The 219,578-nt window shown below is 39.6% G+C and overlaps 4 protein-coding genes across 8 annotated transcripts; 3 read left to right on the forward strand and 1 right to left on the reverse strand.

Annotated features, from left to right (window-relative positions):
- Window positions 1–1,344: 1,344 nt before the first annotated feature.
- On the forward strand, window positions 1,345–18,366 carry LOC117300226. Its single transcript, XM_033783954.1, has 9 exons — window positions 1,345–1,703; window positions 2,903–3,274; window positions 3,865–4,013; window positions 4,730–4,922; window positions 5,960–6,389; window positions 12,213–12,586; window positions 12,911–13,059; window positions 14,493–14,667; window positions 15,526–18,366. Exons 2-9 carry the CDS (start codon window positions 2,914–2,916, stop codon window positions 15,984–15,986), a joined length of 2,292 nt encoding a protein of 763 aa, XP_033639845.1. The 5' UTR covers window positions 1,345–1,703; window positions 2,903–2,913; the 3' UTR covers window positions 15,987–18,366.
- A 165-nt stretch (window positions 18,367–18,531) lies between these two features.
- On the forward strand, window positions 18,532–144,538 carry LOC117300357 (A-kinase anchor protein 9-like). 4 transcript variants are annotated; one of them, XM_033784122.1, is made up of 48 exons: window positions 18,532–18,650; window positions 20,395–20,628; window positions 36,593–36,631; window positions 43,282–43,479; window positions 48,603–48,665; window positions 59,737–59,904; window positions 60,914–65,011; window positions 74,635–74,907; window positions 75,474–75,705; window positions 86,441–86,520; window positions 87,626–87,833; window positions 88,788–91,382; window positions 91,973–92,052; window positions 96,668–96,807; window positions 99,247–99,476; window positions 100,071–100,238; window positions 102,283–102,513; window positions 103,050–103,262; window positions 104,675–104,683; window positions 107,336–107,589; window positions 108,327–108,449; window positions 108,930–109,223; window positions 109,598–109,756; window positions 110,282–110,455; window positions 110,826–111,047; window positions 111,786–111,947; window positions 112,593–112,760; window positions 113,253–113,618; window positions 113,845–114,154; window positions 115,575–115,747; window positions 120,144–120,356; window positions 121,169–121,339; window positions 122,662–122,857; window positions 123,540–123,762; window positions 125,452–125,472; window positions 127,521–127,671; window positions 129,635–129,856; window positions 130,724–131,008; window positions 131,272–131,481; window positions 133,164–133,343; window positions 134,325–134,473; window positions 135,237–135,345; window positions 138,315–138,497; window positions 139,446–139,661; window positions 140,081–140,319; window positions 140,687–140,965; window positions 141,536–141,741; window positions 142,807–144,538. In XM_033784122.1, the coding sequence occupies exons 1-48, from the start codon at window positions 18,603–18,605 to the stop codon at window positions 142,830–142,832; spliced, it is 14,991 nt and encodes a 4,996-aa protein (XP_033640013.1). In that variant the 5' UTR covers window positions 18,532–18,602; the 3' UTR covers window positions 142,833–144,538. The 4 variants fall into 4 exon arrangements, with proteins under 4 accessions (XP_033640013.1, XP_033640015.1, XP_033640014.1 ...); XM_033784124.1 differs by lacking the exon at window positions 125,452–125,472; XM_033784123.1 differs by lacking the exon at window positions 104,675–104,683.
- Window positions 144,539–152,527: 7,989 nt separating this feature from the next.
- Window positions 152,528–204,300, reverse strand: LOC117299948 (lanosterol synthase-like). 2 transcript variants are annotated; one of them, XM_033783564.1, is made up of 19 exons: window positions 204,167–204,300; window positions 201,892–202,083; window positions 200,006–200,144; window positions 199,247–199,355; window positions 196,306–196,427; window positions 195,059–195,155; window positions 193,324–193,459; window positions 192,473–192,581; window positions 191,940–192,058; window positions 190,279–190,376; window positions 186,539–186,566; window positions 184,916–185,095; window positions 159,991–160,140; window positions 159,440–159,536; window positions 158,157–158,328; window positions 156,513–156,593; window positions 154,681–154,851; window positions 153,560–153,638; window positions 152,528–152,702 (listed from the first exon to the last, which is right to left on the reverse strand). In XM_033783564.1, the coding sequence occupies exons 2-19, from the start codon at window positions 202,063–202,065 to the stop codon at window positions 152,586–152,588; spliced, it is 2,178 nt and encodes a 725-aa protein (XP_033639455.1). In that variant the 5' UTR covers window positions 202,066–202,083; window positions 204,167–204,300; the 3' UTR covers window positions 152,528–152,585. The 2 variants fall into 2 exon arrangements, 1 of the variants encoding a protein (XP_033639455.1); XR_004520128.1 differs by having other exon boundaries at window positions 152,677–152,702; window positions 153,560–153,630.
- Window positions 204,301–204,718: 418 nt separating this feature from the next.
- On the forward strand, window positions 204,719–213,996 carry LOC117299992 (lanosterol 14-alpha demethylase-like). Its single transcript, XM_033783632.1, has 12 exons — window positions 204,719–204,974; window positions 205,430–205,534; window positions 205,972–206,148; window positions 208,273–208,402; window positions 209,237–209,293; window positions 209,405–209,568; window positions 209,960–210,033; window positions 210,852–210,981; window positions 211,816–211,884; window positions 212,258–212,353; window positions 212,800–212,912; window positions 213,674–213,996. Exons 1-12 carry the CDS (start codon window positions 204,822–204,824, stop codon window positions 213,906–213,908), a joined length of 1,503 nt encoding a protein of 500 aa, XP_033639523.1. The 5' UTR covers window positions 204,719–204,821; the 3' UTR covers window positions 213,909–213,996.
- Window positions 213,997–219,578: the final 5,582 nt, after the last annotated feature.

Below are 219,578 nucleotides of genomic sequence, written 5' to 3' on the forward strand. Positions count from 1 at the left end.
TCAAGCAAATATCGCAAAAGTTTGTTTTTACATCTGCAGTTTCACATTGCTATATACATTTTCAGGTTTCCACAAAGGTAAGCAATAATGTGTGTATGCCCTTGCCATTGTCTTGTAGCATGTAACGCCGGTGTCGCGGCCTCAGCCGTCCAGCGTACTCAGAGCTCCGGGTGACGTCACCGGGCATTTCGGCACGCAGTAATCACCGTCTCAGATCTCTGGCGTGCCAAGCTCTCCGGGATGACGTAGCATGCTGTCGTTGCGGGCCTGAGTCTCCGGTGCTCTGCTATACGATACCTCCCCCTCCTACCGCCGCGAATAAATCTTCGAGACCTGTTTTGTTATCGTACGAGTGCTTTTTCGACGGGCAACCCAAAACCCTCTTCTGTTCTGAAGAGGGCTTTCAGAAGAACCTTCTTTGTAATTCCCACTCCTCAAATACTTTATTATGTGATTACTATTTTCGCAATACTGTCGTAGACGCTCCACTCGTTCACCACGCGATTTACTTGTGGACGCCGCCATGACAGCTACGAGTAGGGCAAAACAGGCGGTCGACTCGGCACTTTGTCTGCGTGTGCGCAGGCATGGCATGACGTAATACTACCGTATTTGTTGATTCGGAGCTCTGAGTACGCCGGAGCTCTGAGTCCGTCACACCGGCGTGTCTGCTGACCTCACATCATTGAGCTATACAAAGTAGCTCCATGCTCACCCACACAAGTATGTATACACCATGCAACCGTGGACCTCATTGTTCCTCTTTTGTTTTAACCAAAAAATTTATGGGTTTTTTTTGTTTGGGGGGGGGGGGGTTGTACACGTTTTCCAACTTCGGACCTTTCCCGAACCGTGAACTCTATAATGGTCCTCTATGTCCCAAGTTTGAATGTTTTATACAAAAACTCACCATGCGCACACATAATAACGTTTGCATTATGTCGATATCTGGCTCTTAAGGCCAAGTAAAAATATACCAGTTGATCGTCCGGGTTTTTCCTAAAAGAGGAGGGGGGCCTTTTTGTTATTTCTTTCAAAGGTGGCCGCCAAACATTTTAATTCGAACTTGCCACCAACTCTTCGATTTAAAGTCAAAAGATTACACTCCGAAAATTTTCTGTTTAAAGACAAATTGTAAGATTAAAATGGATGTGGCCTCAAAAAAGGGAGGGGACGATAAACTGTTTTTTTATTTTATTTGGCCTAAGTATGTCTGAATGAACTTTAGCGGCCGTAGATATATGGGAGGGTTTTCACTCGGCGGTAGCTTGAGATACAACAATAGTGTTTTTGTAATCGACACAAACACATTGGTAGTAAGTGATCATGCTGTACCGCTGCAGCTGGGTTGTCTGTAGACTCGATTCTTGTCCCGTTCTCGGTAAAGGGCCCATAAAGCGTATTGCGCCAACTAGCAAACAAGCCGTATGGTACGGGATTGGGACTTGAGTCAAGTCTAGGTTGTCTGATGGTTCATGGTCCTTGATGGTCCTAACATGCTAGCTTGAACGTCTGACTTCATTCTTCGAGGCTCGATCCTTGCGGATAAAGACAGGGGCCCAGTCTAATGCTGACCCTGCAACGTAGGTAGGCTACTATATATACATGTACTGTGTGTTGATCACGACGTAGTGCAAGTCTCAGAGTAGCCGGAACACACGGAAGACGGACACCCACCCGGCCCTTGGCTTTAGGCTGCAGAGGTAAGGAATGTCGGTACAGCTGTAAACATGTGGATTGTATAGTGGACATTTTTTCAAGTTGTTAGGCAGAAAGTTCAACTTGACAACATTTCTTTTCTATTATATCGGCAACATTCGAGTGTGGATCTCACGTTGCATTGCAATAATGTAAGCTCAGTGAAAGTTTGGGTGGTAGGCCTGCCCATTTTTGCCAAGCAATGTTTTTCTGTGCTGAGCACGTATTGACATGCTTTACATGATGAAATCGGGCCATGGGTGCTCCCTGACCTTCCTTGATCACTGGAAGTTCTACCTCCATAATATTGTAACCGTGGAGGTCTATAATTCTATCTCCATGATTGTACAGAATGAATGAGTAACCACTTCCACTTTCGAAAGAACATGGCTGCACAACTATGAACTATGAGTATGACGATTGTGTTGTGGCAAATTCCACCAAAAATACTATAACGGGAAATAGTTCATAGCAGTAAAAGGGAAGGTACACGTTTGGTAATTACTCAAAACAAATATTATCTTAAAAACTGACTTGGTGAAGAGGATTTGGGAGCTGTTGATAGTATAAAGCATGATGAGAAACGGCTCCCTCTGAAGTAGCATAGATTTTGAGAAAGAGGTAATTTACCACTAAAATAATAAAATACTTCTAGCCAGAAGTCTTTTATTCCTATCTGAAAGCACACAAATTTGTCCAACAAGGGTGTTTTTTCTCATCATTTTCTCGTAACTTTGAAGACCAATTTAGCTCAAATTTTCACAGGCTTGTTATTTTATGCTTATATTGGGATACACTATAAAGTGAGAAGACTGGTCTTTGACACTTACCAAACGTGTACCTTCCCTTTAAGTTTTCAGAAGAGTTTAGAAAACGTTTGTGCACTTCTGGTGTAGACCGTAGTTGTATACTGACCTTGTAACCTCTAGCTACCGGGCAACCTCGGTAGTGTAGTTGGTAAGAGACTGCTCTAGAATTGCAAGGGTCGTGGTTTCGAATCCCACCCGAGTAACATGCCTGCAATATTTGTTCACAGGACTCTGGGAAAGTACTGAGTATACAATGCAAACACACATCGGTGTATGGGTAAACAACCAAAATTAGTGACCGTGTACCATTAGTCGATATGAATTTGTAATGACCTTAATGAGCTAGCCGACGTAGTCATAGTTTGGACATACAGACAGTGTATCTTGTTTCACAGGTTTAAATAGTATGGAGGAAGCTGCAGTTGCCAACAATGAGACCCCCAAACCATTTCTTAGCATTGATGACGTCAGAACACTTCTCATGCGACTCTTCGGTGTCAAGGCTTCAACTATCAAGGAATTCGACAGCTACGACGATAGGACCTATCACGTGACTACAGACCACGGTCAGGGGATCGGAGACAACACAGAGTTCATCCTCAATGTCTTGAATTCAGGATTTACGGCAGAGGACGCTGTTGAAGCCCAGACGGCCATTTTGGATTTCTTGCAGTCCGACTTTCCCGAGTTGCGGAGTCAGGCACCAGTGCCAAATCTAAAGGGAAAGCTTGTCAGCTACGAGAAGATTTGCAATGAATTTCGAAATGGTAATAAAATTAAATTGATAATATCGAAGTTCCCGCGATTATCCATTTTTGATACTCATAAAAATAAATACATTTGGCTTTCTTGTTTTGCTCAGTTTAATAACACTAATGTATGGACGCTCATTGGTAAAAACAATCTCGCAATTATTCTCGCACACAAAATGAAAAGAGGATTTAAATTTGAGATAATTGAAGCATCAGCCTTGATATAGGTCTAGTAACAATTACTACGACACAACGTCATTGACCACCATTGATGACAAGCACGACGCGCTGCGCGTAACTCTCAGCCAATGACAGCCCTTCACATACGTGCACGTTTCATCAACGATGGTCGCCATATGCAAGGGGTCTATTAATGTGATGTGATGTTGAGAAGTAGGCCTTTGTCTTTTATCGGCCCATTTTACCTGACGTCATTACACAGTACATCTTGTTTGAACCACTTGGAGTCAAATATCCACGTGTTGGGGAATGGAGGCGAAACGCGGGTGTAATTGGTGCACCCCGCGGTCCACTTTAGCTTACAGTGCGAAATGCTTGATATTTAAAAAATAATGTCAATATACTCTTGTACTTTTTGATCGCAGGGAGTGAAGTGAGAGGCGAAACTGCCGTGAGTGCCTTACGGCTCTTTATCTACCTACCCGGATCTACTCTTCTGTCTTCGGCTCCATTGCCTCTGTCATTCTTCAAGAAAATCGGTACACATCTCGGAGACCTTCAAATTGCTCTTCAGGTATTGTCTGTTTTAAAGTAACGTAACTGTGTTTAGCTCCCTGCACATCCGACGTCACACTTCGAGGCTCGTGAATGACGCTAGTTCTAGCCTAGCTAAATCCTGGGAGATCAGTGATTTGGTTAGGAGGGGCAGGAAAGGGGAGGATAAAACTCTTTTTTTTCCGATGCTAATTTAACATGTATTCAAGGCAGTGGACACTATTGGTAATTACTCAAAATAATTATTAGCATAAAACCTTACTTGGTAACGAGTGATGGGGAGAGGTTGATAGTATAAAACATTGTGAGAAACGGCTCCCTCTGAAGTGACGTAGATTTCGAGAAAGAAGTAGAATTTTCCGCGAATTTGATTTCAAGACCTCAGATTTAGAATTTGAGGTTTCGAAATTAAGCATCTGAAAGCACACAACTTCGTGTGACAATTATTTTTTCTTTCAGTATTATCTCGCAACTTCGACGACCAATTGAGCTAAAGTTTTCACAGATTTTTTATTTTATGCATATGTTGAGAAACACCAAGTGAGAGGACTGGTCTTTGACAATTACCAATAGTTTCCAGTGTCTTTAAGTCAAAGGTGGTTATGGACGTGGTCTAAAGGCAGATCTCTGGTGTAATTCACGAGTCTCAAAGTGTGACGCCAGAAGTTCAGGCTAAAGGTCGACCCCAGTTAAAAATTATTAGTCTTAATCTCACTCCCGTTGACCTCCATGCAGAAGTACCCGAGAGAAATTGATGTCAAACCGTTGGAGCAAAGGGCAGCCACGGCGATATGGTGCCTGGCAAACATCCTCGATCTCAGGGCTTACTTACACGTGGTGAAAGATGCTAGGGCGTTGACGATTGTGAACGAGGTGATCACAGAATTTGAAGAGAAAGTTTTACCAGTCGTCGGAGAATTTAGAAAAGGTAAATGGATTGGCATTCTTTGACGAAAATGTACAAGATAATACACAATTTTCAGGTAAAATTATAAGAAAGATATACAATAAATGTCAATTGTGAAAGTTTCAGCTAAATAGGGTGTCTACTTGCTTAACAGAAAACGCAAAAATACTGTCACGGTATAGTCTATGATCACAAGAACTTCACACTCATCAACGTTAAGCGAGGCGGCAGTTGGTAACACTCTGAGAAAAAATATAATGTAGATTCATTCTCATAAATTCAAATGTTTTTAGATGAAAATCAATACCATAATTACATTAAATTTTAGGATTTTCCAATCTATGACCCTGCTTTTACAGTAACTGTTGAAAAATTGAAAGCTGAAAGTTGAACACGCGAGGACAGACTACCCAAAACACTAACCGTCTTCTCTTGACATTTTCATACTTAATGATCAAAAGGTCATTAAATGAAAACATGTCTATAAATTTCACGACAGAAAATTCATCAAAAATGAATGTTTTACTTTGAAAACGAAATGTTTCCTTTTTCCTAACAAATACTTTGAAGAACACTCTTGACAAACAAACCTCATTATACTGGGGCTCTCAGTTTTACGAAATCCATTCTAAAGCAGACGAATTGTGTACATTATATTATCCCGCCAATATGAATAACTTATTGAATTGTTAGGGGTTATCCACCAACACGCGAGGAAAGACTACCCAAAACATTAACCGTCTTCTCAGAACAGGTTATTGTTGATATTTTCGTACGTTATGATCAAAAGGTCATTAAATGAAAACATGTCTATAAATTTAAAGAGAGAAAATTAATCAAGCATAAATGTTGTACTTTGAAAACGAAATGTTTCCTTTTGCCTAACAAATACTCTTGACAAATAAACCTAATTTTTTATCAGTGGCTGCAAAATATGCACAAACAGATTTACGAAATCCTTACAATTTGCACCATTGGGACCTTATGGTTATGAGCAGAAGAATTGTGTACATACATATACCGTCTTATTGAATAAGAATAACTTATTGAATTGTTAGGGGTTATCCACCAAGACTTCAGTGACTGCAATGTACTCGCAGTTCAGACGAACGCCAACAAGAATAAGGACTACGAGATTAGTGGTGTCATCGACTTCGATGACATGATGTTCTCCTGCCTCGTGTTCGATGTTGCAACTGCCATGATGTATCTGATGTTCTGCAGTGACCAACCCCTGGAAGCCACTGCCAACCTCCTTGCCGGCTTCGAGTCGAGAGCTCCACTCCCGGAGAAGGAGCGAGGCGTTCTGCGTGTTCTTATTGCAGGGAGGTTCATCCAGTCCCTCGTGCTAGGGCTGTATTTTGGTGGCTTGAACCCGGACAATTCGTATATACCACAGAAGCAAGAAAGAGGTTGGAATCTCTTGGAACTGTTTTGGAACCATCCTCAAGATGAGTTAATGAAATTATGGAATGGAGGAACGGATTGATTTATAATAGACTTGGTTCCAAGTCCGTGAGCGTGTTTGATTTTATACCTGACATAGCCAATATTGCCTGAAATAACGCCCTTTTGTGGATTTATCACGAGTTAGGGCGTGTGGTGCACAATCTGCGGGGGCGTTTTGCTCGGCTGATACAGAGAATAATAACCGCAATCTCGGACTTGAAACCAAGTCTAATTATTAGTAAACATTGGGGAGGGGTGCTTATAAGGGAGTTCAAAATTCCATTTACAACCACATGGCTACTTTGATCCTAACGACACAGGCCATAATCGTAAACAATGCCATGGAGTTACTGGGCGAGTTTGTGACCGTGTTTGGTAACAAACAAAATGTGTAATATCAAAACATTATAGAAAAGAAGGTTCTTTGTGTTTTGCATGGCAAATATACAAAACTGTGAGCTCGCAGAATTAAACAGTTACTTTGGAATGAACCTATGCATTGACGTCATCACGACGCCATCATGGAGGGATGACGAATCAGTGGAAAACACACAGATTTGTATGCGCGGCGTAGAGCGGGAGCCAATGAGCCAAATTATTTTGCCTTCTCGCAGAGAGCGCCGGTGTCGCATGCAATTATGTCCTCTATGCAATACTATCCGGATGACATTATTGCATATGCAATAATGTCCGCCGGACGGTTTTGCATATGCATTCGTGTCCGCCCGGACGCTACTGTATAATGCAATTGTGTCCGCTCGGACACATTTGCATATGCAGTTTTGTCCGCCCCGTGCAAAACCGTCCTTGCAGTAAATTAAACACCGTTGGGGTCGACGTAACACGTTCGCCATGTTTTTACAAGCTAAGCCCATAAGTTGGGTATTCGCTGCAATCATAAAATACGTGAATATTCATGCTGCATAATTTATACGTAGGTTCAGTGCATGCACGCCCGCTTACGCGCGCACATACATGACATGTACAGTCCATAGATATGGAATTCTATATCTATGGTACAGTGTTCATGTACATGTCCGCCGGACGGTTTTTGCATAGCCCAAGAGACACGATTGCATATGCAAAAGTGTCCGGACACAATTGCATCTGAAACCGGCCCTACTCGCATCTTCATATGCAATTTCTTTTGTAGAACTTACCGCAATTAATGTTTGGGTGCGTTTTGGCGTGGATAATGGAAAGTTCAGCCGAATTATTTATTTATTGCGGCCGCCAAGCGAACCCTTGGTACGCGCGTTAGTGAAATGAGGTGGATGCTGGGCCAGCGGTCATTATCAAGTTTGATCGCTTGCTAGACCGTCATGCATCCCATTCAACAGTTAGCGCTTGCGCAAATGGTATTTGCGAAAAGGTATTGACCTCACACTTCAAAACAGGAGTTGCGCTCCAGTTTGGGATATAAGTTTTGTTTTCTATGTACGTAGCCAGCCTCAGTCGTGTTGACCTGTTTTTATCATTCCATTTAAGTGACTTGATTGTGCTATTTGTATGAGTGCTGTTGAGCAGAGGATTAAAATAATTTCAAGGGCAGGAAAATATTTCAGACTTCATTGTGTTGGTTTTTGCTGTAGTATTTTAGTAATTGCTCGTCCCATTTACATTGGATTATATAGACCGTGAAATCATTCTATCCTATGAAATCAATGGGCCTTGAAGACCAGTGCCTGTCTTCATCCTTGCGGATATAAAGACAGGGGACCAGACTATGTCGGGCCGAGCAAACCATGACAAGATGAGCCTATGTTGGCCATTGAGAATGGCGCTGACCCATCATAACACGGGTCTCTCTATAGCCCAAACAAGCAACATTTTTTGTAAGTGGATATCTGTATGTAATTTACCCATCATTATTGCGCCATGGTGGTGCTGGGCGGTTACGTGCCTGGCCATATTGGGTTTATATGAGTTCTCAGCCCATGTTAATCGCTATGAAAAATAACTGAAAATGCTCGAAAATGTTAAAAGCGAGACCGGATCGTACCTAGTCCAGTCAGGATACAGCGATTTCCCCCGATAATCCAAAACTCCCATTACGAAAAAAATTAACTATTAGACGGCATGGTTTTCCTGCATGGGTGATTGGCTGACGATGACATCATCGACTAATATGGCAGCATGCTGTTTTTCGTTGGTATGGTGCCCCGACTACAACGGCAGCGTTAGTCAATAACAAAAGAGCCCGTCTATACCATGGGATAAATTAACTGATCCTCATTCACTCATAGTTTAGACATGCGCTTTTACCATACCAACGAAAAGCAGCTTGCTGCCATATTCGTCGATGATTTCATCGTCAGCCAATTACCCGTGCAGGAAAACCATGCTGTCTAACAGTTGATTTTGTCGTAATGGGAACTTTGGATTCACGGTGGAAATGGCTGTATCCTGACTGGACTAGGTACGATCCGGTCTCGTTTTTAAAATTTCCAGGTAGAATATGAAATAATCTATCCATACATACTAATTGGGGACTGTTGCCGACATTCATAACGGGAATATTTGCCGTGTTTTTGTGACCAGTGTTTTCTCTGTTTTTGAAGCCATTTTTTACGTACAAATTTCTCTTTTTAAAATTTGAGTTGCACCGATTTGCTTTTATACATAACGACAGATATGCTCTTCGTTTCAATTTACTGGTACATTATTTTGGTTGAGACTTTTCAGAAAAGGCTGAAAATTACCGAATTCCAGAAGCCCTTTTGACTAAAAAAAATATTCACACAGAGGTCACGTACGAAAAACGATGCATACTCTGCAGACAAATCACAAAGGACATTAGTGACCTGCGGGTAGACTGAATAAACTACCTCCATGGTCCTACTAAACAGTGCTGGGTAACCGTCGAGGACGGCCGTACGTGACTCTGAAGCCGCTATTTTGTGTTCAATCAACCGCCTCGTTGAATAGAACATTCCATCTTTCAACTCATGAACATATTCGCACCATTGCACTCATAAACAGTCATTATGTGTGTACTAACTAGTTTGTATCGTCAATACACATTTAGTGTTTTTTATTGTACAGCTGAGACCACATGTAGTTTTTGCTAGCACTGAGTTGCACATGTTTTACTAGTTCTCCATTTTTCGCGTTCGTTCTACTCAGCAATTGCCAGCGTATGTACAGCAGTTTTGTTCGTCAGTAACTGTTGTATGAGTCAATTCGTCTTCGTTTCTCCGTCAAACTGTTTAGTCATTGTGAACTTTGTGAACATTATTTTTGTATTCTGTGGATTGGAATTGGTGTTCATCGTACCGTGCTACGGTCGGCGTTTTAACCTGTAGTGTAGCACTCCAGTCTTCAGGACCTCGACTTTTCTCCGTCCCGGTGTGCAGATATTAAGTGGTGAGTTTTATTATACATCCTTCTAAAGTAGTTTTGACTGATTACTACATACTCATTGGTCAAACTGCATCTCAAACCACAGCCCCACTATTTCACCACTAAAAAGAAAACGGCAGAGACTTTTTTTTTAAGAGAGGACACTCTGAAAACATTGCAACGAATCTGCAGGACAGAGGTAACTTTTGCTTTCCCACGTTCTTTCTTACTCCATGGAGATATAGGATTACTCTTAGAAGTTAGCCTTGCATGTAGTAATGTGACAAGATCAAACCAACCATGACGGAACACACCTTTTTGTTGTGGTCATAAAGTGGCATTATGTACCCACTGCACGCTCATTGCACTGGACGATCTCGTGAATTCTATTTAACGGTATTTAAGGGGGAGGGGAAAGTAACCATCGATGTAGAAATATATCTCAATCAATCAATCAATCAATCAATCAATCAATCAATCAGTCTATTTCCATAGTATCAAAATCACAATCAAAATCAAATCAAAGGCAATGTTAATTGGAAATAAAATAAAAAAGTTGTTTGATAAGATTAATTCATCTTTTAATATATTTTATTTTTACTTTTATTTTGTCCATATTACTCTGTATTATACACTATTTGCAACATTGAATAAATGTTTATACCTATGTATCTATCTAACTGATGGCTCCCCGATTTCGACTCATCGAAATCGGGGAGCCATCAGTTCGCGCGAGAGCAGTGATCTCGATCGCGAGAGCACTATCTCAGCGCGTGGGGCCGATTTAACGACTTGTCCACAAGTCTAGATAGAGGCAAAAACTAATGATATTAAAACTTTAGCACTTTGTTTTGTAGTCATAATAAAAACCTTCTACTTCCAAGTAAAGTACAAACTTCGTAGTATGAATACAACGCACTGTGAGGTTGGTGCGCCCGCTGTCCAAGTTTGAGCGCGGGCAAACAAAATAAAAACTCATGTGTAAATCTGATGTACTGTTGTGCAGTTTAAGAAAAGTAGAGAATCTGCCAGCTAGATCTTTTCTTCCTTAATGCCGCCTTGAATGCATTGAGTGTTGTGACTAAATGAATAGTAAGCAGGGACATTCATGAAACTGTGGAGGGACCCATAAAGAACCAAAGCTTGTACTGTTATGGTTCCCTTATGAAATGTAAACTTAGCAGTTGTGTAACAGGCCTGGAACTTCATTGTTGTGAGGGCCATTTTCGTTTTGCAAAGTTCACTTTCATTAGAAAATTTTCAATTCTATGGAAATATTTTGAACGGGCACTATAAGGCCAGAGGCAACAGAGGCCATGCTATCCGTGATCTATGTGTAATTCCAGGCTTTCAATTGGTGTATTGCATGCTGATCTTGCCTTTTGGGTGGTTTTACTGCTTTTCTTTTGCCGAAATGCCTCATCATAAACATAATAGCAATGGAAATTTATATAGCGCCCATCCATGTAACATGCTCCTGGGCGCTGAACAATTAAAAGAAAATCTATTAAAATCCATACAGTTACAATACCCTAAACAAAAACACAGCAGATGCTTAAGAACTGATGGGTTGGTTTCTGTCTTACGTTTTAACACAAAGGCTGACTCTCTTTAAACAACAAAAGTAAACAACTGTAACTAAACAATTCATTGAATTGTACCACTCTGCCTGTCTTGATTCATGGTATACATGTTCGATGATTGAATACCCCAAGACCAATTTTTTTATTTTTTTTTTATTAATGGGCTTAAACTATTAGTACGAAATAGGGCTACTAACTGTCGTAGTGCTTTTCAATGGGGATTTTGATTACTAAATCGATTTAAAAAAGGGAATCCTCATACAAAAATCAAAGAAATTTGTGAGGATGGCAATTCTAACCTACAAGGGGGGGATATTGACCCCAGGATTAAGGTAGTGTGTGTCTGGGAAGACGCTCACTTCACTCGCTTGGTACGGTCTCGACTGCCTCACCCAACAAATACTTCGGATGGGTTCTGTCGACGTATCCACATGTGTCCTGGATCGGCCCCTGAGTGAACTAAAAAATATCATTATCGTGGCTTTATTGTTATGTTATTCAATCAATAACCTGAGCACATGATGCAAAATTATATTTTAAAAAAATGGTCGAGTAGGGATTGATGGTTTCGGAGGGTTAGTGTTTCGAACATGGGCATGCATGCACGTGGTCAAGACATTCATCATGCAATGTTATGTCTCGAGTACAGCCCGGTTCATACTTCCTGCGAATGCGATATTTCACAACGGAATAAATTGCATCAGTTGAATTCAATGTGTTCAACTCTTGTAGAACATTTGGAGCGAACGTGGCTGTTACGTCAAATTTCGTGTGGCATTCGCATTCCCAGGAACCGGGCTTCAACAACAAATCGAATTTATTGCGAAAGTAATTATTCTTCTCGCGTGGTTATAATCCAAATAATGATCTTCAACACTAACACGTTTTTGTTTGTTAGGTCTTGTTGTCAGTGTCAGAATTTGTTTGGTTGAAGAAGCATGACAGACAACGAGTCAGTCAACAAGGTTAAACTTTGCCGCTCCTGTAAACCGTTACTCAGCATTGATGACGTCAAGGTTCTACTCCAAAGACTCTTTGGTCTTCGAGCCTCCGAGATCCAGGAATTTCCAAGTTACTACGACAGGATTTACTACGTCAAGACGGATCCCGACCAGGGGATAGGCGAGCAAAATGAGTTCAGCTTTAAAGTTTTGAATTCGGAATTTACCGCAGAGGGCGCTGTTGAGACTCAGACGGACATCTTGGATTTTTTGCACAACGTGTTTCCCGAGTTGAAATGCCAGGCTCCACTTCTGAACAAAAACAATAGTCTTCTCAGCTATGAACCGATAAAAACTAAACTAGAAAGTGGTAATGTTTTGTTGTTATTTGTTTTAGTTAATGTTTGACCCCACTCCCAAAATTACATTGGTGCCAGTGTTGAGGAGATTCTATGTGTGTCCCCCCCCCCCCTAGAAATTCTCCACCATACGGCGAATTGCGTAGGCTTACAATGTAGGCCTACATGTTCTTCGGATGGTGCACTTGTTTAAATCATTTTGCCCTTCAGCCCATGTTAATTTCCCAAGATATGGGACACGGAATCTCAGGGGGACGAATTTCCCTACGACTCAGTTGCAATTGATTTGGAAGTTTTTGCAATGTTTAGATAATATTGTATTTTCTGATCTGCAGTAGAGGAAGTTTGTAGGCCGACCACCGTGACTGCTGTGCGTCTGTTTAGTTTCTTACCCGGAAAGCCCCTGCTGAAACTGGCTCCACTACCGCCACCATTCTTCCAGAAAGTCGGTAAACATCTTGGAAATCTACAACATGCGCTACAAGTACGCTTTATATTGCTTATTATTTGGTTTGAATGCGCACATAACTGAGATTAATGGACTTACCTCTGGTAAGTCTGCTGCCACATATACTATTGGGTGCACCCTGGTGGTAGTAGACCGAACTATACACAGTCCACTCTCTTTGCAACGAGATCGAGGAACGTAGTTTTTGTTAAAGGCAGTTGACACTATTGGTAATTGTCAAAGACCAGTCTTCTCGCTCTTGGTGTATCTAATCATATGCATAAAATAACAAAAATTTGAGCTCAATTGGTCATCGAAGCTGGGAGATACTAATGAAAGAAAAAACACCATTGTCACACAAAGTTGTGTGCTTTCAGATGCTTGATTTCGAGACCTCAAATTCTAAATCTGAGGTCTCGAAATCAAATTTGTGGAAAATACTTCTTTCTCGAAAACTACGTCACTTCGGAGGGAGCCGTTTCTCACAGTGTTTTGTACTATCAACCTCTCCCCATTACTCGTTACCAAGTGAGGTTTTATGCTAATAATTTGTTTGCGTAATTACCAATAGTGTCCACTGCCTTTAATAATATTATTAGAGGTATAAAACCTCTTTGTGCAGCGTGCTCTTTACGACGATGGTTGACTGTGTATTCAGAAGTGCGCCAAGTTTTATTGCGATTTTTTTTTGTAAGAATACCTCAAGAAAATGTTGTGACTGACAGTTGTGCGTCAGTATACCGGTGTCAGATGCAATTGTGTCCGCCATGCAAAACTGTCCTCTCCGGACACTTTTGCATATGCAATCGTGTCCGGGGCTATGCAAAAACCGTCCGGCGGACAAGTACATGACTGTATAATGTATGTGCGCGCGTATAAGCGAGCGTGCATGAACTGAACATACGTAGCCTACATGCAGCATGAATACTACAGCGAATACCCAACGGCCGAACCTTTCCAACGTCATTCATGACATGCACTAATAGCTTGTAAAAAAAGGCGAATGTGTTCCGTCGTCCAAGGGCGTTTATTTACTGCAAAGACGGTTTTGCACGGGGCGGACACAACTGCATATGCAAATGTGTCCGGGCGGACACAATTGCATTATGCAACATGAAGCGTCCGGGCGGACACGATTGCCTAATGCAATACCGTCCGGCGGACATTATACCTATGCAGTAAAGTCCTCTGGATAGTATTGCATAGAGGACCTAATTGCATGCGACACCGGTCCGTGTAGGGTTCTTTTAATTTTACAACACAGTGCAATGTTGTATTTGGGGTTGCATATAGTCTAAACTTCTGTTATCTGGGGCAGGGGGGCCCTGATATATTTGTTGTTGCTTCTTTCGGACACAGGCCCAAAGAAACTATTGGAAAGTAAATATGATAATAGTGCATAGTCAGTGGAAAAACAGTGCATGTTTTTTTAAAGAATGTTATTTTGTCTTTTCTGTCAAAACCCCCAGAAGTATCCATACCATGTACGGGAGGATAGTGATAACATTTGGTGTCTGGACAAAGTTCCCCATCTTAAGCATTACTTATGGGTGATTAATGATGCCAAGAAGCTGAGAATTGTTGAAGACGTTATTTCAGAGTACGAGAGGAAAGTCATTCCAGTGCGAGGCGAATTTCGAAGAGGTAATCTTTTGTTTTTTTCGTTGAGAACTGAAGTGTTATTCTCTCCCGATACTGACTACAATGTACCATTAAATCGTTGCGGTATACCACTGCTAAAAAACACAAATGATTCGAAGTGTCTCTAGCCACCGAAGTTTGCTCTTGCTCGGTCGTGGAAAAAGACATCTGCTCTTGTAGCAATGTAAAGGCCGTGGGTTCTAGTCCCATCCGAGTGATTTGCCTGTGGGATTTTTCACAAAATTCGGGAAAGAACTGAGTAGGGAGTGCGCGCTTTTAATACACATTCTGTGTAAAAAAAAAACGAATTATATTATTGATCCCCAATGGGCTTCAATTACAACGGACTACATTTTAGGTTTATTTCGGGGCTACAACTTGTAGGGCTGCATAATAGGGCTATAGGCTACTTGGGGCCGCACAGACGTTCAAGACAAACGTTTGAATAAAGTTCCGTAAAACATGTGGGCGCGGGTGCCCTTTCGGCATGCGCGTTGACTTGAGCAAAAAAAAATCTCAGTCGGGCGAAGTTCTTTTGGAATGCGCTTACGCAAAAGCTTTCGATGATTCCGAAGATTTAAACATTTTGATTTCGAAGGGATAAAATGCTGGGGCGTGCATCCGTCCGTCATCCTCCTTTGAGATAACAAAGGGACCAATTTCACGGAGTTTCCCAAAGTGTAAAAAGTTATATGCGCCACAAAATTAGGGGGGCCGAATGCTTAAATACAAATTTACATGTACGAAATGCCACTGCTTGCATAGTTTTACTTAGCAGAAAAAGGTTTAGATTATATTTCTTAGAAATTGGACCAATTAGGTTGTTGATACTAAAATGCGTTATTATCGACTTTGTTGCAGGTGTAGTGCACCAGGATTGCAACCACAGCAATATACTAGCGGTGCCTTCGCTTGAAGCGACCGTCAAAAAGAGTCAAACACCCAGGGATTACAATGTCAGCGGCATCATCGATTTCGACTTCACTGCCACCTCGTTCCTCGTGTACGAGATTGCAATCCCAATGATGTATCTGATGTTCTGTAGCGACCAACCCCTGGAAGCCACTGCCAACCTCCTTGCCGGCTTCGAGTCGAGAGCTCCGCTCCCGGAGAAGGAGCGAGGGGTACTGCGTGTTCTTATAGCCGGGAGGTTCATCCAGTCGTTGGTACTCGGGCTGTACTTCGCAAGCCTCAATCCAGACAACTCCTACATAAGCGAGTCGCAGGTCGAGGGATGGAACCTTCTGGAACTATTTTTGAACCAGTCAGAAGACGACCAGTTAAAACTTTGGGGAAAATTCCGAAGGAACGTTTTTGTATGAACAATAACTTTCATTATATAAACTGTGTTGGTGGCAGGAAGGTCCCTATTGTAGTGTACATGTTTTTTTCTTGTAAATTGACATGTAAGTTGACATTTAGGTCACAATGTGATGGTGTTAATAGCATTAACCATTATCCAGGCTTAATTTCCTAATGATAGAAAATGGCCGAGTCGTTCTGACAGATGGAGCAATGATTGTGCACAGCGCCCCCTATTGTTTTTGTGCATCGCCAAAAAAGCAACAATGAGAGTACTGCCCCATGGACACGAAAAAGCGTGCTAACCGTCCGGGGAAAATTAATGACGGAACAATACAAATCCATTGTGAACACGCAAGATGGCCGCATAATAACTTTTGCTAACCTGTGAAATATGTTTCTTGAGCAATTTGTTCTGCTCCGTAGGCACGAAATGTTAAGTAGCTGTATGCAATTGGGCACGGTATTCAAGATCATAGGCGTTGGGACGGATTGAACAATGAGACTTCCAAAATACAAAGGGCGAATAATGTGATTGGCGTTGCGCATTGTGCGAATTTTTTTTAAAACTCTTCCGTCGCTCTTTTGACTCCAACCGCCCCGGATTTTTGAAAATACGTGTTGGGGGAAATTGTTTTTACCAAAAAGAAAATTATAATGATGAATCATCCAAAGTGTTAAAAACAATTATCAATCTTGTCGTACTTTGTTTCTGTTTACCAGTAGGAACCATTATCACTACCGATATGGACACCTAATTTTGGGCATAATGTTCATACATTGCTTTCTGTAAAAGAGAATGCTGGTAAAAAAAGACTTAGGGATAATGTTTCTTTCGTAAAAGTAGTCAGCCACAAATGCAGGGTATACTTACGAATTGTCAAGGATCAGTGCCCCCTCCCGATGTTACCCCAACATGCAAAATTTTGGCTCTAGTAAATTGGTCATCGACGTTGCAAACAAAATAATGTAAGAAAACGCCCTCGTTGCATTTATAATTATTGTAAGCTTTCAGATGCCTGAGTATAAGCTGGAGAATTTTCTCAGATTCACATTAATTTGTTGTGTGTGTGGGGAAAACCCCCACATTTTTCTCTTAAATTACTTCAATGTGCCGTTTCTTACAATGTTTTATACATCAACTCCCTCGTGATCTTTACGGTAATTAATTGTTGGAGGAATACCAAGATATACCCTCCCAACGCATTACAGACTATACTGTAAAGGCCCTCTTCATACTGTTTTGTGTAGGTTGACGCCATTGAGCCCAAGAGGCATCAGTGGCTAGTGCATAAAGCGCCAGCCTCTCACCACTATGGCCCGATTCGATTCCCGGCTTTACTTAGGCCATGATAATTGTGAGTCAAGTTGTGTGTTGGATCTGTCCTCGATCCTACCACGAAGATTTTCTCCGGGATCGCGGTGTTTCTTCCCCGGCCTCCGCAGATATATTGCTCTTGCTCCAAGGTCCTGCACAGCAACAATGGTTCTATGTGGCTCAATGGACGGTACCCGTTATACCCGCATTCCATTCGTCCGAGGAAAATCTGTCTATCCGGAGATCCTGTACCCATTATGGGAAATAAACATGAACTTGAGAAGGGGATTCAAAAGAGGGCGCTATCAGAAGAAGTTTGAACACACCGAATAGGAGCGGGGCAGAACCTCCGGGGACAGCCTCACACCGGTTTTAGGCCATTATATTGCAAGTTGGATCTGTATGCCACGAGGATTTTTTTCTCCGGATTCCCGGTTTTTCTTCTTCTCCTGAGGATCAAAACCTTTTCGATCCCCGGCTGTATACTCGTGATGCAATGGGTCAATATAACTGGCTGCCAAAGGCATGTGTATATATGCTTCAGACATGCAGCTTCTCAGCTAGCTGCAAGCTCAGAAGATGATTTAGCCTTTACATCACAGTGCCTGATTAGTTGGACTGTGAGGGAGACCTCTACTTGGAGGCTGCAGGTTCAAATCCCGATCTAGTTATTCTTTCTTTCGTCAATTATTGAAAGCACAATGTGGGGAGCACGGAGGAAGAGTCCTATATAGGGCTATGTTGTGATGAAAAGTTACAGTCTCTCGCACCCCCCCTTCCGAGCTCCGCCCCCCTAAATCACCACACCGGATCATGAAACAGATCAATGAAAACATAAGAATTGTGATCTAGTCAACATTCTCCTTAACTACAATGTAGATTGGGAAGAAATTGGTGGTAACTATGTCTTTGACGTGTTTACCAAAACTTTAGTTAAAAAACTCTGGCAGCAGACGACATCCTTCTGTTTTCAGACATCACTTTTGAACAGCGCCCTCTTTCTGACGTACGTTTATATGTAGAATTGAACGCGTATTTGGTGTTATACCGATTCCCTTTGTAAAATAATGGTTTTGATTAAAGCTGATCAAAAACAGTAGAGTTGAAGTTAACTTAGAATTTCCCTTTTTCTTGGTCAGTTGCTTGTTTTCTTTATTTCATTTTTGTGCCCCTTGTCGCGTTTGATAATATTAACACGAACTGCACGGTAATGGACCAAAAAGTCCCATAGGAAGTCCGCCATTTGTAACTTCCACGTCCTCCCGCTTGATCGTTAACACAAATAAATGGCACAGTTTATGATCCTAAATCTTTGAAAATGGATGATGATGAACGAAAAAAGAAATTGCAGGCTGGTAGGGAAAGGGTAAGGATGCTAATGTGTATAATAAATGTTTTGTCCAGTTTTTTAATGTCGAGTTTTAAATGTGTTTTGAGATTGTCAACAACTCGAAAGTTGAACGTTGAAGTGAAACTGAACTTGGCTTCCATATGTACGTCATGTACAACGAGCGAGCCTATAGTATAAAATGTACAATACATGTACGCGGTTTACGGTACTTCATCTTTACAAATGCAATGCACTCCGTCCGCTGACTGAACAGACAGTCACAGTTAATGAACTACCATTTTCTGACTCATACTAGTTTGGATCGCAAAAGTCAAAGGTGACATTAATTTAAATGGCCAGAATAGCAAAAGTCCACCAACAATTTCATTCAATCGAATTTCAGATAATTTTAAATGGGACAAGTTAGCGTAGATGTATCCAGCAGGATATTTTGCTGAATGAACCAATGGAGATGAGATGAGCATGAGATGGGACAAATCAAAGATTCAAAGAAAGTTATTCTTTACTTATCATGTTTCTACGACTCGCGCACGCAGCGCCTATACCTTTGTGTGGGTTCAACAGCGCCCTCTCTTGATATTTTGCTACAACTCACGACAACTCACGACAACAATTTTTAATTGCACTTTAACAGAACATTTGAACATAAGTCAACTGTTAAATGTATGCACAAGAGTCATATGCACCCAAATCACTTTCAAATTGTTGAAAAAATTGTATTTTTAATTGTAAAAAAAAAAGGTGCTTTTTAACCCGAATTAAGTAACGAACGGAAATATCTGCCATGTTGTCTTTCGATGTACTTGGGTTCCATTACACCGCGGGGGTGATACAAATGCAAGATGATTATTTACCATGTGCCTCTCATGGAGTTTGAAAAATATTATATTTATACCTCCCCTTTTTTTAACTTCGAATTCGAGAGTGGCGGCTAAGTTACTAACAAGAAAGAAAAAAACAGCAGCTAAAACCAAAAAGAAAAAAATACAACTCAGCCTTCAGAAATTACCCTTGCCCCCTGCAGTGTAATAGAATCGTCCAGGCACGTCGGAAGACAACATGGTGAATATTTCCGTTCGTTACTAAATTCGGGGTAAAAAACACTTTTTTACAGTTAAAAATACAAATTTTTCAATAGTTTGAAAATAATTTAGCTATGCATATGACTCTTGTGCACATATTTAACGGTTGACTTGTGTTCAAATGTCGTGTTAAAGTGCATTTAAAAATTGTTGTCGTGAGTTGTCGTGACATATGGAAGTCCAACAGACTGCTCCAGATGAAAAACCAAAACATCTTTGAGATGATTTACAACGGAAATACTTCCTTCCGAATACTATTTTTTGGAATCAACTTCTGTTCAAGTACATTTGATGTGGTTTGCGCGAGGGTAATAAAGTTCCGAACGTCATTATGCAGCAAACTCATTAAACCGTCATTTAAAATCTGTCAATATGACATTCGAAACTTACATTTTATTTTATGACCTAAAAAAATATCTAGCACCAAGGCAATGAACAGGGGGCATGGATCGCATTTGTTGCCTCCGTGTTAGGTATCTGCCTGAGTCAGACAGTAGGATCAGTGACTTCATGAGATACAATTATCATGTTGTCATCATCCTGCACTTGTCTCCTAAATTGACGAGACATAGTTAAACCAATAATATCATGGTTTTCTTCCCCCTAATTTAGGCAACCATCCCTTACAATTTTCTTTAACATGACAATTCAAATAATTAACCCTTTATCTTACACAGTTGGCTAAATTCCAAAAGAAGAAAGTCAGTCCAGAAAAACGACGAAAGAAGAAACCCAAGCCAGCGGAGGCCGGTGTGCCATCCCTAGACGGAGCTACGAGGGGGACAGGTAATGGAGGCGTACTACCAACTGCTCACCTTAGCGATGACTCACTCGATGCGGGCGACTCGAGCGTAACGTCCAGTGATGTGTTCGGTACCCACTCTGATCTGGTGTCACCCATCTCCTTTGAGGTAATGGTTACAGTTTAAATGGCTCTTAAAATGATAACCTTCAGCAGGCCCGTGTGCTGAAAGAGCACGGGCACCAAGGCATTTTCTCCTTGGTAAAGGGCACCTTATGATGAAGAAAATGTAAATTTCTACTTGAGCATTTCAAGGGCACCAAGTCACTGACCAGGGGGCATGGAGGCTATCGCCTATGTTGCCTCCGTGATGTATGAGGCCTGCTTCAGGCGTCATTGAGTTATATAATGATAATAATATTGTACTAATATAATAATAATAATAGACCGTTTTTATATAGAGCTTTTCATGCCCGAGGGGGTGTCTCAAAGCGCTTCAGACAATATTACCCCTGGTCACTGGGCCTTAAATCATTCCTTAAACCATCTCAGCTCCCTGGGGAGTATGCAGCCTGTGCGCAATATATGCGCTACTCGGCTAAGTCAATCACAAGAACCATCTCTGCCCTCACAGGTACCCATTTACCCCTGGGTGGAGAGAAGCAATTATAGTTAAGTGTCTTGCTCAGGGACACAAGTGTCATGACCAGGATTATAACAATAATATTTGTAACAATAATACTGGACATATTATGTGGAAGGGTTCCCTCATGCACAAGCTAATGCACACACCCACATTGTCGCTGAATGAAAAAGACCAAACGCAATACCAACTTGGGTTTTTGTTTGTTTGTGGTGGACTTGAAATCGAGTTCACAAAAGTTCTCAAAACCATTGAGAAAGCCTGATATAGCACAGTAAGGCTTTTGAAACCTAAGCTAAACACCAAGTAAAAAATGATGCGAGGACCTTGTTTCAATTGAGAGGGTTAAGTGGTTTTCATATTTTCAATGGACCCCTTCATTGCGAAATCTGAAGGTCTATGGGAAACTTTTAAAGAGGCATCAGGGCCAAGACCAGGGCAACAGACGCAATGGCCTTTGTGCCCGCCATGCAATTCCAGGCCTGTTGCTGAGCAAGCTTAACTTATAAGCAACTCCGGTGGTGAATCATTTAAGTCCACAGAACACAGCATTGCATCATTATCTGTTTCTGCTTAGCGCAATTTTTCCCATGCTTAGTCGCTAGTCACATTAGATTGGCATTGAGCCCACCTCCGGATTGAAAACCGTTTTACATGTGCTGCGTGTTGGGTTAGCATTAGACAAACATCTGTCTTTCCCTGCCTCACCAAACCGTATTATCGTAGTTAATTCCTCCCAACTTCATCACTCAAGCAGCTTCCCTTCTTCCATGTCATATTTGCATGCGCACCCCTGGCCTTTTTTTAAACACTGTCCCCTCGCAAAATCTTGACTACTTTCCTGGCAAGAGTCCCGACTTTGAAGTCTAGACACACAGGAACACAGTTTGATAGACCAGCGTGTACAGCTTATTATAACATGGCATACCCCATTACTTCTCTAGTGTTCTTCAGGTCTTCCCACGGCTCTAAGAAGACCTTGGTGTGTCCAAGAATCTGATGTTAATTTCAGGAAGCGTGCTTTTGAGTTTTGTTCACCTTAGCAGTTCAGATTCACTGAGGGGGAAACTTGGGGGAAACTGACAGTTTCGATTGGACTATGATGGACTGGGTACAGATGATGTTTTTTTTATGGAGCTTGACATACATGTACCTGAGTCATATTTCATGGCTCTGCTTACTGCAGAATTCTGTGGTTACCAAGCCCTGTAAAGCACATTAACTCAATTGCATGTAAGCGCAGAATTCCACAGTAAGCAGAGCCATGAAATTATGAATTTGGCCTTGCTCTTTTCTGGGTGCCTACAGAATGAGACAGGTTGAACAGTAATACCTGCTCTGCATAGTTTTGCTTGAAATTTATTGTAAGAAGCTGCTGTGAACAAGTATGTGTGTTGCAAATGTACTGCAGGCGTAATTTAATATAGCTGCTTTCAAAGCAGACAAACACATTCAACAATTTTCTGCTTAGTAAATATGAGTAGGATACCAGTCACAGATGGTACATGTGACAAGTTCGGCTGGTAATCATTTTCTGTTATGTACAAATTTTACTTCTGGAATTTTATCTTTAAATGTGATTTGACTCGTCCATAAGAAAATCACAAGTATACAGCAGGAGTGAGGATTTGACATATGTAGTAATGGGTCTCAATCCTTGTAGAACTGCTTAAATGCACAAAATCCAGCTAAGCACAACAGAAGTATGCTTACCAAAGTAAAAATATCAACAGAAGTATGCTTTTACCAAGAAGTAAGAATACCAGCCAAAGTACCAATATACCTCCACTGGTATCCTGTTCATTTTTGCTTCGCAGAAAGTTGTTTTAAGCAAACTTTACTGTTTTACCAGCTCTTTACATCAATACAATTTAGTTTGTAGCTCTACGTTAATAATCTCAACTACGTAAGTTATTTGCGCCAAATTACAAAAACACAGAAGGCAACAATGTGATGTTTTGATCCACATTTGCTGTAAAGCGCACTCACGTCTGCTCAAGTGTCACGTACAAACTGCACGGGCCACACCTTGACGTTACACATCACAAGTTCTAAGCACAACCCCCCATCTCCCTCCCACTCCCCCCTCTACCCCCCACCCCCCCCCCCCCCCCCATCGTCTAGACAGAACATTCGGACGGTTGAATACCCTACCTGTGTCAATCTGTGCCCGCAACCCGCTACCTGTCAATGGGGTTATATTTATATCATTAAAGAGGCCCCTTAATGAGATCTCTCACGGCCCTAATCATCCGTTTCCGTTTCTCTTGTGGTTTTTTTACCGATCATACCTGCTCAGGGCACTTGGCTTTCTTGTGCACAATCAAGGAAGAGACTTGAACCGGAACGTATCCGACTATTAAACAGTGGTCAGGTTATTTTGTTGTTAAACTTACACAAACATTCCCATCAAACTCTTCAATGCATTGTAACTAAACAATGAATTCTCCCCGAAATCCCCCATCACCCTTCCCAAGAAAACACCAACACCTCCAACTTAAATACCAGCAAAACGACAGGATCAATTTTTCCCCCAACAGAAAAATTAACAAAAACAATTTGGCATGTATAAAATAGAACTCACAACCCCACACCAATAAAATAACAAAATCAAATCAATATTACTGCATGAATAAACAATCAGTAATTATCCCAAAAATGAATCATTGTAAACAAAAGCAAAAAGAAAACAAATGAGCCAGAAGCAAAGAGATGAATAGACCTGCACTACATGTACATGTATGTAAAGCAGATTTCAGACTGTGCCTTGTTAAACATCAAAATAAAAATTAATTTGTACTGTATGTTAGAAACAAAAAAGCCCAAGGAAAACTTCTAAAGACACATAAGGAGCAGGAATTGGCAGTGGGAACTGAGTTTGTAAACTTCCCGCCCTGCGAATCAACCCAAAATATTCAACTCTAGTTCCTCTGATTCTGCTTTTAAAGGTCAATCATTTAAATTAGCAGCGATTGTTTGGAGGCACTATTTAATTGTTCCATTTCAAAAAGAGGGTCCCCTGGGTTCCAAACCCAGGATTCCCCTTTCTCCTCACCCCTGGGATGGTCTTTCATGATGGCTGTCAGAAATGTCTGCATGCAGAGAGCTAAAAAAACTGCCCTGGCGAAGTCACATGGCTCGGTAGACAAGGCAACAAGTGCCAAGTCACTGAACTTGATGTCAAATTAAACAGTCACTCGCCCATGTGCACACTTCACACTATGGTTGGAGGAAGGCCTATTGGAGCAAACGGTGCCAGCATCCACACACACTATAAAAACCACACTGTATTGAACGCATTGCAGTCACCACATCTCATGTGACTATTTATGTGATGAGGAAGCCTACATGTATGTATGTGCTGTGGTCAGAGAACTCTGTTTTTATTTCTTTCAACGAAATCTGGAAAGCTGTTCTGCAAAGTAGTTTTCTGGGACTTCCTTGAATAATGTACACCGATGGAACTGTACTGACATTATCATTGTCATCTCTGGCGTCCAGACTGCCTCATTATTCCTGCAACAATCAACGCTAAGTTTTCTCATTGTTGCCGTTCCATCCGGATTGGCACACCAGACGAACTTAAAGCTCTACTGATTTTGTTTTTGGAAACGTCAGGTGTCTTTTAAAGCTGTCTATTGCAGCCTTTGATGTCATCAACTTAAATAGCACTCACCATGGATTACCATTGGACTGTGTGAGAGACCTTTGTTTCTGTTGATTTGTAAAAAAACTCGATTGGTGGTTTATCGGATGATGCGGAAATGTCGAATCGCGACGAGGAGTAGCGGAGAACATGGAATTAGGAAATGGGAGTATGCCATGGCTGCATGAATGGAAATGGAATGGGTATATTTACAGACATGTATGTATATTAGTATTTTATTTATTTGATTAGTAAATAGATTCACCTGTAATTAAGCTTATCAGATACCATGCCCGTATTTGTGGTAGGGGGTTCCCAAAAATTGTCCCATACTTTAACATGCTTTAACAAACTCTTTTCCTCTTGTTCTGCAGAAGTTATCCCCCATAAAATTCTTGAATACCTGAGATTCCCAGAGCACAATAAAGACCAGGCATGATATTCTTCTTACTTGTGTCTTTTTTCCGATTGTTTCGCCTTTGAAAAAATCTGATTTTTTTTTATTGAAATAGCCTGGAATTCTATTTGGGCATACTTCATGTGTTTAGGTCAGTCCTTGTACTTTATAAAACTTCTATATCATGCACAATAGGAGGGGGTACACCATGACAAATATGGAGACCTTAATGTTTAGACTAGCCCAGGCTAGGAATTTCATCTTCAATAACGAGGCCAAGGCCAAGGCCGTTTGGCTAACTGTTCAGGGAGAACTTTAAAAACCCAATGAAAAAAAAATAGAAAAAAGAAAAAGAAAAAAAGTAAATTTTTTCAAATTGGTGCCAAATTTTATCTGGGGTCTGCCGACTTTCATCAAAAAGTACAAGAAAAGTGCAGCCCCTCTTTTTCTGCATTTCCACCCATTTGTAAAAAAAAAAAATTCATGTTGCATTTCCTGTGCGGTTTCATATCTTTCTAATGTGGCCATGTGGCTGGTTTGGGACGCTAGACGGTTATCTCTGGATTTCACATGTGGTTTTCTCTTTTGTGTTGATTAAGGAGACGTCGATAATCAGGAAATCCTCTCACTATGAATCAACAAGTTCAATCATTCAGTAGCTTTACTCCCGGACTCCATCATTGCATGCTTGGCCCCAATCCTATCATTTAAAGGAATTGTACCAACATCGGTTTATTTGTGGGTAGGGGACATGCTTTTTGCCTTACTAGCCAGCCTCCGAAATGCCCTCTGAAATGAAGTCATATTCAAGAAAACTGAAGTCATATATTCCAGCCTCCGGCTCGGTCCGTTAACAGCGGCCAGCCACCAACCTTGTCATTACTATGCAGTGAAGACCAGGTCTTTGCACGGTGATTCCCCAACTCAGAACTCAAATCTGGGGAAAAAATTCCCTAGGCTCGACATTTTTACTGGACCAGTATGTATTTTACAAGACAATTCAAAATTAATTGGACAAGCACTCAGAGAAGATCTATCTTATTCCTGTTTATAATGTGTACTTCGATACTCTGGAAGGAGAATTTAACTGATGTATGGCTTCTGACTGGCACCCCTGAACAAAGATATTGACAAAATAGGGTGATCGCCGGCATGTTAATCCAAAAGTCGTTGGCTCAAATAATAATAATAATAATAATTAAATATGGAAAGGTTTGCGGTAACACCGTAATGACTATCTCTAATGAGTTGGGATAGTTCTGAAAAGAACCGTTGGTTTTAACTCAACGTTTCGATCAGTATGCTCTGACCGTCTTCTGGAGAAAGCTGGATTAATTAGATTTATTAAGCGCCTCATGCTAAACCAAACCTGAGGCGCTTAAAACATGCTTAAAGAGTAAAACAAGACAATATTATGTATGTTTTTTTAAAGACATGCACAGGGTATAATCCTTATTATAATAGCTGTATGGTACATGCACACACATTAAGTAAGAGCGGTAAGAGTTTTTAAAAAAGATTAAAATTACAATACCCGCTCTAGTAAGCCGCAAATCATTAAAAATTTACCCAGTCAGTTTTCCTTGTTTTTAGAATAAAAATACATAACAAAAACAACGCGATGATGTAAATAGTGTCCCTTTAAACTCTGAGCGTAATGTCCTGAAATAAAAACCATATCCACTTAAATTGGATGAGCTTTGATGTTTACTCACGCCATCTTGGTGATCAGCCAATGTTTGGTCAACATTAGGGATTGTTTTGGAAGTAATGATGAGCCCCCAAGTATATAGTTTGAAAACTGACGCGAACAAATTGTATGAACTTCATTATCAGTAAGCCTTTTTAGGTTTTCAATGTACAGTTTTCTTATAATATGACTTCATTTCAGAGGTAAATATTTCAAAGAAAAAATGGTATGACCTTCATTATCAGTAAGTTTGCCTGAGACTAAAATGAAACAATTATTTTTTTCTCATATCAATTCAATATAATACCTTTAAAGGCAGTGTATACTTTTAGTACTTGTCAAAGACCAGTATCCTCACTTGATGCACCCCAAGATGCCTAAGATAACAAACCTGTGGAAAAATGGGCTAAATAGGTAATCAAAGTTGCAAGAAACTAATTAAAGAAAAAAAAACATCACCCATGTTGCATAGAATTGTGTGCTTTCAGATGCCTGAGAAAGGCTTTAAAATGTCTGAAGCCTTTATCTGACTCAATACTACGTTGTTTCTAACAAATCTTTTATGATATAAACTTTTATGTTGTCAACAGTGCAGTGCTACTTTGCTTTACTGTATACCCTCCCTACTGCAGAAGTTCAACAGTGGTCCAGTTGCTAATTCAATCCCTGATTTATTTGAATTTTTGAAAAAGAAACCGAATCCAAAATGTTTTGTGAAAAATTACCTCTTTCTCTAAAACTACACTACTTCTAAGGCTGTCTATTCTAGCAATCTTTTATATTTAACAATTCTCCAGTGCTTTTTAGAAAGCAAGTTTTGCTAATGGTCTCATGGGTACTTCAAGCCCTGATTTGTTTGAATGTTTGAAAAAGAAACCAAACCATCCCCGAAATTGTCTTCTGCCAGGATAAAATCTTTCTGGAATTGCATACAGAAACAAGCATTTCTTGTGTTTTGCAGCTATGCATAATGCATTCATGTACAACAGGTGATTAGGAAGTCTTGCTTCACAATCAATTAGCGCGGTATTAATCATGATTAACAACATGTGAGATAAGATCAATGGATCAATACAAGCAGGTGTATTGGTGGGCTGACAAATCTCCAAAAAGTGTTCACCGGTACCAGTGGGATTTCGTTCTTGTAGTTACTGTACCAGTCGTAGCTACATTTATGTAGGTGGGGCAGAGCCTAACTTTAGTGAGTGAGTGGAACTAATTGGGTCACAGTTGGGACTTGCCCAACTATAGCTGGGATTGCCCAACTATAGCTGGACTTGCCCAACTAAAGCTGGGATTCCCTGTTATCAGTCATTGGGCCTCTAAAGTGCTTTGTGATCCTCTTTAAAAAAAAGAGTTACTGTTGACTTAGAGAATGGAGCTCGTACTTGATATTTGGGACTACATATCACAGAAAAACTCAAGAAAAGTTGTTGAATCTATAGACCAATCCAATAAAACAAAATTAGTAGCGCCCTCTATTGAAAAAATTACAAACTGCGGTGTCTTTGTGCATAATCTAGGCACTGAAGACACCGCAGCAAATGGCGCGCGGTGCTCAACACTTGCGCGCCCGGTGTGCGCCCGGATTGATGTATTGAATCCATGTTGTGCATAAACTGTCATTTATATAGCAAGTGTGGAATTGCATGGAAATGGCCTTGTCCTCTTGAAGAAATAATGAAATTGGGATGGGGCAACTCAAACAACCCTTGTTAGTCTAGGCCTGTCTAAATTGTCTTTGCCAACTTATAAAAGTCTATTAAAGCCTACACCATGTGATATCTAGGTCATATCTTGTACTCAATAAAATGTTCCTACTTTTTCCCCAAGGACTAATATCATGCCTGTTAACTTAACATTAAAAACAAGATTGCAGGCAAATATTTGGCAAGGTGTCAAAAGAGGTTCCCACTAATATGTCTTTAATTAAGCTACATGTAATGACTTCGTTAGCGCACTTCCACTAATTATTGTTTATTTTACACAGAGAGATTTTGACGAGATATATTAATTGCGTGAACAGCGCCAGATTTATTCAGTTAGAAATCATCAGTTATCATCAATCATTTGTTTTCCAACCGAACCATCCAGTCAAAATAAAAACGAGCTGATCAGATCAAAAGTTTCAATATTTTTGTCTGGCTCACTCAAATTTAAACACCTGTAGATTTGTGCTACCAAAAAAGATCGTCTTGAAATTTGATCTAGTCCACATTTTACGTTCGCAGTATAAACTATCTTTGTTGTAGACGAGACAGATTTAATTGGTCTGGGACCCCATCTCATCTTCGTAATCTCAGATGCGTCTAGGAGGTATTTGTATCCGCTGGTGCTAAGGGATCACGGTTAAATGTCACATGTCAAGAGACCAAAGTCCGAGGTACCGGATGGCGCAAGCAACAACGCGGAGTTGTCTTTGCTCGAGTTCTCAATATTTGAGTTTGCAGCGTAACTTGGTAGTGTGTGTGTGGTTCAAATTATTAGTAGTCTAGGTTGTCCCCGTAAATACAATGCACATGTAACACTGTCTGGATAATTGCAGTTGACACCATACATGTATGTCAGCGAAATTTCGCTGTGTTAGGCAACAATGCATTTGAAGAAAGAAGATCGTGCATTATCTAGAATTTCAGATCAAACATCCAACCAGTAAAAACACATACCTGGGCTTAAATCCTATCACTCGGGCGTGATGGGTGTTTTTTTTTAATGGCAGGGGCACCAAGGCACTTTCTCTTTGATAAAGGGTACCTCTATGAGAGATTGTGAACTTGTATTGGGACATTTCAAGGGTCACCAAGGCAATGACCAAGTGCATTGGAGGCAATTTTCCTGTGTGAGTTATCAGGTCTGATCACCGTATTCGAACAAATCTTATCGTTATTGTATAAAACAGGAAACAAAACTTGCTAGATTACAATTTGAAAAATCTGCTTCTAATTGCTAACTCTGGACGTTCTATTTTGGGAGGACAATAAGCAACATCGTTGCCCAAAAAATACATGCCACGTAGTGACCCCATTAGTTTTACTCACTCACCAGTTGACAGCTCTCGCTTAGTGCGGTTTTTAAAAATCTACCAGTCGGAGAGGCCCCACGCCATTGTGCAACCCTGTCAGCTTGTCATGACAGTTGAATCTATCGGAAATGCCCTGGGAGTTGGCTGGAATTGTCCGTAACTCACAACCTTGTCATCAACTACCTGTATCAAGGTGTACCCGGTAACACTATGTAGTTTATAAATGGGCACTCCCTGAAGAATGATCTCACCTCAGGTGTGGGGTTTCTCAGGATTTGTCCTGATTTCAGCATTTTCTCAAAAAAACTTTTTAGACTATCATAAATCCAAACAGGTATACATGTTAGGTACATAATGCACAAGAAAAAGGCAGTGCTAGTGACCGAATTTAGGACCAGGGACCCAATTTCATACAGCTGCTCAAGTAGATATTAATGCTTTACAAATAACAATTTGCTGAGCAAAAAGTCGAGGGAAATCGGTCACTAAAAAAGCATATGAAATGTTTTTTTGGCTGGTAACCTATTTCTTGTCAGTACACATATTTTTGGGGGCTTTCAAAGTAGCTCTAAGAATTTCAGTCCGGTTGTTTTGTGTTAGTATACCCACATTGTACCAAACTTCACGTGGGTTTTCATCTGGGTGTGGCCCTCTTTTGTTACACGATACACTGAAATTAGTTCCATGTGAGGTGCTCTTTGTGGATTGTTACGTTGTGTGCTCGTCAGCCAGTTCTGCTTAAAGCCTGTGACTCTTAACGGCAACCTTTCAGCATTGGCCCTTGTCGCAACAATGTTCGTACCTACTGTATTCTTTGAACAAACAGAGATGAGAAGTTTCAAACTTTCATCTGAATTCAGACTGTTTTAAGCCTGCATAGTAAATAAACAAAATGCCATTTGTTTCTTCTAATAAAATAAGTATGTTTCTTTGATCTACTTCTCAAGCCACTAAAGGATACTGTTCCCAACAGCTCCTTTGCATCTATCAACAGGAGTTATCAAAAGGTGAACATGCCATCATTTCAATGGTTCTTCCCAGGTTTTTATAAGACTGTGGGGCAATTTTGGACCCTCATATATGGGTGTTTGGCCGAAGCACACTAAACTGAAACAAGGTCTTTTGATTAGAATGTTTCCACTTGGTGTTTATTTTGGTTTTAAAAACCCTACTGTGCAATCTGGAGCATTCAACGTACATGTTATGGTTTTCTCTTCCCTAAACATTCCCTCTCATCCCTAAACAACATGCAACATGTACAGTACCTACTCATGCACATTGAGATGCCAAGGTGCGAACTACAGTTTAAGGAGCAAGCTTCACTCATGTTGTCATTTGGGTGTGGCCGGCAAATTTACACGTGTCGGGAACAGGTTATTTTACTGGGTTTCCATCACTACTCGCTCAGGTCAGGATATGTTGGCCAATAAACGTGCTTTTTTTCCCCAGGTTTGCTGAAAAGCCACAAAAGATAAGTCATGCTCTCTCACACAGGTAGCCCAGGGTCCACTCTTAATCTTATAATGCCAGTAAGCTTACAAGTCACAATTTTAATATGCTTAGCATTGATAACATCGTTACACAGGCTACCAGCCAATTTGCCATGTGATGTGCAGAGTTTTTTGGGGCTGGTTACCTGTATTTGTACTTAGGTTGGTTAAAAGCAATATATTCTGCTGTATGCAGTTCGGCTTGGAGTTCAACTCCAGAAAGTACGGGGGTTAAGTTCACAAGATTCAGAGCCCAAATTTGCAAAGCTCATCAGCTCAAAAATTTGCTAAGCCCAGGACAAATCTTGCTTAGCAGGAACAGGTAACCAGCTATGATGCCCTATAGTTTGTCTTAAAGGCAGTGGGCACTATTGGTAATTACTCAAAATAATTATCAGCATAAAACCTTAATTGGTGACGAGTAATGGAGAGAGGTTGATGGTATAAAACATTGTGAGAAACGGCTCCCTCTGAAGTGACATAGTTTTCGAGAAAGAAGTAATTTTCCACGAATTTGATTTTGAGACCTCAAGTTTAGAACTTGAGGTCTCGAAATCAAGTATCTGAACGCACACAACTTCGTGTGACAAGGTTTTTTTAAATTTCATTATTATCTCGCAACTTTGACGACCGATTGAGCTCAAATTTTCACAGGTTTGTTATTTTATGCATATGTTGAGATACACCAAGTGTGAAGACTAGTATTTGACAATTACCAATAGTGTCCACTGTCTTTAATGCCACTGGTTCCCCTTTTATTTCTCGCTTAGCACAGAAACTTACAGAGAACTATTTTCTGCTTACAGCTCCATAAAATAAGGCCCCACTCTTCAACACCAGAATATATTTGTTATTTTCTCTTTAAAACACAGCCAACTTAAATGACTATTTCAGTCAAAGTCAGTTCTCAAGCTCTGACCTTTACTCAACTCCCCCACTCCCCTTCATCACTTCGGATCATCTTATCTTTAGCTACTAAGATGAGAGTTTTTCTTCTACAAGTACTCCCAGTAGACGATGATGGAGCGTGCGTATTGACTAGATAAGAACCGTTCTTCCCCCTCCCCCCTCTCCTTCGTTTCTCCAGCTGGGAGAAGTTGTTCGCCGATATGTTTTTTCCCGTTCCTACCCCCAAATTAAGCCAATTCAGCGTGTAATTGATACATGTGAAGTGGTAATTAACTCATCAAGGGAGGTGTGGATTTGAGTGAGTCAACATGTGCAATACAAAAACACTCAAATGTACCTTTAAAAAAAAATGCCTGCTGTACCGATTTTGTTTTGACCTTGTGAGCTTGGATTGGGTTTTTTTGGGTCCCGAAAGGGTGAGGCCGCATTCCTTGTGAAAAGGGTTGTCATCATTCGTGTAATAATGTGTATTTAGCGGCTATAAAGACAGAGACGTAGGAAACAGAGGTAATGTCTTTTACGGCCCTCTAGGGTCAAAATTTGTCATGCCAGTGACAATTTTCATATTCTGAAATGAAATAAGTTTAACAGTTTGCTTTGGAAACAGCTGATGCGTGATGGTGCATTTTTCCCCGCATTTTTGCTGTTGAATGTTCTTTTGAATGTTATCACTTGGCAATGTGCCCAAGAGATTTTGTCGAAAGAAATGTGTAGTCAATGCCCTCATGACGAAAAAATGAGTGGAACACCAGAGTCCAATCTCAAAAACAGAAAATGTAGCTATAAGCAACAACAAAATTATTTACCAGAACATGGTTCATCATCATCATGTCAAATCTGCTATCTTTCTTATGTTTTTGCTTAAAGTAGAAAATGTCAAAGCAAAATTTTCTACTTTTAACAGCTCTTTGAAATATGGCACACGGTTGAAAAACACATGCCTACCAATATTGATGCCTATAATGAAAACTGACATAACGTTTGATTTAAAATGTCCACCGCAAAAATTATTGTGAGCAAGAGTCTCGGCAAGTCTGACCCAAGCTATGAAAGTACACACAGCCCTGTAATGTTGCTCATCTAGTGAAGCAGCCAGTTGATGTAAAGTTTAATGGATTCTAGTGACAAGACTTAATAGGTCATTTGTTTTTTCCCTGAAGGTGTTAAATTGAGGCTCATATTTTGAACGTACAATCCTATTGAGGTAAATACTTCCTTATAAGCTACAGTGTCATCTTTATCATGTTTAGGGCATGCCACACATAAAGCAATTTACAGGCAACCAGTTCCAGGCAATCTCTAAGAAGGAAAGCCATTTTTGTTTTTTAATGTTCTCATATTATTCTTGGATTTGTAAGACATTGTGTGAAAGTCACTAATAGTGCTTCCAAAGTTATTTTGTAGCATGCCCTGCAGTTGGTTGCCTCCAAGTTGCCTGTAAAGATTGCCTCGTGTGACAAGACCCTTAGGATCGTCTTTAGAGACCATGGTCACAAGTTTTTGGTCTTGGCCTGGTCTTTGCCACCCTGGTCTTGGCTGCTATGATGCCAATTTAATAAAGCTGTTTTAGCAGAAAACATTGCTTTGCAATTACTTTTGCTAAGCACAAAACGAGTGGGGCGCCAGTGGCAACATTGGAAACCTTATGGAATGTTGACTGGTAACTTGTTTCAGCTAAGCGAGATTTTTCTCTACCTACTACATGTATAGCATGTTTTTGACAATCGGCCTGGTCTTGGTCATCAGTACTTCATGCAACATCAGAGTCCAGCTTTCTCCAGAAGACGATCAGAGCATACTGATCGAAACATCGAGTTGAAACAGACGGTTCTTTTCAGAACCACCCCAACTCATTTAGAGATTATCATTACATGGTCTTACCGCAAACCTTACTATACTGTATTTCCACCATGCAAAGTTTCAAGTCCTACAACACATGTACTCATCTTTGCTCAGTATTCATCATTGCTGATGTATACTGGGAACATAACAATAGTTGGAGTGAGTCGGTAAAATGGCAATCAAGTAATATAAGCAAAGGAAAATCAGCCGTTTACAAAAAAACAACAGGAAAGTGCTGATTTTCTTGCATCTTAAAGAGTAATTTTTCACCAGTTAACACAAATTATGTGGAATCATTGAATGTGTGTTGCATTTACTGTGTTTATAGTCGGCTACGATGTTCAACCACGCTAGGTAGCCAACGTTTGCACTAAACCCCTCATCAACTTCAATTTACTGCTTCCAGAGCTCTAGAGCCGTTGATTGGAATCTCATGGGCGGGTTGCTGATTTTGCCGAGTCAGTCGGTGTTTGTTTGTCTTTTTTTGGCTGAGTGTTTAAGCCAGGATATAAAAATAGAGAGTCTGAACTTGCATGTCTTGGTGCTTAGAATTTTCACTGGACCAGAAACGGGCCTGTGATTACTCGAAGGCAACAGATGCCATGGCCCATGTGCCCCCAGTGTCAAACTTCATAGAGCTGCGTAAGCAGAAAATGCAAAAATTGCTTAGTAAAATTAAGCAGGATATACCAGCCTAACATTGTACATGATAGATGGCATTTGGTTGGTAACCTTATTCTGTGAAACGTTTTTTTAAACATTTTTTAAACACATTTTCTGAACCTTTATGAGTAAGTTTGGAATTGAAAAGGTAAAAGTACACGTTAAACTTTAGATAGGGCAGGGTTTGCCCTGGACTATTTGAAGTGACTAGCCAGCCAGTGGGACCAGTTAGCTTAGTTTAACTTTTCTCACAGCTTTTTCACTAGTCCATGTTTCACATTAAGTAAGGGGTGTTTTTCAACCGCGTATCAACTGGTTTTTGGCCAGCAGACTGTTCAAGGAGAACGCTGTTCTGTGTTTGGAAAACACATTAGACTGCAGGGCCCAATTTCATAGCGCTGCTTAACGGTAAGCAAATTTGCGTGCTTACTGTAGCAGAAAAATTTGCTTAAGCCTTAGCGTATTTCACAGGTTAGCAGAAAAATTGGGCGGCCATATTGCGTGTTTACCGCGGATTTGCATTGTGACGTAATTTATTTTCGTGCGGTAAGCATCGAAAGGTTAGCATGCCTTTTCGTGTACTTACGGTTAGCAGCGCTATGAAATAGAAATTGCAAAGTAAGCACAAAATTGGCCACTAAGCATCGCTATAAAACTGAGCCCAGGACATGTTTGGTTGTTAGCTTACTTGCCAAGTGCTAAACATGACTTGAGTTCGGCCAGTGGTTCAGTGGGTACCTGTATTTTAATGGTGTATGTTTGTATTTTACTGTATTAACATGTATATTGACATAATTTAGCCATTGGCTACAAGTTAAATTTTAACTAGATATAGTGTTTGTAGATACAAACACTAGGTGTTCGGCTATTGTTGGGTCAGTGTTTCAATCAATGAAGAAAGTGTTGTTAATAGCTCGTCAAATTGCAAAGAAATCAAAACCAACCAGTTTTCTCGATGTGTAATAATTTTATGGTAAAGCATCAACAAGTGTACATTTCACCCCAAAAGCCTTTAAATAATGCCTTTTCAAAGCATTTTACAGGCACTTCCGGTTTAGACAGGTCAACAGGTCAAGAGAAGGTCACCAACATTTCCATTTTTATGAAGTATGTAAAGCTCTTTCATATGATGTAAAGATTGTCAAAATAGCTTATGTGGTTGAGGAAATATGAACTTATGAAATACTGACGACTGTACAGGAGACTACTAATCGAATGGGGAAATGTATTTTTCAATCGCCTTGAATGCAGACTATACAAGCAAGCTACGCAGGGCGCTCTAGAGATGAGCACTGGAGCATGACACTATACACGTGTTTTACGTGTAAAATCTTTGTGCACGAACAATGGGGGATTGGCGTAATTCTTTAAATTTGATTTGTTTTATTTTCAACTTCTGATTTGAACCGGAAGACAAGGTCAAAGTGGGGTCATGTCTGTGAAGCATTTACTCAGTTTTTAATGACCTGTCCGATGATGTATTGATTGTTAAAATCCCTTTTGTAGATTAAAAGTTATGATTTTTTGAAATAATAAACTTTGAATTGGTGTTTCTCGACAACTGATGATGTCATCGTGACGTAACAACTTGTGTATCATCTACTGATCATTGTCTACCTGCATGCCAAGTTTCAACTTATTGCATGCTTCGCAACTATGTTTTTTCTTGCGGACAAACTTCGCGGAGAAGAATATTAAAAATGAAAAAAAACCACCAAAAAACGAACAATAACAAAGAGTTGTTCGGGCTATTGCCCGAACACCTAATAAACCATCAATAATAACAAAAAATTAACAAAATGTTTTAATTTTGTGTTTTTCTTTGCTACAGAGTGACCAGAGATCCATAGGAACAGATGACTTATGTGAGGTGAGAATCATACATGTATTTTTAAAAGTTAACAAAATGAAACTCTTACCATGACCCAAAAGTGAATGATTTTCCTTGTCTTGTTATAATAGAAGAGAAAAATGCTATGCAAAATGTACCAGTTGCTTCTAAAAAAACAAACTTCATTTGCTACCCATTATTAGCATTTAATGTGTAAATGTTCAGTCCAAACAATTTGCTATGCAAATTGCTTGAAGGAATCATTCCCTTTTCCAATGTGGAGGCTGATGAAAACTTTAATCAAACAACAGGATCTTACAAGACATGATGCTGGAACTTGAAGGATTTGAGTGTTAAAGGTTTAATGGTAAAAGGGTATACTTTAGATAACCAAAAGCATCTTGCAACATTATTTTATCTGAAGTCCCCCATTTGGTTAGAAATCAATAAAAGTATTTTTAAATTTCTTAAGACCACCAAAAGGCAATTTTTGGATGCAAATGTCCACGATGTCTGTTTGTGAATGATGCGGGCCAGAGATGCGGTAGGTACTTGCTGTCACCACGTTCAAACATAAATGATGTTCTTAACAAGGTAGACATTGATTGCATGTTTCTTGATAATGTTGCCGCTAGATCAGCATTACGTTGACAAAAAACAACTGATGACCCTACCTTCAAAGCAGGCAGTGCCCCCAATGTGATTAGCACCAAACTTACATTGACCTTACTAAAAATCTCATACCAAAACTGCATCACGTCTTATCGGTAGTCGTGGTACCAGGCCTATTTTGACTCAACACGCCGCACTTTAAAAACTGCAGAGATAATTGCCTTGCGGCCAGTGAATCATAATCACACTTGTAACAAGTTGTAAGTGAGACTAAAGCTTTAGTTGTTTTTTGACATACTTAAGGCACAAACCATGTTAACCGGTATTAAGCTCAAGTCCCCCCCCCCCACCCCCCCTGTAAGACGCAACCTAAGCATGGTCGCACCTGTTCCCGTTATTTGGTTTGATAACAGGTGGATGCAAGCCGTCTCCTTAACTGTCAACCTCAATTTCATGGACAGTCATGACCAGGACCCCAACTTCAACAAAGCTGTTAAGCAGAAAATAATGAGTGGGCGCCAGCTGCAACAATGTAAACTTTAAGGAATTTTGGCTGGTTACCAGTTTCTGTTAAGCATGATTTTTTGGTGCTTAGCAAGTTTTTATGCTTGGAGGCTTTGTGAAATTGGGCCCTGGATCTAAGGTTTGATCTGAGGTTGATGGTGTAGTCTGTCCATGAGAATTGTTGACAAAATTGCCAAGAAAAAGCCACAAAATTGAAGAAAGACTAAAAAAAGAAAGAGGCAAATTAAAGACTTCCCAACAAACAACAGGTTGAAGATTTGTTTAATCAGGCATCAGGTCCATCATGCTGCATGCTTATCATCCAGGAGAAAAAACCCACCTCAATCAAGACAAGAAATCATAAATTATAGTTCAAAGATAACGTAAGACGTAAGACCAACACATTGGAAGCAATACCTTCTGGGACTTCCAGGGCAATATGCATACAGGTGTCACAAGCCCTAAAAACTAGAACAAAAAAATTAGAATGCAGGTCCTAAAATTAACCCACTGCACCAACAGCAATTGCCTTGGTGCCCTGTTCTTTTGATGTGATGCAGTTTTATGCACACGCGCGCATTAAAATCTGTGCAGTCAATATTGTGCTGTGATGTGATGGCCAGCTCGTGGGCCTCCGCCTGCAGTAACTGGGTTAGAGTTAATTCATTCCTATTGCACACCTACAGGCCAGGGCACAATTGCATTAAGCTGTTAACCAGAAAATTTTGCTTAGCAAATTTCTTTGGGACACCTGTTGCGTTCAATGTAAACTGGTTTTTTTTGCTGGTAACTAGTTTGTGCGAAGTAATATTTGTCTGTGCTTAGCAAGTTTTTGTGCTTACAGGCTTAATGAAACTAGGCCCTGCCATGATCGTGACGACAGCCCCCCTTTGAAGTTCAATGGGTGCTCTAATGCACTCTGGATCGGCAATGATTTGTACTGCTTTGTCATGCTTGCTCCTTCACTAAGTATTTGAAAGTGAAACTGTGGTTAAAAATAGATATTTTTGAGGAACATACATTGAGACTTCATCAATCAACACTGATGATGGTGATCACGTAAACTGGTTCATGAGAAAAAGCACATTGTGAAGTCAACATTAAAGTCTCGAGCATTTGGTTAGCCAAGTTAGTTAAGCACGTACTCCGTGCCTTGTGAATTATTTTGAACATGTAGCTCACCAAGGCTGTTCAAGTACATGTAGCTCACTGGACTAAGAAACTTTGCATTTTACTTGCACCCAGGAAGTTTCAGTAGCCAACATTTCAAACAGATTGTAATTAACACATTGTCATAAATGTTTTTTTCTGATATAATGGTAGTGATCACAATCAGTTTTAAACTGAGGATTCCAGAATTTCCACATGTACACCAAATTTCATCCCTTCCTACTGTGAGTACTAGCATGAAAACTGAAGGTTTCTGCTGGATGTTAGCATGCCTTACTCAGAGCTTTCTAAATCTGTCTGATTCTGCAGAAGGTTCCCTAATAAACCAAACTTTTCATGCTCTAATGAGCAAATTGAAAATCTCCGTAATAAACTTTTCCTTATTATCTTGCGATCTCCCTGATTGCAAGATGCGAACAGTGGCAGCTTTGCTTACTGAAGCTGCTAGCGGGATGTGGGTTAAACAAAATTCAATTCAGTACAGAATTTTTTTTCAGAATTTTCTGCACACACCCTTAACTTTACAAGTGGTTTATGTACCAACCTTTTCTGTACATCAACTTGAAAAGCTAACCTTGCCTCCCCTCGCTCCCCATCCTTCGCTTTTCGGACAAAAATAACCACTGACAGCTACCCTTGAGCGTAGGCCCCGACGACGGTTTAGACCACACCCCAACCATACATGGCGTCGCTTACAATATAATCTTCCTTGTCTCGGTTGCCCCCCTTAGCGTCAGGGTGCATTGTTTAGTCTTTTTGTGTGTGTGCCGAAATTTGACTCCAAGAACTAACCAATCCCTGTGGAGTTGTTAAGGGCTCTCCCATCACTCTTGGCTCGTTGCACTGCATTTTTTCTTCTTTCATGTTCTTTTTTTTGTGTGGGGTGGAAATCCCATGGGTTACTGGGTGATTTTTATCCCCGTTGATGTCTGCTGTTTGCCAATTAGCTTGGCTCGGGGTGTACATGTGGTCACGTATATACACCCCCAAAGTCTGCCAGGGCTTTACTGTTTGAGAGGAATCCTGCAGACAAGTGGGCTCATTCAGGCTTAAAAATCATGGAGGCCACAGAGGCAATGGCCGCTGTTGCCCTGGTCTTGGCCTTGCAGCGTTCTCGGTGGTCTACTGGCCAAATGCCAGATAAAATACATAAGGACCAGTCAAAATTCACTGCAATTCGTCCGTTTGGCTTGTTCAGTGTCGGAAAGCATCCCTATTTCATTTGAAACATTGACTAGTGCAAAAGCTGACGAGCTAGTGAATCGACAAGCTTACTGGTCCCACTGGCCCGTCGCTAAAAAAGTTGAGGACAAACCCTGGTTTGGTGCCGCTTTCAAAAGCTTTTGAATGGCCTTGCCCTCTCCAAGATAAAATTCCAGGCCTTCTCATACATGGAGATCAGACAAGAAATATCTTGACTTGATCGAAATCATGGTTACTGTATTTTCAGTTCCTGTAAAAACTTGCTTTCAAAAAAGTTACACAGCATTAAATAATTCTGAAGAAATATAGTTGAGTGCTGGATATTTCTTGTTGAGTTTATTCTTTAAGTGTAAACATCTCTAGGACTGATACCTTGACAGTTTGACAATGTGCAGTTTGACAGATGAACTGTATATAAAATAATATGGACAAACCCCAGGAAGCAAGTCATTGTCTATTTTGTTATAATATCATGGACAGTATCAAAATCAAGTAAGATAAAAGGAAGTTTGAACTAAGTAGTTAGCAAGTACTGTACATGCAACAAAAATCTATGTGGTTCAAAGTAGGGTCATAAAATGATTTTTTTATTTACATAATGCTGATTTGTAGGCAAAATTATTGAGAAAACCCCAAAAATAAGTCAGGGTATTTTCATTAAGAGCCTTGAATTGAATCCACAATAAGCCAAGATGACAGCAGTTATCAAACGGACACCGCAGAAATTTGAATTTAAATAAACTTTTAAAAGCTTTCAGACTAAAATTAAACAATGTTTTTTTTTTTATCCTTACCAATCTGTATAAGGCACTCATTTCTTAGTTACAAAATTATATTTCTAATTTGCATAAAGTTTTCATTTCAAAGTTAAGCTTTACCGCTGTTCATTCATGTTCTAACTTCAGTTTCCGTTGACATTTTGAAACGAAATGGCACGACAGGTGAATTTATTCAAGTACATTGTGTGTGATCATGGACAGCACCAAAACTATCCTTCCGAGACGTTTTCTCGTTCTCCATCTTCAAAAAATTGGAGCGTGGCTTCTTTTTTACCCACTCCACCTGTGCGAGGCTGTAAGATGACATTGTAAAAACTGGAACTCCCAGTGGGCTGTGTTCACACATCCAAAAATAATTTACAAACCCTGGAACACCTATAAAGAGGCAGGGTACACGTAGGCTCATGGTGAGGCTTACCACATGGCCACCCCTGTCAAACTAACCAAATTATGTATTAAAAAAAGGTTTTAAAGTAAGAGGCATTTTAGGCTAGTGTGCTTCGTTTTTTGAAATGGCAAGGGCACAAGACATTTTCTCCGTGGTAAAGGGCACCCTACACATGTATGAGGAAAATGTAAAGTTGTACTTGAGCATTTTAAGGGCAGCAATGCAATGACCGGGGGGCACGGAAGCAATCGCCTTCGTTGCCTCCGTGAAGTATCAGGCCTGGCATTTATTTAATGAACGGTATACTAAATATCACATTTGTGTAATAATAATTTTTTGCTGCTAACTTTTAGAGTGGTTTAAGTGATTTTAGTCTCGTGCCTGTAAACTCATGACTTGACCAGTCCAGCTGGCTTGTGTTTTTCAATTGAATAATTATACCTCACCGTGTAATATCCTAACAGAGAAAAAATGCTGTCAAAACTTTTGGAGTTAGCAGCAAAGTGACATGTAGTGCTCAGCGAAATTAGCCAAATTTTTCGTTCAGCTAGCAGTGAAGTTATTTGCGAAGTTGTTACTCGTGTGAAAATACCCAATGACCAGCTGGTAGGCAGGGGAATATGTGGATATATTTACATCACAAAATCACGTACAGACTGTATGTGTCATAGGAAGTGTTTTAACATCATAAAGTGTATACTGAATTATTGGGGCCAATTTATAGAGCCGCTAAAGCAGAAAAAGAAGCTAAGCACAACAAAATTTTGCTTACCAGAACAAGGTTACAATCCATTTGTTATATGTAGCATCTGTAAACGTTATCCTGCTTGATTATGCTTAGCAGAAAAACTTGTAAGTAATATTTTCTGCTGGAGTAGCAGTATGGAATTTGGTACGTGTAAAAACTGTACACGCACTGGCCTTGTTCACTCTTGTAGGGGCCCAGCAATGAGGAAAATGTAAGTTTGTGTTGGAACTTTGCAAAGGGTACCGCAGCAAAAGCACAGGGCACCACACCGTAATTGCTGTGGGTTATTTTGCTTACATGGAATAGACCGATTCATTAAGTTCCGCCCCATTGCGTATTGACCAAACACAATGAAATGAAGGTCCGTCAAATAAGGTCCGACATGCGTGCGCGTAACTTGGCGATGCGGCAGAGTTGTGCAGAAAGGCATTGGAGAGCCCCACGTGTTCTTGCTCACACGTGCGTTGTGGGAGGATGTTTCTGGCACCAGTAAAATTGCTTGCATGTTTCAAATGCTGAGGGTCTTTTGTCAATTTTGAATCTGGTCTTGTGAAATAAATTTTGGTCTAGTAGTAAGAATATTGAGCTACAAACCCATTGCTGTCTTTAGGGATTTTCCTCCAGAATTTTGAGCCCTGGCCTTGTATGATTTGAGTGAAAAGAGGACAATTAAGATGTCTTAGTGCTTGTTCAAGTCATGTTGAATCTGGTCTTGTAAAATAAATTTTGCTCCAGTAATTGTTTAGCTAACACAAGCCCTGCAGTTTTAGTGATTTTTTGAGCCCTGGCCTTGTATGAGTTGAATGAAATGAGGAAAGCTAAGATGGTACGGTGAGGTGACATACTTTAATCCAGCGGGACAGACCCACTGACGTTATCTTACATCATTGACTAATACCCTACCCTGGTCTGATTGCCTCAAACAGCTGCCACTACAAAGCGTGGAACCGTAGAACTTAATGCAGCAACATTTTTTTAGGTTCCTGTAATAAGGGGGGTGATGACATATTGATGACTCATATAAAACCCAAATATAATATATGAAAGTGCAAAGTGATTCCTTACATAATTGTACAGTGGACCACAGGACAGAAGCTAGTATTTTTACCCCCTGGGCCAGTAAACTCAGGACTGGACAAGTCCAGCTGGCTTGTGCTTTTCAATTGAATAATTATACCTCACCGTTGGTAGCTTTAACAAAACAAAGTCATAAAATAAAATTAGCTGTTTGCAAACTAATTGAATTCCTAGGTCTAAGTTTTCCATTTTCTTTCTGTGTGTGTAGGATTCCGATGGTGGACAGCTTGATGCTGAGGTTGTCCGTATCGAGCTGAGAGAGGCTCGAGGGAAAATCCACCAACTAGAAGAAAGTCTGTTCGGCAAGCAGGCTGCCCTCGAGGAGGTCAACAGGGAGAACGAGGAGCTACGAGCTAAAACTCTGACAACCACAAACGGACCGAGCAACGGGACGGTTACAAACGAGGTAAAGATAAATCCAAGAAATCAGAAGTGGGAGTACAGTGAAGTAGATGTTTCAAGTCTAAATTTAGTAGTGAGTTTTTCCCTTCCACAAGCCCAAAGCGTTTTGAGTCCAAAATTAAGGTTGTATGATTGGTTCTATACAAACTCTTCGCAACCACATATGGACTGAGCAACGGGACGGTTACAACTGAGGTAAAAATAAATCCAAGAAATCGGGAGTCAGAGTACTGAGTTTGTCCCTCGGAACCATCCCATTTCTATCAGAAACATGTTTAGTCCAGTGAGAATAATTGAAGTAGAAGTTTTAAGTCTAAATATTTATCAGAAACGCTTTGGTTCCAGTAAGGTTGGTATGCTACTGTTTGGTTCCATACAAAACTTTGGCTACCACAAACAAACTGAGCAACAGAACCGTTACAAACGAGGTAAAAATTACCCAAGAAATCAGGAGCGTTACAGTACATTAAAGTAAAGGCCGAGTCACACTGCAGCGATAACGAAAACAAAAACGATCCCGACGCAAAGAGAATGCATTCTATTGGTTGAATTGCTCCACGCAGAGTACGCACACGCTCATTCAACCAATAGAACGCGTTCTCTTTGCGTCGTTATCGTTATCGTTATCGCTGCAGTGTGACTCGGCCTTAAGAACTCGCTCTGTGTAGTTAACAACGAGAAGTCCCCTTGAACCACGAATGCGAAAACATTAGTGTCGGCCTATTTTCTACTTCCACCCAGGTAGTAGTCAATAAGCAGAATTTAGTAGTCTCTGAAATTTTGAAATCTATTTCGCCGGAGTAGAATAAACAGTGAGACAAGTTCTCAAAGAACAACATCTGTTAGCTTTTTACAAAGACAAAGGCTGGGGTTGAAACGTTAGGCCACTAACTATTTTTCATGCAGAACAAAATCTACTCAGCAGAATAAATATGCACACAGTATTCAAAGCGAATATACTACGAACTACCACCATGCTATTCCTCAAAATCCACATATTTTATTGTTTTTAAGGTACAAAGAGAGAAAAAAGGGGGAAATTTAACACAAAATTGCAAAAAAAGGAAAATCGTCACAACAAAATCTCTGCTCTTAGACCTTGGGGATGAACAATTAATAGAAGTCTCCAAAACTGTCTAGAACTTTGCTTTTTTTTCCCCCTTCCACAAAGATCTACATGCACAAGCACTCGGATAGTTAATTTCAATTTCCCCTCTTTGTTTTTTGTCTTAAGTCCAAGGACGTGTAGTCAGTCGAGTACAGATTTAATCAGTTCACAATAGTTACTGCATTAGTTAGCTTTTCCTGCGTGACCAAGCATTCTTTGTAAAAGCAGACGCTCTCCTCTAGGCGAAACCTTGGGAGGGAATTTACCGCTATCCCCCAATCAACTTGTAACCAATTTCACCCAATCCCATCTGAAGGTGTGAATTACATTAGGGTTTACACTCACCAATCTTGACATACCCCGTCCCCTTATTCACACCTCGGGGCCACTCCAGTCAATTTAATCGTTTCTCTACAATATCCTACCGAATACCCCCCCCCCCTCACCGACCCTCTGCGCCACGAAGTTAACCCCTCTCCCAAGCGGCCGTACTTGTCACATATGAGCACATCAGATTAACGCTGGTCCGGAAACCACCAACATTGCTTTAATTATCTAATTTACACCTCATCTCTGAGAGGTGTGACAAGTAACTAAAAATCCAATCTTGGCGACTCTCGAGGAGTGTCCACAATTTTGTAAGAATCATTTACGGCTATGTTTATCCACGCGATCCCTCAGGGGGATGGGTTATGGGGGGGAGGGAGGTAGAAGAGACGACTTTAGTCAAGACGCTAATGATCTTATGGGAGTTGGAAGTGTCTCAAGGAGGTCTACAAATGTACCTCTAGACACGATTTGATTGTCGTGGCTGCTGCTTGGTTATTGACTGTAATTGATAATATGTAATACCTTTTTTCCAGTAATGTAGCTTACTCATCAAACATGTCAGGGGGGTCCGTCACCCTCCCTCTTGATATCATCCGTTTGTTCTGGGAGACGGAAAAAAAATGCAAAATTTCGTTCCTCGCACTCAAAGGAGAGTAACCGATCCAGGGTTCTCCCCTAGCCCCTAACACGTGCTAACGTATCGCAATTTATGTGCTGATACACATAATTTCTGGCCGTCATCAAAACAAAAATTCATACAAAAACTAATAGTTTCACAAAAAAACACCACAAGAAGACCATATAAATTGCTCCAGATTGCACAGTAGGGTTTTTAAAACCATGATAAACACCAAGTAGAAAATATTCTGAACACCTTGATTAAATTCAGCTTGCTTTGGCCAAACATTATCAAATTTTGGTCCAGATAGTGCCACAGTTTTGAACAAAAAAAAACCGGGGAAGAACCTTGTTAATGATTCCATGTTTTTATTTGACGCATTACCTTGTGGTGTTTCAATTTATGAACTTCACTCTCGAAGGGGCTCAGCAATTTTCCTATGGTATGGGGCACTTCTAATGGGAAAATGTAAGTATGTGTTGGAACATGGCAGAGTGCACCACAGCAAAAGCACAGGTCACCACGGTAATTGCTGTTGGTGCCGTCGGGTACTTCGAGGCCTGATTTATCTTTGGATTTCGTTTACATCAAAGTTTCTACTTTACTAAAGTGTTCCTTGACTCAGAGATGGTAGATTTACACAGCAGGTCAAGTTCTCATAAGAGATCAGTAGTCTCCGGAACTTTGCTCTCTTTGGGATAACTCTTATTGTATCACGCCATTGTCTTACTCAGAACATACACATGCTCCCAGCAGAGGCGATCAAACTCGTGGGACCTATATTTTTTTGTTTTCATGCCTCGCCGCAGGTAAAACTAATCAACGATTATCCGTCAGTTTTGAATCAATCGGAAATAACGCAGACATTTTCAGAAACATGTATCAGAGAGAGAGAGAGGGGGAAGGGGAGGAGGGAAAGAATGACTTGGAGAAATATTTTCAAGAGAGATAAAGAATCAAACCAGATGTCTACGTTGACCCTAGCAGGATTCGGGATTCAAATCCGGATCCTCGAAAGTTGAGAGAAAATATGTCAGCCGCTGCAACCCGCTCTCTAAATTCGGACTTTTAATCACGCTAAATCCTCTCGCTGGAAACCTGGATTACTTCAGATGGAGCGATTTCATGTGATACACTCCACATGGTATCACCCCACTGCTCAACATGGTACCCACTACCTCTAAACTAAGCAGCGTTGATGTAATCAATTTATGCCGAGGAAGTTTTACAACCGGTTTCGTTGTACTAAATATTGTTATTTTAGCAAACCCCCTAACCTTAAAAGTTTCCCCCCTTCAATGGGGTTGAGGTCAGAGATAAGCAAAACCCCCATGGGGGGTAAAACACAAAAAATACATCAACTGCGGATTAATTTTGAGGCGATATACCGGTGGAAATCAGCTGACCGTGTTTAGTTGTTGTGGTTGCAGTGCTCGGTGTACGGTTGATGTCTCGTGGAGGGGGGGGGGGGGGACTGGGGGAAGGAAACCACTGGCACTGCCTGGTGGTGTGAACGATGATTGATCAGTTTTTTGAGGCGGTGAGCGCTGAAATACTGCCAAGTTGTGATGTGAACACATGTATTGTATATGTGGATAAACTCCAGACCCCTTAACGCCTGTGACTTGTTAGCCGCCATGTTTGACATCACCAACGATAAAAACCAATGTTATGGTTCAGACACTGTTTTTGTTTTACATTCAAATAAGTCTCACCAAGCCGAGGCATTAGGCCTGGTACTGTCTTCATTGCCTTGGTGCCCTTGAAATGCTCATGAGTAAAAAAGGAAAAATGTCCTCATAGCGTGCCCTAATGAGAAAATGCCTTGGTGCCCTTGCTCTTTCAAAAATGAAGCATCAAGCATAGTCTGGTGCCTTTCTATGAAATGAGAATTGGAACTATCATTGCCAATATGTCAAACATAAAGGCATCTATAAGACTGTTTCAAATTTTCTGACAGTCATTTTATGCCAGTGGGAGACGTTTGGACGGTCCTTTTTTCATAGTTCTCGCCAGTAGTGCGCGTGCTCAGAGCTACACCGCAGCAGTGAGCATAAGCATGCATGATCAGAGCCACAAAAAAGTACCGTTTTGTCTGCTGCCCCCGCCAGCGTTTTTAAAGTCTCTCATAATAGCTTTTATGGGTGGTGTTAATCCTTTAATTCCTGATTTAGATGCAACACTCAGAGTAGCATATTGGAGGTTGATGAGAAGAGTGGGGAATGGGAAGGAGGTTGACTCTCGAAACACTTTCACAAAATTTTGACAGCGGGACTCATAGTTGACCTTATCCAGGTCATAGGTCATTTAGGGCCATAAGACCAGTCACCATGCCCCGCCTTGCCACCTGACCCCATTTCTTCCCCAGTCTTCACCTTGTGACTTCCTGATTTTTTCTTATCTTGCCAGTCATTTGTAGCGAAGTGGGTGGCTACAAATTATCCCTAAACGAGATACTAACATACACAATATGAAGTGTGCCAGTCATTGTGTACACACAATAAGCCTTTCGCGAGTTAGATTTGAATTAAGTTGTGTACAATGACTTGCTCGTCACAAGTAACCGCTTACATTTGACTTCCTCAGACTATAGAGACAGTTGATATGTCAAATGGTTCGTGGCAAGGCTTTGCATAGAAACCTCAAGATGAGCAAACCCTGGTACCGTTGTGCCATACTACCGGGTATACTCATTCAGAACTGTGTATGGGTTTTCACCATCTCTTACGTAATGCAAAAGCTTGCCCAGAATCATGTACATATATGTAACATAAATGTAGCTACTATCTCAATAGTCTGAGGAAAATTTAAGTGGTAACTTGTGATGAAGCACATCATTGTATCAGACAATAATCAAATCTAACACGCAAATGGCTTATTGCAACCTCGTTCCCAATGGTGTATGATCTCACTGTACATTTTATTTTCAGAATGCTTGCCTGATCGTAACTCCAGGAAGGGTGACTTTAAAATATCCATTCTGTCCTAGACTTTCTTATCGGGGCCAATTTTCATAAAAAAATATTTGTAGTGTTCATGCAATTTTTTGTTTGTAATTATCTTCTCCCAGGGTGCAGGATCTGTAGACAAAGAAGCAGAGTACCGGGCAGCGTTTGAGCAGTATAACCTCAAGGTAAGAACAACAAGTGTGAATTGGAACCGGTTGTTTGTTAATTATAATAGTAATAATAATAGTGGCTTCTTATATAGCGCGCATATTTCGTCTCTTTTTGATAAGTGCACTGCTTTTTTTATGTGCGTTAAACAACACGCAGGATCAACCAACGGATTTACGTCCCTTCCGAAAGACGAAGCGATGGTGAAGTGTCTTGCTTCGGGACACAAGTGTCACGACTGGGACTTAAACCAACACTCTGCTGATCGGAACCACCAGAGTTTGAATTCGGTGGTCTTTACCGCTCGGCCACGAAACTTGTTGATGTTACATTAGATACCTATCACCAAAAGAACATGTATGCAATACAGGGGTTAGTCCTTAGCTTTGTCAGTGACTTGTCGGTGGTACCTGTGCCCAATTCCATAAAACTGTTTAGCAGAGAATTCTGCTTAGCAAGTTCCTTTGCTAGGCAAGAAAATAGTGCGGTACCAGTCACAGCAATGGTAAATGTACAGTATTTTGTCTGCAGCCGATATAACTAAACACTAGGATTAATCCTATCTCAAGTTAGGACAAGTAACTTGTCTTAAGTTAGGATGGGTTCAATGCATCCTAACGTCTATGGATACAAACTTAACTTGTCGTAAGTCCTAAATTAGGAAGAGTTTGGTGAAATCGACGGCTGGTAACCTATTTTTGTTTTGCAAGTGTTTTCTGGGCTTTGCAATTTTTTTGGCGGTCCTCCTTAATCAGTAATCTGTTGTGCAGTCAGGGAGCAAGACCAAGATGACAGAGGTCTCTCTTCGTGGATATGTGCGCACTACAAGTCTTATTATTACTATATTATTATTATCAATGCATCAATTTTTTGCGCACATGTATATGATAGCCATTCAAAGACACAGATTGGAGTTTCCCTTCTAGGGGTCAGAGATGTACGCAGAGTTAGCAGGCAAAACGTCGCGCTGCCCATGGTAGCAAGGCTGGCATCAATGTGCCCATGGTCCGCCCTAAGACACTTTGAAAATGGCGGAGAGTGCAGAGATTCATGACACACCGTCAGGAAACTGTCTTAACTTGGAACCAACTCCTTAGAGATGTCTTCACCCCTTCATCTGAACATAGCCCCAAGGTACATCAACTCAACCCCATAGTAGATCCTTCCTGAACAGGTTTCTCACTTATTTTGGGACCAAACTCAATATTTGCTTAACGGAATCAGAGGAATGTTCAAATGTGATAGGTTTCTGGGGTAATAATATACTTCCTTTTTTATCGGGAGGAAGGGAAAACGCTTTAATTGATTGGAGTCCCTAGAATGGAGGTTGTCAGAAGATGTTAGGGTGAGGTTTCAAATATGGTTGTCGTAAGTGTGGATTTGGGGGAATCTTCAGGGTTTTGTTTGTCCTGTGTGGGAAGTGTTTATGACTTAATTGATGGCTTATCCCATCTGTCTGGTGGTAATAAGGGTCGTTGCCCAACTTGGATGAGTCGATCGAGCAGAGAAACCTTCCGCTAGGCATTAAGGTTTGCCACTTTTTATGTCTTTGGTGTGATTGTTAATTAAGGAGAAAGGAGAATCTTCAATTTGGTTTTTCCTGATTGAGAAGTGTTTTTGACTCGATTGATGTTGTTTCCTTTTTCCTTGATGTTTCTCTGATGGGGTAGGAGGGTCATTGCCCAACACCTACCTCTGAGTCAGATGATTATTATGTGAAGATGAGCAGAGTGTACTCCCAGAGAGGACAGTGACTAGAGTGTACTGTATTGTTTAAAACCTTCGGACTCAACCTTTTTGGGGGATCAGAAATTGCAAATTTTTGCAGTGTTCTTTCTTAACAGTGGTCAGCTGGCCAAATGAAAGTAAGAACACCCGAGAACCAGTCAATTTCAACTTTACTTTTTAGCAAACTTTCCTATTTAAGCCCTGTTCATACCTCCTGCGAATTTGAAGAGAACATTCACGCCACATGGCTGTTTTGGTTCCGCTGGCTAGTCACTAAAAAAAAAAATTCAACTCGGTTTTTGTTTGAATTCCGACTTTCTTATGTCTGCCTGTTGAAAACAAATTGTGCCCTTTAACAGGTCCTGATGTTCGATTACGTGCGAGACTTGCACAGTCGAAACCAAAATCTGGAAATGTCATCATTACAACTTCCTTTTCCTTCTCATATTTGGAGCCTATTTTCAGACTTTTTTTGACAGCAGTGACTCTAACCCCCCTGAGGCTTTCCACCCCAGTTGTTATCAGAAATTACAAATACATGTATTTATGACAAAATATTTATTCTTTCACAAAAATCATCAAGAGCAAACCGTATGGAATGTTCCTGGTTGCACAGTAGGGGTTATAAACCATAACGATATAAACACCACGATGAAAACAATCCAAATACCTTGTTTTAATATGGAAGGCAAGGTGGCACATGCTCGGGCATGTGCTTTGAATGCATCTCGACTCACCCGCTCAGGATGCTCTCATGTTCGCTGTACATGTAGTTGGATCGGGACACCTGAGAGGCCGTCGTGGCCATCACAAAACTAACTTACTCGACATTCTACGGAAAGACCTCAATGCTCGTCAGCTGTCCCTCAAAACCCACAGTGACATCCTACGGCTTCGTGACGTGGCAAGTGATCATTTGTCCTGGAGAACTCTGTATTGGTAGAGACTGATGGGATATTTATTCAGCATTCACTTCACTTCCTATTACTTTTTTTATGTACAGTTTATATATAAATACCTTGTTTTAATTCAGTGGCTGCAGCCGAACATAACAAAATTGGGGTCCTAAATGGTCCACAGTTTTGTAAAATCCTGGGGAGTACCCTGAATTTGAGTTGCAGTGGTTTGTTGAGGCAACTTAAAGAGTACATCTAGGCCAAGGTGTGCCTGAGTTGTTGTAGCCTGGTTTTTTCCTCACCAAGGATTATCCAAATGCCAAAACACTTCATCTGTGACGATCCTATACTTAAAGAGGCTGTTCTGTCTGTCTTATGCCATCACTCTCAAACAGGTCTCATCCCAAATGTCATATTTTTCCTTTTTTGGGTTGCCTCCTGAAGTTTCAACTTGCAAAACCCACAGGAACTGTTTGAGCCCAAAATGACAGCATTTGAGACATTTCTGCTGCAGATCAATTCAATTAGACAAGAGGTTGGACAGGTGTTTGCGCAACAACACCTGCACATGATGATCCATAAATCAATCTGGAGATCTACTGAATCACCTGACAACCCTAGAAATGTATCAACTATTGCCAGCCACAGGCCTGGTGTTTCAACTTTGCTAGGGCAAAGCTGTTTTCATTTTGCAAAGGGGACTTTCTTTGAAAATATTCAATTTTATGGGAAATTTCTGAACATGCAACAAGGATATGAGCCTCTGTGCAGTTCCAGGCATGCAGCCAGTCAGGGTGTGTTGTAGGTCCTGCCATCGATTTCACAAAACTCTTCCTAACTTAAGACTAATCTTAGGACTTAGGACGAGTCCCATCCCTGCACTGTAGCATGCAGACCTTAAGATTAATCCTAAGTTAAGACGAGTTACTCGTCCTAACTCGAGATAAGACAAGTCCTAAGTCTTTGTGAAATCGACCCCTGGTGCTCTAGGAGTCCTAACATCAAACTGTTCGAATAGTTGGTTTTCAAATATGGAGAATCAAAAGGTACCTTGTCAAGAATACTCTTCATCAAGTTGTCGGCCCTTAGTCCTCTCTTGTATTGACTATTTTATTTGGTTACGTTAAAGGCAGTGGACACTATTGGTAATTACTCAAAATAATTATTAGCATAAACCCTCACTTGGTGTGGAGTAATGGGGAGAGGTTCATAGTATACAAATATTGACTGCTTCGAGTGCTATGGTTAAAACTATGACTCCCGAGATGATCCCCGGAGCGTTCTATTTTCCAGAGGCGCGGAGCGTTCTATATTCCCGAGGCGATGCCGATGGAAAATAGAACGCTCCCGGGGATCACCGAGGGAGTCATAGTTTTAACCATTGCACGAGTAAAAGCAGTCAATATTTGTTTTATAACACCCCAAACATTTCTAAATACTGTACTATTAAGATACAGACCTTAATGCTACAATCCACGAACGACGCCAATACAGACTGCAATTTTTTTTTTACTGTGCTGCATGTAGTGCCATGTAATCCGAAATGGTTACAGACTATTAATTTATTATCCTCGTACACGCAATGGACGTCAGGGTACTGCACGCCGTCTGCTATTCTTCGGACTAGCGCACGGCAAACCGATGCACTATCACACGGCCGCCGTATAGTAAAACTAAGACATATCATGTGACGCGCTCTAAACCAATGAAAAGGCAGAATATTGGTAAGGGGTGTTATTATATAAAACATTGTGAGAAACTGCTCCCTCTGAAGTGGCGTAGTTTTCGAGAAGGAAGTAATTTTCCATGAATTTGATTTTAATACCTCAGATTTAGAATTTAAGGTCTCGAAATCAAGCATCTGAAAGCACACAACATCGTGTGACCAGGGTAATTTTACTTTCATTATTATCTCGCAACTTTGACGACCAATTGAGCTCAAGTTTTCACAGGTTTGATATTTTATGCATATGTTGAGAAGACTGGTCTTTGACAATTACCAAAAGTGTCCACTGTCTTTAAATAAATTGGGAAGAGTTCAAATCTACAAAATAGTGCAGCTCATTTGGCACGTTCCACACCCTTGAGAGAACATATTACTCAATCACTCAGGGAACTTCATTGGTTACTGTTATGTGAACGGATTAATTTGAAACTTGCTCTTTTTGTTTGTAAATGCAGGAACAAAACTACTTTTCTAGATATCTTTCCAATTTGCTGTCGGTCCACAATTGACATTACACTCACTTGAACGTCCCCCATGCAAACAAAGTTCTGGGTCATGTGGAGATTTGCCATTCTTGTCTATCCCTTCTGAAGTTGGGTAGATCAGTTGGAAGCACCCAATGTTTCTGGCAAATTCATGTTTAGCTGCAACTTATGTTTAGCTGAGTTTTTGTCTTTCCACATTTCAGGATTTTTTTTAGTTTATCTTTATTTCGCAAAGCTCTTAAGACTTACCTCTAGATCCATGTAAATTTTTACAAGTATGCGCTGTGATCTTAAAGCAATAGCACCTTATCAATTTCAATTGTATGTTGTGTATTCAGCAAACATATGGATTCCCCGCTTATCACCACTTCACAAATCACAACTCCAAAGTGTGATAAATGAAAATCCAAAACTTATGGAGCCGCTCTTATGCATAAAAACAAATAGCCACGCACAAAACAATTCTGCTATGTAAGGACCCAATTGCAGTTGAATGATTCCTAGAAACACTAGACTTATGCATCTTGACCAGAAAACAAAGCCAATTAGAGCGAGCCAAAGCATGACTCATTCCAAATAATGAGTCACCCCACGAGTCACACATCTGGACATTCCGAGTTCCAATTGATCTAATTTCCAGCTCTTGTCAGGAACCCCTAAAAAGGGTACCCCAGGGTCACCAGAAAGGTCTCAGAATCCTGCGTCTGTCTCCTGAGCTTGAGAAACCGGGAGCCAAGTCCAAGCCCTTACTCCACTCCTCCGTGGAATAGATCAGGCCGTCCATCCTCCCGGAGTGCCAAGTCCTGTTCTTGTGTCTGTCTGGGTCGATCCATCATCCCCCCTTCCTCTTTCCTATATCCACATGAACCTCCACCCCCCTGCTTCAATTGGTGACCCCTAGTGCCGCTGTTTATTAAGTTAGCTTCCTATGACTCAGCGTGACTGGACTTGGGTTGCTGCCTCTCAAATCTGCTAAGTTGGAAACCCATATATCTACTCAGCGTGACTGGACTCAGGTTGCTGCCTCTCAACTCTGCTGAGTTGGAAACCCATATCTACTCAGCGTGACTGGACTCGGCTTGCTGCCTCTCAAATCTGCTAAGTTGGAAACCCGTATCTACTCAGCATGACTGGACTCAGGTTGCTGCCTCTCAAATCTGCTAAGTTGGAAACCCGTATCTACTCAGCATGACTGGACTCAGGTTGCTGCCTCTCAAATCTGCTAAGTTGGAAACCCATATATCTACTCAGCGTGACTGGACTCGGCTTGCTGCCTCTCAACTCTGCTAAGTTGGAAACCCATATATCTACTCAGCGTGACTGGACTCGGGTTGCTGCCTCTCAAATCTGCTAAGTTGGAAACCCATATATCTACTCAGCGTGACTGGACTCGGGTTGCTGCCTCTCAACTCTGCTAAGTTGGAAACCCATATCTACTCAGCGTGACTGGACTCGGGTTGCTGCCTCTCAACTCTGCTAAGTTGGAAACCCATATATCTACTCAGCGTGACTGGACTCACGTTGCTGCCTCTCAAATCTCCTAGTTTGGAAACCCATATATCTACTCAGCGTGACTGGACTCGGGTTGCTTCCTCTCAAATCTGCTAAGTTGGAAACCCATATATCTACTCAGCGTGACTGGACTCGGGTTGCTTCCTCTCAAATCTGCTAAGTTGGAAACCCATATCTACTCAGCGTGACTGGACTTGGGTTGCTTTCTCTCAAATCTGCTAAGTTGGAAACCCATATCTACTCAGCGTGACTGGACTCGGGTTGCTGCCTCTCAAATCTGCTAAGTTGGAAACCCATATCTACTCAGCGTGACTGGACTCGGGTTGCTACCTCTCAAATCTGCTAAGTTGGAAACCCATATATCTACTCAGCGTGACTGGACTCGGGTTGCTTCCTCTCAAATCTGCTAAGTTGGAAACCCATATCTACTCAGCGTGACTGGACTCGGGTTGCTTCCTCTCAAATCTGCTAAGTTGGAAACCCATATATCTACTCAGCGTGACTGGACTCGGGTTGCTTCCTCTCAAATCTGCTAAGTTGGAAACCCATATCTACTCAGCGTGACTGGACTTGGGTTGCTTTCTCTCAAATCTGCTAAGTTGGAAACCCATATCTACTCAGCGTGACTGGACTCGGGTTGCTGCCTCTCAAATCTGCTAAGTTGGAAACCCATATCTACTCAGCGTGACTGGACTCGGGTTGCTACCTCTCAAATCTGCTAAGTTGGAAACCCATATATCTACTCAGCGTGACTGGACTCGGGTTGCTTCCTCTCAAATCTGCTAAGTTGGAAACCCATATCTACTCAGCGTGACTGGACTCGGGTTGCTTCCTCTCAAATCTGCTAAGTTGGAAGCCCATATCTACTCAGCGTGACTGGACTCGGGTTGCTGCCCCTCAAATCTGCTAAGTTGGAAGCCCATATCTACTCAGCGTGACTGGACTCGGGTTGCTGCCTCTCAAATCTCCTAGTTTGGAAACTCATATATCTACTCAGCGTGACTGGACTCGGGTTGCTTCCTCTCAAATCTGCTAAGTTGGAAGCCCATATCTACTCAGCGTGACTGGACTCGGGTTGCTGCCTCTGAAATCTGCTAAGTTGGAAACCCATATCTACTCAGCGTGACTGGACTCGGGTTGCTTCCTCTCAAATCTCCTAGTTTGGAAACCCATATATCTACTCAGCCTGACTGGACTCGCGTTGCTGCCTCTCAAATCTCCTAGTTTGGAAACCCATATCTACTCAGCGTGACTGGACTCGGCTTGCTGCCTCTCAACTCTGCTAAGTTGGAAACCCATATCAACTTAGGAAGAATCTGTGAATTGTGGGATTATAACACCGGTTCCTAGTCGATAGCTAAAGGCATTTCCTATGTTGTAAAAAGCTGGTGTCTTGTACAGGCAGCTTAGCAGGACGCTGTAGTTAGCAGAGTTAAGACTGGTAACCAGCAGAAGCATCAAATCAGCTGTTGCCTTTTGACTTCAAGTCTAGCGTAGAATTGTAGCCATCAGTGTAAAGTATTCATAGCATTGGTTAGGGATAACTTTTTGTATTGATGGGTACCAGCTTCACCTGGTGTTGTGGCCGAGTGGATAAGAACACAGAACTCAAGCTCTGTTGATTCTGTTCAGAGTGTGAGTTCGAATCCCGGTCGTGACACTTGTGTCCCTGAGCAAGACACTTAGTTATTATTGCTTCTCTCCACCTAGGGGTAAATGGGTACCTGTGAGGGCAGAGATGGTTCTTGTGATTGACTTATCCGAGTAGCGCATATTAATGTTGCACAGGCTGCATACTCCCCACCGGGAAGCTGAGATGGTTATTATTATTATTATTGTTATTAACTTACACGCATGATATTCATCCTATTTTAATCTGGTTCCTGTTTTTTTTTGTTTTACCCCCAGAAGAATCTGAAAAAATTGTTATTAAAAAGCCTTAAAAGTCTATTAACTTTTTCATGCACCAACAGACTAGTTTAAATCCATTCAGAAAAATAGTTGCAAAATGAAAACTAAGGATCAGTTTGAACCCCTTCAAAAATAAAATGTTCAAGTGGTGAATCTAGTAAATTTATTTCAGTTCTGTCGAGTAACAAAGTACACTCATTTATAAGTCTTTCCTTAGTGCTGGGTCAAATAAAACAGTTGGCGTGTTAAAGCTTGTTGAAAGTTCTTTTTCATTTAGATTCAGGGCTCAATTTCAAAGGAACATTACAGAATTGGTTTTGCTAATGGAACAGTTGCTGGCATTGTAAGCACTTTATGTAATCCACCATATATATACAGTACATAAACTGACAAACCTGTAAAAGTTTAAGATCGATTGGCTGTCTGGGTAACGAGAAAATAGTGAAAAACAGATTACACATTTTGCATATTGGGAAATTATTTTAATTTATTTCTCATCCAAATATGACATTTCAGACAGAAATATTTCAAGGGATGTTTTCTACTATCATCATCGTTAGACCATGTAAGTTTTATGTAAATCTGTGATCTTACACAAATTTTGTCCTTACAAATTCTGTAATGTTCCTTAGCCTTTTGTGAAACTGGCCCCTGGTCTTGTAAAATAAATTCTGGCCCAGTAAACAATTTCAGCTACAAGCACTGCTGTCTTGTCGAATTTTGCCCCAAATTCAATCCCTGATAAAGCATGTATGTACAGTGTACATTTTATGCCTCAGCTCATGTTGTACCCAAACATGTTTTTGCTTCACCCTTGCTTTTCTTGGCCCCTTGAAATTCCCTGCACAAGTTGTAACAGAAATGTCCTCGAAGGAGGAAATATAAAATATTTGATGCGATCCTAATCGGGTGAAGAAAAGAATTAACTTGAAATCAATGACTAGACAACAGGAAACCCCGCTTATTGCCGTGACACAATTCATCTGTCAGAAATTGTGTTTCCTCAAAGTTTTTGGCAAATTTAGCTTGGGTTGGCTCAGCTGAGATGTAGCAAAGAAAGGCTCCTTTGTGATGACTTTAATCTATAGACAATAACAGGATAAGACGTTATGCCACAGTCTAGTCCGCTGTTTTGTTGTAAACATCCATCTCTCTTGTGATGCAGGGTATTCCCCATGCTCAAGGTAGCATATTGGGCCGATACACATGAATTGCGTGTCGATACACATACATTTCGGCCGGGGAAAAAAAAAAGAAAAAAAAGAAAAAAAGGTTTATATTTGTTGAAAATTACTGATTTCACATAAATCTTCTAAATAAAACCATTGATGTTTCTCCGGAATGCACATTAGGACTTGTAAAACCAAGATAAACACAGAGTAGAAATCATTCTGAAGAACTTTTATCAAATCAGCATCCTTTGACCAAACCTCAAAAATTTGGGTCCAGAGTGCCCCACAATTTTGAACAATTCTGGTGAGAACCCTGAGAAAAGTAACATAATTCTGTGCTCTTTGAAGTTTGGAAATATGTAACACTCCTACCCCCCTCGCCTAGTGAGAAAAAAACAATTTCTCTGAAGTAACGGGTCTACTAAAATCAGCTTGAAGTTCACATTCCATACTTGTAAATTGTGAAGTGACTGATAAGTTTTGCATGATCAAAAGGGAAGTGAAGGTACAACAAGGATTAAAACAATCAAACACTTCTAAAAACTTAATGCAAACTTTTTAAATCAACATTTTGCCGTCTTTCCATAAAAAAATACAGTTTACTTTGAAACACGACTCTGAGCTATTTCAGGATTGGATGAAATGAATTACTTTATAAAGAAGTTTCTTGAATGATAAGTAATGAAAAAAGTAACAACTATTTTTAGGAAAATATGTTGATAAAGAAAGGGGGAAAAAAAGGGAAAGGTCACACGCTCTTGTACTTGGAGGTGTGTTAGCAGTGCTTGCCAGCTGGGCGCTGAGGCAACTTCTCAATGAGGTCACATTGATGGTCAAAGAAGGATTTGTTGAGACTTTTGTGCATGCTATGAGGCAGGTGTCAGCTGTGGAGTTGTTATAGCTCCCTCATGGAGTGAATTTACAAAATTATACACAATCGATTTATAAATAAAAATAATAAGACATTTGCAAAAAGCCTCTATGTGCATAAAGAGAACAATAAAATAAACAATGAGTGAAAGATACAAGATACAAATAAGCAAATTACAAAAAAGCAGCTTTAAACAAATGAGTTTTCAACAGGGACTTAAAACATTGTAAAGAACTAGCCTGGCGAATATGCACAGGAAGACTATTCCAAAGAAATGTAAGGTGTCTAAGTGAATAAATACAGCCGGCAGAGCCAGCATAGAGGGTTCTGCACTTGCAAAGCAGGCCTGGAAGTAACCAACGGCATGCAGCCGTGGTGCCCTATGTGTATCCCTCATAAATCTCTTATTACCAGGTACATGTAAAGTCTCACAGCCTAAAGCATTCATTAGAAAGAGGACAAAATTATCAATACAAAAAAATGCAGAAATTTAACATACATGTTCATGTCAGTGCAAAACACTTTGTAGCAAGACTTTGCACAAGCATTTTATCTGCCACGTAAATTCTTCATGCAAAAGCTTTGTATCTCAACGCAATATGCTTTGTGTATATACTGAGCTACCTTGTGCGCAACCTACATGTAAGTGACAATTTAGGAAAGTGTTTTGTACTGACAAAAGATTATGCAAGTTCAGAAAAGTTCTAATTTTTAGTTTGTTAAATTTATTTGAGCGCGTATCCCAAATCTTACCATCTCATTTGTTTCTCCCTCTCACCCTAAACAGATTCAAGAGTTTCAGCAGGCCTTGCAGCAACGTGACGACGTCATCCGCCACCTGTCCACTAGCTTACAGGGCGCCCTCACTAGTCGGGACGATATCCAGCAAGAGGCAGCGGCACAGACGGAGCAACTTGCGCTTCAGATTCAGACCCTACAATCACAGCTTCAGCAGGTGTGTAGAGTCAATTCAGAGGAAACGCATCTTTGGAGAAAATTATGTTTTATATCTTTCCCTCAAACCTTTGTTAAACAAGTAAGATGGCCCAAGTGAATTATTTAAGAAGCAGTCATGACATTGTTCCTCAGTAGTGTCAGTTCAGAGGAAATCCATCTTTGGAGAATTTTTAAAATAATATTTCCCTCTACCTATTTTGAACTTAAGATTGCCCAAGTTAATTATTAAAGGAGCAGGCATAATGTACTTCCTACATGTACCTAAAGTCTGTTTTCTGATTTTACGCGCACTGAAAAAAAAAAACCTTCAAAACTGCTATTTTAATTATCTATGAAATCCTATAGTAATTGTAATCAAGGTCATGTATGTCTGAATTCTGATTTTTTTTGCCGTCAGAAAATCAGCAAAAACGTTATAAAATAGCCTGAAAAGACTATGCCATAAACATGCAGTTCAACCCTTGTATTCAATAAAATAGTCCTACATGTATTCTTCTTTGAGGGTCATGCCTGTAGTAAATAAAATGTTCCTAATTTTGTCTAAAGACCAAGTATCGTGCCTGAAGAAAGCATGATTTTCTTGAAGATTTGTTAACAATTATTTGAAAAGTCAATTGTTTCACCAAAAACAAGTATTCCGCGTTTACCCAAGTCTTCTTCGGATGAGTTTGTTAGGGTCATGTAGATGTTTGGTGATATTATTATAAAAAATATTGATGATTTTTTTAAATTTTAATTATCAATCCTTAAAAACAGTTTTGAATGAAACTCAAACATTTATACGAACAAATCTGATTAGATTAGATTCTAACTGCCACCCCGAACAAAGATATTGAGACGGCCAACATACAGGTAGATCTTGATAGTACTGTTTGTAAAAAGCCGGCACATTAATCCGGAGGTCGTTGGTTAAAATCCTGCTCTAGTCAATTTTTCTTTGTTCAACCCCAAATCAGATTAGATTTGTTACTCGATTGTTGTTTATATTTCATTGTATTTATTTTCAGGCTGGGGATTCACTTAAGGAACAAAACGGTGGTCACAGCAGTTTGGCTGAGGAGCTCTCCCACGCCCAGGATCAGGTGATGGCTCTTAGACAGACTGTCGACGACAAAGAATCAGCTATGCAAACCCTTGCCCAACGCTATGCCCAGAAGTCTAAGGAGCTTGTGGAGTCCATCGAAGAAAAGGAAGAGCTCCGACGACACTCGGCGGAGGAGATCATGTCCTTGTCGCAACAGCTGAAGGAACAGGGCGGGGATTTGAGTCCAGAATCTCGTGAGAGGTCCCTCGCCACGCTCCAAGCAGAGCTGGATGAGAGTTACGGCAACCAGATCGTCATGATCAAAGAGCAGCTGCAGGAACGCCATCAGCAGGACAAAGACCTTCTGGTCCAGAAATGCAGCGAGTTAGAGAGACACATGGACTCCACAACCGAGAACAACAAACGTTGTGAAGAACTGGAGCAACAGATCTCAAATCTCAAAGATGAACTTGCCACAAGAGATTCCGAGAACCGGAGAAACCTTGAAGAAATTTCCAACGTAAAACAGAAGCTTGCTGATACTGTCGAGGCGTATGAAAAGCACACAGATAAATTGTACACAACTCAGATGGCTCTTGAGGAGGAGCAGGGTAAGGCAGACGCCCTTAGAGCCCAACTTGAAGAGTCAACTCAAGATCTCTTGGGCTTCCAAGACTCTCAGAAGGATGAGGTCAACACATTGAAGAGATCACTACAGCAGCATATTGCAGAAGCCGACAGGCTGGCTACCGTTAATATAGACTATGAGGACCAGATTGCGAAGTTGAAGGCAGACCATGAAGAGGTTGTTGCAGAGCTCAACACTAAACTAGAGACATCCCTCGATGAGAAGGTTGGTTCTGAGGATGCTCACAAGAAGGAGCTGGAATCCTTGAAAGCAGAGTTGGAGACACTCAAAGGGAACACAGATGCACCTGTTGATGTTGACGAGCTGAGAAGAACCATCGAAGAGGAACTGAAGGAGGACTACGACGAGAAGATGGACGATATGAAATATTCTCATGAGATAGACTTGAAGAGGCTTCAATCAGAGCTGAGGGTGGAGTATCAGGATGATCTGAAGGAAATTCAGAACCAGTTGGAAGAACAGTATGTTCAGAAGGTGGAGAGCATCCGGTCAGAAAAAGATAGAGAGTTTGTCGCTGAGCTGCAGCATGCTCGTCAGGAGCTCCAGGAGAAACTCGAGGTTGAGGTCGCAGAGAAAATAGAGGCTGAGCGGAAGAGACTAAAGCAGCTGGAGCTACATCAAACAAGTCTGGATGACACTATTGACCAGGTGGATCTGATCAATAGACTTCAGAATGAAAACCAAGACCTTTCGGAGGCAAGGGATGCTCTTCTACAACAAATTGATGCAAGCCATCATGTTCAGGAGGAACTCCAAGAAGAGCTGCTAAATGTCATCAACGAGAAAGATCGCTTAAATGCTGAAAATGATAGACTTCTCCTTGACCTAGATGCCCTCGAAACAGGACAGGCGGCAGAGAACCAAGGCCTGGGGTCACTCCAAGAACGTCTTGAGGAGTTGCCACTTGATTCTCACGGCCGGGTTGAGAGGTCCGAGGATGAGAAATCACAAATTGAAGACGAGCTCGACCGGCTACGAGTAGAGTTGGAGTCCAGCAAGAAGGACAAGGCTGCCTACAACGAACAGATGGAAAGACTCAATCAGGACCATCAGGCAAAGGTGGAGCAGCTTGGCGAAGAGACGTCGAAAGTTGTCAACATGCTGGAGGCAACGAAGGGTGAGCTGGAGAGTCACAAGTCATCTGCTGTCAGAGGGGAGGGTGATAACTGGGTCGGGGAAAGATCGAACCTCCTGCGGGAGAAAGAACACCTACAACATTTACTGGAGAAAACCCAGAAGGAATTTGAGGCTCAGATAGCAGCTCTGGAAGAAGAGAAAAATAAGCATGCAGAAAATGAGAGGTCATTAGGAGAAGAAAAAGAAGCTCTCGTCACTAAAGTCATTGAGCTAGAACAGGGTCGTAATGAGATCAAAGAAGAACTTGCGCAGGCCTTGTCTCAATTGAATGAAAACGAAAATGTCAATCATGATTTGGACACGGCTATGGCCAATTTGAAAATGAACCACTCAAACGAGTCACGCATGGCACAAGAGCAGCACAATGAGGATATGGAACAAATCAAACAGCTGCAAGAAATAGTGAGCGAGATGAAAAACATCAACTCAAAACTCAAGCTTGACTCATCTATACATGAAGAAGCCAAGCAGCAAATTGAAGCCTTATCCGATGAGTTGTCAATGCTCAAGTCCGAGAACAATGAGCTGAAATCTGACATGGCTGTACAGATCTCAAAGAATGCTGAATTCGGTCATGACCTTGCAGTGTTGGGCAGTGTGAAAGAAAATCATGAGCGGATGACACGTGACTTGACTGCCGTTCAATCTGAAAATGAAATATTAAAAAAAGACATGGAACAGCAGCGGAGCAACTTTGAGCGGCAGGTGGCTGTGCTGAAGAACATTCATCACGATGAGGTAAATTCTGCCACAGGCAATAATGGCAGGAAATCACCGGAAATGACAGCTGCCGAGAAACAAAATGCCATCCTGCGTGATTCCCTAGAACAAACGGCTGAAGACAGGGCAACTGTCGCGTCTGAACTGGTACAATTGAGACACGAGCATGATCTCCTCCGGACCAGCATTGACATGAAAGAGGCGGAGATTACAGCCCTAAAAGAGCAACTACAAATTGCTGATGACGAGCGTAAACATGCCGTGGGTGAGTGGCGCGAGTCAGAGCAAGAGTTAGGGGACGTCAGAGCACAGGTGGAGCATGAGCGCAAACAACGTTGGCAGGTGGAAGAGAGGTTACCCCAGCTACAGGCGAGACTTGAGTCCCTCCAACATCTAGAGACTGAGTTGACCCTCGAGAACGAGCACCTTAAAGAAGAACTCAGCGCACTTAACCGAGAGAGAGATACAGAATTGGCAAAAATCGAATTGAGTGAGAAGAATCTTGAAAAAGAAGTAGAGAAATTGAAGAAAGAATTGAATGAAACAACTGAAATCTTCACCAAGGAGAATGCACTGCTCAAGGATGCGTTGCAGCATGAGAAAGATGCTGCTGCCCAGTTGCTAAAAGAAAAGGAAGACATTTCCCATGAAGAAGTTTCATCCCTGAGGGATGAAGTGAATGAATTGAGACAGAAAATCCTACGCAAGGAACAGACCGAGCACGAGATCTTGACAGAGAAAACTCGCCAGATCGGTGTACTTCAGGAGAGCAACGCCAGACTAGAAAACGAAAGGGAAAACCTGAAAATTAAATTAACTGACCTTGAGAAGCAAATTAAGACAACTGAATCCGTCTCTGAGGAAGTACAGGACGTCTTCGGCCAGCAGCTGACGGAATTACAAACGCAGCAGAAATCCTTGAAGAATGATCTAGAACAGCAGAAAAGTGAACGACTCAACCTCTCAGATATCCTCAATGATTCAGCTTCAAGAGAGGAGAACTTAAAGCGTGAGAAAGAATTGCTCCTTAACAAGCTCTCCGAGAAAGAAGAAATCCAGGAACGTCTTATGCAAGAGAGGCTTGAGCTGCAGCGAAGAATACAGGAGCAGCAGAAACTTGAAGCCCTGCTTGATGAGAAGGATCACTTAGAGCAGGAGCTGTCTCGCCAGAAACGATCTCTAGAGTGTGACCTCCGTGACATCGAGCAGCAACTGCAGCAGCGAGAGCAGCAACTCCTGACAGAGAAGTCGGATCTCGAGGCGGAGCTCCGTCACAAGGATGTTGAAGTCCGTCGCTGGGAGGTTGGCTACCGCGAGCAGCAGCTAGAATACCGCCACCGCGAGACTTTTTTGAAGAAGCGTTACGACGAGGGCATGACGACTTACAAGGATGGGGCAGAGAAGGATAAGCTGGCGCGGCTCCAGCGACTCCGGATGGAGAAGGATCGCCTTCATGCCGATGCCGTGGCAAAGCTGCGACGTGACCTGAGGGCAGAGTTTGACGATCTCAGTTCCCGTTCTAAGGAGCAACATCTTTCGGATGTTTCACTGCTGAAGACGAGACACCAATCTCAGGTGCATTGGTATTCTTATTAATTTCTTTCGTACAATTTCTTTGTATTGTATAATCTGATGTTTTTCAAACAATTCATCAGAGATAATATTGAAATTTGAAACTCAAGAAAGCAGTTAAAACAAAGTACCACAAAAAAACCAATAAACAATTTCAGTAAGGATTTTCTTCTCTATCTTCTTTTTTTGTTTAACTAAATTTGGGGAAAAAAGGACAAGGGGCTAAAACATTGAACCTTGGTAACAAATATTTTACCAAAAGTATTCTTCAAGCAGAAAATAACAGATTTTATTCTTTTATTTCAGATCTTATTTTTTGAAAAATTCTGAGAAATATAGTTTATTTATGAAAAGAGCAGCTGTGAGCCTCACCACAAAGAAAGCATTGCCGTAAAAAAACCTTAAAAACATTCCAATAAGTTATTTTTTATTATAAACTGACCAGATGAAATAGTTGTTTGAATGAAATTGGCAAATCTAGTTTGCTGCAATTCTTTTGTCTGTGTTAACCATTAATCTAAGGAGCCTAAGTTAAAATATTGGGGGGTTCAGAGCCATAATTTCATAAACAGAAATTAAAATTGGGTTACCTTTTCCAAGAAAATCAAATTTGAAAGAAAAAAAAAAACACCTCCGCTACGATCAGAGTATACGGATTGACTTTGTTGAGTTGTTAACCGCGGTTTCAATTCAGAACCAACACTACTCGAAAGAGATTTTCACATGGTGTTACCGCAAGCCTCATCAAAATTTTACAAATCAGTAATAAACTGAACCAGTCTTTCTTGTTAATGTATTCTCATTCCATTCTTTCAAAAAATATTTATTACTCACCACATTTCGTCCGCACAAATTTCTTTCAACTATAACTATATCATATTTCATAACTTTCTTTTTATTTCATGTCAATCTAACATTCTAAACAATTCTTACCTGAAAAACATTCCAACGTACATTTTCTTCTTTTTAAAAAAAATTCAAATTCCGCAAGCAAAATAAATCACCTAAAAGAACTTACTGCACAACCAAATCCCCTCACAGCTAAAAAAGAAATATCAATTTATAGAAGCTAAGAGAGCGCAGCATAGAGTGCATCTGAATTCTTTTCTCCCTTAATGGTGGTAATACATCAAAGCTGAAATGATAAAGAGCTTTTCCAACCGGAGGTAGGCACCGGAATGAGAGGAGGATATTTCCCCTCCTTTTGTTTCCATCTGAGCTCTGTGATGTCACTGCGAGGGTTCTCTTTTACTCTCTGTAGAATATCTCTCATTGTTCAGATTGATTGCCAAGTTCTTTCACATGCTAATCTTTCTTGTTTATGTCTCATTCCCTCAGTCCTTATCCCATTATTGATTTGGGAGTTAGAGATGATGGCATCATCAGCTCTTTGTTCCCTGTTAAATGGAAAATAATGGTTAACAAATTTATTACATTTTTTTAATGAGCAAAACAAAAAGCAGAGATAATGGCACCAGTGGTTGTTTAACAATTTGTTTAATGAAAAAAAAAAAAAAAAATACATGTATATTTGATATGTGGTAATGCCATGTGTATACATTGTATCTACTTGCTGGGTAGAAAAGAACATTGTCTACTCAGCAAGTAGATTGTACACATGGTGTTACTGCAAACCAAATATTATACACATAATGAATGTTTAGGAGTGCAATGGTGCGAATATGTTCATGAGTTGAAAGATGGAATGGAACATTCCAGCTTTCAACGAATGAACATATTCGCACCATTGCACGAATGAAAAACATTCATTATTTGTTTTATATAACATCCAAGTAGAACTTTGTCATTTTGATTGAAAGAAACAACTTTCAAAACAAACAATTTCAACTGTAGAAGCCAAATGCTAGTAATTTTACTATGCCTTCTTGCAGTAACACCTGCTGCGTTACCAAAGACACGCGCACGCAGTGATGTTTTTACTCAGCTTTTTCGTTCCATCCGAAAAGTACCATTGCACGCTGGCAGCGTGCCAGCGTGCAATGGTACTTTTCGGATGGAACGAAAAAGCACGGCGAGTGACTCAGCGTGCAATGGTACTTTTATTTGCTATCACGTGACGGACAATCCGCCAATCAAATGGCAAGGATCTGCTTGGGTGTTATATAAACATTAATACCTCACCATGCAATGCCTCAAATCCCATATCAATACAAAATAGAGATGATGCCACTAGTGGTCCATTTTCTTTAAAACAAAAAGCTGTTAGGTTAAAAATGTTGCTTGACAAATTGATGTGATTTACTAAGCAAAAAAAAACAGACTATGATGCCACCAAACACTAACTTTCCTGAAAAACCATGAAATGGAACATATTGTTATCAAATTCATTTACATGTCATAAACACAAAATAGCAGCAATAATGCCACCAATTCCATACGCTCATTTTCCTGAAAAGTCGTTAAATGGAAAATATTGCTTAAAACATTAACTTGATAAGCAAAAACTAGCTGGGACCCGACTACAAGCAATGTGCATTTTAATAAAATTAAACATTTTAGCCACTAACCTGTTTCTGCTTAGCAAGTATTTTCTGCACTTGGCAGTTTTTTCATCAGCAGCACTTTTTTTCCCTTAAATTCAGTTGGAAATGTTGCTTTTTATTTGGTTTGTAAGCAAAACTAGCTGGGAACCCGTTACAAGCAACATGCTTTTCAATGTATTTTCCACCGATGATCTGATTCGGCACTTAGCAGATTATTGTGCTTAAAACACTGCCCTGTGATTTTTCAGAAAAGTTTTCCTGATTTTTAATTTTTTTGTCACAAATCTCCATGTACCTTAAAACGTAATTTTTGAAAGACATGAACCCAACATCAGATGAAGAGATGTTATCCTCGCTTCACGCCAAACCTTTTGACGCTCATTCATTTTTGGCGTTTGTTTGATTTTGGTGTGGAGTGTTTGTGAATTATTTTTTTAAGGAATGTTGATGTAGCATCCTGGAAGTTAGTTAAGAGGGCCTCAATTACCAAACAACACCCAATTATTACCAGATGAAAAAAAATAGAAAAGAAAGATACTGAAATATTACATAAAAAGCACAAATCTGCATCTGTAAAATTCTTCCTTTTTTGTTTTATTTTTCCAGTTATTTTTTTGTGTAAATTTTTGGTTTCAAAATTTAAGAATTATCTGCCTAAACTGTTACTGTGAGGCCAGTGTCCCTTTGTTATGTATTCTTGCCCTGTTACCCGATCAGGATTTAGGGGGATCAAGCTGAAAGTTGGTGTGGCACCAGTCTACTCTAGATTCAAGCCTCATTTTGATTCATGTACATAGGATAGCGTATATAATCAACACAGCTACATGTACATCATGAATTATGAAATACATGATTATGTTTTAATGTGCAATATCACAACATAATGTATATTCCCTCACACAATACTGTACATTATAGAAATAGTACCAAAAAATCACACACACACATCACAAAATTAAACTTTTTTTAACAATTTTAAATAGCTGCAAATTCCTGGCACAGTTCAATATTCAAACCCCTTACTGCAATAAAAGTATACCGTGTGTTTAAATGATAGATTAACTATACCAGCCTGCATTATGATATCTCTTTATTTACCTCAGTGAGGGGACTGTTGTTGGCTTGTGACATGATATGCAAGGGGTTTATAATGATGGATCCTAAAGCAGTTGGCCCTGTGTGTTGTGTAACACACGTAAAAGAACCCAGTGCATTTATCGAAAAGCACCTTGTAAGCCATTACATGACGCTATGTAAAATGATTAGGTCTCATAATTCAATTGTAGTCCCATTGAAGCGCATTGAGCATCACTGAGTGATGAATATGAGCACTATAAAAGAAGCCACTTGTATTATTTCTCATGGTGGACATAAACAGTACACAGTGAACCCTCCTACTGTCTGACCACTCAATTTCAACCTCAGTGGTTTTGGATGGATGTAAATGAGTACACAGTTCAACCCCCCACTGTCCTACTTTTCAATACCAACCTCTATGGCTTGAATGCATGTAAGTGGGTACACAGTGAACCCTCCTACTGTCTGACCATTCAATTTCAACCTCTGTGGTTTTGGATGCATGTAAGCAGGTACACAGTCAACCCTCCTACTGTCTGACCATTCAATTTCAACCTCTATGGTTTTGGATTGATGTAAACGGGTACACAGTCAACCCTCCTACTGTCTGACAATTCAATTTCAACCTCTATGGTTTTGGATTGATGTAAACGGGTACACAGTCAACCCTCCTACTGTCTGACCATTCAATATCAACCTCTGTGATTTTGGATGGATGTAAACGGGTACACAGTCAACCCTCCTACTGTCTGACCATTCAATTTCAACCTCTATGGTTTTGGATTGATGTAAACGGGTACACAGTCAACCCTCCTACTGTCTGACTATTCGATACAAACCTCTGTGGTTTTGGATGCATATAAGCAGGTTCACAGTCAACCCTCCTACTGTCTGACCATTCAATATCAACCTCTGTGATTTTGGATGGATGTAAACGAGAACACAGTTAACCCCCCACTGTCCTACTTTTCAATACCAACCTCTATGGTTTTGGATGCATGTAAGCGGGTACACAGTTCAACCCTTCTACTGTCTGACCATTCAATATCAACCCCTATGGTTTTTAATGCTGCATACAAATACATAAGTTATGCCAGCCTGCAATTGTGATACCACGTGGTGAATGCATTTTCCCTGGAACTCTGACATTGTTCAAACAAAAAGACCCCCTATTCTGGTAAGATTATTTCTGAATATTGAATTTATAATAACTCCAGAGGTTATCAAAAGGTGGAAATGCAATAATTTCAACTTGCATCCTAAACAAATTTGATCTTAGTTTGACCTTTTGGTCAGTGAAGACTGTCAATCCTTTGTTTAGGTCTCATTTTTTTAAAGCAAAAACTTGCCAATATCTTCAGACGAATTAGTGAAACTATTTTTTATTTCTAAGGGACAGAAATTTGTTGGGAATTTATTGATATATATACATGTATTTTTCTTTTCATTAAAGCATTTATTTTAGTGGGGAGTAGATGTTGGTGCTGAAGACACAAAAGTATTATTTAGAAAAGAAAAAAAGAAAAAAAAATCTTAGAGATGGTTATATCAGAGCTGGAAAAGAGAAAAGAAATTGCTTTTATATATTTTGCCTTTAATGTAAATTGCAATTATGTGTACAGATGGTAAAGTTATGGTTAATATCATGCATCGTTTAAATTATGCCAAAGTGCCAACTTAGTTCTGTGTCTTCCGTTCATCGGGGGGAAAGATAAACTAGTGTCAGCATGAACGCAGTATTATTTATGGTCATCTAACAGCTTTTTTGACTTTTAAATGACCCTTTGTGTAAGTTTTAACCGTGACCTTTGACCCAGAGGTCAATCTGGGCAAGAGTGCGTTTGGTGTGAGTACAAAATTGTAACTATTGTTGTGATGAACTGGATGCAGTAAGATATACATGTATTTCATTTATAGCACGCTCAGCCTTTTACTCTAGCCAAATTTCCACAAAAGTTGCTAAGCAGAAAGATTATTTTGCTAAGCAACAGTAAACCGGGCAGCAGTTAGCAGAGGTGCGGTACCCTGGTATTTTGGCTGGTATCCGATTTCCACTAAGCGTGGTTTGTCTGTACTTAACAGGTTTTTAATAAATTAGGACCCAGTGTGGAGAAATTTCTGAAAGTGTTTACGTGAGAGATATTTAGATAAGCTTACAAAGCATGGAGTAGATGGTACATCTGGATGTATGTATATTTCAAAGCGCATTTGTATATATGAAGAATTATAATATGGAAAGACTTGCGACTTGGTCTTGGTCAGAGCTATAAAACCTTTTTGTTGATTTGCGAGGTGATAAAAATACAAACTGATATTTTCTTGTCTTAGAAAGAATTTTGAGCTCAAAAAGGAGATTTCTATTTTCTTATGACGGTTAACTCAGAACGGTGAATAATCATTGCTAAAAAATTGCCTCAAGAACTGATGAAAGTACTGGAATAACACAATGGTTTTTATAGCCTATTACAGTTGAAATGGTAGCGGAGCTGCCAACTCGCGGAGTTCAAGGAAATTTCCCTGAAAATAAACCGATCTTTCTATGTTCTTATGAACAGATTTGAAAATTCACGTGCTACATTCATGTAGTATGGACATTTTTTTTGCTGTTATGTTAAATGTAAAAATGTAATTATGATATCTCCCTGATTGCACGATGCGAATGTTGGTAAAAAGAGGGGGAGGGTGTGATGGGGGGGGGGGGGAAGGGGGCACACAATCATCATTGCCTTGTAAAAGATTTAACTATTAATGTTTATATATATGAATTATGGTGTATATTTATATATAGATTTTTATGTTTAATTTGTCAGTTTGAAAAACAATAATATGAGTTAGAGAAATTAGAAACATTTTTTTTGAAATAATTTTGGATGAGCCTGCCGTGAAGTTGAGTAATGAATGAGTGACATTTATATTGAAGTGAGAATAATCGAAATCTTTTTAGTTCATTTTTTTCCCTTTCCTAAAAATGTATTGATTTTGAAATCTAGTTTCTGAATACCTCATGATTTAGTCAAATCTTTTGCCGAGTGTATGTGGTAAACATACTGTTTATTTTATTTCCCAGTGAATCACTGAATTTTTTTTTAGTTTGAAGATAATTTGATTTGGTGATTTATCTTTGTTTAAAAAATCAGTTCTGTAAATTGTTTAAATTATTGTAAAGGTCTGGGTCAAACACACGCAAAATCCTTTTGGAGAAACGTCAACATTTCTAACATTGTTATATTTTTCCTTTTCATTAACTTTCCATCAGTTTTCCCCAAATTGCATTGTTTTCCCGATTCCATTCCCAATTACATCCTCACCTAACACATTTGAAAAGTTCTCCTACTCCAAAAAACCTTCCATACTAACAAAAAGACCTGAGAATGAAAATGCAGCTTTTCCCCCAAACTTTCAAATCATAAAAAAAAATGCTGTTTGATTGCAAATTTATGATACCTTTGCAATTTTTTTATGGGGTGTATTTTGGCTTTGATGACACAAGCTGCTGAGTTCCATTCGTGTTTCTTTCACAAAACTCTCACTTTATCTGGTTTGGGGATTTCAAAGACAGACATTCATTTTTAATAAGATTTTTTTCCTTTCTATTTGTTCTGTGATATGAGACACTGTTTCTTAACTGTTGCAACAAAAAAAAAAAAAAAAAAAAAAAAAGTGATGTTGAAAGTCAACAATTTTATTTGGCTTATTCTCGTGAGTTGTATTATTTGTTTTGAACCAGTCCCTTTTCTCTCTTCTCAAGTGTGATAATCTCTGAAAACTTTCCAGTCCTTTTTTAATTTCCAGTTGAAAACTTCCAAATTGATTTGCCTGTCTTTGACCCAAACCTAATCCAACATGATGTATACATGTTTTGCCTTCCACAGATATTTGTGTTATTTATAAACTGCTGCAAACTCACTGCTTCCAAGTTCCAAGACATGCAAGAAGGGGGTAAAAAACATTACAATAAACCGATTCATTAGGCTTTGCCACGGCGCATTTGTGAGCAAGAAAATGTGAGCCTCTCCAATGCCATTCTGCACAACTCTGCCACACGCGCAAGCATACGCGGACGCATGTCAGACTTTATTTGTCGGACTTTTGGTGCGTAATCAGGGTTTGATTGGTCAATACGCAATGGGGCGGAGCTTAATGGATCGGTCTATTTATAATCAAAACCCATGACCTTGTTAATGCTACAACATGAGGGGACTGGTGAGGTTGCAGTGAGTGAGCCAAGTTTTATAAAAAGTACACATCATTGGGCGGCAAAACTATAATAAAACATCCATTGATGAAAAGATTACATCTGAGATGTACTTATTCTTGGGATGACAATAATAAAGAGAGAAACACACTAAGAAAAGGAAACAAAACTCTTCAGCTTGTGTTATTTTTTTTAACAGACCCCGAGAAGTATGGTGTCAGTAAGTAGAGCTTGTATTAAAGGAACACGTTGCCTTGGATCGGACGAGTTGGTATATGAAATACATTTGTAACCGTTTCTTATAATATCCATATGGTTAGAAAGATGTCGCAAACTATCACGGTCGGCCATTTATGGGAGTCAAAATTTTGACTCCCATAACTGTTCGCCGTGTTAGTGGACGAGGTCAAAAGAAAACCACGCAATTTCGAGGCATATTTGTATAGATCATTGTATTCTACTTTTACAACATCTTTCTACCCATATGCATTTTATAACAAACGGTGACAGAACGCTTTTCAAAGACCAACTCGACCAATCCAAGGCAATGTGTTCCTTTAATGTTTTCATGTGTTTTACAGTGTAGTGCAAATTTGAGGCAATGCAGAGATTATACTCTTGCTTTGTAAATTACTCCCAAAGTGGTCAATACTGAATAGTATGCAAAACCATAAGTGTGTTCATAGTGAACATTTTCGGTGGCAAGGCAAAACATAAGCTGTGTCTTCATACCTATTTCCCCCCACTAGTAGGAACGCAGCTTGGAGAAAGCTTATCTCACTCGTCAATGTCTGCGGTGTGTGCCCTCTATGTTAGCCATGGACTTCATTGTGAAGTGGCTTGCCGGTGTGGCAACAAATTTGTTCTGACACCCCTATGTTTAAAAAGTCCTGTTTGCTTCATTTTTGAAAGAGCAAGGGCACCAAGGCATTTTCTTCTTGCCAAAGGGCACCCTATGAGGAAATTGTAAATTTCTACTGGAGCATTTCAAGGCCACAATGGCTAGGGGGCTTGGAGGCACATGCCTTTGTTGCCTCTTTGAAGTATCAGGCCTACAACTAAAATGGCAGATGCATGAATTGCCTCAAAGCAGATTTGCAGAGATAGCTGCACCCTCGCCATTGTGCAGGCATCTTGTATTTTTCTCATTCAGATCAATGGAACCAAAATGAGGCTCGGATGAAAAATGGTCTGGTTCTCTTATGAAATAAAAAAATTAAAATCTGTGTTGGTAATGTCATACTAACTGGGGTGCATTTTGGCGCTTGTAACCAATAACTGTTTGGATCATTGTCCTCTGATTAATCAATGGGCAATTCAATCGAAATGCATCCCTGAACAAAAAGACTAGCCTAAATTGTAAATTTAGGTCAAGTAGAAAACATTCCAAAGACCTTGTTTCAATTCAGCATGCTTCAGCCAAACATAAACAAATTTGGGTCCAGAATAATTCCAGTGGATTAGATGATTTGTCTAGTTGAAATGTGTCCTTAAAGATTGAATATGGCTTTCAGAGACGGAATTTCAGGCTTGATGTTGGGAATTTGTACAACAAAATTCAAATCTCTTCTCAAAACTTTTCTTATGTCATAAGTTTTCAAGGACTCATTTTGTTGTGTCTGTTTTCTTTCCTTTTGTTTTGGTTTTACCTCACCTTGAACATCTAGCTGGGTGGATATGTGCGCATGAGAAGTCTTTATTTTATTATTTTCAATAACTGTCATTCTGGTGACGTGCTAGTGACATTTTCCTCTAGAGCTTATCATCATCATCATCTTCTTATCTTACTCTAAATTGCTTCTGAATTAATTAGCTTTATGTCCTTCCTCTTCCCTGTTCCTCACCATCAGATGGAGGAGCTACGGAAGTACTTTGAAGAAAAACTCCAGGGCCTCCAAGATGAACTGGAGAACGAGCGCAAACATCAACTCGGCACCGTCAAGGACGTCCACGAGCGGGAGCGCCAGCGAGAGCTGAGCGAGATGAAAGATCGTCACGAGTGGGAGATGGAGGCCCTGAGAGGCGAGTTGGACTCCAAGCATTATCAGATCTTCAATGAGATGAGAGAGCAGCTGGAGAAAGCCTACAAGGAGGAGGTGGGGCAAGTCAGGAGGGAGGCAAAGGTAGGATGTCTAGGCCACAGTGTACTTAACTTAATCATTATAATTGTACATTTGTCCCAACCACCTGTGAATGAGGAGAAGCAGACCATACTATTTGGAACACTACCTTGTCCTGCCCTCTACTACCCAACCCTTGCAGTTCAAAGGCTTACCTTGTTCAATAAAAGCGCATATAAATGGCTGTGTCATATACATCACCATCACACTTCAGTGAAACAAAAAGAAGAATAAGACTACATGTACATTTCTGGTAGTGAAACCAAGGATGCCTCATAAGTGAACTTAAACACTAGTTTGCAAGCCTGATGAGGAAACCTTTGATCTTGCTATGTGAACCAGGATCACCAGGGTTGACCTCTACCCTTCAATGATAAGTGTACATGTACATGTACTGGGGTCGATTTCAGAAAGAGTTGGGACTATTCTTTATTTAGGACTAGTCTTAGGAGATATTTAAAACGTATGGCTAGCCCTAAGTTAGGACAAGTAACTCGTCCTAACTCGAGATAAGACTATGATAAGTTTTAGATTTTTTTAAACACAATTTCAATTTATTTCTTCCGCAGAACGAGCGAGAAATTGAGTTGGCAAGCCTCCGTCTCTCCATGGAGCAAATCCACACCAGCCAGCTGGAGGTAGAAAGGGCGCGGCTGGAACATGAGCGAGCTGAAGCCCTGACTGAGCTGAGACACACCCTCATGATGTCACATCGGGAGGATATGGAAGGGGTGGAGTCAAGGTGGGCAGAGCGACTAACGGCCATGGAAAAACGATTGGAGGAGAGCAGCCAGCGGAAGGGTAAGTTGAAGATTTCAAATAATGTTGTACTAAATGTAGCTCTTGCATACTGCTTGCCAACCAAAATGACCGGTGGTATATGCAAAAATGGCTTAAAGACACTGGACACTATTGGTTATTGTCAAAGACCAGTATTCTCACTTGCTGTTGCTCAATTTACAAAATGTATTCATAAAATAACAAACCTGTGAAAGGTTGTGCTCAATTGGTCATCGAAGTTGCGAGATAAAAATGAAATTAAAAACACCCTTGTCACACGAAGTTGTGTGCTTTCAGATGCTTGATTTTGAGACCTCAAATTCTAAATCTGAGGTCTCGAAATCAAATTTGTGGAAAATGACTTCTTTCTCACTTCAGAGGGACCCCTTTCTCACAATGTTTTATACTACCTACCTCTCCCAATTACTTGTTACCAAGTAAAGTTTTATGCTAATAATTATTTTGATTAACTACCAATAGTGTCCACTGCCTTTAAACAATTTTTACAAATTAAAGGGTTTGCAACACTTTGGAAAGATACAAAATACAAATGTTAACCGATTTTTCACATGAAACTTAAATGGTATAAAGATGGTCATGGTTGGAAAACTTCCCCTGCAATAAATGTTGCTTTAACATGCAGAAAATTACAAATGTTTGAGAAATGAGTCAAACAAATAGCTTTGATCTTATGAGTCGGAAAAGCAGGTGTTTTAAAACCGGGAAAACATTTGAGGTTTCTTTTCCAATATCTTTCTAAGACTCCTAAGAGTGATTGAGTTTAAAGTTTCTACAGGTTCTTAATTCTTGTACTACACAACATAATGTGTGGATACTGATCTTTGACAGTTTGTTGGGGTGCATGTTTTTACAAGAATTTTCAATGCCTACAGAATTGTTTAATATGAATGGTTTATTTCTTTTAAAATGCCATCGCAGCATACCGCTGTATTGCGACATAGTTTACAATCATTAAAAATATTACAATAATTATTAAAAAGCTTTACAAAAGAAACTTATACATAATGAACATTTGATAAAAAAAATCACAAAAACAAGGGCCTGCCAGAAATGTACAAACAGTTTGACTACATTTATATACATTTAAGACCAGGAAATTTAGCAATATATTTAAATGGTTTTAGGAGTTCAGGAGCTTGGTGAGGTAGGGCAAGGGGCTATTTTGGAATCTTTTGGTTTTACAGTTAAACTGACCAAACTTGGCTCGTTGGCGCAGTTGCATTGATGAGTTGTTTACAGACGCAGGGAACCACCTCGAAAATCTCACAGAAGCACTTGCCTTCTCTGCAAATTGATGGCAGAGTTTGATTCTTCAAGACTGGAGGGAGTCCAGTTGAAGATTCTAAATTTTTTTAATAATTTGGGGTTGAACGTAGAGAACATATGTAGTACAGTGGGATTTGAACCTGTGACCTCCAGATTAATGTGCCAGTGCTCCACCATCTGGGCCATCCATGTGCCATCTAGCCCTAACATGAATTATGAATAGCGTAATGTTGTCAATTTTGTCAATATCTTGGGGGGGGGGGTGCCAGTCAGAAACCATTCAACCTGTAACTATGTATAGCCAGGGATCACACCCAAGTTAATGATACATGTACATTTTGGGAAGCGTAAGCAGAGGGATCACCTTAAGGCGATGCAATATTTTGTTGAAATATAAAGCAAATAAACCACAACGGAAATTAACTGGGAAAATTGTGAAATAACTTAGGGTTGAACAGAGCAATATTTACTAATAATATTTTGGTAGTATCTACACAAATATATAAAGAGAATAAACAATTAAAAAAAATCAAGTGATGAACTAATTAAAATATGCAGCTGTCAGTTTCTGAAGATTGCCTTCACTTCTAGACACTGTGTTGGCGATCCAGGCACCGTGCCCAGAACAGGTTGTTTCACCTGTCTCTGAATTATTATAATGTCTTCAGAAATTTTGGAGGAAAACTGGTAACCAATCATCTCCCTTTCAAGGCTATGGGTTCATTCATGAAATTGGTAAGGGGTATACCTGGTCTAGGGTGTCTGGTTTACTTTGGAGTAGGGGTGTTCACTGAAGTAGGTGGTTTGAGGGGCAGTTTTAAATCATGTGATTTAGTACCAAGATGTTTATCACGTCTAAAGAAATGGAGTTTGGACAGCACTTTTATCGTTGACTAATTTATGCAGTTTGAAATGGAACGGTCCAAAAAAAAAAGTAATTAAATCACCCTATTTATTTTAACCCCCTCCTCTATGTGAATGGTGCAACCCCAAAATCATATCAACAAACCACTCATGCTAGAACCATGTTTGGTTTATTACCATAACAATGAAGAAGCAGGGGTCAAAATTTACATAACAGAAGACGCCTCCTGTGTAGGGGAAATTTGTACTGGGTGAATGGCGGGACAAAAAACGCTTTGACACACACTGGGATGTACAAAGGTCAGACCCCACTCATGATAATGTAATAATATGCCTGTGTTGTGTACTCCTATCTATGGCGTGTTTGCATGGTTGTAGTGGAAAAAGACAGGGGACGCTATACATGTGTATACAACAAGCCTACTAGTGATTATTATCTCCGTCTCCTGGTAAATGGTTTACAGCCTAAAAATAATAATGATAATAATACAACCCTGGGAGCTAATACTGTTCTAGCAACATGTAGCGTCTCGTCTCCACGTCCGGTTCTGCTTATTAGCGTTTGGAGATTTTTAATATCGTTTCGCGCGTTGATGTCAGAGGATTGTAGTAGGAGTCAGGATGTGGTAAGTATTATGGTTGCGGGTGGCTTTAGTCTAATTCTAGAGCAAGGACGGGAAATGCTGTGATTGAAAAATATTTGTTTGTAAAGATTTTAAGGATTATCAGTGTTTTATCAGCGGAACTAGGATTTTGATTAAAAATGTTAACACTGCTGGCTAGACGATTGACTTGTTGTATGCACATAAACAAAAACCATTCGCCATATTTTAACCATGGTGATAATCTTTCATTATGAGTGCAAATATGAAAATAAAGAATACTTTACTCTTTGATTTGTTCTAACAAATCTTGATAGTATTTTTAAGACACGGTTTTAATTTCAATTGTTTATACATTTACAGTATGTTAATATAATTTATTGGTCTTATTTATGTTCATGCCTTGAGAACATCAATTTACGATGGTGTCAATTATTTTACTTAATAAATAAACAACAGGTTTTTACTTTCTGTTTAAAGCCATAGGACACTTTCGGTAAACAGTATTGTCCAATGGCCCACACTTCGTGTATATCACAACTTCTATATAAAATAACAAACCTGTTAAAATTTAGGCTCAATCAATCATCGGAGTCGGGAGAAAATAACGGGAAAACCCACCCTTGTGTTCGCACGTTTCACCGTGTCACGACATGTGTTTACTATAAATCCGTAATTCTCGCTGTCGAGAATTGATATTGTTTTAATGTTTTCTCAAAAAGTAAAGCATTTCATGGAATAATATTTTAAGACAAGTCTTTTACCACGACCTTCTGTAAACCCGGTAAGTTATTTGCAAATCTGTGAACTTTTGTTTTTTTTCTGTTCCGAAAGTGTATATTTCCCTGCTGTCAAATTTGTCTAGAATTTCCAGATAATTCCTATGTATTTTTTATTATCTCTCTGAAGTAGCAACCACAACCGGTTTAATGGTCAAATGAAGTAGCATTTAACACTGAAAATAAAAATTAACACATTTAATTTTTTTTTTATTCACATATGAAAATGAAGAAATATGATGATTTTAAACAAGTAGGTTGTACAGTTTTAGTTGCCCACAGGGCAAGTTGAGAAATGGTTAGGAAGAAACAATATAGTTAACTTGCCGGTACAATCTCTTTTGTGTGAGTGTTGGCTCAGAAAAGAGCCGGTGTGGTCTCAACATTTTGACTCTGCTCGTCTTCAGGAAAAATGGTGTATACTAGCCCATAGCAGTTTGCAGCACGCCAAAACATACTTTATGAATAATTTGCTCAGGGAACACAGAATTAGCTGTTGCAAACTGCTTACCAAAAGGACCTTCTTCATTATTGCAAAATATAGTTAATGGCCTGATGTTTGGACACTAGCAGAGTCTACCAGCCCCTTTTCCTAGCTCACTCTCCTGGCCCCCTTTGTCACTCCCTTCATTGCTCATCCCATTGTTTTCTCTGTATGCTTTCATCTCTGACATGTCGTTCCACTTGACCGCTTTTGTTCTATTCAACAAACCATACAAATATGTTCATACAAATACAATAGTAAAATGGAAACTTCCTTTTATGGCAGACTCAAATATGTCCATTCTGCACAAAGATATGTTTCCCAGCATTTCAATGCCATTAAAAGATGCCATTCATTAAGATGTTAATTGGAACATGTGGTGTACCACTCCACTCTCATTCAGTCGACATACATTTTGTTGTCATTTTGTCGCCAGCTTGTCACAGTGTACAATACTTGATGTATGGTGGACTGCGGCGCGTTACTCTGTTCTCATGACAACTTCACAGCTTTTGGCGCTAATTAAGAAATTATTGTTGCTGATGTGTAACGTCGTATTATCTCATAAACAATCTAGTTGTATGGAAACTTGGTCAACATAAATGTGCAATAAATATTTTGAATAACATAGTCATCACACTTTTTTTAATTGAATTCTGATGGGGAGAGGGAAGTTGTCAAATTATAATCCATTAGCATTAACTCTTTCATACGCCCACCGGTTTCTAGTGGCCGGTTTAAATCCCTTTCAACTATTAGTTATGTAAAACGAAAAATAAAGATCTCATGGTCACACAGTTTTCAGAATCGGAAATTGGACTTTTGAGTATGCTATTGTGACCTGGGTTGTTTTTTTTTTGTTTTTTTTGGGGGGGGGGGGTCGCCATTTTCCCCCAAAACACACCTGAGTAATCGATAAATGTGTCAATATGATATGGTGTATGGAAGGGTTAAAAAACAAGGGTTCAACTGAATTGGTAAGTTAACAATTTTTTGTTTTACCATAGAGCAGGGGTGCGCTCCACTCGCGCAAACGTTGCCAACAGTTGCGCACGTTCGCCAACAATTTCAAGTTGTTCGCCGCCACCGTTGGCGAACGTTGGCAACATTAGGCGAACATACTTCTGAGGTGTTGGCGAGTGGTTTTTAAAATGGCGGACAAGCATACGGTATTATTTCTTTGTCACAAACATTATTACATTATCGCATCCACAGTAACTTAACAGGGACGCTAAAAGTACTATGGGAACAGCTCCCTGCTGTAAACCAAGTGCTGCCACGCTGTTAAAAACTATGCAAACAACGCGGAATATAGGTCCAAGTGGGAACGCACAATAGAATTACACCAAAGCCAGTCACGTTTGAAACTTTCCACGTGGCAGCGGTAGAAAAAGTCCAATGGGAACTCGGCTTAAGACTTGGTTCATCCCGGCCGAATCAACCAGCAAACCCTGTTCAATCTCTTAATCTGAGTTCACAAACATTTGAACATTGAGTTACTGCCATATGGTGTAGAATTCCCTTCTAATATCAGTTCAGCTTCATAGCCTATACAATGTATACACACAAGGTTTAGGGTTAAGGGCAAGCTCAAATATCTGATATATCTGATATCTGATATTAATTTGCTACGATTTTAATAAAACGTACATGTACATTGGAACATCTGATAACATACTGTTTGTACGTGATTTTGTTATAAGAAGAGAAGAACTTTTTAAGATAATCTTCCTAGAATTTCCTTTAAAAAATTTCTTTTTCTAACAACAAAACGCCATAGATACACTGTGATGTTACAATGCATAATTATGTTGTAAGCTTTGTATGTTTAGTTTATTGCCTTTCCAATCTGTTTTATGTGTACATGTATGCAATTGAAAAAAAGTGTATACGTACAATCTGTGTCTGATATCCTGCTCTTGTAATGCTCCGCAGAAATTTCTTCAGTCAGTTTTCTGCTCAAGCAGCTCTGTGAATTTAAGCCGGCATTGGCTTAATTTCAAAGAGCTGCTTTGAGCAAAAACAGGAGCTAAACACAACGAAATTATGCTGAGTAGAATGAATAAGGTTATGAGTTAAAATACAATTTCACATTATGTACATTATTTGCGACTTGCAATCCGAATCTCTCCTTCACTGGATATTTTTAAGAATACTCTTAATTAAAGGAACATTACGTAATTGGTTTTGCTAACAAAACAGTTGCTGACAGTGTGAGCACTTTATGAAATCCACCATATACATAAACTGACAAACCTATAGAAGTTTGAGATCGATTGGCCGTCTTGGTCACGAGAGAATAGTGAAAAACCGATTACAAATTTTGCATTGCATCGATGCCAAAATAAAAAATGAATAAAACGCTCACTGAGCGATAAACTCCAAGCGCGAAGTTAGATTATTTATTTCACATCAAATGACATGACATTTTAGACAGAAATATTTCAAGGGATGTTTTCAACTATCATCATCATTAGACCGTGTAAGTTTTATGTAAATCTGTGATCTTCACGATTTTTGTTTCTTACCAATTCTGTAACGCTCCTTTAAAGCTCAGGTATTTGTACAGACACCAACACGTTATTTTGTTTTGGTTGTATTTGGTTCACTGTTAAGCACTGCAGAAGTGTCTTTGACATGTACGTAAGAGTGCTGTACAAATTAATTTATAATATTCAGTTAACAATTTCCCTCATATAGCATACATGTAGCATAGCAAAGTTTAACACATGTACATCAATTGCAGCTCAAAACATCATTATTTGCTGCTCAATATGAGCTTTCAGTTTGTACAAAACAGGATCAGTCTAAACATTTTGCTGAAATCTAATGAAATCTGTCCCCGTTTTTAATGTACAGGCCTTTAAGTTCATGCTTGAAGGTGCTCAGCATGTTCCCTCTTGTAACAGGCACTTATAGGATTTGGGAACTTTTTCAAAATGTCCATAGATTTACATTAAACTTGCAGGGTTTGAAAAAGCTTCCCTTGAAATATTACTTACTGAGGTGCTGTAGTTTGTGAGAAATGAGTAAAACAATGTAATGAAAATACGTTTGTAAAAGATTTAAATAGTTTTCGTCTCATGAGACAACATTTATTTTCATGACTTTGTTTTACTAATTTCCCCAAAACTACAGCACCTCATCAGATAATATTTTCAGGGAAGCTTTCTACTATCATTATCTATCATTATCTCTTAAACATGTTAAATGAGGAAAATTGAAACTTTGCAAAGGGTACCACAGCAAAAGCACAGTGCAGTCCCAGCAATTGCTGTGAATGCTGTGGATTATTTCGAGGCCTGTACTGTGTATTTGGCTACTAATATTAAAACCCGTTTGTTCCGCCTGTATTTTTGTTGGACCCCACGACTTTAAATCTTCAATCACAGTCGTGCGCCACTGTTTATTGGAATAGTACGGTTCATCATGTATGGTCGCCTTGTTGACAGGTTCCTTTCTTTTACAGTGCATTCTTTCCTTGGATGAGTCAAACACGACCCATTATCAGTAGGTTCATTGCCTCTTGTCCGTTGTGATGGGTCGTGGAGAAAGATGCGTGCCAAAGGACACTTCTTCTGCCTGAGGCTTTTGAGTATCGTTCACGGATCTCAACCATATTGGACTTTTTTTGTAGACATGTTGTTTAATGGTGATGATAATGAGGCTGTTGTCCAAAATGGTCTCCTGTACTGTATCTCGACCATCTAGAATTTGTTTGTACACACATTAATGGTTTTCGTAATGAGCCTGTCATCTCTGCCTTCTTGGAATTATTTTGTTTACACAAGTTAATGGTTTCCATAATGAGGCTGTTATATCAGCCATCTTGGATTTTCTTATAAACTATTATTTGTGATCGGAATGAGGCTGCAGTAAAATAATTTTAAAAAATGTCATACTGTAGAACTCGGCCATGTATCGATGGTATTCATAATGAGGCTGTTATCTCAGCCATCTTGGATTTTTCTTTACACATATTATTGGTCATCAGAATGAGGCTGCAATCCAAACAATACAAACAACATGTTAACAAGTTATCTCAGAGATCTCAGCCATCTTGGATATTTTGTACACATGTTTATGATGGTCAGAGTGAGGCTGTTGTACAAAAAAGACTGTAGTCTGGAAAAAGAAAAGTGTAATGTGCTTGGATAAAATGTTCAAGCACTTGCAGCAGGGCACCCACATTTTTATATAAACTAAATCAAATTTTTAGGAAATTTGAATTAAAATTTCAATAATGGTCTTTCATAAGAAAGTGAATCAGTGAATAAGTCACAGAGAAGCGAGAAAAGAGGGGGAAAAAAAAAAATCATATTGTGATTCTTGTTGCATTTTAAACAAAAATTTCTTCCAAAATTATATGACTACATGTTCATGTATGTTACAAGTACACAGCTTACATGCAGTTTTGTAAACACTTGTAAGTTTGATCTTCAACAAGCGCTGGCACTGTTTAAACAATGGATTTGAATGACTACATTGTAGCAGTGTACACACTACTACAACAGGAAATCTCCCTCCGCTTAGCAATCATCAAGCGGTATTGGAAGGAAAAGGAAAAACATGCTTTATGTTACTATGGTTATGAGGTAATTTTGAGTGCTTTGATGGCTTAGCGTGGGGGGGGGGGTTATGTGATGTGTGACAGATTCTACATATGAGAGAAGTGATTATATCTACATGTAGCGGGTTAGAATTTGACGGGACAAGCAGTGTTGGAATTTGACTTGGTACTGAAGTGGGTGTTGAAAGACTAAATCTACTAAATGAATATTTTAGATATGGGCGGAATTGGTGTATGGTTACTGCTCTTTAAATTTCCTGAATAATATTTTTCCCTATTTAAACACTGATTTCTGAGGTTTTTTCCCTGTGGAAAAAAATGAGATAAACTGTGAATACATAGCCTGAAAAGATGTATAATTCTTACACCACATGAACATGTCCAATGTAGGCCAGCTGTACTAAAATAAAAATTCCTACTTTTTTTCAAAGGCCAAATATCATGCCAACAAATTTGTCTTGTCCTGCTGTTGATTAAAGACACTGGACACTATTGGTAATTGTCAAAGAATAGTCTTCTCACTTGGTGTATCTCAACATATGCAATAAATAACAAACCTGTGAAAATTTGAGCTCAATCGGTCATCAAACTTGCGAGATAATAATGAAAGGAAAAAACACCCTTGTCACACGAAGTTGTGTGCTTTCAGATGGTTGATATCGAGACCTCAAGTTCTAAATCTGAGGTCTCAAAATCAAATTCGTGGAAAATTAATTCTTTCTCGAAAACTATGGCATTTTAGAGGGAGCCGTTTCTCACAATGTTTTATACTATCAACCTCTCCCCAGTAGTCGTTACTAATTAAGGTTTTATGCTCATAATTATTTTGAGTATTCACCAATAGTGTCCACTGCTTTTAACTGCCTTTGTATTTTGTTTGGTATGTTGTGATTTTTCATACAGATTATTAAAACAAGAAATTGGTAATATTATTTTAGCTGTCTACATGTACATGGTATGTAAGAGGGGAAATTTTATTATGTTAGTTGTCTTTGTATTTATTTAGCTATTTATTTTATTTGTCAATTTCCTAACGGGGGAATTTTCACCAGATTTTGACTGATAGTCCTTAGGCAAAGACACTAGTGGGATTAGGGTTATTAACTGTCACATTAGTAAGATCTACAGAAAATATGCGCATAAATTGGTTAGAATTGACTGTTTGCACATTATGGTGAGTCAAAAGCTGCAGGCAGTCTGCGTATGATACCCTCTCCACTTAGAGTAATTTATTGATTTTGCTGTAGGAGTCATCCAAGCTATATGATACATAAATAAATAACACTATACAAACATACATTTACACAACTGACGTGCGTGTGTTTCTTGGTGTATTATACAGTGTACTGCAACACATAATACAGGCATGATATTCTTCATATTTTAGTCTGATTACCGATTTTTGTTCGCCCTTTGAAAAAAAACGACAAATTGTGATCAACTTGCCTGGAAAGTCTTCTACAGCCTGTTTCATGTGTACGTGTACATGCAGGCCTGATAGTTCACGTGGGCAACGAAGGCAATTGCCAGGTATGCCCCCCTGGTCTTTGCCTTGGTGCTATTGAAATGCTCCAGTAAAAAATTCACAATTTTCTGAAAGGGATGACTTTACCAAGAAAAAAATGCCTTGGTGCCCTTGCCCTTTCAAAAACGGAGCACATACATGTAGGCCTGTACATGCAGGTAAGCCCTTGTACTCAACTTGTTTTCAAGGACCAAGTATCAATTCTGATAATATAAATGTATGTACCTGTACTATATGTTCATGTATGCCATAACAAGCTCTGAAATCAGTGTGAAGGCCACGGGAGGTGGAGGCCGGTGCTGCCCTTAGCCCAATTTCATAGAGCTGCTCAGCAATTTCCTTGTGATTTTCAGGGTAAGCAAACAACAGCTGAATACCAGTAACAAGCAATATGCAATAAATGGAAATTTGGTTGGTAATCCTGTTTTTATCAAGGAAGAAATTTCATGCTAAGCACATTTTCGTGCTTAGCAGCTCTATGAAATTGGGCCCTGGTCCTAATTTGGGAGCAAGGTCACTCACTAAGAGTGGATGACACTTCATAAGAAATGTTGATCAAGTTGATCATTTGAACGGTTACATGGTTTTGATAAAAACTTTAAGATTCACTTTGGTGTTTTTTTTTCTTTTTCTTGATATTTACAGATGAGGAGAGCACAAACTCCAAGGAACTCATTGTTCAGCTGAAGCGTCGTCTCAGCCTAGAGCATCAAGAGGTCATTGAGGTCAGTCTATTATGTCAAAATCTTTGTCTTGGAGAAACAAAATTGCTCACAAGAACACATTGTTTCTGAAACAAGACTGTCTTGATTAAACATTTAAAATAAGCCACTTGCAAGATCATACCAGACATTGTTTACAATGTAGCTTCACGAAGCTTCATAATGTAAATTTTGAAAAATGTCTTATACTCTGACTGGTCACAAGTGAACACTCAAAATGGATTTTCCAGTCTCAAGACTGTAGTTGCTACATTTAATGTCACTGTGTGGATATGCCCCATGCTTTAAAAAAAACCTTACTTTGGTTTTTACTTGCTTCTATACATGTAGTTGTCTTGAGTAGAACTTTTCAAAACAAATTGATAACTAATATCATCTTATTAGTTTTTGAGGCATTGCATGGTTAGGTATTAATGTGCAATTGGTTTGCGGTAACACCACGTGTGTATTACATGTATCTTCTTGGTCGTGTAGATTTTTGTTCTTAGGGAACTAGGTCTTGCTTTTTTATTCTACTGCAGTTGAGTAGATTTCGGAATTCGGGAGACTACTTGGTTCTAAAAAAGAACTGTCCTGGGCCCAATTTCATGGCTCTGCTTACCGTAAGCACAGAATCGGCGATTACGGAACCAGGGAATTCTGTGCTTACGGCAAGCGTATTTTATGGGTTAGCAGCGAATTTTGGCTTCTGCGTACTCCACATAACAAGGCATTCTACGCTTACAATGCTAGCGGAGAAATTCGGCGCTTGCACGTCAAGCGGGGAATCGTGAGCGCACAATTCGGCGGTAAGCAGAGCTATGAAATTGGGCCCTGCTTATTAACTACTACCCGGGAGGAAGGTACTGCTGTTTTGGACACAATGCAGTTACTTTTGAAAGAGGTAGTGGCTCTATAATGCCAAATACCTATGTTTTTGTCAATCTGTGACAGGTGAAAACTGTATAGTTTTATTTTCTCTGTTAAATTGTTTAATTCCTTTTGATTTTCTGCATGCGGTTTCCACTGTTGGAAGAATGGAATAAAACACATTACAACTACATCATAATGCTGTTTGCAGTCTTGATTTTTGAGCCAGTTACAGATGGATCTTTTTTGTTAACCTCAGAGCCTTGCAGATGAGTGGGACCAGAAGGTCTTGGAGCAACTGAGGACCCTCCGAACCGAGATGGAGGAGAAGTACAAGACTGAGCTGGAGGCAGAACGGGAGCTCCTTGGCCGAGGCCCGGAGGGGAAGGAAGAGCTTGAGAGAGAGCATCGAGCAGACGTTGACCTCCTGCTGAAGGAGAGGGAGACTCTGGTCAAACAGGCTGAAGGTAAAGGTTAAAGGTCGCTATTTGGAAAGGTCATGGGGGTCAAGAGCTTAGTAACAGGTTGATGGTTGAAATTTGAGGGTTTTTCTTCTTCAAACAGGCTGAAGGTAAAGGTTAAAGGTTAAAGGCATGTCGAGGCCGAGTGGTTAAGAGCCACAGACTCGAGCTCTGGTGTTTCTGATCAGCAGAGGGTGGGTTTAAGTTCTGGTCATGACACTTGTGTCGTTGAGCAAGATACTTTACTATAATAGGAGACTTTCCAACGCTAGGCGGCAGCAGACATACCGGGTAAATTTCCATTGTTTACGTAGTTCTGAACATGCGCATAATTCTGAGAACAATGGATTTACCCGGTAAGTCTGCTGCCCTCTATCGTCCCAGAAAGTCTCCCATTGCTTTGTCCTTCAGATGGGACATTGAGCAGTAGATCTCGTATTCTAGGATTGGTAGTGTGCATACAAGAACCCAGAACACCTGTGGAAGAGTAGAGGTTAACCCTCAGGTGTTTCTGGTTCACAGCAAGCGCCCTTGTTTACAGGTTTCCTCAGCCTTGCGAGCTACAGTGATTAGCATCCTGGGTTTCAATACCAGAATAAAGATCACTATTTGGAAAGGTCTGGGGAGAGGGGGGGGGGTCAAGAGTTTAGTTTCCGGGTCAATGGTTGGGTTTTTGAGGGCAATGTATTTTAGGAGAGACAATTAATTCATCTTTATAACAATGTGTGGTAAACTTCTTATGATGAAAATTATTTTGTACATTTTTATCATGCTGGCATTGTTTTTCTATATGGAGTGGCACTCTAACAAAAAGTGAGAAACAAAAAACGCACTAATAAGCTGATTCATTTGATACATTTGAAAGTAAACAAGTTGGGGTTTCCCCATATCCCATCACTTGCTTATAAGGGAAATGCTTTTTTCTTCATACTAAATAGTGTGTGTTCATTTATTTTCCAGAAATGAGACAAAATCTGGATAGGGTCCACCAGCAGGAGCTTGGTAGCATCCAGGCCAAGGTTCAAGCGGAGTACGCCCAACTTGCCAAGATGAGAGAAGACCTAGAGCAGGAGAAAGGCCAACGAGAATCCAACACCTCCCTTAAGAGCGAACTCTTCCTCTTAAAAGCTTCCCACGCTGAGCTGAAGAAGCAACACGAGAAGCTTCTGGCAAGGAAAGAAGGTGCAGACGATGAGGACTTGACTTTGAATGAGAGAGTAAGAAGGGACCAGGCTCTTGGGGAAGAGGCTGTCCAGACCTATAATCGAGAGATTGGAAAGCTCCAAGATGAGCTGACAAGTGTCAGGGCAAAACTCCAGGATGAACACGCTGAGGAACTGGATAGGCTACGAAAGTACTTTGAGAATAGGGTGGTGGAGAATGAGAACAGGTGGGCTCAGGAGATGGGAGAACTTAAGACGCAACACGAGGCAGAGAGAGAACATGCTCTGAGGGGAGCTTCAGAGGACGAAGAGGGAGGTAGGCCGATACAAAGGAGCTATGCCCAGACCATGATGATGATGACACATCTGTCAGATGTTGAGAGCTCTCCGCCCCAGTCTCCGGAGCGATTCGCGGAGATCGAGGCGGAGGTCAAACAGCAGCTGCGGAGCGAGCTGAGGGGCATCATGGAAGAGGATTACCAGACCAGAATGGAGAATCTCAAGGAGGAACTTGCTCATGAGCACAACATGGAATTGGAGCGCAGGAATCTTCAGTTTGAGCTGAAGCTGGACGCAGATCTGGAAGCAGCCAAAATCACCTTGAATTCAAGACATAGCATGGAGATGGAAACGTTCAAACAAAATCAATTAGAGGAGTTGGAAGCCCTACGCCAACAGCTTTCAGAAGAGAACACTAAGGCAATCACGAAGCTCAGGCTCGAGTGTGCTGTTGAAACAGCACGCCAAGTCGAAGAGGAAACACAAAGAATCAAAGAGGAGCTCAAGTTCACCTATGGAGAGGAACTTTCCCAGATGAAGGATGACTTGGAGCATAAACATGCTCTCGAAATGGATAATGTTCAAGGTGAGCTGGAGTTGCAGAAAGAAATTGAAGGCAAACGTGTGAGAGCTCTCTCAAAGGATGAATTTGATTCGCAGTTTAGAGCTATGCAAGCAGATCTTGAGCAGCAAGCCCAGGATAAGATCACAGATGAGGTTGCCCGCATCCTCGCAGAGCTCACCATGGAGAAGGCCCAAGAGATGGAGGTCATGGAGATGGTTCTCACGCAGCATAAAGAGAAGATCCAGGAATTGGAAACCAAGAAACAAGATCTTCAGGACAAACTAGATAACCATTCTAAGGACGAGGAGAATGTCGGGGAGAAATATAACAATGAGTTTGCAAACCTAAAACAACAGCTCAGCGATACAGAGTTGACTCTCCAAACTCTCAGAGAAGGAATAAAAAACGGCACAGCCCCAGAGGTGGAAGAGCTCAAGGAGAATCTTGTTCGACAATATGACAATCAGTTGGAGATGATAAAGGCCACCATGACAGAGGAGATAGAATCCCTGACCAGAAACACCCAACTCCAATCTGCCAAAGAATTAGAGGAGATGCAGTTAAACTTTATGCAGGAGCACCAGGCGATGTTGGACAAGTTTGTGGAGAGCCAAGATGGTGATATTTTGGATCTCAAACAGCATCATGATAGAGATCTTGAGGACCAGCATGAACGCTTGCAAAACGAATATGAACAGGAGTTAAACGATGCTCAGGAAGCCCTCCAGGAGGAGCAAGCCAAGGAAATGGAAGAGCTCCGGAAGGTGCTGGAGGAGGAACATGAGAAAGAGTTGAATGATTTAAAAGCGCTGCACTTTGATGAAATAGAATTGCTGAAGGTTGAACTTGTCAGGACCTTAAATGAGGAGAAGGTGAAGATGCAAGAGCAGATGGAGAAAGAAAGAGCTCAAATTTTGAGTGCTGAGGAGCTCTTAGAGTCTCTAAAAGCAAAGTATGAGGAGGAGAAAGCGAGAGAGAAGGAAGACCTTGTGACTGATCACATGACCAGGTTCAGACAGGTCACAGATGAGCTAGAGGTAGAGCATCGCCAGGAGCTTGAGTCCATGAAAGACATGCTGCGCAACTCCATCGAGAAAGACTTCCGGGAGAGAACACAGAGCCTAGAAGAAGAGATCCGAGGACAGCAAGCAGAGCTCAGGACAGCGCAGGAGAAGAACGTGACAGAACTGATAGAGCTGAAGCAGAACCATGAAGAGCAACTGGCAAAGATCCGAGCAAACCACGAGGATCAACTGGAAGCCATTGCCACAGACTCTGAGCGAGAGATTGAGTCGGCCAAGTCGGAGCTTGAAGAAGCTCATCGGGATGAGATCCTCCGTCTGCAGAGTCAACTCGGAGATGGGAAGCAGGACGCCCTAATTGCTCTGAAAGAAAGTCATGAGAGGGAGATTGAAAGACTGAAATCTGAGCAAGACCAGCGTGTCACAGAGGCCGTCGAGGAGCTGATGAGGAAACATCAGGAGGAGATTGAGAAGGCCTTGGAGGAACTCCAGGAACAGTTGATGAAACAGGCTGAGCAGGAAAAAGGTGAGTGTGTTAACAACATCGTTCAAACCCCAGTAACCAAGTGGAGGTTGGAAGGCAAAAAAGCCTGGTCCCCATTTCTATGTTATAAGAAAATCCATCTTCATGATAAATATTACATACATGGAACATGTTCAAAATTGTGGCAGTATAAAAATGTCGCTGACATAATTTGCTATGGTTTTGATTTTGTCATATAAATGATAGGCATTAAAAAATGTATTGATAGAATTTCAAGCTTTTTTTCAAAGCACTGGAAACTATATTTTTGGTTATTACTCAAAATAATTGTTAGCATAAAAACTTACGTGGTAACTTGGTATTTTCATAAAATAATAGTAATGGTTTTGACCAATGCTCTGATGCTCAAAATAAAAAGCAAATCTGTTTTTGCCAACATTTGTTGTGCACCTCAAAAGTCAGTCTTTTTCTATGAAAGCCTGGGTTGAAAATGTAAACTACCCCCTCTGTTGTTGAAATATGTCCATCTTGTTTCCAAGTACTATTATTTCGCTCTTTGAGCCTACATGTACACTGTAATCACCATGCAATCCAGCTGTTCCATGACTCATGTTCCACCCCTTGTGTTTCAGGTGAGCTGGATCAGATGATGAAAGAGAAAGAAGAACAACAGAGGGAGGAAGTGGAGAAACTTGAAGAGAAATCCAATCAGGTGAGCCCTAGTTAACGGTTTCATTTCATTAATTGTCTGAAAGTGAAATATTTTAAGTCAAGCAAAGGAAAGGTGTGAACTTTTATTTTTTTAAGTTGGGGAGGTAGTGCTTTCTGTTCTACCAGCCAGGCTTCTGATAGTTGATACCCAAGCCTACATCTGTTAAGGGGGTAACCCTGTTTCAGCCCTTGGAGTAGGTGGCAATGGTCCCTGGAAAAATGCTTAATCGCTTGAAAAACGAAATCCGCAAAAAGAATTTGTAAACCTTTCTCAAAGGTTTTAAGATGTGTAATTTGTCTGTATGGTTTTTAGTGTTGTTAAATTGTTAAAGGAACATGTTGCCTTGAATCGGACGAGTTGGTTTTTGAAAAGCGTTTGGAACCGTTTGTTATGAAATGCATATGGTTAGAAAGATGTTTTAAAAGTAAAATATAATGATCCACACAAGTATGACTCGAAATTGCACAGTTTTCCTTTTATGTCGCAAACTAAGATGGTCAGCCATTTTATGGAGTCAAAATTTCGACTCCACAAAATGGCCGTGCAATTTCGAGGCATGGTTTTTTGATCATTATATTCTACTTTTAAATTATCTATCTAACCATTTGTATTTCATAACAAATGATTCTAAACGCTTTTCAAAGACCAACTCGATCGATTCGAGGCAACGTGTTCCTTTAAGCCCACATGTTTCATGGACATGTTAATAAGTACATGTACTATTATTATTTAATATATGAAAATTTGCTTCGGGTTAAAGAATTTTAATTTTTGGTTTTTACCCATATGCACCGATGTTTGTTAGCACTGTATACTCAGTACTTACCCGAGCTCTGTAAAAAAAATCAAAGGCTTATTTTATTACTCGGGTGGGATTCGAACTCTTGACCTTTGCAACTCTAGAGCATTGTCTAACCAGCTAGACCAACAAGATTGCCCGGTAGCTAGAGGCAGTTCAAATCCTTTTTTTTTTCAGCAGCGGGTACTACAAACGATTTAACAGATGAACATTTTGATAATATTATTATTTCATTCTTTAAAACTTATGTTGTACCTCAACCTTGATGTTTTCCTCAATCGAAGGAAACTTTAATACGACATGATTGATTCCAATTAGCAGAAACACCTGTTGCATTCACCTGTGCTGTTGTCATGAAATAAGCACCAATGGGTTTGGTGGTCAGATCCGTTATCAAACAATTATCGTCTGAATTTAATAATAATAAAATATTACAATAATAATAAACAGGACTATTGTAAAGCGTCTTTAAAGGCACTGGACGTTATTGGTAATTACTCAAAATAATTGATAGAATAAAAAAAATAGTTGGTAACGAGCAATGGAGGACTGTTGATAATGGAGGGCTGGCGACCGAGCGAGTGAGTGAATGAAAGTATCAAACATAGTGAAAAGCGGCTGCCTCTGAAGTTACAAAGTTTTTGAGAAAGAGGTAAATCCTCACCCCAGGCCTGATACTTCACGGAGGCAACGGAGGCGATTGCCTCCGTTGCCCCTTGCCATTGCCTTGGTGCCCTTGAAATGCTCCAGTAGAAATTTACAATTTCCTCATAGGGTGCCCTTTGCTTAAGAGAAACAGCCTTGGTGCCCTTGCCTTTTCAAAAACGAAGCATACAGGCCTGTCACCCAAATATTAATGGACTTCAGGACTGAGGCCTTTTATAAGGCATTGAAAGCGCACAAGTTTATACAACAAGGGTGTTCTTTTCTTTCATTATTCTCTTGCAACTTTGACGACCAATCTAGTCCAATTTTCACAGGTTTGTTATTTTATGCATATGTTGAGATACTGGTCTTTGACAATACCAATCGTGTCCAGTGCCTTTAATGATAAGTGTACTGGAGTGCTCTATGCTAGTGCTCTACCGTGACACCTCATATGATTTTGAGGACCTTTAAACTGTCTCATTGACTTTAACAGATATGTCTCTGGTAGATAAGGCACTAAGGTAAACTTTGTAATTCTTGAGCTTTTAGATTGAAACAAATCAGTTTGATTCATTTGTCAAATACCAAATAATCTTTGAATATATCTTTAATGCTTGGTGCATCCAGCAGTGACTAAAAGGTGGTCAAATTGTAGGGTGTTTAACATGGTATCCGATTGACTTTGACTTGAGTGATATTTCTCTAGCGGGAATGGCACTGGGTGAACTTTGTAATTCTTGAGCTTTTAGATTGAAACAAATAAATTTGATTCATTTGTCAAATACCAATCTTGGAATGTATCTTTAATGCTTGGTGCATCCAGCACAGACGGATTCTATCTCTTACTAATGTGAAAACTCAAGTGGAACCAACCAGAGGTCTTCTCTATAATTATTATTTTTCTCCCGTTCCGAAATGTCATATGTTACACATGTTTTCTTAGATTCCTGGAAAGCTGGACATTATTCAATCAAAAATATGAACTCCTTGAAAAATACTAAATTAATTTTTGTTTTCAAAGCAGGCAGTCGGTTTCCTGCAATGACCCTCCCCCCTCAAAATATATAAAAATGAAATAAATAAATAAATAATTGGGTCGAATAATCCCAAGAGAGTTGGAACAATCCAGGAATGTTTAAAAGTGTGCCTGACAACCAGGGACCAGGGATAATCGTTTGTTATAGCGTTATGAACACCTTGAAGGCATGGACACTATTGGTACATGTACATGTAATTACTTAAAATAATTGTTAGCAATTGTTAACAGTATAAAACATTTTGAGAAACGGCTCCCTCTGAAGTAACATATTTTTTGAGGAAAAGGTAATTTCTCACTCAAGTATTAAAAGACGCAGCCTTTTTTTTCTAGGCATCTGAAAGAACACAAGTTTGTGCAACAAGGGTGTTTTTTCTTTCATTACTCTCTTGCAACTTCAATGACCAATTGAATCAAAATTATTCACAAATTTTTTAATTTATGCATATAATGAGAGACACAGAGTGAGAATACTGGTCTTTGACATCATTACCCAAGGTGTCCAATGCCTTTTATTATTAGTTGTAGGGTGTGATTGTTGAACCTTACACCAAGCATCCTAGCTCTATGAATCAAGCATGTGAATTCTCAAGATTTTGTCCTGATTTCGGTGCTTTCTTAAAAAACTCCTTGAGGCTTTAAATTGCTATTGAAAAAAGTAAAGCATTCACCTAAGGGAGAAAGAAATGTGTCATAAGGCCTGCTTTGACCATTTTCGAAACCACAGCTTGGGGCTTGGGCTTTGGCTTTGGCTTAGGCTGTGTGTGTTACTTTGAAAAAATGTGTGCTTTTCTTATGGGGCTTCAAACAGCCTGACAGAGTCTAAGCCGGAGTCAAAAGCCGGAACCAAATCCCAAGGGCATGGTTTCAATTTGCAGTGCAAGGTGACTGTGCAAGCCACGCTTGAAAGTTGAAAGTAATAGTGGGAGTAAAATAGTATGTGTCCGTCCATGTGTTAACTCCAGACGCAGTTAGTGTTTTGACTTTATCTGTTCCAAATTTGATCGGTTTTGTTGTCATTTAAAGGGAAGGTACACGTTTGGTAATTGTCAAAGACCAGTCTATTCACTTGGTGTATCCCAACAATAAGCATAAAGTAACTAGCCTGTGAAAAATTGAGGTAAATTGGTCTTCAAAGTTACGAGAAAATGATGAGAGAAAAAAATACCCTTGTTGGACGAATTTGTGTGCTTTCAGATAGGAATTTATTTTAGTGAGAAATTACCTTTCTCAAAATCTATGCTACTTCAGAGGGAGCCGTTTCTCACAATGTTTTATACTATCAACAGCTCCCCAAAGCTCGTTACCAAGTCAGTTTTTACGTTAATATTTGTTTTGAGTAATTACCAAATTTGTACCTTCCCTTTAATAGCTATCACCAGCATTGAGTTTACAATGTGTTGGATAATGATAAGTGAATTTCTGTGTGTTAAATGCCAGACCCAGTTGAGGCAAACATTTCCTCACTCTCCCTTTCAAATTCTCACTTCCTGCAGGAGCGTCCCCCCGAGACATACCATTATATTGGTAGGGGTGTGTCGATGAACACCAATAATAAGCCAGCCGTTAAAAATCAAATTTGTCATGTTTTTTTAAAGACATGTTTTTACTGATGTGGATTATGCGATGCTTCAGTGCATAATTGATAACTGGAGCGGTTGATTCAAGTACCATCCATGGCAATTTAAGGATTTCACGTTAAACTGGGATCTCCTCCCCACCCTCGATGAATGGTATATCCCACATCCTGCATGGTTGATTCTTTATTACATGTTTTCATATATGGTACATCCTTAGATTAATTTTCTATTAATTTTCTATGCATTTATGCAGTTGCTTTCTCGCTGAAAGAGATGCTTTAATTTCAATTCATATCTCTAGAGCAGATGTTGCTTGTTATCTTCAACATTGTTTTTCCAGTATTCTGCGGAGACGTATAATTTAACTTGTTATGTTCCAACCCCTCTGTTGTCATAGTACGCTACATGACTCATAGTCTTCGGCTCGAAACCTTAAGGCAATCATTCTTAGCTTTTTCTCCAAGATGGCAGCCCCCATACCAGCTACCCATTGAGTATTTAGTTCATTTTGTATTCAACATGGCCGCCACTTGTCTGCTCTTGTATCCATAGTTACAGCAGGAGAACATGGCGTTGGTGCAGCAGATCTCCACGTATGACACAGTGATAAGTCGACGAGAACGCGAGAACGAAGAAGGCGGTAATTTAGTCAGCATGATGAGGGCAGACATGGATCGCTTAAACACGGACAGGTAAGATATTTATCTACTCTGTCAATATTTCTCTTTCTACTGGGAGCAGTATGTTCCATTTTCCCACCTTCATTTTTCTCCTGTAAGTCCCACCTCGAGTGGCCATCGTCCTGTGATTGGTGACCTTATGCAAATTAACGAATAATTGAATAAGTTAATATTATTTCATTTGGGTTACCCCATGTGTATTAAAGCACTGTTTACGCAGTACTTTCCCGAGTTATGCAAATAAATGAATAAATACATTGTACATTCACGTATTTCGCTCCCACACAGCTTTTATTTAATAGTGTGTATTGACATTTGTAGGAACGACATGTTGTCGTTCTTAAATTTTGTTTTGAGTCGTTAACGTTTGTTCCTAGTTATAATGGTAACAACTGTGTTAAATGCTTAGAACTACATTCTACTCAGACTCGTTGATTACTCTTTCCACCAAATAATTCTTACATTACTTAAAGATTTTCTAGAGGAAGTATACCAGAAACATTTGACCAATTACATCAAAATTGTGATGGGTTTTTTTCATCGGATAGAAAAACAAGTAGCTCAGGCTTAACAGATTAGCTAGGGCTGTTTCCTGGAAATTAAATTTCCTGAAAATGAAGTAGATGTACAATGTACATCAAATGCGATGTTTTGTCGAGCATACGTAAAAGACTTGTCACATGTGAAAGACCTCTATAAAGAAATCATTTTACCTTCTGGAGCTACATGTACACACATTTTAGAAATAACAACCGTGTATTAAGCAAACTTGGGCTGAGGGTTTTTCATTTTGTTTTTTTAAATGTTTGCTTTTGCCTAATTGAATTACTTGTCTAGTCGAAATCCAATTTAGTTTAATTTGAATTTGTGGTGGAGAGGCAAACATACTTTCACTTGTTTATTCCTTTGAATATGCAAAGTCGAGTTCAAGCCAATATTTTATTTTAGTCTATGTCCAACAGCACGAGCGCAAATGCATGACAATTTTTTTCTTTCATTACTCTCTTGCAACTTTGATGACCGACATGACCGATTGACTCCAAACTTTCACAGGTTTGTTATGTTATAAATGCATATGTTGGGATACACCAAGTGAGAATACTGGTTTTTGACAATTACCAAACGTGTCCGTGCCTTTAAAATCTGTTGACTTTCTGTAACTGTATCAAAATTTACTTCAAGGACCAAGTATCATGCCCCCGATGGCCAAAATACAAGGTTGGTATCATCCAAATATAACTTGTATTATTTATTTATCAGGCATGATGTTCTTTAAGTCTGTTTTCCGATTTTGTTTTGCCCTTGGGAAAAATCATGTTTTGTTTTTAATAAGGCCTGAAAAGTCTATTAAAGCTGACACCATGTGTACATTTAGGACAGCCTTAATGTACTTGATAAAATGTTCCTACCGGCTTTCAAGGACCAAAATGTCAAACATATCTGGTTTATAGATTAGAACTTTAGGTAGCAGGTTGAATAGATGTGAGTGTAACACAATCAGCAAAATATATAAGTCAAATAACTGAAAGAGGAAGTTACATAAATATTTATTTTAGTATCATTTGATCTGCAAGAGAAACAAGTTTTGAAGTTTCTAGAAAATATATAAACCATTAAAGTATTTTTGATCAAGACCAAATAATTTGTATCATTTTTTTTTAGGCCATATGATAAACTGTAAGGAACCAGTTTCGACATGAAAAGCTACGTATGCATGAGGGCAAAAAAATAAAAAATTGAAGGAAACTAGACATGCTAGACTGCAGGGCCCAACTTTATAGCTCTGCTTAGGCAGAAAATATTGCTGAACAATTTACAAAAAAGAGCTGGATACCAGTCACACATGGCACATGTAACATGGTGTTTTGGCTGGTAATGTTATTCTAGTAAGCAAAAGTTTGTTGTGCTTAGCTACTTGTTGTGCTAAAGCAGCTCTATGGAATTGCGCCTTGGTCTTGTTCAGTTGTTGGGTTAAGGGTGAAGTAATAAAACTACTAGACTCTGGCCTGTGGTCTAGTGGGTATTTGGAGTCCTGAAAATTATCAGAGACAAATCTCACAGGTTGTTCCTTTTGATGTTCTATTCAATGAAAGTAACGGTTGTCAATTATAACATTTCCTTCCTCTTGTATAAATCAAAATTAATCTCTAAACACTCAGCGTAGATTAAACAAGCCTTTCTCAACTTACAGGAACATTACAGAATTGGTTTTTGTTAGTAAACAGTTGCTGGCAGTGTAAGCACTTTTTGTAATACATAAACTGACAAACCTGTAGAAATTTGAGGTCGATCGGCCATCTGGGTCACGAGAGAATGTTTCAAGGGATGTTTTCTACTATCATCATCATTAGACCATGTAAGTTTTGTGTAAACCTGTGATCTTCACGATTTTTGTTTTTACCAATTCTGTAACATTCCTTTAAAAAATCAATTATCCCCTTGTGTTTCCAGGGAAACACTACAAGAGGCAAATCAGCACCTGCTTCATGTCCTGACCAATGCAGTCCGTGCTACCATGGCAACGGAGGAAGCCATCAACAGGCAGATGGCCAAGCTGGCTGCCACGGATACGAGGCCGGCCGGTGAGGGACGATCTGACAGTAGGGACACAGAGGGACGGACAGAGGCTGAAGGAGAGGCTGCAGAGGGGGTTGATGGTCAGCCGCAAGGTGCTAGTGGGGGTAAGTCTTAGAAAGGGGGATACAGTCACTCAGAAGTCCATTTCACATACTCTATTCCCTTGGGTTGCCCCTTGGGAATAATGGCTAGCCTTTTCACACTGTGATCTGCCCTCTGTCTGCCCGGCAAATGGGCTTACATGTAGCCCAGGGAAAAGCCACCTCTGCTCTGGAGTAAAGGAAAGCGGTTAAACCCCTGGGTGACCTTTGAACTGGAACCCTGTGGAATAGGGACGCAGTGTGAAAGTGCTCCTGGTAACCGTTGGGTAAAAAAAGTCCCGGAGCCTCCCTGGGGCTATATTCGACTAGAATAAGAGATACAGGGTGAAAAGGGCTTATGAAGAGTATTTGACGGCCATCTTGGATGATGTGATGTGACGTAACATCTACGACTTAAATCAAAGTGAAGCTTATGTAAAATGGAACAAGAAATGAAGTACAGGGAATTATTTCAATGCAGCAGTTTTGCAAGCGAAATATTGAACTGAACCTGTTTTGTGCACACTGGATGCTAACAATTTTGAGTAGCCACTGGTAGTTATGTGGGAACCAGACCAATATGGCTACTACATTTCTGTGTCCATTATCAATCCACAGTGTCTCTGGCAGTGGCTGATCCACCGCGTGATGATTCCGGTGACGCTCTTCATGATACGAGCGTCGTGTCGTTCTTAAGTGACGAAGGGTTGGAGCTCTCCCAGCAGCTGATGGAGAGTATGTTCACGGGGCAAGATCTTGACACGGAAGGAGTGGAACTTGTCACAGGTTAGTTAGGTCCAAATTGAACCTTGTTCCCTGTGTGCATTTTGTAGTGACCAATGCTGGTTCTCACTATACCAAAAAGGTGCCTGGCTATTTTTCCCTCCAATTTAGTTTTGGTACTTTGATAAAACATTATTGCAGGCATGATATTCTTCCTTCTTGAGTCTAATTTCAAATGTTGTGTCCCTAAAAATTAGCAAAATTGTTAATAAATAACCTGATAAGTATTTATAAGCCTTTGCTATTTGTGCATGTACATGTACATGTAAGTCAGCCCTTGTAATAAAAAAAAAACTTCCTAAACTATCAAAAGTCTACTTTCATTGTACGAAAGAGGGACTGATTTGTTTTGCCTTCCCAGTCTCAGTGAATGGAAGAAGCTTTATAAGATTGTTACTCCATGATGGAAGTTTATCGAAAGTGGAGATTGAATCTTTTCTGTTTAACCCTCTGAAAGGCTTACTTACAAACTTCTTAATAGAGTGCACCTGATTTTTTGTTTTCAAACGTTGGGAATTGTTGAGGACCTTTCATAATTGAGGGTTGTAAAAGTTTTCAGGCTTTCTATTCTGTCTGGCTTCATAAGTGGGCAACTTCCTTGTAGCTTGTTCCCTTTCTCCGAGTTTGGAATAGTTTGGGACAAAAATGAAAGTAATAGAGACGTCTCACATGGAGGCAAACATCTCTCGGTTTCCCCAGGAAATTAAGGTAATGTGGATCCAATGGCAGATCTGTCCTCCACAAAGCTCCCCGGAGAACTTTGTAGAAAGTTGAGCTGAAATGTTGAATTTGAGATGCACCTGTTGTCTGACAGGTTCATTTACGCCATCCTGGGCTGTAGCCTACTCCTGAGCTCTAAATTTTGCTTAGCATGGAGAGTTCTTGCTAAGTAGGAACTGGCTGCCTGCCAAAATATTATATGGAGTACACTGCGAGGCCTAGAGTTTTGTTGAACAGGTTTTGCTGGTAATGCATGGTTTCACAACATTTAGGGGGCGTCTCAAAAGTCGGGCGTGTTCTATGTGCAAAAGAATGTTTCCTTGGGCACCTGCCCATGATCCATTGAGCTGCCAGACTGTTTTGATTGACATTGACCATTTCATTGGTTCAAAGTATGGGAGCAATCCTACATTCATATTTTAATGGGAGACTTTTTGAAAGCTCTGCCACTAGAGGGCAGCAGACCTACCAGGTAAGGGTGCACAACTCCTATAGCAAACAATAGTAAATGCTAAAAATTCAAAAATACTCAAAAAATATTTAGAAGTCTCTCAGCCTCTTGCAAATTAAATCAGATACATTGTCATACAACTTAACTTCAGATTTCTTCTCAATTTTTGGTAGGTCAGCATTTTGGAATTTTTGCTAATTACCCTAGAAGAAACACTCCCAAAAACTCATGCACACCGCTTGTTATCATTGGGGAACTCGTGTCCAGTACGTCCTGTTTCAGAACAGTTTGGTTTATGCTGGCAATGTGTTATGAAAAACAAAATACAGTTTGGCTAAATCTAAAATACAAAATCAAAAACACGCAAAACACAAGGTATTTGCTGTCAGTGACCGTCACTCATGCTTTTCCTATTCCTTAGTTGTTGACATTACCTGGTGAAGAGCGCCCTCTCTTGGTGATTGGCAGATAGTCTAAAGTTTCCCATTGTTCCAGGGGTCCAGTTGAACGGTCAATGTGCTGGAACACTTATTCACTACAATATGATCATTCAGACAATTCCAACATACTTTTGAGGCGCTCCCTTAAGTTGTGTTGATGAATTAGTTTGTAATCCTTTTTTCTTTCGCGGAAATCCAATTATCCATTAGTTGTAAAGACTTGATGGTTTGTAATTGATTCAAGTTGGTTGAAGTGCACTTCAGTTATCATAAAGTCTATTGGACTATGTGCCCTTTGTTTACATCTGAACCACCCTCTATTGAAGTCGTTCTAGGGGCAAATGCACAGTTCTTGTTATGCAATAATTTGGTTAAGGAATGATGTCAAAGGTCACATAATAAAATGTTACAAACCATCATCTTTGTTTATTCCTAGGAGCAACCACCCGCCTCCAGAACTCAGTAGATCGTCTGTTAGAGATGGTTTCAGCCACTGCTGAACAGATCCAGCGAGCTCGCAGCTCCCAGGCCGAGCTGTTGAACGCCACAGAGTCAAGCGTTGAGGAAGCCAGTCATCTACGGGCCGACCGAGACAGCTTGATGGTCCAGCTGAAGGGGACGACAGAGGCAAGAGAGAGTCTGGCTGTGGAGATACACAGGACGGAAGGTAAATTTTGGCAGTTATGAAAAAAAAATTGTTGAGTTATCAACCACCAGTTCCTTTTCAGACCCGACACTATTCAAAAAAGATTTACTGCAAACCTCACCTGATTAATAAATAAAATTTATATTATTAACTTTTTGTGTTTGTGAAGTTTCACAAAAATTTACCAAGAGAAAACCAGATAGAATGCTCCAGATTGCACGGTAGAGCTTTCAAAACTAAGACAAACACCAAGTAGAAAACATTCCAAAGAACTTGTTGATTTTCATTGTGCTTTGGGCAAGCATCCAAAAAGTTGTGTCCAGAATGCCCCACAGTTTTGAAGAAAAAAACAGGGGAGAACCCTGATACTGTCTTGCAAATGCCTGCACTCGTGCCCAGCAAAAGCTGTGTATCTCAGGTACTGAGTTCATCAGATTTTAGCAAAACTGTAGAAAGCTATGGAGTGTTAACTTCTGACTATAAACGGTGAATTTTAAAAATATTTTTGCACTGACCCCAATTTGTCTCCCCCCCCCCCTCCCCCGCTAAACCTTAAGGTTTGCTTGAGGGACTCGCCTCCGAGAAGCAAGAACTGGAGGAACTAAACAGCAAACTGGAAGCCGACAAACACAACATGGCCGCAGAGTTGGAGATGTTGAAAGAGAGGGTGAGTTCTCTCGATCAAGCTCAGTCGTCGCTGCAACAGGAGAGGGAACGAGTGGAGGAGCAGAAGGCGGCGTTCGCTCAGCGGCTGGGAGAGGAAGATTTAGGTAAGTTTAGGAGAGGTGATTTAATTCTAATTCATGTTTAAACCACATGGGAAACTGACTGGGTGAATTTTAAATGATGTGGGTATGAACAAAGACATGATGTAATTTCAAAGGTTTTTTTCATCCAATGTATCTATGGAATGCAGCCCATAGATATTTTTCTCTCTTCAATCCCTGTCAATTGTGGCCTATTTCTTGGGTTTCATCAGCAACTCTTACAAAGAAATCATGGATTGCTTTTGTTTCATGGTCCCCCCTGGTTGTCATGCAGGTGTTGGGTTCTTAATGCATTGTATTTCTGTTTCACACATGTTTTCTCCTACCACCCCCCTCCACTGTTCCTTGAATACATTTTCTTTGGTATGAAATGTCTCCGCCCTGGACCTGATTTCACAAAGCACTTGAATGCACTGGACACTATTGGTAATTACTCAAAATAATTGTTAGCATAAAAACTTACTTTGAAATGAGCAATGGACAGCTGTTGATAGTATTTAAACATTGTGGGAAACGGCTCCCTCTGAAGTAATGTAGTTTTTGAGGAAGAGGTAACTTCTCACGAAATTATTTGAATTGAATTTGAGACCTCGGCTGAGGTCTCAAATTCAAGGCATCTAAAAGCACACAAATGCGACAAGGGTGTTTTTTCCTTCCATATTCTCTTGCAACTTTAATGACCAAAAGAGTCCAAATTCTTACACGTTTGTTATTTAATGCATATGCACCAAAGGTGTCCAGTGCCTTTAAAAGTTTGTCTGATTCTCAGGGCCCTATCACATGAGTACTGGGGTTTGTTTCACAAAGCACTCGGACTCATCTTAAGATGAGTTGTCAGTATTACCATAGTGACTTGCTTTGTTACATTACATTTTGCTTAGCAGTCAAGATTGATTTGGGGTTGAGCAACGAAAAATAAACTAGGGTGGGATTTGAACCAACGACCTCCGGATTAACATGCCTGCGCTCTTCAAACTGATCTATCTAGCCTTACAATGGCTGTCCCCCTATTTCGTTGATATCTTTATTGGGGGTGCCAGCCAGAAGCCAATGCAACTATTAGCTGCCATATACATGTAGTCAAGATCACACTCAAATTTACGGTACAACCTGGGAAGCAGGTGCCAGGGGATCACCTTAAGGGGATGCAACTTTTTATTTTCAGGATATCAAATCAGTTAAGATTCATTCACACTTTAAGTTCAATCTAAACACTTTCTGAAATCGACCCCTGGACATTTTGTGAAACTTAAGCCCCTCTCCCCTTTTGTTTACTCCCGCCCCCTTTGTTATCGTGTGCTTGTTTTTGTTTTGCATGTTCCCCCTTCTCCCCCACTCCCCTGTGCCCATGGTGTCTGACTCTATCTGTCAACCCGTCTATGACTGCACGTGTCCATTTTGCCTGTGGGTAACAGACACACAAGGTGAGTGCAATCTTGGGAGATGTTTCGTAGATTGGGGACTTCATTCTCATGCTCTGTGATTCATCGTTTTGTGGGTCAATAACACTTTATCATGTGTGCAAGGAAACTAACACTTCATAAAAGGGTGTAGGTTTAAAATTATTTGTAGGCTATCATCTAACACATTCCTTGATCCATTTTTTTCCCAGTTTTGAATGAACTGGACCTTGTTTCCTAAAAAATAATTCCTGAAAAGGGAAACAAGTATTGCTTTCTTAGAAAATTTACTTTAGTCATTAGTCGTAACATGGGCCAAATTGCATATAACTGCTCGAAGTACAACAAGTAGCTAAGCACAACTAAATTATTACTACTAGCATAAGGTTACCAGCCAAAGTACCACATCACATGCACCATCTAAGCAGAATTTGTTAACTGATATCTACTGCTGAAGCAGCTCTTTGAAATAGGGCCCTGGACACAATAGACCGATCCACTAAGCTCCGCCCCACTGCGTATTGACCAATCACAACGCAACGAAGGTCCGACAAATAATGTCCGACATGCGTGCGCGTATCTTGGCGCGCACGGCAGAGTTGTGCAGAAAGGCATTGGAGAGCCCAACGTGTTCTTGCTCACACGTGCGTCGGTCTATTACATGTACATATAGCTGTGAGGCAAGAAAACATTGATTAACATACATGTAGCCAAAGTCACTGAGTGACTTCTGACAGCTTCAGTTGCGGCTTATGCTAGACTACTGCAAACTCCTACACTTCCAAACTGCTCTGTAGCTGCTAGCCACTACTATAGCCAAAGACACTGAGTGACTTCTGACAGCTTCAGTTGCGGCTTATGCTAGACTACTGCAAACTCCTACACTTCCAAACTGCTCTGTAGCCGCTAGCCACAACTATAGCCAGAGTCACTGAGTGACTTCTGACAGCTTCAGTTGCGGCTTATGCTAGACTACTGCAAACTCCTACACTTCTAAACTGCTCTGTAGCTGCTAGCCACTACTATAGCCAAATCCACTAAGTGACTTCTGACTGCTTCAGTTGTGGCTTTAGCTAGATTACTGCAAACTCCTACACTTCCTGATTGCTCTGTAGCCGCTAGCAACAACTATAGCCAAAGTCACTGATTGACTTCTTACAGCTTCAGTTGCGGCTTATGCTAGATGACTACAAACTCCTGTACTTCCAAGTTGCTCTGTAGCCGATAGCCACAGCTATAGCCAAATATGTGCAATGATGTTGTAGCTGATAAAATTCCTATGCATTGGCAAATTCCTATGAATTGACAGGCACATCTAGCTGTAGCCATTAGCCAAGCAAAGCTCAACACAGACAAGCCACTGTGAAATTGTTTCAAACAATATGACCTCGATATGTCAACATGCCAGGTTGGGTTGAGCACACTAAATGTTTGTAAAACACCAAGAGAGAATTTCAGCTGCACATCTGTGGATAAGTCATCCCCCTTGTGACTTCATCAAACAATATACACATGTATGAACTATATTCTCCTTTGTTTTTATTAATATTAATGATTCATCGTCAGTGAGAATTCGTCCAATTCCATTTCTAGAGAATTTCCCCAAGGTGTTTTTTTTCCATTCTGCAAGGAAATGTGTCATGCTTTTCTTTATAGTCAGACCAAGCGTTTGAGAAGTCTTGCTTCTGATTGTTTTTGATAAGGGGTCAAGAAGTTCCAACATCAGGTCTGATACTTGGGAGGCAACAAAGGCAATTGCCTCGATGCCCCCTGGTCATTGCCTTGGTGGCCTTGAAAATTGACAATTTCCTAATTGGGTGCCCTTTACCAAGGAGAAAATGCCTTAAGTGTTCTTGTCCTTTCAAAAGTGAAGCACACATGACTGTAGCAGCGTGGTAATATATTTTTTTTTGAGACGGGAGAGTTGTGACTGATTGTAAAGATCTGCTGGGGCCACATATGTACCTACAGTGCACTAGGTCCATCCTTTAGTTTGTGACTAAAAAAATGGAACAAACTGCTTATTACCGAAATATATTTCTAAGCGGAAACGGGTCACCCGCCAAAATGCCATGCGTTAATACTGATATGACTGGTACAGGACTGTTCGCTTCATATTTGAAAGGGCAAGGGCACCAAGGGCACCAAGAGAAATTGTAAATTTCTACTGAAGTATTTCAAGGGCACCAAGGCAATGACCAGGGGCATGGAGGCAATCGCCTTTGTTGCCTCCATGAAGTACATGTATCAGGCTCGCTGGTAACTCAAGAAATTTCATGATAAGCAAGTTTTTGTGCTTACAGGCTGTATGAAATTGGGCCCAGATGAGATTCCATGTAGCACAGATACAAAAAATTGTTTGGCTGGTACCCCTTCTTTTAACTTCTTTTAGTTGTACTAAGCACTTTAAAACAAAACATTATAGGGAAGGGATACCAACTAAACGCATTGTTTTCTATTTAGGCCAACTTAGGACATAGATAGAACAGTTAGTCAGCAAAAACATTTTAATTGTTGTTTTATTGCCATTGTGGCTTCGCAGTAATGGTTTATTTCCCCGACATGACGACTTGAATTGTTCTGTCTAAATTTTTCCCTAGTTGTACAAAGCACTTTTGTAAAAGCTTCTTGTATCAACACTTGACTTCGTTTTCCCCTTCACCGTCACTTTCTCAGGTATCCTCCAGGAGAACCTCCGTCTCCGTGAGGAGGCCGAGGCCATCCTCGTAGAGCGCCAAGATGCTGAGAGGCAAACAGCCAAGGATAAGATGGACCTTAAGGACCAGCTTCAGCAACTAGAGACGGCTATTGAGGAGCAGATCGCTAGAGGCGATGCACTCGCCGAGAAAGGCAAGGAGGAGACGGAGGAATTGAAACGGCAACTGGAGGTCTTGGAGAAACAGCTGAAGAAAAATAAGCAGTTCTTAGAGGTGATTTTTGTTAAGAGTGATTATTTAAACTTCAGGGATGCAACTTTGTAGCTGATCAGCTGATTTGTTGCCCTTTTTTTTTCAAAAGAAAACTGAAAAACACTTAACGGAAGTCGAGTGTGATCGGTACTTTCCTCTCTTTTTTTGCAATTAGAAAGTTGCATGTCTGATATTTAGATCGTTCCTCAATTCAACACCCAATTCCCAAGCTGTTGCCGTGTTATTATGGTGGTTTGCCTAATCCCATGTCAAGTTTTCTAATGTAGTCCTCAGTTGGAACAGAATCAAACAAAACACACAGTTAGACTTTAAAGGGTTGTGTTGTGGTCATACTCTGTTTAGTCAGGGTGCGTTTTTTCCTTTTAAAACAATTGGACACTTTTGGTACTAACAGCATGGTCCAAGGCCCACAATGTGTATCACAACTGATATATAAAATAACAAACCTGTGAAAATTTAGATGGTTGATTTCGAGACCTCAAGTTCTAAATCTGAGGTCTTGAAATCAAATTCGTGGAAAATTACTTCTGTTTCGAAAACTATGGCACTTCTGAGGGAGCCGTTTCTCGCAATGTTTTACACCATCAACCTCTCCCCATTACTCGTCACCAAGAAAGGTTTTATGCTAATAATTTTTTTGAGTAATTACCAATAGTGTCCACTGCCTTTAACATCCCTGATGCAATCTTTGCGTATGTTTTAAAAAGTCCATTATCTTTTGTCTACTTACTCCTCAGCAACAAACCATAGAGCGGGAGCAGGAGCGAGAGGAATTCCAGAGGGAGATTGTGCGATTGGAGGAAGACCAGAGGTCAAGGGACAGGACTCCATCAAATGTAGATGAGCTGTTTAGAAAAGAGGTGATTCAGATCTTGAAAATGTTCAGGAATTCGTCCGCACAAAAATATGGCTTAAAACTGTAATTTAGGGAGGGGTGTGAGGGTGTTCTGTGTTGTTTTCTAAGTGTTGCGAGCATGTGAAGTACCACCAGATTACAATGTGTTAAAGATAATTGATGTAATGGCTGATGTTTTGGTTGTTTTCACTTGAAATGCCATTGCACTGTTTCAAAGAGCTGCCAGATATTTGTGCAGGGCATCAAGATTGCAATTTTATTTTTTTACAGAGCACTTTATTTCTGTGCAATTTCTTATTTCTTATGCACACTGATCAAACGTTGAGTTGTCAACCACTGGTTCTTTTCAGAACCAACACAACTCAAAAGAGATTTACACATGATGCAACCGCAAACCTCTCCTGATGATATCCCTACCATGCGAAGTTTTAAATCCTACTTACAAACATTTCATCAAGTTATATTATTTGGAATTTTCTCACAGGCACAAGAACTCCGTGAAGAACTGCGGGAGAAGTCCGAAGAGATCACCCAGGCTCAGACGAGAATCCAGCAGCTGGAGCGAGACGTCCACTTTGCTGAAGACACGACCCAAGAATTGACCAGTCAGCTGAAAGAAGCAGAGCGGCAGCTGGATGAGGTCGTCCAATCAAAGCAGCAGCTTGAGGCGCAGACGGAAGAACTGGAGCGTGATCTAGGTGAACAGCGCCACCTAGAGGTGGATATCATGCACGAAAAAGAGACGCTACAGAAACAGCTATATGATCAGCTCATACAGGTATTTGTTGTCCTTTTTCTGAAGTATTCGTTGTTGTCAAGTTGATAGTTAACTCTTGTGGTTAATAGATCGTCTTTGTGGACATTTGTGTCTGATTGTAATTTAATGAATATTTATGTATATTCTCAGCCCTGTGACCTGCACTCCCGGTCAAATTTTTTGAAATCTGCTTAACCAAGAAAATATTGGTTTAGAGTTAAACAAGACACGGTATTGGCTGGTAACCATTTTTTAGGGTGCTTACATTTAATGTTTTATGCTTAAGCAGTGCAGTAAAAATGGAACAGTAATAAGAAACTGACAATCTACGTTAGTGTATTCTACTTTTTAATTCTCGCTAAACATAAACGTCTTCTCAACTATTCTCCGTTTAGATCTCTGCCTTGCAGTCTAAGCTTGATGCGCTCAAGCACGGTGTGGAGACGGCAGACGGCACAGGAAGCTCCGACTCCGGAGAGGTCGTGACCTCCGAGGTCTCCCTCCTCAAACAATTGGAGGACGACAAGGAAGCTCTGGAGAGAAAAGACAAAGAGGTATTGTCATTTAAAAAAATACATTATTTTGAGTTTTTCATTTGAATACAAATTCTGTAGATGTTTAAAGTCAATGATGATGCTGGTTGGAATCCAGCTGAGCCCTTGTCTCCTTGAACCATACACTTTCTTTATTTACCCTCATGATGAAATGGGTACGTCTCATATACATAGGGGTGGGGGAGTAAAACAATTTAAAAAAAAAACACACCCCACAACCAACAAAAACAAAAAAACAAAGAGTGGTGATTTATTTTATTTTATCTGGCTCAAATTGCAAGAACCACCTCTCCAACCAAGGCACACTGGATTTGCTAAGCAAAAATTTGTAGGGTACCGGTCATGGGCAATGTTCATGACACTTAAGTTGTAACACATTTCTGCTAAGTCGAACTTATCCATGCTTAGCTGGCTTATAAAAGCAAGGTAAGAAAGTTATTGATTCTTGGATGAGAAAAGCAAATATAAGAGTGTAATTGAAATATGAAATTTTTGATATTTTTTATCTTGGCCTCCTCGTCGCAGATTGAGAATCTGGTGGAGCAATTGGAGCAGTTCCGTGAGGAGATCATCAACAAGGATGAGGAGATCTGTCAGATGAATATGCAGATTGAAGTCGCTAATAGAGAGCAGGATTCAGGACGGGAAGACTTACAGGGACAGCTGGATCAGGCTCTGGAAGAGGTCCACCAGCTAGAGGTAAGGTGGGAGAGAAGATGAAGGGGCATTGTGCTGGGTCTTGGTGCAGTGGTTGAGTTGGAGGGGAAGGGGAAACATGGATTCCTGAAAATGACCAGGGCCCAATTTCATAAAGCCGGGAAGCACAAAAACTGATGATGGTCTGAGGGATGATGATATTAAAGGCCGAATTACAGTGACCCCACTGTGGGACACGGTGACAATAACCGGTGAAGCGAATAATTGATAAACTGCTGACCTCAGACCAAAGTTTTTATGCTAACAATCATTTTGAGTAATTACCAATAGTGTCCAGTGCCTTTTAGAGAAAAAAACAAAACAAATCAAGAGTACAAATCAAAGCAGATTTCCATATCTAAATTGCCTCCAGGACAAGGTGACGTCATCTGGTCACGACATTACCGCCTCCATGCCACGCTTTGCCCAGGAGCTTCTCGATGAGAAGAACCAAGAGATCGATCACCTCAACGAGCAGCTGACCCAGGTCATGCAGGACCTGGAGGAGGCCAAGCAAGAACAGGAAGAGGAACAGCGCCCTCAAGAGGCTGCTGTGGGCCAGGCTGAGGATGACAAGCTGAAACAGGAGGAGTTGGTGAGTAGGAAATGAGCTTGCTTAGCAGACGTTTCTGCTTGTTGAGATTTTAATAAGCCAGTAGGCTTAAAGGAGACTAAATAAGAGAGTAAGCTTATTACAAGTCTTCCAAAGTTAATACACAGCTTTTGTTTTGCTTGGTTAATTGGACCAGATTAGTTTACTTAAACCATCGGCTCCTCTCAGCTTCTTCCAATAATACTAACTGCTTTTATTTAATCTGTTAGTTAAACCAGGTTAGTTTACCTGGTTAGAAGGTGCCCAGTTTAACTACCCATTGGACTTGGTTAATGCACCAGATTAGTTTGAGTAAACCATTGGCTCTTATCACCATGCCACCTCTTCCAAAGTTAGTCATTATACTACACAGCTTTTATTTACTTGGTTAGCTTGATCAGGTTAGTTGAAGTAAACCATCGGCTCTTATCAAAGCAGCTACCTCTTCAAAGTTAATAATAGTAATACACAACTTTTATGTACTTGGTTAGCTTGATCAGGTTAGTTGAAGTAAACCTCCGGCTCTTATCAAAGCAGCTACCTCTTCAAAATTAATAATAGTAATACACAGCTTTTTTTGGCCACACTGGACTTGAACTGGTTGCGTTAAATATTTGCTTTGTTAGTTTACCCACCAAAAAGTCAAATTCTAGCATGGCTTTCGATGTACTTACATGTAAAGAAGATTGTATTTGATTCTTTTCTCCTAACAATTTCTGCTTCCACATCTTTGTCTTCCAGGAGAACCTGCAGACAGAGTTCAAGACTAAACTACAAACCAAAGATGAAGAGATTCAGAGTCTCAAACAGTCACTAGGGAAGGAGCAGAAGAGAGACGTCCCAACGAGTCCATCTGCTGAGGAGAAACTTAAGACCCTGCAGAAGAGCAACATTCAACTCAAGGTTCGTATAATAATATTGGAAATAGTAAACTAGTTCTTATATGACCCAGGCCACCAAGCAATAGATGGATTGCAATAGGCGTCATAAGCCGCCATATTTTATGAATTGTGCACGCGTGAAGAGCTACCATTGGCTGAGAGTCATTCGCAGCGCGTACACGCATGCACTCTTCCCTTGTTAATACATTAAAGATGGCGGTCGTGTATTGCAACCCATCTATTTTTTTCAGGAATTTTCACATACGTCAAGTCTCACTGGATGCAACACAATGAATTGTAACATCTAAGATGTTCTATGTCTAGGATAAGGGGGAACCCAAGCCCAGAAGTAATTTTTGCAGGCCCAGTGATCCAGTGTAAAATTGGAGCCCTGGTTACTCTTCTGTGAAGGAAGGTTGCACGGCCTATCCAGTTCAGTTTGACATAATCGTCTAGTCAAGAACAACATTTATGAAGCTGTATTCTTGAGATTTGAAAATAAATAACGGTCTTTTGATTTGCAAAAAAATAGTTGATGGCCTGATTTTGACTATATTAGGCCTTAACTATTTTTTGGCATGTATTTGTTGCCTTTATACTATAGTTCCTTTTGGCTGGTTAGTTGTTTGCAACAGCTAAGTCTATTTTCTCATTTGATTTTGCCTAGACCCAGTATGACCAAGACATTTCCTCCCTGAAGCAAATGCTGCTGGTTAGAGAGAGGGAGGTCGCTCATCTTGAAGGGCTGCTGGTCCGCCTGCAGGAGGAAAACCCCAGTGGGAGTAACATCAAGACCTATAAGAGCCAAATCAAGGCACTTAAACAAGAGATCCAGGTATGGGCGGTAGGCATAATGCTTAGTGTTATGTGGAGACTTGCACCCTTGTGAAAGGTGAAAGCTTCACCTGTGATTTCATTTGAAACACTATTTTATGTTTATTCCTTCGTTGTTCAACTTGAGGACCCATATGCAACCATTGACCATAATACACTGTATTACATCAAACTTTTGTTTGATTGGTTTGGCTGGCAAAAGTGGTATTTTCCCTTGCCTTCAACCTCTGGAACCCAGGTTTGAATCAGGTTTGAGTTTCAGTCCCAACCTGATTGTTTGGAATATTTCTCTTGAGTTTTCCTCCCACATCTAAAACTGAAACTTCCTTCCTTGTCTTCTCTCCATATGGTTATTGGCTAGTATAGAGATCGCTTTGCTGAGACTCCTGAAATGAAATGTAACTGCAACCAAAGTTTGAATAGAGTGATTAAAAGGTGACATGCCAAATACAAGGCAAAAACATCTGACGTATTCTGGTAAATCTTCCTTTAGGATAAAGACGTTGGGATGACCAAGCTGCGTCTACAGCTTGAAGACCTCGAAGAGAGACTCTTCCAGCAGCAGCAGCAGCAGCAGCAACAGCAGGATCTAGTCGAAGAGCCCCCTCATCTGCAGCAGCCCATCCAAGACGAGACCAACTGGCAGCGACTGCAGCGGGAGCATGAGCTCCGGATTGCCGAGCTGCAGCAGAAACACACCAAGGTGCTAGCGACACTTCAGACACGCCACCAGGAGGAGCTGGGACATCTGAGGGAGTCGCAGGCGTCGGACGTGGAGAGGCTGCGAGAACTAGAGATGGATTATGACAGGAGGATGGCGAGCCTGCAGGGGTTGTCGCCAGGGAAGACGTTGGAACAGGTACGTCGTCAAAATATTATTACAGATAATAATGCATTCACTTTAATAATATTAATTTTAATACCAAAACTTATAAAAACTACTTTGTCAATATCTTTGTTCGGGGTGCCAGTCAGAAGCCATTCAACCTTAAAGTGCAGTGTGCTTATGGAACTTTTTTGCGTTTTCTAACAAAATGTTTGGTTACAAGGCATTATTAACAAGCTTTTGTCTTCACAATCAACAGAAGCTGCGAGAGATAAGGGCGGAACTCACTCGTCAGCACCAAGAACACGTCCGTGACATTCAGCGCACCATGGAACGCGAGACCAAGGTCCTGATGGAACAACTTCGCAATGAGTATGCCAACCACACGCGCGCGAGAGAAGAGCGCCACCGCCACGAAATGGAGGAGGCTGTGTTGAGGGTGAATCGCGATCTGATGTCCGCTCACGCCGAGGAGGTTGGGAAGATCCAAGAGGAGCACAGCCGACAGCTGGAGAGGGTTCTAGCTGCGACGCCAGCCAGTGCTAGCCCCATGGGTAGCTTCATTGCAGGTGAGGGTTGCCACCTTCATTGATCTTTGGTGTGGTCAGGTCCTCTGTGTGTCTACTTGTGATAATAGCTCTTGGTTTTTATTTCATATAACAGGGATGTGATTTCTTTGTTTTTAGTTGTATATTTGTTTTATTTAAACAAATTTATAAAGAGAAAATAGAATTAGCTGTTGCGAACAACTTACCAACCAAATGGACCGAGAGTATAAATACAAATAATAGTTAATGGCGTGACGTTTCGACCCTACCGGAGTCTTTCTCGAAGGCTAAATGACAACACAACAAACATGAACAGGTAACTAAGTGAAACATAAGCAGTGAAGTGGAAATACATGAATGGGGTTAGAAAGCATACAGAAAAAGCAAGGGGTAAACAATGAATAGGGGGACAAAAGGGGGGGGGTGAAGGGAAGGGACTGGCTTGACCACAAGCAAGAAGATAGAAACACAAAGGACAACATCAAGGGTGGGGAGGTGGGGTAAAAAAGCCATTAATTAGTGAATGAGGCTCAGGCTCAAAGGCTATGGGGAAAAAGGAGACGGCAAAACAAAAGGTATATTAGTCATTTCCTACTTGAAAGTTCAGACCATGGGGTTGAATGGTCTGAAGGCGTCTAATCCAGAGTTTCTCCCTACTCAAACGCACAGTCTCTCTGTGGTTGCCTAGTGCCTCTATGCCCTGTAAGATCATGTCAGAAATGGAGTGATTAGGAAGATTGAAGTGATGACCTACAGGTGTATCTAGCTTTTGGGTCTTGACTGTAGATCTGTGGCCGTAGAAACGCCTCTTGAGTGTAGTTCTTGTTTCACCTATATATTGAACACCACAGACTCTGCAAGATATGAGATAAATGAGATTAGTGGTGGTGCAGGTGACATGACCCCTTGTCTTATGGGTGGTACCGCCGGTGTTACTGGTGAAGGAGTCCGATTCCCTGATGTGTTGTCTACAGACGATGCATTTGGAGATGTTGGAACACCTAAAAGTTCCCTAAAATTAAGATTTTATTTAACATAATTAACATTTATAAAAACATGAAAAAACACACCATATAAAACGATTGCAGAGTAGGGCTCTCAAAATCAAATAAAATGTATCACGCTTTGCGCTCACAGTTCTTTTTTTATTTTTTGTATTAGCCTATTACATCACTGATATAAAGGGACCAACCCAAAAAAGCTTATCAACCTCATTTCTGTAATCATTGGGTTGAATGGAAGCATACATTTAAAAATAAAATTAAAGTTTATTATGAAAAATTGTCAATTTGATATAGCATGAATTGTGTCTTTTTTTTAAAGACTGATTGTTATTTGTCTGTTCTTATTGTGACAATATTTTCTTCTCTTTTTTTTTAAAGACTGATTGTTGTTTGTCTGTTCTTATTGTGACAATATTTCCTTCTCTCTGTGTTTTTAGACACAGCCAACAGATTGTCGAGGGAGCTCCAAGCTACAGAGAGACTGGACTCCAGACTGGTCAGTCAGCTGAAGACAAGGCAGGCTGGTGTCGGGAAAGAACGGGGGCCGACAGAGGGCGCTGTGCATAATGGCGGGCTCATGAACGGCGGAGACATCCCAGATAGGTTACAGGTAAGAGTGACAATTTTTTCCCCCCAAAAAATGAAATTCTGGCGAACCCTATTTAACCCAAACTTCTTAGTCATGATCCTTGTTTCCTTGAGTAAGGACATTTGTGATGGCTTTTCATCACCCATGACTAAATGGGCACCCGTTGGGGTAGAGATTATTACTGTGATTGATTAACATTGTCTGTCGGGGCTGCATACTCCAAAGGAGCTGACTGATAGTTTCAGAACTAACTGTTCTTTAATGAACAGGTCTTAGAAGCAAGTACAGTTGGGGCGACCACATTTTTTCTGTTGTGCCCCCCCCCTCCCCCCCCCCCAGGATCTGAAACAGCCTTTCTTACATCAAGCAATCACCTTCTATACAGACTTTCAAGACCTCACTCAAATCTCTTCTGCTTACAAGAGCTACTGTATGAAGGTGACAAGAGCTAGTTGAAACATTGAGACCAATTAAGAACTCACTAAAGCTAAAGTAGTAGTCCCAGCCGAGTTTCTAGAAGCAGGACTTCCCTCTTCAGAACTGAGAAGTCTCCCCAATTCTGAAAATCTACTCCACGTAGAATATATAGCAAGACAAGTTCTCAAAAGAACACAATCTACCTGGCAAGTAGATACACACATGGTGTTTAAACCGCAGACCAAATATATATTGATACCTCACTGAAAAGCAAGACAAGTTCTCAAAAGAACACAATCTACCTGGAAAGTAGATACACACATGGTGTTTAAACCACAAACCAAATATATATTGATACCTCACTGAAAAGCAAGACAAGTTCTCAAAAGAACACAATCTAACTGGCAAGTAGATACACACATGGTGTTTAAACCACAAACCAAATATATATTGATACCTCACTGAAAAGCAAGACAAGTTCTCAAAAGAACACAATCTACCTGGCAAATAGATACACACATGGTGTTTAAACCACAAACCAAATATATATTGATACCTCACTGAAAAGCAAGACAAGTTCTCAAAAGAACACAATCTACCTGGAAAGTAGATACACACATGGTGTTTAAACCACAAACCAAATATATATTGATACCTCACTGAAAAGCAAGACAAGTTCTCAAAAGAACACAATCTACCTGGCAAATAGATACACACATGGTGTTTAAACCACAAACCAAATATATATTGATACCTCACTGAAAAGCAAGACAAGTTCTCAAAAGAACACAATCTACCTGGAAAGTAGATACACACATGGTGTTTAAACCACAAACCAAATATATATTGATACCTCACTGAAAAGCAAGACAAGTTCTCAAAAGAACACAATCTACCTGGCAAGTAGATACACACATGGTGTTTAAACCACAAACCAAATATATATTGATACCTCACTGAAAAGCAAGACAAGTTCTCAAAAGAACACAATCTACCTGGCAAGTAGATACACACATGGTGTTTAAACCACAAACCAAATATATATTGATACCTCACTGAAAAGCAAGACAAGTTCTCAAAAGAACACAATCTACCTGGCAAATAGATGCACACATGGTGTTTAAACCACAAACCAAATATATATTGATACCTCACTGAAAAGCAAGACAAGTTCTCAAAAGAACACAATCTACCTGGCAAGTAGATACACACATGGTGTTTAAACCACAAACCAAATATATATTGATACCTCACTGAAAAGCAAGACAAGTTCTCAAAAGAACACAATCTACCTGGCAAGTAGATACACACATGGTGTTTAAACCACAAACCAAATATTTATTGATACCTCACTGAAAAGCAAGACAAGTTCTCAAAAGAACACAATCTACCTGGCAAGTAGATGCACACATGGTGTTTAAACCACAAACCAAATATATATTGATACCTCACTGAAAAGCAAGACAAGTTCTCAAAAGAACACAATCTACCTGGCAAGTAGATACACACATGGTGTTTAAACCACAAACCAAATATATATTGATACCTCACTGAAAAGCAAGACAAGTTCTCAAAAGAACACAATCTACCTGGCAAGTAGATACACACATGGTGTTTAAACCACAAACCAAATATATATTGATACCTCACTGAAAAGCAAGACAAGTTCTCAAAAGAACACAATCTACCTGGCAAATAGATACACACATGGTGTTTAAACCACAAACCAAATATATATTGATACCTCACTGAAAAGCAAGACAAGTTCTCAAAAGAACACAATCTACCTGGCAAGTAGATACACACATGGTGTTTAAACCACAAACCAAATATATATTGATACCTCACTGAAAAGCAAGACAAGTTCTCAAAAGAACACAATCTACCTGGCAAGTAGATACACACATGGTGTTTAAACCACAAACCAAATATATATTGATACCTCACTGAAAAGCAAGACAAGTTCTCAAAAGAACACAATCTACCTGGCAAGTAGATACACACATGGTGTTTAAACCACAAACCAAATATATATTGATACCTCACTGAAAAGCAAGACAAGTTCTCAAAAGAACACAATCTACCTGGCAAGTAGATACACACATGGTGTTTAAACCACAAACCAAATATATATTGATACCTCACTGAAAAGCAAGACAAGTTCTCAAAAGAACACAATCTACCTGGCAAGTAGATACACACATGGTGTTTAAACCACAAACCAAATATATATTGATACCTCACTGAAAAGCAAGACAAGTTCTCAAAAGAACACAATCTACCTGGCAAGTAGATACACACATGGTGTTTAAACCACAAACCAAATATATATTGATACCTCACTGAAAAGCAAGACAAGTTCTCAAAAGAACACAATCTACCTGGCAAGTAGATACACACATGGTGTTTAAACCACAAACCAAATATATATTGATACCTCACTGAAAAGCAAGACAAGTTCTCAAAAGAACACAATCTACCTGGCAAGTAGATACACACATGGTGTTTAAACCGCAGACCAAATATATATTGATACCTCACTGAAAAGCAAGACAAGTTCTCAAAAGAACACAATCTACCTGGCAAGTAGATACACACATGGTGTTTAAACCACAAACCAAATATATATTGATACCTCACTGAAAAGCAAGACAAGTTCTCAAAAGAACACAATCTACCTGGCAAGTAGATACACACATGGTGTTTAAACCACAAACCAAATATATATTGATACCTCACTGAAAAGCAAGACAAGTTCTCAAAAGAACACAATCTACCTGGCAAGTAGATACACACATGGTGTTTAAACCGCAGACCAAATATATATTGATACCTCACTGAAAAGCAAGACAAGTTCTCAAAAGAACACAATCTACCTGGCAAGTAGATACACACATGGTGTTTAAACCACAAACCAAATATATATTGATACCTCACTGAAAAGCAAGACAAGTTCTCAAAAGAACACAATCTACCTGGCAAGTAGATACACACATGGTGTTTAAACCGCAGACCAAATATATATTGATACCTCACTGAAAAGCAAGACAAGTTCTCAAAAGAACACAATCTACCTGGCAAGTAGATACACACATGGTGTTTAAACCACAAACCAAATATATATTGATACCTCACTGAAAAGCAAGACAAGTTCTCAAAAGAACACAATCTACCTGGCAAGTAGATACACACATGGTGTTTAAACCACAAACCAAATATATATTGATACCTCACTGAAAAGCAAGACAAGTTCTCAAAAGAACACAATCTAACTGGCAAGTAGATACACACATGGTGTTTAAACCACAAACCAAATATTTATTGATACCTCACTGAAAAGCAAGACAAGTTCTCAAAAGAACACAATCTACCTGGAAAGTAGATACACACATGGTGTTTAAACCACAAACCAAATATATATTGATACCTCACTGAAAAGCAAGACAAGTTCTCAAAAGAACACAATCTACCTGGCAAGTAGATACACACATGGTGTTTAAACCACAAACCAAATATATATTGATACCTCACTGAAAAGCAAGACAAGTTCTCAAAAGAACACAATCTACCTGGCAAGTAGATACACACATGGTGTTTAAACCACAAACCAAATATATATTGATACCTCACTGAAAAGCAAGACAAGTTCTCAAAAGAACACAATCTACCTGGCAAATAGATACACACATGGCGTTACCTAAAAAAGAAATACAATGTTTATATTGATATCTCAACATGCAATGCCTCAAATCCTGTATTCATAGAATTGTTACGATTTATGTAATTGATATAATAGATAAAGGTCTCCTGATAATTTTGATTTTTATTACTGATAAATTACTGACCATTATTTTTTGACAGATGTTAAAAAAAATATTTAAAAAATCAGGAAAGTACTGAGTATAAAGTGGCAACACACATCAGTGTATATGGGTAAAACCAAAATGAATATTCATTATTTTGTTATTCAAATTCCCACCAATATTTCCTTTACTTCCAGGCGGTGCTAAACAGACTTCATAACGAAGGTCTCCAGGTACTCACCCTCTCTGATCTGAGATATCTCCGCCAGCAGACCTCACCTCGGCCGGACGTACAAGACAGGACGGACGTCCGGACCCTACAGGATGCCTGGGAGGCTGAGAAGCACGCATTGCTGGACGCCATTCAGGCGTTGAAAGATTTAATCTCAGAGGCTAACAAGGGACAGTGGGTGAGTCAAAATCTGCAAATTTTTGGAGGACTGTATAAACCTCAAGATAATTACATATCTCAGTGTCAGTGCAATGGGAGACTTTGGAACACTAGGTGGCAGCAGACATACCAGGTAAAATACCTACGTTCTGTAGTTCTGAGCGATCGCACATTACCAACAAGAACAATGGAATGTCCTGGTGAGTTTGCTGCCACCTAGCGACCCAAAAGTCCCCAATTGCACTGCAACTTTGTAGTTCCAATTTGAGGGTGAACAAAAAAAAAGTGCCAAGAGCGGGATTTGAACATGCAATCTCTGGATTAAAGGCACTGGACACTATTGGTAATTACTCAAAATAATTGTTAGGATATAAACTTACTTGGTAACGAGCAATGGAGAGCTGTTGATAGTATAAAACATTTTGAGAAACAGCTCCCTCTGAAGTAATGCAGTTTTTGAGAAAGAAGTAATTTCTCACTAAAATATTTGAATTGATTTTGAGGCCTCAGCTGAGGTCTTGAAATCAAGCATCTAAAAGCACACAACTTGTGCGACAAGGTTGTTTTTTCTTCTATTATTCTCTTGCAACTTCGACGACCAATTGAGTTCAAATTTTCACAGTTTATTTTTTGTATGCATATGCTGAGATACACCAAGTGAGAAGACTGGTCTTTGACAATTACCAAATGTGTTTAGTGCCTTTAAGCAGCTCTTTGAAATTGAAGGTTTTTAATCTTTTAAGGATTTGTATTGTTTCTATTGTGATGCGCATCTGATCGTATTAAAAAAATTAGCGCAAAATCATTTTGAATATTTTTTGACATAAACAGAAGGAGAAGTCTGATGAATCAGACTGGCGAGGCAAACTCCTTAGTGCCATCCAGTCCGTGTTTGACCGAGAGCGTGACGCGCTCCTCGCTGAGCTACGCACCCACGTCATGTCCAGCGGCGATCGGGACTTGTCTCAAGTTCAGCAGCTTGAGAAGAGGATACGAGAGCAGGTAAGGTCACACGTATTGACCTTGAGGTCAAGGGTCATAGGTCATTTGGAATTTTAGGCTGGCTGTACGGTAGATGAGCAATAATGAAATGTTTCTACATGTATGTGCAATTATGTCTTACAGTGCCAGCATATGATGGAATCAGAAATTTCATACCTTTGGGGTTTCAGGGGTTTTATCGTCTAGACCAAGACAATAGTATTGTATTTGTGGAACATCAAGTATATCTGGGGATTCAACCTCTTGACCAAAGGTTGATATACCCACTGCCCATTTGTGGTAATGTAGAGAGCCCTTGAATTCACCAAATTGTAACAACCAGGAGGTTCAGGGGGCTTCATCCTCTAGACCAAGGAGGGACCCAGACCCACTACCCTAGTCTTTTATTTGCATTGGTGTAAAGAATCTCTGAAATGTAACAGTAACACCCAGGAGGTTCAGGGGACTTTATCCTCTAGACCAAGGAGGGACCCAGACCCACTACCCTAGTCCCTTATTCATGGTGATGTAGATAGTCGGTAAATCCTCTGGAATGTAACCACCCCAGAAGGTTCAGGGGGCTTCATTCTCTAGACCAAGGGGAGACCCAAACCCACTACCCTAGTCCCTTATTCATGGTGATGTAGATAGTCGGTAAATCCTCTGGAATGTAACACCCCAGAAGGTTCAGGGGGCTTCATTCTCTAGACCAAGGGGAGACCCAGACCCACTACCCTAGTCCCTTATTCATGGTGATGTAGATAGTCGGTAAATCCTCTGGAATGTAACACCCCAGAAGGTTCAGGGGGCTTCATTCTCTAGACCAAGGGGAGACCCAGACCCACTACCCTAGTCCCTTATTCATGGTGATGTAGAGAGTCGGTAAATCCTCTGGAATGTAACACCCCAGAAGGTCCAGGGGGCTTCATTCTCTAGACCAAGGGGAGACCCAAACCCACTACCCTAGTCCCTTATTCATGGTGACGTAGATAGTCGGTAAATCCTCTGGAATGTAACACCCCAGAAGGTTCAGGGGGCTTCATTCTCTAGACCAAGGGGAGACCCAGACCCACTACCCTAGTCCCTTATTCATGGTGACGTAGATAGTCGGTAAATCCTCTGAAATGTAACACCCCAGAAGGTTCAGGGGGCTTCATTCTCTAGACCAAGGGGAGACCCAGACCCACTACCCTAGTCCCTTATTCATGGTGACGTAGATAGTCGGTAAATCCTCTGGAATGTAACACCCCAGAAGGTTCAGGGGGCTTCATCCTCTAGACCAAAGGGAAGTCCTCAAAGTTTACTACTCATTTTTTAATTTGGGTATCAATCTTCTCTTCCAGGAGCTTCATCACAACTCATCCATGGAGCAGGTCTACACCGCGGACCGTGCATCCCTCCTGGCCGAGGTTGAACATGTGAGGGCGCACTCTGACATGACTGCCCTGGAGCTTCAGGAGCAACGGCAGAAGCTGACGTCGCAGCTGAATAGCGTCGAGGAACATGGCACCAACCGGGAACGGCAACTCAAGAGACAACGTGAGCATACAACCTGCTTTTATTCTGTTCTATATTGTGTAACTCCCTTCCCCTTACCCGAGCCAAAAACATACAATAAATCGACAAGAAAACAGCACACACAAAAAAAGTAATATATAATAATAATAATAATAATTACATTTATATAGCGCTTTATACTAAAAATAAGTTTCTAAGCGCTTCACAAAAAACCAAATATAAATGATAAGTAAGCAAACGTGAAAATTAAAGCTAGAAATATACAATAATAATACAAAAGGTACACCAAATATACAATATAACAGGCTATTTAGAAGAAACCAATATCATTAGACTAAGAGAAAGATTTTTTTTTTTATTGATATTCAAACGGTTTTCTCAATTTCTAATTTTTTTTGGCATATTGGTATCTTGCCTTGCCTTCCACCTCTGGAATGCTGGTTCAAATTCCAAAGGGGGGGCACTATGTGGATTGGGTTTTTAGTCCGTACTTGACTGTGTAGGTTTTCCTAGTACTAATTCGTCGGGGTTTTCCTTCCACATCTTGAACTGAAACTTTGATAAATAAAAAGGAAATAAAGAAAGTACTATTGTTTCTCAACAAGGTAACACCTTTCCCTTCTAGCTTGTAAGAATGCAATTTTGTAATCCCGGGGGGGTCTTAAACATTGGTAAACTTAAAAAGCTTCTCATTGTGTTTCAGTTGAGATGATGGAGCACAAATACCGCCAGGAGCGAGTCTTGGTTGAGGACCTTCAGACCTCGCTGGCCATTGAGAAGGAGAAGGTGTCCCAGCTTGCCGACGCCCTGAACAGGGAGAAGAATCTCGTCATGGAGTTACAGAACGACATCTCAGAGCTTCAGATCAGGCTGGATCGCTTGACGAGTAGCAAGGAGAGACTGGAGGCCAAGCTTGCCGAAGTCACGTAAGGAAACGTTTCTTTCCTCATGTTTTTTGTTTCGCACCTCGGTGACAGCAAAAAGAAGAAAAAAAGGATTCTTGCCACTGCAGTCTTTTAAAATAAGTTAACTTTAAAAATAAACAAATCATTTCAAGAATATAATCGTATAATAAACCACAAGGGAAACTAATATGGTAATTTTTGTTTAAGGATTTGGGGTTGAACAAAGACAAATTTACTGGAGCCGGACTTGAACCAACGACCCCGGGACTAAAGGGCCGGCGCTCGACCAACTGAACTATCAAGTATATAATCAGTTAGCTATGAAGTTCAACAAAATTGTATAACGAGATGCAGTACTTTTTAAAAATTTTGAACTCTTTTCTCTACAAAATAATTGCTTTTTATTTCCATGTTATGTAAAGCAGATTTGTCTTCAATATTCTGATAAAGTCCCTGCCAAAAACTAGTTGTATCTTTAACCAAAGCTTTGCCAGCCGTTTTCCTGAATGTGGTCTTTCCTTTGCTAGATGATTTTGTGTAGACATCCAGAAGAGATGTATGCGTTGGAAACATTGTGGACTGTGAAACTCTTTTTAAAGCAGATTGGGTTGGGGAAGGGGGCGTTGATGGGAAGGGTGGCATGAATAGGGTGGGGGGGGGGGGGTGAGGTGATTAGGATGCTTCTAACACTCAAGATGATGAGCTGTTGAGGAAGAGCTTAGAGCATCAAAGACAGCTGAGAGATTTTAGATACCAGTTTTAGATACCGAGATCATAGATTTATTTCGCAAATACCCATTGTGCAAGCGCTAGCTGTTTAATGTGGTGCATGCTGGTCTAGCTAGTGATCAAACTTGATCGCTAGCTAGAGTAGCATGCACCACATTCCACGCCTAGCGTGCGAGAACCAAATATTTGTGATAAGGTCTATGCTGCCGCCATACTTAGGGTGCGTTTTGGCGGCTGTAACCAATAATTGTTTCTGACGTCATAACCAAAACGGTATCGAGCTCACAACTCGGTTATCGTTCATTCTGAACAGCAGAACCAACGACCAACAACCGAAACAGTTTTTGGTTACCGCCGTGCCAAAATGCATCCCTGGTCTGGCTTCCCTAGTAGAAATCTCATACTGAATTCTGATTCTTATTCTACTGGAAAGGAACCAGAATATTTTCCCTTCAAGCCTCAGTTTGAGTTAGGTCGTATCCAAAATGGCGGCTACAACTGGATCATCTTCAAGCATTGAAGTATAAAATGTCCTTAGCAACATAGGTAGCCATAGCTGTAGCCACTGAATTGGAAATGGCCTTATAATAGTTCCAGTAATCTCCACTATATGTATCATTTAATGTGCATGACAGGTTTCTGCATGGGTTGTGGCTTGTGTCTAGTTCATTCATTGACAGTCCACGGAAATTCACAACATCAAATCCATACATGCCCTATTAAAACAGAGTAAAAATATGTATAGTCTTTCGGAAGACCCAAAGTAATTGATTTCAAAAATCGTTCCATCATCAAACTTCATGTCAATATTTTATCTTGTCATATTAAAAAAGTTCTTAGAGAATAATTTGGGTAATGTTTACAAATATCTAACAGTTGTAACTGACAATCCATTGCCATGCAACCAGTATTAATCCGCAATTCCCTTATTTCTTCCCGATCCTTGATTTGACCTTTGCCCTTTGACCTCACCACCAACAGTGGCATCGCCGAAGGAGTTTTGTAAGTGTGCGCTAATAAAACGCATTAAATCTTGCATCATACTTGTACCATATCCGAAAAAAGCATGGACGTAGCACTAATCCACTTTTCTAACAAACATTGCTAGAAAATTGCATACATGTTCTCAAACATTTTTTTGTAGGAATGTTTTTTATAGATAACTGACAAAAACAAAATCCACTCAACATTTATCCCAAAACTAACACAAAAGTCATTATTTGTTAGGGGCATGTTGCTTTGCATGTTAACTTGTTAATGTAAGTGAAATGCTTGTGGTTTGCCAAACTGCATGTTTTGGGAGACGTTCTAATTTTTGTTAAATGTATGGTAGGAGCTATGTGTATGTCTCCCAACAGTTTAGTGTAATAAAGTGGGTTAAATTGCTTAAAGGCAGTGGACACAATTGGTAAACACTCAAAATAATTATTAGCATAAAACCTTACTTGATTACGAGTAATGGGGAGAGGTTGATAGTATAAAACAGTGTGAGAAACGGCTCCCTCTGAAGTGTTGTCGTTTTTGAGAAAGAAGTAATTTTCCATGAATTTGATTTTAAGACCTCAGATTAGATCTTGAGGTCTCAAAATCAAGCATCTGAAAGCACACAACTTTGTGTGACAAGGATGTTTTTTTTTCCTTTCATAGTTATCTCGCAACTTCAATGACCAATTGAGTTCAAATTTTCACAGGTTTGTTATTTGATGCGTATGTTGAGATACACCAAGTGAGAAGACTGGTCTTTGACAATTACCAATAGTGTCCAGTGTCTTTAATGAGAAAATATTAATTTGCAAGCAGGGTTCTCACCAGGTTTTTTTCTCAAAAGTGGGGGGCATTCTGGGCCAAACTATTGGAGTTTTGGCTGAAGCCCGCTGATTTTAAACAAGATCTTTGGAAAGTTTTCTACTTCGTGTTTCTCTTGGTTTGAACAGCCCTATTGTGAACTCTAGGGTGGATTTCACAAAGAGTTTTCTTAAAAGACTAGTCTTATCTCGAGTTAGGACTAGCCATGATTTTGTATATCTCCTAGGACTAGTCATAAGTTAGGACTAGTCCTAACTCTTTGTGAAATCGACCCCTGGAGCATTCTTTATGGTTTTAACTTGATCATGAAAGCTGCTAAGCAAACTAGCTAAGCAGGGAAAGTGTTTCGCTTACCAGCAGAAATAGCACACCGGCTGAAATGCAGTGTATCTTTCAATCAATTTGCTCATGCGTGGTTCCCTGCTATACTTTTCTTTGGCACATTAATTCTGCTTAGCAGCTTTTGTGAAATTGGCGGCTGGCTAGGGTGAGGCGCAGTTTACCATACATGTATTGATAAATTATTACGTCACCCTCACGCACATTTGCTGTGCAACGTTTGGATCCGTTCAACTTGCCTTACTGAGTGTTACGAAAATCACTTATTTCAATATCCGAAGCCTTTTTATGACAGAAACTGATAACTCTGACAAGACAGTCAGTAATTTACAAAACTTACATAAAAATGATGTGGTTTAAAAGTTGATTTATTTTTTTCATAAACCCTTGTTAAAATCATTTTTTGTATAGGCTTGTAACCATTGAAGTCAATCTAACTGTAGTGGGTATTGGTTGAAGTACAGGATTGGTGGCCGGTACTAAACATACAAAATCTTTATGCAAGATCCTTTTTTAGAATTGTCGTAATTCTTGCCTAAAGTTGGGATTGTTTGTTAATGTGATTTGGTGTATGCAAGCCTCTCATGGATGCTGTTTACACGAATGTCATCTCTGGCATGTTGATTGTTTCTTTTCTTTCCAGGTTGTCCTATCATTATTTTGTTTTCATTTACGTTGTTTATGTTTTCTTTAATTTTCAACCTCAGAATTTTTTGCATTTTTACACTTTTTTTTCATGGTTTTATTTCATTTTGATGTGTACAAATGTAGTAGTATACATGTTCATTTTTTTCCTTTTGAAGTTTTAAAAAGATTCCCATTCTTGGTTTTTTTTTTGCCCAAAACATTCCTGTCTGTTATTTTGTTCAAGAATCACAATGAATATTTGGCTGTTCTTTCCCCAGAGCGCAACTCGAGTCTGAGAAATCACACACGAGGAGTCTGCAGGAGACTCTGGAATCGGAACAGCAGAGTGTACAGAAACTGCATGAGACTTTGGATACAGAGACACAACGGACTGCCCAGGTCAGACTAAGAGAACAAACAAGTGTAAAGGTACGTGAACCCCACACCCCTCAGACATAAAGAAAAACACACAAAATTGTTAGTGGCCTGACGTTTCGACCCTAGCAGAGTCTATAGTTCTCAAAGAAAAACACAAAATAGTTAGTTGCGTGACGTTTCGACCCTAGCAGAGTCTATAGTTCTCAAAGAAAAAAAAACACAAAATAGTTATTGGTCTGCCAGTTCGACCCTAGCAGAGTCTATAGTTCTCAAAGAAAAAAAAAACACAAAATAGTTATTGGTCTGCCAGTTCGACCCTAGCAGAGTCTATCTTTCTCAAAGAAAAAAAAAAAAAAATAGTTAGTGGCCTGCCAGTTCGACCCTAGCAGAGTCTATCTTTCTCAAAGAAAAACACACAAAATTGTTAGTGGCCTGACGTTTCGACCCTAGCAGAGTCTATAGTTCTCAAAGAAAAACACAAAATTGTTGGAGGCCTGATGTTTCGACTCTAGTAGAGTCTATCTTTCTCAAAGGAAAAAACAAAACAAAATAGTTAGTGGTCTGCCAGTTGGACCCTAGCAGAGTCTATCTTTCTCCAAGGAAAAAACACTGAATTGTTAGTGGCCTGACAGTTCGACCCTAGCAGAGTCTATCTTTTTCAAAGAAAAACACACAAAATTGTTAGTGGCCTGACGTTTCGACCCTAGCAGAGTCTATCTTTCTCAAAGAAAAACACACAACATTGTTAGTGGCCTGACGTTTCGACCCTAGCAGAGTCTATAGTTCTCAAAGAAAAACACAGAATTGTTAGTGGCCTGACAGTTCGACCCTAGCAGAGTCTATCTTTCTCGAAGAAAAAAACACAAAATTGTTAGTGGTCTGCCAGTTCGACCCTAGCAGAGTCTATCTTTCTCCAAGGAAAAAAAACGAAATTGTTAGTGGCCTGCCAGTTTGACCCTAGCAGAGTCTATCTTTCTCCAAGGAAAAAACACAGAATTGTTAGTGGCCTGACAGTTCGACCCTAGCAGAGTCTATCTTTCTCCAAGAAAAAAAACACAAAATAGTTAGTGGCCTGACAATTAGACCCTAGCAGAGTCTATCTTTCTCAAAGGCTCTGCTATGGTTGAAATGTCAGGCCACTAACATTTTTCTCATTTTTACCCTACATGTAGGTCCTTTTGGTTGGTAAGATTTTGTAGGGCTGCTTAAACAAACCGAATTGGCTTATCAAATTTTTAAGATAAAAATTAAGCAGGGAACTGGTAAAGAACATTTACATGTACAATGTCATTTTGGCGAGGAACTTTTGCAAAAAGGGGATGTGCTGAGCTAATATTTGTATTTAACAGCCATGATATTAATTTTGGTTTTTACCCATACACCGATGTGTGTTGGCACTGTATACTCAGTACTTTCCCCAGTCCTGTGAAAAATATCACAGGCATGTTACTCGGGTGGGATACGAACCCACGACCCTTGCAATTCTAGTGCAGTGTCTTACCAACTAGACTACCGAGGTTGTCCGGTAGCTAGAGGCAGTTCGAATCCTATGTTTTGGCAGCGGATACCGCAACGATATTATAGATGTTAAATTTGCATCGGGGATAAAGAATATTAATTTTGGTTTTTACCCATACACCGATGTGTGTTAGCACTGTATACTCAGTACTTTCCCGAGTCCTGTGAAAAATATCACAGGCATGTTACTCGGCATGTTACTTTAGCCATGATATTCTTCCTACTTTTAGTCTTTTTCTGATTTTGTTGCCCTTGGAAAAAGACTGAAAAGTTATGAAAAATAAGGGCTGAAAAGTCTATCTGAGCCTTCACCATGTGTAGATGGATATCAATCCCTCTACTTGATAAAATGTTCCTACTTATTCCAAAGACAGAACATGATGGTTGACTTTAACATGCTTTATGAAGTCTGCCGTAGATTTATGAACATGTGCTGCAAGGTTGTACAGTTTCATTGCCTTTTGGATAACACCTCCTTGCATCCTCTTTCTTCCAGGATCTGAGACACGCCTTAGAAGATGAGAGGAATAAGATGGTGGAGACCTACAAGGATCTGGAGAAGGAGAAGATCCGAGCTGAGGCCCTTAAAAGGGAGCTAGATGCGGAGAAAGCTAAGTCCTCGAGTGTGGTCAACACGGAGAGATCCAAGACCTCCGACCTCAAGACTGCCCTGGATATTGAAAAGACGAGGTGCCAAGAACTGCACTCTGCGTTGCATGTAAGGAGGAAGTTTGTTTGTTTGTTAGTTTGTATTTTTATTCAAACAAAAAAATAATTTCAATTAATAATACACGACGATAGACTTAACAAAATAGACTAGACCAAATTATACACATGTTGAGTCCAAAATTGAATAAATTGGTATGAATGGGGGTGTTACCGGGTAGAAGGACAAGGCCTTCTGTAGTGGAGCATCTAAGACTGCATCAAATTACAAATAAGTAGATAAAGAGGAAAACAATTAATTGGATATTACTCTCTTTTTGATCCTCTTTATTCTGTTGAACCCTAATGGTAGCAAAATCCTGCGCAGGAAGTCTGAATTTGTAGAATAAAGCACTTTTTTGTTGTATGCAAGTTGGCAAAAACAAAACTAACAGCCAATCTTCTTGGTTACTGTCCACAAGAAGAAAGTTGCTTCAATGTAAATAACTCAGAGGAGCTGAAGGTAGGAATTGATAATAAAGCTGATGGAATTGCTCTTTGATCTACATCTCGGCAGATCAAGAGTGTTTGGATGAGAAGAAGCAGAAAGTCTGGTTTCACGCTCAAACATCCTGATAGGAGGAACCAGGTCGGACACACTGGTGGCTCATTCCATTAGGGTGTTGAGCCATCAATAAATTGGGCATATTGGAGGTCTCCATTCGAAGATGCTTTTTGTTAACACTCCTACTATCCATAACATTTGTGGACAATTTCGTCCATTTTGAATCCATAAGTCCCAGGCAAAACACTGGGGTGGATTAAGAAGGGTTTGGAATGGCTCAGGTCAAATATTTAGACCAGTTTCTCCTGTTTTAACTCACAAAAGAGCCCAAACAGTTATAAATACTAACAATTATTAATTAATGTTTCAATTCAGAGAGAGCAAGCTCTAAACACCCAGCTTCATGAGTCACTCGACCAGGAACGCAGCGCCTACGCTGAAAACTCCCACTACGAGAAATCCAACATCGGGGAGCTTCAGGCCCTGCTAGACTCTGAGAAATCCCGGAATCTGGACCTACGGAGCAAGGTGAACCAGCTGGAGAACACCATCGCTGGGTTTGAGTCGGTCTCAGACGGTCAGAGGAGGCGGAGCTTGGAGGCGTTGGAGGAGGAGCGAGCAGTCTGTCGGCAGCTTAGGGCGACAATCGATAGCTTACAGGTGATTGACTAATTTTTGATTTTATATTCATAAATACCTCAGGCAGTTTTGCTGTTTCTATTGCTGGAAAGGTGGGGGTGTTTAAACGGTTGATAATGTCCAGCTGGAGCTGTTTATAACCGGCTGGCTTCTGCGTGTCGGACGCTCAAGTTCATGTGCGCCAATTTTATTATGCGGAACATCTATGAACATTTATATTGTAACTCTCACTAATGTTTTGCACACTCTTTAAGCAACTCCTCATTACTTTGTTCTCCGTGCAGGTCCAACAGGATGATGTGAATCGCAAACTCTCCTCGGAGCAGGAGAGAGTGACGCTGGTCCAGCAGGAATCTGAACGTCTGAAGGCCAGCCTCCTTAGCCAGAAGGAGGAGGGGCGGGAGAGAGACATCATCAGGGAGAAAGAACGACAGATTGAGAGGCAGCGACATCGAGAGAGGGAGAGAGAACGGGAACTGGAGAGACAGAGACAGGTGAGGAAGGGGAGTGGGTTCTTCTGGAAGGCAGACAGGGAGGGGTGGGAGGGTCATGGCTAGAGACCCCTAAGTCTGTAGCTGGTCGACACCATCTTTGTACTGTCTTTTTTTTTTCTTCAGCGCCTTGTATCCTTGGCAGTTTGGCACTCTACAAATACAAGTATTATTATTATTATTATTATTATTATTAGATGAAAGAGGGCTAGAAAAGTAGATATGATAGAAGAGAGGTCTTTGAGACACAAGAAGCATACTGGGTTCATATTAATTTTGGTTTTTACCCATACACCGATGTGTGTTAGCACTGTATACTCAGTACTTTCCCGAGTCCTGTGAAAAAATATCACAGGCATGTTACTCGGGTGGGATTCGAACCCACGACCCTTGCAATTCTAGAGCAGTGTCTTACCAACTAGACTACCGAGGTTGCCCGGCAGCTAGAGGCAGTTCGAATCCTATGTTTTGGCAGCGGGTACCGCAACGATATAATAGATGTTAAATTTGCATCGGGGATAAAGAATATTAATTTTGGTTTTTACCCATACACCGATGTGTGTTAGCACTGTATACTCAGTACTTTCCCGACTCCTGTGAAAAAAAAAATATCACAGGCATGTTACTCGGGTGGGATTCGAACCCCACCCGAGTAACATGCCTGTGATATTTTTTCACAGGACTCGGGAAAGTACTGAGTATACAGTGCTAACACACATCGGTGTATGGGTAAAAACCAAAATTAATATTCTTTATCCCCGATGCAAATTTAACATCTATTACATACTGGGTTCCTTGACATGCGTGGCCTTGGGTTAAGGGCTTTGTTTGTGGTGGCTTTGTCATCAGGATGTTGGTTTGAATCTCGGTCATTGCATTTGTGTCCTTGAGCAAGACGTTTAATGTTAAGTGCTGCTGTTCACCCAGGGGTAAATGGGTACCTGTGAGTGCAGAGATAGTTTTTATTTAAAAAAAAAAAATTCTTTATGCAAGTCGCCAGACACACAAGGCCTGAAGGTCACTACAAGGTGTGGGCTACAATTATTTTTTTCCAGAGGCCATTGCCACCCTACTCCTAGGGCTGAAACAGGGTTACCCCTTTTACAGTCCATACAGACGTAGGCTTGGGTAGCATCAGTCCGAAGCCTGGCCGGTAGAGCAGAAAGCGCTACCTCCCCAATTTTCCAATTTTGTTGATTGATTTATCTTAGTGTGCTACGTATCTGGCAGCACAGGCTGTATACTCACAAGGTAGCTGAGATGGTTTATAGTGTGAAATAAATGGCCCTGGTTTAATAATGTATGAGTGCCATGAGTGTCAGTAAATGACTGATTTAAGCGCTATGAAAAAGGGTGCAAGATGGGTTACTGGAGCTCTGCATGAGTGCCATTGCAGCAAACAAAAGTGTTGTTATCGTTGATCATTGTCTCCAATGAACTCATTGTTTCATCAAAAGAGTTGCTTGCTGTAATGGTGTCCAGTGCAAGTTTCACGTTTTCCCATCTTGTTCCCCATCTTGCCCCTTCAGCGCTTTATAATCTTTGGTATTGAACAGGCGTTAAACTTAAAGTTATCCTCAAGCTTTTTAGGTTTTCTTTAGGTTTTTTTCTTCTGGGGTTCAACCTCTAGTTACCATGATTTACCGCTTGTTTAATTGTGCAATTCTTCCTTACTGCGTCTATAGAGTGATTTCAAGTTAGAGCGTGAGTTGGACAGACAGAAGATCCAGTCCTTGGAGGGAGAGTTGGACGAGACGAGACAGAGTCATGAAAAGACGTCCAACGAACTGGAGAAACTACGAGATGCTCAGCGACACTTCACTCCGAGGGTCACTGAGGAGGAACTACAACAAGCCTACGATGAGGTACGGATGATTCTTATTCCTGATTAACATCAATACAATACAGTCATTCAGTAATAGTAATAATAATATCAAAGTCTTATATAGCGCACCTATCTACCACACAAGGTACTCAAGGCGCTGAGTATATACAAACTTTCAGAAAGATAGGTCATTGCAGTGATGAATTCTGAGACCCAATTAGTTAGCACCTTATAAGGTTTACAAGGTGCTACGGCAAATACAGCAGCCACAGCCAGGAACACCGGGGCGAACCCTTTCTCTTTTCGATAAGTGCCCTGGGTTCTTTTACATGCATTACACAACACATGGGACCATCGGCTTTACGTCCCATCTGAAGTACGAAGCAATGGTCAAGTGTCCACAAGTGTCACAGTGGGGATTCGAACCCACACTCTGCTGATCAGAAATACCAGAATTTGAATTCGGTGCTCTTAACCGCTCGGCCACAACACTTCAACAATGCAAAAGCATTTATATAGTGCTCTTAAAATAACTGTATCACAGCGCTTTAAAGCAAGCAGAACAATAGCAAAAAGAAAGGAAACAAAAATAGGATTTAAATATTAATGAGTCTTAAGTCCTGTTCATAGTTTCTTCAGATGTGAATGCGAAACAAATGTGGATGTCACATAGCTGTTTTCGCAGCAGATGTTTTGCAGCTCAACTGTGGCGAATTATTCGTTGCGGGTTTGTGACGTCAAAATTTGTATCGCATTCGCATAACAGGAAGTATAAGCCGGGCTTTAAGAGATTTTCTGGAGGCTGCCAGTGATGGAGCATGGCAATCTTTATGAGGTAACTTGTTCCACATGGTTGGCTAAGCAGCATAGAACCTTTGTTCATCAGATAATGTGCGAGTTTGTGGGATGAAGAATCACGTTCCACTCCTTGCTGGATTATAATGGCATGATGCATTCTTAAAGGCCAAGTTTTCAATTGATTTCTGGTTTGACATTGTTGATCTCATTTTGGTTCTTGTAGGAGCTATCCAGAGCCAGTCCACGTCACAGTCCACATTCCACAGTCTACGCTTCTCGCCTGCAACTCTACAAGGCTCAGCTGGAAGCAGTCCGACAGCGCCTTCAGCTACTTGCAGTCAGACAACAAGAGGAGGTCGCTAGACTACACAGGTCAGTTTGATAAGGCCAAATGGAACCCTTATGCAGGGTGCGTCCGATTAGCTTCCCGTGTTACCTGGCTTTACACTCGTGGTAGACACAAAAGGAGACGAATTGAACGCTGCTGTGATTTGATACGCATGCAGCCGGAAACAAGTATCACGTGATAGCTAATAGAACGCTTTCGTGTAAGTTTTACTGACACGTGTAAGCTAATCGAACACACCGAATGTGGGCACACTTTTGGCGTGCATGGCACTGTGCAGCACTGTTTTGGTAGAATATATCTCAAGAAAGTCCTCTTCAAGAAAAACGGTTTGAAGTTGAAATATGTGCCTTCTTATTTTTTATTTGTTTTATGTTGAATTTTTTGCTTAAATTGTGTATGACAGAGAGATACACTACTTAACTACATTTTAAGCTAACATACATGTGTACATACAGCGTTTTTGTGAATTAAAGCTGCTATCGTAGTCATTTTGAGACTGACATACAGAGTGTACATGTAAGTCCAAAACAAATCAATGCTTGGTGTTGAGAGTTTCAAGTTCAAGAACAGCGCCTTCATGTTAGAGGGAACTGTCTTTATCTCAGAATCTTGAAAAACTGAGCTACAATGTTTCACCACAGTTTAATGTTGGCTTTACATTATGGCTTAAATTTCAAATCACAAAAATTTCATCTGAAGATGACTCATCAATATCATTGTACATGTATTTTCGTTTTTGTCTTTTGACATCACATTGTGAAATTTATTTATATATTTTATTCACAGAGTTGGTCTTGAGAAGGATCAGCAGGAGTTGACGTCTCTGCAACGAGGTCTCACGGAAACACTCTCTGAATTGAAGCAGCTTCACTCATCCCTGGCTTTGCACTCTGAGGTGAGAACCCTGTTTTTACTCAGTCAATAAATATAGACACCAAGGGGATAAAATGTTTGGCTTTACCCATACAGGGTTTCACAACGGAGCTGTTTAAAGCATCAAACCCAAGTTCTGGTTGGTTAGTCATCGGAGTGTGGGTTCAAATCCTGGGCCCAATTTCATAGAGCTGCTTAAGCACAAAATTTTGCTTAAGCAAAAAAATCCTTGCTCAGTAAAATCAGATTGCCGGCCATGACTTCACTCAATTGTTATGCTAAGCAAACAACGGCTAAATACCAGTCACAAGCAATGTATATGGCATGAAACTTTGTCCAGTAACATGTGCAAAATAAGCAAGTTATTTTCGTGCTTAAGCAAATTTTTTGCTTAAGCAGCTCTATGAAATTGGCCCCTGGTCATGATCATTGTGTTCTTGAGCAAGATATTTTACAGCAATTGCTTCTCTTCACCTAGGAGTATAAATGGGTACCTGCGAGGGTAGAGGTCAATATTGTGTTTGAAAACATCTTCAGAGCACCACAGCTACCCATGGAGCTGAGAAAGATTAGGCACCTCATCAAAACTATCCCCGGACAACACAGGGATATTCTAACCCGGGGACGTTTTTCCTCCCGGTCCAATTAGTATAGGTTTCAAATTCATAACGGGATTATTCCGGGATACTTCACTGACAGCTGAGCTGTATGTTTACATTCTTTAAGATTAGCCGCAAGCACTCAGATCATTATCTACTGGAAGCCTTGTTTGTGGTCACCACTGAGTGAGGTCACCTGCTTGTGGTTTTCTCAACCAGATAAAGCCATTTAGCATTTTAGTAAATCCTGGTTGACATCATGAAAACAATTCTCTCAAAACATTGTATAAGAACTATATGCATGATGAAAACCTTTAATAATTTGCAGAGTTGGTTTGTTTTGTACTTTTTTGATACTGATTTGTTACGTGTAAACATTAACTAACTTGGATTTTACTTTGAGTTTTATTTGCAGCGTTTTTGTTTATTTATAATCCTACACACATCGGACACCGTTCACATTTATAACCATTTAATAAAACAAATTCCCACATAAGTACAAGTCTCACATATTTTTATCTCACAGTACTTCAAACATCATTACATAATTATTTCTTTTGTGGCACTGTACCTTTTTATATCTATTTTACTTGTGGTTTTCTTTCACGTTTATTTTGAAAAGTCAGCCGCCCCTAAAAACGAACGCAACCTCCCCACACCCGCCACCCTTCAATGATTTAGACGCCCTATCAATCATTTAACAGTATTCAATGAAAGCAACTTCAAACATATTTTAAATACTATTAATAAATGCTTCTCTATTATAAACATATAAATCGAAAAGTTATGCTTCCAATTAGCATGCAACTATTTCAGACCGGTCTGCAATACTAGTATTTTTCGAAAGCAATTCTGGTGTATTCCATGCAGGGACTGACAGGGACAAGAAAAACGACGCTAAATTAATAACAAATCACCGGCGACGACTAACGCTTTCTTCAGCGGTTTCAAATACTTGTTTACACCGCTCTGGCAGTAGGGCAAAATCGACCAATGAAAACAATTCTTACGCGCTATGTGGAAATTCAACAGCCTATGGAAACACTTGTGTCTGAGACTGTGGCGTCTCCCACACAGACACACACGCAATAGGCATATGCACACAATTACTGGTTTGGACGAACTGCATGGTGACACATACATGTAATGGACTCCCCGTTTATTTTGAGCATGGACGGTGACTTGGGATTTTATAACTAAACTCATATAATATGTTTTCTACTTGCAAAGTAAGAACAAACAGTTGTTTATTTATGTTCATAAATCATTTAAACTGTTGCTTTTTGGCATCTATATGAGCTGGAGAAATGCAAGAACTTTGACCTATTGTTTTAATCGTGTGAAGACATATCGCTACACAGTACACTATTGAGTCCTGCTATATATGCTGCACAACTTTTGCGACGATCGTAGTACGTAACCCTCCCTCTCAAACTAAATATCATAGGTTCAAAAACAATCAACGTGTAGTTCATATGTTGTTCCATGGAGGTAGGTTGTTCCTTACAAAGCAGTCTTCTTCCATGAAGGGTAAAAAAAAATCACGTGAGTAAAAATATTGTGCCGGGATGATGCCTATAATCAAACAACTTTATTCATGATGGGGTTTTTCCACAAAAAGGGATCAATTGTAATACAAGTTATTTAAACACCATCCTACCATTCCAAAAACTAGCAGCACAGATTGATGTTTGGAACATTGTTTTGGCAAAGGTTATTTAATACAAATCACAGTTGATAGTTTTCAAGCCCTGTGCTGCTGAAAAGCCCTGGAGGGTGTGAGATCTTATCAGCGCCAAACCACAGAAAGCTCAGCGGGGGAGTATAAACAAAGACCGGGACAGAGTGGCCCACCACCGGGAGACAGCCGACCGGGAGAGAAACTAAATAACAATTCATCCCGCACTAGAAAACCACGACCGGGACAGACATCCCTGAATATTCCCGGGGATAGTTTGGACAAGGTGCCTCACAGAAATGTTATGGGCCTGATGACCTGCCGTCGATTTCACAAAATGCTAAGATTAATCTTATCTCGAGTTAGGAAGAGTAACTCGGCCTAACTTAGGATTAATCTTAAGGTCTGCATGCTACAGTGCAGGGCTGGGACTCGTCCTATGTCTTAAGATTAATCCTAAGTTAGGTAGAGTTTTGTGAAATCGACGGCAGGGCACTATTAAAAAGTTATTACATTGTACACTGATGTGTATAAGAGTAAAATAAAATGTTATTTGTGAACCCAGTTGGAAATTTACCATCTATTAAATTGTTGCAGTACCTCTGCTAAATTATAGGACTCAAACTGCTTTTAGTTTGCCCAAAGTGCTCTCGAATGAATTAAAGGTCTAGAACGTAGACTTGAAAATTTATTTATTCTCCCTTTTTTTTCTAGACTATGCCAGTGACTCAGAGTCCATCAGCATCCCGACTCAACGATCGCCTCTTGGTTCAGAACGCTGAGTTGAGTAACTTTGCCTCAAGGCTGAGTGAAGAGAAGACTGAGATGAGATCTGCGCTGGCCAACCTGGAGGAAGAAGTCTGGAGGTTCAGACAACGAGAGGCTCAGTTAGATGAGGTGAGAAACCAGGAACATAAGAAGCCAAAAAAGGCATCCTTGGTGATGTCAATAATGGGCATTTTCTTCAACCTCGTCTTGGGCTCTGGCTTGGGCTTTGGCTTGGGCTCTGGCTTGGGCTCTGGCTTGGGCTCTGGCTTGGGCTCTGGCTTGGGCTCTGGCTTGGGCTCTGGCTTGGGCTCTGGCTTGGGCTCTGGCTTGGGCTCTGGCTTGGGCTCTGGCTTGGGCTCTGGCTTGGGCTCTGGCTTGGGCTCTGGCTTGGGCTCTGGCTTGGGCTCTGGCTTGGGCTCTGGCTTGGGCTCTGGCTTGGGCTCTGGCTTGGGCTCTGGCTTGGGCTCTGTCGTCCATTTAGAAGCAGTGTACATTTTGTACGGTGTTTTCAACATCAGACAGAGCTTGAGACGGAGCCTAAACCAAGGTTTGTAAAGATGCTCTCTTACTCAGTCTCAAGTAGTAATAATAATAACAGGTATTTATAGAGCGCTTTTGCACAGGTTACCACAACGCTTTGCAAGAAACAGTACAATAAGTGAATAAATAAAGGCACTAACAATGGGAAGACAATTGGTCTTTAGCAATCAACTGTTGGGCAGGAAAGTTTTGAGATGTTTCTTGAAAGCTTTAAGTGACTCAGCTGAACAAACTTGATGAGGGAGATGGTTACATCGGTGCGGGGCATGTGCGTAGAATGCACCTTTTGGAACCTCCAAGAGTGTATTGTCTGAACCAGAGCAAAGCCAGGTCGTTTGGGTTGGTAAACCTTGATGAGACTGGTGAGATAGCTACGAAGGTATTGTAAAAACATTTGTAAACGATGGTGAGGATCTTGAAAACAATTCACTGATGGACTGGAAGCCAGTGGAGTTGATGGAGGAGTGGTGTGACAGGGTCAACATAAGTTTTTGTGGAATCACCACATCATTATCATCATTCTTACTTTTTTTTAAGGCAACTCGACGTTCCTTAGACAACACGGACATCGCGCTAGCTGAGGAGCGAGCCATGTGGAGCCGAGAGAGGCATGCCACTCAATCAGCACTGCAGAAGTCCGAGTCCCAGATTGCCCACCTAAAAGCCCAGCTACAGCATGAGGCAGCCAAGAGAGACGAAGGGAGCCCTCACCTTGGGGGAAGTGGAGAGTTTTCCGAACACCAACATTTGAAGGTACACTTCATGGTATTTATTCTTGATTTATACCATGGTTACTTAATTACTCAAAACATATATTAACATAAAACTTAATTGGTAACGAGCAACGGAGAGCTAAAACAGGATAAAACTTTGTAAGAAAAAACTCCCTCTGAAGTAACATGGTTTTGGAAAAAGTGGTAACTTCTCATTAAAATATTTCAGTGTGAGTTCTCGCGTATTTGAAAGCACACAAATTTGTGCAACAAGGGTGTTTTTACTTTCATTATTTTCTTGCAACTTCAATGACCGAGCACCAAGTGAGAATACTGGTCTTTGACATAACTACAGGTGTCCAGTGCCTTTAAGCATTAACTTGTGACTGAACAAGTCTTTGTGCAAGATAAGAAATCTTTCAAATGGTTTATTAATTTTTTCTTCAATTATCATTCCAGTTGCAGAAGATGTACGGCAAGTACCTTCGAGCGGAGAGTTTCCGTAAAGCATTGGTCTACCAGAAGCGCTACCTCCTACTCCTCTTGGGCGGTTTCCAGGATTGTGAGCAGGCCACGTTGCAGCTGATCGCTAGGATGGGGGCATATCCAGCCCCGGAAGACCTAGAGCGAAGGTCGAGGCACAGCAAAGCATTCACCAGGTTCAGGAGCGCTGCTAGAGCTGTCATAGCTGTGTCTAGGTTAGTTGCATGACAGATCTAGTTTCATGCATGATTTAGACCTTTCTATCTAACATCACAGCCTGAGTTTTTGCCAACCGAGATTGAAAAACTAAGAAAAGCCATAAATGCAAAACAAAAACGGATAGCCACAGTTTGTAGAAATGTTACACAAATCAATTCAACAAATCCAAATATCATACTGCTTCTGTGCAAAAACAAAATGCGTTTTTCTGGGTTAACCACAACGATCAATACACACAACAAAAGAAGTAAGATAATCTAACATCTAATCGTGATTCCAAAATGTAAATTATCCAGAAATCTTTAATATTTTTTCAAAAATTGATTCATTTTTGTATTTTAAATTAAACTTTCTGCTTGACAGACTCAAGTTTTTGGTGAGAAAATGGCGACGCGCCACACGGGTTGGTACCCCTGTCGCGACCGGTACCCTCCAGCCAGACCTCACATCACCCTCCCCAAGAGGGCTCCCTTCTACTTCTATTCCCTCCGTCAGGGTCACGACCCCAGTCCGAAGGGGTGCTTATCTCGTCAACGGTGCTTCACCGCCTGTTCGTGATGTCACCAGGACTACGACGTCGCGGACAATCTTCCAAAGCAGTCACCATCGGGCAAGGTCTTCCAGTCCTGTGTTATTTCATGGGTAAGCTTTGAACTCTTGTCTTATGAATAAGTTATATGTTATGAATAATTAATAAACTCTAAAACTTCCATTAAGCTCTTGTTCTTATGTACATCTTATATATCACAAATCTTCCAATAAGCTCTTGTGCTTATGAACATTTTATATATCACAAATCTTCCATTAAGCTCTTGTTCTTATGTACATCTTATATATCACAAATCTTCCAATAATCTCTTATCTAAGGAATAATTCATATCCGAAATCTTTCATTGAGCTCTTGTTCATATCCCAAATTTTCCAAAGGTCTTTTGTAAAAGTTGTTAAATTTCCATCGGGATAAATAATTTTATTTGGTTTTACCCTTTACCGATGTGCATAAGCACTGTATGCTCAGTACTTTCCCGAGTTCTGTGAACAAAGCATATGACTTGGGTGCCATTTGAACCCACGACCTTTGCCCGGTAGATAGAGGCAGTTTAAGCTTGTTTGCCAGAGTTGGAAGCAAGACCATCCAGTCTTCATTTGAGCATGAGACCTCGGTAAAAAATATTTGTAAGAACTGCAGATTTCCTGTTGATCACACTACAGTGCGTCGTCAACATCACCACGTCCTGACGGCAGACCCTCGGGGTATCACTCCGCCTCTCATCTTGACAGAACCCTGAGCAGATCCCTGGACAGACCCCTAGACAGACCCCTAGACACAACCCTGAACGGAGACCCAGAGGCGTCGTTAACAAACTACATCCAGAAGCTTGAGAGTCTTCAGCAGCGACTTGGAGCCCACATCACAGGTAAAAAGAAATTTGTTCCCCCACCCCAGTTTAATTTTTTAAACTACATGTAGCAAGAAGATAAAAACATGGTATTACCGCAAACTACATATACATTGATACCATGTGTACCTCACCATGCAATGGCTCAAATCATATACTCAAGTATTATGGTAACACCCTCCGAGTTGTGGTAGCATTTTTCCAGTGAGTTGACCAACTGCTTGGAGTCATTCAACTGTACAGGGCCAAATTTCATAGAGCTGCTAAGCACAAAAATTTGCTTAGAATGAAATTTCTTCCTTGATAAAAACAGGATTACCAACCGATTTTTCTCGTGATTTTCAGGATAAGCAAACAACAGCTGAATACCAATAACAAGCAATATGCAACAAATGGAAATTTAATTGGTAATCCTGTTTTAACCGAGGAAGAAATTTCATGCTACATGTAAGCAAATTTTTGTGCTTAGCAGCTCTATGAAATTGGGCCCAGGTTGTTTGTGGTGGCAAACTGCACAGAACTACATGTAATCATAATAATCACTCTGTTGTGTCACGCAGTGACTCATGGTACTTCAACATTATTACCACTAGTCACTGGGCCTTAAAACATTCCTTAAACCATCTCAGCTCCCTAGGGAGTATACAAGAACCATCTCTGCCCTCACAGGTACCCATTTACGTGTACCCCTGGGTGGAGAGAAGCTTGTGGTTAAGTGTCTTGGTCAAGGACGCAACTATCACGACCAGGATTCAAACCACACTCTGCTGAGCAGAAACACCAGAGCTTGAGTTTAGTGTTCATATTGACGGCCACAACATCCAACTAGTTCTAGTATAGCGCATTTTACAATAATGTAACAATGCACTTTGCATATAGTGACCTGGTCATTGGGCCAATAACTTTCCTGTAGTCTTTCTCAGCTCCCTGGCGAGTATACAGCCTGAGCTGCAATGTCAAACACATGTTTTTCAAACGCAGTATCAACCTCTACCCTCGCAGGTACCCATTTACAACCTTGGGTGAGCAGTGCATTCATCATATTGATACATGTAAATTTAAACATTTTCCCAACAATTTTAGGAGATGCAAGATACTCCAAAAGGTAGTGTCTGAAGAAGTCGACCCATCTCGCTACCCACATGTACGCTGCTCCCTCAACACCAGCCTCCTAATGAACCTCTGTGATGGTCCCTGGTCAACTCCTACATACAACTCTCAGTTGTACATCCATCAGAAAGCTATTGGCCTTAATAAGATGTGCTGTGAGTAGAAGTAGTAGACCAATCTGCTACAAACAACTCTCACTTGACGCTGGTAGCAAGCTGATCAGAAAGAGTATAGCCTTAGTACGATTTTTTGTGAGTATTCTTTGTAGCTGGTTCTAAACATCCACAAAGATTAATCGTATAACTGTTCCAAATTACAACTGCTTTTATCTGTAAAGAAAAAATGGCGGGGCCCAATATCATAAAAGGGTGTAAGCACAAAAACTTGCTAAGCACGGAAGCATCTTGCTTAGCAGAAATAGGTAACCATCCAAACTACTGTGCTTTACATTGATGTTACTGGTACCCCACTCGTTTTGTTTTGCCTAGCATTTTGCCAAGAAGTGCCGAGTTTAGAAATAGAGTGTCTAAGTACACTAGAGAAAAGATATTATAGGACGTCCAAATAGCATATATCCAAAATAGTTGGAGGACTGGGAAAAGGACAATTTCTGGCCATTCCTTTGCTACATGCTGCAATTTGAGCATCTCATTTCTTGATGTCCGTGTTTTGCATGGACCTCCAAAACCAGGAAATAACCCTGAAAATTATCATCTTCTTTTTTTCTGTAGTTGTTTTAAAACTTTAATACACCGTTTTATTTGTACACCTGTAGGTTTTTGTTCTGGTTTTTAATACAGTTGAGAACTATTTTTTAAACGGATTTTGTGTGCTTGGTCATAGAGCTCGGAATATTACCTCAAACCTACTTTGAATGAACTGGTTCAACCTTTTAAGCAATAAAAAAAGTAGCAGTTTTATTTAGTGATTTTTTGTGTGAACCATATCCATATTACTTTGGCGAACATTTGTGGAAGTCGTCAAACTTAAACAAAGAAGTTTTGGCCGTAGAACCCCAAGCCAGAAGAATAAGCTGAGTGCACTTACACGCTTCTTCGTCAAGTTTTTACATTAACAACTTATCCTAGTTAAGAATGCTGTGCTTACATTAGTAGAGTATTAGAGGGTTGAATGTAAGAAAATCATTTCCAGATCTTTTTTGTATATGTCAGCAAAGATTGTGCCAAACGAAATAACTTTATAAGCGTTTCCTAGATGTTGTTGAAAATTTAAAATATTAGGAGGGAGAGGGGTAGGCCCTCTGGATTGTCCTGCTGTAGTCAATATCAAACCATGGAATCAAAGTTTGTTTACCAAGTGGGAACCAACAGTCTGCTATAATATTTTTAGTGAATGCATTTGAAAATGTTATCCCTTTACAAGACCGTGTATTTTCTTGGTACCATACACTTTGTCGCTACACTCTAAGCTCAACTGTCCGCCAATGGCTTGCCTTTGGGGGATCTCTTTGAGGACACTGTCGCTACACTCTAAGCTCAACTGTCCGCCAATGGCTTGCCTTTGGGGGATCTCTTTGAGGGCACTGTCGCTACACTCTAAGCCCAACCGTCAGCCAATGGCTTGCCTTTGGGGGATCTCTTTGAGGGCACTGTTTGAGCTTGTCTATTATAAGTAGGGTTTGAAACTTTGCATGGTGGAAATAAAATATGGAAAGGTTTGCGGTAACACCATGTAATGACTATCACGAAATGAGTTGGGGTGGTTCTGAAAACGACCGTTGGTTTCAACTCGACATTTCGATCAGTATGCTCCGATCATCTTCTGGAGAAAGCATTGTCTACTATAGAAATAAAAAAGGGAGAATGTTATGCTGTGCATTCTATTGTCAAAAACACTTTATTACCAAGTGTATAGGAAACCATATTAACCAATGGAAAAAGCTGCAATTTGCCACCCACCAAAAATTGTAGAGCGCATGAACTTCTGAGATTTTTCTGTGATTTCTGAAGTTCTCAGCAATCCAAGGGTTGTGAAATCACAAGCGTTCGTGAAATCAAAATGCAAATTGTTGAACTACATCTATGGGGCGTTTTTTCCCAGCTGCCCCTCAAATGTTAATCATAATTATTAACTTTTTGTATCAAACAAGGTTTCAGCAAAATGTCCCAGAACGATGTGGTCTTAGATTCTTAAAAAAAAAAAGAATTCAAGACAAAAACTCAATAAGCAATAGTGATACTATTTTGGAAGTTGGTTTATTTTTAAAAGCTGCATTTGAACTACAGTTTTGTTGGATTTCCCAGTTTGTAGTAACAGTTCATTATTTTGTTAGTTCGATTTCCTTTTCACTTTTTTTTTTAAGATATGTAAATATAATTTGAAACATTTCTGAAAATGGCTGTATATACTGAGCTTGCTTGTAAATTGAATATAAAAATGAATCAGAAATTTATGGGAATTGTTACCAAAAGTTAGAAATGACGAATGCAGTATTCAAAAAGTTGAGGAAGTTTTGGTGCTCAGAAAAAAAAAATCTTGTCAGGCAGTTTTCTTTTTTTCTTTTCCTTAAAAAAAAGTGTACTTAAATTGACATACATGTAATATGCAAAACACAAAAGCACACATTCCAAAGTAAATTAGTAACAGATAATATTTTTTAAACTAAGGACATACAATCTGCCGAGATAACTTTGTACGATTTGTAATACATTTTAAACGTTCAAGTTGAATTACAAATTTGCCGTCTTAATTGTAATATAAACAAACATGCTGTTGTTATTCTATGCATGGCTTGCCATACTGATTTAAAAATATGAATTACTTAAATGATGTTAACATTTCTCAGTTCTGAGAGTTGTGTTGTTAAAACCAGAAGCAGAGTGGCACATAGAGGGCTTTTTTCGAAAGTCTTGGCTTCAGTTTTCCCTTTGGCTGTGACTTTGACGTCATAGGTTAGGGCTTAAGAAGCCTTGTTTAGAAGCGACAACATTTTCAAATCGCTGCTCGACTGAAGTCAAAACCATGGTTCCAAAATGGCTACAGTGTGCGTTTCATCGACTCAGTGGTTTAAGGTCAGTGGTTAAATGCAACACTTGTTGTAGTCCAAAGTGAAAAATGGACACAAGTTTGAATAGTTAAATCAAAATTCGAAAGTAAATGTTTTTCTTAGAAACCAAATATTTCTTGTTGAAGACCACTCCAGATCAATAAACTCCATTTAAAAGTAGCTCCTAAATATGCAAATGCAGTTTTTTTAAATCAATACAAACTGCACAAACGTCCTGAGCCAACGATTTTCATCATGTTACCGCCATCTTTGTCTTGTTCCCTGTGTGGGATAGCAATAATGAACACTGATTCCCAATGTGCCAACTAGGATCCAGACTCTCTTTTCCGTCAAGCCTCAGTTTTGGTACATAGAATTTGAATGGGTGAAGAAAAGAAAAAACCAAGATGGCGGCATTATGATAAGGGTCTATGGCCATTTTGGACACCACATAAAGAAAGTGCATGATTTGTAAATCACTGACCAAGCCCAAGCTCCAAGCCGTGGTTTCGAAAATCGCCTATGATCACTTCTGGTATTTTGTCATTAAAACTTATTTCACAATCAAGGCTTTAGTTTTACGAAGCTGTTGTTTGGGGAGGCATATTTTCCTGAAATGTATCACAGAAATAAATTAAAGATTAAATGTTTACATAATTTCATAATTTGCTTGTAAGAATGATTGTACAAAGCTAATATTTATATTAATGCAAACAATGAACGCCATGCAAGTTAGCAGGTAATAATGTGCCAGTGCTATCAATAGAACCATGTATTTCAATAACCCTTCTACTCTTTGTACCATTCTCAAGCGAGTTTATCAACCCTCCAAAACCAAACAACGGCAAGGAGTGTGTAGGTTAGCGCAACTTTGCACAGAACTAATATGGGTGTAATGTGTGGATGTACTTACCACATGATAGTGCAGGCTGGCTTAGCTTATCATTGAAAGACAATGGACACTATTGGTAATTGTCAAAGACCAGTCTTCTCACTTGGTGTAGCTCAACATACGCATAAAATACAATGTAACATACCTGTGAAAATTTGAGCTCAATTGGTCGTTGAAGTTGCGAGATAATAATGAGAGAAAAATACACCCTTGTCACACGAAGTTGTGTGCTTTCAGATGCTTGATTTCAAGACCTCAAATTCTAAATCTGAAGTCTCAAAATCAATTTCATGGAAAATTACTTCTTTCTTGAAAACTACGTTACTTCAGAGGGAGCCATTTCTCACAGTGTATTATACTACTAACCTCTCTCCATTACTTGTTACTAAGTAAATTTGTATGCAAATAATTGTTTTGAGTAATTACCAATAGTGTCCGATGCCTTTACAACCACAGTGGATGATGTTGATTGGTGAAGCAGTAGGAGGGTTAGGTAATGGAAACATGCCTTCATTACAGGGTTGTGAAATTTTCTGTTTATGGCTACATGTACATATTTATAACATAGTTTTGAAATCAAAATGGCTTTTCAGTTACCGTTGTCCGTTTTCATTGTGAGTACATTCCTTAACCCTCCGCTCAAAATCTTTCTTAAACTCAGTTGAAACTCTCAGAGAGTTCATCAAATTTGAAGACAATTTATATTTTTAGGGAGTGGTTAATTTTTATTTGACAGTACAACATGTGAATTAGTTTGACCTATTTTGAATGTGCATAGATTCTTAATAAATGAATGTTTTTATAATGACATGCACTTGTTCAGTGGACAATTTGTTTGCCTTTTGGAAGCACTTTTTAAAACCTTTACCGTACTAAAAGTATGGTTCCCTGACACTCCCTTCACAAATTAAATTACTCTGAGCAGCACCAGTCTACAAAAAGCCTCAGCCTCAAACATATTGGGCTGTATTGGCGTTGTTTATTGCACTTAATTTGTCATCATGATTTTTTCTTTTTATTACTAATAAAGCAAAGAGATAGAACCAACAAAATAACACGGGGTAAGCCTTGCCTTTTTTGTGTAAATACCCTTGTAGTTTTTCTAATTTGTACACCAAAAATACAAGGCTTACCCATTGTAATTTTTTGCCCCTTGTGATTTTTCCTCATTTTTACCTCAAAAATGCACGGCTTACCCCTTGTTATTTTTCTCATTTTTACACCAAAACAGCAAGGCTTACTTACCCCTTGAAATTTTTCTCACTTTTAAAACAAAAAATGCAAGGCTTACCCCCTTGTAAAAATGAGAAATGAGTAAGTCCAGCTGTTGATTTCACAAAACTCTTCCGAACTTAAGATTAATCTTAAGAGATAAGATTATAGACGGCAGCATTTTCAGCCATTTTTGGGCCTAAAATTGAAAAAAATAAAAAATTTCTTGAAAAAATTTGATAAGTTCACAAGGCCTTGTGAACATTTTCATTTTCTGTGAAAATTCCAAGGCTATAGCCTTGTGAGTATTTTCATGTAAAATTTGATAAGTTCACATTTTCATGTAAAATTTGATAAATTCACATTTTCATGTAAAATTTGATGAGTTCACTAGGCTATAGCCTTATGAACAATTTCACAAGGCTATGTGAACATTTTCATGTAAAATTTGATATGTTCACAAGGCCTTATGAACAATTTCATGAAAAATTTGATAAGTTCGCCTTGTAAACATTTTTGATTTTGAAAAATTTGATTGTTAACATTTTCAAGTTCACATTTTCGTGAAAAATTTGATAAGTTCACAAGGCTATAGCCTTGTGAATATAGCCTTGTGAACAGTTTCATGTAAAATTTGATAAGGTCACATTTTCGTGAAGAATTTAATAAGTTCACAAGGCTATGCCTTATGAACAATTTCATGAAAAATTTGATAAGTTCACAAGGCTATAGCCTTATTATAATTTCATGAAAAATTTGATAAGTTCACAAGGCTATATGAACTATATAGCCTTGTGAACATTTTCATGAACAATTTCATGAAAAATTTGATAAGTTCACAAGGCTATAGCCTTGTGAACATTTTCATGTAACATTTGATATGTTCACAAGGCTTATGAACAATTTCATGAAAAATTTGATAAGTTCACAAGGCCTTGTAAACATTTTCATGTAACATTTGATATGTTAACATTTTCATGTAAAATTTGATAAGTTCACAAGGCCTTGTGAACATTTTCATTTTCTGTGAAAATTCCAAGGCTATAGCCTTGTGATTATTTTCATGTAAAATTTGATAAGTTCACATTTTCATGTAAAATTTGATGAGTTCACTAGGCTATAGCCTTATGAACAATTTCACAAGGCTATGTGAACATTTTCATGTAAAATTTGATATGTTCACAAGGCCTTGTGAACAATTTCATGAAAAATTTGATAAGTTCACAAGGTTATAGCCTTGTAAACATTTTTGATTTTGAAAAATTTGATTGTTAACATTTTCAAGTTCACATTTTCGTGAAAAATTTGATAAGTTCAAAAGGCTATATATAGCCTTGTGAACATTTTCATGTAACATTTGATATGTTCACAAGGCTATAGCCTTGTGAATATAGCCTTGTGAACAGTTTCATGTAAAATTTGATAAGGTCACATTTTCGTGAAAAATTTAATAAGTTCACAAGGCTATGCCTTATAAACAATTTCATGAAAAATTTGATAAGTTCACAAGGCTTGTGAATATTTTCATGTAACATTTGATATGTTCACAAGGCTTGTAAATATTTTCATGTAACATTTGATATGTTCACAAGGCTATAGCCTTGTGAACAATTTCATAAAAAATTTGATAAGTTCACAAGGCTATATGAACTATAGCCTTGTGAACATTTTCATGAACAATTTCATGAAAAATTTGATAAGTTCACAAGGCTATAGCCTTGTGAACATTTTCATGTAACATTTGATATGTTCACAAGGCTTATGAACAATTTCATGAAAAATTTGATAAGTTCACAAGGCCTTGTAAACATTTTCATGTAACATTTGATATGTTAACATTTTCATGTAAAATTTGATAAGTTCACAAGGCCTTGTGAACATTTTCATTTTCTGTGAAAATTCCAAGGCTATAGCCTTGTGATTATTTTCATGTAAAATTTGATAAGTTCACATTTTCATGTAAAATTTGATGAATTCACATTTTCATGTAAAATTTGATGAGTTCACTAGGCTATAGCCTTATGAACAATTTCACAAGGCTATGTGAACATTTTCATGTAAAATTTGATATGTTCACAAGGCCTTATGAACAATTTCACAAAGGTTATAGCCTTGTAAACATTTTTGATTTTGAAAAATTTGATTGTTAACATTTTCAAGTTCACATTTTCGTGAAAAATTTGATAAGTTCACAAGGCTATATATAGCCTTGTGAACATTTTCATGTAACATTTGATATGTTCACAAGGCTTGTGAATATTTTCATGTAACATTTGATATGTTAACATTTTCATGTAAAATTTGATAAGGTCACATTTTCGTGAAAAATTTAATAAGTTCACAAGGCTTGTGAATATTTTCATGTAACATTTGATATGTTAACATTTTCATGTAAAATTTGATAAGTTCACAAGTTCATGAAAAATTTGATAAGTTCACAAGGCCTTCTGAAGGTTTTCATGTAAAATTTGTTAAGTTCACAAGGCCTTGTGAACATTTTCATGTAAAATTTTATAAATTCACAAGACCTTCATTATAGCCTTGTGAACATTTTAATGAAAAATTTGTTTAGTTCACATTTTCATGTAAAGTTCACAAGTGAACATTTTCGTGAAAAATTGAAAAAGTTCACAAGTCTATAGCCTTGCAATTTTGGTGTAAAAATTTCAAAAAAATTAGAAGAAAAAAAGGGGTAAGCCATGCATTTTGGGAGTAAAAATGAAAAAAATCCCAAGGGGTGATAATAAGCCTTGTATTTTTGGTGTAAAAATTGAGAAAAATTACAAGGGATAAGCATTGCATTTTTGGTGTAAAAATTAAACAAATTACAAGGGGTGAGCGTGAGCCTTGCATTTTTGTTGTGTAAATGAGAAAATTTACAAGGGGGTAAGCCTTGCCCTTTTGGTGTTAAAAATGAAAAAAACTACAAGGGGTAAGTCTTGCATTTTTGGTGTAAACATGAGACAAATTACAAGGGGTAAAACATTGCATTTGTGGTGTAAAAATGAAAGAAAATTGCAAGGGGTATTGAGCCTTGCATATTTGGTGTAAAAATGTGGAAAATATTCGGTGTAAAAATGTGGAAAAAATTTGGTGTTAAAATGTAAAAATTACAATTACCAGGGGTAAGCTTTGCTTTTTGGGTGTATAAATTAGAAAAATAACAAGGGGTAAGCTTTTCATTTTTGGTGTAAAAGTGAGAAAAACTACTTGCATTTCATGGGTAAAAATATAGAAAAAATGTCTTGCCTTTTCGGGGGAAATGGAAAACGTTGTAGGGGGTAAGCAGTGTATTCCTTCAAATTGTTTTTTTTTTAACAACAGGATGAGAAAATTTGCAGACAATTTCAATAAAAGATGCACCTTTTATTACTTAATTATTCAAGATTTAAAAATTGTATTACATAATTTTCAACTAATATCTTGAATGCTATTTATACCCAGATCAATTTTTTTTAAATAAATACAAATTACCATCCTGCCTTAAAACATTTCTTGGAACAGGAGAAAATGGAATCACAAGGGGGTAAATCTTGCATTATTTTTCAGAATTTATGAACAAAATTAAACCTAATTTAGCACAATTGTTTTACCTCTGGAAGTATAACTGATACATTTTTGAATACTTCCGCAATATTTAGTATAAAGAACAAGTTACCTTTGTTTTCACTTCATTCAGTCCATGGCACTTCCTGGCAGGCACGGTACCGTAATCTGGCCACATGGGAAATGTTTAAACTTGCTGTCAGAATGTCCATGTTGGGCACGATCGGTCAATCGCGCAAAACCATTCCTGCACAATTGGCCAATCGCGCAAAACCATTCCTGCACAATCAGCCAATCGCGCAAAACCATTCCTGCACAATCGGCTGATCGCGCCGAGCCATTCCCGCACGATCGGGTGATCACGCATGTTTAATGCCGAATGTTGCGCGATCGACCGTTTGTTGCACGATCGACCGATTGTTGCGCGATCGACTGATTGTTGCGCGATCGACCGATTGCTGCGCAACTAATAGATCTTTCAATACTGCAGCGCGATCAGTCGAAAGCGCAGCGCGATCAGTCGAAAGCGCAGCGCAATCAGTTGATCGCACAGATTGACCGATAGCACCCAACATCCACATAAATACAAGAGTAACAGATGAGCCCCCTTTCTTGATATCAAAAGTTGAAAAAATCAAACAGTAAAATCTCCATGAAATTCAAAATGTTGTTTTCTTCTGTGTACAAATCGTGCCTGTCCGGGTGCTATACACCTCTCTTACTATTTATGCATGACGTCATAATTCTTACCCAAAATGAAGCTATGGGAGCATGTTCGCCACCACTTGCAGTGGCTGCGCCCATAGCCTCGTTTTGGGTTAGCATTGTGACGTACCTCATGTATAAATATTAAGAAAGGCGTATGGCTCTTTTGTAAACAAGTAATGTCAAAGGTCACATGGTCATTATGAAGGTCCAGGGGTCAATTTCATAGAGAGTTACATGTTGGTAGGAGATATTAAAAACTTAAGGCTAGTCCTGCCAAACTCGAGATAAGACAGGTCCTAACCCTTTGTGAAATCGACCCCTGACCTGAATGATTTCTTAACAGCCATAGCTTTGGCTAAGGGTACATGATTGTACATCCCTATACCTCTATGCATCGTCACCGTAGATCCTTGCATATCGACCCAGAGCCCATATTGGGAACAGGTTGCGGTAGCTGGTGTAGCTGATTGCACATGACTTGTTGAACACGCCTTTTATACTCTCCTGCAAAACATCCAAAAAGTCCTTTATAAAATTCCATGCTAAATCAAAAATATACATTTCTCATATTCAGTGCAAAGGTCATATATGTACATGTGCGTTCTATGTTTTGCACTCAAAATTGTCCTCAATCGTAGTACGACCCAAACTAAACATGTTATCACAAAAGGGCAGTATCACTCAAGAACTACAGCCGACTTTGGGATAAGGCAACACAAATCAGCAAGGGTGCGAAAGACTTAAGCAATAAATTAAAGAGCTCAAAAAGCTGGGCATTTTAAGTTCAAAATGTACAAAATAGCGGGCACCGAAAGAGTTACACAAACATGTCAGACTGTAGATCATTTTTGCATATGTTTGTGCTCAGACATTCAAGCCAGGGAGCAACGGAAAGAAGTGGGCAGTAGAGTGGCACCTGCTCTCCCAACTCTGGGCAAAACAGTGGAGAAAATTCAGGCGCAGCAAGAAGAAAAAATTTGACAGAATAAGAGTAAGGACCTAAAATCTGTTTGTCCCTCATGCGCTCATGTGCATAATGCGTAGTGAGCGATAATTAAAAATTTAAATACACGAGAAGCAGTGCACATAAATTTTACAGATACACAGAATCATGCAATACAGATACATGGAGTTGTGTAAAATGCTGTAAGTGCATTTTTTTTACTTTTTTGGCTGAATTTTAGAAAGTGGTACTTTTATTTTGTTTTATCTGTTTGACATGCAAGCAAAACATTCCCCCTGTTCGCCCTACACAAAGAGTCTCCATTCACCCATGTGTTAATAGAACATTTGGGTACAAATGTTGTTTGACGATACCAAGAATGGACAGGATGTAAAGGTGAAAGGTCATGACCTCTTACCTGAGCCCAATCCCCGTTCGGCAGCTGCCTGTCTCTGATGACCCGAATGCCTCGATCGATGACTTCACGCTCTGGAAATCTGGCAAAATTGAGGGAAATATATCGCAGTTTGCAAAAGGAATCCATTCACTTAATTGTTTCAGCTTGAACCCCCCTCCCCCCCCCAAATACAGGACTTTACCAACTGTGCCATCTAGCTTTCATGAAAGCAGTCTCCCTATTTTGTTATTGTTTTTGTTTCAAATATCAAGCTACAAGGAAAACTGACTGGGTAAAGTTCAAGTAATTTTGGGTCATATCCCCTTAAGGTGATCCCGCAGCTGCTGGAAAAACTTGGCAGTGATCCCTCGCTTCACGGCAGCCAACTGTTATAAGGCTTTCTGACTGGCACCCCCAACAAAGATATTGACTAATAGGGAGGCCGGCAATACTGTGCGCGTCGCGGGAATGCTGTGCGCGTCGCGCGTATTGCGTGATGTGGCAAAACTGTTTCAGCCGTTGCTCTCGACCAATAGGAATGAAGAAACTGTCTTAAAATAACAGGTGCAAGGTCGCGTGTCACGCCCATGAATTAACACTTTATACCGGTCATAAACAAAGGTTTATACACACCCACGTGACGCGCTCTCCACTAATAGGAATAGGGAAACTGTCCGAGGTATTTATGAATTGTGGTTCTTCATTCACTTTATGAGCAGTTACAAATTGTCAATTGACTAGGCCAGTGCGACTAGTGCGACTAGTGTCAAAGTCACGACTATTGATTGATCAGTCGACTGCTAAAAAATTTTCACGACTACTGACAAAACTGTTGTGACTACTTCAAAAATAGTCGCTACTACCTGTTTTGTGAATTAACTGTGTCGTGCGAGACTATTCATGACAACATAATTTACTTACAAAACACAATCAGACATCAGTGACACAACTCTTCTGTGCTATAGCTTAAATTGTACGAAACTACGCCTGCGGCAAACATTGCCACAACGCATCTTGAGAATTACAAATTAGTCATGACAAGAGTTGAAGTCACGCCTAATTGAGGGCGACAAGTAGAGTAGTAAATTTCACTAGTCACCTAGGCCTACTAACAGCCACGATACCCCCACCCCTTCACTAACCTGACAGCCATGAGTGCCAGTACAGACCATGCCGTGTTGACAACCTGCGAGGTTTTACTCTGGATGTAGCGACGTTCTTCACAAGATTCAAACTCCTCTCCCCATCCTCCGTCTTCCATCTGACGAGAGAGGAGGAAAGCACACGCCCTCTTTACCTCGCTGGATGCTGTCCTAAAAAGGAAAAAGAAATATCCTTTGAGTTGACCTGCGTTGTGCAAAGTAGCAGTAGCTAGCGTGAAGCACTTTAAATAACATGAGAACCGTTCGATAGATCCGGCCTTACTACATGTAATCCTCTACTAGAGCCCCGCCTTTGAGATAGTGTAGTCATTCACGGGGTTTCACTAATAGTGACCATGACCCTTTGAATTTTGCCGACTGTACTTCCAATCAGCGAGTTAGATTTAAAGATTGTCTGGTACAATGGCGTACTACATGTACATGTAATCCTCAAGTAGAGCCCCTCCTTTGAGAGAGTGTAGTCATTCACGTGGTTGAGTTCACTAACAGGTCACCATGACCCTTTGAATTTTGCCGACTGTACTTCCAATAAGCCGTTTGCAAGTTAGATTTAAAGATTGTCTGGTACAATGGCGTACTACATGTACATGTAATCCTCAAGTAGAGCCCCTCCTTTGAGATAGTGTAGTCATTCACGTGGTTGAAATCACTAACAGGTCACCATGACCCTTTGAATTTTGCCGACTGTACTTCCAATAAGCCATTTGCGAGTTAGATTTGAATATTGTCTGGTACAATGACGTACTTGGTCACAAGTTACCGCCTAAAATTTGAACTCCCCGACTATCAAGACAATTGCTAGGTCACATGATTGGGGGCAAGCATTTCCGCAGTTACGTAAGAGTCGGTGAACACCCATCCACAATTCTGAATGGATGTGTATGGCGCAATGGTAACAGGGTTTGCTCATCTTGAGTCTTGTCCTGAATAATTTGACACAGCAACTGTCTCTTTCTTCTTCTTCTTCCAGGTATAGTGCAGACTTCATGTATAAAGATAACGCACTGTGAGGTTTGTGCGCGCACTGTCCAAATTTGAGGGCGGGTAAACAAAATAAAAACTCATGTGCATATTATGATGTACAGTGGTGTGCAGTTTAAAAAGTAGAATGCCTGAGAGCTAGATGGTTCCTTCCCTCCTCTATCATAGTCTAGCGTCTGAGGAATTCGAATTTACGCGCTAAGCAAGTCATTGGAGCAGACAATATTGAAATCCAACTCGCAAATGGCTTACTGACGTGAATTCACCCCCCAAAAAAAACATACCTTGTGCACACCCATAAGAACACATACAATTCTTTGCCTGTGAATTTGTACCTGAACCTTGAATTCTATTTATACATTTTGATACAGTTTGAAGCCAAGACAAGAATTACCTTGTGACCAGCCCCAAACAGACATAAAAGTAAAGTGTTAGCCCCCTCCCCGTTTGTCTGCAACAACTGTGGTAGAGACTGCCATGCAAGAATCGGACTTCACAGCCGCAGCCGCAGCTGCAAGAGAGAGGACAACCCCTCAAAAAAACTTCAGTAATGACGGACGGATGCCTACTTCAGTAATGATGGACGGAAGCCTACTGTTAGGAGATGAAAGTCTCAAAGTAGTTTGTTAACAAAGTATCTTTTAAACACAAAACTAAAATTTCTGCTTCATGTTATTTCTGTTGACATTTTTACTGACAAAATTTGATTAAAGAAATGAGCAATATTATAGCAGTGTCCGGGTGTTTTGTGATGATTAAACAGATATGAATGGTTTCTCTAAAAAAATCTACTTTGAAAAACTAGTATGTACACACACTGGTGCTCTTACGATGTTTTGTAGCTGTATCCCATGCAGGCGTAGGCTTCCAGACCAAACCAGGCGGCATAAGTGAAGCAAACACCCCAGGAACTAAATTCAAAAATTAAAATATCAGAAGAAACAAATGTAAAATTATTTAGTCAAAAGAGGGCCTCTACATCTGAATTTGACGATAACATTTCTCATGACATCCGACCCATGTATACTGACCCACAAGGCTTTGACTTCCTGGAGAGACAAAGTGTACACAGCTCAATGCAGGAAAACAAACATTTCTTACATTTTGTGAAAAGGGCAGTTTATGATTGGCATTAAAGTCACCTGGAAGTGTTTTTTTGTCAAGATAAAGCTTTTGTCACTAAAATATGTGTTTTGATGAGTAGAATATGAATAAACAGTTAACTAAGGTTCTAAAAATTTAGTTTCCATTGTATTTACAAATTTAAAAGTAGGCCCGACCCGAGAGGGCGCTGTTCGTGACGTCAATCGAGGCGCGATATTTGAAGCACGGCGGCTCGAAGTATTTGCTGCACAGCACTGAAAAAGACGTCTGACCGGACCACTTTGCAAACTGACCCCATTTTTAGTTGTATTGCTGCCTCAAGCAGCAATACATCAGCAGCAATACACGTGGTCGACATTGCCGGAAAAATGCAAGAAACAGACCTTTTTTTCGAAACGTACAAACTCACGACTAGGACTTGCATGTACTTGCACGTACGTTCAGGTACGATCGAGACAAAGTCTGGCAAAGTCTGCCTCGATTGACGTCACAAAAGGGGTAGGCGGAGTCACCCCCCAAACAACTTTATTTATTTTTTAAACATATAAATCGTTACAAACAATTACTCAACAAATTATTTCATTGTGCATTCACATATACTCTAATGTTTGAAGAAAAAAAAGTTATATTTCCAGGTGACTTTAAGTTTTCCAAAAAAGGAGGAAAAAAACAATTAAAAAAAAAATATTATATGTTATTTTCACATTCATCGATGTTAAAAGTAGGACTACAACATTTTTCAAGTGACCAGTCTTGCCTTCCAGGAAATGCTACAAAATGCACGAGGTCACTCATTTTGTGACCTAGGTGGCATGGTCTGCCAACACATTGCACCGACATCACATCACTTTGCATGCAAGGACATGGTGCGAATAAAAACAATGGCGCGCACATCGCCCAAAATATGCCCTTCACAACATTTCTATGAATAACACACACAGCTCTATGTATGTTGGCATCACTCTGTGGACATTCCTTTGTTCTATACACATCCCAGCCCTAATCTTATTCTTTTAAGGTCTACATTTCGTATGACACGTTAAAACACAGGGGAACCGACTCAAAAAATGGTGCAACCAAGACTAAATTGCCTCAATGGTGTCAGGGCACAATTTTAAGGCTCTGCTTACAGTTGCAGGGAATTCCACGCTTATGTCAAGCACATAGTAGGTGCGTACTCCACATTACTAGCCATTTTTCGCTTACACAGTAGCGCAAAAATTAAGCACTTAGTAAGTGGAGAATGATGATCATAAGTGCGGAATTCGGCGGTGGGCAAAGCCATGAAATTGGGCCTAGGTGAATAAGGTCAATATAGTTTGGCAGAGGACAATCATTGTAGCCAAAATATTGACGGAATATTAACGTACCCTTCCCATGATCCATCCCGCTTCTGTTTATCAGCGATGTACAACAGCCCACGGTCCAGTGTAGCTCGGATTTCCGCTTGGCGATAATCGGGATAAATGTCACTGAACTTCTTGAGTGATTGCAAAACAGCCGAGGTAAGTTCTACGTAGGTGTAGTCTATCATGATGTCACCTGCAGATAATATTAGCAATAATAATAATACTCGGTTCTTATGTAGCACTTTAGAACAACCCTAGGAGCGTATCAAAGCGCTCAGTATTGTCCTGCAAGGTATGTGAAGCTAGTTTTGAAGTATGAGACTTATTCCGTTATAGCAACATGTTATGGTTTCCAAGGTGCTGTGGTGCAATATGCTGCTGATCATACGGGTTCTACTACAAAAATAACACAACACACAGGACCATGCGGCTTTACGTCCCATCCGAAGGACGCAACAATAATGGTTAGGTGTCTTGCTTAAAGACACAAGTGTTATGGCTGGGACTCGAAACCACACTCTGCTGATCAGAAACACCAGAGCTTGAGTTTGGTGTTTTAAGCCGCTCGGCCACAATACGCTGATGAGAGAGTATCGCTGTGTCAGTTGGGGGACCAGAATGTGACCTGCGTATGGGGTTCTGAACCACAAACAATGGATCACCTACTCAGATGTTCCTACTGGAGCAGAAGTGGAGGCTGGATAGTGGAGATCATACAAAATTCAATGAAAGTGCCAAAGGCGTACTCATCAGTTCTAGCTGAAACACGACATCTAGCGTGTGTGGACACAATAAGAAAATGTTGGGGAAGACAGGGGTAAGAGTCATAATTGATCCAAGTTCGAGAAGGTGTGTTGAAATGATGACATTTCCCTTTTTTGGAAACCCTTGGGGTTATAGATATCAAGGAGCTTTCATTACAGTAACCGCAGCCCAAGAGAAATAGGTCAAAGAGTAGGATTTCATTACAACTGAAGAAAATAATAGTTACCTTTTTTCACTGGGCAGACGTTAAAAAAAGTCTTAATTGAGATACCAGTCACAGTGCAAGCTGTGCGGTCTAGTGTTTAAACCATCTGCTCTAGTGTTTGAAACATAGGTTCGAATCCAAACAGAGTAGCCTGTGGTGTTTTAATTCTCACCGCAGGACTCAGAAACCATCGTTTCATTTTCATGTAAAAACTACTAATTTGGACCCTAAACTTTCATACTAAAATATTGTCTGACATTCTAAGGCATGACTAAGACAATCATCTTGTACACAGCCTGTTGTGTTTCAAACTGACGACCACAAACAAACGTACCAAAGACTTCTGATGGATTAAGTTTCTCAAGAATTACGCCCCCTCGCATGGTCTCGTACGTTGCAAATCCGCCGTCGCTATTTCGCATGTTCAGCATCTATGATAAATAAACACAACAGACTTTAGCATTGAGCATGCAGTACCGGTGTTACAGGAGATTCTGTCCCCCATATGGGCCGGCGAACTGCGAACAAACTTCTTCTAACAGCGCCCTCTTTTGAATCATCCTTCTCCAGCCCAAGCTACTTTCCAACATAGGGGACAGAATTCACATAACAAATCTCAGGTACCCTGAAAATTTGGGCTCAATTGGTCATCGAGTTTGCAATGAGAATACAAAAACATTGTTGCATTACTTTGTGTGCTTTCAGAGAAATTACCTCTTTCTCAAAAACTACGCTTCTTCAGAGGGAGCCGTTTCTCACAATGTTTTATACTATCAACAGCTCTCTATTGCTTGTTACTAAGAAAGTTTTGTATGCTAACAATTATTTTGAGTAATTACCAATAGTGTCCAGTGCTTTTAAGACAACAAAAAAGTTTTATCTTACAACATCCACAGCTTCTTGGTGTCTTTCTTGTGTGATGTGGTCCTTGAGAAATGGACATCGCTGTTCAATCATCAGCGCAGACTTGAGTCCCTCTGCAGTACAATCAGCAACGATCCAACCGCAGTCACGTGTGCTGAATGGGTACCCACCCTGTAAGCAACACACAACATCAAAGTCATATGCTGTAACAACCGTTACTTACTTATTATTTAGTTTGCTGTTATACCAATCATAATAAACAAATAATAATAAAAGATCTGTCAAAATGATTTACATGAAGGGTAATTTTGTGACATACGCGTCAAATGAACTCAAATAAATCAACAGGATGAACACAATTCTTTAACTTGAAACAAAGTTCTTTAATAATATAAGGGGAAATAATATTTACAGAAATGTTTTACAGAAAAGTTTTACAGAAAATTTACATAAAATGAGAGTAAAGTTTGTGGAGTTTAACCTAAAGGGGTCTTCTCTTACGCTGAGGTTTTGGTTGAGGAAATCAATTTAAATGACAACTGCACACCTTTGGTAATTGTCAAAGACCAGTCTTCTCACTTGGTGTATCTCAACAAATGCACAAAATAACAAACCTGTGAAAATTTAAACTCAATTGGTCTTCAAAGTTGCAAGATAATAATGGAAGAAAAAACACCCACTGTCACACGAAGTTGTGTGCTTTCAGATGTTTGATTTTGGGACCTCAAAATCTAATACTGAGGTCTCGAAAATCAAATTCAAATATTTTAGTGGAAAATTACTTCCTTCCAGAAAACTACGGTACTTCAGAAGGAGCAATTTCTCACAATGTTTTCCATTGCTCTTTATTGCTCATTACTAAAAAGGTTTTTATGCTAACCATTATTTTGAGTAATTACCAATACCGTCAAGTGCCTTTAGCTCAAAGGTTCTGCGAAAGACCTTGGTTTATGCAAGTAAAAATAAATAACAACAAAAGTACCCCAAAACATGGCCAGGGAACTACGAAAGATTTGACAGGTAAAAGTAAAAGTAGTACCCGTGGTTGTCGGAGCGCTTGGTACCATTTCGAAAGCACTGGGGAAACATCTAGAAGAAATAGGGGCAAATGCGAGGATGGATCTGTTGCAGAAGGCAGTGCTTTTGGGAACAGCAAGGATCCTGAGAAAAACCCTTGAGATCTAAGGCTAAGGGACGTAGCCCGACTCAAGGAGTTGCCAGCACATAGGAAAAATTTTCATGCTGTAAGAAGATGAAATAATAACAATAGTAACAAGTTCTCAGCTCCCTGCCATAGTGCTACAGAGGCTTTTTTATACACAATATAATAATAATAACCCACTTTTATATAGCTCTTTTCACGCCCGAGGGGTGTCTCAAAGCGCTTCCGACAGTATTACCCCTGGTCACTGGGCCTTAAATCATTCCTTAAACCATCTCAGCTCCCTGTGGAGTATACAGCCTGTGCGCAATATATGCACTACTCAGCTAAACCAATCACAAGAACCATCTCTGCCCTCACAGGTACCCATTTACCCCTGGGTGGAGAGAAGCAATTATAGTTAAGTGTCTTGCTCAGGGCACAAGTGTCACAACCGGAATATTAACCTGTACCCTCGCAGGTACCCATTTATACCCCTGGGTGAAATGAAGCAATTATAGTAAAGTATCTTGCTCAAGGACACAAGTGTCATGACCGGGATTCGAACCCACACTCCAATGACTTAACCACCAGAACTTGAATTAGAGTTTGATGATCTTAACCACTCGGCCATGACACTCTAGAGAATAACCAGGTGCAGTATCTCTTGGCACACTGGCATGGTAACCCGAGGTCTCACGTTCGAATCCTGTTGGTGAACGATTCTTTGTTCACAACCAAACTCTATCAATTGACGTTACATATTCATAAAAGACGTTTGGTTTTGACATTTTTGTGTTAAACACTAAGAGGCCATTATGCAACTTATAATGTCTTCCTCGGCATTTGCTAATTTGTTTGTGAATCCATTTGTTAAAAGCATAGTAAGTTTACCGTCAAACAACAAATATTTTAAGTGTGTATGTCAACTAAACACTTCTTTGTTGATTTAACTATATACTTTAAAAGCAGTTAAATACAAAGAGGACTTCACCAGTCGGACTCACTTAGGCAAAGATGGGGATGTCGTTTTAGCATACATTTCAAAGCGATGCACTGCCTTACACTAGTTACTTTGGTATATAATACAAAATCTTACATTGAACATGGTTTGAAAGACATTCTAATTCGAAATAAAACAATCCACAAAAATTCGGATTGATGATACCCAAGCCTACATCCGTATGGATTGTAAAAGGGGGTAACCCTGTTTCAGCCCTAGGAGTAGGTGGCAACGGCCTCTGTAATAAAATAATTGTAGCCCACACCTTGAAGTGGCCTTCCGGCCTTGTGTGTCTGGCGACTTGCATAAAATAAAATAAATGTAGCTATTGTAACAAAAATAAATGTCAGTTTTTATGCTCCCAAATTTGAATCTGAGAAAAGTAACTGCAGTAACATTTCTCAGATTTGTGTTGGGGATCATCTTCTTGTGGTCTAGCCACTCCAGATCATAGTGCATTAGACGTCACTTAACGTCGGTGCATAATATTACAAAATACTGATAGATTTCTTCAAATTTGTCATTTTCGTCACTGGGTTTTCCCTCGAACAAATTTTCTGGGATTTCCTCCCACATCTTAAACTGAATTTTCTTTCTCCCCATGGGGTCTTTGGATCCTATTGAACCAGCATTTTATGAACGAAATTAAGTTATGAACGAAATTAAGTAATAAACTACTTGAATGGGATAACAACAATCTCTATTTGTGAATGTACATGTATGAGCGACTATTTTCTATAAATAAAAACATCAATGAAATGAGCTAATCTGTACGAGATACTTGCAATCAAGTAAGTTAAATACTAAGTTCATCTGTATTTTACAAACTATAAATCTAAAATTACCAATATCTAATTATCCCTAATCACAGACTATAGATTGCTACCATGATTATGGGTCGTATTAAGACAGAAACTCACTAGGGACAAAAAACATCTGCAGTTATCACTAATTAATTAGAGTAAATTTAAATCTTAAACTTTCAAGACACTGGACACTATTGGTTATTGTCAAAGGCTAGCCTTCACAGTTGGTGTATCTCAACATACATGCATGAAATAATAAACCTCTGAAAATTTCAGCTCAAATGGTTGTCAAAGTTGCAAGATAATAATGAAAGAAGAAAAATACCCTTGTCACACAAAGTTGTGTGCTTATTTCAGATGCTTTATTTCGAGACCTCAAATTCTAAATCTGAGGTCTGGAAATCAAATTCGTCGAAAATTACTTCTTTCTCGAAAACTGGGTCACTTCCGAGGGAGCCGTTTCTCACAATGTTTTATACTATCATCCTCTCCCCATTTTTCGTTACCAAGTAAGGTTTTATGCCAATAATTATTTTGAGTAATTACCATCAGTGTCCACTGCCTTTAAGAGAGAAATCCCTGGTTATAGGTTGAATAGCTTCTGACTGTCAACCCAAACACGGATTTTGTTCAAAGAGAAAGACCGCCATTGTTAGGGATATTCCTCCACCAACTGAGGTATATATACCTCAAATGGTAGAGGAAAAGTGTCATATAGGACACCCCTCCCCCCTCCCCCTACACCCCGAGATGTTTACCCCCATAAGGTAAAGTATAGGCTAATAAGGATGTTAAATCACAAGAGGGTGCCATCAGACAAATTGTTAACACATTGTTTATAAATGTGTTCACACATTCTCCATACGTGCAGGCAGCATCTCCAGGTTGCACAATTTACGCTTGTCACACTGTCGTGGTAACCCTGGGGTTCCAGGTTTGAATCCTGCTGGTGAACATTTCATTGTTCAAATCCAAGTTCTATCAATTGATGTTACATGTTCATAAAAGAATCAAAAATCATTTTGATACCTTTGATTAGAGGCAATCGATGTTTACTCTGTTACGGTGCACAGGGTGAATTGGTTCTTGAACCTATTGGTGCAATGTCGCAATCGTAATAATAATAATGTCAACCCGTTTTAATATAGTGCTTTTCACAACCAAAGGGCGTCTTAAAGCACTTCCAACATTATTAACCCTGGTCACTGGGCCTTAATTCATTCCTTAAACCATCTCAGCCCCCTGGGGAGTAGACAGCCCTTGCAACAAATATGCGCTACTCGGCTAAATCAATTACAAGAACCATTTCGCTCTCACAGGTACCCATTTACCACTGGGTGGAGTGTCACAATCAGGACTTGAACCCACACTTCTGCTCAACTCATAGCCAGGTCCCTTTCATAGACTCAGTGTCATTGTCGTCTTCTTCAGTTGTACTTGGTTGTGCAGCAGCAGTTGGTGTATGACTTATTGCATGGACTGGTCGTAGGATGTTTTGCTGTCTATTTGTGGAGGCTTTCATGTGAAAGGCTTGAACGAAGGCAGCTCGGTATTGCCTGTTTGTCACACCGTAGATCACAGGATTAAGAATGGTGTTGATGTACTGAGGCAACAGAAAAACCCAATCACCTCCATTCCACAGAAAAACCTCAACTGGATTGTTAATTTGAGCTACTTGACAAATCCAAAAGAAGGAAGTTATAAAAATGTATGGAGATTGACAAATGAAGAAAACCACACCGTTGACAATCAACATTTTGGCAGCTTGGTTGCGGATTTGCACGGCTTTTCTGTCTGTCTCTGTTCTACCATTGGCACCCCTGCGTTTGTTAAGTACCTGTATGATGCGTGCATACATGTACACGTTGGTAATCATTGAAAAGAACCAGGGAAAAATCAAGATGGCTTGACTGTAGTGATAAGCCCACAGGTCTATTAGTGTGCAAGACGTTAAAACTGAGGGGAACATTTGGTAGGTGTCATCATCAGGCCAACGTACACATTGTCTTCGAAGAATTGCAGCAAAGGGTATTAACAACACACCCCAGATAAACCCAATCAACCAACAGAACGCAACGATTTTCTTGGTGCGTTGTCTACCACGGATTTTAAGATGCTTTAAAGGGTGGCAAATAGCAAGATATCTCTCAAATGACATCATAGTTAACAGTGCAATCGATGAGACATACCCAGTCGTTACAGACACATTTGCCAACCAGCATTCCACAGGATGGGTGAAAGACGAATGGGCTATCACCGGAGACTGTATAAATGACGAAAGGTTCAAGCACATGTAGCTTAACATGAATAACAAGTCAGCCAATGCCAAGTGTATCAAGTATACAGTCGTGTCCGACCTCACCTCAGGACCACGGAAAATTACAAACAGAAAAATGAAGTTGAAGAGTATACACAGACTCAAAATAGTGGGTAGAATAAAAGGTATTACGACTTTGTCCGTAGAATTATGGAGCAATAGGAGAGCTTCGTCTTCAGTGAGGTTCAGTGTATCATTTAAACTGCATTCTGTCGGTTCCATGGTGAAGTTTAGCTGCAATCCAATCAAGATCAAAAGCTACTTATGTTAGGTTTCCAGCTCTGTTCAAAAGAAGCTTGGCGTGAATATCAGATGATATTTTTTTGTCTAATTGTTGAAACTGGCCTAACAGCTTTAAGAGTGATGAGGTGAACTGTGGGCTCACATCTTCTCAAATGCACTCTAAGTTCTGGTGTCGTCTTTCTCCTTTGTCTAGTAGTCACTTGCAGGTTGTATTTCTTGTGTTTGACACTGAGAGGCCATTATGCAAAACGTGTCTTACACTTCTTGGCATTTACTAAAATCAATAAGAAATGGGCTGCTTGTGAATCCATTTGTTAAAAGCATAGTAAGATTATCAGCAAAAAACAAATATTTTAAAAACATAGTAAGATTATCAGCAAAAAACAAATACTTTAAAAGCATAGTAAGATTATCAGCAAAAAACAAATATTTTAAGTGTGTATGTCAACTATACACATCTTTATTGATTTTAGTAATTACTTTAAAAGCAGATACCGTAATTGCAAAGATGACTTCACCAGTCCTCCGCCTTCACAATCTGAGAAATGTTACTGCAATTTGGGAGCATAAAAACTTTCATCTTTTTACATACCGGAGTTTTTATGTATTGCTCTAAACCGTTTTGATGTATTATCCTGCTTTTTAACGATTATCCTTTTTGGATTGTGTGTATTTTTGTGTATATCTCTGCTTGTTTGCCTTTTATAGTCGTTCAGTGATTGTTATTATCTTCTGTGCTTTTTTATATGCCCTCTCTTGCCTTAATGTATTTTGGGGGATTTAGGAGACATACGCCTTTTGGCGATAGTTATCTTTTTTAACTTTTATGCTCTCCTGGGCACCCCACTGTTGTTTTACTTTGTTTTCTTAAATATGTTTAATGTATGTACATGTGCTTGTAAATGTGATTGCCCGAATGAATATTATTTTTATTATTATTACATGTATTATTATAAATAGCCACATTTCTTTGATGTGAAATTTGTCCCCAAAAAATGTTTATACAACTGTACTATCAAATGCTGCTCTAGGCTCCAAAGGTTTCTATTGCCACTAATTAGCTGTTTCGACCTGGGGTTGGAACAGGTATTGTTTTCGTCAAGATTCCTCAGTATCATAATAGAAAAAAACACTAATAAATTTGTAGTATTGTTTTGTTTCCCTTAATCCCCCTTAACCATTGTACACATTTTTGTTAAATAAATAACAACTAAATTAATGACATGGAAAACTTAGATCCCATACCAAATTAAAGCTTAGTGCTAATACTTACATGTAACATTTAATTTAGTAATGGTTTAAAGTCTTAAATAATTAGCCTTAATTCAGCTTATGAATATTTAGTTAGCCAATCTTGTTGAAACCATATCTCAAAAAGTATAACGGCAATCATAAATCTATTTTCACTCGTAATAACAAGTTATGTATATACTGTGAATGTGTTTTCCTGCATGGACGGCGCCATCATGAAATCATTTATCGCGTGTTTTGAAATGTACACTATAGCTGACAACATGGGGTTGTGTTAAGTGTTTGAATTGTAATTGTTTTTTAATTTAAAGCCAATTAAAACGAAATCCCCGTCTTTGCCTAAGTGGCTCTGCAACTGGTGAAGTCCTCTTTGCAATTATCTGCTTTTAAAGTAATAACTTCAATCAATAAAGACGTGTATAGTTGACATACACACTTAAATATTTGGGTTTTTCCTGATAATCTATGCTTTTAACAAATGGATTCACAAACAGCCCATTTCTTATCAATTTTAGTATATGCCAAGAAGTGTAAGACACGTTTTGCATAATGGCCTCTCAGTGTCAAACACAAGAAATGTCAACCTGCAAGTGACTACTAGATAAAGGAGAAAGACGACACCAGAACTTAGAGTGCATTTGAGAAGACGTGAGCCCACAGTTCTATTCATCACTCTGATGGCTGTTAGGCCAGTTTCCAGAATTAGACAAATCTGATATGTATGCCAAGCTTCTTTTGAACAGAGCTGGAAACCTAACATAAGTAGCTTTTGATGTTGATTGGATTGCAGCTAAACTTCACCATGGAACCGACAGAATGCAGTTTAAATGATACACTGAACCTCACTGAAGACGAAGCTCTCCTATTGCTCCATAATTCTACGGACAAAGTCGTAATACCTTTTATTCTACCCACTATTTTGAGTCTGTGTATACTCTTCAACTTCATTTTTCTGTTTGTAGTTTTCCGTGTTCCTGAGGTGAGGTCGGACACAACTGTATACTTGATACACTTGGCATTGGCTGACTTGTTGTTTATGTTCGGCTACGTGTTCTTGTTCCTTTTGTCATTTATACGGTCGTCGGTGAAAGCTCATACGTCTTACACCCATCCTGTGGAATGCTGGTTGATAAACGGGTCTTTTTTGACCGGGTATGTTTCATCTATTGCACTGATAACTATGATGTCATTTGAGAGATATCTCGCTATCTGCCACCCTATAAAGCATCTTAAAATCCGTGGTCGTCGAAGAACCCTGAAAATCGTTGCGTTCTGTTGGTTGATTGGGTTTATCTGGGGTGTGTTGTTAATACCCTCTGCTGCAATTCTTCGAAGACAATGTGTACGTTGGCCTGATGATGACTCCTACCAAATGTTCCCCTCAGTTTTAACGTCTTGCACACTAATAGACCTGTGGGCTTATCACTACAGTCAAGCCATCCTCATTCTTCCCTGGCTCCTTTCAATGTTTAGCAACGTGTACATGTATGCACGCATCATACAGGTACTCAACAAACGCAGGGGTGCCAATGGTAGAACAGAGACAGACAGAAAAGCAGTGCACATACGCAACCAAGCTGCCAAAATGTTGATTGTCAACGGTGTGGTTTCCTTCATTTGTCAATCTCCATACTTTTTTGTCACTCTCTTCTTCTGGATTTGTAAAGTAGCTCAAATTAACAATCCAGTTGAGGTTTTTCTGTGGAATGGAGGTAATTGGGTTTATCTGTTGCCTCAGTACATCAACACCATTCTTAATCCTGTGATCTACGGTGTGACAAACAGGCAATACCGAGCTGCCTTCGTTCAAGCCTTTCACATGAAAGCCTCCACAAATAGACAGCAAATCATCCTACGACCAGTCCATGCAATAAGTCATACATCAACTACTGCTGCACAACCAAGTACAACCGAAGAAGGCAACAATGACACTCAATCTATGAAAGGGACCTGGCTATGATAACGGCAATGAACCCCTTATGTTCAGGTACCGATTCACTCTGTGCGTTGTAACATAGTAAATATCAATTCTCTCTAATCAAAGGTATCAAAATGAATTTTTATTCTTTGATTTTTTTAACAAAAAAGTGTTCACCAGCAGGATTTGTACCTTTGACCTTGGGTTACCATGACAGTGTGACAAGCAACCCATAAAGTTATATATAAGAACTAGGGCGCACTGGTGATGCTGCTTGCACAAACGTGACGGGACCGCAAGATGACAAGCTCGCCATTCTGATCGCGCGTTGAATATGAAATACACGTTTGATTTTGTTTTATTGAACGCTCACGCGATGCTGTTTGTTCAACTTACAAAATGGCCACACAAACACACGCTGTGAGATGGCTGTTTTGTCAACTTAGAAAATGGCCGCCTGCGCGCATGCCAGAGCGCGTATATAGGCCAGTGCGCCCTCTAGTTCTTATATATAACTCTATGGTGATGAATAGAGAATGTGTAAACACTTTGTAATTGTCTGATGGCACCCTCTTACGAATCAACATCCTTACTAAACTGCGCCAATAAAGTATCTAAACACTTACAAATGGTCAGATATATCGGAACCTGAAACAGTATGCCAACAAATAATTATTCATTTCGAGTCACCACTAATTTCTGCACATTTTGACACATCTTGTGTTGCGCTACGATGTTGTTAGGTGGATTTACGGGCACTTGAGTGGCTTAAGGTCGAATTTCAAAAGTTGCAAAAGCCCCTATTCAAGCTAAATCGTTGTATTGTGACGAGTAAGATCGGCGTTTCTTTTGCCCGCCTTTTATAAATGAATTTTTTTGGTCGCGTTTTGGATAAATCGGTTGCGATGAACATCAGCAATAATTGTCAGTAACCAAGCAAAGGGGTCAAAGATGGGAGGCATACAACAATGGTAAGCAAGGAAAGGTGTTTCAAGATAACAGGAAAGATGGCTCAAACGACCAAACAGGAAAGAGGACGGACCGTTGGTTTGATAGAAGCCGGTACGTCGATGCGAGCTGCAGCTCATCAGGTAAAAACGTCACCAGCGACGGTCAGTAAATGGTGGAATCGCTACCAAGCTCCAGGGAAATGTGGACGACCTGCCAAGGAGTGGCCGTCCGAGGGTGACTTCTGCAGAAGAAAGTGAACAAAGCCATAAAGCCTGACACCACTCTCGAGGGGTTTGCGACGCATCCTGATCAGGAAATGGCAGGGGATTGACCAGGGACAGATCAGAGGTCTCATTGAGAGTATGAGAAGACGACTCCTTGCCGTTCAGGACAATGATGGAGGACACACCAAGAACGGAGGACAGGATAACAGCAGTTTTAGAGTTAAAGATACGGCAATTAATTTCATGGTCATGTAAACGAAACGAGTTTGTGTCTTTTGTCTTGATTTTGTCTGAGTGTGATGCTTATGTGAGTTCCCTTTTGGAATTGGGGTGAATAGGGGCTTGTGCAACTTTTGAAATTCGACCTTAAGCCACTCAAGTGTCCATAAATCCACCAAACAACATCGTAGCGCAACACAAGATGTGTCAAAACGTGCAGAAATTAACGGTGAATAGAAACGAACAATTAAATTTTTGTATACTATTTCAGGTTCCGATAAATCTGACCATTTGTAAGTGTTTAGATACTTTATTGGCGCAGTTTATATTTGACCTTATTGGGGTAAACATCTGGGGAGGGGGTGTTCCATATGACACCTTTCCTCTACCATCTTTCTGTTTAAACAAAATCCGTGTTTGGGTTGCCAGTCAGAAGCCATACAACCTGTAATTGCTGTGTAACCACGGACTACTCTCTCAAAGTTTTAGATTTAAATTGATTCTAATCGATTGAAACTAGTTTCAACTGCAGATGATTTTGTCCCTTGTGAGTTTCAGTTTTAAACTTTACGCTCAAGTTTATGATCAATGATTGATACAATCTATAAACAAGCTAGGAATCTAAAGTCTGTGATTAGGGATAATTAGAAATTGGTAATTTCAGATTTATAGTTTGTAAAATACAGATAGGAACTAAGAATTTGATATATATAATAGATGTTAAATTTGCATCAAGGATAAAGAGTATTAGTTTTGTTTTTTTAACCCATACACCGATGTGTGTAAGCACTGTATACTCAGTACTTTCCCGAGTCCTGTGAAAAAATATCACAGGTATGTTACTCGGGTGGGATTCGAACCCACGACCCTCGCAATTCTAGAGCAGTGTCGTACCAACTAGACTACCGAGATTGCCCGGTAGCTAGAGGCAGTTTTGGTAGAATTAGAGGAAGAATTTGGTATTTAAAGACACTGGACACTATTGGTTATTGTCAAAGATCAGTCTTCTCGTTGGGTGTATCTCAACATATGCCTAAATTAACAAACCTGTGAAAATCTGAACTCAATTGGTCGTTGAAGTTGTGAGATAATAATGAAAGAAAAAACACCCTTGTCAAACGAAGTTGTGTGCATTTAGATGGTTGATTCTATTCAGAGGTCTCCAAATCAAATTGGTGGAAAATTACTTCTTTCTCGATAACTACGTCACTTCAGAGGGAGCCGTTTCTCACAATGTTTTATACTATTAACCTCTCCCCATTACTTGTTACCAAGTAAGGTTTTATGCTAATAATTATTTTGAGTAACTACCAATAGTGTCCACTGCCCTTAAACTAGTATTTCTTGATTCAAATAACACTCATTCGTTAGCTCATAATCATTGGTGTACACAATTTATTTGTACAGAAGTAGTCGCTCATAAACACAGATTAAATTTGTTTTTTAATAATGTGACCTGAGCCACCAAGCCCGGACTTCCTGCAGGCATGATTTGTACACAGCCCAATGGAAGGAAACATAAAATCTTATATTTTATGGAGATTGCACTGTCCAATTCTTATCACCTTTTGTTTAGGGGGCACATCTCAAAACTTGTCCAGCTTTTTACTTTCATAGAACTTCTGTAGAAATTATGACACAAAATGTCAACTTTCCCATATGACCAGTGCAGTATCTTGCCTGCAAGACTAGCGCCAGAATGCACAAGGTCACACTTATTGTAAAAACAAATGTGCATGGTCTATACCATTGAAGTAGTTTATTACTTAGTTTCATTTAATACAATTCTGGTTCAAGGCTCCAAAGACCCCATGAGGAGAAAGAAAATTCAGTTTAAGATGTGCGAGGAAAACTTCAGATAATTTGTTTGAGGGGAAACCCAGTGACGAAAATGACAGATTTTTTAAAATGTAGTGTTATTTTTATTCTATAACCACAGGAAGATGATCCCCGATAGGAATACAAAATACAAATCTCAAACTTAGATCCCATACCAAATTAAAGCTTAGTGCTAATACTTACATGTAACATTTAATTTAATAATGGTTTAAAGTCTTATATAATTAGCCTTAATTCAGCTTATGAATATTTAGTTAGCCAATCTTGTTGAAACCATATCTCAAAAAGTATAACGGCAATCATAAATCTATTTTCACTTGTAATAACAAGTTATGTATATACTGTGAATGTGTTTTCCTGCATGGACGGCGCCATCATGAAATCATTTATCGCGTGTTTTGAAATGTACACTATAGCTGACAACATGGGGTTGTGTTAAGTGTTTGAATTGTAATTGTTTTTTAAAAAAAGCCAATTAAAACGAAATCCCCGTCTTTGCCTAAGTGGCTCTGCAACTGGTGAAGTCCTCTTTGCAATTATCTTCTTTTAAAGTAATAACTTCAATCAATAAAGACGTGTATAGTTGACATACACACTTAAATATTTGGTTTTTTTCTGATAATCTATGCTTTTAACAAATGGATTCACAAACAGCCCATTTCTTATTGATTTAAGTAAATGCCAAGAAGTGTAAGACACATTTTGCATAATGGCCTCTCAGTGTCAAACACAAGAAATGTCAACCTGCAAGTGACTACTAGATAAAGGAGAAAGACGACACCAGAACTTAGAGTGCATTTGAGAAGACGTGAGCCCACATTTCTATTCATCACTCTGATGGCTGTTAGGCCAGTTTCCAGAATTAGACAAATCTGATATGTATGCCAAGCTTCTTTTGAACAGAGCTGGAAACCTAACATAAGTAGCTTTTGATGTTGATTGGATTGCAGCTAAACTTCACCATGGAACCGACAGAATGCAGTTTAAATGATACACTGAACCTCACTGAAGACGAAGCTCTCCTATTGCTCCATAATTCTACGGACAAAGTCGTAATACCTTTTATTCTACCCACTATTTTGAGTCTGTGTATACTCTTCAACTTCATTTTTCTGTTTGTAGTTTTCCGTGTTCCTGAGGTGAGGTCGGACACAACTGTATACTTGATACACTTGGCATTGGCTGACTTGTTGTTTATGTTCGGCTACGTGTTCTTGTTCCTTTTGTCATTTATACGGTCGTCGGTGAAAGCTCATACGTCTTACACCCATCCTGTGGAATGCTGGTTGATAAACGGGTCTTATTTGACCGGGTATGTTTCATCTATTGCGCTGATAACTATGATGTCATTTGAGAGATATCTCGCTATCTGCCACCCTATAAAGCATCTTAAAATCCGTGGTCGTCGAAGAACCCTGAAAATCGTTGCCTTCTGTTGGTTGATTGGGTTTATCTGGGGTGTGTTGTTAATACCCTCTGTTGCAATTCTTCGAAGACAATGTGTACGTTGGCCCGATGATGACTCCTACCAAATGTTCCCCTCAGTTTTAACGTATTGCACACTAATAGACCTGTGGGCATATCACTACAGTCAAGCCATCCTCATTCTTCCCTGGCTCCTTTCAATGTTTAGCAACGTGTACATGTATGCACGCATCATACAGGTACTCAACAAACGCAGGGGTGCCAATGGTAGAACAGAGACAGACAGAAAAGCAGTGCAAATACGCAACCAAGCTGCCAAAATGTTGATTGTCAACGGTGTGGTTTTCTTCATTTGTCAATCTCCATACATTTTTGTCATTCTCTTCTTCTGGATTTGTAAAGTAGCTCAAATTAACAATCCAGTTGCGGTTTTTCTGTGGAATGGAGGTGATTGGGTTTATCTGTTGCCTCAGTACATCAACACCATTCTTAATCCTGTGATCTACGGTGTGACAAACAGGCAATACCGAGCTGCCTTCGTTCAAGCCTTTCACATGAAAGCCTCCACAAATAGACAGCAAAACATCCTACGACCAGTCCATGCAATAAGTCATACATCAACTACTGCTGCACAACCAAGTACAACCGAAGAAGGCAACAATGACACTCAATCTATGAAAGGGACCTGGCTATGATAGCGGCAATGAACCCCTTATGTTCATGTACCGATTCACTCTGTGCGTTGTAACATAGTAAATATCAATTCTCTCTAATCAAAGGTATCAAAATGAATTTTTATTCTTTGATTTTTTTAACAAAAAAGTGTTCACCAGCAGGATTTGTACCTTTGACCTTGGGTTACCATGACAGTGTGACAAGCAACCCATAAAGTTATATATAAGAACTAGGGCGCACTGGTGATGCTGCTTGCACAAACGCGACGGGACCGCAAGATGACAAGCACGCCATTCTGATCGCGCGTTGAAAATGAAATACACGTTTGATTTTGTTTTATTGAACGCTCACGCGATGCTGTTTGTTCAACTTACAAAATGGCCACACAAACACACGCTGTGAGATGGCTGTTTTGTCAACTTAGAAAATGGCCGCCTGCGCGCATGCCGGAGCGCGTATATAGGCCAGTGCACCCTCTAGTTCTTATATATAACTCTATGGTGCAATCTGGAGATGCTGTCCACATGAATAGAGAATGTGTAAACACTTTGTAATTGTCTGATGGCACCCTCTTACGAATCAACATCCTTACTATATTTGACCTTATTGGGGTAAACATCTGGGGGGGGGTGTTCCATATGACACCTTTCCTCTACCATCTTTCTGTTAAAACAAAATCCGTGTTTGGGTTGCCATACAACCTGTAATTGCTGTGTAACCAGGGACTACTCTCTCAAAGTTTTAGATTTAAATTGATTCTAATCGATTGAAACTAGTTTCAACTGCAGATGATTTTGTCCCTTGTGAGTTTCAGTTTTAAACTTTATGCTCAAGTTTATGATCAATGATTGATACAATCTATAAACAAGCTAGGAATCTAAAGTCTGTGATTAGGGATAATTAGAAATTGGTAATTTCAGATTTATAGTTTGTAAAATACAGATAGGAACTAAGAATTTGATATATATAATAGATGTTAAATTTGCATCAAGGATAAAGAGTATTAGTTTTGTTTTTTTAACCCATACACCGATGTGTGTAAGCACTTGTACTCAGTACTTTCCCGAGTCCTGTGAAAAAATATCACAGGTATGTTACTCGGGTGGGATTCGAACCCACGACCCTCGCAATTCTAGAGCAGTGTCGTACCAACTAGACTACCGAGATTGCCCGGTAGCTAGAGGCAGTTTTGGTAGAATTAGAGGAAGAATTTGGTATTTAAAGACACTGGACACTATTGGTAATTGTCAAAGATCAGTCTTCTCGTTGGGTGTATCTCAACATATGCCTAAATTAACAAACCTGTGAAAATCTGAACTCAATTGGTCGTTGAAGTTGTGAGATAATAATGAAAGAAAAAACACCCTTGTCAAACGAAGTTGTGTGCATTTAGATGGTTGATTCTATTCAGAGGTCTCCAAATCAAATTGGTGGAAAATTACTTCTTTCTCGATAACTACGTCACTTCAGAGGGAGCCGTTTCTCACAATGTTTTATACTATCAACCTCTCCCCATTACTTGTTACCAAGTAAGGTTTTATGCTAATAATTATTTTGAGTAACTACCAATAGTGTCCACTGCCCTTACACAAGTATTTCTTGATTCAAATAACACTCGTTCGTAAGTTCATAATCATTGGTGTACACAATTTATTTGTACAGAAGTAGTCGCTCATAAATACAGATTAAATTTGTTTTTGATAATGTGACCTGAGCCACCAAGCCCGGACTTCCTGCAGGCATGATTTGTACACAGCCCAATGGAAGGAAACATAAAATCTTATATTTTATGGAGATTGCACTGTCCAATTCTTATCACCTTTTGTTTAGGGGGCATATCTCAAAACTTGTCCAGCTTTTTACTTTCATAGAACTTCTGTAGAAATTATGATACAAAATGTCAACTTTCCCATATGACCAGTGCAGTATCTTGCCTGCAAGACTAGCGCCAGAATGCACAAGGTCACACTTATTGTAAAAACAAATGTGCATGGTCTATACCATTGAAGTAGTTTATTACTTAGTTTCATTTAATACAATTCTGGTTCAAGGCTCCAAAGACCCCATGAGGAGAAAGAAAATTCAGTTTAAGATGTGCAAGGAAAACTTCAGATAATTTGTTTGAGGGGAAACCCAGTGACGAAAATGACAGATTTTTTAAAATGTAGTGTTATTTTTATTCTATAACCACAGGAAGATGATCCCCGATAGGAATACAAAATACAAATCTCAAACTTAGATCCCATACCAAATTAAAGCTTAGTGCTAATACTTACATGTAACATTTAATTTAATAATGGTTTAAAGTCTTATATAATTAGCCTTAATTCAGCTTATGAATATTTAGTTAGCCAATCTTGTTGAAACCATATCTCAAAAAGTATAACGGCAATCATAAATCTATTTTCACTTGTAATAACAAGTTATGTATATACTGTGAATGTGTTTTCCTGCATGGACGGCGCCATCATGAAATCATTTATCGCGTGTTTTGAAATGTACACTATAGCTGACAACATGGGGTTGTGTTAAGTGTTTGAATTGTAATTGTTTTTTAATTTAAAGCCAATTAAAACGAAATCCCCGTCTTTGCCTAAGTGGCTCTGCAACTGGTGAAGTCCTCTTTGCAATTATCTGCTTTTAAAGTAATAACTTCAATCAATAAAGACGTGTATAGTTGACATACACACTTAAATATTTGGGTTTTTCCTGATAATCTATGCTTTTAACAAATGGATTCACAAACAGCCCATTTCTTATCAATTTTAGTATATGCCAAGAAGTGTAAGACACGTTTTGCATAATGGCCTCTCAGTGTCAAACACAAGAAATGTCAACCTGCAAGTGACTACTAGATAAAGGAGAAAGACGACACCAGAACTTAGAGTGCATTTGAGAAGACGTGAGCCCACAGTTCTATTCATCACTCTGATGGCTGTTAGGCCAGTTTCCAGAATTAGACAAATCTGATATGTATGCCAAGCTTCTTTTGAACAGAGCTGGAAACCTAACATAAGTAGCTTTTGATGTTGATTGGATTGCAGCTAAACTTCACCATGGAACCGACAGAATGCAGTTTAAATGATACACTGAACCTCACTGAAGACGAAGCTCTCCTATTGCTCCATAATTCTACGGACAAAGTCGTAATACCTTTTATTCTACCCACTATTTTGAGTCTGTGTATACTCTTCAACTTCATTTTTCTGTTTGTAGTTTTCCGTGTTCCTGAGGTGAGGTCGGACACAACTGTATACTTGATACACTTGGCATTGGCTGACTTGTTGTTTATGTTCGGCTACGTGTTCTTGTTCCTTTTGTCATTTATACGGTCGTCGGTGAAAGCTCATACGTCTTACACCCATCCTGTGGAATGCTGGTTGGTTGATAAACGGGTCTTATTTGACCGGGCATGTTTCATCTATTGCACTGATAACTATGATGTCATTTGAGAGATATCTCGCTATCTGCCACCCTATAAAGCATCTTAAAATCCGTGGTCGTCGAAGAACCCTGAAAATCGTTGCCTTCTGTTGGTTGATTGGGTTTATCTGGGGTGTGTTGTTAATACCCTCTGTTGCAATTCTTCGAAGACAATGTGTACGTTGGCCCGATGATGACTCCTACCAAATGTTCCCCTCAGTTTTAACGTATTGCACACTAATAGACCTGTGGGCTTATCACTACAGTCAAGCCATCCTCATTCTTCCCTGGCTCCTTTCAATGTTGAGCAACGTGTACATATATGCACGCATCATACAGGTACTCAACAAACGCAGGGGTGCCAATGGTAGAACAGAGACAGACAGAAAAGCAGTGCAAATACGCAACCAAGCTGCCAAAATGTTGATTGTCAACGGTGTGGTTTTCTTCATTTGTCAATCTCCATACATTTTTGTCATTCTCTTCTTCTGGATTTGTAAAGTAGCTCAAATTAACAATCCAGTTGCGGTTTTTCTGTGGAATGGAGGTGATTGGGTTTATCTGTTGCCTCAGTACATCAACACCATTCTTAATCCTGTGATCTACGGTGTGACAAACAGGCAATACCGAGCTGCCTTCGTTCAAGCCTTTCACATGAAAGCCTCCACAAATAGACAGCAAAACATCCTACGACCAGTCCATGCAATAAGTCATACATCAACTACTGCTGCACAACCAAGTACAACCGAAGAAGGCAACAATGACACTCAATCTATGAAAGGGACCTGGCTATGATAGCGGCAATGAACCCCTTATGTTCATGTACCGATTCACTCTGTGCGTTGTAACATAGTAAATATCAATTCTCTCTAATCAAAGGTATCAAAATGAATTTTTATTCTTTGATTTTTTTAACAAAAAAGTGTTCACCAGCAGGATTTGTACCTTTGACCTTGGGTTACCATGACAGTGTGACAAGCAACCCATAAAGTTATATATAAGAACTAGGGCGCACTGGTGATGCTGCTTGCACAAACGCGACGGGACCGCAAGATGACAAGCACGCCATTCTGATCGCGCGTTGAAAATGAAATACACGTTTGATTTTGTTTTATTGAACGCTCACGCGATGCTGTTTGTTCAACTTACAAAATGGCCACACAAACACACGCTGTGAGATGGCTGTTTTGTCAACTTAGAAAATGGCCGCCTGCGCGCATGCCGGAGCGCGTATATAGGCCAGTGCACCCTCTAGTTCTTATATATAACTCTATGGTGCAATCTGGAGATGCTGTCCACATGAATACAGAATGTGTAAACACTTTGTAATTGTCTGATGGCACCCTCTTACGAATCAACATCCTTACTATATTTGACCTTATTGGGGTAAACATCTGGGGGGGGGGGGGTGTTCCATATGACACCTTTCCTCTACCATCTTTCTGTTTAAACAAAATCCGTGTTTGGGTTGCCATACAACCTGTAATTGCTGTGTAACCAGGGACTACTCTCTCAAAGTTTTAGATTTAAATTGATTCTAATCGATTGAAACTAGTTTCAACTGCAGATGATTTTGTCCCTTGTGAGTTTCAGTTTTAAACTTTATGCTCAAGTTTATGATCAATGATTGATACAATCTATAAACAAGCTAGGAATCTAAAGTCTGTGATTAGGGATAATTAGAAATTGGTAATTTCAGATTTATAGTTTGTAAAATACAGATAGGAACTAAGAATTTGATATATATAATAGATGTTAAATTTGCATCAAGGATAAAGAGTATTAGTTTTGTTTTTTTAACCCATACACCGATGTGTGTAAGCACTTGTACTCAGTACTTTCCCGAGTCCTGTGAAAAAATATCACAGGTATGTTACTCGGGTGGGATTCGAACCCACGACCCTCGCAATTCTAGAGCAGTGTCGTACCAACTAGACTACCGAGATTGCCCGGTAGCTAGAGGCAGTTTTGGTAGAATTAGAGGAAGAATTTGGTATTTAAAGACACTGGACACTATTGGTAATTGTCAAAGATCAGTCTTCTCGTTGGGTGTATCTCAACATATGCCTAAATTAACAAACCTATGAAAATCTGAACTCAATTGGTCGTTGAAGTTGTGAGATAATAATGAAAGAAAAAACACCCTTGTCAAACGAAGTTGTGTGCATTTAGATGGTTGATTCTATTCAGAGGTCTCCAAATCAAATTGGTGGAAAATTACTTCTTTCTCGATAACTACGTCACTTCAGAGGGAGCCGTTTCTCACAATGTTTTATACTATCAACCTCTCCCCATTACTTGTTACCAAGTAAGGTTTTATGCTAATAATTATTTTGAGTAACTACCAATAGTGTCCACTGCCCTTACACAAGTATTTCTTGATTCAAATAACACTCGTTCGTAAGTTCATAATCATTGGTGTACACAATTTATTTGTACAGAAGTAGTCGCTCATAAATACAGATTAAATTTGTTTTTGATAATGTGACCTGAGCCACCAAGCCCGGACTTCCTGCAGGCATGATTTGTACACAGCCCAATGGAAGGAAACATAAAATCTTATATTTTATGGAGATTGCACTGTCCAATTCTTATCACCTTTTGTTTAGGGGGCATATCTCAAAACTTGTCCAGCTTTTTACTTTCATAGAACTTCTGTAGAAATTATGACACAAAATGTCAACTTTCCCATATGACCAGTGCAGTATCTTGCCTGCAAGACTAGCGCCAGAATGCACAAGGTCACACTTATTGTAAAAACAAATGTGCATGGTCTATACCATTGAAGTAGTTTATTACTTAGTTTCATTTAATACAATTCTGGTTCAAGGCTCCAAAGACCCCATGAGGAGAAAGAAAATTCAGTTTAAGATGTGCAAGGAAAACTTCAGATAATTTGTTTGAGGGGAAACCCAGTGACGAAAATGACAGATTTTTTAAAATGTAGTGTTATTTTTATTCTATAACCACAGGAAGATGATCCCCGATAGGAATACAAAATACAAATCTCAAACTTAGATCCCATACCAAATTAAAGCTTAGTGCTAATACTTACATGTAACATTTAATTTAATAATGGTTTAAAGTCTTATATAATTAGCCTTAATTCAGCTTATGAATATTTAGTTAGCCAATCTTGTTGAAACCATATCTCAAAAAGTATAACGGCAATCATAAATCTATTTTCACTTGTAATAACAAGTTATGTATATACTGTGAATGTGTTTTCCTGCATGGACGGCGCCATCATGAAATCATTTATCGCGTGTTTTGAAATGTACACTATAGCTGACAACATGGGGTTGTGTTAAGTGTTTGAATTGTAATTGTTTTTTAATTTAAAGCCAATTAAAACGAAATCCACGTCTTTGCCTAAGTGGCTCTGCAACTGGTGAAGTCCTCTTTGCAATTATCTGCTTTTAAAGTAATGACTTCAATCAATAAAGACGTGTATAGTTGACATACACACTTAAATATTTGGGTTTTTTCTGATAATCTATGCTTTTAACAAATGGATTCACAAACAGCCCATTTCTTATTGATTTTAGTAAATGCCAAGAAGTGTAAGACACGTTTTGCATAATGGCCTCTCAGTGTCAAACACAAGAAATGTCAACCTGCAAGTGACTACTAGATAAAGGAGAAAGACGACACCAGAACTTAGAGTGCATTTGAGAAGACGTGAGCCCACAGTTCTATTCATCACTCTGATGACTGTTAGGCCAGTTTCTAGAATTAGACAAATCTGATATGTATGCCAAGCTTCTTTTGAACAGAGCTGGAAACCTAACATAAGTAGCTTTTGATGTTGATTGGATTGCAGCTAAACTTCACCATGGAACCGACAGAATGCAGTTTAAATGATACACTGAACCTCACTGAAGACGAAGCTCTCCTATTGCTCCATAATTCTACGGACAAAGTCGTAATACCTTTTATTCTACCCACTATTTTGAGTCTGTGTATACTCTTCAACTTCATTTTTCTGTTTGTAGTTTTCCGTGTTCCTGAGGTGAGGTCGGACACAACTGTATACTTGATACACTTGGCATTGGCTGACTTGTTGTTTATGTTCGGCTACGTGTTCTTGTTCCTTTTGTCATTTATACGGTCGTCGGTGAAAGCTCATACGTCTTACACCCATCCTGTGGAATGCTGGTTGATAAACGGGTCTTATTTGACCGGGTATGTTTCATCTATTGCACTGATAACTATGATGTCATTTGAGAGATATCTCGCTATCTGCCACCCTATAAAGCATCTTAAAATCCGTGGTCGTCGAAGAACCCTGAAAATCGTTGCCTTCTGTTGGTTGATTGGGTTTATCTGGGGTGTGTTGTTAATACCCTCTGTTGCAATTCTTCGAAGACAATGTGTACGTTGGCCCGATGATGACTCCTACCAAATGTTCCCCTCAGTTTTAACGTATTGCACACTAATAGACCTGTGGGCTTATCACTACAGTCAAGCCATCCTCATTCTTCCCTGGCTCCTTTCAATGTTTAGCAACGTGTACATGTATGCACGCATCATACAGGTACTCAACAAACGCAGGGGTGCCAATGGTAGAACAGAGACAGACAGAAAAGCAGTGCAAATACGCAACCAAGCTGCCAAAATGTTGATTGTCAACGGTGTGGTTTTCTTCATTTGTCAATCTCCATACATTTTTGTCATTCTCTTCTTCTGGATTTGTAAAGTAGCTCAAATTAACAATCCAGTTGCGGTTTTTCTGTGGAATGGAGGTGATTGGGTTTATCTGTTGCCTCAGTACATCAACACCATTCTTAATCCTGTGATCTACGGTGTGACAAACAGGCAATACCGAGCTGCCTTCGTTCAAGCCTTTCACATGAAAGCCTCCACAAATAGACAGCAAAACATCCTACGACCAGTCCATGCAATAAGTCATACATCAACTACTGCTGCACAACCAAGTACAACCGAAGAAGGCAACAATGACACTCAATCTATGAAAGGGACCTGGCTATGATAGCGGCAATGAACCCCTTATGTTCATGTACCGATTCACTCTGTGCGTTGTAACATAGTAAATATCAATTCTCTCTAATCAAAGGTATCAAAATGAATTTTTATTCTTTGATTTTTTTAACAAAAAAGTGTTCACCAGCAGGATTTGTACCTTTGACCTTGGGTTACCATGACAGTGTGACAAGCAACCCATAAAGTTATATATAAGAACTAGGGCGCACTGGTGATGCTGCTTGCACAAACGCGACGGGACCGCAAGATGACAAGCACGCCATTCTGATCGCGCGTTGAAAATGAAATACACGTTTGATTTTGTTTTATTGAACGCTCACGCGATGCTGTTTGTTCAACTTACAAAATGGCCACACAAACACACGCTGTGAGATGGCTGTTTTGTCAACTTAGAAAATGGCCGCCTGCGCGCATGCCGGAGCGCGTATATAGGCCAGTGCACCCTCTAGTTCTTATATATAACTCTATGGTGCAATCTGGAGATGCTGTCCACATGAATAGAGAATGTGTAAACACTTTGTAATTGTCTGATGGCACCCTCTTACGAATCAACATCCTTACTATATTTGACCTTATTGGGGTAAACATCTGGGGAGGGGGTGTTCCATATGACACCTTTCCTCTACCATCTTTCTGTTTAAACCAAATCCGTGTTTGGGTTGCCAGTCAGAAGCCATACAACCTGTAATTGCTGTGTAACCAGGGACTACTCTCTCAAAGTTTTAGATTTAAATTGATTCTAATCGATTGAAACTAGTTTCAACTGCAGATGATTTTGTCCCTTGTGAGTTTCAGTTTTAAACTTTATGCTCAAGTTTATGATCAATGATTGATACAATCTATAAACAAGCTAGGAATCTAAAGTCTGTGATTAGGGATAATTAGAAATTGGTAATTTCAGATTAATAGTTTGTAAAATACAGATAGGAACTAAGAATTTGATATATATAATAGATGTTAAATTTGCATCAAGGATAAAGAGTATTAGTTTTGTTTTTTTAACCCATACACCGATGTGTGTAAGCACTTGTACTCAGTACTTTCCCGAGTCCTGTGAAAAAATATCACAGGTATGTTACTCGGGTGGGATTCGAACCCACGACCCTCGCAATTCTAGAGCAGTGTCGTACCAACTAGACTACCGAGATTGCCCGGTAGCTAGAGGCAGTTTTGGTAGAATTAGAGGAAGAATTTGGTATTTAAAGACACTGGACACTATTGGTAATTGTCAAAGATCAGTCTTCTCGTTGGGTGTATCTCAACATATGCCTAAATTAACAAACCTGTGAAAATCTGAACTCAATTGGTTGTTGAAGTTGTGAGATAATAATGAAAGAAAAAACACCCTTGTCAAACGAAGTTGTGTGCATTTAGATGGTTGATTCTATTCAGAGGTCTCCAAATCAAATTGGTGGAAAATTACTTTTTTCTCGATAACTACGTCACTTCAGAGGGAGCCGTTTCTCACAATGTTTTATACTATCAACCTCTCCCCATTACTTGTTACCAAGTAAGGTTTTATGCTACATGTAATAATTATTTTGAGTAACTACCAATAGTGTCCACTGCCCTTAAACTAGTATTTCTTGATTCAAATAACACTCGTTCGTTAGCTCATAATCATTGGTGTACACAATTTATTTGTACAGAAGTAGTCGCTCATAAACACAGATTAAATTTGTTTTTGATAATGTGACCTGAGCCACCAAGCCCGGACTTCCTGCAGGCATGATTTGTACACAGCCCAATGGAAGGAAACATAAAATCTTATATTTTATGGAGATTGCACTGTCCAATTCTTATCACCTTTTGTTTAGGGGGCACATCTCAAAACTTGTCCAGCTTTTTACTTTCATAGAACTTCTGTAGAAATTATGACACAAAATGTCAACTTTCCCATATGACCAGTGCAGTATCTTGCCTGCAAGACTAGCGCCAGAATGCACAAGGTCACACTTATTGTAAAAACAAATGTGCATGGTCTATACCATTGAAGTAGTTTATTACTTAGTTTCATTTAATACAATTCTGGTTCAAGGCTCCAAAGACCCCATGGGGAGAAAAAAAATTCAGTTTAAGATGTGCGAGGAAAACTTCAGATAATTTGTTTGAGGGGAAACCCAGTGACGAAAATGACAGATTTTTTAAAATGTAGTGTTATTTTTATTCTATAACCACAGGAAGATGATCCCCGATAGGAATACAAAATACAAATCTCTTAGTTAGTATCTGTGTTTACAGGTTAAAAACTTGCTAAGTACAGACACATCAAGCACATCAAGCTTAGCAGAAACGGGTCACCAGCCAACATTCTATACCAAATTCCACCTGTACTGCAATCATTTTTTGCATAGCAAAGAAATTTGCTAAGCAGAATTTTCTGCAAAACAGCTTAATAAAATAAGGCCCTGTTGTTTTCCGAACTAAGCAGTCTCCAGAATTGTTACTTGTCACTTCCAAAAAATAATTTCAAAACACAAATTTCGTTTTAATTTTCAAGACCTCACCTTGTTCATCTGCCTGTAGTACTTCTGATAATTTGGTGGGTTTTCTGGGATCTGGGTGAGTTTGAAGAAATCGTGAGTCCTTTGAAGGCATTCATGGAGTGACTCGTTCTTTGCAGCCCCTCCCTCTAGGAAGGCTTGGGCAGCAAATGCCGTGTCCCACAACTGGGAGCCATTGGTGCCCTGCGAAGATAACAAGCAAAGATATATAGAGCGCTGAAGACGCAAGATGGGGAACTGGAGCCCTATTCTATTGTTAGAATCCATAAAACTTATTGGCGCCATTACAGCCAGCAAACGCTGTGTCCCACAACTGGGAGCCATTGGTGCCCTGCGAAGATAACAAGCAAAGATATATAAAGCGCTGAAGACGCAAGATGGGGAACTGGAGCCCTATTCTATTGTTAGAATCCATAAAACTTATTGGCGCCATTACAGCCAGCAAACGCTGTGTCCCACAACTGGGAGCCATTGGTGCCCTGCGAAGATAACAAGCAAAGATATATAGAGCGCTGAAGACGCAAGATGGGAAACTGGAGCCCTATATCTAAATGTATGCTTGGAATGCGTCAAACTCATCGACGCCATTTCAGCAAGCAAATGTTTTGTTGTATCATTAGTAGCAATGGTCATTGTCTGCACTGATCTTTTGCTCCATCAAAAGAGTTGCTTGCGGAAATGGTGTCCAGTGCACATTTGTATTCAGCCCAAGTTCCCCATCTCTACAATCTTTGATAACAAGTCAACAACCTCACACTTTGTCATCCCATTTTGGCAAACAAATTTCAGTTGGTAATGTAAAAATAACAATAATATATTATGTAAAATAGTTATTATTTCTATATCTATAATTATAGTATTCTTCCTCAATGACACAAAGTTTTGCGTAACCTATACTTATATATATATCTAAAGAAAAAAAAGATCCCCTTAAAGGGTCTGGGTACTTTTTGTAAGAAACAAAACACAATGTCGACAGATTTCCATTCAACTTACACCATTTGAAGCATAAGATAATAGAAAGCTTACCATAACACTGAGGTGCTGTAGTTTTTGAGAAATGAGTAAAACAATGTCACGACAATACATTTTACATGCTAAAATAATTTTCATAAATGGTTTTACTCATTTCTAGAAACCTAAAGCACCTTAGCAAGTAATATTTTACGGGAAGCTTTCTGCTATCATTATCTTCAAACTGTGTAAGTTTAGTGTCAATCTGTGGACATTGTGTTTTGTTTCTAAAAAAAGTACACAAACCCTTTAAGGTGATCCTAATTGGCACCCCGAAGATATTAACAAAGCCGGGTGACTGCCAACCTAGGGCTAGATATTATATAGATAGCTCAGTTGGTAGAGCGCTGGCACATTAATAAAGAGGTAGTTGAGTTGAAAACCACTCTAGCCACTTTTTCCTTGTTCAACCCCCCCCCCCCCCAAAAAAAAAAGGTGCTGGAGTGAGGGGGCATGGCTTACAACAGAATTACGCCACACTTACAAACAGGATTCACACAGGTATACAACACACTGAAGACGAGGATGACCCTACTTTCAAAATTATCAAATTGAAGGAAAATAACTTGAAGAAAATGAGAGAAAACTGGCCACAAATAATGTCAAAATTACCTGCATTTTCATTCCATCCAAACCGATCCTGATGACAAAACAAAAGAAAACAGGTTTTCACATAAATCTACATGACAAATGAAAAAATACTTTTCAATAGCAAAACAAAAGGATTTGAACTGACTCTACCTACCAGGCAATCTCGGTAGTCTAGTTGGTAAGACATCTAGAGTTGCAAAGGTCGTGGGTTTGAATCCCACCCAAGTAATATGCCTGTCATTTTTTTATTCACAGAACTATATTCTTTATACCGATGCAAGTTTAACATCCATAAAAACAAAATCTGTCAACAACAAAAAAGTTGCTGGGGCATGAATTGGGTGTTAAACTCGGCATGATCCCCGGCTAGGATATATGATCATTACTTCTACTAAACAAAATTATTGAACAAAATTATTGACAAAATAGGGCTAGACCACCATCTAGAGCTAGTTAAAGGGACAGTACATGTTTGGTAGTTACTCAAAACAAATATTAACCTAAAAACTGACTTGGTAACGAGCATTGGAGAGCTGTTGATAGTATAAACACTGTGGGAAATGACTCCCTCTGAAGTAATAGTTTTTGAGAAAGAGGTAATTTCTCACTAAAATAATAAAAGACTTCTAGCTAGAAGTCTTTTATTCTTATCTGAAAGCACACAAATTCGTCCAACAAGGGTGTTTTATCTTTCATCATTTCCTTCAGCAACTTCGATGACCAATTGAGCCCAAACTTTCACAGGCTTGTTATTTTATGGTTATGATGGGATACACCAAGTGAGAAGACTGGTCTTTGACAATTACCAATAGTGTACCTTCCCTTTAAAGACACAAGTGTCATGTCAGGAACTTGAACCCACACTCTGCTCATCAGAGACACCCAGGACCCAATTTCATAGAAAGCAGAAAATTGTGTATACCAATTTCCAGCTTAGCAGAAATGAGCAGGGTACCAGCCAAACATTTCCCATGTGACATGGTACTTTGGGTGGTAACCTTAATCTTGTAAGCATAATGTTGCTGTACTTATCTACTACCGTAATTTTCGGATTATAAACCGCGCGGCGTATAAACCGCACTTCCTCAAAATATACAAAAAATATTTAGGTGTCGGCGTATATGCCGCACGGCGTATAAACCGCGAAAAAAAAAAAAAAAAAAAAAAACCTCAAAACACGGAAGTAAAGTACGCAAACCTGCCGCGTTACGGGTGATTTTTTTATCTCACACTATCAGTCCTGAGTTATATTTTTTTTCCATCAACAACCCTTTTCAAGAATTTGTTGACCAAATATGTTTGAAAACTTCTTTGGCAACAAACTCTCCGTGAATCAAAGATCAGCCGACAACGCACGCCGAGAAACAGTTGAACTTTGCCCTGCATCGCATCGCCCTCTGTTGACAGAAGTTGTTCACGTTTGATAAGACTGGGCCCCGAGCCTCAAAGCGTGGGTCAAACGTTCAAGCTCCCCGTTGTACAATGGGCAGCCGCTCTACTCGATCCGTCCGAAGTCTAGCCAAGATTTCATGAATGGAACTATCGCCGGCCAATCAACAACGGCCAATCATCAAACGGCCAATCACCGCATGCGTGAACACATAGGGGCCGTGCTTGTTTGCGTCCTCTTTGTGGCGATGTGCAGTGACAGGCGGGCGGCACATCAGTCACTCCGGTCAGTCTTGTATAGTTGCCGCAATGTGGGAGTTGCGTCGTAATTAAAGTTGAAATGTATTGAAGTTTACACTCTTGATAGTATTTGAAATGATCTATTATAGGATAGCATTATTTTTGTAAGCTGGCAGCACCCCCTTTGCGGGACCACATAATTGTTTGTGTTGGATAATTATTGATGAAGTTACAACTGAAAATACGTTTATTGTTGTGATACTGAAAAAATCCAATAACAATTTTAAAAATTGACAAAGTTAAATCCTACTTTATTTGTAGGTAAGTGAGTTCGTGTTGCAATAAAAACTAACTTCAGACAGTGCGTTGACCATCGTTTTAACATAGGATTCGTCTGCAGAAGCAGTGAGTGATAAAGAAACAGTGCGAAGATTTATATCCAAGGAATCCTTTGCCTTCCGTTTTGTTTAAATAGAAAATAGACAAAACCAAAACCAAACAGTCCTTTTCAGGGCTACCACAACACAAACGAGAGTATTGTCTATGAGTGTTGTTTCTGTTTACAATGTAACATATTGTATAGCGGTGGTAATGCGCTACCTTATTGTTTGCGTTATCACAAGGACAGGGGATTCACTTTTATTAAACATCGGGAGTAGACGGGAAATAAGGTTGAAATGGGTCTTTCAATAAGGGAATTAAAGAAAAGTGGTTGGCCGGTGTTTCTCCCTCCCTTTTATTATTGTAGTCCCACAACGAGGATCCACAACAGATATTGCAACGGCGGACGGGCGGACGGGCGGACGGACGTAGCGTACGTAGCGTACGTAGCGTGTGTGTAGAGTAATGTATCCTGCAGCGTGCACATTAAGCACATGTACACATGCGAGTTCGTAAAGCTAGCAATCTGTTAAATGCGCTGCTCAATCTCGAGATTGCACAACAGATGTTGGTGGCACCGTAATGAGCGATGTTCGCCGACGGGTTGCGCTACGCCCTCGCATTTGCGCCGCCTGGAAATAAAATTCCCAATGTTACTGGACTCAACAATCAGGGCAGGTTGAACACGTTTTGTTTGATCCCCCGAAGCGGCATAGTTCTTTGCGTACGTCCATTCACCATTCTGCTGTTGCGTTGTGCGTGGTTGAGCTGAAGAAACCGCTGGCTGACACGAGTGTAGCCTGGATGTCTGACGTCAGTATACAAAGATCGTGGGATAAATAGACAGGGGACGAGTCTATTTCGCTGAGACACGAGTATAGCTTGAATGTCTGACGTTAGCATGTAGAGATCGCCAGGATAAATAGACGGGCACCAGTCTAGTCTAACCCGAGTTTCGCTGAGAGGGGGAGCTGAGGGCGGTTGATAAACGTTTTACAAAGGAAACATGGAATACAATTGTGGTGGGATTTTCAACAGGATTTTGTCATCACACAGGCAGGTTTTTGTTATCGTTTAAGAAAAAAAAACATTAATTAGAATATTTTACAAACGATCTTTCTTTTAAAAAATGCCGTTTTTTCTCTTAAATATTTAAACGTCGGCTTACAAGCCGCCCGGAGAATAAACCGCAGGAGTTCAAAAAAATGTCAAAATCCACATATAAACCGCGGTTTATAATCCGAAAATTACGGTATTTGTGCTAAATTAGCTCTATGAAATTTGGCCTAGAGTTTAAAGGCAGTGGACACTATTGGTAATTACTCAAAATAATTATCAGCATAAAACCTCACTTGGTGACAAGTAATGGGGAGAGGTTGATAGTATAAAACATTGTGCGAAACGGCTCCCTCTGAAGTGACGTAGTTTTGAAGAAAGAAGTAATTTTCCACGAATTTGATTTCGAGACCTCAGGTTTAGAATTTGAGGTCTCGAAATCAAGCATCTGAAAGCACACAACTTCGTGTCACAAGAGTGTTGTTTTTTCTTTCATAGTTATCTCGCAACTTCGACGACCGATTGAGCTCAAATTTTCACAAGTTTATTATTTTATGCACACGTGAGAAGACTGGTCTTTGACAATTACCAATAGTGTCCAGTGTCTTTAAGTCCGGTGTTCTTTTCCGCTCGCTGTTTTTGATGTATAACTTAATAATACAGAAAGAGAGACAAAAAAGGCATGCTAGACATACCACAAATAATCAGGAATACGCTCAACATGTTGTTTGAAGATGGCCGAGTCCGGTCCGTCTGTCATCCATCGCACCAACATGTTGATCACTTTAGAGATCTGCTCAAGATAAAACAAAAACATAATTAGCCCCAAGCGTGTTAGTTAATGGCAATAAAACCTTTTGGTTTAGAAGCCTACAGAAGCTTTTGATAGTAAAAAGCATTTCGAGAAACATTTCACTTCAAAGTAATTTTGGTTATGTAAAAATACATAAGTTTCATGCCACATTATTTGCATCTGAGAAGCATTTCTGTCAGTAATCTTACTCAGATTGTGTATACAAATTAGGGATGATATGCTTGGACAGCTCCGGATATTCAAGGACATCTCAAAAACAAGACAACATTTTCACATGTTAGTTTTATTGTATTTATATCAACATTTATGAAAGGATTAACACCATTGAGTGGTTCCAAAAACAAAAGGTTTACTTTGCCTTTAAAACCATATTCATAAATACCTCAGACAGTTTCGCTATTCCTATTGGTGGAGAGCGCTTCACGTGGGTGTGTATAAACCTTTGTTTATGACCGGTAAAAAGTGTTAATTCATAGGCGTGACACGCGACCTTGCAGCTGTTCTTATAAGACAGTTTCTTCATTCCTATTGGTCGAGAGCAATGGCTGAAACAGTTGTGCCACATCACGCAATACGCGCTACGCCCACAGCATTTTCTTATAAGGAGTTGTTTACCCGAGGGCGGTGGAGGGCTCTACCATTTCATAGCTGAAGGGTTTTGTGTTGAAAGAAATCATTTAACAATTATAATTTTTGCATTTATTTTACTTTTTGACCAAAAAGTGATGATGTTTTTGAACAAAAATGTATTTATGAATGGGAATCAAAGTGTGTTGAATCGGTTTTCAACTAGTTGTTTAAACACGCCAAAGCCTGGTTCTTTATAATTTACCTCGACTTCGTCTCGGTAAAATTATCAAGAACCAGGCCTCGTTGGGATTAAACCACTAGTTGAAAACCTTTTCAACACACATTGATTCCCTTATTGGGGTTAACCACAAAATGTTTTAAAAAAGTACAGTTCCTTCCTAAAATCACACCACAATGTTATCTTTGTTTCCTACTATCCCTTTTCTGTAATTTTTCTTGTTAAAAGGTCTGGTAATCACTATTAAGCCGGCCTCAGGTTGACGTACGATTTTCTTGCGCCCGCAACAAACAAACGCGCAGACAAACAGCTGAGAATTCGTGTGCCTGCGGTTGGTTCCCGTTCTACTCTTGCTACTGTTATTTCTTTCGAGCTGCGACTGTTTCAGATTGTCTTAAAATCATCACAGTTTTGCTCAGATTGTAATCAATCGCCGACTGAAAAATTCCTGATGGTCTCAGCTCAGGCGCAGTGTGATCCTGAAAAGTCAGTCGCCGACTGTTTTTTGTTGACGCAAGGTCGACCTGAGGCACGTTTTATAATTAAAGGCAATAAACCCTTTTGGTTAGAAACCTACACCAGCTTTCGATAGTAAAAAAACATTTTGAGAAACATTTCACTTCAGGTTGTACTGACAGAAATGTTGAAAGATATTGAAATATAATTTGTTTTCAGCAAAGAAAAAACCCAACCCAGAATATCATACTTATTTTTATGATGTAAATTAAACTCACAGGTCCGATACTGATGCATTGAGTGAACTCATCGTCAGCTTTGATGTGGTCAAGGCACTCGTCTAGCGCACTCTGCCGCCATTTAGTACTGTGGTACTTCTCATATATATCTAGGCACCCTGTATACCAAAGACGAAAAGGGAATCAAAGATCAGTTACACAACATCATGAAAATATACCCTTAGGGTAGTGTCACAGGAGGCTAGTCTTCCAGGCAACTAAGAGGCTACCAAGTGCACTGCATGCTACAAAATCACTTTGGTGGCACATTTTAAGTCATTTTTCAAATGTCTTACCATCTCCCATGGAAAATTTGTGAACATTATAGAAAAAAAAAATAAAATGTGAATGCCTTTTCTTTTTTTGAGATTGCCTGTAAATTGCCACGTGTGACATGGCCCTTAGTATCAACATGGGACATCATTATTTGGGTTAAATGTTTTTGAGGATTTCCTAAACAGAAAGTGTAAAAGGGGGGGGGGATAGGGGAGGGAGCTCATTAAAACAAATTACGGAATGGGTATTCTACCTACCGAATGCTAAGTTATACAGCCAACTATGGGGCGTGTACAAGTCCATTTGTGCTATGTTGCTTCGCTGTGCTGGCCAATTGATGGTGTAATAGTCCTCCACATAAAGCTCCTGGAAAGAAAAAGGAAGACATGAGCCGACAATGTTCATCAGAAGCTACTTTAGCACAGCAGTGTGATATGGTTTTAAAAGAGAATTGAGCTGCATTCGAATCAAGCGATTTCGGCTCTGGCTACGGCTGCTTGCTGGCATGACAAAGCATTCAGGGCCCCATCAGCTGCTCAAGCAGCAAATATTGGTATCTAATTCCTGCTAAGCATCAACGAGCAGGGTACCTGAGCCACTAAAAAAATACATGTGGAAAATGTTATTTTGGCTGGTAACCTTATTATGGTAACCATTTGTTGTACTTATCTACTATATTGGGTCCTGGGCCTTGAATGACATAGAGGCCAAGAAGGTCACAGCCTCCATTACTTGGCCTTGGTGCCTCTTCAAATTTGTCCCATAGACTTTAAGATTTTCCAGTGGAAGTGCCCTTTGCAAAATGCAAAATTGCCTTGACCTTTCAAAGATAAAAATCCAGCCCTGGGGGCATAGCCATTACTGAAACCAATAATTTTGACATGGTGTAGCAGGAAGGGAGTCAGAATGGTTTGGGAAATCAACCAATATCCCAGGGCTGGTAAATGTAGCTCAAAATCTTTACTAGACAAGAACAACTTTTGTCTACAGCACCAGAATTGAAATGAAAAAAAATATATACATGTACTAGTGAAGTGTTTTAATAGAAAGTGCACTCGATAGCTTTGTATCATTATTTGTTATTATTATTTGTATTATGGATAAGTACCATCCTGAGATCCATGATCAAGTCATCTGGTTCAGCCTGGAATTTGATCCCATAGCAGTAACTCATCGGCAGGTAAACCTGTCTGCAATGGCACCAGATGGTAGAAGGATGAGCGGGAGTATACGTTGGAAAATTCCTGCAATGAGAAACAGAAAAAATACTCAGCATTCTATAGAGTTTTTCGAGTGTAATAATGCACACTATTGGTAATTACTCAAAACAATTATTAGCATAAAACCTTACTTGGTAACAAGTAATGGTGAGCTATTGATAGTACAAAACATTGTGAGAAACGGCTCCTTCTGAAGTAACGTAGTTTTCATGAAAAAAGTAATTTTCCACGAATTTGATTTTGAGACCTCAGATTTAGAAATTGAGGTCCCGAAATCAAGCATCTGAAAGCACTCAACTTCGTGGGACAAGGGTGTTTTTTCTTTCATTAATATGTCGCAACTGTCACGACCAATTGAGCTCAAATTTTCACATGTTTGTTATTTTATGCATGTTGAGATACACCAAGTGAGAAGACTGGTCTTTGACAATTACCAATAGTGTGTGTCTTTAAAGACAGCTATAAAGCCAAAAAAAAACATATCCACCTATGGGTTGCTCAAGGCTCTGACAAGAAGAGAGGTCATGAAAAATGGCGTGACGTAAGGTGTGTTTTCGATTTGGTCTTGAAGTTGTCAACAGTCACACATGTCTTCACTGAGTTGGGGAATTTGTTCCACAAACGAGGAGCGACAGAAGCAAATGCTCGATCACCCCATGATTGTTTTGATTTGGCAGACATCCAGAGAAGGATCACTGGAAGTCAGGAGACCTGAGGGAGATGGCTCATGGATGTTGATGAGAGAAGCGATGTATATAGGTGAGGAGAACTTTAATGCACGGAAGGTGATGAGTAAGACTTTGTATGTAAGTCGCTGTTCAGCTGGTTACCAGTGAAGGCTTCTTAGGACTGATGTAATGTGGTCAGAGTTACTGGTGTAATGCGGTCTTGACACATGTGCACATGTACTTTGACATGTAAGTGAGCCACCAGGGCCCAATTTCATGGCTCTGCTTACCGCCGAATTCTGCGCTTACGATCACGATTCCCCGCTTACGTGCAAGCGCTGAATTTCTGCGCTAGCCTTGTAAGCATAGAATGCCTAGTAAAGTGGAGTACGCACGCGCAGAAGCCCAATATTCGCCCCTAACCCGTGAAATATGCTTGCCGTATGCACAGAATTCCCTGCTTCCGTTAGCGCCGATTCTGCTTACGGTAAGCAGAGCCATGAAATTGGGCCCAGGAGAAGACCAACCAACCTAGAGACCCGTACCAAAGAGATGGCACATTAATGCAAACCTTACAAGAGCACCTTTCTGATTATCTGAGGATGGTTGGTATACACATCGGCTTAAATCAGCCTTACTAAGCCACTCAAAATGTAAAAACATGAAAAAGGAACAACTAACATGTAGCTTGCTGATGATGCCTGTGCGCTGCAGAGGCACAAATATAGACAAGTGAACAAGTCTTTAATGATTTGCCGCTGTGATTGTCGCGTTGTGGTGTTGACACTTTCTTCTGAATTTAATCTTAGTTATAAAAATTTTTGTTTATACATGTATCAATATTAAAAATAAATAAACAAATTTTCAGGGTTGGGGATTGCAGGTTAAAAACGGAGAAAACAAATCCCTGAATAAGTCTATTTTCTAATCACTGAGGGCGCCATAGGTTACTCACCAGAGCTCAGGAAAGAGGGTGTGCATTCCATCCCACTGATAAACATTCAGAACCGACAGCCAGAACTTGCCCCAAGAAGGTATAGCGGCAGCGCCTCCTACAACCACAAACAAGTAAAAAGGACAATAAGTAAACAAGTCAAATGCGAAATAAAACTTTGGTTGGCAAAATGAGCGAACATCGCGCTGTTTTGTACACGGCTAATGGCTGGGTGACGCAGACGCGATTGCGCGTCTGCTTATAGTGCACAAATCTATGATGCCGTTTGCCAACCAATAGGGTCTGTACGCATGCGTGAATGTAATTAGCACATTTCATGGGAAGGGTCCATTCAGTTGTGCAAACAATTACTATGTTCCTTAAATAAAATTTTGATCAAAGAACCCTTAAGTTTGATTTTGAAAACGTTTTGGCAATTATGCATTATGCCCAGATAATTTTAAGGTTGAATGAATTCCAAAACAGATGTACATGTATAAATTAAAGGTCAAAGGTATAAATTTCAATCTCTGTGCAAATGAATTTTTATCAATAAAGTTGCTGGTATAGATATAGTAGAAGAGGCTTGTTGTGGCAAAGCAACTGGTCAAAGTTCACGGCTCTGCTTACTGCGTAATGTTGTGCTTAACGAGCCCTGTACCTGTAGAGCAGTCTGTATAGAAGTGAGCAATTAACCAATGTTGTGTGCACCATCCCTTTAAAGACCACTCATTTCTACACCATCATCACCATAAGCCCAGACATTGCTAATCTTGTGTGTTCTGTTGCACCATCATTTTCAGGAAAATGTCAGGAAAGTTTTTAAGAAATAGTAATTATACATGGTTTTGTTTTAGAGTGGTAGATTCTTTGTTTATAATGGGCAATATCGGAAAGTTTCAATTCGGTCCCATACTGTACCTTTTCTTTGACCCTCTTGTTTGAGCAAAAAAATTTCAAAATATCAAACAGCTGCTCCGGGCATTTTGGTACAAGCTGCTTGTGGCAGCTATGGTCTCTAAAGAGGTTAAACGCCCATTATAAATGTACACTATTACAGTCCTTTTATTTTGGTGGGGCCATCTTGATTTTTCTCAATCTAAATAACTGCAACCAAACTGAGGCTGGAAGGAAAATTAGCCCGGTTCCTTTTTGTACAATGAATATTAGCATCCATTACTTTTGTTGGATACAGGGAACATGACCAAGATGGTGGCAGCGCAGCGTGATAAAGGTCTAAGACTATAATAGCCAGTAAGGCAATGTACCTAAGGAATGAAGAAGCTTCCTACATTTCATCAGGTCTGGATCTTCCGGACCAATACCAAGGAGTCTCATAGCGACATAGTTGGTTGCGCAACCAAAGACCGTAGGCGGGCCTTCAACATGTCTGAAAAAGAGAATTTATAAAAATAAATCTTGATCCTTGGATTTCTGTAGAGCAGGTTTTGAAAAAACAAAGGCCCTTTTCGAAACCATGGCTTTGGCTTTGGATTCGGCTTAAGGCCGTCTGAAGCCCTGACCACGTATACCTAAAGCACGCTCAAAACGTCAAAACAGTCTGAGCCGAATCTGGAGCCAAAGCCGTGGTTTGGAAAAGGGCCACAGTATAGCCTATTGGGTTTTAATAGTGTATCGTGGCCGACCAGTCCAGCACAACATTTTCACAACATGGGTTTGAATCTTGGTCCTGGCACTTGTGTCACTCAGCAAGACACTTGATTATAAATTTTCCTTGGCATTTATGTTCTGTAAGTTTTTATCTGAAGAAAATAATTGATAGTTGAAAAAAATGTCCATTCAACAGACATTAAGGTTTAAAATAAGATGAAAGTCTAAAATCTCTCAGCATACAAGTTTTTAATGGTGGCTATTGCCCATTGGATATCAATAATAAATTATAAAAAATAAAAACAGTTTAAAAAAACAAGTCTCAATTTGGGGCACGTGTGTTCTTATCTTTTTTTCATTCCTTTCTGGAGGTGGGGGCAGGAGCAACTAAAAAAAGCATGATTGAATAAAAGTTCCCTGTAATTTCTTCACAGAAAATACCTGAAAGTGAAATGTACTTGTACTATAAATAACACTTCTACCTTTATTCATAAATAAAAAATGCTGTATAATTTAATTTTACCCTTACATCAGTGTGTATGTTTTTCACAGAACTCGGGGGAAAGCACTGAGTATACTTAGCCCTCAATACACATAGGTGTAAGGGTAAAACATCTTTATTCACGATGCAAATTAACATCTGTTAAAATATGCTGGTAGTGGATATATGAATGGTTCTGATTATTAGTCTGAATTCAATTTGGTATGTGCGCGCATGTTTGCTCGAGCAGAACTAGACTGTTCAAATTTGCTGGTAGGAATTGGAGAATGGCCACATGTCTTATCAAATCTGCATTCTAGTCAGACAGCTTGCATTTTGTATGGAAAAAACACAGGTCTGATGTCTGGGACTGGCGGAACAGGGCTTGAATTATACACTGGATCGCAGTCAGCAGAAAGACAGTGATTTTAATAGCGTTGGCCCAGTAAACTTATGACTGGATAAATCTCGCAGTATTGCATTTATCATCAAATGATGACTTTCAGTGTGTTCAATATCAGGCCTATATGCTTCGTTCTGGAAAGGGCAAGGGCACCAAGGCGTTTTTTCTTTGGTAAAGGGCACCCTATGAGGAAATTGTAAATTTCTACTGGGGTGGATTTCACAAAGGTAGTCCTAACTTAGGTCTAGTCCTAGGCAATGCTAAGAGATAGGACCAGTCCCAAGTTAGGATGAGTTACTGGTCCTAACTTAGGACCAGTCCTATCTCTTAGCATTTGTGAAATCCACCCCTGGAGCATTACAATGGCACCAAGGCAACGACCAGGCGACATGGAGGCAATTGCCTTTGCTGTCTCTGTGAAATATAATTCAGGCATGAAATATAATTCTGTTGGTTAGTGAAGAATAGACCGATCCAGTAGGCTCTGCCCACAACGTGTTTGGAGCGGTCTGCCAACAAATATCTGCAACTCCCTCACCCTTGATTCATACAATTGTTTTAAAAGATACCTGTGTCAGCACTTCCAGAACCTGTAGAGTTTTTCCAAATTGTTTTTAATTTATCTGTTGATAAAGATTGGCCCTTTTCTTAATTTCTATATTTTTATTTCCTCATTTGTTCATTGTTTTTAGGTCAGCTTTTTTAAATTCAAATGTGCACTTCCAAATAATCTTGCTACAATGTACATATAAATAGGTTTTTCTTAACATATACATATTTATTTTGTTCTTAATATTTATTATATTTTCCAAAGTTTATCTTTACTGTTTTTAAATGTTTGTTAAAGATTCTATTCCTATTTTAAGATTGGATTGATAGGCTTTCGAGTCACAGTGGTTAGGTTCACTTTTATTAATCCTGGCCATCTTAGAATGGGCTTGTCCTGTCTGTTTTTATAATTGTCTTGCTTGATTGCCAGTGCTCTGTCTCACTCAATCATTGGTTTACAATTGTTCTAGATGTCATAAGTTTACATTCATTGTTTCTTATACTGTTATATTTCTTTATTTATATTTCAATATTGTATCTTGTACTGTTTGTTGAAATCTTGGCCGAATAAATAATAATAATAATAATAATAATAACAACGCACGTGTGAGCAAGAACACGTGGGTCTCTCCAATGCCTTTCTGCCATATATAGCTCTATGCTTTCTGCACAACTCTGTCGCGCGCCAAGCATACGCGCACGCATGTCGGACCTTAGTGTCGGACCTTCGTTGCGTTGTGATTGGTCAATACGCAATGGGGCAGAACTTAATGGATTGATCTATTCTCACACGCAAGATAAATCTTCTCTTAGGGTTTTTTCAAATTCAAACAGTACATTCGTTATAAACTCTGACGCCATTTTTTTTTCTCATTTCAATTCTGGTCATGTGGATAAAATTCAGGCCCAGTCAATATTTTGAGCTAAAAGCCATGCGGTCTTTTTTTGTGGGGTTTCCCCAAAAATTTAGGCCCTGGGGCTTACCATTTATTAATTATTCCACGGTAGACATACAGGGGTGCCTTTTGGCCGTCGTAACCAATAACAGTTTTGGTCATTCGTCAGTGATTAACCAACGGCCAATTCAACTGAAATAGTCATTGGTTATGACCGCCAAAAAACATCTCACTTGTAAAATTGAACCATTGATGAGTATTCTACTTACAAACCCCATCCGCCATCTTGACACTGAACAGAGCGCAGGTACCGGACCATCTCCTTCTTAACTGCATCTGGTAGTTCAGTCTTTGTGATGTAGCAGACTATAAGTAGACCTACAAGAAGTACAAGCCCAGACAAATAAAATAAGTCAAGATTTTTTACTGCGAGTGAATTTTATTGCATTCCAGGTTTCACTTAGGTGTGAGTTTTATACAAAGTTGTAGACCTGAGAACAAAAGAATTCTACATAATGTCGGACTTAAAACTTGGTTCTTGGTACTTGGTAGGTTTTCCTCCTGAAACTTCCGCGAGGGAACTTGACAATTTGTGGAGCCACACACGCACACAAAGTGTTATTTTACAGTTTGGAAAAAGAGGATTTTCTTTTTTTCACAGGACTCTGGAAAGTACTGAGTATACAGTGCTAATACACATCAGTGTATAGGTAAAAACAAAAATTAATACTCTTTATCCCGATGCAAATTTAACATCTATTAGGATTTTTCTTACAGAACAATGGAATGCAACACAGAGCTGTGTGGGGCTGGTTGGGTTTTTCATGGGTTAATTGTAGGCAGGAGGAGGGGGGCTGGGTATATTAGAGTTAACTGAATGACTAGTAGCCCATTATGCCCACATTAATATGCGAGGCAACTAATTGATTGCAAGGGTCAAAGTTCACCTGTCATAAGGAAGAGAGGCCCCCCATTATGCCCACATTAGAATGCGAGGCAACTAATTGAGTGCAAGGGTCAAAGTTCACCTGGCATAAGGAAGAGAGGCCCCCCATAGTCCCCACTCCAGTGGCCATCTTCTGTTTGAAGCTTGGAGTAAAACAGCATGCCATTAGTCGCTGCTTTATGGGCTGTGGCTGGTTTGGCCAAGGGTGGCGCCTCCTCACTCTAAAAAATAAAAAAATTGAAAAGTTAGCCCTAACAAAAATAAACAAGTGGCTGTAGAACATTGAATCATCAAATAGTAGGAGGGTTGACTGTATTCTATACGCAGATGCATTCACCTAATGATATCAAATAGCCAGCTGGCATCGATCGGGCCTATCTATCATTCAAAACCAGAGTGGATGATATCTGATGGCCACACAGTAGGAGGGTTGACTGTGGACTGTGTAATCATCACATGACAGGCCTCATATTGCAGGCTTGCATAATATAGTTTCATTTTAAATCACTTGCATGAAGAACGGTCATACAGGAGGGTTGAATGTGTTCTGTGTAATTACAGGCTGATGTATTAGATCTATAATCATTGCAAAAGTCAGTGCATGACATTGAATGGTTAAACAGTAGAAGGGTTAAAGATCTTGTTGAAGCTCGTCCTTAAATTGCGACTCCTAAACCAAAGAGAGCATAAAAAAAACAATGATTTAAAATCATAGTCACAACAGTATCCTTTAGACAGTTTAACCTCGAATAAAGGAAGAATTTATTGAAAAAAAGAAAGGGGAACAAACAGCCTTAACTTTGAGGTCCCTTGCTACATTCTTAGCGTATTTCTCTTCTAAATCTTTCCAAACATTTTTAACATGATCCAGTGTCACAAAAAAATGCCATTGTTTATTCAATTGTTTGAAATGCCATACTAAACTGGACTTCGTAACAAGATCAATTGAAGATAGGGTACTTGAAAGTCCTCCAAAAGCGTTTTTAAGTTTTGTAATCTCCTTGTGCCAAAGTATATTTTAAGGTGTCTGTATGTTTATCTAGTATCTCCAAAAATATAACTGACAATCATGCAATCATGCTTTTGAAAGTATGGAAATATTTCTAGCTGAAATTACATACGCCCTACATACACATGGTTTGCATACAGCCTCAAGCTGCTAACACAACAGCCAATACTACCTCAGCCCTTACAGGTTTCTAATTAAACACCTGGGTTTAAAGGAAGGGTGTACCTTTGAATCTGAGACTTTCTCGGGCATCTGAAACCCCACTAATAAATAACGAATAATAATAACTCTTATATAGCGCATTTCACAATAACCGTATCAATGCTCTTAACATTAGTGCCCTGGTCATAGGGCCAATAACATCCCTTTTAATGTTTCTCAGCTCCCTTGGGAGTATACAACCTGGGCAACAGTTTATATCGCTCCAAAGGCTTTTTCATTCACAATATCAAACTCTAACCTCGTAGGTACCCATTTATACCCCTGGGTGAAGAGAAGCAATTAGGGTAAAGTGTCTTGCTCAAGGATACAAGTGTCCTGACCAGGATTCGAACCCACACTCCGGTAAATCAGCACCAGAACTTGAATTTGATGCTCTTAACCACTTGGCCATGACACTCTACAAGACACTGGACAATACAACACTTGAGTGTGTTTTTCTTTTGTTATTTTCTTGCAACCTTGAGGATCAATTGAGCACAAATTTCACAGATTTGTTATGATATACGTTGGGACACACCAAGTGAGGATACTGGTCTTGACAAATTACCAAACGTATACCCTGCCTTTATGAGAAACAATTATGGTTTTGTGTTTTGCTCAACAACAAAAAGTGTCCAGACAAGAAACCAAGCCTACAATAAGATGATTCAGCCACCAGAATCTGAGACTGATGTACTGGGCTGTCTGGTTGTCTGGTCATCGGACACTACCAATAGAAATCACCCTTCAATACTCACAATGTCTAAGCCCAAGCTAAACTTCTCAACAAAGTTTTGCTCTCTGTCCACTGGTTCACCCTCCTCGATGAAGCGCCACGTCTGCCGTCCATCGACATTAGAGAGGCGCCATCTTGTGAGATCGGTAGCTGGCTCTGTTTTGTGGGGACCTCCTCGGTTCCGTCGGCCGCTCATGTTGGGTCCAACTTTTGACTAAATCAGGGAATCAAAGAGAGAAGATGTTTCATTGACTTTTAGGGTCTATAAAGACTATAAAAACTGATTGCTGAATAGAAAACCCTTTTTTTTCACAAATTTGTTATTTTATGCATGTTGCCGATATACACCAAGTGTATATTACTGGTCGTTGACAATTATCAAAGGTGTTCCATTGTCAGTGCCTCCAATGCCAAACTGTTCATACCATTACTAGACAAAATATATATTTAAAATATCACTAAAATGCTGAATCCTTTATTTATTATTCACACTCAGCGACTGTTGACATTGAAGACCTCCCCGAAGTATGGTGTTGGTGCCAAATGCACCAACTATCGCCATCATGAAAATATAGCCACACAATCAGTTCCAATTTGCTCTTTACTCAAGGATGTAATAGGCACTAGGTAGTAACATAATAAAACAGCACCAATAGGCCTACGACCTGAGTACAGATCATATTTATGGGGCTATTATGGTATAATTTTATTGTTTTTTTATTAAGCTTTCCCCGGGAATCCCTGGGGAATTTTACAGATCTGGGGTGGATTTCACAAAGAGTTAGGACTAGTTCTAACTTAAGGACTAGTCCTATATGAGATATTAAAAACTTAAGGCTTGTCCTTAGATAAAGCGAGGTAAGACTAGTCTTGGTTGGACCCTGAGTATTCAAAGGCAGTGAACACTATTGGTAATTACTCAAAATAATTATTAGCATAAAACCTTACTTGTAACAAGTAATGGGGAGAGGCTGATATAGTATACAAAATTGTGACAAACGGCTCCCTCTAAAGTAACATAGTTTCCGAGAAAGAAGTAATTATCTACAAGTTGTATTTCAAGACCTCAGAATTAGAATTTGAGGTCCCGAAATCGAGCATCTGAAAGCACACAACTTTGTGTAACAAGGGTGATTTTTGTTTCTTCATATATATAGTTATCTCGCAACTTTGACGACAAATTGAGCTCAAATTTTGACATGTTTGTTGTTTTATGCCTTTGTTGAGATACACCAAGTGATGAAAAGACTGGTCTTTGACAATTACCAATAGTGTCCAGTGTCTTTCACATTTTTCTGAATACAATTTGAAAAAGCTCTAGTTTTCTAGTTTTTTTCATGGAGGTACGGGTAGAATTATCTTTTTTTTTATTTTTTTATTAATGTAAATACTGTCATACCATGGCCTCCGTGGTCATACTGAACAATGTTTTGTTTTAAAATGTTACTTACTAATAATAATAATAATAATAATAACACTTGTAATGCGCACATATCCACCCTGCTGGGTGTTCAAGGCGCAGTAAAACCAAAAACAAAACAAAAACAAAACACAACACAAAGAAAAACAGACACAACAAAATTAGTCATTGAAAACCTGTGACATAAGATAAGTTTTGAGAAGAGACTTGAATTTTGCGGTACAAACACAAGATCGAAGATTAAGTGGTAGAGAGTTCCAGATGCGTGGCGCGGCTGAAGAAAAAGACCTGTCACCCCATGAGTGTCGAGACTTGGGTACCTACCTGTGTACTGTGTAGGCTAGCAAAAAGTAATTGGCTAAACTGAAAAAAGGGTGTTTGCATTATAATTATGGTGGGAGTTAGACCCAGTAACTGGGGCGCTGTATTCGTTTTTCGAAATGTTGACATTTTTTGTCATGACAGAAAATGTCAAAATTTCGAAAAAGGAATACAGTGCCCCAGTTACTGGGTCTAGGTGGGACTGGTGTTCGGACTCCTACCTACAGCAGACAGTAACAGTTATTATTTAAACCATAACTTCCGCATATTGTTTGCATGTTGAATTGGAATTTGAAAATTGAAAAATTGAAGTAAGAAGCATGGAGAACAAGGAAGAAAACTGTTATATTTTCTTTTATTCTATTTGATTAGATAGAACAAAACATTAGAAGATAATTATTACAAGTCATATAAAACTCGATTGAATTGAACTTAGCCTACTGAAGTCCCCTGAACAAGTTAAGAAGTTGAACAATTTTAGTATTTTTACATTTGTCATACACATAATAAACTCACAAACAATATGATTACCACTTCTTTTTAACTCCATACTTACATCTTCTCTCCAATAAAACCTCTAGAGATGTCTATTTATCAGCTCATAAAAGTTGATTAAAAGGCCGGCAGCATAACTCTTTCAAAGAGTTTACTTCAATACTGCATGCACGAACTGCATGATGTGTGTGTGTATGGATGACATTCAGCAACTTAAAGTGTGTACACGACCTTTGATCTTTGAACTATTAATAACCAAACCAAGGCTCCACCTACTCATGCAGTTCTTGGTGTTGAAGTTGTTCTTCATTCAAGTAATTTTGTAACGATTTCGCGGAATTTTGATATCAACTTTTATTAAAAACTACACCATGGAATATATTTCATTGTTAAAGTTGTTCACACAAGATATGAACTTGAATTGGTTCAAAAATTACTCATTCAAACATCAATTTCATTTCCTGTGCATGAACAAACTGCAGTCCCTGGGTCAAAAAGGCGTGGCTTAATATTAAAATATTCCAGTTTCTATCCTTTGATTGGTTAAAATTGACCCCAAAATCGAACCATGTGTTGTAGTGGGCTGGGCAACCGGGTGTCGTGTGGTTGTCGATCGATCGGATGGCTAGTGCATGTACCAGCTTCTTTTTTAATTTTACAACAATTTTATTTCTGAGATTTTGTTAGATTTCCACCGAAGTGATTTTGGAATCAAGATGGCGAGTGGAGGAGCTGGCAGTTCGCTGATCGAAGGAGCGATCGGACGATGGCAGGACACCAGCACGATGACTATGTTGTTGTTGACATCAACCTTTATTCTTGTTCTTGGTGCCGTCTTCCGGAAGATTATCGGTGGGGGTGAAAAGTCGGTAAGGTACCGCCAGTGGGTCGCGTTGATGACACGGCCTAACGTGCTGGGTGGAAGGGGCCGAGGGTCCGTGGTCAAATAGGTCATATTATTATGACTATAATTGTATTAAACACTAGCAATCGCGGCAACTGTTTGTAGGGTTTGAACCTAGCCCTATATAGGACTATTTCTCTGTACACATAGTTTACTGACTGGTTATATAGGTAAAGAATTGCAAGGACCCTTCCGGGTACCTCGAGGGTTCGCGTCTCTAAAAAAACATGTTCACAATCCAGAAAACCCTACAAGTAAAATTGAAAAATTGCTAAAGATAACCGTCTGTATCCCGCCACCACTTTTTCACTCATTTTTACAAAGAAAAAGTAATATCTCTTTTGAGTTTACAATTGATTTCACACCAAGTTTTTTTTCCTACCCGCAGTAAATTCATTTCTAAATTTTGTTTTTTTGTAGGATGTGAGTCTACCTCCGAGAATTCCATCAAGTATTCCCTTTCTTGGTAAAGCAATCGAGTTCCAAGAAAACCCAATTGACTTCCTTGAGAAAGCGTATAAAAAGGTAATCATTTTTAGAAACAAAGTCCCCCCTACTCCAAAAAATATGATGTTCGTTCCGCTATCGTCTACTCGGTGGAGACAATATGAACTTCGCTGACAAACCTCATTGTTCTAGGAGTAAGTCCCCCCCCCCCCAACCCCACCCCCACCTGCGCAGTGGCCAACGCTCTCTAAATCCTTGAAAGAGAGTTGGCCAAACAGGTTATGCACCCCCCCCCACACACACACCACTCTACCAGTCTTTGTCATGTACCTCAGGCCTATAGTAGACTACACAGAGGTGGCCGCCGTGTAATTCCAGGAGGCCATTGCCCCTTGGCTGTTCAGCAGAAAATAAGTACTGCTCAACTAAAATTTTATTTCAATTGTGTCTTGTATTATAAAGCAGAAATATCAATAGCCACTTTTATCGCTTTATAAATAAAATTGTTTTTCCAGTATGGTTCGGTGTTTTCTTTTACAATGGTTGGTCAGACCTTCACTTACCTGATTGGTCCAGTGAGCAGTGCTGTCCTCTTCAACAGTAAGAACGACCAATTAAACGCTGAGGAGGTCTATGGGCGGTTGACCACACCCGTATTTGGAAAGGGTGTGGCATATGATGTCCCGAATGCGGTAAGTTTAATATTTGTTTAGCTCCCCCCGTTTCGCCCCCACCCCCTTAAAAGTGAACCAAATAACGAAAATTTTAATTAATGTTTAGATTTTAGAACAGTGAACACAGAGTCAGTAAGCTCCACTAATAAACCCCTGCAATGCCCGCCAAAAAAACAACAACACAAAAACAAAAACAAAACCAACAACAAAACCAAGTAAACTTAAATCTATAAACATTTAAACCTTTTTGTTCCTCCAATTTTTTTTTTCCAAGATCAGTAAGTAAAAAATAGTAAGTGGCCTGACGTTTCGCCCCTAGCAAAGTCTTTTGAAGGCTAAAAAGTGTTAAAACATTACAATGTATTATCAGACATTAAAAACTATTTTGGAAACTAAACTTAATCATTACTTTGTAATCAGTTCCTATTGAAGACTGCATGTACCCAAACACTTAATGCACAATAGTTGAGCAAATTTAACTTTATAATGGTTTGAACTTTGATTGTTTGAGCTCTGTTTGTTATTTTTGGCAGACTAATTTTACGACAAGATACTGATTCCCCAAAAGATTGTATTGTCCCTGTGGCTGCCACATTTATTTTTATGCATTTACCGATAAGTTAGAATTAATTGAAAAGAGTTAATTTTAAAATTGGAAGAATGGCAAAACTAAAAATATAAAAATAGAGCGGTTAGATAATTATTGAATGCAGAGGAGATACTCGCCATGACTTAGGACTAGCCTTAAGTTTTTAATATATCCTGGGACTAGGACTAGGACTAGGCTAGGACTAGTCCTAACTTTACTTTTTGTGAAAATCTTGCTTAGGAAAAATAGGTTACCAGCCAAAAGTTAGCATTGTTGAGACTGGTGCCTCACTCAATTTTTGCTTAGCAAAGAAATTTGTTAGCAGTATTTTTTGAAACAGCTTTATGAAAGCTTGTTAATTTAGTCGGAGGCAGAGGGGGGGGGGAGGGGGGAGATTTAGACATTTTTATTAGCCCTGTTTTTGACTCAAGGAAGGAAGTAATGGTTAATAACCAATTAATGTGCTGGTACGGAGTTGTGAAATAACTGTAGAGTATCTACCCACTTCTTTACACTGTGGAAATCAAGACCGAGTTTTGTCGGCTGTTTAATTTGGGATTTAACGGAAAAGATGCTGGTGGTATTCCTGAGTAATCTGGGTTTTTTGTGGTGAAATCAATCTTTGAAAATCGCAACTCATGTAGGTTGAGGGTAGGTGGTAAAGATTTTTTTTTCATTGTTAATCAAGATTTAGTAATACAAAAAACATTTCCTTTTGATTCATTATATAAAAAAAAATTCCAAATTGAGACAGAAATCAAAAATTTATGAAACCCAAAAATGTCTATCGTTTCAAATGAAAGGGAACTATGCATTAAACTTGTGTGGCATAAGAACCCCTTAATCCTTCCATATCCTCCGCACTATGGTAAGTCAATAGTCCTATAGCAAGAGCAATTGTTATCGTGGCCTTCACGTAGTACAGTCCTAACAAATCCCCTTAAACTACATACATACATAAAGTTTTCATTTCATTTTTTACTAACTCTGGTTGTGAAGCCGATGATTCTCAGTCATGCGAACTTAATTACTTTACCTAGCCAAGAAACCAATGTAGAGATGACACAGAGGGAAGTTTCAGGAACAACGAGGAAAAACCAAGGATTCTCAAAAAAGCCAACTTAATTACTTTACCTAGCCAAGAAACCAATGTAGAGATGACACAGAGGGAAGTTTCAGGGACAACGAGGAAAAACCAAGGATTCTCAAAAAAGCCAACTTAATTACTTTACCTAGCCAAGAAACCAATGTAGAGATGACACAGAGGGAAGTTTCAGGGACAACGAGGAAAAACCAAGGATTCTCAAAAAAGCCAACTTAATTACTTTACCTAGTCAAGAACCCATAGTCGAGATGACACAGAAGGAAGTTTCAGGGAAAACAAGGGAAAACCCAAGCAATCAGGTCGGGACTGAAAACCCAATCCACGTACTGCACCCGACGGAAATTAAACCAGGGTTTCAGAGGTGGAAGGCGAGAACGGATACCGCTGTGCCAACCGAAGTGTTACAATTGTTCAAGAGTAAAGTACAACAATTTTGTTCCCCTTACAGAAATTTCTGGAACAGAAGAAGATATTGAAGATTGGTTTGAACGTTGCTCAGTTCCGTAAACATATTGGTCTGGTCCAAGAAGAGGCCCTTGATTATCTGAAGCGATGGAAGAACAACAGCGGCCAAGAAAGTAAGATAGGAAGGATTCAAACTAGTTTCTGCCTGCTTCATTCTTGATAAGGGCAAGGGCCCAAAGTTGTAGCCAGGATTTGGTAAAAGGGTGTCCAAATTTGCTGGAAATTTTAAAACTGGCTGTCCAAAATTGTTCGCTTACAATCATGACAATACAAATTAACATGTAAATGACAAATGAAACAAAAATTTAAAACAGGGTGACACCCACACACCCCTCTGGCAAGGGCACCAAGGCATTTTATCCCTTGTAAAGGGCACCTCTATGGGGAAGTTTCTATTGGAACATTTTAAGTGGCACCACATCAATGACCAAGGTCATAGAGGCGGTTTCCAAGGGCCTGTCAGTGGGCATGCTACAATCCCGGCCAAAATGCTTGGGCCACCCTTTCCTAACGTTGTACACAACGATTCCCTGTGCACTTCCCATTCACATTCAAAACATTTGTCCCCCGCTCAATGTTGACTGTAACTCAGAACACAATCAGCAATTGGAACCAACATTGAAGGGGGCGGGGGGCCCAACGAGATATGGCCGGGATTGTAGCTGCTCTAGAATGGAATGTTTATTTTTGTTTAATCTTCTTCAAAGAAGTTGCCCATTTTGAGGCAAGCATAAATCTTGTACAATCAGGGTGGAAGTATGGTTTGTTTATTGAAAGGAGAGGAATTTAATTTATAGATTTGCTTTTACTTCTGAAAAGGTGTGGGTTAATCCTTTCTCCTGACCGTTGTTGTTTACTAGCCTGACTTACGCTTACCCCATCACTACACAACATAACAATGCTCTACCAATTAATTAAGTGTAATTTTTATCTCTGTTATTTTGCAGATCTGTTTGTTGCAATGTCCGAGTTGATCATCTCAACAGCAAGTCGTTGTCTCCATGGTAACAATTACAATTATTCATCTTCAAAACAAACCTTACAAGATTATATCTCTCAAATCCTATTTTTTTATCTAGGATTAATCATACCTAATCCCTGTTTCTTTCATTTAGGCAAAGAGATTAGATCCAAGCTGGATGAGCGAGTGGCTCAACTCTACATGGATCTCGATGGCGGTTTCAACCACCTAGCCTGGTTGTTCCCAAGTTGGATTCCCTTTCCTAGTTTCCGTAAACGTGACAAAGCCCACCTTGAGGTCAAGAAGATCTTCTACAAGGTAACTGTAGAGGGCGCTATTGCACCTATATTAGTTTGTCTAAAATTCCTAAATAGCACTCTGCACTTTTGTCTGTTTTGTTGGCTTTTTAAAAAATGATTTTGGGGGTTGAACAAAGAATTGACTAGAGTGGGATTCGAACCAATGACCTCCGGATTAACGTGCCCGCGCTCTATCAACTGAGCGTTCGGGGGTGTAATTTTTATAAAATTCATCAAGATAATGATTATATCGTAACACTCAGATATTTGAGAAATGATCATTCTTTATCAATAAAATAAACACAGTTAAGTTGTTTTACATTTTGATATTTACTCATTTCTTTATGCCAAATGTTGTAGTTTAAGGCTTTGAATTAATGCAGAAATTTGAATTTTTTGTTTCTTTTTAGGCCATTCAAGAGAGAAGAGATAGTGAAGATCCCGATGATGATATGTTACAGACATTACTGACAACAACGTACAAGTAAGAATTCTACTGTATGAACTCCATTCACTCAGAACTGTACAACCAAACTTGTCTTTGCCACCAATCATTGCCAATTTCCAAAGCATCCACCAAAATCCATCTCCTGGTTTGATGGATTCAGTACTGTATAATGACCAAACAAGTCATTTCTGGCAGGGGGTCAATGCATAACGAATCTTCAGTTTTCAAAAAGTTGTTCCCCCTGGTTTCCTCAAAGTTGAATAGACTTAGTACTGTAGGACCAAACCAGTCATCACTGGAATCAAACTAGTATAAACAAATTGAGAGACATCCTCCGAAATTCGTCCTGTTGTTTTTCCAGAGTTTGATGGATTCAGTACTGCATGACCAAATTAGTCAGTCGTGTTTGAGTCAGCGCTCTGACTTGGCATGCTCAAATTTTACATGGTTGGTCACGTTTGCTGTGTAACGCACATAAAAGAACCCAGTGCACTTATCAAAAGAGAAGGGGGTTCGCCCCGGTGTTCCTGGTTTGATTGGCGCCATTCTTACATGGTGCTAAGTAACAGGAGTAGATCTCATTATTCAAACGTAAAGTCCCACATTCCTTGCAGGAAAATTTTAATGTTAAAGCGCCTTGAGCGTCACTGAGTGACGGATATGCGCGATATATAAGAAGCTACCATTATCATTAACATTATTATGCTCTGACTTGCCCTTGAAAGTCTACCACACCCCTCACATTCTCGGGCACCTCAAATCTTTCTTTTTTGACATTTCGACTTCCATAGTTTTTGATCTTCCAAATAACACAGTTATACATTTTGATCGTTTGCACATTTTACTACCAACAGAAATGGTACCCTACTTACAGATGATGAGGTAGCTGGGATGTGTATAGGATTGCTCCTAGCAGGGCAGCATACGTCATCAACTACAAGTTCCTGGCTGGGATTCTATCTAGCCAAAAACAAGGATATACAAGTAAGTAAAAGACCGATCCATTTGGCTTCCCCCACGGTGCACGTGTGAGCAAGAACACGTGAGCCTCTCCAATGCCATTCTGCACAACTCTGCCCCGCGCGCCAAGCATACGCGCACGCATGATGGACTTTTTTGTTGAACTTTTGGTGGGGCAATGGGTTGTGATTGGTCAATTCGTAATGGAGCGGACCTTAGTGGATCAGTCTATTGTGAAGAAAGCGGTTTTCAGGACAGCAGGGCCCAAAATATTGCTTAGAAAGTTTCTCTGCTTAGCAACGAAATATGTGGGGCACCAGTCAAAATTATGTAAACTTAATGGACTTTTATCTGGTAACCAGTTTCTGCTAAATGATATTTGTTTGTGCTTAGCAATTTTTTTGTTCTTACGTGCTTAATGAAAATGGGCCTGAACATAAGCAAAGATTTTCCCCTCCTACATGTCTCAACTTTATCAATTCCAAAAGACATTTCTTGAGACATGAAAATTTCTTCAGTACAAAATGTAATAATAATAACTTTACTATCAATTGCTTTATCAAACTCTACTAGATTGACATTTTCATCAGGGATAAAGATTATTGATTTTGTTTTTACCCATATACACCGATATGTGTTTGCACTGTATACTCAGTAATTTTTCTTTCATTAGAAAATCTGAAAGTCTTTGGGATCTTTTTGAAGGGGCAACAAGGCAAAAACCAGGGGAAACGGAGGCCATTGCCTCTGTAGCCTGCAATGCATTTTAAGTGTGTTTTTTTAGGCCTACATTCATTCACAATCCCTTGTTTTCCTCTTTTTTTCCCCCATTTTTGTTCTTCCCTTTTTGCTCAATAGGATCGTTGTTACCGGGAGCAACTTGAAGTCTGCAGAGATGACATTGACGATCCCCTTACGTATGATCAGGTATTGAATATTATTTTATTTTTCTTGTATAATATAACCTGTCAAAACTGTACCCTTCAACTAAAAACGTTTCATGATAAAGCCTAAATTTCAACAACTTTAAATATTTACAATAAATTTGATTGTACAGTGAAAAAAGTGCTTATTTACATGTTCTCCCACCTTTGGAAAGGAATCAGTGAGAGTCGAAAACAATTTTTGTTTTTGGAATTCAAAATGAAGTACAAAACAAACAGGAGTTGAGCAAGTTCTTGTTGTTTATTTCTGATATGAATTATGCATGACATGGTTTATTTATAGGTTAAAGAGATGTCCTTATTGGATCGTTGCTTAAATTCTGATATGAATTATTCATGGCATGATTTATTCATAGGTTAAAGAGATGTCCTTATTGGATCGTTGCTTGAAGGAAACCCTCAGACTCCGCCCACCAATCATGACCATGATGAGAATGGCCAAGGTTCCAGTGGTAAGCAGCAAGCAAGTCTCCTGATGATGACTAGAGCAAGCTATTAGTAGACGTTTATAACGAGAAGTCCCCTCAATTAACTAAAGCAAAAATAGTAGTCCCGGCCGATTTTCTACCTTTCGCACAGGTAGTAGTTAATAAGCAGGAACATTCTTTTCAGAACAGAGAAGTCTCCCGGATTCTGAAAATCTACTCTGCAATAGTAGAATATTAAGCAAGACAAGTTCTCAAAAGAACAATCTACCCAGCAAGTAGATGCACGCATGGCGTTACCGCAGAACAAATACAAATTGATACCTTACAATGCCTCAAATCGCAAAACATGCAATAAGTTATTTTTTACCAATTTGCACTTTTGCATCAGGGCTTCAAGCGGGCAGAATTTAACCATTAGATTTTTCTTTGAAGCAGTTGCCTGGTAGTTGGTTTTTTAATTCTCTCCACAGACTGTCCAAGGTTATACCATTCCACCAGGACACCAAGTGTGCGTATCACCGACTGTCAACCAACGCATTGAGGACCAATGGATGCCTGAACCCATGACCTTTAACCCTGATCGGTAAAAAAAAACATTTTCATCTCCTTGATATTTATCCCTTCCATTCACATGCAGCTACTGTTGTATGATTCAGACTTCGACTCGAGTCTGACTCACTTTACAATTTTCATGTCATAGACTTAGATTGGAGTCACAAATGTCAATAACTCGTATTCAGACTAAATCATCTGGACTTTGACTTGTGAGTTCACAATTCTCATGTAACAGACCCAAATTTAAGTCACAACGGTCAATATAAACGCGGAGTCAACCATTCAAACTTTGACTTGTGACTCAGACCTTAAGTATCCGACTAACTCAAGTCGGAATCAGCTAACAATTTTTATGTCACGGACCCAGATTTGAGTCACAACAATAATAATAGAACGGGGCCTTAAATCATTCAGCTCCCTGGGGAGTATACAGCCTGTGCGCAATATATGCGCTACTCGGCTAAACCAATCACAAGAACCATCTCTGCCCTCACAGGTACCCATTTACCCCTGGAAGCATCAGAGCTTGAGTTCGGCACTCGGCCACGACACCCCATAACAATCAATAACTTGGACACAACCAAACAGGACTTTAAGTGGGCTTTTTTGGGGGGGGTTTTAAGTACTCCAACTGACCCAAGTCCGACTCTGTTCACAATTTCTATGTCACGGACCCAGATTCAGATCAATAACCCGAACTCGGACTCAAGTAACCATCTAGACTTGGACCTGGGACTAGTCCCCTTCAAGTCCTTGGCTTTAATAATCCCTATCTACTTATAACCACAGGTTCATAGATGAGAGTGCCTCCAACAGTGACAAGTTTTCCTACGTTCCCTTCGGAGCGGGTCGTCACCGCTGCATCGGGGAGAACTTCGCCTACGTGCAAATCAAGACCATCATGTCTGTGTTGATACGCAAATACGAGCTGTCATTAGTGGATGACTACTTTCCATCCATCAACTACAAAACCATGATCCACACACCGTTTAAACCAATCATTGCCTATAAGCTCAGGAAGTAAACATGTTTAGTTTGGCTTAAAGGGAAGGTACACGTTTGGTAATTACTCAAAACAAATAATAACTTAAAAACTGACATGGTAACAAGCATTGGAGAGCTGTTGATAGTATAAAACATAGTGGGAAACGACTCCCTCTGAAGTAACGTAGAGGTAATTTCTTACTAAAATAATAAAAGACTTCTAGCTAGAAGTCTTTTATTCTTATCTGAAAGCACACAAATTCGTCCAACAAGGGTGTTTTTAATTTCATCACAACTTCGATGACCAATAATTAGCCCAAATTTTCACAGGCTTGTTATTTTATGGTTATGATGGGATACACCAAGTGAGAAGAATTTGGGTTCTTTGCTTGTATTTTGTGGTTTTTATCTCAGCACACTGGCTGAAATGCAGTGTCTGAAGTTGTGATTTATAGTTTACCAGCACATAAAAAGTGCCATGACTTTTTATACTTGTATTGGAAAACAGTCTGTGGTTTAGCAGGCCTGTATCAAATACTAAAAAATCATCTCATATGCTTTTTTGTTTATTTCCTTAGCTTGATGGATTTACAGGCCTGTATGCTTCGTTTTTGAAAGGGAAAGGGCACCAAGGCAATTTCTCCTTGGTAAAGGAGGAAATTGTAAAATTCTACTGGAGCATTTCAAGGGCACCACCAATCGCCTTTGTTGCCTCTGTAAAATATCAGGCCTGGTTTCTACAATAACAATAATAATAATAATAATAATAATAATAATAATAATGAAAACTTATAAAGCGCACAAATCCATAAAAGTGCTCATGGCGCAATAACAAAATTGAATATTTGTACACAAAAGATGACAATTATTGTTGCTCCCTTTGTTGCTTCCACTTTGCCAGTACCAATGATCAATTCATCTATGTATTTACACAATCGTGATTTCTATTATTTAATGATTTCTAAAAAGTTTAGGTGTTAAACAAAGATGGTTAAGAAAAGTTTGGAAAAACTAAAATTAAAACTGGAAATAATGTGGAATCATATTTTATTCGGAAGCGAGCTTGTGTTCAAATAAATATTTATTTTAAAAACACGAGAAGAGTTATCTCCACAAATCTTGTCTTTTTTTGTTGTGTAGTGGGGTGGCATTAAACTCTAGTAAAGCCCTGTTTAGATTTATCAAAGATTGTAGAAAATGAAGGAAATGCCACTGAAAGTATCTGCATCTGGCCACCACTTTTTAAGGGATTCATTTGAAGTGTTTAATCGATGATGGCTTTTATTTCCCTTTTTTTGTAATATTCCTCTTGAGGAATTGGTAGCTGAAATGCTAAATTTTGCCCTTTAAAAATGAATGAAAATTTAAGCTCACATTTCATTGCCCATATTTCATTCATGCACACATGCCCAAAGGAACTAAAATCATGGAGACCATTTTTAGTAGAACGCAAAGAATGACAATAATTATTGCAATGGTTTAAACAATGGGACATTTTTATTAATAGATGAATCTTTCATAAACAGGAAGTGGTAATAGGGAGTTATTTATGTATACATGTATATATATACACATCAGTGTTATAGTCAAGACCTGGAAGACCCTGTTGACAATTTGCTGGGACCGAGCGCATTTAAAACCAGACTTTCCTTTCAGACTCTTTTTGGTTACACCGTGTTGAACGAAAGGAAAACAAAATGGCCGCTAAACAATATATATACATGCCTTTTCTAAACCTACATGTAGGTTTAGGCTCGAGATTCAACATAAATTTTGGAGTACAGATTTTGTTTTCATGCGAGATCCCTCACATCACAAGGCCATGGATGGCCCCTACACTTGAATGATTTGGGTTGTCTACCCAAATCAACTGTCAAGTTGCCACCAACTCCAAGTGCTGAAACAGGGTTTCCCCCTTTACAGTCCATAAAGGATTTACATGTAGGTTTGGGTATCATCCAATGGGAAACTGGCTGGAAGAGCAGGGTGCACTACCCTTAGGACTGCAACAGGGAATACCCCCTTCATAGTCCATAAGGATGTAGGTATGGGTATCATCAACTAGGAGGCTGGCTGGAAGAGCAGGGTGCACTACCCTTAGGACTGCAACAGGGAATACCCCCTTCATAGTCCATAAGGATGTAGGCATGGGTATCATCAACTAGGAGGCTGGCTGGAAGAGCAGGGTGCACTACCCTTAGGACTGCAACAGGGAATACCCCCTTCATAGTCCATAAGGATGTAGGCATGGGTATCATCAACTAGGAGGCTGGCTGGAAGAGCAGGGTGCACTACCCTTAGGACTGCAACAGGGAATACCCCCTTCATAGTCCATAAGGATGTAGGCATGGGTATCATCAACTAGGAGGCTGGCTGGAAGAGCAGGGTGCACTACCCTTAGGACTGCAACAGGGAATACCCCCTTCACAGTCCATAAGGATGTAGGTATGGGTATAATCCAATGGGAAACTGGCTGGAAGAGCAGAATGCACTACCCTTAGGACTGCAACAGGGAATACCCCCTTCATAGTCCATAAGGATGTAGGTATGGGTTTCATCAACTAGGAGGCTGGCTGGTAGGTAGAGCAGAATACACTACCTTCCCAACTTTTTACACAGCAACTATGGTTAAAGACACTGGACACTATTGGTAATTGTCAATGACTAGCCTTCACAGTTGGTGTATCTCAACATATGCATAAAATAACAAACCTGTGAAAATTTGAGCTCAATCGGTCATCGAAGTTGCAAGATAATAATGAAAGAAAGAACACCCTTGTCACACGAAGTTGTGTGCGTTTAGATGGTTGATTTCGAGACCTCAAGTTCTAAATCTGAGGTCTCGAAATCAAATTCATGGAAAATTACTTCTTTCTCGAAAACTATGGCACTTCAGAGGGAGATGTTTCCCACAATGTTTTATACCATCAACCTCTCCCTATTACTTGTCACTAAAAAAAGTTTATGCCAATAATTATTTTGAGTAATAATAGTGTCCACTGCTTTTAAGTGCCTTGCTCGAGGGCAGAAGTGTCATGACCGGGAATCAATACTTGCACTCTGCTGCTGACAACACCACCACACCTTGGGTCCGGTGACCCACCGCTCGACCCTGCTATTTACTGCTAACTTGAGCCCGAGTCAAAATTTGGAAAAGGTCTGAAGAAACACAGAGACAAATCACTTCCAGTTTTCACTATTTATTACGTTGAAATATCTGTCTGAAGACTGTTTATTGCCATATGGCTTGCAAAAGTCATTGAAAATGTACAAAATACAGAGGGAAAAAGTCTTTAAAATACCATTGAGAGAAAAAAAGAGGCAAATACAGGCAATCCGTTCAAAATTGCATTTAAATTTAGAAGATGGGGCAAATCTTAAAGAGCTCCTTTTGCGGTTAAATATTGCTTGAAAGTTAGGTCTAGAATTTCATTTCTCTTCAATTAGCCCACTTCTACTTTTCTTTAGAGCACTGACTATATAAAGAATTTCCATACTGACTTTTGTTACAGAAAAACGTGACACATCTGACTGAAAGACAGAAGTAAGCAAACTGGTGATAAACACACAAATTATACAACATTTAAAAAAAAAACCTAAAAACAATTGTACATTTAAAATACTATTTACAAGTGGTATACAAACAAACCCCTACGGAATCCCTAAAAGTTGCAAGTGAAAAAGAGTTTAACAAAAAACTACACATAAAGTTTAACTCCCGAGACACTCTGACCACTAGTCATTCTAAATCCATCGAAACACTGAACTCTTAAGTCACTGTGGTCCAGTGGTTAGACTGCTGGATTTTTAATCACAAGGTTGTGGGTTTGAATCCAACCAAAATAACCACCGATTCACAACTTCTTGATTTGTGCAATATAAATCATAGACGTTAAACCAATGGCTGTTGCCAGCTTTGACTTTATATCCCCTTGTGAGAGTTTTAATTCCCTTGACGAGAAGATCATCTATAAACAAACAAATAAAGCAACAAACCTAACACTCAACCATTTAAACTGTAAATAGAAGACTGGTCCCAAACTCACAGAGCTGCTTAAGCGGAAACAGCAGCTAAGCAGAAAACAATTCATGGCTCTAATTACCTTAAGCAGTGAATTACACACTTATTTCACTGGTTAGCATGGATTTTTTGTTTGTATGCTCCACACTACCAGGTAATCTTCGCTTACACAGCTAGAGCTGAATTTCGGCGCATGCCCATCACGCTAAGAATGGTGGTCGCAAGCGCAGAATTCTGTGGTAAGCAGAGCCAAGAAAATGAACCCTGGTCTTCTGCCGATGGTGAGTGATTTGGGGCTAAAGTAACAACATCAGGTACCAGCAAAACCAAGAGTTGGATCTTTAAGAGGATTTGGGATTTCTATCTCAACATCATCAAAGCATTTTGCCAGATTCACAATGACTTTACAGACTTTACTTTCGAGCAAAAGCATCTTAGGAATTTGATTTAAACAAAAATGAATGGAAGAGAAATAAGAAAGGTCGAAAAAAAGAGACAAATTATTTAGTATAGTAACACCCTGAATATCTACAAAACAAGGTCAAATCAAAGAGCAGTTATTAACACTCGGCCAGATCCGTTTTGCAACTAGTAGACTTTAAAAATAGACAGTTAGCCTACATCAACCATCTTTGTTCAGTTCAGTTCCTTGACGCATAAGCGATTGACAGTAAGGATTCCTGTTATACAAACAAGGGGCCAGACTAATTTTCTCCCTTAGTTATACATGTACATTTTAATACTGCAACTATCTGACAAAAGAATTTCATTTGGCCAAAATCAAAGATAATCCCTGGTTTTTGGAAGAGTACATTCATTTCTATCCCCAATTTACATATCATAATAAAAACTACAACTTAAAAGGAGGGTATACCTTTGGTAAATACTCCAAAAGGTAATGACCATAAAAAATTACTCGGTAAAGAGCACTGGAGAGCTTTTGCTTTTATTTTTTAAAACATCGTAAGTAACAGCCCCCCTTGAAGTAATTCAGTTTTAGAAAAAAGGGTAATTTTTCACCCCTCGAAATTTCGATCTGGTGTGAAAGCACACAATTCTATGTAACAAGGGTGTTTTTTCTTTCGTTATTTTCTTGCAAATTTGATGACCAGTTTCTTTTACGCATTTGTTGGGATACACCAAAGGACACTGGTCTTTGACAATTACCAAAAGTATACCCTGCCTTTAAAGGATTTGGGTACTTTTTCAAAATGTCCACAGATTTACATTAAACTTGACAGGGTTTGAAGATAATGATAGTGGAAAGCTTCCCTTCAGTTATTACTCACTGAGGTTCTGTAGTTTTTGAGAAATGAGTAAAACAAGTCACAAAATAACTATTCTAGCATGTAAAATCCCATCAACCAGTTATGGTATTATGCCATAATCATAGCATAACTGATTAATGCATTTTTACATGCTAAAACTGAAACAAAAATTATTTGCTTTACTCATTTCTCAAAAACTACAGCACCTCAGTAAGTAAAATTTCAAGGGAAGCTTTCTATTATCATAATCTTCAAACTGTGTAGTTTAATGTAAATCTGTGGGCATTGTGTTGTGTTTTTCAATAGATTAAGGCTTTTTCGACCAAGGCCCAGACAGCAGGAAAATTTTCATTGGTGAAAATTCCCTGTGTTTTTGTACAAGGCTTAGAAAGCAATATTACCAATCCTGCTGTGTTTAACT

This window comes from Asterias rubens, chromosome 15 (assembly GCF_902459465.1).
Source record: "Asterias rubens chromosome 15, eAstRub1.3, whole genome shotgun sequence".
Lineage (NCBI taxonomy): Eukaryota > Metazoa > Echinodermata > Asteroidea > Forcipulatida > Asteriidae > Asterias > Asterias rubens.

Bases quoted from the DNA above. Each gene is read 5' to 3' on its own strand.
- LOC117300226 (XM_033783954.1), top strand. From the start codon at position 2,914: ATGGAGGAAGCTGCAGTTGCCAACAATGAGACCCCCAAACCATTTCTT. The intron at 4,014-4,729 runs GTATTGTCTGTT...ACCTCCATGCAG, and splicing joins ACCTTCAAATTGCTCTTCAG to AAGTACCCGAGAGAAATTGA. The intron at 14,668-15,525 runs GTAATCTTTTGT...ACTTTGTTGCAG, and splicing joins GCGAGGCGAATTTCGAAGAG to GTGTAGTGCACCAGGATTGC.
- LOC117300357 (XM_033784122.1), top strand. From the start codon at position 18,603: ATGGATGATGATGAACGAAAAAAGAAATTGCAGGCTGGTAGGGAAAGG. The intron at 102,514-103,049 runs GTAAATTTTGGC...CTAAACCTTAAG, and splicing joins GGAGATACACAGGACGGAAG to GTTTGCTTGAGGGACTCGCC. The intron at 141,742-142,806 runs GTAAAAAGAAAT...CAACAATTTTAG, and splicing joins ACTTGGAGCCCACATCACAG to GAGATGCAAGATACTCCAAA.
- LOC117299948 (XM_033783564.1), bottom strand. From the start codon at position 202,065: ATGAGCGGCCGACGGAACCGAGGAGGTCCCCACAAAACAGAGCCAGCT. The intron at 200,145-201,891 runs GTGAGTATTGAA...TTTATTTTTTAG, and splicing joins TTAGCTTGGGCTTAGACATT to AGTGAGGAGGCGCCACCCTT. The intron at 185,096-186,538 runs GTAATTTTGACA...TTATCTTCGCAG, and splicing joins TGGATGGAATGAAAATGCAG to GGCACCAATGGCTCCCAGTT.
- LOC117299992 (XM_033783632.1), top strand. From the start codon at position 204,822: ATGGCGAGTGGAGGAGCTGGCAGTTCGCTGATCGAAGGAGCGATCGGA. The intron at 204,975-205,429 runs GTAAGGTACCGC...GTTTTTTTGTAG, and splicing joins TCGGTGGGGGTGAAAAGTCG to GATGTGAGTCTACCTCCGAG. The intron at 210,982-211,815 runs GTAAGTAAAAGA...TTTGCTCAATAG, and splicing joins CCAAAAACAAGGATATACAA to GATCGTTGTTACCGGGAGCA.